This window comes from Mesoplodon bidens (genome assembly GCF_964165515.1).
Source record: "Mesoplodon bidens genome assembly, chromosome: 5".
Lineage (NCBI taxonomy): Eukaryota > Metazoa > Chordata > Mammalia > Artiodactyla > Ziphiidae > Mesoplodon > Mesoplodon bidens.
This window is the reverse complement of record NC_138161.1, coordinates 47310452-47598809: the sequence shown is the minus strand read 5'-3', so window position 1 is coordinate 47598809 and position 288358 is coordinate 47310452.

Here is a 288358-nt window from a genome sequence, read left to right as displayed (position 1 = left end):
GAGAGAAAAGCCCATTTACCAGCCTCTTCACCTAAACCAGGTATTGTTACTCTTTGTAACTCTTGCATCCAAAAGTGATGGATGAAAAAATAGATAATACACTGCTGTTTAAATGTGCATTTTCCTGATATTAGTAGGGAGAGATTCAACACATTTTCTCATGTTCAGAGTCATTTGTACTTCTCTTGACATTGCCTATATGAAGTTGACCATTTAGTTTTCTGTTGTCTCATGTAGATGTCAGATCCAGGTAATTAAGTTTTATCAAAGAATAGAATATGCCCCCTTTTTTTGCCTTTACTTATCTCCCTACTTACTCTGAGAGATCTTGATCTTGGATTCAAAAGCCTAGTTTCAACTCTTGGCTTGCTGCTTACTGTGTGACCTACCTTTTAGAGCTTCTTTAGAACTTATTCCATAGAGTTATTATGAAAATTTAGTGAGGAAATTCCATGTACAGGGCTCAGTACGAGATTTGGCACATTATATAAATGGTAGTGATGGTATTTCATAAGAGGGATTTCAGATAATTATAAAGACCAACTCCCCTCCTCCACTCCAGTCACTAAGCTTCCTCCTCCTTAGCCTCAAACTCACATCAGGTATAGATACTCTGGGACTCTTCTTTTGAGTTGGCCTGAATTAGCTGCAATTCCTTTTGAGATATTTCTGCATATTAAGTGCTTATTTTGCACTTTTGTAAACAGTTTAGAAATTTGAAAATATACTACGAAGTTAAAAGGTTTGGCAATTTTTACTGTGTGGGATCTTGATAGAAGAAAAGTACAGAATTAACCAGAATCACAATAATTATTCTGGGTTGTAAATTATGAGAGCAATAGCTAAAGTGAATGAAGATTTGAGTATATAAAAAAAGAGTGAAGTTCTACAATTTTCTGCTAGAATATTCTGGAGAATTATTTGTCATTATTGTCAATAATTTTAATAATATGGAAATAATCATATAATTAAATATTACATTTATAGAATGGTTTATGGCTAAGGTCATTTCATAAAAATAGAAATTGGTAATTTCTCCTAAGAATTCTGTTAAGAAAATATGCTACTCTGCATATTATGAGAGAAAATATACAGTGTTCTTTCTTTTTCCTCTTATTACTGAATTATAATGTGCAAAACTGTAAAACATTACATAAAGGACTTATAAATGTCACTCCAGTCGCTCTTACCAATACTTTGTATTTTATGAAACTTGAATTTCTATTAAAATGCAATAGGTAGAACTAGGAATTTACAATACTAATCTTGATAGCACCATGCTCCAGATACTTTTCTCCCCTTGATCTCCAAAGCTTACATGGGATTTTTGAGAGAAAGCAGATGTTATGTCCTCTTGGCGGATATCCATTGCATGTACTCATGAAGGGACTTGCGTAAAAGCACACAGAAGCCAGGCTGGTATCAAAATCTAAATCCCTCAGTTCCCAGAATTGGACTCCTGGAGCTCAAACAAAACCAAGGTTTGAAGCAGTTATGTTGATGATTACCTCAGCTGCCCAGCTTCTTACATCTCTAAATGGTGCATCCATCATCTCTAGAAAAATAAGCAATTATAAAAGTGTTGGGATTCACTTCTGTCTCTTACGGAACTTTCCTCATTATAATCACATATATTATTGTGAATTGTTTAATACCTATTAATCTTCAAATTATTGTAGTATGAAGGGGATCAAGTAAACAGACAAGTTTATTCTACAAGGAATTTATTTTCTAGATGGGAATGGGGTGTATCACCCCAATGGAATGATACACGTGGACAGGAACATGCCTAGTATCAGGCCAGCACTAAGGGAAACCAGGCATCTGTAGGCTAGATGGACAGGAAATTAGTGGAGACAAAGCTTATCTTAGTGGTCTGACACCATGAGGATCAACCCTCCTGGTTTGGGGATTGGTGGTTCAATTTGGATCACGGGATGAGGTACACCATGGAAATCAATACAAGCCTTTGCAGCTCCATTGTTGCACCAGAGTTTTGACTTTGCCTCTCATATGTGCTGCTGTATCATAGATTTGACAAGCTCCATGAAAATTAGACGAAATATTATTTATATATTTATTTATTTATTTTGCCACGTCGGGTCTTCGTTGCTGCGCCCAGGCTTCCTGTATTTGCAGTGAGCTGGGGCTACTCTTCATTGCTGTGTGCGGGCTTCTTGCAGTGGCTTCTCTTGTTGCAGAGCACGGGCTCTAGGTGTGCAGGCTTCAGTAGTTGTGGTGCACGGGCTTACTTGCTCTGTGGCATGTGGGATCTTCCTGGACCAGGGCTCGAACCCATGTCCCCTGCATTGGCAGGCGGATTCTTAACCACTGTGCCACCAGGGAAATCTGAGATATTATTTAAAAAGAAAAAAAAAAGGATGCAGAAAAAGTATACAGAGGGGAGTGTGTTAAGAGCGGTTTCCTGGACGAATATAGTGAATCTTGCTACTCAGAAAAAAAAAAACAACAACACAAAAAGCTGAAATGATTTTAATTGAAAGATGCCTTTTAGGTAAGTGTCTTAGAAAACTCTTTGTATTATATAAGAGCACAGAATAAGTATGGTCATCATGTGTGTTTGACCCAGGGTGTCACAAGTGAATGACACAACTGTAAGAAAACCAAACTTCCACACATTCATCAAGGTCTCCAGGTGATGGTGCTGGTAACAACTATAAAGAGACTCCAGGACACTTGGTGCCAGGCTTCCAGGGCACTGCATTGCATCTTCACTGCAGTCCCAGAACCCTCACCATGGGCTGGGTATAGCAAGACACTTAACGAGATCTACTGAGGGTGGGACAGTGCAGCATTGTAGCTAGACAGCATGGAACAATGGAAAATGGAGTATGCATAGAAGGCCTGGGTCTCAGTCTCAGCTTTGTCCTTCAGTAGCTGTGAGATTATGAATCAATCATTGTACCTTTAAAAAAAATTTTTTTTTTTAGTATCCTAGTTTCGTTGCTTGTGAGACCAGAAGATGAGACTAGATTATTTCCAAAGTCCCGTTTTAGCTCTAAAAAATTAATGATTTGCTAGTTTTTGTTTTGTTTTGTTTTGTTTTTTGCAGTACGCGGGCCTCTCACCACTGTGGCCTCTCCCATTGTGGAGCACAGGCTTCGGACGTGCAGGCTCAGCGGCCATGGCTCACAGGTCCAGCCGCTCTGTGGCATGTGGGATCCTCCCGGACCGGGGCACAAACCCGTGTCCCCTGCATTGGCAGGTGGACTCTGAACCACTGCGCCACCAGGGAAGACCCCGATTTGCTAGTTTTGACAGGCAGTAATTACCCTCTTTCTTTTTTCTGGAAAGACATCTATGCTGTTCATTTTAAAAGTGGAGGGTTTAAATATATCATGTTTTCTGTTGGTTTATTCATATGTACTTTTATTTCAGCAAATGAAGAAACACAGTTGGCATTTAAATGTAACATTATTGCAGGTATAGTGTTCATCTTTCTTGAGGCTACAGTTCTGTAAGAATAAAGAATATTTTTAGATATCTGGGATATGACCAAAATTCCTCAGAAATAGGACAGAACTGTGCTTAGCCTAGTTGCCAGAAGATTGGCTTTCATTAAATGCGTAATATTTCTGGTGTTTTTGATCTCAACTCCACCCTGCTACACAAATGCAATTTGGGCCAAATACCACATCCAGGGATGAGGTAAATTTAATCTGTTTTTGTTCTGGATGAAATACAACTGATATATTTTTTACTATTTTGGTGTAGTCTTCAGTGGGAATCAATATCCTATTTAATTGACTATATTTTTCAAAACTGTGTTGGCGGTAAAGATGGTATCATAAAAATGATATCTACCAAAGTAAATCTTTCTAATAAATAGTTGGCAGATATAAATTATAATGAGAGCCTCTAATTTATTTTGAGCCCCTAATTTATTAAAAAAAATGCTTTAAAGAGATATCATCTATATTATATTTTGCCATTTTCCCTTAAGTCTACAATCTGTGTCAGGCTTATTTCAGTTAGATTGAAGCAGAATTCCTTCTTCCCTTAAAAAATGTAGTGTTCACAATCTTCTCTGCTCCCATTTAGGCACTTCACCAAGTGTAATATTTATGTTTTCTGTGAACCCACAATCGCTGAAAATCCTCTCCATAATAAAATAAAGGTACATGTGCATAATATGGTCACAGATAATCATATATGGACATCGCATGATACATAAATACACATGACTGAATTTACTCACTTATCAAATAGTGACTGAATGTCTGCTCCAGGTCAAGCAGTGTACTAGCACTGGAGATACAGCAGTTGTGTTGGTAAATTTTATGCGCCACCTTGGCTGTACGACAGGGTGCTCAGATTAAACACTACTTCTGAGGGTCTGTGAGGGTGTTTCTGGATGAGATTAGTGTTTGAATCGGTGGGCTCAGGAAAGTAGCTTGCCCGTCCCAGTGTTGTGGGCGTCATCCAGTCTGTTGAGGACCTGAGTAGAACAAAAAGGTGGAGGAAGGAGGAATTCACCCCTTTTGCTTTCTCTCTGTCTGATTGGATGGGGATGTCAATCTTTTGCCCTTGGACTGGGATGTGTACCATTGGCTCCCCTGGTTTTCAGGCCTTTGGACTTGTACTAGAATTACATCACCAACTTTCCTCCAGCCTGCTGAAGGCATACTATGGGACTTCTCAGCCTCCATAATTGCATAAGTCAATTCCTCATAATTAATCTCCATATATATGTATGTACATATTTCAATAGGATATATATATATGTGAACTATACATATGTATATATATACCACATACACGTCTGCTATTGGTTTTGTTTCTCTGAAGAACCTTAATACAGCAGTGAACCAAAGAGACAATTCCTTACTCCCAGAGCTTATTATCAACAGGAGATTGGTTGCTCCAGTGGCATAGTAACTCCTTTCTCCTCACTTTCACACAAGCCTGGGAGGCACAGTGAGTATTCTTGCTGCCTGCTGTGGCACAGTGATGCAGAGTCTGTGAAAGAGAAGAAGCCCAAAGATGCCTTCTGTACCTTTTAGTTGACCTGTGTGCCCAATTATGGAGTCCAGAAGAGAAACTGGATATTACAGATTCCTGTGGGAGTAATTACCAGTACACAAAAATCAGGAGGTTTTTAAACCTCTGAATTTGATGTTTATTTCTTTGTTTGGCTTTGTAAGCTTTAGTAAGCATGAAAAGCACTATGATCTAATGGCTAAGAATCTGAGTGTTGGAACCAGCCTAGATGGGTTCAAGTCGCAGCTCTGCTATTTTTGGTTCTGGGACCTCAGACATATGACATGCCAGTTCTCTCACCTGTAAAATAGAGATGCTACTGATATCTAACAACTGATTTATTGTGGCTTATTGTGGGGATGACATAAATTAATACATGTAAAACACTTAGAGTCATTTGGCACATAGCAGGCACTCAACAAAAATTAGATATGTACAATAAAAAATCTACCTCCCCTAAGAGAGATACATTTGGGAAGTGTTTTCTTTGTCCTTCTGTTATAGTACATTATTTTGGAGTCCTTCTTTTCCCCCTTTTGGTATTTAGAGGAAATTTTGTCAAGAATGAAAAGCGTGACCTAATTTTGGTAAATAGCAAGATGGGGGCTGTATTTTGGGTGCTTCACTCCCTAAAGATTCTTCATGGCTTTGTTCCTGACCTGTCGCTTTTGTTCTGAGGGTTTCAGTTTCTCTATGCAACGAAACTACAGAACAGATGTTAGGAGGCCGAGTTAATGGTGGCCCGTAACACCGAACACCTTGACTGATAGGTTCTAAAGCTTTCTCTTAGCAATTCAAGAGTGCCAGGAGTGAGTGAGCCAAAAAGTAGAGTTATGGCCCTTTGCAAATGCATGAGGAGTAGTTCTCAGTCTGCGCTTGACAAGTCTGAGGGTTTAGAAGACCGTTTTGTGGTACAGCTGAATCCCAGTGTGCTGTGTTCCCAGGGAAGAAAACCAGTAACAACAGATCCCACAACTCATACCATTTGCTAAATGGGCTTCCTCGCAAGTGGGACTCTGGGAGGAATCTCACAATTTCCTGCCACTTTGTCTCTGAAGGGTAAGAAAGGAGAATTGTTCTCATTTCAGCTGCTTTCATTTCTTGAGACTGTGGAGAGCGTGGAAATGTCTTTCTTTTCATTTTTGCTTCCAATCCAGTGCTTGCTTTTATTAGCTTTATCTTTTTTGTTGCCTTACAGTCTTCAAACTTGATGTAAATTTCAAGTCAATTTCTACATTTCACCGGTTTGGGGTTTTTATATGGAAAAATTCTCATAGCCATCTTTCAGTCTCTAAGAATACAGAATAGTAGAGGAGTCATGATGACAGTGACCAAGAAAAGGCAGGGCATCTCCACAGCCAACGTGTTGCAGAAATACTGTAGATTCATATGGTTCACGCCAGTCTCCAAAGAACGATTTGTTATCTGATTTTTATTAACACTAATATTTTTTTCATGAAATGTGCTTTCATGTGACTCTAGAATAAACAGAGTTTAATAATTCTCTAGAGACCAGATTCTGGTTTTTGACAGGATTTTGCAATCAAGTCCTTGAAACAAATTCTGTCTGACAAACACTGGTGTTCTAAAGACCTAACTCACCCCATTTTTGAAGTTTGAGATGGCCCAGTTTCATCATCCAAAATGCAGGAGTTGATATTCAGTAAGCTCTTGACCCTAACCAGCTGACCTTTGATGTTAGTTTTAATCTTTTGGAGTCCCATTCATAGTTTGAATGAATCCCTGTGGCTTGTCAGTTTACCCAGCAGGGAAAATACTTGGAGTCTGAAAGACCTGAACTAATAACTGTCTTGTCCTTGGGAGTGTAATATTAATATCATGATTTGAGTGTCCTCACTTCTTAGATAGCTAGTGTTCTCTTCCTGATTTAAGAAGTGGACTGAGTCACCATTTCTAAGAAATTGGGGTCATTATGTATTGATAACACTGAATTTTAGGGGAATTCTTTATTCTTAATTGAAATACATTTGACATGTAACATTATGTAAATTTAAGGTGTACAGCATGTTAATTTGATATTTATGTACAGTAATATGATTGCCATTGTAGTGATAATTACTACCTCTAGCATGCTATATAATTATGCTTTCTTTTTAGCAGTTGGAATAATTAAGCTCTAGTCTCTTTGTAAGTTCGATGATTATAATATTGTTTATATTCACTGTATTGTGCATTAGCTTTCTAGGGCTTATTTGCTACTCATTGTAAGTTTGTACCCTTAAACAACATCTTTCATCTCCCCATGCCACCATCCTTTGGTAACCACCATTTTATTCTAAGTTTTTATGAGTTTGGCTTTTTTAGATTCCACAGGTGATATCATACTCTATGTGACTTCCTCTACTGACTTATCTCACTTGGCATAATGTGTTTAAGGTCCATCCATGTTGTTGTAAATGGCAGGATGTTCTCCTTTCTCATGGCTGGATATCTCACATCTTTTTTTATCTATTCATCTGTTGATGAGCTTTTAGGTTGTTTCTATATCTAGGATCTTGTGAACAAAGCTGCAATAAATGTGGGAGCGCACATATTTCTTCAAAATATCACTTTCATTTCCTTTGAGTATATATCCAGAAGTGGAATTGCTGGATCATATGGTAGATCTATTTTTAATTTTTTGAGAAACTTCGGTACTGTTTTCCACAGTGTTGAACCAATTTACATTTCCACCAACAGTGTACAAGGGTTCCCTTTTATCCTTCTTTTCTTTCTCCTTGATGATAGTCATTCTAACAGGGGTGAGGTGATACCTCACTGTGGTTTTGATTTGCATTTCCCTGATGATTAGTGATGTTGAGCATCTTTTCATGTACCTGCTGGCTATTTGTATATTGTCTTTGAAAAAAATATCTATTTCCTTTCCCATTTTTTAATCTTTTTGTTATTGAGTTGTATAAGTTCCTTACATATTTTGTATACTAACCCCTTATCTGATATGTATATGGTTTGCAAAAATTTTCTCCCATTCTGTAGGTTGCTTTCATTTTGTTGTTTCTTTTTCTGTGCAGGTTTGTTTGTTTGTTTGTTTTTCCATTACGCGGGCCTCTCACTGCTGTGGCCTCTCCCTTTGCGGAGCACAGGCTCCGGACGCGCAGGCCCAGCGGCCATGGCTCACGGGCCCAGCCACTCCGCGGCATGTGGGATCTTCCCGAACCGGGGCACGAACCCGTGTCCCCTGCATCGGCAGGCGGACTCCCAACCACTGCGCCACGAGGGAAGCCCCTGTGCAGAAGCTTTTAAGTTTCATAGTCCCATTTGTTGATTTTGCTTTTGTTGTTTGTGCTTTTGGTGTCATATTTAAAAAAAAAATTGCCCAGACCAAAGTCAAGGAGCCTCTTTGCTATCTTTTCTTCTAGCAGTTTTATAGTATCAGGTCTTAGTTTAAGTCTTTGAACCATTTTGAGTTTTTTGTGAATGGTGTAAGATAAAGGTCCAATTTCATTATTCTGCATGTATTTATACTGTTTTCCCAACACTGTTTGTTGAAGAGATCGTCCTTTTCTCATTGGGTGTTCTTGGCTCCCTTGTTGAATATTAGTTGGCTGCATATGTGGGAGTTTAATTCTGGTCTCTCTGTACTGTTCCATTGGTTTATATGTCTATTTTTATGCCAATACCATACTCTCTCTATTATTATAGCTTTGTAGGATAGTTTGAAATTAGGAGGTATAATACCTCTGGTTTTGTTCTTTTTTCCTCAGGATTTCTTTGGCTACATGGGGTCTTTCATGGTTCCATACACATTTTAGGATTGTTTTTCCTATTTCTGTGAAGAATACCATTGGTATTTTCAATAAATTGCATTGAATCTATAGATGGCTTTGGGTAGTATGGTCATTTTAACAATATTAATTCTCCTGATTCATGAAAATAGGATGTCTTTGTTTGTATCTTCTTCAATTTCTCCCAGCAGAGTTCTGTAGTTTCATTGTATAGATCATTCACTTCCTTGGTTAAATTTGTTCTTAGGTATTTTATTGTTTTTGATGCTACTGTGAATGGCTAGTTTTTTTTTTGTTGTTGTTTTTTTGCAGTATGCAGGCCTCTCACCGTTGTGGCGTCTCCCATTGCGGAGCACAGGCTCCGGACACGCAGGCTCAGCAGCCATGGCTCACAGGCCCAGGCGCTCCGTGGCATGTGGGATCTTCCCGGACCGGGGCACGAACCCGTGTCCCCTGCATCGGCAGGCCGACTCTCAACCACTGTGCCACCAGGGAAGCCCGAATGGCTAATTTTCTCTACTTCTTTTTCAGATGTTTCACTATTACTGTATAGAAATGCAATTGATTCCTATATGTTGATTTTGTATCCTGAAACTATACTGATTAGTTCCAACAGTTTTCTGGTTGAGTCTTTGGGGTTTTCTTCTATATATGAAATCATATCATCTGCAAATAGTGATAATTTTACTTCCTCCTTCCTGATTTGATGCCTTATATTTCTTTGTTGTGCCAGAAATTCTTATTATTTATTACTCAGTATCTGAGAAGGACTAGAGAAATGATCCTGAAAATTTCTTCTTTCATTAGGTGAAAAAACCAAGTCAGAAGAGCCTTTCATAATGATGGCAATGATACTTCTTTTTTTGGTATTCCTTAATTATATATATTTAGGGCTTTGAGATTACCAGGGGAAAGTTTGGTATCAGTAAAGGATAAGGCATATTTGGAGAAAAAAATGTTATAGAGGAAATAAGGAAACATAAGGATATTAATAAGTCCAGTGTAAACATAATATTAGGGCTAGGAGAGGAAGAAAACATGGTTGCATGAGACTGAAATCTCTAGACAGGAAAATGACAGGCATTTGGGTCTAGACTCTAAGCACTGATAGTTCTTGACATAGGATTACATAAAATTATCTGAAACTCTGCCCAGTGATTGGTGTGTTCTAGGTGTTCAATATACATTTGCTACATTCCTCTTGTTTTAACACTGCTGTATACCATCAAACACATTTCTTGCTTTTTATACATGCTCAGAAATGCTTGAACTGGGGGAGAGGGAATGGGTAGAATTTGAATGGGCAGATTGGATGAAGAGGATGTTGAGAATGGTATGAGCACAGAAATGGGCAAAAACCAGGATATGTATGGGTAAGAGTAAATATACCAGTAGGGTAGGGAAAGGGAGAAATATATTTGGAGAAACCACAGATTCTAAAAGAAGTCAAAACTGCTTTTCGGTTTCAGAAACTGAGGGGCCTTGGAGCTCTGAGAGCTCTGGGATTCTCTAATACTGTGTTATCTACGTATTTCATGGATGCACATCCATTAACTGTTGTAAATATGTGTAACTCTTCAAGACATGAATTCAGCAAAGTCATTTTTATCCCATTAGTTTTCATCCAAGATCTAGTGTTTTTTAGATTCCAGAAGTGTGGAGGTTCTGCTGATTTTAACGTGGTGTAAAGAAAGTATACTTCCTGAGGGGTGGAGTGAAGGTAGTGGTGTGGGAAGATGCAGAATTCACATATCCCCACAACTAGGGCACCTGCTGGATGCTGGTGGGGGACCTTGATGCCTGGGAGGAACCCCCAAGTGACCAGGTAGGACGTTGGGGGACTGAGGGTGGGGAGAAGGGGAGGCCAGACAGGACCAGCACCCCTGAGGCATGGCTTGGAGAGGAGAGGGGTTCCCATGCCTGGAGGGACCCTCGAGGGCTTGGAGCAGGGGGGACTGCGCCTAGCATTTCCCTTGCCCAATCAGCCCGTGAAGGCTGCCTGGCTCCTGGGCCAGGTCCTAAGCCCTTCAAGACCCCCTCAGAGCTGCGTTGGTCCTAGGGTTGGAGGAGGGAGGGGGGGAAGAGGAGGAGAGGTGGACGGTGGGAGGGGAATCCTCCAGGACCGCACCATCAGGGAAGGTGCGGCAGGCATTTCCCCCACCCACTCAGCTCCGGGAAGCCTGCTGGGCTCCCAGGCCAGGTCCCCACCTTCCAAAGCCCCCTCCAGGCCATGTGGGTCCTGGGGTTGTAGGAGGGAGGCTGAGGGAGAACAGGAGAGGCAAGTGGGAGGGACCCTCCAGGACCAGAGGAGCAGGAGAGGCATGGAGGGCATTTGCCCCCTCTACTGGAGCGTGGGAAGCCTGCTGGGCTCCCAGGCTGGGTCCCCTGCCCACCAAGGCCAGAGGCACACCTGGGCCTCTTATGCTGTTTTGAGCCTAAGCTCCACCCCCACCCCTGTAGGGCCTTTTCCAGTGCTGTGGTCCTAAGCATAGGCCCCACCCACCGCCTAAACCCCACCCCTGCCTAAGCTCCGCCCCCACAGCCAAGACCATTTCCGCCCTTTTATTTTCTCCTCTTTTTTACTATGGTGGTTCTGTTTTATCTTCCAGTTGTTTCATCTATATTTTCATTTTTATATTCTTTCTAACATATCTGTTAGTTTTCTAGTCTAATTTTATTTTTTACTCTTTCTTATTGTTCTCCTTTTTTTCTTTTTTTTTCTGCCACCACACACGGCTTGTGGGATCTTGGTTCAGGAGCCAGGGGTTGGGCTGAAGCTCCTGCAGTTGGAGCTCTGAGTCCAAACCACTGGACTAACAGAGAACCTCAGACTCCAGGGAATATTCATTGCAGTGAGGTCTCCTGGGGGTCCTCATCTCAGCACCAAGACTCAGCTCCACCCAACAGCCTACAAACTCCAGTGCTGGAAGCCTCAGGCCAAACAACCAGTAAGACAGGAACACAATCCCACCCATCAAAAAAAAAAAAGAAAATGAGACAGCAAAAAACTATGTCACAGATAAAGGAGCAAGGTAAAAACCTACAAGACCAAATAAATGAAGAGGAAATAGGCAATCTACCTGAAAAAGAATTCAGAGTAATGAGAGTTAAGATGATCCAGAATCTCAGAAATAGAATGGAGGTATAGACTGAGAAAATACAAGAAATGTTTAACAGAGATCTAGAAGAACTTAAGAACAAATAAACAGAGATGATGATAACAATAACTGAAATGAAAAATACACTAGAAGGAATCAATAACAGAATAACTGAGGCAGAAGAATGAATAAGTGAGCTGGAAGACAGAATGGTGAAAATAACTGCCAAGGAGCAGAATAAAGAATGAAAAGAATTGAAGACAATCTCAGAGACCACTGGGACAAATGCACCAGCATTCGGATTATACTGGTAAATGCATCAGCATTCGGATTATACAGGTCCTAGATGAAGAAGAGTAAAAGAAAGGGTCTGAGAGAATATTTGAAGAGATTATAGTAGAAAACTTCCCTAACATGGGAAGGGAAATAGTCACCCAAGTCCAGGAAGAGCAAAGAGTCCCATACAAGAAAAACACACCAAGACACAATTTAATCAACCTAACAAAAATTAAATTCAAAGGAAAAAATATTAAAAGCAGCAAGGGAAAAGCAAAAAATAACATACAAAGTAATCCCTATAAGGTTATAAGCTGATTTCTCAGCAGCAACTCTGCAGGCCACAAGGGAGTGGCAGGATATATTTAAAGTGATGAAAGAGAAAAAACCTACAACCAAGATTACTCTACCAAGCAAGGATCTCATTCAGATTTGACAGAGAAATCAAAAGCTTTTCAGACAAACAAAAGCTAAGAAATTCAGCACCACCAAACCAGCTTTACAGCAAATGCTAAAGGAACTCCTCTAGATGGGAATTCAAGAGAAGAAAAAGACACACAAAAACAAACCCAAAACAATTAAGAAAATGGTAATAGGAACATACATATCGATAATAACCTTGAATGTAAATGGATTAAATGCCCCAACCAAAAGACACAGACTGGCTGAATGGATACAAAAACAAGACCCATATATATGCTGTCTACAAGAGACGCACTTCAGACCTAGGGACACATACAGGCTGAAAGTGAAGGGATGGAAAAAGATATTCCATGCAAATGGAAATCAAAAGAAAGCTGGAGTAGCAATACTCGTATCACATAAAATAGACTTTAAAATAAAGAATGTCACAAAAGATGAGGAAGGACACTACATAATGATCAAGGTATCAATCCAAGAAGAAGATATAACAATTATAAATATTTATGCACCTGACATAGATTGGGTAAATGCTAACAACCATGAAAGGGGAAATCAACAGTAACACAATAATAGTAGGGGACATGAACACCCCACTTACACCAATGGACAGATCATGCAAACAGAAAATAAATAAGGAAATACAAGCTTTAAATGACACAATAGACCAGATAGATTTAATTGATATTTATAGAAAATTCCACCTAAAAGTGGCAGAATACACTTTTTTCTCAAGTGCACATGGAACATTCTCCAGGATAGATCACATCTTGGGTCACAAATCAAGCCTTGGAAAATTTAAGAAAATCGAAATCTTATCAAGCATCTTTTCTGACCACAACGTTATGAGACTGAAAATCAGTTACAGGAAAAAGACTGTCTTTTTTTTTTTTATTTAGTAGCACACTGTCTAAACAGTGTGCTACTAAATAACCAAGAGATCACTGAAGAAATAAAGAAATACATACAAACAAATGACAGCAAAAACACTACAACCCAAAACTTATGGGGCACAGCAAAAGCAGTTATAAGAGGGAAGTTTATAGCAATTCAATCCTACCTTAAGAAACAAGAAACATCTCAAATAACCTAACCTTATACCTAAAGCAACTAGAGGAAGAACAAAGAAAACCTAAAGTTAGTAGAAGGAAAGAAATCATAGAGATCAGTGCAGAAATAAATGAAACAGAAACAAAGAATACAATAGCAAATATCAATAAAACTAAAAGTTGGTTCTTTGAGAAGATATACAAAATTGATAAACCCTTAGCCAGACTCATCAAGAAAAAAAGGGAGAGGACGCAAATCAATAAAATTAGAAATGAAAAAGAAGAAATCACAACAGACACAGCAGAAATACAAAAGATTATAAGAGACTACTACAAACAACTATATGCCAATAAAATGGACAACCATGAAGAAATGGACAAATTCTTGGAAAGATACCATTTTCTAAGACTGAACCAGGAAGAATTAGAAAATATAAACAGACCTATCACAAGTAATGAAATTGAAACTGTAATTAAAAATCTTCCAGCAAACAAAAATCCAGGACCTGATGGCATCACAGGCAAATTCTATCAAACATTTAGAGAAGAGCTAACACCGATCCTTCTCAAAAAACTTCAGAGGGAAAAACACTCCTAAATTCACTCTGAAGCCACCTTCAGCCTGATACCAAAACCAGACAAAGATGTCGCAAACAAAATTATAGACCAATATCACCAATGAACAGATGCAAAAATCCTGAACAAAGTACTAGCAAAGAGAATCCAACAGCATATTAAAAGGATCATTCACCATGATCATGTGGGATTTATCCCAGGAATGCAAGGATTCTTCAATATACACAAATCAATCAATGTGATGCACCATATTGACAAATAAAGGAATAAAAACCATATGATCATCTGAATAGATGCAGGAAAAGGTTTTGACAAAATTCAGCACCCATTTGTGATAAAAAAAAAAAAAACTTCCAGAAAATGGGCGTAGAGGAATCTATCTCAACATAGTAAAGGCCATATATGACAAACCCACCACAAACATCATACTCAATAGTGAAAACCTGAAAGCTTCTCCACAAAGATCAGGAACAAGACAGGGATGTCCACTCTCGCCACTCTTATTCAACAGAGTTTTGGAAGTTCTAGCCATGGCAATCAGAGAAGAAAAAGAAATAAAAGGAATATAAATTGGAAAAGAAGAAGTAAAACTGTCACTGTTTGCAGATGACATGATACTATACATAGAGAATCCTAAAGATGCCACCAGAAAACTACTAGAACTAATCAATGGATTTGGTAAGGTTGCAGATACAAAATTAATGCACAGAAATCTCTGGCATTCCTATACACTAGCAATGAAAAAATCAGAGAAATTGAGGAAATAATCCCATTTACCATTGCAACCAAAAGAATAAAATATCTAGGAATAAACCTACCTAAGGAGGTGAAAGACTTGTACTCAGAAAACTATAAAACACTGATGAAAGAAATCAAAGATGACATAAACAGATGGAGAAATATACCGTGTTCTTGGACTGGAAGAATCAATATTGTGAAAATGACTATACTACCCAAAGCAATCTACAGATTCAATGCAATGCCTATCAAACTACCAATGGCATTCTTCACAGAATTAGAACAAAAATTTTACAATTTGTGTAGAAACACAAAAGACCCCAAATAGCCAAGGCAATCTTGAGAAAGAAAAATGGAGCTGGAGGAATCAGGCTCCCGGACTTCAGGCTATACTACAAAGATACAGTATGGTACTGGCACAAAAACAGCAATATAGATCAATGGAACAGGATAGAAAGCCCAGAGATAAACCCACGCACATATGGTCACCTTATTTTTGATAAAGGAGGCAAGAATATACAATGGAGAAAAGACAGCCTCTTCAATAAGTGTTGCTAGGAAAACTAGACAGCTACATGTAAAAGAATGAAGTTAGAACACTACCTAACACTACACAAAAATAATGTCTAAATGTATTAAAAACCTAAATGTAAGACCGGACACTATAAAACTTTTTGAGGAAAACATAGAAAACACACTCTTTGACATAAACCACAGCAAGATCTTTTTTGACCCACCTCCTAGAGTAATGAAAATAACAACAAAAATGGGACCTAATGAAACTTAAAAGCTTTTGCACAGCAAAGGAAACCATAAACTAGATGAAAAGACAACCCTCAGAATGGGAGAGAATATTTGCACATGAAACAACAGACAAAAGATTAATCGCCAAAATATACAAACAGTTCATGGAGCTCAATATCAAAAAAACAACCCAAATAAAAAACGGGCAGAAGACCTAAATATACATTTCACCGAAGAAGAAGACATACAGATGGCCAAGAGGCACATGAAAATATGCTCAACATCACTAATTATTAGAGAAATGCAAATCAAAAGTACAAGGAGGTATCACCTCACACTGGTCAGAATGGCCATCATCAAAAAATTTACAAACAATAAATGCTGGAGAGGGTATGGTGAACAGGGAACCCTCCTGCACTGTTGGTGGGAATGTAAATTGATACAGCCACTATGGAGAACAGTATGGAGTTTCCTTAAAAAACTAAAAATAGAGTTGTCAAATGACCCAGCAATCCCACTACTGGGCATATACCCTGAGAAAACCATAATTCAAAAATAGACATGTACCACAGTGTTCATTGCAACACGATTTACAATAGCCAGAACATGGAAGCAACCTAAATGTCCATTGACAGATGAATGGATAAAGGAGATGTGGCACATACGTATAATGGAATATTACTCAAAAACGAAATTGAGTTATTTGTAGTGAGGTGGATGGACCTAGAGTCTGTCATACAGAGTGAAGTAAGTCAGAAAGAGAAAAACAAATACCGTATGCTAACAGAAAAAAAAATGGTACTGATGAACCTAGTAACAGGGCAGGAATAAAGACACAGACATAGAGAATGGACTTGAGGACATGGGGTTGAGGGAAGGGGAAGCTGGGACAAAGTGAGAGTAGCATGAACATATATACACTACCAAATGTAAAATAAATCGCTAGTGGGAAGCAGCTGCATCGCTTGGGGTGACCAGCTCGGTGCTTTGTGACCACCTAAGCGGGTGGGATAGGGAGGGGGGAGGGAGGCTCAAGAGGGAAGGGATATGGGGATATATGTATACATACAGCTGATTCACTTTGTTGTACAACAGAAACTAACACAAGATTGTAAAGCAATTATACTCCAATAAAGATGTTAAAAAAAAAGAAAAAAAGGAAGTATACTTCCTAATGTCACCTTGCATGCTGGTCTTCTGCAGACTGAAATTGAGAATGTTTGAGTCATTGCCATAGCTGATGGTTACTTTCCAGTTTCCTCTCTAACATGTGGTCATTAATGTGCTGTATGCGTCTATAGTTTAGCATGGTTGCTTTTTATTAAAGAATGCAGGGTGTATGAGCATACCTCAAACTTCGCAGTACATTATGGTCCCACACTACATTCCTGCCTGGTTTTCTCTTACTATCCATATACATTACATTCCAGAAATTATACTAATCTTTTCCTTTTTTTCTCCAAACATGCCTCAGTGCCTTTGCACCTGCCATTCTCTCTTCCTTAAATACCCTTTTGCTCTTCTATGACGGGGTCTACATCGTATTCTTCAAATTTTATTTAAAATTTATCATATTGGGCCTCTCTGGTGGCGCAGTGGTTGAGAGTCCGCCTGCTGATGCAGGGGACACGGGTTCGTGCCCTGGTCTGGGAAGATCCCACATGCCGCGGAGCGGCTGGGCCCGTGAGCCATGGCCGCTGAGCCTGCGCGTCCGGAGCCTGTGCTCCGCAACGGGAGAGGCCACAACAGTGCCCGCATAACGCAAAATAAATAAATAAATAAATAAATAAATAAATAAATAAATAAAATAAAATAAAATTTATCATATTATTTAGAAACTTTCCTGACTTTCTTGGGCTAAATTAATGAAATGCTCCTTTGGGATTACCAACTCTCTATCTTCACAGTATTTTCCTAGCTTTTCTAGCTCAATAATATGCCATTGGAATGTATCTAAGCTGTCATCTTTCCTTAATGGAGATACTTATTTAATGTGTTATTTCCAGGGAAAACACTGTATTTCATGTAGACACAATTTTTAAACCAAGAATATTTTATTGTTAAAAGCAAATCTACGTTACCACTTTTGTTCAACATCTCAAATTGAGTCTTTGCATTTTTCACATTCCTAGTCTAAAGATTCTTCAGGATTACCTTTGTCCTTTGGCAGTGGTGTTTAAGAGCATGACAACATTGTTTTTCATAATCCATGCTGGTAATTTAGGCAGTTTTACCTTTAGAATTGATAAAAATATTTTGAGATGTGTTGAAGCATACCAGAATTTCATCTTAATTTCCTATTTGATTAAATTTTGGGTTTTATTATTAATTGAATTACGTGTCACTGGAAATTAAACAACTTCCTTCAGAAGTTGTCTGAAAGCTTTAAAAGGCCAAATGTTCATAATTTTCCTGATAGTCTGTTGAGATCTACGTGTTCTCAGTAAACTCTCTTAGCCTTGAAAGTTCTGTGATCTCTTCTGAAATCTGGCAATTTCTACTGTCTTAATCACATGGTCTGTTGACTACTGTTGACTGCATATAGAACTTTTATTTTAAGGCTGCGTTATAATTTATTCTTTTTGAAGAACCAACGGCAATCCAAATTTATGGTATGACAGTCTCTAGCTTACTTCACTCAGTGTGACGTAAGTCAGGCAGAGAAAGAGAAATATATGATATCACTTATATGAGGAATCTTAAAAAAAATGATACAAATGAACTTATTTACAAAACAGAAAGGGCACACAGACTTAGAGAATGAACTTATAGTTACCAGGAGGGAAGTGTAGGGGGGGATAGTTAGGGAGTTTGGGATTGACATGTACACACTACTATATTTAAAATGGATAACCAACAAGTACCTACTGTATAGCATGGGGAACTCTGCTCAATATTCTTAACAACCTAATTGTGAAAAGAATTTGAAAAAGAATAGATACATGTATGTGTATATCTGAGTCACTTTGTTGTATACCTGAAACTAACATGACATTGTTAATCAACTTTAATATAGAAGAAAAAGTTTAACCCCCCCCCCCAATATTTATGGTATTGTTCAACAGATTCACCCTCGTGCTCCCTGACCAATATTCTGTTCTTTTAATTTCTTTGCTGGGAGGACATTTAAAGAACCTATAGTGCTTCACAAAGATCAAAGGGAAAATACAGGGATTACAGAAAGAGGCCAATGTAAAAATTCTAAAATATTAGGGAATGAGTTCCCAAGATTTCTTCCCCTTAACTCTGAAACTTATTTAAAAAAAAAAAAAAAGGAAAGGGGGTATTTTTTGTTGTTGTTCTTTGTTCTTGAAAATGTAACAACAAGAGCTGAGAAGAGTAGAATTTTTAAATTTTTGAGAGTGGGATAGACACCCTCATTTTAATAAGGAGGAAACTGAGAGCCACAGAGATTGAGGCCTTGTCCAAGGTCATCTAGCCAAGCTATCCACAAAACCTGAAAAATTTCAGAGGCAAGTGCATTGGCTTGGCCAAAACAGAGAGGATCAGGTTTTATTTAGTTTTGGGAGCATAAGAACATTGGTATGTGCTATTGCCTTGGGGGTAAAGATATGCATATTGGTTACATCTGCATGTCCTTCTGAACCCTCCCATACATGTGTGTATGAATCACAAGTAACATCCATTATGAGATATATATGAAATGAGCTCGGTGTTCCAGTGACTTAATTTTAAATCCCATATCCTACTTAGGTTCTACTTTTAGCCGTATTGCCCCTGGCCCAACATGTGCTTACTGAATCAGATACCAGACATGTAAAGACGATAGCCAAGAAGTTTTATCAGCATTCCTTCACCTTTATAATATATTGTCCATAACAATGAAAACCTGGAAACAGCTTATTTCTTCATCAAATGGAGACTTTAAAAAATGAATTATGACAGGCTTCCAATATACATTGTTAAGTAAAAATGAAACCAGAGGAAGAATAATATTTATATTACGCTTGTGGGTATTTAAAAATATTCATATGTATGTATGAAAAATTTCCAGAAGTATATACAAAATAATTTAAATGGCCTCTGTGGAGAGAAACTGCAGGTATAAAATGAAAGAGAAACTCACTTTTTATTACATATTATTTATACAGTGATTTATATAGTATGCCTTTTTTTTATATTTAAAAATAGTTAAATAAGCACATGCACTGCCTATAACATATTTCCTAGTAAGGGCCTTTAAGTGAAGTATGGGAAATGGAGCTAATTTTTTTTCTCTTAATCTTTTTTTTTTTTTCTTTTTGTAAATATTTTGGTTACTGTGCTTAGTCTTTTGTCTATTGGCTTTCAGGTCCACTTCTCCCTCTTCCTGTGGATTTACCATGACCATGTAAATCTTGCCAGTTGGCTTCCATTTAAGTTTGTCCAGTGAGAGGCATAGGAAAGATAACGAAGGGAAGGAGTGGGTAAGAAGCTAGGGGGGTTCTCCCATCCTTGTGCTCCTCCTGGTGGCTTCAGCTACCTTTTTAGTCCTAGCTTCCAATAGGCAGTCCTGTCAGAGTTTCTGTGTCCTTGGGGGGCCTACATCCTGGACTCGAGGAACACCATTCCCCTCCCTTTGTCCTTCCAGCCTAGGGTCATTAGCAGCTTTGTGCTATTACTAATTTTTAGGCAACACCATCCCCTGTTTGCTCTTTCAGCTATTCTAATACCTTCACAATTTGTTCTTTATTAAATTATCTGTATTTGATTATATGACAGGACTCAATTTTTGCTAGCTGGGCCCTGACAAAATTGCTATTGAAAACGAGATTTTCCGTCTTCTATAATTTCAAGTGAGTTGTTATTTGTACATAGGACAGGAATTAATTTCATATATAAATGTTATTATATGTAACCTTATTTATTTCCTTATTTTATTTTTGAAGCGATTTCTAAAGGCTTTAACCTGGTGGCCTTGCCTTGCATATTGGAACCAAGAACCTTCAAGGTCTCAGTCTCCTGATCTGGCTATGTCAGTTTTGATTTCCTGTTTAAGTGTTTGAAAATATCCTTTCTGTTTGTGTCAGCCTTAATTTATTATTATTATTTTTAATTGAGATATAATTGACATCTAACATTATATAAGTTTAAGGTGTTCAACTTAGATTAATTTTTATTATAAATGTCTAATGTTGTGCATTGTGGTTATAAAACCTTGCCTATGCTATATCACATTGGGGAACTTACTGAGATTTTCTTTTGGGACTATTACACTGCCAAATTTAATACATTTTCCAAGTGCCTTTAAAATTTACTTCCTTCAATTTTATGTGGGTATATATACAACATCCACATTATTATTATATATTTTTTTCTATATTGGTACTTATTTTATTATATTATTATATTATTTATTTATTTATTTATTTTTACAACTTTATTGGGGTATAATTGCTTCACAATGGTGTGCTAGTTTCTGCTTTATAACAAAGTGAATCAGTTATACATATACACCTGTTCCCATATCCCTTCCATCTTGCATCTCCCTCCCTCCCACCCTCCCTATCCCACCCCTCCAGGCGGTCACAAAGCACGGATCTGATCTCCCTGTGCTATGTGGCTGCTTCCCACTAGCTACCTACCTTATGTTTGGTAGTGTATACATGTCCATGCCTCTCTCTCGCTTTGCCACAGCTTACCCTTCCCCCTCCCCATATCCTCAAGTCCATTCTCAAGTAGGTCTGTGTCTTTATTTCTGTTTTACCCCTAGGTTCTTCATGACATTTTTTTTTCTTGAATTCCATATATATGTGTTAGCATACGGTATTTGTCTTTCTCTTTCTGACTTACTTCACTCTGTATGACAGACTCTAGGTCTATCCACCTCATTAAAAATGGCTCAATTTCGTTTCTTTTTATGGCTGAGTAATATTCCATTGTATATATGTGCCATATCTTCTTTATCCATTCATCCGATGATGGACACTTAGGTTGTTTCTATCTCCGGGCTATTGTAAATAGAGCTGAAATGAACATTTTGGTACATGTCTCTTTTTGAATTATGGTTTTCTCAGGGTATATGCCCAGTAGTGGGATTGCTGGGTCATATGGTAGTTCTATTTGTAGTTTTAAAAAAAATTTTTTCTCTTTGATTTAAATGCTTTATTATTCAAAATTTCAAATACATTCAAAAGTAGAAAGAATATCATAATGAATCACCAGGTACCCATCACTCAGCTCAACTACTATTAACTCATGGCCAGTCTTGCTTCTATATGCCCATCCACTTCCCCCCTCCATATTATTTTGAAGAAAATCCTAAGTATTGTATAATTTAATCTATAAATATTTTAGTATGAATCTCTAAAAGATAAAAATAATTTAAAATGTATTTATACAATTTTAATATATCACACCAAAAAACTAACAACAATTCCTTTTATTTTTTCCTCTCTTAATTCTACCAGTGGGTAAAATTTTTTATTTATACATTACTAAATATTTATCATTTAGTTAGTATTACTCAAGTTAATTTATTTCAAAACTATGTACTTATAATTCAAAAAACATGTTTAAGTGTATTCCTAAATATTGACATTTCTTTCCTGTAAGGGCTTTCATAGTTTGTTTGTGTGGGGGCAGGGGCAGTTGAGAACCTTATCAACTGTGGTACACTGCTATCCCTCTCTCTAACCATATATGTATCTGTATCTCTCTATACATATGTATAAATGCCTATATATCCATATTTATGTATCTGTGTATTTATCTATCTATCTCTAGATTACGTGAGTGAGAATAATTTCATTCTGTGAAACTACATCTATATAAATTTACTAATAAAATTAAGCATGCACATTCACACAATAGATGTCTGCACTGTGTTTCTGGTCATGATCTATACTACATCTAAATGGGCAATTAATAAAATACTAGTTAGGAGTGTCTGATTTCTACCCTGGTCTTCATCTACCCTCATTGCCCTAGTATTTTTATCTTCTGTGGTCCTCTTTTGGGTCTCATACTTTTAAAAAATGTCTATGTTATTCAAGTTGATTAACTCCTATCAGGAATAAAATATAATTGGCAAAAATTTGCGATCTCTTGCATACGCTCAAAATAAAAATTTTACTGTACACAATATTAAAAACTGGACTCATGCAGGTCTTGCTGTGTATCCCCACTTGTTATTGCATGGAGACTCAAATATAGAACCTAACAAACTTCTGTTTCCCCTGATGTGTTTGGGCTCTAAAAATTGCCTGCTGCTGTTGCCTGTTTTTTTGTTTTGTTTTGTTTTACATCTTTATTTGAGTATAATTGCTTAACAATGGTGTGTTAGTTTTTGCTTTATAACAAAATGAATCAGTTATACATATACATATGTTCCCATATCCCCTCCCTCTTGAGTCTCCCTCCCACCCTCCCTATCCCACCCCTCCAGGCAGTCACAAAGCACCGAGCTCATCTCCCTGTGCTATGCAGCTGCTTCCCACTAGCTATCTATCTTACATTTGGTAGTGTATATATGTCCATGCCTCTCTTTCGCTTTGTCACAGCTTACTGTTCCCCCTCACCATATCCTCAAGTCCATTCCCTAGTGGGTCTGTGTCTTTATTCCTGTCTTACCCCTAGGTTCTTCATGACATTTTTTTTTGTTCTTAAATTCCATATATATGTGTCAGCATACAGTATTTGTCTTTCTCTTTCTGACTTACTTCACTCTGTATGACAGACTCTAGGTCTATCCACCTCATTACAAATAGCTCAATTTCGTTTCTTTTTATGGCTGAGTAATATTCCATTGTATATATGTGCCACATCTTCTTTATCCATTCATCCGATGATGGACACTTAGGTTGTTTCCATCTCCGGGCTATTGTAAATAGGGCTGCTATGAACATTTTGGTACATGACTCTTTTTGAATTATGGTTTTCTCAGGGTATATGCCCAGTAGTGGGATTCCTGGGTCATATGGTAGTTCTATTTGTAGTTTTTTAAGGAACCTCCATACCGTTCTCCATAGCGGCTGTACCAATTCACATTCCCACCAGCAGTGCAAGAGTGTTCCCTTTTCTCCACACCCTCTCCAGCATTTATCGTTTGTAGATTTTTTGATGATGGCCATTCTGACTGGTGTGAGATGATACCTCATTGTAGTTTTGATTTGCATTTCTCTAATGATTAATGATGTTGAGCTTTCTTTCATGTGTTTGTTGGCAATCTGTATATCTTCTTTGGAGAAATGTCTGTTTAGGTCTTCTGCCCATTTTTGGATTGGGTTGTTTGTTTTTTTGATATTGAGCTGCATGAGCTGCTTGTAAATTTTGGAGATTAATCCTTTGTCAGTTGCTTCATTTGCAAATATTTTCTCCCATTCTGAGGGTTGTCTTTTGGTCTTATTTATGGTTTCCTTTGCTGTGCAAAAGCTTTGAAGTTTCATTAGGTCCCATTTGTTTATTTTTGTTTTTATTTCCATTTCTCTAGAAGGTGGGTCAAAAACGATCTTGCTGTGATTTATGTCATAGAGTGTTCTGCCTATGTTTTCTTCTAAGAGTTTGATAGTTTCTGGCCTTATATTTAGGTCTTTAATCCATTTTGAGCTTATTTTTGGGAGTGATCTAATCTCATACTTTTATATGTCCCTGTCCAGTTTTCCCAGCACCATTTATTGAAGAGGCTATCCCTTCTCCACTGTACATTCCTGCCTCCTTTATCAAAGATGAGGTGGACATATGTGCGTGGGTTTATCTCTGGGCTTTGTATCCTGTTGCATTGATCTTTCTGTTTTTGTGCCAGTACCATACTGTCTTGATTACTGTAGCTTTGTAGTATAGTCTGAAGTCAGGGAGCCTGATTCCTCCAGCTCTGTTTTTCTTACTCAAGATTGCTTTGGCTATGCAGGGTCTTTTGTATTTCCATACAAATTGTGAAATTTTTTGTTTCAGTTCTGTGAAAAATGCCAGTGGTAGTTTAATAGGAATTGCATTGAATCTGTAGATTGCTTTGGGTCGTAAAGTCATTTTCACAATATTGATTCTTCCAATCCAAGAACATGGTATATCCCTCTATCTATTTGTATCATCTTTAATTTCTTTCATCAGTATCTTATAGTTTTCTGAATACAGCTGTTTTGTCTCCTTAGGTAGGTTTATTCCTAGGTATTTTATTCTTTTTGTTGCAGTGGTAAATCGGAGTGTTTTCTTGAATTCACTTTCAGATTTTTCATCATTAGTGTATAAGAATGCCAGAGATTTCTGTGCATTAATTTTGTATCCTGCTACTTTACCAAATTCATTGATTAGCTCTAGTAGATTTCTGGTAGCATCTTTAGGATTCTCTATGTATAGTGTTATGTCATCTGCAAACAGTGACAGCTTTACTTCTTCTTTTCTGATTTGGATTCCTTTTATTTCCTTTTCTTCTCTGATTGCTGTGGCTAAAACTTCCAAAACTATGTTGAATAAGAGTGGTGAGAGTGGGCAGCCTTTTCTTGTTCCTGATCTTAGTGGAAATGGTTTCAGTTTTTCACCACTGAGGACGATGTTGGCTGTGGGTTTGTCATATATGGCCTTTATTATGTTGAGGAAAGTTCCCTGTATGCCTACTTTCTGCAGGGTTTTTATCATAAATGGGTGTTGAATTTTTCCCATTTTCTTAATTGTTTTGCATTCGTTATTGTAGGTCTTTTCCTTCTGTTGTGTTTCTTGCCTAGAGAAGTTCCTTTAGCATTTATTTTAAAGCTGGTTTGGTTGTTCTGAACTCTCCCAGCTTTTGCTTGTCTGTAATGGTTTTAATTTCTCCATCAAATCTGAATGCGATCCTTGCTGGTTAGAGTAATCTTCGTTGCAGGTTTTTCTCCTTCATCACTTTAAATGTGTCCTGCCAGTCCCTTCTGTCTTGCAGAGTTTCTGCTGAAAGATCAGTTGTTAACCTTATGGGGATTCCCTTGTGTGTTATTTGTTGTTTTTCCCTTGCTGCTTTTATTATTATTATTATTATTTATTTATTTATTTTTTGTGGTATGCAGGCCTCTCACTGCCGTGGCCTCTCCCGTTGTGGAGCACAGGCTCTGGATGCGCAGGCTCTGCAGCCATGGCTCACAGGCACAGCCACTCCGCGGCACGTGGGATCCTCCCGGACCGGGGCACGAACCCTTGTCCCTTGCATCGGCAGGCGGACTCCCAACCACTGTGCCACCAAGGAAGCCCTCCTTGCTGCTTTTAATATGTTTTCTTTGTATTTAATTTTTGACAGTTTGATTAATATGTGTCTTGGCATATTTCTCCTTGGATTTATTCTGTATGGGACTCTCTGTGCCTCCTGGACTTGATTAACTATTTCCTTTCCCATATTAGGGAAGTTTTCAACTATAATCTCTTCAAATATTTTCTCAGTCCCTTTCTTTTTCTCTTCTTCTTCTGGAACCCCTATAATTCGAATGTTGGTGTGTTTAATGTTGTCCCAGAGGTCTCTGAGATTGTCCTCAGTTCTTTTCATTCTTTTTTCTTTATTCTGCTCTGCAGTAGTTATGTCCACTATTTTATCTTCCACCTCACTCATCCATTCTTCTGCCTCAGTTATTCTGCTATTGATCCCATCTAGAGTATTTTTCATTTCATTTATTGTGCTGTTCATCATTGCTTGTTTCATCTTTAGTTCTTCTAGGTCCTTGTTAAATGTTTCTTGCATTTTGTTTATTGTATTTCCAAGGTTTTGGATTATCTTTACTATCATTATTCTGAATTCTTTTTCAGGTAGACTGCCTATTTCCTCTTCATTTGTTAGGTCTGTTGAGTTTTTATCTTGTTCCTTCACCTGCTGTGTTTTTCTTTCTTCTCATTTTGCTTATGTTACTGTGTTTGGGGTCTCCTTTTTGCAGGCTGCAGGTTCGTAGTTCCCGTTGTTTTTGGTGTCTGTCCCCAGTGGCTAAGGTTGGTTCAGTGGGTTGTGCAGGCTTCCTGGTGGAGGGGACTAGTGCCTGTGTTCTGGTGGATGAGGCTGGATCTTGTCTTTCTGGTGGGCAGGTCCACATCTGGTGGTGTGTTTTGGGGTGTCTGTGGACTTATGATTTTAGGCAGTGTCTCTGCTAATGGGTGGGGTTGTGTTCCTGTCTTGCTAGTTGTTTGGCATAGGGTGTACAGCACTGTAGCTTGCTGTTCATTGAGTGAATCTGGGTGTTGGTGTTGAGATGGAGATCTCTGGGAGATTTTCACCATTTGATATTATGTGGAGCTGGGAGGTCTCTTGTGGACCAGTGTCCTGAAGTTGGCTCTCCCACCTCAGAGGCACAGCACTGACTCCTGGCTGCAGCGCCAAGAGCCTTTCATCCACATGGCTCAGAAGAAAAGGGAGAAAAAGTAGAAAGAAAGAATTAGTTGGTGTAGAAAGAAAGGAGGAAAGGAGGGAGGGAGGGAGGAGGGATGGAAGGAGGGAAGGAAGGAAAAAAGAAAGAAAGAAGATAAAGTAAAATAAAGTATGATAAAATATAATAAAGTTATTAAAATAAATATAATTATTAAGGAAAACAAAGAAAAAAAATGGATGGATAGAACCCTGGGACAAATGGTGGAAGCAAAGCTGTACAGACAAAATCTCACACAGAAGCATACACATACACACTCACAAAAAGAGGCAAAGGGGAAAAAACCATAAATCTTGCTCTCAATGTCCACCTCCTCAATTTGGGATGATTCGTTGTCTATTCATGTATTCCACAGATGCAGGGTACATCAAGTTGATTGTGGAGCTTTAATCCGCTGCTTCTGAGGCTGCTGGGAGATTTCCCTTTCTCTTCTTTGTTCTCACAACTCCCGGGGCTCAGCTTAGGATTTGGCCCCGCCTCTGCATGTAGGTCGCCGGAGGGTGTCTATTCTTCGCTCAGACAGGATGGGGTTAAAGGAGCCGCTGATTCGGGGGCTCTGGCTCACTTAGGCCGGGGGGAGGGAGGGGCACGGAGGCGGGGCGAGCCTGCTGCAGCAGAGGCCGGCGTGACGTTACACCAGCCCGAGGCGCACCGTGCACTCTCCTGGGGAAGCCGTCCCTGGATCCCGGGACCCTGGCAGTGGCGGGCTGCACAGGCTCCCCGGAAGGGGGCATGGACAGTGACCTGCGCTCGCACATAGGCGTCTTGGCGGCGGCAGCAGCAGCCCCAGCGTCCCATGCCTGTCTCTGGGGTCCGCACTTTTAGCCGCCGCTCGCGCCAGTCTCTGGAGCTCCTTTAAGCAGCGCTCTTAATCCCGTCTCCTCGTGCACCAGGAAACAAAGAGGGAAGAAAAAGTCTCGGCTCTTCAGCAGGTCCAGACTTTTTCCCAGACTCCCTCCCGGCTAGCCGTGGCACACTAGCCCCCTTCAGGCTGTGTTCACGCCGCCAACCCCAGTCCTCTCCTTGCGCTCCGACCGAAGCCGAAGCCGAAGCCGGAGCCTCAGCTCCCAGCCCCGCCCGCTGGGAGCAGACAAGGCTCTTGGGCTGGTGAGTGTGGGTCGGCACCGATCCTCTGTGCGGGAATCTCTCTGCTTTGCCCTCCGCACCCCTGTTGCTGTGCTCTCCTCTGTCCGAAGCTTCCCCCACACCCCGCCACCCGCAGTCTCCGCCCGCGAAGGGGCTTCCTAGTGTGTGGAAACCTTTCCTCCTTCACGGCTCCCTCCCACTGGCGCAGGTCCCGTCCCTATCCTTTTGTCTCTGTTTATTCTTTTTTCTTTTGCCCTACCCAGGTACGTGGGGAGTTTCTTGCGTTTTGGGAGGTCTGAGGTCTTCTGCCAGCGTTCAGTACGTGTTCTGTAGGAGTTGTTCCATGTGTAGATGTATTTCTGGTGTATCTGTGGGGAGGAAGGTGATCTCCCCGTCTTACTCTTCCGCCGTCTTCCCTGGAAGTCTCCAGGTACTTATTTTAAATCATCTGTAAAGGACTGTGTATACAGTTTTTTATTACTATTAATTTATGTCTATTTTTTTATTTTTTCAGTTTTTGCCTTGTGCATTTTGATGCTATATAATTTGATGCATAAAGATTCAGGATTGTAGGTCTTCATTATAGACTGTATACTTCCTCATCATGAAATCCCTTTCTTAGACTAATTTAACACTTTTTACTCCAAATTCAAACTTTATTCTTTATGAACACAACCTAGGAATGTATTTTCCTCGAATAAAATTTGAAATTTTTTCTTATTTGTTTTCTTTTCTTCATAGAGAATATCATTTATATACATGTGGGGTCTTATTTGTCTTCCATATCTATTTAATTTCTTTAAAATTCTTTTTTCTCATGAGTTCTAATTCTTTATTCTTGTTCATTTTCCTTAATTTTCTTGAGTCTCATCTCCATTAGTCAGTCTGTATTTTTGGTGGTATCTATTATGAAAATTTCTGCTTCTGAAGTGTTCTTTACATCTGAATAAGTCATATTTATTTCTTCTAATTGCTTGCTGAATTCTGCCAGCTCACTTGTAATATCCTTCTATTTGCCTATCTTCTTTGAGCCATTCTCTCTTGTTCTGAATACTTTTTTAAAAAAAGACTATTTTCTTTAACTTTTCAGTGTCACTGAAAAGTATTATTTGAGGAAGTCATCTATTCTATAATTGTTGCATGTGATTTTTGTGTACCTCTTATTTTACTTAAAAATTTTTTTCTTAAATTACCTGTATATATTGGTTTTATGCCAGTTCCTTTCTGATATTTTTCTCACCTTTAAAAGTGGCCATTCTTTCAGGACTAACTGTGTGCTGAATGCCAGCCTGAGAAGGAGCTGGAGGAGTAAGCTGGGGAAGCAGATAGTTTCATGATGCTCATGTTGTCTCAGTTCTCTTTCTAAAATATCTGCCAGGGAATAGAATTTTGCTTACTTCCCTCAGGGATGTTCAGTTTGCACGTTGTGCAGTGAAGCAGTGTTCTGGTGATTTGTGTTTATGAATTTTACTTTGCCAGTTTTGAACAGCATCCAGTTTTCACCCACCATTTCTCTTTGCTATATTGCTACCCTACTAGTTGCAGACATGGTTTGCTTGTCTTATTCCTCATTTGGTCCTGCATTGCTTGTCACTCTCCACAACTCGGTGTGTCAAATAAGAAATCGCTGGTCAGGTGCCTTAGGGCTGTGTCTCCTTCCTTTGTAGAATTCCACGTCCTGCCTGAGGTCTGTTAAGGTATGCATCTATTATGTTCAGTTGAATTCAAATCTTACTGTATTCCTCATAGTTTTTGGTTTCATATTATAGTAGCTATTATCATTTAAAATGGAATTTCCTTCTTTTTGTTCCTTACTGTTCTTTTCAGCCAGATTCAGAGAAGAGAATAGAGGTAGAAGCACCCTTACTTTGCAATCTCTAAGTGTATGTGTGTAGGCCAGTGGTTGTCAAATATGTTGTATGCACAGATTTCTGGGCCTACCTCAGAGCTTCTGACTCAGTAGGTTCAGGGTGAGGCCCTAGAATTTGTATTTCTAATTAGTTCCCAGGCGATGCTGATGCTGGTGGACCATGGACTGCACTTTGTTAACCCTACCTCTAAGCCCTTTATTTAGTAGTACAGTCATCTCTGGGCTTACCTAATAACAGACAGATTTAAGTCCCATTTCAGTTGGAATTTTGCTTAATTATTTATGTAAAAAGAGAATCAGTATATGTTTGGTGATATTGCTGTCTAAGGACTTTCTGAAAATGTTTAAGGCTATTGACTCAGTGGGAACACTGAGTTCATTCTCTTTCTAAAATATTTGTTCATTATTTTTCCTCAGATAACTTGTCAGTTTTAGTCAAGATTGAGCTAGCTCTTTTTCCAGTTGACCTCAAGTTATCTAAATGTAATTAATGTATGGTCTTATGGCTCACAGTCTACATGAACAGGCATCTCTTGGCTCTGAACATCTGTCTGTAGTCTTTAGTCTTGAACTTTCCCATAGATCTTTGACATATTGAGATGAGCTTTACAATGTAGCCAAATCTATTCCACCTGAATGCTTTTCACTCTGGCCAATATATTTTCAAGTTTGACATTTTGATGGCTCTTTCATCTCTGTCTCAGTTTCCCTCCCTCCCCCAACATAGGACAGAGACTGGCCTAGTAAATGCCCTATTTCATGCAGCAGAAAGCCCAGACACATTTGAATCTCTGTGATTCAGATTCATCTGGAGGAAACTATAGGTTTGATGGGTAATGAGTTTCTTTGGTTACATGTTAGTAATGAAACCTCTGTAGCTGTAATAATCTTAATTGAGTGAATGACTCATTAAAATTTGAAAACTCAGAAATGGCCTCAGGGCACATAATTTAATGTTTTGTTTGTGATCCATGGTCACTTCTTTCAATGGTGTCATTTCTGCTGCCAAACTGTAAGCTGCTGTACAGAGTTCAAACCTGAACCTGTGCTGGGAGCTGAAGGATAATTCCGGCATTTGTTAATCTCCACCAGAAACGCTGGTTTGTAATAATGGGAAGCTTTCATCAAAGCTGAGAAATATTATAATCCCCTTTCAAAAAAAATGTAATGATGGGAGGAGGGCAGAGTGGGTCCTAATTTCATCAGAGGCTCCAGGAGCATTTTTTGAGTTTAAACTGAGTTCAGAGCCATGTGCCTGGGAAAGCTATTTGAAGGTGTGCACGGTTGTCAGAAAGGTCAAAAGAGCAAGGAGGTCATAGCACTTTCACACTCTTTTCCTTGTATAATCCTTGTCTAATATACATAGCCCACAACTATGTATATCAATGTAAATGATTTACAGAAATACCCATTAATCAAGAAGAAAAAGAATTAAGAATAAAGTAGGAAGTTGGCTTTAAAAAAATCAGCCAAAGTAAATTCAAAAAAAAGTTGATTAAATACCAAGATGACAACGTCAGTCCTTCCAAAATATTTTTGTTCTTGTGGGGCCTGACCCCTGTTTTCCTTTGGGGTTTTTTTTTAATTATTTTTTTTTTCAGCATTAGAGCAGCAGCCTGCCCATTTTTATTTTATTTTAATTTTTTAAACATCTTTATTGGAGTATAATTGCTTTACAATGGTGTGTTAGTTTCTGCTATATAACAAAGTGAATCAGCTATACATATACATATATCCCCATATCTCCTCCCTCTTGCATCTCCCTCCCACCGTCCCTATCTCACCCCTCTAGTTGGTCACAAAGCACCGAGCTCATCTCCCTGTGCTATGCGGCTTCTTCCCACTAGCTATCTATTTTACATTTGGTAGTGTATATATGCCCATGCCACTCTCTCACTTCGTCCCAGCTTACCCTTCCCCCTCCCCGTGTCCTCAAGTCCATTCTCTACGTCTGTGTCTTTATTCCTGTCCTGCCCCTAGGTTCTTCAGAACCATTTTTTTTTTTTTTTAGATTCCATATATATGTGTTAGCATACGGTATTTGTTTTTCTCTTTCTGACTTGCTTCACTCTGTATGACAGACTCTAGGTCCACTCACCTCACTACAAATAACTCAGTTTTGTTTCGTTATATGGCTGAGTAATATTCCATTGTATATATGTGCCACATCTTCTTTATCCATTCATATGTCAGTGGACACTTAGGTTACTTCCATGTCCTGGATATTGTAAATAGAGCTGCAGTGAACATTGTGGTACATGACTCTTTTTGAATTATGGTTTTCTCAGGGTATATGCCCAGTAGTGGGATTGCTGGGTCATATGGTAGTTCAATTTTTAGTTTTTTAAGGAACCTCCATACTGTTCTCCATAGTGCCTGTATCAATTTACATTCCCACCTACAGTGCAAGAGGATTCCCTTTTCACCACACCCTCTCCAGCATTTATTGTCTGTAGATTTTTTGATGATGGCCATTCTGACTGGTGCGAGGTGATACCTCATTGTAGTTTTGATTTGCATTTCTCTAATGATTAGTGACGTTGAGCATCCTTTCATGTGTTTGTTGGCAATCTGTATATCTTCTCTGGAGAAATGTCTATTTAGGTCTTCTGCCCATTTTTGGATTGGGTTGTTTGCTTTTTTGATATTGAGCTTCATGACTGACCCCTGGTTTTGATGTAGCTGGAGTGTAAGTGCTGCCTTGTGTTTCCTTCCACTCTGTGTCCACACCCTGGCCAGCCCTCACTCCCTCCATCAGTAACGTGGGGGATTCTTTTTCCTCTTTTTAGTGAAAAGCTGCTGTTGTACTTGATCAAATTGGAGGCTAAAGGTATACAGTTACATGATATTCATACCTTCTTCAACTGCAAAGTGTTTTTTAAAAATTTTTTACTGAATACAGTTGATTTACAATGTTGTGTTAGTTTCTGGTGTACAGCAAAGTGATTCAGTTGTACATATATGTATTCTTTTTTTTTTTTTTTTTTTTTTTTACCTTCTCTTCCATTATAGGTTATCACAAGATATTGAGTAGAGTTCCCTGGGCTATACAGTAGGTCCTTGTTGGCTATTTATATATAGTAGTATGTATATTTTAATTCCAAATTCCTTTTTAATGTATCATTTCAACAGTGTGTCCTTTGCATTTCGTGGGAGGGCTAGAGACTTCCCAAAACATGGCCATAAAATTTCTGCTGGTACCTGGGTGAAGCCTGAGCCTCAAGATTATCTGCTTTAAGTTCCTACCTCCATATTTTCTTTTCTCAGTTGTGCCATTATCTAATAGAATTCTGTTTATTTTTCCCACTTGAAATAAAATATATACTACTATTAATGATAATAGCAACTGTTTTACTTCTTATTTATTATGTTTAATTTTCATAACACTGTTAGTAGTACAGGTCTTAATATGAAGAATGGGCTTACTCACAGTCCCAGAGTAGACCCTGGTGTGATTTTTCAAACACCCCAATCCAAGCTGAGTGATGGAGGTTGAGCCCACGTAAACCCACTGAACGAAACACGTCCAAGGTTTAGGCAGCTAATTTTGTAAAAGTCAGCCTACTTAAGGCTCACTTAGGATGGGGACATCTGACTGCATACAGGAGCTGACCAGTTGAAAAAGTCCACTGTCCTCACAAATCTCAGAGATTTGACCAGGGAAGTAGAAAGCTGATTTAGCTTGGCATGTGAAGCTGCCGATTGAAAACATTTCAAGTATGCAACCTAGACTTGTTTTTCCCCCCAAACAAGGACTAATATGGAAATCTAGGCTCATAGAGACCCCTCCGGAAGTTCCTCACATTACTATGAGTATCATTCTTTCTCATAAGCTAAGTGTACATGCAGCTAAGGAGTAAAACATTCTAGCTATGTGTTTGTTAACGATTATGCCTTCAGTGGAATTTTGCAGCATCAATGGGAATAATAATAACAAAAAAGAATTCACTGAATCAAAGTGCAGCTACTAGTCTGTGAGTGCTAAATCTCACAATTAACTGATTAGTGAAAAACTAGGGCCAGTTGGCTTTAGAAGGCCTGGGTGTTCATGCTACTGTATCTAATTAACACAGCCAGGAGTAAGTTATAAATATTAATGTCTTCATTTTAAAAAGTGGACACGCGTACCAGTAAAAAGGAAATCAGAGGCTCTTGTAAAAGATTAATATGAAGATAATTATTAGGCCCATGAATCCAGAATTAACTTCTCTTTTCCCAGATACTCTTTCTACTTTATAGTTCTTCTCACAACAAGAAATTTTGGCAATAAGAGCATTTGTTCACAGTAAATATACTTAGAATTTCTCCATAGAACTTGGGTTTTTATGAAAAATGAACACACGTAAAAACAATGACAACAAAAACCCGAAAGAGAACTGAGAAGAATGAAACAGTAATTGGATTCCTTTAATCCCTGTGGCTAAAGTAAATGTGGTTTTTATGTGAATCTTAGACATGCTGATATTCTGTGAACCCTCAGTGTTCACTAAAACTCTGCTGGAGCAGGGGTGAGGACAGAGGTGTGGCCTCCCTGCTTCCCGCCTCCGCAACTGGCCTGGCTTTTCCCTTCCATGTGGGCCCACAGCTCTCTGTATGTAGAGCTGTATTAGCATTTACCACTTGTATTTACAAGTTCATCTCTCTCAGTATGCAGGATTATATGGAGGTCAGAGGCTGGATCGTATGTAACTTCCCACAGTGTCCCTGTTGCTGAGGAACTTTTTACATTTCTTAATATCCCCTGTCACTGTTGTTTCATTTTGAAGTGGGAGGAAGATGAGATGGGTCTGAGGAGGGGAAGAGGGAAGCAATGTTGATGAGCGTGACCTACGCCCCTTTGGTTCAGGGGACTGTTTGCAATTCCTGTCCTTAGAGAAATGAGCACCAAAGAACTGGCTGTTCAAGCTTTGGAGATTCTGGCTGATGGAGCTTCCTTGGAGCTCAGGTGGAAAGTGACGTGCAGAGTTGGAGAGGAATTCTCTTGAGCCCTGCAGACAGGAAGCTTGGGGGCTTCTGGAGGCAACTGCCTTGACAGGCATGCTGGAGTTCTTAGGGTTAGCAGTGCCAGAAGTGAGGCTTCTGAGGCCTGGGGATGTATCATGCTGTAACTTTAAGCAGTTGAACTTCCCCTTGAAGTTTCTGGGAAGTTCTTAGCTACTCCAGGATCTTCTCCATCTTGGAGGAGAAGGAGGGACAGAGCGGGGATAGCTTTGGTTACAGAACCTTGGATGGATCAGCCAGCCGTGGACTATGCCTATCCTTGCTGTGTTCTGGGGGGCCTGGATTGTTCTGATTACAGGAAGAGTATAGAGAATCTGCCGTGGAAGTGGGGAATATCATGGCCAATATCAGCCAGACTTGCTTCCATTTTGGAGTAAATGATGAAGAAAGAAAAAGACCTAGATAATAATCTCTACAGAGAACATCACTGAAGCCAGTAGAGGCGCATGGGGAGAGACTTCTTTCCTTTCTTCTCCTCTCCTCTCTCCTCCTTTCCTCTCTTTTTCTGTCCCCTCTTCTCTTCTCTCTTTCTCTCAGGGCTTTGGTTTCTATGAAGCCTCTGTGAGGGGTTATAGAACATAGTGGGTTATAATTCTTTTCAGCTTTGATTTAAACTATTTATGTTAGTAAGTATCCAACCAGGGAAGTAGAAACCACTCAAAGTATTTTAAAAAATGGACATTGAATAGGGCAAATTGATTAATATATGATGGAAGTTCGGAGAAACCAAATAGGAGATAGAGTAGCAGCAACCCAGAGATTAGCGACAGAGGAAGCCATAACATGAGAGACAAAAGGAGAGTATTCTTTAAAAATTGAGATATAATTGATATATAACCTGTGTACGTTTAATGTGTACAACATGTTGATTTGCTACATTTATATAGTGCAGTAGGATTTTTATGGGATCCCAGAGGTTGGGGTCATGCAGTGGAACTTTGAACTGCAGCTGGCATTTCCTGCCATGAAGCTGTGCGCGAGATGTAGCCTGAAGTAGAAACGTCCAGGTTGTTCCTTTTCCCCTGCTTTCCAGTCTCCCTACTCTCTTTGGCTGAAGCCAGAGCCAGCGGAGAACTCTGGGAGCAGCCTGCAGGGGGCAGCACCTCCTTGTTTCAGAGCAGCCTAGGGTAGGAGAAGAATTGATTTGAGAGCAAAAGAGACCAAGAGTCAGCCCACTCTTCTTATAGCAGCCTTCTGGGTAATATGATGGAGGAAAACATGTGTGTGTGCTTGGGGTGGGGTTTGTGGGGGGGGTGGTCTGAAACTGAGAGACGTTCTTTACTTTCCTGCCAGAAGACTTGAAGTTTATGCTGGCTTGATGCTCAGCTTTCAGACCAAAAAGATCATATTCAATGTGAATTCATTTCACAGACTTTAATAAATATTAGAATTTGCCACCAGCTCGAATGAGTTTATCTAAGACTGTATTCCAAATGAGTAGTAGCAGATAAAATTTTATTCTGAAATGTATAAACAGCCAAACAGTTCAATCAAGTGGTGCTCAGAATTCCCACTGAAATGGTAATAATTATTTCTCATTGTAGTAATCATGGAAGAATTAAACTTAGACGAAGCAGATGTATTTATTTTAATTTATTCACAATGTTGTCACCAGGGATGGTCAAACTTGTTTGGAAAATACAAATTGGATTAGAGGCTTAACATAAAAACCAACTATTTAAAGGCTCAAAATGTTTAATTAACTTTTCTTTCCTCTTTCATTTTTATGTGTCTCTTGCTTTTTCTGTTTTCAGCCAAGAAAGACAGCACTGAAATATCATTAAAAAAAATGTTGGTTTTGCAGTATTTCTCTGCCCTTGGGAACAGGAAATACCTAGAATTCTACTAGTAAGATGGTTCTTGTGAAATTTCTCATGTAATTTTTATAATGAAAGGGATTAAATATGTTTGAGTGAGTATCCAGAAATGGGAACTTTGTCACTCTGATGCTCCAGACCCACTGACATTTCCCCAAAATGTTCCCTCTTCCATATGTTAGGGAATTACTTTTAAGATCAAGTAATGAGTGTAATTTAGTCTGTGCTGGTTTTGGATTTCATATTCCTTATGAATGTGAAATAGATCAAATAGAGGACACTTGAGAAGTAATGAATTCCAAACATAATATCACTGGTGCAATGAAGAGGCTGCTCAAGTGACTTTTCACCAGCATTAAAGTGCCATCGGCATTTTCTTCCCTTCAGGAAGAGACGAGTGGGGGCCAAGTAGTGAGTGACAGTCAGCTCTCCTAAGACCTCCCAGGCTACCTAGACAGCTTTTTGGCTTGCGTGGTGAACTTCTGGTCATATGAGCCATGGAGCCACTTAGCAATGAAGTTCATGAAATGATGTCACCTAAAGGCCCAAATTGAAAATTTATGCTGTTCTCTTACCTTCCTTGAATTATGGGAAAGAATTATGTCTCTTCTTAATATTTAGTTACTTGAGATACGTGTCTTAGGTTTATTTTTACACTACCAGAGATAATTTGATTGGCTTAGTCAAAATTTTAGAGAGGACGAAAGACCAGTAGTCAGTGCCCATTATGTTCCAGTCGCTGTGTGAGGTGCTTGTCAATGCTTAGGAGGAAGAAAAGACATTATTCAATCAATAAGTGGATGGCTTGTCTGTTACAGCCACAGGCTGTACTCAGTGATCAATACTGGATGCAAATAAAGGAGGGCATCAGTCATGTCTTAGTGAAGTCAGCATGGACTTTGGAGTCAGGTAGACTGTTGCCTGATTCCTATCACATCCATTTCCTGTCTTGCCGCTACTCCCTTCTCGTCTCTGTTGCAGAGACGCTATTCTTGTTATTTCCAAGACTTGTTCACCAGTCAGCTTCTCCCTGGTAGTGGAACTGGAAGCCACTGGCAGGAGACAGGGGGGATAGAGGAAGGAATAATCCAGGGTACTTATCTCGACCTCTCTGATTCAAGGATATCTTTAGTAGTGACTGTCCCTTGTGAAGCTCCAGCTCCTGATAGCTTGTTCTTCCATGGCCCCAAATTCTGCTGTCTGAGCCAGCTTGGCTTCAGCTTCTACTGTGTCTTCAGTTCCTGGACTCTGGTTACATCACTCCCTCCTTTTGTCCAGCCAATTCTGGGGATGATAGCAGCCTCTTGTAGCTGGAAATTCCTGGTTGCCTCCCTTCCAATGTTTACTCTTTTGGGCTCTTCTCACACCTTTGTGAAAAATATCCCATGATAAGCTTCCTCTATTGAATTACCAGGTATAGGCATTGGTCTCCTGGCTGCATCATGAACGATGCTGAAACGTTGGTAAAGGCTACATTTACCCCACCATGAGCAGCCCATTTAGGCAAGTCACTTAACTGTCTGAGGATGTTTCCTTCTCCATATTGTGAGACTGATAAAGGCCTCCGCACATTGTAATGGAGCTTAAACGAGAGTCCTATCATGACATCTAGCACAACGCAAGCATCCAATGAGTTCTAGTTCTTAAGCCTATGATTTAAAAGCCAGGGCACTGCTCTCCAAACCCTCCAATACAGAGAATCCGATGGAAACAAAAGCATCATGATTGTATGAGTAAAACATCCATTTAAGAGGGCATGTGGGTTGTTGGAAAAGTCTCTGGAGTTGTTTGGACATACTGTCTATGGAGAAGAACGGATTATCTAGGAGAAAAAGATGAGACTAGGGTGTATTCCAGGGAAAGAGTCAAAAGTTGGCTAAAAGACCTTAAGGCGTGACTGTGGAACAAGAAGAGTGGGCAGCAAGTAGTTATAAAAGCTGAGGGCACATAAGGATAGCTTCTGGCGGTGGGAACCATCTGCAGATTAATGCAAATCCAAAGTATCAGGGGAGGAGACTCCCTTGTGTAAAAGAAAGCAGTGTTGCCTATCCCTTTTTGCTATATAGTTTTGCTAATCTACATGGAACATGACCTCAGAGCTCTTCTATAACATATTTGGTGATTGAAAATGGGCAGCTACTTCAAGGAGAAAACTTAAGCTTACCCCAGTTTATAAAACCATATCCAGAGAAAATCTTAGTTATCCAAAGCTTGCTTGATTTAGGTATGTTCTTAATCTCCTTTCTTTTACTGAAAATGTTATATAGGGAAGTATAGTTTATTAAAGTGATAGACATGAGATTTGTGATATAACGGATCCATTTATCTAAAGTTGTGATGAAAAAACATTTTGGCTCATTTTAGTAAATGTGTTTAGAGTGTGACATGAATTTGGAAGATAATAGCTGTCCAATTAGTGCTTGTTGAATTAAACGTGTATTAAATATAAGTATTGGCAACCTGGAATGACACATTTTCCAAATATTTAACAAGACAATCACACAGAAATAACGCACTAGGAAATAATGATTGTGAAATATAAAATGTGATGCAAGTGTAAGATGTTATTGTTATTCTAAAAGTAACTTTTGTATCATTACAAGAGTTGTTGGTATTAAATCATGAGTCCTAGTTTTAGTCTTGTAAAGAAGAGAGTGTCGGGTATTTGTATCTCTGATTTTTATCTTAGTAAACCATTTTACAATATAGGGGGCCTGGAAAATACAAATCCAAAGCAGACTTCAGTCTGCTCTTGATACTATCTTTGGGTGGAGTACAAATAGCCCAGTTTAAAGGTTTTGTGACAGACTTTTTTATCTGCATAACATAACGTGTAGATTGAGTCCTGCTCTCCAGAGGGCTTGCCCTTTTTCTGGCCACTGAAAGCAAGAAGATCACCCTGGCCCTCCTGCAAGCTGGTTCTTAATACCTTCAGGCTAAATTTATCCTCAAGTTCTGTCTGGTACCAAGGAGATGCACAAGCAGGTGCTTTGGGTCCAGTGCTTGACAGGAGGAACCCTGTTCTTTATGTGTAGAGACAGATAGTACTTACTTTTCTCTGATACCGCGAGGTTTGCTTGTTACCTTTGCTCTTGGGGAATAATGGAGGAAACATCATTCAGTGTAGTAATCACCATGAGGGTACACTCTTCAAAAGTATTGGAATACTTATAAATACAGGTTTGGGGATGAAGACATGGCAACCTGAAGTCAGAAGAAAACTTTCAGTGGTTCAGTATTATTTTACACCTTGGTTGAGGTTAATAACATTTAGTTAACCACCGTCTTAGGTAATCTTCCTTTAAATGAACTGACACTTTTTCATAGGACTCTTTTGCTAATTCTCCCTACATTACCTTTTTCAGTATTCCAAATAAATTTTTCTTGAAAAGGAGGATAATTTAATATGCTGCCTAGATACAGCTTGGGGAAAACAACTCCCAAACTCTTAAGTGAAAACAGAATGGCATTTCTTTTAAATATACCAATATGCTTGGATTTTCACTTTCAGTAAGATTGCCCTGAAAAATAAATACAGTTTCAAATAGCCCCTCTGCATATCCTAAAATGTTCTAAGACATTTTGGCAGCATTGAGAGAAAATTAATTTGTGGTGTATTCAAATTACTCCACATGAGGAGAAAATAGCTCAGTAAATGAATGGAAACCAATTTTTTAAATGTTTCTTATTTGCCTAATTGCTTTCCCAAGGAATAAATAATAAAGAGAAAGTTCATGAAAAATAGAAAACATGCTTATGGCCACAGGGTTTCCTTTCATGCTTTCAAAGCTTTGAAGTTTCTTTTTTGAACCCATCACCTATACTACTCCATCATTATGGACATTGACAAAACACAATAATCCCCCATTCCCCATTCTTTTCACCTTCTCCTACTCTTTCTTCTTATATCTTCCTTTTCTTCCTCCTTCCTCTAAGAGCCTCCTCTGCCTTCTCTTTTTCAGCAAAATATTCTTTATTAAGCATTTTCTGGGCATTGAATACTGTGGATTCAAAGCTGGGCTGTAAACAGTGCACTGCAAGAATAGAGTGGGTTTTAAACAGAAATTAGGATTCATTGGAGAGAGCCTTTGGGGAGGAGGGATAATGGAGGCATGTTCAAGAAACAGTCCATCAGTCTGGCTGGAATGAAAAGAAGTCGTGGAAATAATGAGGGGAAGGTAGGTGGGGGTCTGATTGTGAAACCCTTGACTGCCAGGCTCGGATATCACTCTGTAGGCAATGGAAAACTGTCGGTGATTTCTAAATCTGAACATATGCTAAAGAGTGATTTGGGAAGATAAACACATTAGTTAAAGTACAAGTTCTGCTCGTCTAAGAGAGACCAACGATAAAAGTGGCTTAAATAAGATTAAAGTTTATTTCTCAGTTTATTAACAGTCTAGGGTTAAGCAGTTCGGACTGGCAGGATGGTTCCACAGAATGACATTCTGGGAACCTCCTATCCTGTTGGTCCACCATCCCTAGGCTTGTCCTGGTCTACACGGTCCATGACAGATTGCCTTCACTTTCATGTGTTGCTGCAGAAAAGGGGAATGGGGAGGGCAGGTGCCCAACTAAAATACAGTTTTATTAGTATTAAAAAAAAACTAGGGAACAAGGGTCAAACTTGGTAGGCAGCAGTATACAGAATATACCAGAATAGGGTATCTAGCTTTGTCCCTTTAGGCTTACATATCCAGAGTTCTGAACCACATGTTCCCTGGCGCACTGGGGGAAAATTAAACCATTCCTTGGAGAGGTTCTGGTAACAAGGAGATGTAAAATGGTGCATGGAAGAAGTCACCAACTCAGTGTCAAAGGACTTAGATTCAAGTCTCAGCTTGTTAGTTGAGTGACTTTGGGCAGGTTACCTAAGCCTGTTGAATCTCATTTTTATTATCTCTATGTGAGGTTACAAATGCTTTCTCTTTTTCTCACGTTTGTTATAAGAATTAGAAAACAGCCCTCGTCTAACTCAACGTATACAATGAAGTCTAATGTAAGATGAGTTGATAGAATAAATGATCTCTTATCATCTAAAAAAAAGAAAAAAATTAGAAAACAGCAAAGTATTATCATTGCCTTGCTGTTAGTATAGGATATAGATAAATCTTTGTATGGGTATGTGTGTGTGAGATAGATAGAAACACAGACAGACAGGTATTTTATTTTTTTAATTTATTATTATTATTTTTTGCAGTACGCGGGCCTCTCACTGTTGTGGCCTCTCCCGTTGCGGAGCACAGGCTCCAGACGCGCAGGCTCAGCGGCCATGGCTCAAGGGCCCAGCCGCTCCACTGCATGTGGGATCTTCCCGGACCGGGGCACGAACCCGTGTCCCCTGCATCGGCAGGCGGACTCTCAACCACTGCGCCACCAGGGAAGCCCAGACAGGTATTTTAAAAAGGAATAAGGGTGTAGTATCATCAGGGAACAAGCAAGAAAATGAAAATGATTATGATTGTGATTCATTTCTTTATTCTTTCTCCACCGTGTGGCATATGGCAGGCTGTACATATGTCAGTTCGGTTTGTTCGTTTTTTAAACTGTAAGTTTTACTTTGAAACATCACGTCCAAATGCTTTTAGGGAAATTATTTATATTTATTTGGAGTTTGTCATGCCTTTCTTTGTCTCATTTCTGTCGATCAACTCTCTAGAATAGACCACATTGTAGAGACGGTGTGATTTAGTATAACACGTCTGTTGTTTCTCATATTATCAGAAAAACATCTAAAGGTATATCAATATTTTGAAAATATGTAACAGTTGTATTTTTCATTCTTTTTAAAATCATTTTTTCCTGAAGGCTATCTGTCATTAAGACTAGCTATAAAATTGTTTGTTTTGTTTGTTTTTTTTTGCCCTGGGATGAGTCTCAAAAATGACTTTTTGAGTCCATAGTAATAGAATGGTTTTGAAATCTAGTTTTCTTGAGAAGGAAGAGAATTTATTAAATTCCTAATTCTCTCTCTATATAAATATCAAAAACCAAGCCTGGCACACTTGCTTCATAGAGTTTTACTATAAGTCATTGTATAGAAATGTTGAAGTCTGTTGCAAGGAAAGTTCCCACCAGGGTACTTAGGTTTTTTGTTTCTGAGTTTTCTTTTGTTTTGTTTTCTCATGGAGACCGGAAGGTAGGAGGAAGAGAGACAAGAAGTCAGATATTATTGTCCTAGTTTTCCTTTCTTGGAGAAAACCCCAAGAAATGGAAGTGAGAAGCAGAAACACCCAGGTAGTTTTGGGAAACTCCCGGTGTAGGAGGGCTTGCTCCTTACTTCCCAGACAAGAAACATTGAAACCAGTTCCTTAGAGAATTTGTTTCTTTCTCCATGTATTGGAGCATTATTGTGCCAACCAGGTAAGTACTGCCTGTCAAGGCAGATAGGCTAGACTTGATGTGCTCGTAACCTATAGGCTAGGTGTGGCCTTTAGGGGATCTAAATATTTCTGTATGCCTTGCAGAGGAGACCCCTAAGCACTCAATCAGGACAAGGAATCAGCAGAAGTTAAAGTGGTGCCATGCCAGGGAGCAGTTTCATCTCAACAGATGTTGTAGGAGGATTCCTAGGGACAAGACAAGATCAAGCACAATGTGCTACAGAGGGAAGAAAACAGCAATGAGGGACATGTAAGACTCCCCTGCACCTAGATGCCACCTTTGGAAGGTGGAGCCAGGTGGGGGGAACTAAAAAAGTGAGAAACTTAACAGTTGACTGAATTAACCCAAAGGAAATAATTTTAATTTGGAAGAGAAGGGTTTTTTTCCCCCCACCTTAATCAGGGTTCTAGAGAAACACGAGATGAGTTAGATATAATAGCAAAAGGTGTAGGGTATATCTGGGTTATTGGATATATATTTCAGTCCAACTACATGTACTTAAAATATACAGTACTATCTCAAAACGAACGTTGACATTCACTGGCACTTAACATTTTTGCTGTTTTAATCAGTGATTGCATAAAAAAGAAACCATTGATTCCAGAACTTTCATAACTTCTGAATTTCTTCTTGACTAGGGAGGGTGGAGAAATTTAAACTCTTCAAGAGAATCCAACTGGCCTCCATGAGCTCTTGTCAAAGAACTTGGAACTTCCACGGGAGGTCGATGAGCATAACGTGGAAGCTATCAGAAGGACGGGGAAGATGCCTGTTGCTGATCGTCAAAGGTAGGGCCTGGAGGCTGAGCCAGGGCACCTGCTCCATTTGCCTTTGTGACTTCTGTTTGGCTTGGCAAAGGCAGGCTCCTTTGCAGGAGGGAAATGGTTTCGACATTGGTCCACAGACTAAAAGGACGTGGACTCAAAAGAAAGGAGGATTGAGTTGTTCTGGCTAAACAGGTTTGGTTCATTTCCCTGAGATCTCCCCAAACACACTGATATTTTCACAAGAATGAAATGAAGGCAGTGCTGACAGACTAAAATTATAACTGTTGTCTGAATTGCCAGTTAATATAATATTTACTTGTTAATGCTTCTAAAATGGTTCTGTGAAGAAGGAAAATTCCAAATTAGTCATCTAATCTATCTTCCTGGTGGTACAGGATCATCACCTACTATTTATGAAGAGTTAGGTAACATTGAAAATTTTCTAAGTTATGAAGGAAAAATAAGTTCGGGTAATCCAAAAGGAGACGCTTGGAAGGAAGCATCACTGCTGGGCAGCCTTATCCTATAATTAAATGTATTTGCCAAGAAACTCATAGTCTAAAGAGATAGTCAAAGAACATACACTTAAAATGTAACAAGTCTTTTGGTATTTGAGCATTCGTGTGTGGGAGTGTTCTCAAATGCCATCATCGTGCCAAGTATTGGCCTAGATGCTGGGAATGTAAGAGTTTGCTCTCTAGCTGGGATGATGAATTTGAATGATTCATTTGAGAGAAGCAAGTGCTAAGAGAAGGGCTTACAGAGCCCTAGAAGAGCCTGAAGGTGTGATGATGAGGGAGCAGTGTTGTGGAATCAGAGAAGGCTTCATGGAGGAGGTGGTATTTGTGAGACACTCATACAAAGCCACACGGAGTCACATCTATAATATAGCAGATGCTTTAATGGAGAGGCAGTTTTCAGAATTTTCTTTAAAAACAAATGTATTCATCAACAGGAGGGAGTTTCTTTAGTATTCTCCTGAAGATGACCTGAATTGAGGAGATCAAGCCATTTTTTAATGGTTTTTTTAAAAAGATTTATTTGCTTATTACTTATTTGTTTATTTATTTGGTTGCATTGGGTCTTTGTTGCTGCACGTGGGCTTTCTCTAGTTGAGGCGAGCAGGGGCTACTCTTCGTGGAGGTGTGCGGGCTTCTCATTGCGGTGGCTTCTCTTGGTGCAGAGCAAGGGCTCTAGGCGTGTGGGCTTCAGTAGTTGTGGCTCAAGGGCTCTAGAGTGCAACCTCAGTAGTTGTGGCACATGGGCTTAGTTGCTCTGCAGCATGTGGGATCTTCCCGGACCAGGGATCGAACCTGTGTCCCCTGCATTGGCAGGCGGATTCTTAACAACTGTGCCACCAGGGAAGTCCCTTTTAATGTTTTTTAAAAGATTCATTTTGATCATCACTGAGGTAAAATCAGCTCTACCAAGTTGTGTTGTTGATCAAGTTGCTGATCATTATGCGTTGGGAATGGTCATTACGAAAGCCAGAGTCTGCTGGAGCAAAGGTGGAAAGAAAAGTGGAATTTGTGAGAGATGTGGTCTATTGACTTCACTTTCTTGTCCCCTTCCTTTCCTGGCCCCCTCACCTCTTCCCCTTGACCACTGTGGTGTGTATTTGAGGTTCCTCCATTCTTCTTTTGTCCTCTTGCTGGGTAGGAAAGACACAGACAAACTCATTGTCATTCAGCTTTTAGAACTTAATGGCTTACTTCTTCTCTGGGAACTCTGTTTGTTAAAGAAATTTATAGGCAGAATACTGTGCTTAACCAAAAAGAATAATAACATTTCTAATAATGAAAACACTTAAATGTGATTGTCACAACTGCCTCCTTTGCCTGGGTGTCAGACTAACTCTGATTACAACCAAAAAAATTTTCCCCAAAAGGAATTTTAGGATATTTAGTTGAGCTGTACAGACAGAACCCATATGACTACAAAATCCTAGTCATGGTATTATTTATACTTTAAAAACTCATGAATGAGATTTTCTCACTGCTTGAGACCTACATATGTGAAAATTCTACATTTTTATTCCCAATGTAGACTTGAGTGATGAGGGTAAAGGAAAAAGGAATAACAGGAAAAAAGTTTTTGTATCTGTAAACATATACGTCTATAATATGTATGCATGTGTATGTATATGTGTGTGTTATATATTACACGTTATGCTAAATGGTGATGATTGTGCTGCCAAGAAGCATAAATAAATCTAGAAAATTTTAATTCAGTTCATTATTATTTTTCCTTTGGGTCTGGCACTGTCATTTTCCACCCCCAGAACATGTGAACTTTTCAGCTTCTGAATTGATTGATTGTTTTTAGCCATTTAACCACTCTTGATTAAGTGGGATGATTTCCTGAAAGAACTTAGTGCTGATCCATTTTTAGAGAAGGTATGTGATTAACTGTATTGACAAGGTTTCAGTGGTTTTTAGTTTCCCTGCCATGCATGTGTATCCCTATGAATTTTTCTTTGTTATTTCAGCTTATTATCTTGTCTTATATGCAGCCTATCACACCATTTATGACAATTCTTGTTCACCTTAATTCCCCACTGATTATTCTAGAGAATTATTACCATATTGATCAATATTGAGCCCAGCTATGAAGTACACTCTTTTCCCCTTTCACATGTTTATTTTCTCTTTTTTAATTTTGCCAAAGCTCTACACAGCTCTCACTATATCTAATGAAAAATTCTTGCCTTATTTAACATTGTATTTGTTTATTACTTTCCTTTCAGTTGCTTATGATTTCTTATGAATGTCAAGTAGAAGCAATCATGTAAAAAATTTAATATCTCTGCAACTCATAAAATCTTAAAATCTAATTTTCAGTTTGACACAAAATTCAAAAGCAACCAAACTGTCCAAATGCAACTTCTTGGAAACATTTCCGAATTGATTCCAAATATTCTTTTGTAGCTATGAGTCCCAGTTCCCACTACATATTTGTTAATTTTCCCTTCTTCCCCAAGTTTCAGAAAAGTGAGAGTTCAAACAAGAATCATATGATCACTGACACACATACTCATTAGGTTGGATAAGACCTTCATAGTTATTTTATTCATCTACTTATTGCATTTTTCAATGTCCTTTATATACATTCTCTCCTGGGTATAATCTGGCTTATTCTTGAATGCCTCCTTTTAAAAAAGAAGAATCACTAACTTTCAAAGCAAGCGTTCCATATTTATGCAGCTATTCAGAAGTTTTCTCCTCCCAGGACTTTTTCTCCGCTTGGTCTTAGTTCTGGGGTTATAACCCCTCGGGATTTATTTTGAGCAACTCTGGTTCCTCAGTTACTTGTAAAACTTTCCCTATTTTATGTCAGCAACTATAGTCTCCCAAAGTCTTTATTTCTCCCCTCACAGGTCCATCGTTTGCCATTTTCTTGGTCATTGCTTATATTATATGGATGACTACGGCTCTTAGAACATGTTCCAGTTTGTAATCTTGCCCCAGACTGGACACAAACTCCAGGTGTGCCCCAATAGAATTATCATCCTTCCTCATTCTAAAATAATAAACTTCCATCAATATATCTCAGGATTGCACATTAGGACTTCTGAACATCATACTTCCTTGGTGACTCATATGAGGCTTACTGTTGACTTAAACCATCAGCCATGTTCTTTCCTCTTCATGCTAAGTCCTGTATCCTTCACTACCCAGAACTCAAACTGGTTTTTGGGCGTGCAGGACTTTAAATTTATCTCTTTTAAAACTCATCTTATTATATTCAGCCTGGCTTGGAAATATGTGTTTAGTCTTTATTGGGTCCTCAATCATTCATAATCACTTATGAATTTATAATCATTTCCAGCTTTCTACAAATTTAGAATGCCTATCTCCCATATGTTTATATGAATCATTGAAAAAATTATTTGGAATGAGAATTGCAGCAAACTTTCTAGCTTCCATTGACCCATTGCATGTATTTCTTCAAAGATTACAAATGTAACTAACTGAAGTATCATCTCATCCCCATTTTCCCATATTATCAACTAAGCTATTTAAAGAATACTTTGTAAAATGCAGACATCACATGTTCTGTATCTACTACATTTTTTTGGCCTGCCAGAGTAGGAAAAGTAGGTTAATCTAATGTGACCTATTAGTGAACTCATGCTAACTCCTAGTAGAAACTGTTAACTGTCCATGTCCTCACCATATCTTCCTATTCTGGAGTCTTGTTGGCATTGATGTGTGTTCAGGGTCCTTTGATAGGTGCTATTTCCGTCTCTTTCTCTGTTTTGAACTGAGACAATTTGGTGGGTCTGCAGTCCTCCAGCTCCTCTACTAGTCTTCCCATTTCCTCACTGGCACACCTCACATTTGCATTATTCTTAGCTTCAGGGATGACATTCCCTCTAACAGATTCTTGTTTAGAGAACAAGATATTCTATTAAAATTTATTATAACATTGGATGTTTCAACCCCTTCCTGCTAGTGTTTGTAGCATAATATTCATTTTGGAGAACATTTGCAACAGAGAAGATGGAGATCAAATAAGAGGTATGAGCTTTTACCATCTCTCCATTATCTCTCAACCCTAAATTGTGGGCTTCAAAAGTAGGCCTATAGCTCTTCAAAATTCACTCTTAGGAGAATGAAAAGACAAGCTAAGAGAAAATATTTTCAAATCACATATCTGATAAAGGACTTATATCCAGATTATAAAAGAACAAAACAATGAAAAGACAACAATAAGAAAATTACCCAGTTAAAAATGGGCAAAAGATCTGAACAGTCACTTCACCAAAGAAATATATGGATGGCAAATAAGCATATGAAATTACGGTCAACATCAGTAGACATTAGGGAAATGCAAGTTAAAACCACAAGATATATCACTGCACATTTATTAGAAATTCTTAAAGAAAAACACTAATACCAAGCGTGGGCAAGATTGTAGAGAAACTTGAACTGTAGTACAAAGATGGTGGAAATGCCAAGTGGTTCAGCCACTTTGGAAAACATTTTGTCAATTTCTTATAAAGTTAAACATACACGTAGTATGTACAGACCTAGCAATCTCATTCCCTAAGTACTTACTCTAGAGAAATTAAAACCTACATCACACAAAAACCTGTATGGGAATGTTAATAGTGACTTTATTTGTAATCGTCAATAACTGAAAACAACCCAATGACTCTCAGCTGTGGTCTAACCATGCAACGGAATACCACACAGCAATAAAAAAGAACACACTATTGCTACATGTACAACATGTATGAATCTTATATGTATTGTGCTAGTGAAATAAACCAGGCTCATAAGGTTGACTCCTATATAATTCCATGTATATGACATTCTTTCAAAGGCAAGCCATAAGAGCAGAATAGATAGGTGGTTGCCAGTAGCTGGACAGTGAGGGAGGGATTGACTACAAAGAGGCAAGGGAGAATTCTTTTGGGTGATGATACTATTCTGTAACTTGATTGTGGTGGTAGTTATACATGATCACGTGTGTTTGTCAATTCACAGAATTGTAACTACAAAGGGTGAATTTTCTGGATGTAAATTAAACCTTGATTTAAAAAAGTAGATGTATAACTTCTTTGTTCTTATTATTCGAATACATTTCATTTTTGAAAAACAAAGCCATTTTAAGTTTCCTAACATATGGTGAGCCTCAGCCAAAAATATCACAAATAATAGCTGGGCAAAACTTCTAGACTGACCATTCTGAACTCTTTCCAAGCTCTTCCCTCAAGGACTTTTCTCTCCTCACAATTTTCCGGTATAGATCTGATTGTAGCCTTCAGGACTATAGTCACCCGTTAAGAATGGCTCAGAATCTTTACTGTTTCTCCCTTAGGTTAATATAACACAAACTCAAGAGCGAGAACCTTTCTGTGATTTTTTTCAAATGCCCCTGAACCCTAGTCCCATTTGAATGTTTGGGAAGGGCTCAGCAATGATGAAATACACACAAATTAAATATGTCTGGAATGACCACATTTTCCTGGTACTTTATGGAATCGTGAGGTTTCAAAAACCACCAGTCCAGATCAGATTTTCCTTGTTTGTCAATGAATATGGAATGTGGGGTGGAATCATAGAATCACAGAATGTTCAAGCTGGAAGACTCCTAAGAGTTCATCTAGTCCAATTCTTTATTTTACAGAATCAAAAGCTTCATTGCCTGTTGGCCATTATCTGGTAACTTCAGGCACTCTGATCTCACATTCCTTGGGTTCCATCCAGACCCCGGTCTGAGATCCACTGTGCTCCTAGAGAAATACATTCCACTTGGATAAAGTAAAACAAAAGCCCAGCCACCTATTCTACCAGCAGACAGGGGTATAAATATGCAGTTCTGAGGGTGCATCAGCCATCAGCTATGCTACGGTTCATTAAAATGAGACTTATTTAAGTAGCCCTTGGGTTTTCCCCTAAGGTCATGCATTTGGGTTCCTTTAAGGTTTTTGTTGGTCCCAGTAGATAAAGACTCTCGATTTATTTTATTTGCTTGTTGAAATTTAACTGCGGTTCAGGCTGAATATCCTGGAGGTAGGGAAATCTGATCCTCTTAAACACCTATCTTCAAGTCTACTTTACCTCATTTGTCCTCAGAAAATTTCAGTAAAGGGAGTTCAACGCTCTCTCAAAAAAAGAAAACGCATGGTTAGGTTTTCTGCTGCTCTTGGCTTCTCAAAAATAAAGTTTGTGGCAAAACTACAGAACCGCCAAGGTTTGGAGTTCTCACTACTGAGGATGATTGGGTGATATTTGAGAAGGTAGTCTCAGCTGGAGGAAAACAAGGCCACTCGGCTCAGTTGTTTATTTCCCTTCCTCTCCATGAGTTTATTAGGAGAAGCTTCTGGGTCCTCAGTATATTTATCTTTTTGATTTCCTTGCAATGACGTCTCCCCAACATGAATTGTTGCTTTTACTTTTTCTCCCTCTTAACAGCCAAATGCAGGAAGTTAATCCTGTTCCTGCTGTCCTTCATCTCTCTTTTGGGGACCAGCGAAGTCACTATCTCTGGGCATAAACTTCTCCTTGAACTGAAGTGGCTAAAGCTCCGGTGTATGGGACCTCTGGTTGCTGAGAAAAAATTATGTATTTTGTCACCAGGGTACATGGAAGAGCTAAATAGTTAAAGTGAGTGAGGCTCACTGTTTTTACTGTTTTCTTTCTTTATCTTCCTATTGTGAGACTGTGGAGAGCTTCCTGTCTGACGAGAAACACTCTCGGTAGAGCGTGCTTGGGGGCTTGGGCAGGGATTGCCAGAAGAGAGCACCTGTATTTCTCTGGATGCTCTTATCAGCAGTTTGTGAAGCTCATAAGAGCTGACCATTTACTCTTCTGAGCTCCCTTTTGGAATTCTTCCCTGACACACTTCTCTAACGCCTCTCTTGCGCTCTGGTCCATTGGTCAGAGCCAGGGGGGATGTGAATGTCCTACTGGCAGTTCTCGTGAGTAGTCCCAGCCATTCTCTGTCACCCAGGTTCAAGGCCCCACCTCACTCTCCACAATCATGTTCCCAAGACATGGCCTCATTTTCTGAGTTCTTTTAAGGGGCTGGTTTAATCTGATAGGTAAATGGGAGGTAAGGAACACTTGGAGATTTTAACAGCAGCCATCTAGAGACTGTCAATGTGCTATTGCTCTCTGACTTCAAGGAAAGTCTGCCAGGGCAAAGCTGGGAGAGCCGAGGAGGGCATCCCACCTGGTGTGACGCTCCCTTGCCTACCTGGCTTGGAGCCGCCTGTAGGTAGGTAGCCTTGTTCCAGAGCAGTGAGACTTAGACCCTGCTCTTGGACCCCGCATGTGGCTTTCTCTTTTTATTCCGCCTTTCATGTCTGCATGGACATCTCATGATCCCCAGGGGGCATCAGCAGTGGTGGGGCTCTTCTGGTTAGTGTTGCTTGTGAATAAGCTTCCCAAATCACAGAAGGGGACAAACTCGCATTAAGAGAACAAGCTTTTGGGCTACCCTGGTGGCGCAGTGGTTGAGAGTCCGCCTGCCAATGCAGGGGACACGGGTTTGTGCCCCGGTCCGGGAAGATCCCACATGCCGCGGAGCAGCTGGGCCCGTGAGCCATGACCGCTGAGCCTGCACATCCGGAGCCTGTGCTCCGCAGCGGGAGAGGCCACAACAGTGAGAGGCCCGCGTACCGCAAAAAAAAAAAAAAAAAAGAGAACAAGCTTTTGCAACATGTATCCAATTCCCAAAGCTACTTGGACTATACTTGACTCAACCTTAGGGAAAATGAAAGTAGAGACAAGAAGTTGTTTATTAAACATTAAGAAAGTTAAAAAGTAGCTGTTTATTAGCATGTTTGTCTCCCTTTCCACCTCCTCATGAAGAAAGGAGCAACACTTATATGACAGCGGCACGCGCTTAGATTCAAGGAACTCTATTTAATGAAAATCCCGGGCTCCAGTGTGAGCTGCTGGGGGCATCTTGAGTGGCTCAGACGCAGGCCTTCAAGGCAGGCGGCGGACACTGTGGTACTTACTTTGCGGTGGAAGACCTGGAAAAAAGCATGGGTTGCATATTTGTAACCCTTGGCTAATAAATCCCAGTCAGCAGAGGCTGAGCTGAACACTACACAGGCAGCAGACCATCAGCTTGCTTCTCATTAATGCAAAGATGTCAGCGGAATTAGGCCTTGTCTTTTCATGTAAACAGGCAGCTAATTTCCCCCCTTAATTAGTTACAATGTAGCTGACGCAAAACAAAGGATTTTGTTATTTTCTTACACAAACTGGTGTTGGAATCCTAGAATTTCTTAGTGTGTCATTAAGCAAAAAACAAGCTCGAAGGTCAGAACATTCAGAGATTTTCTAGTGGAGACTGTCGATTACCCGTGCTTTCAGGGTTTCTTGAAAGAAGGCGTGATGACAGAAGGATATGTTTCATTTCCCCCAAGTCCTGTCCCTATGTTGTAATAACTACAATTACATTATAGTTGTTAGTTATTGTTATATTGCTATAATTACTACCGATGCAAAAAGTTGGTGTTTTGGAGTTGGCAGAATTTGGATATATAGAGTCTTCAATGGAAGTCCTTACTAAGATTAGAGGAAAGAAAAAAGAGATTCATAAGGTAAAATTTCAGAATATTATCACTTGGAAGGGCTTTCGGGGTCTTTTAGTCTAGCAGTTCCTAAACTGTGCTCAGTAGAATACTAGTTCTGAGAAATGTTATTAGAAAATAGGGTTCCAAGATCATATATGCTTGGGAAACATGGAACTCTATTTCTTCTCCTCACAGTGCAACTTAAAATATTTATAGTCTCTGAGGAGTCCTAAAATGAAAAAAAAAAGCAACTTTATTTTAATGCAGAATTTCCCACTTTTGTTTGATCATGCAGTATCTCAATATCTCTTGCCTCTTTTTTTTTTTTTAAACATTTATGGAGACCAAAGCCATAAAGTTGCACAGCTAATTGGTGGCAAACCCCGCTCTCATGATTCTCAGGTTCCAGATCATTACATAACTTGCTAAGGTTTGTGACTTACTCCCTCCGTGACTCACAACTGATGACTTGTGTCCGGGCTATGTGTCTGTGGTCTGTGCTAAGATTCTGGTTTGGTAAGTTATTCTTCTGAATCTAATGATGTTTGGGTGATTCCCCAGAACATCCTGAGGAGGAGGTGAAAGCAGCCTATGCATGGGGCTCATTGACGAGCTGTTGAAGGTTGTAGTATGTCTGAGCCCCTGCATCTGAGAGGGCTTTGGTCCTGCTGCCCACAGGTGAATGCAGGGAAAGATCACCAGGCTGTAGTCAAGGCCAGGCCAAGGCAAGTCAGTGAAGCGGTGACATGTGCCTTCAGAGAAGTTCTTTTTTCATTTTATTTATTTATCCCTTCACTTCCCCAGTGCCTTTTAATAAAAATTCTGCTCTGGGAGCTTTTATTCATACTAAAGTGTAAATGATTGATAACTATAATTAAAGTGTTACCTATTTCATAGGGACATATTTTAACCTAAACCCCATGCTAAAGAAATAAAATTCTGAGAGTGCATCTTGAGACAAGTAAGTGTGTTGGGGAGAATTTATAGGAGGGTACATGGAATCTGAAAACCATGCAAGGTAGATAAATGTCTATTCTATGTTTGAATTTGAGTAAGGATAGCCTGGGCTCCAAAAATACACATTTCTAGTCTTATTCAATATAATATACATGCCTTGACATTTTATTTTAAGATTTCTGATAAGGTACCTCTTTTCACAGGATAGAATAGCCTTGGTGGGTCCTTAGGCAGCCGTGTGACTTGACTGTTCTACTACTCAAGGAGGTGAGTGAGCATGCTCAGTGCTGCTCAGTCCTACACACCCATCCATTCATTCTGTAATAGTGAGTAGCTGTCATGTATCAGGCCTGGGATGAGGACCCAGGGACACAGAGAGACCTAAGTCATGGCTTTTGCCCTCAAGGAGATTTACTTTCAAGAGGGATCATTAATGTGTTATGTAAACAGATAATGATAACCTAATAATTTCTATCATGGAGGTATGTACCAGCAGTGGTGAAAGTGGGTCTTTTTGTCAAGGTGTTTTGAGCTCCCTTGATAAAGTTAATTCTATCTGATATGCACTTCTGTAGAACTCCAAATTCATGCCATTCTTCACACCCTTAATTTAGGCCAAAGTCATGGGTAGTGCTTAAAACATAGATCCTTTGCCTGCATGATGTGTGTGTGCGGTAAAAAAGCAAGCCCCCATCATAAATGGCACAAGCTTTTAAGGTGATGTATATGTTTAGGTTGGTCTGAAGTCTTTTGTTATTGGAGAGAACTAACACATGAACTTAGGGAAAACTGTGATTTTGAAACATAGTAAGAATTACTTAGCCAGCAACTTCTGAGTAACATGCAATAGGAAAGAAAGCCATTATTATTATTATTATTTTAGCAGAAGGGTAGCATTTAGTGAAGTCATCAGGCCCTGACATTTCAGTTATCTTCTTTGAAGCTAATCCATGCATCAAAGATACCAACATATTAGTCAAGCACATCAGGAAGTATTGACACAGGAGGAGTCGTCTTAACTTTCTTCACTGGGGCTTTGTGGAGCATCTCAATTATGTAAAATCCTGGGTGGGGGATGCCGGTGGTGACCAGTGCCCCCAGGAGTTATGCAATGTGGGGACAGTACCCTGTCTGTGAGTGTCTTGGTTTACTCCATGTCCTTCTTTCCATACAGCACTTTGTGAATTCATAGAGCATTGGGTTAAACAATAGAACTGCAGAGCTATACATGACATGGACTCTCTCTGAGAAGCAGTGGTGGGACAGTTGAATGCTCAGTCTTAGAAGCAGACACATTTGGTTTTGAACTTTGGCTAGCTGTGTGACCTGTGAAATGCGGAAAGTAACACCCAATGCATTGTGAGATCATGCAGGCGAATTCTATGAATTTTAGAACCTGGCACAGTATAAATGTACAAATAAATGTAAATTATCGCTGTAACCTTATCTCTCATCCCTCCATTTTAAAAACATTTATGAGTCAGCAATGTGAAATGACTTGTCCAAAGTCTCATGGCTGGCCAGTAACAGTCAGAAGTAATTTAATGCTGACCTTATCGGAGCCCTGGGATTTGCTCAATAGAGTTTTATGTTTTAAGCCACCTTTCAACACATCCATAGAGTAAGGCTTCATTTGGGGTTCTGGTTCTTCTCCTCCTGCTGCCTTTCACTCTTACACTGTGACACACTTTTTGCAAACATTTCAATAGTTTTGACATGGAATTTTTTTGAACTCTTAGCCTTAATATTCTGTTTTTCACAGCCTGTTGTCCACAGAGCGAAACCCACAGTGCATCATGTTATTACTCAACCCAGATCCTCTGGAATCCCATTTTCTATTTATGTCTGTGAGCTTCCTTCTTCTGTGTGTTGGGTTTTCTTCTAACACTCCTCACTTGCGACTCCCTTCTGGAGTCATATGTGCAGACAGCCAGCAGTGGCCGGGATTGATGTTCCCTGTCCTCACCATTCCCCCGAACCTTCAGCCAGTGAGTGTGTCTGCGGGAATAGGAAAACCCAGCCCTTGTGCCTCTGGTTGGCACAAACTCTGAAGTGTACTTTATATTCCAGAGGTCCCTTTAGGGGTCAGGCTGGAGATTGGCTTTGCCTGAAATCCCACCTTTGCTTGGCTGCTCCCCCTTCCCTGTCCAGCTTCCTCAGGGTCTGCCTCTGGAACCCCAGGCTTGCTGTCGATAAAGAAGAGCCTACTTGAGAACAAGCCATCTTCTGTTTTACATATACATTTTCTCATTCTAGAAACTGTTTATAGAGAATGGAGTGACTTGCTGTCTCAATGAGATCACATCTGTAAAAGCTCTTTGTACACTGTAGGAGCTATAGAAATGTGGGTTATTATTACTGAAATATGTAATTTCCGTAATTTTGAGTTAGGGAAGAGAAATCTGACCTGCAAAGTCTATATCACAGTTTCCTTATCTCAGCTTTTGGCTGCATGGGAAGTTTCTATTTCCATTTCGAACCCTGTGGTTCCTCTGATGCCCTGCCTTGCTGCTGATTGTATCTGGCTAGGGTGTAGTTTTCTCAGAATAAGGGCTACAGGACTGGATGTCTAGTGCATCTAGGAATAGGTGTAGAGCGTGTCATGTGAAGGTTGTAGATTATCCTTTTTTTCATAATACTTAATATACCTTTATTCTTTAATTTATGCTAGGTCTTAGTATATGAAAGTATGCAACAGTATATAGTACTTCATTATAATTGTCAATTGTTTTTCTTATCTATCTCCCTTCATGTTCAGGAGAAAGGATAATTTAGTCCTTAATTTGAAAGCAACAAATGAACAAGGAAAAACAAGCTTACTATAAGACTATTTGTCTGCTACATGTATCGATATAAAACTTTGTACAGTTTTTCTGCTTCATGCCCTCATTTAATGACTGCAATAGCAAATATTTTTCTGTTAAAGAGTTCAAAAGAAATTAAGGAGTTTGTTTTTGCTGTAGATTCTCTGTGGTTTCTGAAGCCTCCCACACCTCTTCCCATTGTATTTGTAGTGGTTTCATTGGGATGGGGGGTGGGCTGGAAGTTCTCCGCTTGCAGGCATTACTGGGCCAGACTCTGTCCTGTATTCCCATAACACGCCACGTGCTTTGAACAATAAATGTGCTCTTTAGTAGCTCTTGCAGGAGTAGATGCTGAAACCTCAAGCCAGTCATTTTTCTTCTATATAATAATGGGTTTTTTTTGGTTTTTGGGTTTTTTTTTTTTTGCGGTATGCGGACCTCTCACTGCTGTGGCCTCTCCCATTGCGGAGCACAGGCTCCGGACATGCAGGCTCAGTGGCCATGGCTCACGGGCCCAGCCGCTCCGTGGCACGTGGGATCCTCCCGGACTGGGGCATGAACCCGTGTCCCCTGCACCAGCAGGCGGACTCTCAACCACTGCGCCACCAGGGAAGCCCCTATATTAATGGTTTTAATATGCACAACCAGTGACAGAGTTCGAGGTAGGGCCTCCTACTCCCAGCCTACCACCCTGCTCTTCCCTGGCCATAACCAAGAGCTCCAGATTGCAGAGATTCTGATAAATGAATTTGAGGGTAACCAATTCTTTTCCCAGATGGCCCACTTCAAAATTTACCTCTGGTTTAGAGTTGGTTGGGAGAGATTTGCAGACCACAACAAGCTGGGGAACCACGACAAGACACCATTGCCTTGGAGGTCCCAGGCACAAGCCCCAGGAGTGCCTGGCCATGTGGACTTGGGCAGAGGGCCTGTTAAGGCTACAAGTGACACTGAGCACATGAGCGACTCCCAGCCCAGTGCAGTAGGTTTTTCTTTCTTTCCCAGTGTTTATCTGATTGCAAACTCTGTACTCTTTTTTTTTTTTTTTTTGCGGTACGCGGGCCTTTCACTGCTATGGCCTCTCCTGCTGCGGAGCACAGGCTCCGGACGCGCAGGCTCAGTGGCCATGGCTCACGAGCCCAGCAGCCCCGCGGCATGTGGGATCCTCCCGGACCGGGCACGAACCCATGTCCCCCGCATCGGCAGGCGGACTCTCAACCACTGCACCACGAGGAAAGCCCCAAACTCTGTACTCTTATTTGAACAATTGCTATACTTACTCTCAGCACACCAAAATGTGAGTGAGGTTCCTGAGTAATCCATTTGACACCAATTAAAAAAAATCATTGTTGAAATGTATAATTGTTATATTGGTGAAAATATGAAGAATAAAATGATTCTGTTTTTGACAACCCCATTTCATCTTTTCTCTCATTTTGAGCTTATAATTCTGGCTTTAAATCCCAAATCAGTGTTCGCTACCAAAATGTACTGTCTCTGTGCCTGAATAGCTCAGAATAGTTTTTTCAGTATAGTGGAGAATTCCCTTATTTCATCCAAAGGATTATAAGACCTCAGTGTGTATCTTGTTGCTGAACTATAGATCCTTAAAAGCCAGTTTTGGTTTGCTGTGACTTATCTGAGGTTTTTCACTGCTGCCAACTCCACCCTTATTTTGTGCATATTCTCAGAAGCGAATGTTTTAGGAGAGTGCACATGCCATGAACACTCCTTGGATGGGCTTGTCTCACAGCCCCTGGGCATCCTGAAATCCTCACAGAAAACTGTTTTTGAAGTGCATGAGTAGATTTTATTGAATTAGGTTCTGATTTCTTGATGAAGAACCTCATCTGTATTGTATTTGCCATAAGCAATGCAACTGGTACGATTTGGACACACGCCCAGACTGCAGGCTATGTGATATTGGCTTTTAGGTAAGTCAGGATTGAAATATCACATTTGCCCACAGAAGCATACCTGACTCCAAGCTCTTGGCACAAAGCTTGATTAATCAATTAAAGAGATGGTGGCCAGGGGACTGTAGTCACTTGTAGACCATTGTGGGCAACCTGAAGCCATAAGCCAAAATGTAGCCATTTCATCCTGGTTTGCACTTTCTCATCTGAGTTGATAGAAATTCATGACATGTTTCATCTAGTAGTCCAAAGCCATATGCACGTGCCTCAGCTATTCCTCATGGTCAGCCTGATGGCCCCAGTTTGCTGCTTGAAAGAAGAGTCAATAGAAGTTTCTGCTCCTACGTGTAGGTCTAGGTTTACAGGCTGTAAGGGGTTGGCTTCAGAGGGGCCTGCCCCATTCTGACTCCCTCACTTTCTTTATAGGTTTATCAGGGATTCTGGGGAAAAAATAAGCCTTTCCTCATGCTCAGCAACACCACTGGGTCTTCAACAGCCCAGCACTACTCTCTCTGCTTAGTGGAGTGTTGAGAGAGGCCTAGAGGAAAGATGGAAGGGTGTCCTTGGAGACAGTAGTAAGCCCCATATCTAGCTGGAGTCCTGAGGTGATCTTCCAGTACCGGTGTTTCCCTCAAGACAAGTGAGCATGCTGGACACCCTCATGCAAGAGACAAGATGGACAGTGCAGAAAGATAGATATACTCGGTTCACACTCTGGTTCTACCATTTGCAGCTCTTACCTTGTGCCACTTTCCCAGCATCTCTAAAATGAGGCAAGTGATATTTACTTTGTAAAGATATTAGGATTAAAGATAGCATATATAAAGCATGAAATTTTCCATTGTGATGGCTATTATTATTATTACCTACCCCATTGTATTTGTGTTAGAAACTGTGTACATCTAAGTAGCATCATACACTCATTTCTTGGAGTGTCTGTCTTTTGGGTAACTGATGTTTCTCTTACATCAATATCTCCTGTTACCTTTAAAGAGAGAAGTGCATGCAAAAATGAATTTAAATGCAATTCTTTTGCCTATTATTTGGAGTTTGGTTCAGCCAATATTTTTTTGAGCTTGAGTTATGTTTGTTACGTCTATTTTGTGCCAGGCAATGTGCCATGTGCTGGGAATACAAGAATGGCTGGGTGCCTCTCTCTGCCAAGTGCCATTAATTCTGGTGGGAGGGGAGACAGGGACAGACACAGAACATTTCAAAGCAATTTGAACAGTGCTATGCACAGGGTGTGGCAGATACTGTTTGGTGCCTCCCCAGTAACTTCTTCCTCTTTGTAGTTGACAGAAGCCTAATTTTGTTCAAGCTGGTACAGTTTCCAGCTAAATTCTCACCTCCCTAAGTTCCCTTCATGCCAGGTATGGTTGGGTGATGGAGATCTGATGGGTGGGACACACACAGAGGTGTGATGGGGATTCTGATGGAGCTGTTGTCTGGACAAATGGGGATTATCACAGGGGGCACTGGCCTGCCCTCCTTTTCCTACTTTGAACATAAGCATAATGTCCAATGATGCAGCAGCCATCTTAAAAAAATAAAATTGTGTATATTTAGGGGATACATCATGGTGTTTTGATACACATATACATAGTGAAGTGATTATTACAGTCAAGTTGATTATGGGTCAAGTTGATATGGGTCACCTTACACAGTTAGCATAATTGTTTTTGCCATCAGAGCACCTGAAATCTACTCTCTTAGCAAATTTCCAGTGTAAAGTACAGTGTTATTAACTATAGTTATCATGCTGGACATTATATCTGTAGACCAGTTCATCCTACATAACTGCAACTTTGTGCCCTTTGACCAGTGTCTCCTCATCCACCCTTGCTTTCCTGCCCTTGGTAGCCAACATTATACTCTCTGCTTCTGTGTGGATGCCACATATAAGTGAGATCATGCAGTATTTTTCTTTCTGTGTCTGCCTTACTTCACTTGGCATAATGTCCTCCAGGTTCATCTATATTGTTGCAAATGACAGGATTTCCTTCCTTTTTAAGGCTGAATAATATTCTATTGTATATACAGGTATACACCACAACTTCTTTATCCATTCTTCCATCTATCAGCAACCATCTTTTTTTTTTAATTAATTAATTTATTTATTTTTGGCTATGTTGGGTCTTCGTTTCTGTGCGAGGGCTTTCTCTAGTTGTGGCAGGCAGGGGCCACTCTTCATCATGGTGTGCGGGCCTCTCTTGTTGGGGAGCATAGGCTCCAAACACACAGGCTTAGTAGTTGTGGCTCATGGGCCCAGTTGCTCCGTGGCATGTGGGATCTTCCCAGACCAGGGCTCGAACCCATGTCCCCTGCATTGATTCTCAACCACTGCACCACCAGGGAAGCCCCAGCAACCATCTTTTGACCATGAAAGAGAAAAGCATGAGGGAAAAGGTAAGAGAATTCCAGAGATGGTAGCCCTGATGTCACTGAGCTTCTGAATCAATGACAGCTTCCATCTAGATCCAAAATCTTTATTAGGTGAGAGAAATACATCTGTATCTGTTGGAGCTGCTATAAAGTAGGTTTTCTGTTACTTGCCACCAAAGACATTCCTAAACAAGACAGCTCCCATTGGTGTGAAGATAAGAGGTGATACTTCTTGCAGATTACTAAGTAGCTGAGAGGAAGTGCCATGGCTCCAGACAGAAAACCTGCCCTCTATTGCCTGGGAAGAGTGCTTGGCAAAAACCTCTCAATGCGGAGATTCTCATCTGCCACCTATATTTCAGAACTGTACTCAGGCTGTAATCGAGAGAGACAAAAAACTTGGACAGACCTTCTTCCTGTGAGATTCCATTCCAATTTAAGGCATGTTTCCCCAGAGTCTTCCATGAACTAAAGACAGTCTGTAAGCAAGGGCCAAACTAGTCAGTATGTCACCTGAGTGACCTTGTGTGCTGAGGGACCTAGGTCAGGAACTCACAGTTTCCTCTGATTTAGATCACACCAGAGCCCTCCACAGTCTACATTTCAGGTTAAACCCTTGCCACATTTTTCAGAAACAGGGGCTTAGAAACCCTGACTGTGGTCGGATTCACAGATATGCAGCTGCCAAGACTAACAGACTGGTAGACAGTCTTTTTGCTGCCCTCGCAACTCCCAAAGAGATACCTGCTTTTTCCAGTATTCACTTTTCTCTCTCTGTCTCACCCTTTTCTTTCTCAGACACAATTTGAGAGTCTCACAGATAGCTTTGGGGAAGATAACTGCTTGTTCTCAAACATGCTGCTGGGAAACACATTCCTGCTCCCTCCCTTCCTCTCTCAGAGTCCTTGGCCAGCCTTGGCCCTGTCTCCAGGAGATCATGGCACTGCAGCCTCGCTCTGCAAGTTCCCATACCTTCCAGCAGTCCTACTGACAGCCTGATCTGCTGGCATTTACATTCTTCTTCTAAGTAGCTTGGCAAATAGGAGCCTTTGCCTCTCTGTTTTAAAAGCCTGACTTTTAGTTTCTGGGCTGAAGGGAGCATTCAGTGTTATGCCCATGAACCCACAGACCTCAGGGAATGTTTCCACTCCTTCCTCCCATGGCTACCTGTATCACCAAGGTGTGGCTCAAGGTGCAAAACCAACCACCATGAAGTGAGCTGGTTTAAACTGGAGTCCCATTTGTGGGGTGTTGAGACAGGACAAGTTGGGTGCCCATAAGGCATGAGCTGGCATGGGAAGACTAGAAAAGAAGGCTTGGGGACCCATGAAGATGCTGTGTCTATGATCCAAAATAAGGTCAGGCACAGTTTGAGTTCCCAGGTTTAGTTTTGATGGATTGGAGGCAGGTGAGGAGACCAGGGACCTTAAAGAAATCCATTTAAAGTTAATCTAGATGTTGTCAAAAATTAGAATGAGCATTGGGATAAAAGGCAAGTGACATCTGACATGCAGAAGAGACCAGGGATGTATTAAAACATGGTTTTGTCTTTGGGTTTCCAAAGGCCCCAGTATAAGTGGAAACTGCCCCTGATTAAGATTTATTTCTGCTTTTGCCCTAAATTTTATTTTATGTATCCTTCTGAGTTTTAGTTTCTTCACTGATTACTTGGGGATATATATATATATATATATATATATATATATATGTTCTTCTAAGTGTTGTTTTGAAGCTCATATGAATTGATGGTTTTGAAGGAACTTTACAGTCTCACGAGTTAATTTCTATTTTTCTTCTTCCCTCCCTCCCTCCCTTCCTCCCTTCTCTCCTTCCTTCCTTCCATCTCTCTTTATCTTTCTCCCTCTTTGTCTCCTCCTCTTCTTCCCTTCCACTAGAATCAATACCCAGGAACCAGAACCAAATAAGACAAGTCAGTCATAAAACAAGAGGCAGAAAGGCAAAGCCCAGGGAGACACAAGTCAATACCCTCTTCCAAACATTGCATTATTGGGGTGGAGAGGGAGCAGAGCTGCTTAAAGTCTTAGACTGTGATGTAGTTTTGGTTACTTTTGCCTTTGCAGACTTTTAGGGAACCAACTCTCTGCTTTCAGACTCCACAGTGTAGACACACTCCATGTATTTCCCTCCTATCTCTTCTTTGGGAGGGAGACTAGAATCCAAATGTGAGAACAAAGACCCTTGGACATCAGAGAATGGACAGGTGCATTCTCTAGGAAGGTGAGGTTACATATACCTAGAACTTAATTTTAGGGCTTTAGAGGATAAGGGCACATGGCTCTAATGTTCATCAATATCCACTTCTGGATACACAAGGACTACAATCCCATTCCCTTGGAAGTCGGGCATTGCCTAGAAGTGACTAGAGGTGGCCAATGAAACATGAGCAGGAGTGCTATGTGTCACTCATAGTCCCTATGACTGGGGTGGGACTATCCTGCTCTCTCCCCCACTGTGCAAGCCTGGACTGCAGTGTCACCACATGAGGGACAGTTGCCCTGGAGAGTATCCAGACTGCAGAGGGTTTTTGGGTAGGCAAGAGGTCAACCTTTGTGGTATTGGCTGGAGTAGCAGAGCCTACACTGAACAGTATGGGGCATGTGCAGAGAAGACTTTTGCTCTTCCCTTGGTGGCTTTCCTTACACTCTAAGCAGCCAAACTACTGCAGAGTGTCCCACTTCTCTTTTGTTTTTCTTCTGTCCTAAACCCAGAGTAGCAGCTGTGTGGAGGGTTGCAGCTGTTGGAACTGAAGGGGGGAAGATGGCCGCTCCTCTTCCCTTCGGAATTAGTCTTGTCACATAAGTGGTTTACACACTGGTGGTCTCCACAGACGCCAGACATGTGTTCTCAGGTGCTTCCCCCATTCTGTATGAACCCCATCTCGTCTCCATCCCAATGCGTAGACAGGAGCCATGGACACCCCAACAGAGCCGGGAAGTACTGTAATACTTCAGGAGACCCAGGTTCAGTTTGGAAACCGGCAGACCTGATGTGTGCCACCCACACACCCAGCTGTTGCAGGACTGATGTAGCCACAAGCAAAGAGAATCTACAGAGCTATTCCCTGAAAGGGATGATGAATGTGGTTTTCTTTTTTTTTTTTCTCCCAGAGTATGAAAATAGTATATTTCAAGTGACTTAGAAAGGGATAATATGCCTGAAAGGTAGTTTAAGTTATTTCTGTGAGTTTGCTTACCATTATGTGTTCCTTCTGCCTTTTTATCAATTATACACCACCTCTGAGGCTTTTAGAATTTGTATCACTGTCTCAAATGTGGATGTTATTTTGATTTTTATTTAATGTGTATAGTCATATTTTAATGTAATTTTCCATAGAATTCTTTTAAAAACCTATTGCCATATTTTAAAAATATGTAAAATGTAATAAATGTGTAGACTGATTGAAAGATGTTAGTATTTAAAAATTTCCAAGTCTATAAATGGAGCTTTTAAATATATATTACCAAAACATACCTTTCCAGGAAAATTTTGGCCCTTTATTACTTTTTTCTGTCTTTACCTGTACAACAGGGTAATGATAAGAAAAAGTGTTAGAGTATGCCAACATAGCTAAGCCATTGGCTGTTAAGAAGTATTGATGGCCATTAAATTATCTAAAAATATAGACCGAACTTACTGAAATCATTTTTAATTTTGTATTCATATTTATCTAAGAGATAGGAAAATTTTGTCGGGTTTGTTTTTTTGAACTTACTCCATTTAATATGTTTTAAAGATTTTTATTTCTTCTTACTAACTAAATTGCATTTCTTTCTTTCTGGAACAAACTCTTAGCTCTACATTTCTGATCTGGAGAAAAAAAATCTAAGTGGAAATCAAAGGACAGGGACCATTCTGAACTTGAGTATAACAAATGACAATTTATACTAGGTGTGATAACCCAGTATTGATTGTGGTGTATAAGCACACCCACTGTGGTAGGGTTTGGCTTAATCCTTGTTTATGTAGAATTGGGAGAAGTAAATGCACATCTCTGTGTCCAGTCCTCGTTTACTCAAATTTCAACTTCGGAAATTCAATCCTGATTCTTTAGGGTAAATTCCAGATGAAAATTTAACACAGAAATTAAGTTAAAACACATATTTTGGCCAAACTCTAACTTAACTGTGCTCAGACAGTGTTTGTGGCTTTGATAGGAAACCTTGCCAGCACATGTGTGGACAAGATTTGGCTTGGATCTAAGCGGTTGTCATGTACGGAACTGGAAATTGCTTAGTCTATTAATGAATCCTCAGATTATTCACTGCAGGCATCTTTTGACTGGGGCTGCCAGTCGAGACTAAGAAAGCCCAAAGGGACCCTGAAATCTGTGAAATGAAGCACCCAACCACTTAGGCTGTGGGAGAGTCAAAGTTCAATAATAGCGTATATCTCCACCTCTGTTTACCCTTGGAGAATTTGCCAAGATTAGTACTTGTCTGAAGACTCTAAAGGAAGGATTGTCTAGCTTGTCTCAATAGGAAGACTTGGTCTTGAAACTGTGATCTTTGGAGGCAGCTGAGATGGGGAGAGGAGGAAAATTAAAGGTTCTCATAAATGCAGCCATTCCTATCCCTCCTCTTAGGTCTCCTTATGCAGATGACTATCCATGGAATTACTTCTTCCACTGGTTTATTTTTCAGTGTCATAGACTGCAATACTTATTGAAAAGCTTATTAGCAATAAGCTGACAATGAGCCTTTGAATATTTCAGTAATAGTCTTAATTAAGAGCAGTCCACACCAAAATTTCACAGACTCAAAAAGACTCCATTGACCTATGGCATTCAGCATTACTGCTGAATTGGAATAACATATTTGAAGTAAGTGAACCAGTTAAGATAGGCTAAGTTATCTAAGTTATGCTTGGTAAGAACTCTAAAATTTTAGAAGTTTTAAATATTTGCTCATATTACACGTCCATTGTAGGTTGGTTTTTGTGGGGGGTGGGGGTGGGGCAGGGGATGATCTGTTCCTTGTCTTCCATCAGAAAACAGGATAGGAGAGGCTACATGTCTACACTGCCAGATTGTCAAGTCAACCCCCCCACCCCGCAATTGAGGTGGGGCACAGATCATACACTGATTCTTAAAGCTTCCTCTTGGAAATAACACATCACTTCTGCTCACATTTCTTTGGCCAAAGTTATTTACATAGCTACACCTAAATTCAAGGGTACAGTATAACCCTACAAAAAATTCTCAGGATAACTGAAAATATTTGGTGAACACTGTTAATGACCACCAAACTGAACTTTAATTCACGCTAATCCACCTAAACCCAGCAAATGCTGAAGTGCATTTTACTCAGGAGTTCATCCAAGTCCTTGTGTCTCAGAGAGACATCTAGAGGACATCTAGACTTCAACCTGTACTTCTGGAAAGTTGGCTTCTTCATAGGCATGAAAATGAGCTTAGATGTAGCAGCAGAGTATAAAGGGGCAGATGATCAGCCAGCACTCAGAGTGTCATTCTTTTGGGGGTGGGCATGTTGAGAGGGGGCCAGGGAATAAGCATGAACAAGAAGACAACTATGGTGTAGTAAAAAAGAAGACAAACACTTGAAGTCAAACCAGTTTTAAGCCCTAACTTGGCAGTTTACTGTCTAATTAATTATGTGTCCATTATTTATTCTCTAGGAGTCTGAGTTTCCCTGCCCTGAAAGATAAAGAATCAAATGGATATTACATGTAATATACTTTATGACTCATAAGTACTATATAACTGTCCTAGAGAGAATAAGTTATTTGAGCCCTAAGCATGTCTGAACTATGTCCAGATTTTAATGACTCCTCGACTCTGTCTCAGAAAATAGAAATGGTATTTGGCATGGCATCAACCCATATCATTTTTATATGTCAGCAACTCTAATTCACAATCTACAAAATTTAATGGTAATAAAGATAATACTTTATAATGCTTTACAGAATTATTTCACACCATGACATCCAAAGCCCATATCAGTTGCCGTCTCTGAACAGAGAAAAAGACTCTAAGAAATGATGTAAGTAACAAATAAAGTAAGAGAGCAGGTAACAAATCCTGCACAGGAAATGAACTGAACAGAAAATGAAGCCTCATTAGAGGAAGGCAAAGTAAAAAATAGACCAAAATGTAAGTTGCTATATCTTTACATTGGTTATGTATAAGCCTGTACATTATGTACAAACTCCCTTCTTTATTATATCACTATATTTTGAATATTTAAGGACTCTTTGCTCTTCCAAAAAATAGTATTATTGGCTTACTAATTGAAAATTTAGGTTCTAGGTATTTTTTGGGTCATATTTAAAGCTTAAAGTCTTTCTTTGCTTCCTACCTCCCTCCCTCCCCTCTCTCCCTCCCTCCTTCCCTTCCCTCCCTCCCTGCCTTCCTTCCTTCCTTCCTTCCCTCTCTCCCTCTCTCTCTTTGTTACTTCTACATTAATTAGCTATAGCTTTTATGTTTCAGATAAAGTACTGGTATTAGGGAAATCAATGTTCTTATAAAATTTTCCCTTCCCTAGAAGGATGCAAAAGCTAGAGAGAGTAATGAGGTGGAGGCTATAATACATGTATGAATAGAATGCTACAAGAACAAGAAAATAAAAAGTGTCTGGGTTCAGGAGTTTAGGAAAGAATTCACACTGAATTTGACATTTCTCACTGTAAGAAAGAAAGGCAGGGAAAGAAATTCTAGGTAGAAGAAACAGTTAGTGCTAAATGAGAATTATCATTATGCACCTCTAATGTCAAGTGATTTAAAGTAGCCGAAATGCAGGATGTTTGGGGAAAGGTGAAATTACAAAGTAGGCAGGAGCCTGACCCTGGTGGTCTTCATAGACCATGGCCAAGGAGTTTGTGGTGCATCCTAAGTGGACTTTAAATAGAGTGATGAAAAAAAGGTAACATTTTTATTTATGGAATATCCACATTATCTACAATTAGAAAAAATATTGTTTATTCTCAAGTTTATGAATTTGTGAATTACCATGATAATCTATTTATTGGTATCTAAAATTAACTCCCTACTTTGGCTCATGTACGTGATCAAGATTATACCTACATCAAGTAGGAAATCTCCTGTCCTGATCTTAAAGTCACTTCATGAAAGTACCAGTCCCTATTAGGGAACCTCTTTCACATACCCAGTATTTTAACTCCGAAGCATTTGAGTATGATTCATTTCTTAGAGTAGTGCTTGATTTTCATATAATCATTACAAACACACAGACATAGGAATGTCCTTGAGATTTCTCCATTGTGTAACCCAGTGCTGAAAGCTTTCAAAATAAATAGAGGTGGCATGCAATTTCTTTCCCTTTCTTATGCCATCTCAGTATGGCTAACAGTCTTAACAAGTTAATTTTTGATAGTCAAAGAGCCAAAAGCTCTATGGTCTTAACTTTTGTTAAGTGAGTTCAATTTGTCCCACGTTATGATGATAAATACCTTTGGAAAAAAGCAAGCATAAGCTAATGACCATGATCCAGAATGTATTAGCAAGCTGGAAACATTTCGGTCATTGTAGGTCTATGCTTTAAACAACAACAAAAACAAACTAACAAACAAAAAACCCAACAAACCCTCAGTTAATACATGCTCTCTTTTTTGTAACTGTAACATTTATGCAGGCTTTATAGGCTAGAATATGTTTATGGTATATTTAAATTTAATATAAGCTACAGTAATGGGGCATTTTATTTGGGGATGCAACCACAATCTTAATTATATGACTAAGACTCTAATACGTATTCTATATTTCACTGAAGATGAATAAGACCAATAAGATAGGTAGTGCCTTCTAAGTGAAATAACTAATGATTGTCCTTGGGTTCTGATGTCTCTGGGACACTATATGAAGTTCTGTAGAAGGGTAAATAAAAGGCAAAACTTGAAAAAAGGTCATTAGATTAAATGAGTAGAAAGGAAGCACTTGAGAGTGAAGTTTTAGTTGAGTATAGGCAGGAGTCAGATAATAGTGCTGTAGGATGATGATGAAAGGATTAATATAATTTGTTCTTATCTCTGTATACTTTTTACTGTACCTTTATCCTGTTCATGTTAAACCTTGGTTTCTTCTGGTCACAGCTGAAACGCAAAATGGTTAATTCTTAGCATTTGAAATTCTAAGGTCTTGAAACCTGGTTTACCATAATAGATGTGGAAAAATACTTGGCTAGTCAATTCACTCACTCCCCAACCCTCCTCACTACCCTCTCCTCCCCGCTGCCCCTGTCACCTAGCCATGGGGAAAGAAGATAAAGACTCTAGATTGAAGGGGAATTTTCTGAGGTGAGCTGATTTTTTTTCCCCTTAGGGACATTTGCTGGATCCTGGGAATTTTTCCCTTTGGGGAATTTAACTGATTAATGGCATGGTTGCAGATTGGGCTTAATTTAGGCATTAACCCACTCTAAGCAAAAAAATAAATAAATAAACTAGCAAAGTGTTGTTGTTGTTCTTGTTGTTTTAGCAGTTGTAGGAGGTTAGAGAGACAAATTTGAAACTTTAGGGACTTCTTCAAATGCTTGGCTAATTTACCCCATATGACATTGTCTCAATTCTAGAGATCTGCAGCAGCATTAGAGATAGTGAAGGAAGTCCAAAAGCTTCAAAAAGGCAAAATGAAATCTAAGCCATACCAGGGAGAGTGGGCCTGCCTTAGTCACTTCATTAAGTCTCTCAATCAAGACATTTGCTAGATCATTAAAAGGCCTAAAGTGGAGGCTGAAGAGCTAGGCTGGAAACTTATGAATGACAGAGCTGGAAATCCTAAAGTATTTCATGATCAAGGATAAAGAGAACAATTTGACTATCAGTAAGCTGCAGATGGCCGTTCCCAAGGAAGTGGGCTGAAACAGATGTAAACAGATTCTTATTCTGCAATCCAGCTCTGACCCAAGTTAATTACTGATTAGATAGAATGATCAGCATCTTACCTGAGCTGCATAACAGAGGAAAGGGGGTGACCCTTTCTGGTTAAAGATAATATCATTCAGATTCTCTTCATTTCTTTTATACTCAATGTCTGACACACAATAAAATATTACTATACATGCAATAAGACATGAAAATATGATTGATGGTCAAGAAAAAAAATGATGGAATCTAGTGGGAGACCAGTAGATGATCCAGCTATCAGAGTTACCAACCAAGATCTTTGAAATAACTGTGATAGATGTATTAAATAAATTAGAGAAGAATATGGGAAGAATATATGAAAGTATGGAGAATTTCTTCAGCAAATTATACTCTGTAAAAAAAACACATAAATAATCTAAAATAGAAAAATATAATATCTAAAGTTAAGAACTCAGTGGGTGTTCTTAAGAGTAGATTAGTGAGAGAAGTATACAGAACATGTAGATTGAAAGACAAGTCACTAAAAGTATACAAAATTAAGCATGTAGAAAACATTAAAAAAAAGTGAATGAAGGTATGTAGGATGATCTAAGGTCTAATGTACATATAATAGGAGTCACAAGAGGAAAAAGAGAAAATATGGGAAATCAGTATTTAAATTTTCTAAAACTGATGAAAGATGTCAACTGAAAGATTTAGAAAAGTCTGGGAATCTCAAGTTGAAGATAAACAAAACTATACCTAAGTATATTATAAAATCTGAAAATCAAGTACAAAGAGAAAAAACCTAAAATTAGTGCCTTAAAAAAATTACTGAGAATGACATCTGACTTCTCAACAGAAATTATGGAAGCTAGAAGACAATAAAATGACATCTTTAAAATATTGAAAGAAAATAACTGCCAACTTATTTTATACCAAAAAATTATCCTTCAACAATGAAGATAAAGATAGTTTTAGTCAAATAAAAAGTGAGGGAATTTGTCACCAGCAAGTCCATTTTTGTAAAACTAAATTGAATTTTTTCAGGTAGAAAAATAATTCCAGATTCAGCATGGAAATATAGGAGGAAATTATGGACTCCAGAGGTGTAAAATATGTGGGCAAATAAAAGTGACTACTGACTTTATATATAAAACAAGAATTGTAATGTATATATATGTCATATATATATATAAATAGACATGTATATAATATATATCTCAATGGAATTACAATGGAAATACGTCAAAAATTGTATTGCTGCAGTTAATGGCATGCTTAGAGAGAAATTGCAGCATTAAAAATTTTGATATATTTCCAGTATAATTCAGTTCAGAATGGTTTCTAATTTCTAGCTTAATTCCACCGTGGTCAGAATATATTCTCTATATAGTTGACCCTTGAACAACATGGGTTTGAACTGTGTGAGTCCACTTACATGTGGATTGTTTTCAATAAATACATATTGCAGTACTACATGATCCGTGGTTGGTTGAATCTGTAGATGCAGAACTCCAGATATAGAAAAATTACTGTAAAGTTATACATGGATGTTTGACTGTGTGGGTTGGCACCCCTAGCTTGCACATTGTTTGAGGGTCAACTACATATTGGAAAAGAAGACTAAAAATCAATTTAGTTAAACTTACAACTCAAGAAGCAAGAGAACAAAAAGCAAATAAAAACTAAGAATTACATAGGACAGAAATAAAAAAGAGAAGAAATAAAATGAAAAATGAAAAATCAACAAAGTTAAGGGTTGGTATTTTGATAAAATTCATAAACTTGATAAACATCACAAGATTAATGAAGAAAAAGACACAAATTTTCAGAAATGAAAATGTACAGATCATAATACATCAAATGAGATGATATTATGAACACTTTCTCCAATAAATTTGATAATTTGGATGATATGAGTTAATAATTCAAAAACCCAATAACATTAAATTTTTCATAAGATGAAATAGAAAATTTAAAAATCAGGTATGTATTTTAAAACTTTGATTCTTAATTAGAACATTCTCATAATCAAATTCTTAGGCAAAGATAGATTCACTGGTGAATTCTTCCAAACATTTGAGAAAGACATAACAACACTGTATAAATTCTTCCAGAGAACAGAAAAAGAGGGAACAGTTTCTAATGCTTTTTAAGAAGGACATTTAAGAGTTCTTTAATTGAGAAAGACATAATAATAAAGAAAAATTATAAATCAAAACTTTTCATTAACACTGATGCAAAATTAAGAAAATGTTGACAAAGTCAACCCAGCAATACATAAAAAGGATGTTATATTTGCCACCAAGAAGAGTTTATTTCAGATATTCAAGGGTGGTTTAATATCACATCAACAGACTACAGAAAAACAACAAGATTTTACAAGAAGATTTAGCAATGCCCCTAAATACAAGGTTAGTATGCATAATTTTATAAATATTTCTATGTACCAGAAGAAAATGGAAAATTAAAACATTACCATTTATAACAACATAAAAAACCATGTAACTAGAAACTAAGGTAATAAATTGTGCACACTTCTACAATCAAACTACAAAACATTACTGAGAGAAATTACAGAGAATCTAAACAAATGGAGAGCTATTCCATGTTCACAGATGGAAAACTCAATATTGTTAAGATATTAATTCTGCTCAAATGATTCTACAGATTGTGTAATCCTAATTAAAAACAACATGTTTTTTGTTCAGTAAAAATTGGAAATGCAAGGACCAAGGATACCCAAAGCATTCTTGGAGAAGAACTTAATTGAAGGACTTACCTTGCCAGATATTAAAATTTGTTATGAAATTATAGTAACTAAGATAGTTTGGCTTTGGTAAATGGACAGAAAACTGATGACTGGAATAGAATATAGGGTCCAGAATTATACTCACTATACTCATGTATAATAACTTATGATTTTAAAAAAAGTATGAAAAATGCAGCAAAGAAAAATAGTCTCTTCAATAAATGATGCTGTGGGTCAATTGGATATCCATACGAAAAAATAATCAAATTCAGATGGATTATACATCTAAATGTAAAAGGAAAATAATAAAGCTTTTCAAGGAAAAGTCAGGTGATGATCTTGAAGCAGGCAAAGACTTTTAAACAGGACACATAAAGAACTATTTCTAAAACATTTTATCCTTATTTTTAATGATAATTCAGTTTATATCAAAATTAAGAGCCTCAAAGTACTCGTATCCAGAATAAAAAAGAACTCTTACAAATCAATCAGAAAAAGAAAGATAAACCAATAGAAAGATAAAGCTTAAGCAGAATCTTTAAAATAGAAGATATTCAAATAGACAATAAACTTAGAAGAAGTATCAACCTCATTAGTTGTCAGGGAGGTGCAAACTGGAAGCCACCGTATGACAATACTACACATCTATTAGAATGTTTAAGGTAGAAGGATGGAGAATACTGAGTGCTGGTGAGGATGTGAAGCAGCAGGCATTGTTGCTGTGAGGCACTGCTGGTGGGGGTCCAAATTTATATTGATACACGTGCATTGGAAAACAGCTTGATGATACATTATATCCCACCTACATATATAACCAACAGAAACGTGTACATAGCTTCATCAAAAGCCGTGAACTAGATGATCTTAGTAACCCTAAGTAGTAGTTCATAGTAGTAAAGAACTGAAAGCTCTTTGAGTGCCTGCGAGAGTACACTGGACAAATAAATTGTGGTGCCTCACAAAATGGAATACAGCATAGTACCATGCTACTGACAAGTCTTCACCTATGAACTCCCTTCATAAATATGTGTAGTTGCTTCCAGAGTGTGTCTAATACTGTCAGAACATGCGTTTCAGAAAGAAATGGGAGGTCCAGTCTGTGTAACTCCATGGAAGGCTTGGTACACCTCTCTGGTGAGGGGTTTGGCCTGTGAGAGGTGGTGTTCCTGTCATTTGCCAATTCAGCCTTTGTTATTCCCTTGTGGTTCACCAGTATCTGAGCAGAGTTTGGCTTCATGTCAGCTGGGGACACAGGTGGTGTATCCCTTTAGTCACAAAGGCCCAAAATTGATCAGTCAGTCCCTCCAGCCACTTGAATGGTGTTTACTCAATGATTTTATTCAATAAGATAGAATTAAAGTATGTTTAGATCCTGAAACTTTTTTTTTTTTTTTGGATGGGGAGATAGGGTTGGAAAACATACTCCATCAGATGTTTGAAGAAAGCAATCTGGTGTGAGGATTCTTGCATTAAAAATCTGTCTCTGAGGCTGAAACTGCTATTTTGGTATGCTTTACTGTGGCATCTAACAGGCAGTGAGGGAAAAAAAAAAAAGACAAAGAAAAAAATAAGGGAGGGTTGTTTGTCTTCTGTGACAATGATTTAGACCCAAAACCTTGATCGTTAACTTCATCTGCAAATCAAACGAAATTTTGTAGTGTCTTTTTAAGGGCCAGGCAATTTTACCACCAAATAAAATATTTGTCTTTTATCCACATTACCATACTACTGACAAGTCCTTGCCTCAGAACTCATCATTTAGCAATGTGCAGTTGTTTCCAGAGTGTGTCTAATACTGTTGGAACACGCATTTCAGAAAGAAACGAGAGGCCGTCTGGGTGACTCTGAGGGGGGTTTAATACACCTCTCTGGTGCGGGTTTGGCCTGTGAGAGGTCATGTTCCCGTCATTTGTCAATTCAGCCTTCGTTATTCCCATGTGGTTCACTGGTATCTGAACAGAGTTTGGCCTCATGTCACCTGGGGACATGGGTGGTGCATCCCTTTAGTCACAGAACGCCCCAAACTTGTCAGTCCCTCCAGTCACTTTAATGATGTTTGACGCTAAAAAATACTCCGTTTTTAAGAACATTAATCATACTGACTCTTTTTAAGTGTATTTTTCACAGCCCCTGGCCTAGAATGGAAATGTCACTACCGGGCATCAGCAATCACAGACTTGGCTATTTTAGCAAAGTTGGGAGAAAACAGTGCTGGTGGCCAAGTGAGTTGTCCGAGTTATTAAGAGTTGTAACAAGTCGTGATACAGTCAGGGTTAGGTTCCTATTACTCACCACTGTTTCTGGCACCACGGCTTGTTGTGGCTGCACAGGGGGCCTCTGGGACTCGGGAATCTGAGACTATAATGGGAGAGGGGAAGTCCAGGTCCTCCCAGAAAGGAGATGTCTCAGAGTAACCTCATGCGGCCTACACGTGCCTGGCCCCTGTGCCAGTTTGCACTCAGCTGGAGTACCAGTTAATCCTTCCCAGGTCTGTATGGAGTTCTTGGCTTCCAACAGGGAAGGCGCAATCAGGACATTGGGGCTATTTATCATGGTTTCAGAGCAGGCTCAGCTGTCTTCACTTCACATTTATTATATAACTCCCACAGAAGAAAGCAGAAGAAAGTGTCTCCAAATGGAGATGCGGTGGGCAGGGAACACAGAGGAGGAGAATCAGTACTATTTCCAGGTAGAATATTATTGGCTGAGAATCATAGGAGGTCAAAGAATTTTAGAGGTGGAAAGATCACAAATATAAAGTCACCTAAATCTTTTAGCTTATATTTGTAGAAACAAAGGCTCAAATAAGTTAGGTGACTTATCTAAGTTCATAGCGATAGTTAGCTATGTCAGGATTAAGGTTTTTTTCAAAGGTTGAGTTTTCTGTTTTTCTCTCACTCTCTACCTACCTGTAATTACAACAAACACCTACCTTTGGATTTCAGCTAAGAAAATTATATTATTCTCAAAATCCCTATAGTATAGGGATTACTAAAATTATGTAATATTCAGTAACTTTTTTTTTCATGCTTATTTGTTAGGTCCAGGGATTGTTTCCTTTCGGCTACAGCAAATCCATCATTATTGAGTTTCCGCACCTTAAGAATTAAGGAATTTTATTCTCCTTCCCTCTGTTTGCCTGGCAGCATCCTCAATCAAAAACAAACGCGCTGTTAATCGGTGAGAAAAAAAGAGAGAGAAAAATCTTCAAAAATTGTGTTTAGCCCCATCTGGCCTTAGAAAAACATGGGACTTGGTGATCAAGTAAATTCAGCAGGATGGCTGCCTTTCAAGGGAAACAATATCTGGATGTTTCTATGTCTAGACCACAGAGGAAAAATGCTTCCTTGGTAATTAACCCATTGAAAGAAGAACAGGCCCACGTGGCTCTGAGAAACAAATATAGAGAAGAGTTAGAAAGATGCAGTCACTGATGATTCAGCCTACACTTGGCATTGTTGGTGATATGCTTATAAAAGCTTGTTCACCAGTTTGTATTTGAGAGTTTTCAATCCAGAATCTAGGTAGTGTGAAGAATGAATAGGGGATGGTGAGAAGTTATTTCTTTTCTTAACCAGCCAATGGTATTTTTCATTTTACTGTCCCCATTTCACTCCCCGTTTGCATGCCACTGCTAAGAGTCTTGTGGAAACCTTCCTCCTGGAGTAAGAAGCAGGGACCCTGTAGTTCAAGCCTTAAGGACATTTTCACTGAGAATTAAAAGATGAGAAGGTTACTTAGACAAGTGGTTTGTCTGGGTGCTGGAGGGGAAATTTATGTGAATCCTGGTAGAATTATGAATCACAGTTCAATTAGATAATCTCAGTCTTTGAGTTCTGCATCATTTGTAAAAGCTGGATGTGAGTTGATGTATCATTACATCATTACCCATATAGATAATTTATATTAAAAAATATTTTGGAGGCAAAGGCCAGATTGCAATCAAATATTTTGAACTTCTTATGTACACATTAACATTCATAGAAAAGGAAAGGGTTCCTTTTACATTCAAGTTTCCTAAGTATAATTTGCATATCCCTTCCATAAGCATTTATTAAATGCTGATGCATACTCACAGAGATGTTTAAAATCACGGGGATCCAAAGAGATAAACACACAGTGTTTACTCCTGAAATGTAGTCTGTATTTAGAAACAAAATACATACAAAAACCAAATGTACACCTTATCATTAATATCATATAAATGATATAACAGTGCTGAGAAATATGCAGTAGAAGCATGGCTAGAATGTGTTGAAGATAGTTGGAAAATAATTTTTATAAACTTCAGTTAATTGACAAAATAATGGTGTAAGGAATGTTGAAAGAAAAAAAGATCTCTCAAACTAATCTCCTAGTTTCATTCCCTTGCAAGCCTTTTCTCTATATTCAGGCATAATTTTAGAAATCTCCAGTGGAGCACGAGTCCATCCCTGATGTAGCTTTGCCTTCCTTTCCAGTCTCTTCCACACCTTGTGCCTTCTTTCCTGCCTCCCTCTGTGAAAGCGCCCCCCCGCCCCTTTCTCTACCATGTAGCTCTTCACTGTGGGACCTTCAGCTTTTGCCTAGGATCCTCTTTTTCACTACCATATTCCATCTCCCCTCCCTTCACCTCTCAAACTCTTGCTCACACTTTGAAGCTTTGGCACTGCATCTTCCAAGAATTCTTCCTGAAACTTTTACTCCTCCTCCTCTCTCCTGTTTCTTTGTCTTTTCCTAATCTGACTTCCTCCCTCCTCCCACAGTTTGTATTTAATGAACCTCTTTGGTAAACCTATAAAAATCCTTGACAATTTTAATCAGTGTATTGGCCATATTAGATTTTTTTTTTTTTTTTTTTTTTGTTACGCGGGCCTCTCACTGTCGCGGCCTCTCCCCTTGCGGAGCACAGGCTCCGGACGCACAGGCTCAGCGGCCATGGCCCACGGGCCCAGCCGCTCCGCGGCACGTGGGATCCTCCCGGACCGGGGCACGAACCCGCGTCCCCCGCATCGGCAGGCGGACCCCCAACCACTGCGCCACCAGGGAAGCCCCCATATTAGATTTTAATGATCGATTTCTGTGTCTGTCTTTCCAACTATGATGTGAGCACTTTGAAAGGAGGAATCATATCTTATTAATGTTATATTCTTTAGTGTCTGTGTCAATAGAAAGAGTTCCATAAAGTTTCTTGAATGAACCAACAAAGGAACCTCATATATAGTACTGAATTAAAAAATACACAGACTCTGCCCTCAGGGATTTTATAACCTAGTAGAGAACATAGACAACACACAAACATGACTACAAGTCTGCTAATGCAGTGAAGCAAATAAAATGAGTTTTGAGATAGAGAATAATGGAGCAGATTGCTTTAGTTGAGAGATTATAAATGTTAGGTTGGAATGGAATCCACTGTGGTTGGTTCTAGAAGAAAGGGAATTTATCGACAGATAAAACATGACTCACAGAGTCTATGGGAAACTTAGGGAGCCATGAACAATATCCAGTCACACTACACGGGGCTGCTCCAGCAAGAGCAGCTAGCCACCATCACTTGGCTCCCAAAATACAGCTTTAACAACCCCCCCACTTCCTCAGTGATGCTCAGGATGGGCTCTCAGGATTTCCACAATTATTGCCCTGAAGAGCTTGGCACTTCTGTCACCTGCTTTCAGAAAGGCAAGTTGTAGTGAAACCAGTTCCTTATGTTGGTCCCTTCCTAGTGGAAGGCTAACTCTGGTGCAAGTGACTGGCAGATTCTGGGTCACAGATCTGCATTCCAGCTGCCATTCCAGCTGGGAGGTTGAATTTTGATATCTGCTTTGAAGAGGCAGGACTTATAATATAGGGATCTCCTACATTATGAGAATTTCCATTAATATAAAAGAATAGTCAAGGGATGCTAAATAGCAACAAATATATCTATTGTCACTGCAGGTCAATAAAGAGCTATCTGAGAAGGTAGCATGAAGGTTACCTGAAGGATGACAAAGAACTCACCAGGCAAAATAACCAGAGGTTAGAAGAAAACGTAAAATGTTTTATTTATGGCAGGGAAATTCTCATCAGCTTCCAGAAACTGAAAGAATTCTGTATGGCTGAAGAGTGATAAGTAATGGAGAGGGCGGCCTGTGATGAGATTAGAGAGGGGACCGATGAGTAAAAGCATAGTGGTAAGATGTGAAAGAGTTTGTATTCAATTCTAAGTTCTATAGGAAGCCCTTAACGGTTTGAAGCCAGGGGCATGAGATGATCCAATGTATACTTCGCAAAGTTTAGACTGACTTGTATGTGGAGATTAGGTTGAAAAAGGGCAAGAGAGGGAACAGGAAGAGTCTAGCAAGGAGTCTAGGGATTCTCCAGGTGAGAGATGAATGTGGCTTAGACTGAGGTGGTGGCAGTGGTTAAAAGACAAGTGAGGAAAATTTGAGATATAACTTGGAGGTTAAAATGTTTGCACTTAATGCTAATCCATATTGTGGATGGCTGGTAATAAAGAGGACATTAGGAAAGACTCCTAGGTTTCTAATTTTAGAACTGCTGGATGGATTCCTGAAAAGGGGAAGACTGGAGAAGGATCATATTTGGAGGAAGAGGGTGTTGGTTGAGTTTTAATAGTTTGATTTGGAACATTGTAGTGGACACTGAGATTGACCGCCCAGATTCCCCTTTAATGAAGAACTTGTTGCTCCAACTGTGAGAGTGCTGACAGAAGATGACCTTCACCTGTCAGTCCCTTTAGGTATCCTTTCAGAAAGCCACATCACACAGTGTCACACTGCTTCTGGGGATGTGGGAGTGTGCACATCAATGACTGATAAAAGGCTGGCCATCTTGATCCAAACGGGGACAATCTTTAAGGTGCCTCTAGATCCACAGCTCCTCATGGGCTTAGCCAACACTGTTGTTGGCCCTGCTTCTCCCTTTTTTCATGCCTGCTTTCTACAAGTATTGATTCCAGAAACTTCTGGTAAGCATCCTGAATACTAAACACTGTCTTAGACTCTGATAATAATGATCCCATCACTGGTAGGTAGATCACAGAGGTCCCTGGCACAACCATCTAGGTGTTGAAAGTTTTACTGGTGGTACATCGAGATGGCATAACAGTATAAGGGAATCCATTAGTTGGTTCCATATAACAGACATTTGAAAAACATGTGGGAAATGGAAACTAAAATAACATAAAAATTGGGTGGCTATTGCTAAGCTCAGTTGATGCAGATAACAAAAAAAAGAGCATTTTAGAGGGCTTCCTTGGAGTCATACAAAGAAGGTTTAACCTTTTGTGAGAGGAGAGTGGAGAAAACAGAACCTAGCTGAGGGTTTAATTGGCTGAACCCCAAAGAAGGGAAGATTAAACTCCCAATCAAGGCAGTTCTGCTCTGCAGTCAGTGATCTGGTGAGGAAATAATAGGATCTTGATTCATTGTATGGGAACATCTGGATTTATAGCATGGGGATATAAATTTGTTACTTATGAGCATATAAATAACATTTAAGATCATGGGGGTAAATATTCTCACCCTAGTGAGAGAGGGTAGATATAGAAAAAATGAACTCAGGACTGACCTCCAGTCTTAAAGTCCAACTGCAAAAGTTCAATATTGAAAGAGGATCTTACAAAGGAGATTGAAACAAGTACTAAGAGATCAAAGGAAAACTGGGGAATGTGTATCATGGAAACTAAGAGAAGAGAGAGTTCCAAAAATATATGAAAAGAAAGGAAGTATATGTAATGTTGCTAAAAGGTGAATGAATTTCAAATACACTTCACTAAGTGAAAGAAATCAAAAGGCTATATACTGTTTGATTTCATTATGACATTCTTGCAAAGACAAAACTACAGGGATAGAAAACAGTGTACTATGGGTTGAACATGAGGGTGAGTTTACTACAAAGTAGTACAGGGGATTTTGGAGAATGATAGAATTATCCTATATATTAACAATTTGTGTATGTGTTTCTTAAGACTTGCAGAACTCTGCTACAACTGTACATATTGTGTATATCAGTAATTTCACCTTTTTTAGTGCTGTATTGAAGTCTATTGTGTGGACCCTACTTGACAAATTATGGGTTATTTCAAATTGTTGGTGATTATAAATAAAATTATTTGTGTATACTTTTCAGTGTGATCATAAGGAGGTTACTTTGTCATATGGTAATTGTACATTTAACTTTATAATAAACTCCTGAACTGTTTTTCATCTTGAAGTACTTTGCATTCCCACCAAGATATGAGATTTCCATGTGCCTTAAATCATTGTCATCACTTTATATCATCAGTTTGAAAAATTATTTTAGTTGTTGTAAGGAATGTTTAATGGTATCTCATTGTAGTTTGTATTTCCAAAATGACTGTGGGCATAGTTTCATGTGCTTATTTGCCATAAGTTTGCCTTACTTGGTTATGTCTGTTTTGCCCATTTTTTATTGGATTGTTCATTTTCTTAATACTGAGTTTTGAGAGTTCTTTACATAATCTAGATCTAAGTCCTTTATCAAATATGTGATTTGCAATATTTTCTCCCATTAGCTGTTTCATTCTCTTAACTGTGTCCTTTGAGGAGAAGCTGTAATTTAGATAATATTTACCCTGTGTATAAAATTCTTTGTAGATAGTATTTGTCTTTTGCATTCTAAAGATGTCACTCATTGTTTCCAGCTTTCATAATTTTTAGTGAGAAGTCTGCTGTAATTTTGGCTAAAGTTCTTCTGTATATCTTTTTCTCTACTTCCTTCAGGGTTTTCTCTGTATTTGGTTTTCAGCCAAAATCATTCTGTGTAAATTTCATTTTAAAAAGCCTATTTGGTGTTTTTGAGCTTCTTGGAATTATAGTTTGGTAGCTGTCAATAATTTTGGAAAATTTTCAGCATAAGCTCTTTAAATATTTCTTTTTCTGTTCTGTCTTCTCTTTCTGACATTTCTTTTTTAAAAATTTCATTGAAGTATAGTTGATTTACAATGTTGTGTTTAATTTCTGCTGTACAGCAAGGTGACTCAGTTATACATTTATATATTCTTTTTCATATTCTTTTCCATTATGGTTTATCACAGGGTACTGAATATAGTTCCCTGTGCTATACAGTAGGACTCTTTCCGACATTTCAGTTTCACTTGTTTAGAATTTTTGGTTTGTACCACAGCTCTGGGGTGTTCTGTCTTTTTCTTTTTTCTTTTAAAATTCACTCTCTTTAACAAACTTATGGTTACCAAAGGGGAAGAGGGGTGAGATGAACTGGGAGATTGGGATTTACATACCTACACTACTATGTAAAAAGTAGATAACTAATGAGAACCTACTGTATAGCACAGGGAACTCTACTCAATGCTCTGTGGTAACCTAAATGGGAAGGAAATCTAAAAAAGAGCTGGATATATGTATACATAAAACTGATTCACTTTGTAGCACAGCAGAAACTAACACAACATTGTAAAGCAACTATACTCCAATAAAAATTAATTTAAAATTTCAGTCTCTTTACTTTTTGTGCTTTAGTTTGGGTAATATTTATTGACTCCTCTTCATGATCATTGATTCTTTCCTGAGTTATGTCAGGTTGACTGATGAGCCTTTTGAAGAAGTCTTATAGTTCTGATGCAGATTTTTAATTAGTTGGTGTACTGAATCTAGTAATCTTTTCTCTATTAATATGTATATATTTAAAATGGGATTGTTCTAATAGTTTCTTATCTTGTTCTGCCCCATTTGGTGTTTGTTATTAAGCTTTTCCTAGCCTCATAAAATAAATTGGCAGTTTCCTCTTCTTAATCAATGAAGCAGTTTGTATTTTATAGGTATTACTTATTCCATAGAAGTTTTTTTTTCCTGCATCTTTTTTGTAAAATTATTGTATTCTGATGTTATTGTGGGGAAGAGTTTTTAGGTGAAATTTACATAATATAGAGTTAACTGTTTTAAAGTGTACTATTCAGTGGAAATTAGGGTAAAATTCAGTAGTATTTAGTATACTGATAATGTTGTACAACCACCAGCTCTTTTTAGTTTCAAAATTTTTACCTCATTCCATAAAAACACCTCATATAACTTAAGTAATTACTCTCCAATCCCCTCTTTCTATATCTCCTGGGAAACTTTAATATGCCTTATATCTTGATAGATTTGCCTATTCTGTATGTGTCATATAAAAGGAATCATATAATATGTGACCTTTATAATACTTGGCTTCTTTTACTTAGCATAATGTTTCTGAGGTTGATCCAACTTATAGCATGTATCAGTACTTTGTTTCTTTTTATAACTGAATAATATTCCATTGTTTGAATATACCAGTATACAACAATTTGTTTAGTCATTTGTCCATTGATGAACATTTGGGTTATTTCTACCTTTCAGCTATGATGAATTATGCTGCTATGAACATTTGGGCCCAGTTATTGTGTGGACATATGTTTTCATTTCTCTTGAAATGAAATATATCTAGAGGTGGGATTATTAGGTCATTTGGTAATTCTGTGTTTAACTTTTTGAGGAACAGGCAACTGCTTTTCATAGCAGCTGTATCATTATATATTCTCATCAGCAATCTATGAGGGTTCCAATTCTCGACATCCTTGCCAGTAATTGTTATTTTACATTTTCTTGATTAAAGTCATCCTAGTGGGTGTGAAATGGTATCTCATTGTGTTTTTTTAAAATAAATTTATTTATTTGCTTATTTATTTATTTATGTATGGCTGCGTTGGGTCTTCGTTGCTGCATGCAGGTTTTCTCTAGTTGCGGTGAGCAGGGTTACTCTTCATTGCAGTGCACGGGCTTTTCATTGAGGTGGCTTCTCTTGTTGCGGAGCACAGGCTCTAGGCACATGGGCTTCAGTAGTTGTGGCACACAGGATCAGTAGTTATGGCTTGAGGGCTCTAGAGTGCAGGCTCAGTAATTGTGGCACACGGGCTTAGTTGCTCCGTGGCATGTGAGATCTTCCTGGACCAGGGATCGAACCCATGTCCCCTGCATTGGCAGGCGGATTCTTAACCACTGCACCACCAGGGAAGTCCCCTCATTGTGGTTTTGATTTGCATTTACTTAATGATAGATAATGATGGATACCTTTTCATGTGCCAATTGGGAATTTATAGATCTTTGGAGAAATATCTTTAAGTTCTGGCTCATGTTTTTTTGTTTTTAATAATTTATTTTTTCTAATTTAAAAAAATTTTAAAAATTAAAGTATACTTGATTTACAATATTATGTTAGTTCCAGGTGTACAACATAGTCATTCAATATTTTTATAGATTATCCTCCATTTAAAGTTATTACAAAATAATGGCTATATTTCCCTGTGCTTCACAATACATCCCTGTTACTTATTAATTTTCTACATGATGATTTTTACCTCAACCCCCTGCACATCTCTTGTCCCTACCCCCTTTCCTTTCCCCACTGGTAACCACTAGTTTGTTCTATATATCTGTGAATGTGTTTCTGTTTTGTTATATTCATTCATTTGTTTTATATTTTATATTCCACATATTAGTGATAACATACAGTATTTGTCTTTCTCTGACTTATTTCACTAAGCATAAATACCCTCCAGGTCCATTCATGTTGTTGCAAATGGCAAAATTTCAGTGTTTTATGTGGCTGACTAGTATTCCATTTTATGTGTGTGTGTATGTGTGTGTGTGTGTGTATACACACGCATAACATCTTCTTTATGTGTAATGGACACTTAGGTTTCTTCCATATATTGTGTATTGTAAATAATGCTGCTAAAAACATAGGGGTACATGAATATGAATTAGAGTTTTTGTTTTCTTTGAATATATGTCAAGAGTGCAACTGCTGGATCATATAGTAGTTCGATATTTAGTTTTTTGAAGAACCTTCAGGCTGTTTTCCATAGTGGCTGCACTAATTTACATTTCCACCAACAGTGTACTAGAGTTCCCTTTCTCTACATCTTGCCAACATTTCTTACTTCTGGTCTTTTTGACAATAGCCATTCTGACAGGTGTGAGGTGCTATCTCATGGTGGTTTTGATTTGCATTTCTCTAATGATTAGTGATGTTAAGCATTTTTCATGTGCCTATTGGCCATGTGTATATTCTCTTTGGAAAAATGTCTATTCAGGTCTTCTGCCCATTTTATAATCAGGTGGTTTGGGTTTTTTTTTTTTTGAATATTGAGTTGTATGAACTGTTTATATATTTTGGATATTAACTTATCAGTCATATCACTCACAAATATTTTATCACAGTCAGCAAGTTGTCTTTTCATTTTGTTGATGGGTTCCTTTGTGGTGTAAAAGATTTTAAGCGTAATTAGGTTCCATTTGTTTATTTTTGCTTATGTTTCTTTTGCCTTAGGAGAGAGCTCCAAAAACTATTGCTGTGACTTATGTCAAAGAGTGCTCTGCTTATGTTCTTGTCTATAAGTTATTTCCAGTCTTACATTTAGGTCTTAATTCATTTTGAATTTATTTTCACATATGGTATGAGAAAATGTTCTAATTTCATTCTACACATGTAGCTGTCCAGTTTTCACAGCACCACTTATTGAAGGGACTGTATTTTCTTCTTGTACATTTTTGCTTCCTTTGTCATAGGTTAATTGACCATAAGTTCATGGGTATATTTTTTGGCTTTCTATTCTGTTCCATTGATCTATGTGTCTGTTTTTGTGTCAGTACCATTCTGTTTTGATTACTGTAACTTTGTAGTATAGTCTGAAGTTAGGAAACATGATAACTCCAACTCTGTTCTTTCTGAAGATTGTTTTGCCTATTTGGGATCTTTTGTGTTTCCAAAGAAAGTTTAAAATTCTTTGTTCTAGATCTGTGAAAAAAGCCATTGATATTTTGATAGGGATTGCACTGAATCTATAGATTGCCTTGGGTAGTATGGTCATTTTAACAGTATTCTTCCAGTCCATGAATATGGTATATCTTTCCATCTGGTTGTGTCATCTTCAGTTGCTTTCATCAGTGTCTTATAGTTTTCCAAGTACAGGTCTTTTATCTCCTTATATTGATTCACAGGAATTTTATTCGTTTTGTAAATAAAGAATCCCATATATGATTGTAAATGGGATCGTTTCCTTAATTTCTCCTTCTGATATTTCATTGTCAGTGTATAGGAATACAATAGGTTTTTGTATATTAATTATTAATTTTGTAACCTGTAATTTTACCAAATACATTGATCAGCTCTAGTGTTTTTTTGGTGGCATCTTTAGGATTTTCTAAGTATAGTATCATGTCATCTGAAAACAGTGACAGTTTAACTTCTTTCATTCCATTTTGGATTCCTTTTATTTCTTTTTCTTGTCTGATTGCTGCAGCTAAGACTTTCAGTACTGTGATGAATAAAAGTGGTGAGAGTGAGCATCCTTGTCTTGTTTCTGATCTTAGAGGAAATACTTTCAGATTTTTCCTGTTGAGTATGATGTTAGCTGTGAGCTTAATATATATAGTCTGTATTATGATGAGGTATGTTCCCTCTGTATCCCCTTTGTGGAACGTTTTTATCATAAGTGGATGGTAAATTTTTTTTTAAATGTTCTACCTCTATTGAGATGACCCTATGATTTTTATTTCTCAATTTGTTAATGTGGTGTGTCACAGTGGTTCATTTGCAGATATTGAATCATCTTTGCATTCTTGGGATAAATCCCACTTGATCATAGTGTATGATCCTTTTATTGTATTGTTGGATTTGGTTTGGCAATATTTTCTTGAGGATTTTTGCCTTTGTGTTTAGCTGTGATATTGACTTATAATTTCCTTTTTTAATATCTTTGTCTAGTTTTGGTATCAGGGTGATGCTGACCTTATAGAATGAGCAGAAGCATTCCTTCTCTATTTTTTGGAAAAGTTTGAGAAGGACTAGGTGTTAACTCTTATCTAAATGTTTGGTAGAATTCACCTATGAAGCTATCTGGTCCTGGATATTCATTTGTTGGGTTTTTTTTTTCCTCCTACTGATTGAATTTTATTACTGGTAATTTGTCTGATCATATTTTCGGTTTTTTCCTTGTTCAAGCTTGGAAGATTGTACATTCCTAGGATTTTTGTTCATTTCTTTTCAGTTATTCATTTTATTAGCATATTATTTTTTGTAGTAATCTCTTATGATCCTTTGTATTTCTGTGTTGTTTTTTGTAACTTCCTTTTCATTTCTGATTTTGTTGATTTGCACCCTCTATTTTTCTTGATGACTATCTTAAATGTTTATTGATTTTATCTTTTTGAAGAACAAGCTCTTAATTCCATTGATCTTTTTGATTATTTTTTTAGACTCTATTTCGTTTATTTCTGTTATATGTTATGATTTCTTTCCTTCTACTAACTTTGGGTTTGTTAGTGTGGAACTAAATCACTAAGCAAGCAGGGCCTGAGTGGGTGCTCAGCTTAGGCTGGGGCATGTTCTGGGGCTGTCATGGGAAACTGACCATAGGCCTGTGCAGTTTCAATCTGCTTTCGCTGCCTTGTTTTGGGAGTAAACAAATGTGTGCGAGCTCTTCACAAGCGGAGTCTAAATTTCTTACAGCCCTCCTGTTAGTTCCACTGGTTTTCTAACCAGCTAAGGAGACTCGTCTTCCCAGTGTTGGGCCCCAGAGCTGGGCTGCCCCATATGTGGCTCTAACTTTTCACTCCCTGGGGAGGATCTCTGCCTGTGTAATGTCCCCATCACTATCTTTTTTGTCCCCTCCCAGGGGCACAAGTCCTGACCTCACCTCTTCTTTTCCCTTCCTCCCTGGTTCACATGGATTTTTCTTACAGCCTTGGTTATACAAGAATCTTTTTGCAGTTCTCTAGTTTGTTTTCAGTGAGAATTGTTCCACATGTAGATGTATTTTTGATGTGTTCATGGGAGGAAGTGACCTCGCATCCTCCTACTCCACCATCTTTCTTTTGTTTTGTGGTACGCGGGCCTCTCACTGTTGTGTCCTCTCCCGCTGAGGAGCACTGGCTCCGGACGTGCAGGCTCAGCGGCCGTGGCTCATGGGCCCAGTTGCTCCATGGCATGTGGGATCTTCCCGGACCGGGGCACGAACCCGTGTCCCCTGCATCGGCAGGCGGGCTCTCAACCACTGCTCCACCAGGGAAGCCCTACTCCACCATCTTGATCTCCCCTTCCTTTGCTCATTTAAAAACTGTTGCTTGCCTTTCTGTTGTTCAGCTGTAAGTCAAGCTCATAAAAAAACAGAACAAAATGGTGGTTATGAGAGTATGGAAAGTGGGGGGATAAAATTGATGTTGTTTAAGGGTACAAACTTGCAGTGAGTAGTAAATAAGCCATTGGAATCTAATGCACAATATAGTGCATTTGGACAATAATATGTAATGGGATAAATATTGATACAGTGGCAATCATATTACATATCACAATATATAAATGTATCAAAATAACACATTATACACCTTAAATTTACACATGTGGTGTGTCAAATACATTCAATTAAAAATTATTGCATTTTTATTTAAATAAACATTACCACCATGAACAATAAATACTACACTGAGAGCCAAGTGATTTAGATTTTTGGTCTTGAGTTTGTCACAAATTCTACTCTGGAACAAGTGATTTTGCCTGTCTGGTATTAGAGTTCCCAGTTATGAAATAAGGAATGTTGAATATAGAACTTTGAAGATTCCTTACTGCTACAAAATGATACGGCTCTATATGCATATGTGAACAGCTTTGAAAGGTTTTGTTGTTGTTGTTCTTTTTTGTTTTAGTAATATATCTAAATAGCAAAGTCAGTGTCATCCTGTGATAAGGGCTTTTCCATCATTCTTTTTTTTGGGGGGGGGATGACACTGAAACTCTGTCCCTTATTTGTTCAGGTGTTTTTTTCTGTTTCCCTCACTAAATACTTCCTTTATTTCCCCTCTTTGCAGCAAAACTTCTTGAAATTTCCTTTATTTTAAGTGTCTCTACTTCTCCACCTCTCCTTCTCTCTTAAACTCATTCCAGTCAAGCTGTCACTGCCCCCAATCCTCTGAAATTGCTCTTACCAGTGTCACCAATGAAGTCCGCACTGCTAAAAGCAGTGGTCTACTTGCAGTCCTCATTGTATATGACCTATCGCAGTGATCATACTGTTTTTTTTTTTTTTTTTTTTTTTGCGGTACGCAGGCCTCTCACTGTTGTGGCCTCTCCCGTTGCGGAGCACAGGCTCCAGACGCTCAGGGTCAGCGGCCACGGCTCACAGGCCCAGCCGCTCCGCGGCATGTGGGATCCTCCCAGACCGGGGCACGAACCCGCGTCCCCTGCATTGGCAGGCGGACTCTCAACCACTGCGCCACCAGGGAAGCCCCATACTGTTTTTCTTAATACATTTTTGTCTCTCATGTTCCGTTCCCAATATATTTTTGGAGATTTTCCACCTTATTGGTTGTTCTTTCTCATATTTCATCACCAGTTTCTCCTCATCTCCCAGTCTCTTAGTGCTGGAGTACTTCAGTGTGTGTCCCTGGGCCTCTTCTCTTCTTCATTTACATTGACTCTCTATGTAATCTCATCCAATCTCATGTCTTTAAATACTGTCCATATGCTGAAGACTTCCAAATGTATATCTATGGACCAAATCCCACTCTAGAATACTAGACTCATATACACAACTGCCTACCTGCTCTCTTTACTTGGGTGGCTAATAGATGTCTCATACTCAACATGTCTAAAACTGAACTCTTGTTTGTTCATCTCATATCTGCTCTATTTGCAGCCTTCCCCATTTTGGTTGATAGCATCTTTCAAATTGCTTAGACTAGAAATGTAGAGGAATCCTTGAGCCTCTCTTTCTCTCATACACAATAGCCATCAGGAAATCCTATTGGGATAAGCCTCAAAATACTTGTAGTGTAACTACTTATCACTTTCTTTTCTACTTCTAGGGTCTGAACTATCTCTCACCTGGATTGTTACAGTGGCTTCCTAACTGGTTTCCCTATTTCTGTCTTTGTTCCTCTGGAGTCTATTACCAACACTGAATTCAAGGATATCAATTGAAAGTGTAAGTCAGGTCATAGCACTTATTGCTCACAGTCCTCTCATGGATCCCCACTTCCCTCAGACAAAGCCAAAGTCCTTAAAAGTTCTACAAAGCAGCTACATGATCTGGCCTCCCATTAATTCTCTGATCTTATCTTCTGCTACTTTTTCTACTGGTCACTTTGTGATAGTCATACTGACCCTCCTGATTTCCTTCCAACATACCAGCATGCTCTCACCTTTGCAACTTTGCCTTAACCATTTCTTCCCCTAGAATACTTTCTTACCAGTAACTACATCACTAGCATTCACCACTTTTCATGTCACCTGTACATTGAGGCCTGCCATAACTATCCTATTTAAAATTGTAGCCCACCTTTTCATCCTAGCACTCTTGAGATCCCTTAACCTGGTTTACTTTTTCTTTTCTGTGTAGCTCTTACTGCCTTATAAAATACTGTCTGTCATTTACTTACTTGTTATATTTATGGTCTGTTTTCTGCCTATGGTCTGTAAGAGCCTGATATATTATAAGCAATGAATAAGTATTTGTTGAATGAATGAATGAATGAATCAATCAATAAATGATGTTTAAAACAGATATTATGATATCTAATGTCTAAACTAAGGTTTTGAGAGGCAAAATAGAACTTTCATAAAGAACTTCAGATATTAGAATATTCTTATCAAAGATTATTTGAAATCAGTCATGGGACCACACAATTTTTCATTTAGAACAATCATTCCTATTTGTCATATAAATATACTATTTACTCTAATATTCCAGTACCTGAATTGTCCATAATATCATTGAATTTTCCTTAATGTTATTTGGTAGATTGCTTTTTATTATATCTTTTATTTTCTTCTGGCTTATTGGCCCATGAAAAGCAGTGTCCCTGCTAAAATGTCTTTTTTTTAAAATATAACACTTTGGATCATTGGGTATTTAACTCAGTGTTCACTCAGACCTGTATCCAACATCTTTCAGAAACTTCTATGTATTCCCTTTCCTCAGTTATAGTTTCCTAAGAAAAGCCTTTTTAGGGAAGGACTGGGGAAATTACTAAAGTATACACTTGCTATTGTTTTGCAGTGTCCTTCCTCAAGGGACATGGCTTCTTCCCCCCAACCCCCTTTTTAAAACTAGCATGCATCTTCCCTAACCCAATACTGTAAGATGCAGCCTTGCTCATTCTCCTTCAACACGGTATAGTTCTTAGCTCACTTGGAGCTTTTTATCCGACTTTAATATATAAAAATGAAAACATTAACATTAAAAGCTTGTCTTAAAGGCCTTGCCCATAAGGCATAAGTTAATTTGTAAAGAGAAATTAAATTAGTGCATAAATACAAATTACCTAATTTTCACTTTATGATGAATTTGTGAGCTGATATCTTACATTAAGTTTTAGGTCTTTCTAATGAAAATTGAGAAAATGTAATTTGCATTTGTTCTTCTGTTTCCTGTGACCCCATTCATGCTCTTCACATTTTTCTCATTTTTTATTTTATAAATATATTAGCACCAAACATGCACTGACTATGGGCTTAGCACAGTGCTAGACTCAAGGAACACTGCTAGGCCCTGGAATGTTGATACATATCTGGACAAAAACATTCCTTTTCATAAATTCAGCAGGGTGGCAATTAATTCCTGCAGCAGACACTTGTACAAACAGAATTCCCGAAGGAGTGGGTACCACATGTCTGGGAGACTCATGATATTTTAGATGATGTGCATAAAGTTTAGCTATTTCTTTTTGTATTATTGCCTAATGCATGATGATATAACAAACAACCAACAAAGAGAAATACACAGACTGTAAACTGTGAAAGGATATTTTATAAACACCCTTCATACCTTTGTATATATGCTTGAGTGGGCAGACATACACAGAGAATTCCATAATTACCAATGAACAATGTTTAAGTCTGAATCTGTGAATGAGCCAGCTAGAATTGCAGAAGAAAAACAAAAAGAACCACAATATAAGAAATATTTTGTTTGTTTCCACCCCTGTTTGGGGCAGAGGAAAAAAATTGATAAATAAATCCAAAATGTGCACTTTTAATTAATATAAAATTAGATTTTTCTTTGACCCTATAAATAAATGAACAATAAATATTTTTTTTCTGCTTTATAACAAATTTAATCAGTTATACATATACATATGTTCCCATATCCCCTCCCCTCTGCGTCTCCCACCCCTCCAGGCGGTCACAAAGCACCGAGCTGATCTCCCTGTGCTATGCGGCTGCTTCCCACTAGCTATCTACCTTACGTTTGGTAGTGTATATATGTCCATGCCGCTCTTTCGCTTTGTCACAGCTTACCGTTCCCCCTCCCCATATCCTCAAGTCCATTCTCTAGTAGGTCTGTGTCTGTATTCCTGTCTTACCCCTATGTTCTTCATGACATTTTTTTCCCTTAAATTCCATATATATGTGTCAGCATACAGTATTTGTCTTTCTCTTTCTGACTTACTTCACTCTGTATAACAGACTCTAGGTCCATCCACCTCATTACAAATAGCTCAATTTCGTTTCTTTTTATGGCTGAGTAATATTCCATTGTATATATATGCCACATCTTCTTTATCCATTCATCCGATGATGGACACTTAGGTTGTTTCCATCTCAGGGCTATTGTAAATAGAGCTACAGTGAACATTTTGGTACATGACTCTTTTTGAATTATGGTTTTCTCAGGGTATATGCCCAGTATTGGGATTGCTGGGTTGTATGGTAGTTCTATTTTTAGTTTCTTAAGGAACGTCCATACTGTTCTCCATAGTGGCTGTATCAATTTACATTCCCACCAACAGGGCGAGAGTGTTCCCTTTTCTCCACACCCTCTCCAGCATTTATTGTTTGTAGATTTTTTGATGATGGCCATTCTGACCAGTGTGAGATGACATCTCATTGTAGTTTTGATTTTCATTTCTCTAATGATTAATGATGTTGAGCATTCTTTCATGTGTTTGTTGGCAATCTGTATATCTTCTTTGGCAAAATGTCTATTTGGGTCTTCTGCCCAGTTTTGGATTGGGTTGTTTGTTTTTTTGATATTGAGCTGCATGAGCTGCTTGTAAATTTTGGAGATTAATCCTTTGTCAGTTGCTTCATTTGCAAATATTTTCTCCCATTCTGAGGGTTGTCTTTTTGTATTTTTTATAGTTTCCTTTGCTGTGCAAAAGCTTTGAAGTTTCATTAGGTCCCATTTGTTTATCTTTGTTTTTATTTCCATTTCTCTAGGAGGTGGGTCCAAAAGGATCTTGCTGTGATTTATGTCATAGAGTGTTCTGCCTATGTTTTCCTCTAAGAGTTTGATAGTTTCTGGCCTTACATTTAGGTTTTTAATCCATTTTGAGCTTATTTTTGTGTATGGTGTTAGGGAGTGTTCTAATTTCATTCTTTTACATGTCCCTGTCCAGTTTTCCCAGCACCACTTATTGAAGAGGCTGTCTTTTCTCCACTGTATATTCTTGCCTCCTTTACCAAAGATAAGGTGACCATACATGCATGGGTTTATCTCTGGGCTTTCTATCCTGTTCCATTGATCTATATTTCTGTTTCTATGCCAGTACCATACTGTCTTAATTACTGTAGCTTTGTAGTATAGTCTGAAGTCAGGGAGCCTGATTCCTCCAGCTCTGTTTTTCTTTCCCAAGATTGCTTTGGCTATTCAGGGTCTTTTGTGTTTCCATACAAATTGTGAAATTTTTTGTTCTAGTTCTGTGAAGAATGCCAGTGGTAGTTTGATAGGGATTGCATTGAATCTGTAGATTGCTTTGGGTAGTATAGTCATTTTCACAATGTTGATTCTTCCAATCCAAGAACAGGGTATATCTCTCCATCTGATTGTATCATCTTTAATTTCTTTCATCAGTGTGTTATAGTTTTCTGCATACAGGTCTTTTGTCTCCTTAGGTAGGTTTATTCTTAGATATTTTATTCTTTTTGTTGCAGTGGTAAATGGGAGTGTTTTCTTAATTTCACTTTTAGATTTTTCATCATTAGTGTATAGGAATGCAAAAGATTTCTGTGCATTAATTTTGTATCCTGCTACTTTACCAATTTCATTGATCAGCTCTAGTAGTTTTCTGGTAGCATCTCATTACATTTTTGAATGAATGATTGGGAACAAAAATAACACAGAGTCTGAAAGCAGGAAGGGGAAAGGAAGAGGACAAAGTTATGAACTGAAATCTTGATTTGAAAGGGAGATATATTTTCTGAATCAGAGAAGCAAGTCAAGGGAAAATGGGATCAGAAGCAGACTTTGATTAGACTCAGTACAAACCAGAAGAGAGAAAAGATGCAAAGTCAGTCATGAGAACTGGTTCTATGTTTATCATTTCCTGGCATGGGTACAATAATGTATGCGGTATGTATGTAACCTCAGGAAGTGACAGCTGCTTGTGACCATACTCAGTAAATTTATATAGTATTATATATTCATTTGTTCGTATTAGACTCATTTAATTTCTTTTTTGGGAATTTGGCATTAATATAAATGCTACTCTACAGGAAACAGTAGTCAATGAAGTCAGTACTCAACCTTTTCAAGCTGGTAAGCAACCTCCTTATTTTCAAATATGGTAGAGTTTTATGACTTCGTTTGAATGTAAAGCTTGGCTCCAGTTTATTTTAACACTTAAGTTAGATTTAGTATGCCAGAAAATCAAACTATAGCTGAACACAGTTAAACTGTCTGAATATGATGATCTATACCGTCTGATCTAAAACAGAAAACTAAAAACAAAAATTATAGCCAGTCAGGACAGACATGCTTGTGCAAGAGTAACTTCCCTTCTTATTATTCCAGAAGCAATTATTTCTTAGTGGGCAACCTGCCATTTCCCCCCACCCTCCTTGGAGAGGGTTCTGTAAATGTGGTGTATTACCTCAGTCTAACATCCTAGAAAACAAATGAGCTTTTTGTTTTCCGGACCCAGATATGACTACCTCCTTTTTGAATCAAGCCCCAAAGCAGCTAGAATTAAGACAATGGCAGAGCAGACACCAATGGCCTTGATTCAGTGACATATATTTAACTTTAAAAAGAGAGTCCATCTAAAGGTTTTTAGGTGTTAAAATTGATTTTCCTTCCCAATATGTCCCTCTGTGTAGAAGTTTAGAGGAGAATCTTCATCCACTCTTGCTCTAGCACTTCCTAAAGACAGCTTCTGCCAGTTCATCTTCTTATTGTGATCTCTGCCAATGAGGATGGGTTACCGATCAGATTGGGTCACTTGGTTCCCTCAGGTTTGGCAACCCAAAGCCATCCCATGTCACTCTTCTTTTTCTGGAGATATATCGTTTGCAAAAATATCTCTCTTTTTTTTTTTTTTTTTTTTTTGCTTTGCGGTACGTGGGCCTCTCACTGTTGTGGCCTCTCCCATTGCGGAGAACAGGCTCCGGACGCGCAGGCTCAGTGGCCATGGCTCACGGGCCCAGCCGCTCCGCGGCATGTGGGATCTTCCCAGACCGGGGCACGAACCCGTGTCCCCTGCATCGGCAGGCGGACTCCCAACCACTGCGCCACCAGGGAAGCCCAATATATCTCTTTTTAAGTTTGGAATGAAGGGAAAGTGCGTGGAGGGGAGGACTAGTAAGGGGAAGAATTAGAGGGGTTTGGTTCTCTGGCAAAATTGTAGCTTTCAAAGAATTGGGACTACGAGCCATCATCTTGTGAGGCTGTTTTGCTGATATCATGATGCCAACATGTTTTTGGGTATTCTCCCTTTCTAATTGTCAGGCTTCTGGAAGTGGTATGGCATTTCTTTCTGAGTTTTTAACCATGTTCCATTTCTAGAGTTGGGAACTTCGCTTCCTTTTACACTGAATGAACTTGGAGCTTTACCTTTCTGAGCCTCCATTTCATTAATTGAAAAAAACAAATTGGAAAAAAAACCTGTCATATTTTTCCAGCTCTGTGAGTTTTTGTCTAACTGTAACCCTTAAAACTGAGACCTTCAGGTACTGAACAATGTTTCTTAAGAAAGGGATAAGAGTTTATACTAGCCTTCTTTCCTCCCTCCCTCCCTCCCTCCCTCCCTTCCTTCCTTCCTACATATATCTACCAGGTGTCAAATATTTTATCATTTCTTTCCTTCTTCTGCTTTAAAGTTTATACCACATGGATTAGTTTGCTTAGGGCTGCCATAACAAAGTACCACAGACTGGGTGGATTAAACAACCAAAATTAATTTTCTCACTGTTATGGAGGCTAGAGGTCTGAGATCAAGGTGTCGGCAGAGTTGGTTTCTTCTGAGACCTCTCTCCTTGGCTTGTAGATGGCCACCTTTTCCTAGTGTCTTCACATGGTCTTTCCTCTGAACATCTTTGTGCCCTAATTTTCTCTTCTTATAAATACATGAGTCATATTGGATTAGAGCCCATCCTAATGACCTCTTTTAACCTAATTACCTCTTTAAAGACCTTATTTCCAAATATAGGCATATTGTGAGGTACTAGGGGTTAGAACTTCAACATATAAATTTTGCAGCGACACAGTTCAGCCCATAATACCACATTATAGGTTCTACACCTTGTCTCCTGTGTAGACAAGGTGTCTTAACTGAGTCCAAACTGGATACTGTTTGTAAAAATTGTTGAGCTGTCAACTCCTGAGAAAATTTGCTTGAGTATGATAAGCACAGGGACTTTTGTAAATGGCGCTGGCATAGAAAGTGTGTGTGTACAGGAGTGTCTAAGAAGGAGAAAAGGTGTGTCAATTGAAAAAAAAAGCATAACGTGAGAGTTGTGAGTTTTTTTATTTGGGGCAAAATGAGGACTATAACCCGGGAGACAGCATTTCAGTTAGCTCTGAGAAACTGCTCTGAAGTGGTAGGGGGGAAGGTCAGTATATATATGATTCTGGTGAATGGGGAGTACGTGTAATCAAGCACGCATTTTTGCAAAAGGTTGCTGCTAGTCACGAGGAGCAGATGCCACCATGAAAGATTTTAGTGCTTTTCTAGATATGAGGAGATGCAAGAACTGGGCTTATAAAATCTTCTCCTGAAAATATCTTAACTCTCTGAAGACCTGTTCTGCCATTTTTTCCCCAAGACACAGAGTGCCTCATTCCTGATCTCCTGAACTTCTTTCAGGGTGTGTAGAAGGTGAGTGGTCACAGCAGCTTGTGATTTAATCCTCACAGAGGTAGATAGCAGGTGCCAACCTTTAGTTGGCAGGTGGATATAAGAGGAATGCAGGGGGAAAAGATGAACTTTGTCCTTAACCTATCCTCAGTCCTGACCTAGTATTGTTGAGCCCAGAAATAAGAGTTTCAGGCTAAAACTATGTAAGGCTTAGATAAACTCATCTTCTTTTGAAGCCATGGAGACAAAAATTGCAACATATTCTTAGAGAAATAGTTTCTTCTTCACAACATCCCCCCACTTCTAACCTGATCACTTTGTTACAGACCACAGGACAGCTTTGGTAAACTTGGGGTTTAGTATAGCTACAGGAGCAAATTGCTATGCATCATTGTGATGGAGAGAGGGAACTGAAAGAAGAGACAGCATTGAGGCTGCTGGATGAAGAGACCGACCCCAGTGGAAGAAAATGGAAACAGTCTGAAATCTCAGGAAACCTATATGGGGATGAGGTTGAAGTCATGCTTTCAAAATATGGGGTCTGCTAAGAAGTATAAAGTGCTGGGCATTTATATAAAAGAAACATCATTTATACCCAACAACTGATGAAGCTGTGGCCATTTGGGTCACATTTGTTAATAATCTCCTGCTCCAACCATTTTTACTCCCTTTTTAAAATATTGAATATTAAGTGAGTATAACTGAATCACTTTGCTGTACAGCAGAAATGAAAACAACATTGTAAATCAACTATACTTCAATTAAAAAATCTTAAAAATATAAGAAAATATTAAGTGAAAGATATATCACCTCCACATTCCGTGGAGCTACCAACAAATAGACAATGCCTTTGTATAATTTAACTTATCCACTCATTCAGCATTTTCTTTTAGTTATTCATTACACAAGAATAAATTGAAATCCTATCTCATGGTAGACTCTCTGCTTGCTAGTTTTCAAAACTTATACTTTTAATGTTAGTAGTTTCCTTTTAGAAAGGGGACAGGTATTTAGATATTTGAGAATTTCTAGAACCTGTCCTTAAATTGTTATCAAAGAAAAGTCTAACTTATTTCATTTCTAGATGCTGAAAATCAGGAGGTAATGTACATAAACCACAGAATTTGTCCCAACATCGTATCTGTCAACTAAATAACAGCAGATCAAGCCTCAGACAGAATTCCAGGCTGGGTTTCATGGCAGACAATTAATTACCTTATGATGTAATAGATGGTACATAAGTATTAAAACTCAGAGTTGGACAGTTCAATAAAGGATGACTTGAAGGGGAAGAAATTTTACTAAATCTATTTTAAATATCCTAGAATGCCTTCAAGTGAATATTGGATGAATAATGTCTTTTCTCCCATGTTCTTAGGTGAGTAGGGTTTTTGTGGTCACCTGACACTAATAGAAAGTAAATGAAAGTAGCTGATTTGAAACAGACAAGCCTTGATATAAAATTTTGCATGTTGCAAATGCGTTATTGAGTAGCATAGTTTTAGAAGTATGAGGGAAAGTATTTTCTATAAATGATAATTGGTCTCTGTTATTGGAGATGTCAGTGAAAGTTCCATAGTTTCCAAATAAGGAGAAAAAATGGGGAATAAGTTCCTTTCACATCTTGTTTTGAATAAGATGCCAAAAGAATTGACAGAATATACATAATATGAATATACGGTCCATCTAAAAAAATGATTCAGATACTTCTCAAGAAATGAGAGCTTTTAAGAAAAGAAGCAGGGCTTTCCTGGTGGCGCAGTGGTTGAGAGTCCGCCTGCTGATGCAGGGGACATGGGTTCGTGCCCCGGTCCAGGAAGATCCCACATGCCGCGGAGCGGCTGGGCCCATGAGCCATGGCCGCTGAGCCTGGGCGTCCGGAGCCTGTGCTCCACAACGGGAGAGGCCACAACAGTGAGAGGCCCGCGTACTGCAAAAAAAAAAAAAAAATAGAAGCGATTTCAGAAGTCAGAATTCAGTGAGTTTGGGAATTGTAGGAACTTCCCTAAATTGAATATCTGACCACAGAATTAGGATGTTTTAAAATTTGACAACTAATTTATGTTAGAGTAAGTTATGGATGCCGGACCTAAGTAAGTGGATTAGATTTGAGTTTGTTTTGAGTGAGATTCAGCACATTGGACAGGGTGGCCAGTATTGTCTGGGAAGGTTTTAAACAGCCAACTCCTTTTTATGGAACAAGAACTAGAGATATGGAACCATTAGGGTAGATAAAGGAATCATTATCAGTGAAGAAAATTATTTCAGATAAAAGAGTCTTCACTGAGAACAACAGAGGTTTGACTAGTGTATACTTAAGTAACTGACATTTTCATTAGCTAGACTATAATAAAGAATTACATACATACACTAGCATTTTTCCAGATTTTTAATCTTTATGTGTAGTTCTTTCCATATTCATTGTTTTGAGCATACTTAAATTCTTTAATCTGTAGTTTTATGTCCTTCAATTCTGGATATTTCCTTCTTTTTAAAATAATTTACTCTTCATCATTTTCTCTTTCTCTCAATTACTATTTGTTGATTGCAGATCCTCTAATTTTCATTTTTTTATTCCAATATTCCTCTTCATTACATTGTAATCCTACTTTCTTGGTGATCCTCTTACCTTATTTTCTACATATTTTACTTTAAAAAAAAAGTTCAGCTGTTTGACTTTAATTTCTGAGAGTTTTATTGTTTCACTTTTCCTCTTTCTGTAACGTATGTCTTTATTTCAGGCTTACAACATCATCTTAACTATCTGTAGGTATTAAATGTTAATTTATTTAAATATTTTCTCTCTGCATTATCTCTATTTCTTTTGAGTTCCTTTTGTTAGATTTGTTTGGTTTGCTTTGGCCTTTCTCTTCCATGTTGGAGGCTTTCTTTGAATGTGTGTTGATCTTTGTCTTCTGCACAAGTAAGGAGCTAAAAACCTGATTGGAGTTCTGTATGCATGGACGGGGCATGCCAACTGGTGAGCTTCTTTTAAAACAACTGGATGAAAAACTGGTGTCTCCATTTCAGATGCTGCAAATTTCCATGTCTGTATATCAATTTTCTGGCTCCTCTAACCTCTCCTGGGGACTGTGAGCCCTACTGCTGATGCTCAGGAGGCAGGTGTGACAAAGAGGCTGGCGTCTCATTAGTTACTGTGAAGACTTAATCTCCTCATCATCAGTCCAGGACCTCATGCTTGCCCTCTTTTGTGCTTAGAATTTCAGCCTCTGGGGCCTTGCTGACTCAATTTCTCTGTGATAAATTCCTCCTGGCTCTGGAGTTATAGAAGGGAGGCAGTCATCTGATGCTGCAGGTTGGAGTGGACACCTGGGGCCTAAATACTCCATATACAACCTTTCAGACCCCTATTATCAGGTGCCTACTAGCCTTCCATTTTTTTCTCTTCCCCATGCTCCTAATTGCTGAGCCTTTCCTGAAATCCTCTGAGGAGAATTGGTTCACTTTTTTTCACTTATCTCCACCTCCTCCACTACACACAGGTACTTAAATTTGACTTTTCCTCTTTCTGCTAAGATTTTCATAATTCCTCGATTTTTTTCTTTCTTTAGATAATCATAACTTAGGATTGTAGATATCTTTGAATTTGATTAAACATGGGATTTATATCTGTTTCTTTACTCTTGTTGTTTTGGTATGACTTTCAGCAGAAGAAGAAAATAGAAAGCTCTCTACTTCACCTTCTTGAAACTGGAAACCTAATGCAATACTTTATAACTCTGAAGATAAAATAATAGAAAAATTGGGGGGAAAGAATATATGAATCTAAGAGTAGGATAATTTAATGTTGCCAGCTCATTTTATTGGCAATAAGACCATAAGTTAATGTGTTTAAATTGTCCTAAATATCCAAACATGAGTCTTGATTTTTGACCTGATATCACACTTCTTATTATTCTTTATGTTAAAAATGGTAACATACTGAGTCTCTTAATAACAGAACTTCCATATTTCACTAGTCCTATCACAAATGTGCCCTGTTCTCCACAAACTTCTGTTCTTAAACTTTTGGATTTGCCATGTCCTCACTTTTCCTCAGTAGATGATGTCACTTTGGACTTCCCAAACCATCAAAAGTCTCCACGTGTTCCAACTTCGAGCCAACAAACCTTTGCTCCTCCTTTCTCACTATGGTGAAAGAAGGGTCCTTTCTCCTAACTGGAACTAAGGCCTCTGCCTGTATTTCATCCGTTTCTGCTTCCTCAGGACCCTGCTCCTTTTATTATTACTCCTTTTCTTCATTTCACTCTCTATTGCCTACGTCTTATCAACATTTTAACATGCTTTAAGTCTCCAACTTAAAGGAAAACCACCTTTCTGAATTTCACATTTCCCTCCAATTACTAACTCACATTTCCCCTCACTTTCACTGAAAAACTTCTCGAGTTTTCTACAAGCACTCTTTCCACTTCCTCACTTCTCACTCCTGAACCTATTGCAGTCTGGTTTCATACTTATCACTCTATAGAGACTATTCTCATTGAAATAAAAATGTTTAAATGGCTTCCCTGTAGCCAAATACACTGGACATTCTTTAGCCCTTACAGTAGTTAACTACTCTTCAATATTTAGCACTGTCGATCAGTCCTTTATTCCAGAAACACACTTCCTTTGGTTTTCATGATAACATAATATCAGTCAGGTTGGGTTAGTTTATGCTACAATAAAGAACATCCTCTATATCCATAGCAGATTGACTTGGGGCTGGGATCTGCCTTGTCCTCCTCATTCTTGGACACAGGCTGATGGAGCAGACATTATCTGGAACATGGCCAATTGTTACAGCAAAGGAAAAGAGAAAGTGTAGTAAGTCAGATACTAACCCTTATATCCTCAATCAGGAATTAACATAATGCCATTTCTGTTGACATTCCATTGGCCAAACAAGTTATATGACCCTACCTATCTCCAAGAGAAGTGTAAACTTACTAAGCACTTACCGGGAATAATTTGAGAAAAGCACTAAAAAGAGAACCATTACCACCTTCTACCACAAAACTGCCTAAAATAATCAAATCTAGGCAAGCAACATAAGCCAATATACACAATATTTGTAAATGTCATTTCAGCCATTTTGCCAACTGAATGAATTGAGCATGATTGAATGATAGCCACACATATCAGGAAAAAATATGGTTCAGATAACTATATAGATTGTATTGAAATACAAATATATAAATCCATCCATTTATTTGACAAAAACTTACTAAATATTTTATTTTCACTAAGTACTTACTATCTACTTGGCACAGTGCTAAACGATGGAGATTAAAACAAAGCATGATAAAAATGGAAAATACTGTATAAATCTTGTAATTATTAATTCTGCTCCATCAATGATTTCCTTTACACTTGTAAAAAGCAAATCTAAAAATAGTTATTGTTGCCTACAAGATAGAAATTTGAATACCTGCAAGCCTAAAACAGCTCTTAAGAAAGTCGAGCTCTTTTAGTTCAACTGCTTCTTGACTACACTAGTTAGTTAAATACATTCTGGCTCTCAGAGATAGGTGAATAGGATGTCTCTCGCAGTTATCACCTAGATCAAAATATTGCTTCAAATTGGCAAACTTGTATTCTTCAAAAAAATGTTTGCAATTTTCAGGGGGAGTACAATTTTCACTTGAAAAGAAGTTTCTGGTGAAGTTATTAACATTTAAAAATCATTTAATTTAATCATTTAATCATTTTTAATTAACTTTCTTTAATATCTTTATTGGAGTATAATTGCTTTACAATGTTGTGTTAGTTTCTGCTGTACAACAAAGTGAATCAGCTATACGTATACATATATCCCCATAACCCCTCCCTCTTGAGCCTCTCTCCCACCCTCCCTATCCCACCCCTCTAGGAACATTTTTAATCACTAAAAAAAAATATCACCAAGTAAACATTCACAAAAGTGGGGCTTCAGAATGACCAGGCTTGCATCCGGCTAATCCATATTTGGAACAGCTATCAGAAGTTCTAGACCAGTTCCACATAATAAGTATGGTCTGAAACCATAGACTTAAATGCTGAGACACCACTTCACTTCCACTTCTTTTACACACTTGCTCTTTTTTCTAACAGGAAACAGCATGTGGACAAATGCGATAATAGCTGGAAATGTGGAGCCCTACCCACTAAAGCAGATAGCACTTCAATTGTAAAAATTCTTCAAAGTTTCTATTTAAAAAAAAAAAATCAGGGGTTTTCAAGTGCTTCTTGAGAACATGCTGAGATGGAAAGTTAGATGAAGGATAGTGCCTGGGAGCAGCCAGTAACTCAGAATTCTAGTTATAAAATTTTTAAGGTGGAAAAACCATGCTAGCACTTCCCAAATCAGGCCAAATTCGTTTTAGATTATGCAGTTGTTTCCTACTGAGTCAGTGCACTATAGAAGGCAGAGACATCCAACACTTCTGTAATAGGTCAAAGACAAAAATGCGTGGCTGGAGGAGAGAACTGAGGCTCACTCTAGCGAGGCAGTGCTGCTCCAAGGATCGTTGCACATGGAGCCCTTAAAGAGTGACTGGTTTTTATCTCAAATGTAGGAAAAATATGTATGACTCAATTTATATGGATATGAATTCATTTAAACAAGTCTGTATTCGGTTACTTTCTGAAGGTTCATGATTGTTTTGGTTGGATCTTTAGGACTACAGGTGCCCTTCAAATGTAAGACTTTTAAAAAGTGAAACATTGACATTTATTAAATAAAAAGGGTAAATTGAGTTACAGGATGTACATATATCATGAGGAAATGCAATTGTCATCAAGATACGGTGTGACTGTAATGTTAAACTGTGCCCATCAGCGTACCCTCCAATTTGCTTTGTCTGAAAGTTTCTTGAAGGCTCACACAGGCATTCTAGGCAAAAAAGGCTCGTCTGCTAGAATAAAGAGAGCTCTGGCTGACTTTCCTACCAAGGCAAGTTCGTGGTCTCACATCTATCCTTTATTCAGAAATATCCCTGGCTCTGTTTTTATACAGCTCTTCAGTAGATCATCACAGCTAGCTCAAGAGAACCAGAGGAAAGTGGCAAATGTCCCACCTAGACCTAGTTCTTTGGTTAGTCCATCTGGGGGAGAACGTGCAAAGGCATGGTCTCCTGTTGAGACTTGGCCCATGATAAGTAGAATAAAATATCCATATTAGGAAAGGGAAAGTTGTTGCAAAGCCCAAGCTAAATATGACACCCTCCCCTCAGGTTCCCATGTGTGGATATGCACGCTTGACAGAGGGATTAAAACATCCCTGGTTTCATCTGGCTTAATTTGGCACATGTGAACACAATTTCGCTTCTCCGTGTGATTGCTTCTCTGGCCTGTTTCCAATGATCTCACAGTGGAAATTTTCGACGTTAGAATTTTTGTGTGAAATTTTTTAGAGATTTAAAAACTTTGTTTGTTTTAAGAAAAAAAGTCACCATGAAATAAAACACTTACTAGCAATTGTATTAACAAATGGAACTGATATGTACACGTAATATAAATGATATGGAATATCAGCCTACAGAGCCCCTAGCACAAAGTTTACACTCAGAACCTCTTTGTATATGTAAGATGGCTTTTCTGTAGAATGGACATTGAAAATGTGACCGGCCATGCATGCTGTCTACAAACTGAACATTCAAATGAAGTGAATAATATCAAAATGTATTTCCAACAGTTCAAGACAAAAAATGTTCCCAAGAATTCAGTTCAGTAAACCATTGCACAATGGTTAAGAAGACAGATTGCTACATATTATTTTTGGGACCATTGGCAAGTTATTTTACCTTCTATGCCTCGTTGTCCTCTTCTGTAAATAGGGATAATGGAACTACCCAGAGTTATTGTGAGGATTGACTGAGTTAACATACGTAAAAAGTGCTTACAGAAAAGGCCTGGCACATGGTTAAGGTTAAGGTTCCATCAGTTTTGGTTGTTGCTGTTATTGGCCTATTGCAAGCACTGCCCCAGGTGCTGTAGGGCAAACAACAGTGAATGAGTGATAGTCCTTACCTTCAATGTACAGAAACCTGAGAGGCATGCAGTGTTATAATTCAAGACAGGCTGCAATAAGAGCTCCAACAGAGATGCAGTGTGCAATTGGCAGTACCCAGGAAGGGCAGGTTTATGACAAAGTTTATGCAATTTTTTCAGGTCTTAAATAATGAGTAAGATTTTGACAGGTAGAAGGAGAAGAAGAGAAAACTATTGAACATTCTAGGCAGAGGAAACAAAGAGGCCAAACTTATGATGATAGGAGATAAAGGGACAACACCCATTCCAAATTGGCTAGAATGTAGCATGTAGCATCAATGCAACTGACACCCTTTCCTGTGCCCAGTGCCCACCATGGCTAATCTGTTTCAGTATGCTTTCCTGCTGAGCCTGATTTGCCACAGAATCCTTCTTAAAATAGGGCTCAAGAAACAACTACCTCTTCACCATTTGGCTTGGGTAAGGCAATCTGTCTGCCACCTCAGCTACACATGGTGGAGGGTGGGTATATTAATAGATGAAGTCGGAAAAGTAAAAAGCAATGATGAGTACTGTATATTGAGTATTCACTATGTACTTTCATATATGTCATCTAATTTAATTCTCAGGACAAATAAGGTATTTTTCTTTCCATTTTGTATGAGACTGAGAAAGGTTAAGAACCATTTCCAAGATCACTTACAAAATGTTGAAGTCAGAATTTAAAACCAGGATTTTTAAAATTGAAAAGCTGTGTTCTTAATCACATTATGATATTGGATATCATTTAAAATAACAAGGAGATAAACTGCGGTTAATCATGAGCCAGCCCTTAATTTTATGTTAAAAATTAAAAAATCTATTCCTCATGTTTAGGGAAGCGATTAAAGGCTTTTGAACAGAGGAATAGCTTGATTAGGTTTGTGCTTTACAAACAAAACTCTGGTGGCAGGGTGACAAATGCGTTGGCAGTAAGGAGATTAGAGGTGGAACCATCAGTTTGTTGGGAGAGGAATGGGGATATGAGTGGAAGGGAGGTAAGGAATCAAATTAATAGCTTCAAAGTGAAATTCACAGGACTTGACTGTATGGAAAGAGATGACATTTCTGAAATTTTTAGTGTGGCAATTTGACAACTGTTATGGGCAGGAAGACAGTGATTTAAGTTTGAGATATTGGAATATACAAATGGGGATTTTTTTTATCAGATTGATTCTTTCACTACTGTCCTTGTATAGATAAGGCTTAACATGTTTTGTTCTTCTAGTCAAAAAGTAATGGACAGGACTTCCCTGGTGGCGCAGTGATTGAGAGTCCACCTGCTGATGTAGGGGACACGGGTTCGTGCCCCGGTCCGGGACGATCCCACATGCCGCAGAGCGGCTGGGCCCGTGAGCCATGGCTGCTGAGCCTGCGTGTCCAGAGCCTGTGCTGCGCGACGGGAGAGGGCACAGCAGTGAGAGGCCTGCGTACTGCAAAAAAAAAAAAAAGTAATGGGCACTGTGTTAATGAAACTCTGGACATTTTTAGGCCATATCAAGAATGGGCACATTTCTCAATTATTGTGTGTGTGTGTATGTGTATGTGTGTGTGAGCGAGAATAGTGTTTTAGGACTTAAGTTAAAACAACTGTTTGATATTATGAGACATGCTCCAAATTTCTCATTAAATCACTTCTTTATAAGCAACAAGGTAGATTTATTATGTCGTTGTCATTCTTCCGTGGTACAGAATCTTTGCCCAGTCAGAAATAAACTCAGTGCCAGGGCTGTCAGCTGTCTGACCTACTTAGCTAGGTTTTTTATTGGGTTTGTAGTTGAATTCTGCTGAGAAGATATCAGAATGTCAGCTCCTGAAGCTGGTAGACCGTAGAATACTCAATGTTATTGGAAAGCATGCAGGTTAGTAAAGCTCAATTCCCGCGTTCCCTTAACCATATGGGAATTCCTTTAACACAGTAGAGCGTGGCAAAGTGTGATAGGTGTTTGTGTTTTTATTCCATCTTTAAACATCAGTTAGAGTTTATGTTATAGTGGTACCCAGGAGCTTTATCATTCTAAATAATATTTCCATGTAGCAGGTAGGTGATGCATGGATTGCCTTGTGAAAGTTACTTTAGTGGTCAACACAGATGAGGAAACATAAAAATGAGAGCAATCATACGCTAAAACAAAGCGGCAATAGAGATGAAAATATCAGATGGTAAGAAAATGACACCCGCCAGTTTTTATACTGAAATTAAAGTGTGGTCACTAATAAACTTTATATGACAAATACTAGTATTTTCAATAACTAAAGCTAACATTTTTCATTAAAATAATTACAATCTTTCATAATTCAGTGAGAATAAAAAGTGATTTGTTTTTCTCATAGGTAGCTGTTAAACAGCCAGTGGTAAATTACTTACAAAAAGTTTAACATGTTCCTAGGCACTTACGACTCACTATTCTTAAGGAATTTAGAAAGTAATAAAGTCATGGGAGATATATAATAAGCATGAAGGCATTCTTATAGAATAGTAATTAAAGGGAGTTGGAAACAGAGGCAAATGCTTATTTATAGGTGATGCAAATATTCATTAGAAAGAAAAAGCTCATCTAAAAACAGCAGGTCCTGATTTACAAGCTAAAAGTAGTGTTAAAGAAAGGGGGTGGTCATTCACCTCCTAAAGGACCAAGGTTTGGAAATTGATCAGTGCTTGCCCTTAGTGCCCTTGAATTTCTGTGGAGTATCAGTATAACTTTAACTGAAATATCCTTAGTTTAGAAAATTTAAGCAAATTAATGACTAAAGATTGGGTAAAATGTGGCTGGCAATCATTTTTTGAACATCTGTCTTGAGAGGAATATGGTTACTGATTCAAAATTGCAGGGAAATAGTGACAAATAATCAGGGTCTTGGCTGTAATTTTCATATTTGGGTTGGGAGCCAGCTTCCTCAGAAATCAACTTGGTAGTTCCCTCTCCCTCCTCCTTCCGTGTCCTTGGCGCACAGAGCAGCTGCTTGTCCCCGGAGTCCAGCTGTGAAGAATTTAAGGGAGCCCTCTTCAGGGGTGCCAGCCTCAGAAATGTTCTCCATGCAGATTTCTCCCAGAATCTCAATGTGGCCAAGCTCACTATGGGACCATCTTTTTATTTAGACTTTCCAACAAATGTAAAAATATTTGGCATGCTCTTTCCACCTTTGCTACTATTCATTTAGTCTGCCTCTGAAAAGTATGGCTAAGAGGAAAGTTTCCTGTGTTTATTTTATTTCTAGAATGACATCTTGCTTTGAAAACTTTGAGTGTGTGTATAAGCAGGGAATGAAAAAAATAGGCTCCATTTTTTCCTTCTTTGCATTCATACACAGTCTTAAGAGGAAATTCAGGGTAAATGATGAAAATCATGAGCTTATAAGATCTTGTGGAGAGAGTTTATATGCTGTCCCAGCTATAGACGTTTTATTCCACTTTCAAAGACACCTGAATAGCAAACAACCTTTGCAAAAGCCTTAGTAAATCATTAAAACAACAACTAAAACTGAGGTGTGAGTTTTTTCTTTATTCAGAAATTAGAGAGGAGATTAGTATGCATTGTTTTTCATTGTTGTTGTTGGAAGTAGTAAGAGGTGTCAGAGACTTTTTGTTTGTTGGTTTTAAATTTTGGTACCCAAGCGGTTATATTCAATTACAGGTAACAGAAGAAAAGCATCAGATTTAAAGTTGAAAATTTTATGGGGATGAAGGACATGGCTATCTTGGTGTGGGGTAAGGGGAGGATATTATCATGAGCTGACTTATCCCTAGCGATTTGACAGAGTAAGTGTATCAGAAAAAGGCACTAAATGGATATAAATTTAAACCTGGTGAGACAAAGGCAATAACGAGCCTTCCAACTTCACTCAAAATTGCCCCACTGTGACCAAGGAGCTCTACATTAAAACAGAAATGTTATGATCTCACAAACTGTAAAACCTATACTTGTAGAAAGCTAATGAATTTTAGTGAAGAGAAACTCATAGCTTAAGAATGTGGTAACCGTGATAAGGTACTGAAAAGTCAGTTTCCCTAAGGCAGTTAGCATGGATTCTATAATGAACTAAATTCTGGGAAATTTAATTTGAATTTTCCAAACTGTGTGCCCAGATATGTATAACTGAAGCATATTTTCAGAAAGTTATAAAGCAACCATGTTTCTTGACAAGGACTGATAGTCTGCTTACACATAAAACTTTTAAAAAAAGATCTGACTTCAGAGAATAAGAATAGTGTTAACTTTCATATCACCATTCATAATTAGGGAGAATGAATTGGTGGTAGTAGGGAAATGATTAATCTGGAAGTTACATTGGGTCAAGGTTCATATTTTTTTTCTATTTTTAATCTAGGATTACTGTATTTTCTTTGTTTAAGATATAATTTCAATTATATCTATCAAAGAATATGCCAATATTTAGTCTTTGATATATTATTTCAAATAATGAAAAATTTATCAAATTGTACTTATTTTGAAAAATTATTGAAATAATAAAATTCTAAGATGGCAAAATAACTCTGCTCACTTTGTAGACATCAAGTCTGTGCCCCCTTGTTACTGAAAGATCTTGTCAATAGAGTAAGGAAAGAGAACAGGACTTAGCCTCAGAGCACTGAATGATTTATAGGAGCAGTAGGTGATATCTCCTCAGAGAACCTGGGGAAAGTAGAAGACAGGTTTGCCAAAGGAGTTAAGATGAAGAGAGGGTTGTATGGGGCATGCCACGTGAAGCCTCCATACCAGAAAGAAGGTGTGGAAAAAGTGTTCTGGATATGAAAGCTTATTTTAGAAGGACCAGGACAAGAACATTAAAGACCAGCATTGTGTCCTTTGGAACTTTGTCCAGTCCTGGTGTTAGTGGCGTGCCTAGGTTAACATTAAAGGTAGCCAGAATAGACTGATGTCACAGCCTCCATTACCCCCACTGTGGTTCCATGTAGAGTTGGAAAAGGAAGACACTAATCCCTGCCCTTCCTTCGTGGCTGAAGAGCCTGGACAGCCATCATTCTCTGAGCCCTTAAAACTGTCAGACATGGTGATGAACCCTTAATCCTCAATCTTATTTGATCCTCTCACCAACTTAAGAGCAGTGAATAGTACCTCTCCCCCAACTGCCCCCCACCTCCCGGAACTCCCCACCGCTCCCTGCTCACCAGTTGCTTTTAACAGATGATACCAAGACTCTGATTTGTTAAATGACTTCAAGGCAAGCAAAAAACAAAAACAAAAACAAAAAACAATGAAACTGGGGTTTAACCCTCAAGCTGTTGGATTCTGAAGCTCCTGGTTTATCCTGGGGTCTTGAGACACAGGAATTCCTATCAGAGAAATGTCTGGAGAACTTGATGCTGTTTGGTCTTCAGGCTCTGTGCTCAGTCCAGAGCAGCAGCCCTCTCTAGTGGGGGCAGGAATTGAAGAAAAACTGCTGGGATTTTAGGACTTCCTGCAGCCAGTCTCAGGTCCTTCCCTTCGGTTTTCCCTCATCTGACTCTGAGATGCAAATATCCGACGTATGCTCCAATAGAAGAAAATGAGAGTTGGAAGGAGAATGTAAGTCTTAAAGAGGCAAGGGAAAGAATCCCAGTCTAGTTTCTCCATTTCTCCAGCTTCTCACTCACTTCCTAGGTCCCAGCATCAAAGAGCATGTAAAACAGGGCAAGGTTTGGAGGGACAGGGGCTCTTCAACTGTCTGCTTTGTTTCTGTTGACCTTGAAATTCACTGTATCTTTCTCTAGCTGTGACATAGCCCTTTAAAAACAGACTACTTGTTCTTGGAGTTTGGGAGGGAAGGCGGCCAGACTTCGCTGTTAGGTGCATTAATTATTGTATCCTATAAGGATGCCTACACTGCAGTCCTTATTGTGGCATTCACTGCTTAAGTAAGGCTTTTTCTTTTTTTTTTTTAATCAAGCCCCTGAAATTCTTCAGGGCAAAGATAGTTTAGAAATGGTACTAATTGGAATGAAGTTACCTCTAAAACATGCCTTAACACAGAAGTATTTTCCTTTTTCTAGAGCATCCAGTGCTTTACCCCAGATAGATAGGGTAGTCAGTCTTCCTCCCCCCTTATTACTCTCCTGCCCTGTGAGCACTCCAACTAACCTTTCCCTGGGGCCTTGACTCCTCAAGTAGAGAAGGTGACGTGGAAGGATAAAATCATAACTCAGACACACTTTACGAAAGTTTCTAGCAGTTGGCAATACTCAGTCTGACCTTTTTGTTGGATTTTGCCATCATTTTAATCACTTTACCAACACCTGCAGGAGAGAAGGTATCTTTGAAAGTGCCCTATTTAGGGAAAGCTTCAGAGCCAAGATTAAGTATACGTTTTCATTATTTCACATGTTGTCAAAGTAACCAGTATAGTGAAATGGCAGCATTTTGAAGAAAATAGGTTTGTGCAAAGCTTTTAATTAAAGTAGGAGGGCATGTTATTGCAATTATTTATATTAGATGTTACCATTTTTTTATTGGCTTTTTGTGTTTACACAGCAATAAATAGAATATATGTGAGTTTACTGCGTCCAAAATTTTACTTTTAATTTCCTAAGACTGTTTGCCAAAGCCCTTGTAAGTTTCTGTCTTTTGCAAGAGTTTTTCACCCAAGAATTTTTGGACCATCTACTGTATTCTTTATGTTTCTGTGTATTTGGCTGATTATTTTACTATAACTTGGGTCTCATTTGCAAAAAGTTAATTCACACATAGTATGCTGAAAGAATTTTCAGTGTATTTATTGATCCAAGGTAAGCTTAACTTTTCTCGGTATGATGCCTAACACCCACAAGGATACAGCATTTGATTTTATACTGATTATTACTACTGTCATTCCTTTTATTTACTTTTTCATTTTTTATTTTGAAAGATATCAAGCCTGTGGAAAAGATGCAAAAAAAAGGAGCCTTCAATTAGACTCATTAATTGTTAACATTCAGCCGTTTGAGAGTTAGTTAGTTGTAGACATCATAACACCCAGCCCAATACTTCAACACTTCTCTCCTAAAACAAGAGTGTTCTTTCACAAACCACAGTATAATTATCATAAGAAAATTTAACGTTGATATAATGCTTTTATCTAAATACAGTTCATATTCATATTTCTAAAGTTGCCCCAATAAAATCCTTTGTAGCTGTTCATACCCACCTTCCAGGATTTAATAAAGAGTCATTAGCCCACTTATTTGTAGCAGTACTTCAACTCCCTTATCATATTAATTTTTACCTGTGGAAAACATATAATGGCTCATCTTCAACATGTAAAGAGCTTGGAAGCAGTTACTCCCATCTTCACAAGAAAAAAGCTGAACATACTGAAAACCAATGCCCTCTCTTGGTCACAGTAGAACAGTACACGAAGGTTGCAGCAGCCATTCAGGATGCAATCCAGTGCTACTGAGTCATCTATGATGAGAAAAAAAGAGCTACTACCCAGACATCACTGGATCATTTTTATCAAGAGGGTAGATAGAATTGAATCCAGTAAGGAACCAGAACCTGTGCCATCAGTGTCAGGTGTGAGTGAAATTGCAGCTTGCCCTCCATCTCCTATTGCTGACGATCCTTCAGCTCTATCATCTCCCACCTCCTCTCCCTCCTCCAGTCAGTAATTTTTCTTGCCTGTTCACTCGATACCAGCCCCTATATGCCAGCTGTTGTACTGTACTACTGTACTTTTCAAGGCACTGTACCGTAAGATTTTAAATGTTTTACTTTTTGTGTTTGTTTTTATGTATTATTTGTGTGAAAAGTTTTATAAACCTATTACAGTATAGTACTAAATAGCCGACTGTGTTAGTTGGGTACCTAGGCTAACTCTGTTGGACTTAACAAACAAATTGGACTTAATGAACGTGGTCACGGAATGGAACTCGCTCGTATGTAGGGGACTTATTGTATAAGACTTTACCAGAGCCTTATCCCATATGGGGAAGGGCATGTACCCAACTCTGGCTCTTTCTAACCATCTTGTTTCACCTAAGGTGGGAATAAAGCTAAGAAATATTGGTGAAGTTGACATAGGCTGATTAAAAGACTGAGATTTCTGTTTAAGGTTATTGAATGCTCTTCCTCCTCCACACCTTACACCCCTCCCACTGCCACCCACACCAGTAAGGCTCCAGTATAATAACAGTGGGTTACAGCTGAAAGGACTGGAAGACACAGACTATCTCTGAGGAGTTCTTAGGGAAGCTCAAAGACAACAGGGGAGACAAAAGTAAGGGCAATAGACATATTTGAAGCCTCTAGTATGTATAGTTACATAAAACATTGAACACAGTTCAACTTCTAGATAGATTAAACATAAAACCTCACATTAAAGGGCTGTATATCCCAATTCCTGTTACCCAATACATCATATCTAACTTTCAACAAAAAAATTACAAGGCATGCTAAATGGCAAGAAAAAAATCATATAATGAAAATATCCTGTCTTTAGGAAAACATTTTCACCTTCAGTCGAATTAAGATGGAATCGCCCAGAAAATTCCTTTGTTATGTTTGTGTTGTGAAATCCCATAAGTAATATCTGATTTCTGCCTATAAAAATCAGTATGGGGACTCATATAACATGAAGAGAAACTTAATAATTCATCCAGCACTAGAGCAAATAAGAAGTACAATTAAAGAAGTACAATTAAAAAGACATCAGTAGACCAGAAAGCTGACTATTTTCCTTAGGAACAGAGAAAATAAAGTGAAATATTGCATTAAAGGGACCTGCTGGTTTTATGGTCACATCTGCTAACCAGTCTGCATCCTTGGCTCACAGAGATCCCCATGACTGCTGAAAAAAAAAAGAAAAAAAGTGACTCTTTCAGAAACATTTCCCCTTCATGTAGCCTAGCATATTTCAGCAGTCTGTGTTCCCAAAACTTGTGGTTGAAAAACATTCAGCCTCATGCCTACATTTCCTGAAAAGAAGATCAGTCCAGAGGTGATTCAGTAACACATGAAGCTTGCTCTCCAGACACAAATATGAAATACAAATCAGAAAGAACACTGGCATAAAAATGACAGAAACCTCATCACATTGAGTTGGGAAGTCAATCTTATTATTCGTTAACAAAGGTTGAGTGTTCTTTGGCATTTGGTGGTGCCAACAATGGGCTAGGTGCTGTAGAGAACATAGAATTAGGCAAAGTTCTTGCCCAAGGGGCTTGTAATCAAATCAGACAAACCAGACACTAACACAGTCCAGCAGTCTGGAGTGGAGAATGTTGGGTTTATATGGGGAATCTAAGGTCACTCTGTCATGAGGATCCTCGATTTCCCTCCAACAAGCTTGGTCTCTTGTGTTATGTAAGTTTGGGAGAAAATCTTAACATACTTTCTTATTACTTCCTTTACAACATCACCCAGGAAGTCTGTTTTGCAGGAGAATACAATTAGGTTTTCATTGTCATGTGACAGGGTTCAGAATAAATTGTGCTAAGCGCATGGCCTGGTTTACTGGAGAAGGAAGGGAAAACTCAAAGGCCAGAGTCACTAGAAGGAGAAACACAGTTATGTAGGAGAATATCCCACAGAGAGGCCTCTGGGACCAGATTTTGCTGAGCCTGTGATACATATCAGTCATTTTGTGATGAGTCCATTATCACCTATACTCTGTCACGAGCAAGCTTGACAAGTGAGCAAAGTTGCTTGGCACCAGGCAGTCTGTATTTAAATTGTTAGTTGTTAACAGATTTCTGGGTATACCAGTAGGCCAGCAGTCAAAACCCTTTAGGCCCATGTGATATTCCTAGTGTGGGGCAATGGATGTCTTTGTTCACATGGGGTTCTGAATTTAAAAAGCAATCGCGTGCGTATAAAAATCAACTCAAGTGGAGATTAGAAAATTTCCTATATCCTCCACTAGCACTTAATACTTACCTCTATCATAGAACTTATGATCCTTGCCTATTTTTCTATAAACCATCCTCCATCACCTAGATAGTACTTAGCACATAGTAGGGTTCCAACAAATATTTGTGTATTAATAAATTCCCAAAAGTATGTAAACCAGCTCTAACTCTGCATTTGCTTTGAACTTCCAAGGAGAGCTCAAGCATGATACCTTTCAAAGATCTTCACAGAATCCTCAAACCCATTAAGTTTATTTATTTATTTATTTACAGCCTAGGGACCCCAGCTTTATACTTAAGTATACAGAACGATTTCCATAGTTAATTACTTAGAATCATGAGTGGCCACTCCCAAACCTTTATCTATTCCATAGTTTTGTGTATCTATTACAAGGTGTGCATTATATACACAGAATTATGTCACTATTATTTTGTGTATATATTAGTACCAATGCAATTTGAACTCGGACTAAGCATTCCTAGTATTTAAGAAAAACCTTTGTGAATTTAAAAGTCATGTGGTTTTTAAATAACTTTTTTTCTTTAAAGTTCCTTGAAGACCTTGTAGATTTTAAGAGAGGAAATAACTTAAAAAAAGAAAACACTGTGTGAATATGTAATATATTACAGACTAGCTTCTAGCAAGAGCAGTGGATTCGTACCCACACTGTCTTGGAGTCAATAAACTGGTGATAGAAGACCAGAAAAAGCATGCCCCAAATGTCATGTAAACATGTTAGTCCTAATAACTAAGCCAAACCCAACATTGCTGAAGCTAGAGTGAATTAAAGGACCTGCCACACATATGTGGATTATCTCTCCTCCATGTGAAACAGGGTCTGGGAAAGTTTGGCTTTCTGAAAAATAAAAAAATTCTGTAATGGAAATATTTCTTTGGCCCTCTGATAGGCTGAGAAGGTAGAGGTTCTAATTTAACCTTAAACTAGTTTCTCATCTCTAACTTCATGGGGAAATGCTATCTTGGGCTGGGTTGAGAACACTTTAGAAATTTGCCCATTAATGTGCAAGCACTCCATTGTAGTTGTGTAGAGAAGGGTATATTTTATGCAGATACTATTTTCTAGGAAATAAAAACCTATCAAAGATTTATGTAACTGTAACTTGATTTCAGAGGTCAAATGATCTAATCTACACATTGTGCAAATTAGAAAACTATGGTTCTGAAAGTTGAAGTGACTTACTCAAGGTCATGGCTCCTGAGTAGTGATACTGAACAAAAACCTAGATCTTATGAATCCAATACTGTGCTCCTTCCTTTAAAGCATTAATGATGTTTTCTAAACTTTTAATTTTTGTGATAATTGTAGCTTCACATGTGGTTATAAAATTATATAGGGAGATCCTCCTTTATCCTCTTTTCCACAGTGTAACACCTTGCAAAACTGTAGTGTGATATTACAACCAGGATATTAAAATTGATACGATCAAGATATGGAACATGTACATCACAACACAGATTCCTCATGTTGCCCTTTTATAGCCACAGCCACTTCTCTCTCATCCCCATTCCTTCCTTAATCCCTGACAAACAATTAATTTGTTCTTAATTTCTATAGTTTCATTATTTCAAGAATGGATGAAATGTATGAAATGTATGAAAAGAAAGTAGGAATGGAATCATACAGTATGTAACCTATTGGGGCAGATTCTTTTAACTTAGTGTAATTTTCTGGAGATTCATTGAAGTTGTTGTGTGTCTCAATATTGTGTTCCTCCCCCCACCACCCCGCGTATTCCATGGTATGATTGTACCATGGTTTGTTTAACCATTCACCTATTGAAGGACATCTATGCTGTTTACAGTTTTTGGTTAATACAAATAAATCTGCTATAAAAATTCAGGTAGAGATTTTGTGTGAACGTAAGTGTTCATTTCTCTGGAATAAATACCCAAGAGTGCAACTGCTGGGCTGTATGGTAAATGTGTTTTTAGTTTTAGAAGAAACTGCCAAACTGTTTGTCACAGTGGCTGTACCATTTTCTATTTCTACCAACAATATATGAGTGATCCAATTTCTCTGTATCCTTGGCAGCATTTGGTGTTGTCACTATTCTTTTATTTTAGCTATTCTTATAGGTATACACCTATAAGTGATATCACATCGTGGTTTTATTTTCATGTGCTTATTTGCCATCTGTACATTTTCACTGAATGTGTCTTTACCTCCTTTGCCCATGATTTAACTAGATTATGTATTTGTTTATTGAACTGCTGAGTTTTGAGGTTCTTTCTCTATCATAGATACTAGGCCTTTGTCATACACGTCGTTTGCAAATGTTTTCTCCTAGTCTTTAGCTTGTTTTTTCATCCTCACAAGATCTTTCACAGAAAAAAAGTTAATTTTAATGAGGTCCAATTTCTTAGTTTTTCCTTTTATAAATTGTGCTTTTGTTGTGAAATCTAAGAACACATCCATAACCTCAGCATTAGCCCTTTTGTGTGTATGATGAGAACACTTAAGCTCTACTCTGTTGGCACCTTTCAAGTCTGCAATAGAGTATTATTAACCATAGTTACCATGCTACAGTGGTTGCCAGAACTTAATCATCTTCTTTTAAAATTTTTATTTATTTATTTACGGCTGCGTTGGGTCCTCATTGCTGCGTGCAGGCTTTCTCTAGTTGCAGCAAGCGGGGGCTACTCTTCTTTGAGGTGTGTGGGCTTCTCATTGTGGTGGCTTCTCTTTTTGTGGAGCACGGACTCTAGGTGCGCGGGCTTCAGTAGTTGCAGCACACGGTCTCAGTAGTTGTGGCTCGTGGGCTCTAGAACGTGGGCTCAGTAGTTGTAGCTCAGTAGTTGCAGCACACGGTCTCAGTAGTTGTGGCTTGTGGGCTCTAGAACGCGGGCTCAGTAGTTGTAGCTCATGGGCTTAGCTGCTCCATGGTGTGTGGGATCTTCCCAGACCAGGGATTGAACCCGTCCTCTGCATTTGCAGGCGGATTTTTAACCACTGGACTACCAGGGAAGTCCTTAATCATCTTTCATACTGAAACTTTGTACCCTTTGACCAGCATCTCCCTATTTCCTCCATTTTCCCAACCCTTGGCAACCATCATTCTATCCTCTTCTTTTAAGAGTTTGAATTTTTTTTCCACATGTGAGACCATGCAGTACTTGTCTTTGTGTGTTTAGCTTATTTCATTTAACATAATATCCTCCCATTTCATCCCTGTTGATGCAAATAGTGGGATTTCTTTCTCTTTTAAAGCTGTATAATATTCTATTATATACATGTACCTGGGCCTGCAGCACACTCAGGAAAGACCACCAGCCGCTCCAGAGCCTTCAGCTCTGCTCAGGCTCCTTTGAGGAGGCACCATCCCACATCTTGCCCCATCATAAATATACCACATTTTCTTGATTCATTCATCCACTAACAAACGCTTAGGTTGTTTCAGTATCTCAGCTATTGTGAATAGTGCTGCAATGAACATGGGAGTGCAGATATCTCTTTGAGATACTGATTTCATTTCTTTTAGATATATACTCAGAGTAGGATTGCTATATAATAAAATAGTCTATTTTTAATTTTGTGAAGAACCTCCATACTGTCTTCCATAATGGCTGTACCGATTTATATTCCCTCTATCACTGTACCAGAGATCCCTTTTTCTCCACGTCCTCACCAACACTTGTTTTTTTTTTAAATAGTTGCCATCTTGACAGGTGTGAAGTGATATCTTGTTGTGGTTTCTACTTGCATTTCCCTGATGATTAGTGATATTGAACACCTTTTTGTATACCTGATGGCCATTTGTGTGTCTTCTTTTGGGAAATGTCTATTCAGGTCTTTTGCCCATATTTTAATCAGGTTATCTTTTATTTTACATTTTGCTATTGAGTTGTAAGAGTTGCTTATATATTTTGAATATTAATTCCTTATCAGATATATAATTTGCAAATATTTTTTTCCACTCTGTAGGTTGCCTTTTCATTCTGTTGATTGTTTGCTTTGCTATGCAGAAGGGTTTTTTAGTTAGATATAATCCCACTCGTCTACTTTTGCTTTTGTTACTTGTGCTTTGGGGAGCATATCTAAAAAAAATCATTGCACAGACCAATGTCAAGGGGTTTTCCCTATGTTTACTTCTAGAGTCTTACAGTATAACGTCTTAAATTTAAGTCTTGAATCGATTTTGAATTGGTTTTTGTATATGGTGTGAGTTATGGGTCAATTTCCCTCCTCTGGATGTGGATATCCAGTTTTCCCAACAGTATTTATTGAAGTGTGTTATTCTTGGAATCATGTTGAAGATCAGTTAGCCATAAATGTATGGATTTACTTCTAGGCTGTCTTTTATCTTCCATTGGTCTATTTATCTGTTTTTATTCCAGTACTGTACTGTTTAGATTGCTAGAACTTTGTAGTATATTTTGAAATCAGGAACTGTGATGCTTCCAGCATTGATCTTCTTGTTCAAAATTCTTGTTCAAGACTTTAGCTATTTGGGATCATTTGCAGTTCCATGTGGATTTTAGGATTCTTTTTTCTGTTTTTGTGAAAAATACAATTAGAATTTTGATAGGAATTGTATTAAATCTGTAGATGACTTTGGGTACTATGGATACTTTAATAGTGTTAGTTCTTCCAATCCATGAACACGGGATATTTTCCCATTTACTTTTGTCTTCTTCAGTTTCTTTTATAAATATCTTATAGTTTTCAATGTATACATCTTTCACCTTCTTGGTTAAATTTAATCCTAAGTATTTCATTCTTTGTGGTGCTATTGTAAATGTAACTGTTTTCTTCTTTTTTGGATAGTTCATTGTTAGTGTATAGAAATGCAACTGATTTTTGTAGGTGGATTATGTATCCTGAAACTACTTAATTCATTAGTTCCAAGAGCTTTTTGGTGGAATCTTTAGCATTTTCTATATGTAAGATTCTGTCATCTGCAAATAGAGACAGTTCTACTTCTTCCTTTCCAATTTTGATGACTTTCTTTCTTTCTTTCTTTTTTTTTTTTTTTTTTTGTCTAATTACTCAGGCTAAGACTTCTAGTTCCAAGTTGAACAGAGGTGGTAAGAGTGAGCACCCTTGTTTTGTTCCTGATCTTAGAGGGCAAGCTTTCAACTTTTCATCATTGTCCGATGTTAGCTGTGGGCTTGTCATATAGGCATTTTTAGGTTTTCTAGGTTTCTGGCTTCTTTAGTTCCAAGTATAGGATATATGCGATAAAAAGAAAATTCAAGAAATTCTCTACTGTGTTATTCCTTCTGTTCTGAAGTCCCTAGTCATCCTTTTTCTTTTCTTCACCTTTCAGAGTCTTTTAATATTATTTTACATATACTGTATAGGAATTTTAGTTGTACTTAGTGGGAGGAATGAGAAAAAGTATATCTACCTGGAATTAGAAGTCCTGCTCCTTCCTTTCAAAATGAGGCATGGAGTGGCAGTCACCAGGAGTTGTTGGATGAAACGGTAATTGTATGACATCTCTATTATTAGCAAACTGACCTTAGGAATATGGGAAATGTGGGTCCATCCTAAAATGGACCAGCCCTTCTCAGTCTATTCTCCCTAACAAAATGCTTTGCTTTTTTCCAAAAAGCAAATTCCATGGGGGTGGGACCATGTCTTTTATTTCTTTGTGGTTCACTCATTGCCTACCACTGCTATAAGCAGTGTAGTTGTAATGGTTAACAATGAGGCTCTGAAATCAGTCTGCAAGGGTTCCAATTTGGGGTTAATTAGGTACTAGACAGTATGAACTTGTGTGAGTCTAACTTCTCTAAGTTTTCTCAACTCTAAACAGAAATAATAATGATATCTCTCTCACCAGACTGTGTAGAAGTAAATGGGATAAAGCACTTAGCACAAAGCCTGCCATATCATATGTGTGCAGGAAACATTAGCGTGTTATTAATATAATATACTAATATATTATGTATAATTAATATGGAAACATTAATAAACACTTATTGAATAGATCTTATATATTTTTCATGATGCTTTGGTTTTAAACATTGCTTTGAAATATATTTAAATCTTGTTTGGTATATCCTCCACAGACAGAGAACTCACATAATCTTGGGTAGTGAAGACTCTTCTGTGATATGCCACCATATTCTCTACTGTGTCATTTTGGATGGTTGGTATGGTAGTGAAAACGGATTCAGTTTGTTTCCTGAAAAACAAAGACTTTGTCAGAAAGGAAACCATTTTTATATACAAACGAACACATTCTGATAATTCAGGTAATTATTCCAGACAGACAAGGCAAATTTTCATGCTTAGAAGTTTCCAGAGGAGCTATCTGTACTACTCAGATTTATCCAACTTTCTCCCTCACTTTGGCAGCATAGACCTAATTCTAAACATACCATAAAATAAGCTGTATATTTGGCTCAAAGTTTATTCTGTTTGGTCCAAAATGGCATCAAAATCATTAACGAAGTACACATTGACTTGGAAGGAAGGAGGAAAAGAACTCAAGTAAAAAGTGATTTTTATTGCCAAAATCTGAGTTCCCTTCCAGTGGCTGCCACAACCTTGCTAACACCCAAGGTAAGCAAGAGGCAGGCGTCTTTTATGCTGTAGGTGTTAGTGATGACATAAATTATAGTGGGAAACAATACAGCACTTTTTAAAGTTCTGGATGGTTTTAAAAAAGAAGAGGGCTTCCCTGGTGGCACAGTGGTTGAGAGTCCGCCTGTCGATGCAGGGGACACGGGTTCGTGCCCCTGTCCCGGGAAGATCCCACATGCCGCGGAGCGGCTAGGCCCGTGAGCCATGGCCTCTGAGCCTGCACATCAGGAGCCTGTGCTCTGCAACGAGAGAGGCCACAGCAGTGAGAGGCCCGTGTACAGCAAAAAAATAAATAAATAAATAAAAATTAAAATAAATAAAAATTAAAAAAGGAGAAATGAATTTTCAATATCAAGTCTTAAAATTGTTCATTTGCTAGTCATCCTATTGTTTCTGCTCCTCTGGTTTTAAATTAAATCTTGTAGTTAAAATGGTAGATTTTCAAAATACTCTTACTACTATCATGTTTCTACTTGTATGCTTCCAGTATATTGGTATCTCACTTTATCATTTACAGGGAAGAAATGGTCCCAGAAGACTAGGTGACTTTCCTTCACAAGCACACTGAAAACAAGACAAGGAAAATCAGTTCCATTCAGTGCTGTTAACACCATATTCTCTAGTGTGTTCTTTTGGTCAAGCCAATATTTTGGTCAAGTAATAATGGATAAGAAAAAAAATTATAGTATACCATTATTGATAAGACAGAGGAAATTGGATGTGGTATAGGTCAAGCAAGCAAACGTTGATAGTACTGTAAATAGATATCCAAAAACCATTGATATTTTTAGGATGTTAATTTTTTTAATTTTTATTTTTTACTGAAGTATAGTTGATGTACAATGTTGTGTTAGTTTCTGCTGTACAGCAAAGTGATTCATATATATATATATTTATATATGAATATATATACATGAATATATATATTCTTTTTCAGGTTCTTTCCATTATAGGTTATTACAAGATATTGAATATAGTTCCCTGTGCTATATAGTAGGACCTTATTGTTTATCTATTTTATATATAGTAGTATGTATCTGTTAATCCCAAGCTCCTAATTTATCACTCCCCCCTCATTCCCCCTTGGTAACCATAAGTTTGTTTTCTATGTCTGTGAGTCTGTTTCTGTTTTGTAAATAAGTGCATTCATATCACTTTTATAGATTCCACATGTTAGTGATATCATGATAATTGTCTTTCTCTGTCTGACTTACTTCACTTAGTATGGTAATGTCTAGGTCCATCCATGTTGCTGAAAATGGCATTATTTCGTTCTTTTTATGGCTAATATTCCATTGTATGTATATACCATGTCTTCTTTATCCATTTGTCTGTCGATGGACACCTAGATTGCTTCCATGTCTTGGCTATTGTAAATAGTGCTGCTATGAACATTGGCATGTATGTATCTTTTTGAATTAGAGTTTTCTCTGGATATGCCCAGGAGTGGGATTGCTGGATCATATGCAACTCTATTTCCAGTCCTTTAAGGAACCTCCATACTGTTCTCCATAGTGGCTGCACCAATTTATATTCCCACCAGCAGTGGAGGAGGGTTCCCTTCTCTCCGCACCCTCTCCAGCATTTATTATTTGTAGACTTTTTGATGATGGCCATTCTGGCTGGTGTGAGGTGATACCTCATTGTAGTTTTGATTGGCATTTCTCTAATAATTAGCAATGTTGAGCATATTTTCATGTGCCTGTTGGCCATCTATATGTCCTCTTTGGAGAAATGTCTGTTTAGGTCTTCTGCCCACTTTTTGATTGGATTGTTTGTTTGTTTTGATATTGAGCTGTATGAACTGTGTATATTTTGGAAATTAAGCCCTTGTTGGTCACATCATTTGCAAATATTTTCTCCCATTCTGTAGGTTGCCTTTTCATTTGTTTATGATTTCCTTTGCTGTGCAAAAGCTTGTAAATTTGATTATGTCCCATTTGTTTATTTTTGTTTTTATTTCCATTGCCTTGGGAGACTGACCAAAAAAAACATTGGTACGATTTATGTCAGAGAATGTTTTGCCTGTGTTCTCTTCTAGGAGTTTTATGTTATCATGTCTTATATTTATGTATTTAAGCCATTTTGAGTTTATTTTTGTGTGTGGTGTGAAGGAGTGTTCTAACTTCATTTATTTACATATGGCTGTCCAGCTTCCCCAAAACCACTTGCTGAAGAGACTCTTTTTTCTCCATTGTATATTCTTGCCTTCTTTGCTGTAGCTTAATTGATGGTGGGTGTGTGGGTTTATTTTTGCGCTCTCTATTCTGTCCCATTGATAAGATGTTAATTTTTAAATGTCATTACAATGCCTTTTAGGTCTTCTTTATTTCTTATTTATTTATTTTTCCATTTTTACTGAGATATATTTGGCATATAGTACTACAAAGGCCTAGAGTGTACAGCATAATGATTTGGCTTAGATACATTATGAAATGATTACAGAATAAGTTTAGTAAACATCCATCATCTCATACAGATACAAAATTAAAGAAATAGAAAAAAATTTTTCCCTGTGAGGAGAACTCTTAGGATTATTCTCTTAACAACTTTCATATATAATGTAAACAGTGTAAATTATATTTATCATGTAGTACATTACATCCCAAGTACTTATTAATCTTATAAGTGGAAGTTTGTCCCTTTTGACTACCTTCATCCAGTTATCCCTCCCCCCATTCCCCGCCTCTGGAAAGCACAAATCTGATCTCTCTTTCTATGAGTTTGTTTGTTTTTGAAGTATAATTCGCTTATAATGCTGTGTTAGTTCCTGTTTTACAACATAGTGATTTGATATTTCTATACATTTCAAAATGATCACCACAATAAGTTTAGTTACCATGTCACCATACAAAGCTATTACATAATTATTGACTATATTCGCCATACTGTACATTTCATACCTGTGACTCATTTATTTTGTAACTAAGAGTCTGTACTTTTTAATGTGCCTCCCTTTTTTCTCTCCTCCCCCCAAACCCCCTATTCTCTGGCAACCACCTCTTTTTTCTGTGTTTCTATGACTCTGTTCCTGCTTAGTTATGTTTGTTCATTTGTTTTGTTTTTTTAGATTCTACAAATAAGTGAAATCATACAGTTTTTGTCTTTCTTTTGTCTTTCTTTTTATTTCACATAGCGTAATATTCTCTAGATCCATTTGTTTTGTTGTAAATGGCAAAATTTCATTTTTATTTTGTGGCTAATTAATATTCCATTGTACATGTATATAACCACATTTTCTTTATCCATTCATCTATGGATAGACACTGAGGTTGCTTCCATATTTTGGCTATTATAAATAATGCTGCAATGAACATAGGGATGCATATATCTTTTTGAATTAGTGTTCTTGTTTTCTTCGAATAAATACCCAGAAATGGAATTGCTGGATCATGTGGTAATTCTGTTTTTAATTTTTTTGAGGAATCTTCATAATGTTTTCCAGAGTGGTTGCACCAATTTACATTCCTACCAACAGGGCCTGAGGGTTCCCTTTTCTCTCCACCCTCATCCACACTTGTTGTTTGTTGTATTTTCAATAATAGCCATTATGAAAGGCATGAGGTAATATCTCGTGGTTTGGATTTGCATTTCCCTGATGATTAGTGATCTTGAGCATCTTTTCATGTCCCTGTTGGCCATCAGTATGTCTTATTTGGAAAAATGTCTATTCAGATCCTGGGCCATTTTTTAATTAGGTTGTTAGGGTTTTTGATGTTGAGTTGTTTGTATATTTTGGATTTTAACCCCTTATTTGGTACATCATTTGCAATATCTCCTTCAATTCAGTAGATAACCTTTTCATTTTGTTGATGGTTTCCTATGCTGTGCAAAAGGTTTTTAGTTTGATGTAGTCCCATTTATTTATTTTTGCTTTTGTTTCCCTTGCCTGAAGAGGCATATCCAAAAAAAAATATTACAGAGACAGATGTCAAAGGGTATACTGCCTATGTTTTCTTCTAGAAATTTTATGGTTTCAGGTCCTACAGTTGAGTCTTAACTCAATTCATTTTGAATTTATTTTTGTATATGGTGTGAGAAAGTAGACTGATTCTTTTGCATGTAGCTGTCTAGTTTTCCCAGCACCATTTATTGAAGAGGCTGTCTTTACTGTATTGTATGTTTTTTCTTCCTTTGTCAGAGCTTAACTGACCGTATAAACGTAGGTTATTGCTGAGAACTGTATTCTGTTCCATTGAGCTCTGTGTCTGTTTTTGTGCCAGTACCAAATTGTTTTGATTACTGTAGCTTTGTAGTATAGCTTCAAATCAGGGAGTTTTGTTTTTCTTCATAAAGACTGTTTTGGCTATTTGAGGTCTTTTGGGTTTCCATACAAATTTTAGAATTATTTGGTCTTGTTCTGTGAAAAAAATGCCATTGATATTTTGATAGGGATTGCACTGAATTTATAGATTGCTTTGTGTAGTATGTTCATCTGAACAATATTAATTCTTCCAATCTATGAACATGGTAAATATTTCCATCTGTTTGTGTAATCTTTGATTTCTTTCATCTTGTTATAGTGTTCTGAATGCAGGTCTTTAACCTCCTTAGTTAGATTGCTTCCTAGATATTTTATTCTTTTTGATGTCAATGTAAATGGGATTGTTTTCCTAATTTCTCTTTCTGATAGTTCAATTATAGTATATGGAAATGCAACAGATTTATATATATTAATTTTCTATCCTGATACTTTACCAAATTCATTCATGAGTTCTAGCACTTTTTGGTGGTGTCTTGAGGATTTTTTATGTACAGTATCATGTCATCTGCAAACAGTGACAGTTTTTCTTCTACCTTTCCAATGTATATTCCTTTTATTTCTCTTTCTTGTCTGATTGTTATGACTAGGACTTCCAATACTATGTTGAATAAAAGTGACAAGAGTGAGTATCCTTGTCTTCTTCCTGATCTTAGAGGAAATGCTTTTAGGTATTCTCTATTGAATATGATGTTAGCTGTGGGCTTGTCATACATGGCCTTTATTATGTTGAGGTATGTTCCCTCTGTACCCACTTTGTGGAGAGATTTTGTCATAAATAGATGTTGAATTTTGTCAAAAGCTTTTTCTTCATCTACTGAGGTGATCATATTATTTTTATTTTTTCAGTCTGTTAATGTGGTGTTTCACAGTGTTTGATTTATGGATATTGAGCCATCCTTCCATCCCTGGGGTAAATCCCACTTGATCATGATATATGATCCTTTTAATATATTGTTGAATTTGGTTTGCTGATATTTTGTTCCAGATTTTTTCATCTATGTTTATCAGTGATATTAACCTGTAATTTTCTTTTTTTTTCTTTTTTGTTTTTAACTATATCTTTGATTTTGTTATCAGGATGATGCTGGTCATGTAGAATGAGTTTGGAAGTGTGCTTCCTCTGAAATTTTTTTGAAATATTTTGAGAAGGATAGGTATTAACTCTTCTCTAAATGTTTGGTAGAATTCACCTGTGAAGCCATCTGGTCCTGTACTTTTGTTTGCTTGGAGGTTTTTAATTATTGATTTAATTTATTTACTGGTAATCTGTCCATATTTTCTATTTCTTCCTAATTCACTATGGGAGATTGTACATCTCTAGGAATTTATTCATCTAGGTTGTTCATGTTATTGATGTATAGTTATTCATAGTAATCTCATGATCCTTTGTATTTCTGTGTGTTGGTTTATCTTCTACTTTTTTCACTTCTGATTTTATTTATTTCTTGAGGAGTCTGTCTGCTAAATGTTTATTTCTTATCAAATAAATAGCTCTTAGTTTCATTGATCTTTTATGTTATTTTTAATATCTATTTGATTTATCTGCTTTGATCTTTATTATTTCTTTCCCTATACTAAATTCTGGTTTTGTTTGTCTTGTTTATCTAGCTCCTTTAGATGTAATGTTAGGTTGTTTATTTGAGATTTTTCTTGTTTCCTGAGGTAGTCTTGTATCACTATAAATTTCCCTCTTAGGACTGCTTTTGCTGAGTCCCATTGATTTTGCTTTTGTTTTCATTTGACTCCAGGTATTTTTTGATTTCCTCTCTGATTTCTTCAGTGACCTATTGGTTGTTTAGTAATGTATTGTTTAGCCAACATATATTTTTGTGTTTTGAAATTTTTTTTGAAAAAATAATGAGACTAGATTTCTAGTCTCATAGCATTGTCATCAGAAAAGATTTTTTATATGATTTCAATCTTCTTAATTTGCCGAGACATGTTTTGTGGCCTAGTATGTGATCTGTCCTGGAAAATATTCCATATGCACTTGAAAAGCATATGTATTCTGTTACTTGGGATGGAATATTCTGTATGTATCTGTTAAGTTCATCTGAACTACATGTGTCATTTAAGTGTTTCCTTATTGATTTTCTGTCCTGATGATGTCATGGGGTGTTAAATTCCCATGCTATTATTGTATTACTGTCCAGTTATCTTTTTATGGCTGTTAATATTTGCTTTATGTATTTAGGTACTCCTATGTCAGGGGCATATATCTTACAATTGTTATATCTTCTTGGATTGATTACATAATTTATCAGTATATAATATCCTTCTTTGTTTCTTGTTACAGTCTTTGTTTTAAAGTCTATTTTGTCTCATGTAAGTATTGCTACCCTGGCTTTCTTTATGTTTCCATTTGTATGAAATACCTTTTACCATCCCCTCACTTTCAGTCTGTGTGTGTCTTTAGAGCTGAAGTGAGTCTCTTGTAGGCAGCATATATGGATCTTATTTTTGCATCCATTCAGCTACTCTATGTCTTTTGATTGGAGCATTTAGTCCGCTTACATTTGAAGTAATTATTGATAGCCATGTACTTATTACCATTTTGTTAATTTCTTGGGGGTTGTTTTTGTAGTTCTTTTTTGTTTCTTCTTTTCTCTCTTCCCTTGTGATTTTGATGACTGTCTTTAGTGTCACATTTGAATTCCTTTTTGTGTGTATATGTATGATAGATTTGGGGTTTGTGATTTCTGTGAGGTTTATAGATAACAATCTATACATATGTGATTATTTTGAGTTGCTGATCTCTTAAGAGCAAATGCATTTAACCACTCTACATTTTTACTGCACCCACCCACATTTCTGTTTTTGACATCATATTTTATATCTTTTTTTTGTGTAATCCCTTAACTGTTTATTGTGGACGTAGATGATTTTACTACTTTAGTGTTTTAATCTTCCTGCTAGATTTATAAGTGGTTGATCTACTACCTTTACTATATATTTGCCTTTACCAATGAGATTTTTCATTTTGTAATTTTTGTATTTCTAGTTGTGGCCTTTCCTTTTCCTCTTAGAGAAGTCCCTTTAACGTTTTTTAATAAAGCTGTTTTGTGATGCTGAACATCTTTTAGCTCTTGCTTGTCTGTAAAACTTTAGATCCTTCAAATCTTAATGATATCCTTGCCAGATGGAATATTCTTTTTTGTAGGTTTTTCCCTTTCATCACTTTAAATATATTGTGCCATTTCTTTCTTGCCTGCACACTTTCTGCTAAAAATTCAGCCAAGTCTTATGGGAAGGAGTTCCCTTGTACATAATTTGTTGCTTTTTCCTTACTGCTTCTAATATTCTGTGTCTTTACTTTTTGCCATTTTAATTAAAATGTGTCTTGATGTGGTCTTCTTTGGGTTGATCCTGTTTGGGACTTTCTGTGCTTCCTGGACCTGCATGTCTGTTTCCTTTCCCAGGTTAGGGAAGTATTCAGCTATTTTGTCTTCAAGTGTATTCTCTGCCCCTTTTATTTCTCTCTTCTCCTTTTGGGACCTCTTTTTTTTAGCTTTTTATTTTATATTGGAATATAGTTGATTAACAATGTTGTGTTAGTTTCAAGTGTACAGCAGAGTGATTCAGTTATACATATACATCTATCTATTCTTTTTCAAATTGTTTTCCCATTTATGTTGTTATATAATACTGAGCAGAGTTCCCTGTGCTATACAGTAGGTCTTTTGGGACCTCTTAATGTGAATGTTGGTACACTTGATATTGTCCCAGAAGTCTCTTAAATGCTCCTCAGTTTAAAAAATTCTTTTTTTCCTTTCTCTGTTCAGTTTGGGTGAACTACTCTGCCTTCCAGTTTGCCGATCAGTTTTTTGTTTTGGTTTTTTTTTTGATATCATCTAATATACGGTTGATTCCTTCTAGTATATTTTTTATTTCAGTTATCGTATTCTTCAGTTCTCTTTGATTCTTCTTTATATTTTCTAACTCTTTGTGAAACTTCTCACTATGTTCATCCATTCTTCCCCTGAGTTCTTTGAGCATCTTTATGATCATTACCTTGAACTCTTTATAAGGTAGATTTCTTATCTCCACTTCACTTAGTTCTTATTCTGAGGTTTTATCTTGTTCCTTTGTTTGGGACATATTCCTCTGTTACCTCATTTTTCCCAATTCACTTTTATTTCTATGTATATGGTAGGCTGGTTACATTTCCTGATCTTGGAGATGCAGCCTTATGTAGGAGACATCCTATGGGGCCCAACAGCACAGTTTTCTCTGGTCACCAGAGCTATATGTTCTAGGGGTGCCCTCTATATAGGCTGCATGTGTTCTTCTGTTAAGCTGGGCTGACTACTGTGAGCACTCTAATAGGCATGGCCAATCTCTGCTCCAGTTGGTGGGTGGGGCCAGGTCCTGGCATGGTTGCCTGCATGACCAGAGGAATCCTGGTTCTGATGTAGACCCACTGGTAGGCAGGGCCAGGTCCTGAGTTGGCTGGCTGCAGAACCCTGGGTGGTTTGGAGGCTAGTGCAGGCCCTCTGGTGGGCAAAGCAGTGTCCCATGGTGCTGGCTCTGGGACATGGAGTCCCAGAATTAGTGTCAGACTACTGATTGGTGGAGTCATGACCTAGGAGGGTCCCGGGGCTGCTGTTGATCTGCTGGCTGGTGAGGCTGGTTCCTGACATGGCTAGCTGCAGGGTGAGGTATGTCCCAGGGCTAATGCCAGCCCACTGGTGTGTGGAGCTGGGTCCTGGGCCCTCTGATGGGTACAGTCAGATCCTGGGGTGACTGGGGGCTGAGAGGGTCTTATGGTAGGCAGCCTCCAGGTGGATATGACTATGTCCCCACCCAAATAACTGCTTGGCCTGGGGCCTCCCCAAGGTGCTGACCGGTTGGTGGGTGGGGCTGGGTCCTAGTACCTATACGATAGAGGTTGTATTCTAAAATGGCACTTGCCAGCACCAGTGTCCTTGTGGTTGAAGAGCTCCCCTAAATGGCTGCTGCCAGCATCTTTTTTCCCTGGGTGAGTCCCAATTTCCTGCTGCCTCTAAGGGAGGCTCTCCAAGATCAGCAAGTGGATCTGCCTCAGGCTCCTTTCAAAACGCTGCTTCTGCCCTGGGTCTCAGAGTGTATGAGAGTTTGTGTGAGTCCTTTAAGAAAGGAGTCTGTGTTTTCTACAGTCCTCTGGCTCTCCTGAAAGTAAGACCCACTGGCCTTCAAATACAAACATTCTGAGGCCTCACCTTCTTGGTACAGGACCATTAGACTGGGCAGCCTGATGTGGGGCTCAGAGCCCTCGGTCCCTGGGGAAAACCTCTGTAATTGTGATTATTCTCCCGTTTTTTGCTTACCTGAGGGCATAGGTCTTCACTCTACCATGTCTCAGCCCCTCCCCCCTTTCTTGTTGTGGTTCCCTCCTTTTTTTTTTAACATCGTAAGGGAGTATAATTACTTTACAATGTTGTGTTCATTTCTACTATATAACAAAGTGAATCACCTATATGCATATATCCCCAAATTCCCTCCCTCTTGTGTCTCCCTTGACCCTCCCTATCCCAACGCTCTAGGTGGTCACAAAACACTGAGCTAATCTCCCTGTGCTATGCAGCTGCTTCCCACTAGCTATCTGTTTTACCTTTGGTAGTGTATATATATCCATGCCGCTCTCTCACTTCGTCCCAGCTTACCCTTTCCCCTCCCTGTGTCCTCAAGTCCATTCTCTATGTCTGTGTCTTTATTCCTGTCCTGCCCCTAAGTTCATCAGAACCATTTTTTTTTTAAGATTCCATATACATGTGTTAGCATATGGTATTTGTTTTTCCCTTTCTGACTTACTTCACTCTGTATGACAAACTATAAGTCCATCCAACTCACTACAAATAGTTCAATTTCATTTCTTTTTATGGCTGAGTAATATTCCATTGTGTATATGTGCCACATCTTCTTTATCCATTCATCTGTGATGGACATTCAGGTGCTTCCATGTCCTGGCTATTGTAAATAGTGCTGCAATGAACATTGTGGTACATGTCTCTATTTGAATTATCCTTTTCTCAGGATATATGTGCAGTAGCAGGATTTGTGGATCATACGGTAGTTCTAGTTTTAGATTTTTAAGGACACTCCATAATGTTCTCCATAGTGGCTGTATCAATTTACATTCCCAGCAACAGGGCAAGAGTGTTCCCTTTTCTCCACACCCTCTCCAGCATTTATTGTTTGTAGATTTTTTGATGATGGCCATTCTGACCAGTGTGAGATAATATCTCATTGTAGTTTTGATTTGCATTTCTCTAATGATTAATGATGGTGAGCATTCTTACATGTGTTTGTTGGCAATCTGTGTATCTTCTTTGGAGAAATATCTATTTAGGTCTTCTGCCCAATTTTGTATTGCACTGTTGTTTTTTGATATTGAGGTGCATGAGCTGCTTGTATATTTTGGAGATTAATCCTTTGTCAGTTGCTTCGTTTACAAATATTTTCTCCTATTCTGAGGGTCGTCTTTTCATCTTCTTTATGACTTCCTTTGCTGTGCAAAACCTTTGAAATTTCATTAGGTCCCATTTGTTTATTTTTGTTTTTATTTCCATTTCTCTAGGAGGTGGGTCAAAAAGGATCTTGCTGTGATTTATGTCATAGAGTGTTCTGCCTATGTTTTCCTCTAAGAGTTTGATAGTGTCTGGCCTTACATTTAAGTCTTTAATCCATTTTGAGTTTATTTTTGTATACGGTGTTAGGGAGTGTTCTAATTTTGTTCTTTTATATGTAGCTGTCCAGTTTACCCAGCACCACTTATTGAAGAGGCTATCTTTTCTCCATTGTATATTCTTGCCTCCTTTATCAAAGATAAGGTGACCATATGTGCATGGGTTTACCTCTGGGCTTTCTATCCTGTTCCATTGATCTATATTTCTGTTTTTGTGCCAGTACCATACTGTCTTGATTACTGTACCTTTGTAGTATATTCTGCAGTCCAGGAGCCTGATTCCTCCAGCTCTGTTTTTCTTTCTCAAGATTGCTTTGACTATTTGAGGTCTTTTTAGTTTCCATACAAATTGTGAATTTTTTTGTTCTGGTTCTGTGAAATATGCCATTGATAGTTTGATAGAGATTGCATTGAATCTGGAGATTGCATTGGGTAGTTCAGTGATTTTCACAATGTTGATTCTTCCACTCCAAGAACATGGTGTATCTCTCCATCTCTTTGTATTGTCTTTAATGTCTTTCATCAGTGTCTTATATTTTTCTGCATACAGTCTTTTTTCTCCTTAGGTAGGTTTATTCCTAGGTATTTTATTCTTTTTGTTGCAGTGGTAAATGAGAGTGTTTCCTTAAATTCTCTTTCCGATTTTTCATCATTAGTGTATAGGAATGCAAGAGATTTCTGTGCATTAATTTTGTATCCTGCTACTTTACCAAGTTCATTGATTAGCCCTAGTAGTTTCTGGTAGCATCTTCTCTATGTATAGTATCATGTCATCTGCAAACAGTGACAGCTTTACTTCTTCTTTTCCAATTTGGATTCCTTTTATTTCTTTTTCTTCTCTGATTGCTGTGGCTAAAAGTTCCAAGACTATGTTGAATAATAGTGGAGAGAGTGGACAACCTTGTGTTGTTCCTGATCTTAGAAGAAATGGTTTCAGTTTTTCACCATTGAGAACAATGTTGACTGTGGGTTTGTCATATATGGCCTTTATTATGTTGAGCTATGTTCCCTCTGTGCCTACTTTCTGGAGAGTTTTTATCATAAATGGCTGTTGAATTTTGTCGAAAGTGCATCTATTGAGATTATCATATGGTTATTATCCTTCAGTTTAATATAGTGTATCACATTGATTGATTTGTGTATATTGAAGAATCCTTGCATTTCTGGGAAAAACCCCACTTAAGCATGGTGTATGATCCTTTTAATGTGCTGCTAGAGTCTGTTTGCTAGTATTTTGTTGAGGATTTTTGCATCTATGTTCATCAGTGACATTGGCCTGTAGTTTTCTTTTTCTTTGACATCTTTTTTTCTTGTTTTGATATCAGGGTGATGGTGGCCTTATAGAATGAGTTTGGGAGTGTTCCTCCCTCTGCTATATTTTGGAAGAGTTTGAGAAGGTTAGGTGTTAGTTCTTCTCTAAATGTTTGGTAGAATTCGCCTGTGAAGCCATCTGGTCCTGGGCTTTTGTTTGTTGGAAGATTTTTAATCACAGTTTCAATTTCAGTGCTTGTGATTGGTCTGCTTATAGTTTCTATTTCTTCCTGGTTCAGTCTTAGAAGGTTGTGCTTTTCTAAGAACGTGTACATTTCTTCTAGGTTGTCTATTTTATTGGCATAGAGTTGCTTGTAGTAATCTCTCATGATCCTTTGTATTTCTGCAGTGTTAGTTGTTACTTCCCCTTTTTCCTTTCTATATCTATTGATTTTAGTGTTCTCCCTCTTTTTCTTGATGAGTCTGGCTAATGGTTTATCAATTTTGTTTATCTTCTCAAAGAACGAGCTTTTAGTTTTATTGATCTTCTCTGTTGTTTCCTTTATTTCATTTTCATTTATTTCTGATCTGATCTTTAAGATTTCTTTTCTTCTGCTAACTTTGGAATTTTTTTGTTCTTCTTCTCTAACTGCTTTAGGTGTAAGGTTAGGTTGTTTTTGATGTTTCTTGTTTCATGAGGTTGGATTGTATTGCTATAAACTTCCCTCTTAGAACTGCTTTTGCTGCATCCCATAGGCTTTTGGTTATCGCGTTTTCATTGTCATTTGTTTCTAGGTATTTTTTGATTTCCTCTTTGATTTCTTCAGTAATCTCTTGGTTATTTAGTAGCATATTGTATAGCCTCCATGTGTTTGTATTATTTACAGGTTTTTTCCTGTAATTGATATTTAGTCTAATAGCGTTATGGTCAGAAAAGATACTTGATACGATTTCAAGTTTCTTAAATTTACCAAGCCTTGATTTGTGACCCAAGATATGATCTATCCTGGAGAATATTCCACGAGCATTTGAGAAGAAAGTGTATTCTGTTGTTTTTGGATAGATTGTCCTGTAAATATCAATGAAGTCCATCTTGTTTAATGTGCCATTTAAAGCTCGTGTTTCCTATTTATTTTCATTTTGGATGATCTGTCCATTGGTGAAAGTGGGGTGTTAAAGTCCCTACTATGATTGTGTTACTGTTGATTTCCCCTTTTATGGTTGTTTGCATTTGTCTTATGTATTGAGGTGCTCCTATGTTGGGTGCATAAGTATTTACAATTGTTATATCTTCTTCTTGGATTGATCCCTTGATCATTATGCAGTATCCCTCTTTGTCTCTTGTAATAGTCTTTATTGTAAAGTCTACTTTTTCTGGTATGAGAATTGCTACTCCAGCTTTCTTCTGATTTCCATTTGCATGGAATATCTTTTTCCAACCCCTCACTTTCAGTCTGTATGTGTCCCTAGGTCTGAAGTGAGTCTCTTGTAGACAACATATATTTGGGTCTTGTTTTTGTATCCATTCAGCCAGTCTATGTCCTTTGGTTGGAGCATTTAATCCATTTACATATAAGGTAATTCTTGATATGTATGTTCCTATTACCATTTTCTTAATTGTTTTTCATTTGTTTTTGTAGGTCTTTTCCTTCTCTTGTGTTTCCTGCCTTTAGCATTTGTTGTAAAGCTGGTTTGGTTGTGCTGAATTCTTTTAGCTTTTGCATGTCTGTAAAGGTTTTAATTTCTCTGTTGAATCTGAATGAGATCCTTGTTGGGTAGAGTTATCTTTGTCATAGGTTTTTCCCTTTCATCACTTTAAATATGTCCTGCCACTCCCTTCTGACTTGCAGAGTTTCTATTGAAAGATCACCTGTTACTCTTATGGGGATTCCCTTGTATGGTATTTGTTGTTTTTTCCTTGCTGCTTTTAATATTTTTTCTTTTTATTTAATGTTTGATAGTTTGATTAATATCTGTCTTGGCATGTTTCTCCTTGGATTTATCCTGTGTGGGACTCTCTGTGCTTCCTGTACTTGATTGACTCTTTCTTTTCCCATATTAGGGAAATTTTTCACTATAATCTCTTCATATATTTTCTCAGACCCTTTCTTTTTCTCTTCTTCTTCCGGGACCCATATATCTTGAATGTTGGTGTGTTTAATGTTGTCCCAGAGGTCTCTGAGACTGTTCTCAATTCTTTTCTTTCTTTTTTCTTTATTCTGCTCTGCAGTAGTTATTTCCACTATTTTATCTTCCAGGTCACTTATCCATTCTTCTACCTCAGTTATTCTGCTATTGATTCCTTCTAGAGAAATTTTAATTTCATTTATTGTGTTGTTCATCATTGTTTGTTTGCTCTTTAGTTCTTCTAGATCCTTGTTAAATGTTTCTTGTATTTTCTCCATTCTCTTTCCAAGATTTTGGATCATCATTACTATTATTACTCTGAATTCTTTTTCAGGTAGGCTGCCTATTTCCTCTTCATTTGTTAGGTCTGGTGAGTTTTTACCTTGCTCCTTCATCTGTTGTGTTTTTCTCTGTCTTCTCATTTTGTTTAACTTACTGTGTTTGCAGTCTCCTTTTAGCAGGCTGCAGGTTTGTAGTTCCCATTGTTTTTTTTTTTTTTTTTTTTTTTTTTTCTTTTTGCGGTATGCGGGCCTCTCACTGTTGTGGCCTCTCCCGTTGCGGAGCACAGGCTCCGGACGCGCAGGCCCAGCGGCCATGGCTCACGGGCCCAGCCGCTCCGCTGCATATGGGATCCTCCCAGACCGGGGCACGAACCCGTATCCCCTGCATCCGCAGGCGGACTCTCAACCACTGCGCCACCAGGGAGGCCCTCTCCCATTGTTTTTGATATCTGCCCCCAGTGGATGAGGTTGGTTCAGTGGCTTGTGCAGACTTCCTGGTGGAGGGGACTGGTGCCTATGTCCTAGTGGGTGGGGCTGGATCTTGTCTTTCTGATGGGCAGAGCTGCGTCCGGTGATGTGTTTTCGTGAGTCTGTGAACTTATTATGATTTTAGGCAGCCTCTCTGCTGTGGGTGGTGTTGTGTTCCTGTCTTGCTAGTTAATGGGCATGGGGCATCCACCACTGGAGGTTGCTGGCCATTAGATGGAGCTGGGTCTTAACATTGAGATGGAGACCTCTGGGAGAGCTCTCTCTGATTGATATTACAGGGGGCTTGGAGGCCTCTGGTGGTGCAGTGTCATGTATTCTCCGACCTTAGAGGCTCAGGCCTGACACCAGGCCAGAGCACCAAGGCCCTGTCAGCCACATGGCTAGGTATGTGGGGATTTTCTTGCCTTTTGTGAAGTCTGAGGTCTTCTGTCAGCATTCATTAGGTGTTCTGTAGGAGGTGTTCCACATGTAGATGTATTTTTAAAAATTTATTTATTGATTTATTTTTGGCTGCATTGGGTCTTCATTGCTGTGCAGGAGCTTTCTCTAGTTGTGCAAGCAGGGGCTACTCTTCATTGCAGTGTGCAGGCTTCTCACTGTGGTGGCATCTCTTGTGGCGGAGCATGGGCTCTAGGCATGCGGGCTTCAGTAGCTGTGGCACGTGGCCTCAGTAGTTGTGGCTCATGGGCTCTAGAGCGCAGGCTCAGTAGTTGTGACACACGGCCTTAGTTGCTCCATGGCTTGTGGGATCTTCCTGGACCAGGGCTCGAACCCATGTCCCCTGCATTGGCAGGTGTATTCCTAACCACTGCACCACCAGGAAAGTCCTGTAGATGTATTTTTGATGTGTTTGTGTGAAGGAGGTTGATCTCCACATCTTACTCCTCTGCAATCTTGAAGGTCCCCCCTTTGGTTCCTTCTTTCTATGTTTAGTTGTAGATGATCTCTTCTGCTAGTCTTCAGGTTGTTCTCATTGATAATTGCTCTGTAAATAGATGTAATTTTTATGTGCCCATGGGAGGAGTTGAGCTCAGGGTCTTCCTACTCTGCCATATTTGCCACTCCCTCCCTTTCTTTTTTAAATTCAGTGATATACAAAGCAGAGAACTGATACCATGTTTCTAAGTGCAGGAAAATATTAACTTAAACTTTTTAATGAATAGCAACATATCGTGACTCTTTTAATGCCAGTCAATGTATATCTACATTATCATTTTATAGTGGCTATAAAATACTTACCATAATTTATTTAGCAAAATCTCAAATAATGGACAGGCAAGTTTTCTGGGGGGTCAAGGACTGTTATAAAAAATTCTGAAACGAGATACTTATGCATGTATCTTTTTGGAACTCTTTTGTTATTTTCTTAGGATAAGTTCCTAGAAATGGAATTACTGGATTAAAGAGGAAGCATTTTTAAAGTGTTTGGCACATGTTGTAAAATTGTCCTCCAGAGAGTTTGTATTTATTTATGCTTCCAACAGCAGTGTACAAGGGTACCTATTTCCTTATACACTATTATTATTAAATGTCATCCTTCAAATTTTTATTCCTTGACAAACCAGTGAATGGAAAATAATAGTATATTACATTAATATAAACATTTCTATTTTAATTCTAAAATTATTTTATTCTTTATTTGATAACTGGTTATTGCTGTTAATAATTAAAGCCTGCAGCTCATGTTTGACTTTGAGCGGGGGTATTTCTAGACCTACACATACTTTAAATATAGAACAATTACCTTCTTTGCTCCTCAGTTTCTTTCAAATTCACAATATCTGGTAGATTCGTTTTGTGGAGAAAACGTAGAGTTACTTAGAGCACTTGCTTTGTCCATTGGGAGAAAAAAGATTAGATAGTAAAATAGTAATTTCACATCTTGTTTATATTTTAGTATTTATTGATAGCTTTATGTTTCAGTTGGTGAGTTCGTTTTTTCACATGAGCCATCCATAGTCCTTACACAATCTCATGTAGTGTTAGTAAAGTATCCCCATTGTAAAAAGTGTCATGGCTCTAAGAGATAAGACCATAATTTGAGTCCAGGATTGCATGGGATCCAGAGTTTGAATTACTAATTACTACAGTGTACTGCTGATTTCTAAAGTGGTCTCATGCTAATGATGATATGAATAGATTCTCTCTTGATGATAGAGGAATGAGATAATTAATGCCATCACATGGTACCTCTGGTAGCAGCATTTTATTTCCTCAACAGAAAGTTAAAGAATGAGAGAGGAGTGGATTGTCTGCTATTTTGCTTCCTTCAGTTCCCTTTCTTTCTGCCAGCTTTCTGTTTAACCCAGTCATGCAGGGCGCAGTGTTTTGTGTGAGAGCTGATACTATTCTTTTCCCATGGGCACTCATCCATCCCTGCTCTGTTTCTCTTCATCTCATCTTGGGGTTACATGTAGTCTGCCAGACCTAACTCATTACTCACCCTGGGGCCTGTTTATTCTCCAGAAGTCAGAGCACTGGCCTTGGTGGTTATGTGGTCCTTGGTCTCTACCCTCTGGGAGCTGAGGGCAAGAGGCTCTGTCATACTGGGAAACATTAATCATGCTGCCTCTCAAGCTACCAGTCCTGTTGTATTAGACCACTAGCCCAGTTATCTCCACATTCTGTAGAAAGCAGTAGCACACCAGCTAGGCTGTGGCATGGGCTTCTTCTGGTTGTGTATAGACTCAGAGCCCATGAAATGGGTATATAATTGTTCACAAATATCTCCAAATATAATATTTCTTACAGTTTATTCTTTATTTGTTTTCCTTTACAGTAATAAGTTTTCCATTATACGAGTCTGGATTTCTAGCATCCCTTGCAGAAAAATGTACATTTCCCCTCATATTTTCCCATCTTCAGGCCTAGAACAGAATGGGGATTCTTTATAGCCAGAATTTTATTGATTTATACAAACAAGAGGGACTTTGTTCTTTTGCTCATTTCACAAATATTCAGTGAGAACTGAGTGTATGCCAGGCACAACTCAAGGCATAGAGAGGTGAACCAGACAGACTAGATCTTCCCTTCATGGGATGGCATTGGGGTAAGGAGGCGGAAATAAACAATAACAAAATAAATGAAATTAGTCATGCATGCTATGAAATAAATGGAAATAGAAGGCTGCAAGTGATGGGTTAGGGTGGTGGGAAAGGGCTACTTACAAGTGAATGTCAGTGAGCATGTGACATTTGAACTGTGACTGAGTGACTAGGAGGGGCCAGATATGCAGAGATCTCGAGGCCAAGGCCCCAAGGAGGGAAGGATTTTGGCCCATTCTAGAAGGATAATGTGGCAAGAGCATAAAGAGTGGGGGGAAAAGAGGGAGAAGTCAAAGATAAGGGAAGGGTCACATCACGTAGGACCTAATGGGCCATTTAGATTTTATTCAAAATTCAGTAGGAGGCTACTGAAGAGTTTGACGTGGGAGTTTGAAAAAAATCTGTTTCACATTTTTAAAGCATTAGTCTGGCTTTTGTGTGGATTATAGAGGAGCACAAGTAGCAGAGAAACAACCAGCTGGGTGACTTTTGCAGTCATCAAAGCTGGAAATAACAGTGACTTAGACCAGGGTGAACATAGTATAATGAAAGAGAATTAAATGGATATAGAATATATTTTTCAGGTGGATCCAAAAGCATTTGTTGATGGATTGGATGGTAGTAGTGATGATGGGGTGAAGGAAATAGAAGAATCAAGGAAGACTCTAGATTTTTCACCTGAGCGTTTGGGTACAGTGATGACATTTACTGAGATGAAGAAGATTCAGGAAAGAATAATTCTCATGCGGCAGAAGTTAAGGCCTCTATTAGGCAGAATTACAATTGATATGCCTTTTAGATGTCCAAGTAAGAATGTCAGTCCTTCCCTGGTGGTGCAGTGGTTGAGAGTCTGCCTGCCGATGCAGGGGACACGGGTTCGTGCCCCGGTCCGGGAAGATCCCACATGCCGCGGAGCGTCTGGGCCTGTGAGCCATGGCCGCCGAACCTGCGCATCCGGAGCCTGTGCTCCGCAACGGGAGAGGCCACAACAGTGAGAGGCCCGCGTACCGAAAAAAAAAAAAAAAAAAGAAGAATGTCAGTCATGTAGTTGGGGTAAGTGAGACTTAGAGTAAGGGAATCATATTTTAATTAATTGAACCTTAAAAGAAGAGAGCGTCAAATGAAAATATGTATAGTTTTATATGAGAAAAAAAACCAGTCTAACATCTCTGTTTCTGTCAATGATGATATTTTTCCCATTATCCAATGTCTTAATCTGTTCAGGCTACTGTAGCAAAATGTCACAGACTGGGTAGATTACAAACAACAGAAATTTATTTCTCTTAGTTTTGGAGGCTGGGAAATCCAAGACCAAGGAGGTCATATATTTAAAATTAAAGAACATTAAAGAACAACAACAAAAAAAAAATCCTAGGTGGGGATTGAATGAAAGAAAGAGAATGAGTTTGGAGACAAAGTTCATGTGGATTTTGTGAGTTTTCACTAAGAAAATGTGTATAAAAGTCCTTTATACCCTATAAAGTGCCACCCTAAATCATTCTTAGCATCAGAAATTTATGAAATGAAACATTTGGGTGTCCATATAGCAAATGTTAATGGCTTAGATGTCTTAGCCATATAGGACATTTTCTTTGTAGTCTGAAATCCTTTCATTTCTAATCAAAATATTTAGAACTAAAGAACTGAAGTTTATTGTTTTTGAATTAATGTTTCATTCTATTCTTTTGGATTGTTTTGTTCACCTTTTTTGAACTGGAAAAAAAAGATGCACAAATGTGAATTAGTGACAAGCATGTTCAGTCTACTCTGAAGTATGCATCCTTAGACTCTTTTCTGAATCAATCCACCAAATACTCTCAACCAGCATTTGAATAAGCCTATTGAAAATACTGACATGCTGCACCCCTTGAATCATGGCAATTCACACATCAGCTCAACCTCTTTGAAGTTTTTAGCAGAAACCAGAGAAAGCAAAAATATCATGTTTCATACCTTGTTGTTTAGTCCTAAGAAATGAAACACTTCAGAATTTAGATAACATATACACAGGCTGCCTTGAGTTTATGCTGACAATTTATGTGAGGTGAAAGAAAAATATACATCATCTGTGTGAAGAATGTATACTGGTACTTGGGCAATGTGCAGCCAGACAGAGCTTGTCAACATGGGCCAGATGAGCCAGTGTCTTGCAGGAAACCCTAACAACATCTACAGTTCTGAGGGTATTTCATTTTCTCCCTGCTGCTGTTGGGCTCAGCAGTCTCTTAAAAGTTAATGGCCTTCTTCAGAGCTGGCAAAGAAATTGCTGGTATTATAAACAGTAATTTTTAAAAATTCATTATAATACACACCAATAGAGTCGATTTCAGGTTTTCAGTCCTGTGCCTAAGGGACAAAGAGAGCTTTCAACAAAATGAAATCGTAAGTACAAATAAACTATGATCTTTAATTTATAGATTTTCAGAGAGTGTGTGAAGTGTGAAAAACTTCGCATATATTTTGGTGAGAAGGTGTTTCTTTCCATGGTCTCCTGCCTACCCTCCCTCCCACCAGAGAGGCACAAGTCAACTTTGCTGTCATCAGACTGAAGAGGAGAGTTAAGTTCATCACTATTGGTTTAACTGGCTCTAGGAGGGAAGATTATCTTCTAATTCTATCACAAATGTTCTCTCTTAGCCATAGGTGGAAGAGGGCTTACGAAGAGACCAAATAGAATTAGCAAGCTTTCTGCAATTATTCTGGATTCCAAAAGGAAATAAAGCGGAAAATTTTATTTTTATGGAAGTATTCCATTTGCTAATCAATAACAGAGTTATTATATCACGATTTTGCTACCTCTAGCAAATTAACAGATCTAGGTAAAGATCATCAATGACTAGTAACATCATTAAAAGAGAGAAAAAAAAAACTCTTCACCTTGCAATACCTCTGAGGTATTTTGCCAAAAAATTAAACTTGAATCTGCTTATACCTCTACATCTAAATAATATTGGACAAAGACTATATGGAGCAGAGGGACATGTTAAATGACACCATGGATATACAATGAACAGACTCCAAACTGCAAACACGATACAGAAAAAGCCTCTATGAAAGGAAAATATTGGGAAATTTATAGATCTAAAGGAACTTACATTGGGACATATAGACCTAATTTGAATTATGATTTAAGCAGACAAATTGTAAAAAAAACAAAAACAAAAATTGCAAATGAGGAAAATCTGAATACTGTCTAGAGTATTTTTTTCTTCTTTTAAAATGAAGTATAGTTGATTTATAAAATATTAGTTTCAGATGTACAACATAGTAAATATTTTTATCAATTATGCTCCATTTAAAGTTATTATAAAATATTTGGTATATTTTATATTTGCATATTTGTACAATATATTTGTACAAAATATTTGTACAATGTATCTTTGTAGCTTATTTATTTTGTACATAATAGTTTATACCTCTTAATCCCCTACCTCTATCCTGCCCCTTCCCCCTTCCTGCTCCCCATTGGTAACTAACTACTAGTTTGTTCTCTATACCTGTGAGTCTGTTTCTATTTTGTTATATTCATTTGTTTTATTTTTAAGTATCATATATAAGTGATAACATACAGTATTTGTGCTTCTCTGTCTGACTTATTTCACTAACCATAATACCTTACAGGTTCATCCATGGTGTTGCAAATGACAAAAGTTCATTGTTTTTCATGGCTGAATAATATTTCATTATATATAGATACCACTTCTTCTTTATCCATTGCTCTGTTAATGGATACTTGTGTAGCTTCCATGTCTTGGCTGATGTATAGTGCTGCTGAAATGTATATGAACACTGTGGTGTATGTATCTTTTTGAATTAGCATTTTCCTTTTTTCCAGGTATATACCCAGGAGTGAAATTGCTGGACCATACTTAGTTCCATTTTTAGTTTTTTGAGGAACCCCCATTACGTTTTCCACAGTGGCTGCAACAAGCTACATTCCCACCAACAGTGTAGGAGGGTTCCCTTTGCTCCACATCCTCGCCAACATTTATTATTTGTAGACTTTTTCATGATACCCATTCTGACAGGTGTGAGGTGATATCTCATTGTGGTTCTGATTTGCATATCTCTGATAATTAGTGATGTTGAGCATCTTTTCACGTGCCTATTGGCCATCTGTGTATCTTCTTTGGAAAACTGTCTATTCAGGTCTTCTGCCTTTTTATAGTGAGGTTGTTTTTGGTTTTGATATTGAGTTGTATGAGCTATTTTTATATTTTTGATATTTACCCCTTATCAGTCATATCATTTGCAAATATTTTCTCCCATTCAGTAGGTTTTCTTTTGTTTTCTTGATGGTTCCCTTTGCTGTGCAAGCTCTTAAGTTTAATTATGTTCCATTTGTTTATTTTTGCTTTTGTTTCCTTTCCCTTAGAATACAGATCCAAAAAAATATTGCTGCGATTTATGTCGAAGCATGTTCTGTCTATGTTTTCTTCTGGGGGGTTGATGGTTTCTGGTCTTAGATTTATGTCTTTAATCCATTTTGAGTTATTTTTGTATATGGTGTGAGAAAATGTGCTAATCTTATTCTTTTACATGTAGCTGTCCAGTTTTCCCAGCACCACTTATTGAAGAGGTTGTCTTTTCCATTGTATATTCGTACCTCCTTTGTCATAGATTAGTTGACCAGGGGTGTGTGGGTTTATTTCTGGGCTTTCTATTATGTTCCATGGGTCTAGGTATCTGTTTTTGTACCAGCCCCATGCTGTTTTGTTTACTGGGGCTTGGTAATATAGTCTGAAGTCAGGGAGTGTGATACCTCCAGCTTTGTTCTTTTTTCTCAAAGTTGCTTTGGCAATCTGGGGCCTTTTGTGATTCCATATGAATTTTAGGATTATTTATTCTAGTTCTGTAAAAGATGTCATGGGTATTTTAACAAGGATGGCATTAAATCTGTAGATCCCTTTGGGTAGTATGATAATTTAACAATATTAATTATTGAAATCCAAGAGCACAGTATATTTAACTATTTCTTTGTTTCACCTTCAATTTCCTTCATCAATGTTTGGTAGTTTTCATAGTACAGATATTTTACCTCCTTGATTAAGCTTATTCCTAGCTATTTTGTTCTCTTTGCTGCAGTTATTACTTTTGTCTTCCTCTTTCTGATAGTTCATTATTAATGTACAAAAAAGCAACAGATTTCCATATATTAATCTTGTATCCTACAACTTTGTTGAAGTCATTTATTAGCTTTAACAGTTTTTTAAAAATATATATATTTATTTATTTGGCTGCATTGGGTGTTAGTTGCTGCATGCAGGATCTCCATTGCCACATGTGAGCTCTAACAGTTTTTGTGTGGAGACTTAAGTTTTTCTAGAGATAGTATCACGTCATCTGCAAGTAGTGACAGTTTTGCTTCTTGCCTTCAACTTTTCTTTTTCTTGTCTGATTGCTGTGGCTAGGACTTCCAGTACTGTGTTAAATAGAAGCAGTGTGAATTGGCAACCTTGTCTTATTCCTGAATTTAGAGGAAAGATTTTCAGCTTTTCACTATTAAGTATGATATTAGCTGTTGGTATGTTACAAATATTCCTTCTTGTGTTGAGATATATTTCCTCTATACCCACCTTAATGAGAGGTTTTATCATGAATGGATGTTGAATTTTGTTGAATGCTTTTTCTGCATCTATTGAAATGATCATGTGACTTTTTTCCTTCCTTTTGTCAGTGTGATGTATCACATTGATGGATTTGGGAATGTTGAACCATCCTTGTGTCCCTGGCATAAATCCAACTTGATTATGGTGTACGATTCTTTTCATATATTGTTGGATTCAGTTTTCTAACAGACAACGAATCATCCCAAATTGAGGAGGTGGACTTTGGGAGCAATGATATATATATTTCCCCCCCTTTTTCTCTTTTTGTGAGTGTGTATGTGTATGCTTCTTTGTGTGATTTTGTCCATATAGCTTTGCTTTTACCCTTTGTCCTAGGGTTCTGTCTGTCCTTTTTTTTTTTTATAACTTAAAAAATTTTTCTTAATAATTATTTTTTACTTTAATAACATTATTTTATTTCACTTTATTTTATTTTATATTCTTCGTTCTTTCTTTTTTTTCTCCCTTTTATTCTGAGCTGTGTGGAGGACAGGCTCTTGGTGCGCCAGCCAGGCGTCAGGGCTGTGCCACTCTGGTGGGAGAGCCAAGTTCAGGACACTGGTCCACAAGAGACCTCCCAGCTGCACATAATATCAAATGGCGAAAATCTCCCAGAGATCTCCATCTCAACACCAAGACACAGCTCCACTCAACGACCAGCAAGCTACAGTGCAGAACACCATATGCCAAACAACTAGTAAGAGAGGAACACAACACCATCCATTAGCACCGAGGCTGCCTAAAATCATAATAAGCCCACAGATACCCCAAAACACACCACCAGACGTGGACCTGCCCACCAGAAAGACAAGATCCATCGACCACAACACAGGCACTAGTCTCCTCCACCAGGAATCCTACACAACCCACTGAACCAACCTTAGCCACTGGGGACAGACACCAAAAACAACGGGAACAACGAACCTGCGGCCTGCGAAAAGGAGACCCCAAACACAGTAAGTTAAGCAAAATGAGAAGACAGAGAAACACACAGCAGATGAAGCAGCAAGGTACAAACCCACCATACCTAACAAATGAAGAGGAAATAGGCAGTCTACCTGAAAAAGAATTCAGAATAATGATAGTAAACATGATCCAAAATCTCGGAAAGAGAATGGAGAAAATACAAGAAATGTTTAACAAGGACCTAGAAGAACTGAAGAGCAAAGAAACAGAGATGAACAACACAATAAATGAAACTGAAAATTCTCTGGAAGGGATCAATAGCAGAATAACTGAGGCAGAAGAATGGATAAGTGACCTGAAAGATAAAATAGTGGAAATAACTACTTCAGAGCAGAATAAAGAATAAAGAATGAAAAGAATTGAGGACAGTCTCAGAGACCTCTAGGGAAATATTAAATGCACCATCATTCGAATTATAGGGGTCTCAAAAGAGGAAGAGAAAAAGAAAGTGACTGAGAAAATATTTGAAGAGATTATAGTTGAAAACTTCCCTAATATGGGAAAGGAAATAGTTAATCAAGCACAGGAAGCACAGAGAGTCCAATACAGGATAAATTCAAAGAGAAGCATGCCAAGCCACATATTAATTAAACTATCAAAAATTAAATAAAAAGAAAAAATATTAAAACCAGCAAGGGAAAAACAACAAGTAACACATAAGGGAATCCCCATATGGTTAACAGCTGATTGTTCAGCAGAAACTCTGCAAGCCAGAAGGGAGTGGCAGGACATATTTAAAGTGATGAAAGAGAAAAACCTACAACCAAGATTACTCTACTCATCAAGGATCTCATTCAGATTTGATGGAAAAATTAAAAGCTTTATAGACAAGTAAAAGCTAAGAGAATTTAGCACCACCAAACCAGCTTTACAACAAATGCTAAAGGAACTCCTCTAGACAGGAAACACAAGAGAAGGAAAACCTACAATAAGGAACCAAAACAATTAAGAAAATGGTAATAAGAACATAAATATAAATAATTACCTTAAATGTAGATGGATTAAATGCTCCAATGTTACAAAAGACATAGATTGGCTGAACGGATACAAAAACAAGACCCCTATATATGCTGTCTACAAGAGACTCACTTCAGACCTAGGGAAACATACGGACTGAAAGTGAGGGGATGGAAAAACGTATTACATGCAAATAGAAATCAAAAGAAAGCTGGAGTAGCAATTCTTCTATCAGACAAAATAGACTTTAAAACAATGACTGTTACAAGAGACAAAAAATGACACTACATACTGATCAAGGAATCAATCCAAGAAGAAGATATAACAATTGTAAATATTTATGCACCCAACATAGGAGCACCTCAATACATAAGACAAATACTAACAGCCATAAAAGGGGAAATCAACAGTAAGACAATCATAGTAGGACACTTTAACACCCCACTTTCACCAATGGACAGATCATCCAAAATGAAAATAAATAAGGAAACACAAGCTTTAAATGATACATTAAATAAGATGGACTTAATTGATATGTTTAGGACATTCCATCCAAAAAGAACAGAATACACATTCTTCCCAAGTGCTCGTGGAACATTCTCCAGGATAGATCATATCTTGGGTCACAAATCAAGCCTTGGTAAATTGAAGAAACTTCAAATCATATCACATATCTTTTTTGACCACAATGCTATGAGATGAGATATCAATTACAGGAAAAATCCTGTAAGATACAAACACATGGAGGCTAAACAGCACACTGCTTAATAGCCAGGAGATCACTGAAGAAATCAGAGGAAATCAGAAATACCTAGAAACAAATGACAGTGAAAACACAATGACCCAAAACCTATGGAATGCAGCCAAAGCAGTTCTAAGAGGGAAGTTTATAGCTATACAAGCCTACCTTAAGAAACAAGAACCATCTCAAATAAACAACCAACCTTACACCTAAAGTAATTAGAGAAATAAGAACAAAATAACTCCAAAGTTAGCAGAAGGAAAGAAATCATAAAGATCAGATCAGAAATAAATGAAAAAGAAATGAAGGAAACGATGGCAAAGATCAGTAAAACTGAAAGCTGATTCTTTGAGAACATAAACAAAATTGATAAACCATTAGCCAGACTTATCAAGAAAAAAAGGGAGAAGACTCAAATCAACAGAATTGGAAATGAAAAAGAAGTAACAACTGACACTGCAGTAATACAAAGGACCCTGAGAGATTACTAAAAGCAACTATATGCCAATAAAATGTACAACCTGGAAGAAATGGACAAATTCTGAGAAATGCACAACCTTCCAAGAACTAGGAAGAAATAGAAAATATGGACAGACCAATCACAAACACTGAAATTGAAACTGTGATTAAAATCTTCGAACAAACAAAAGCCCAGGGCCAGATGGCTTCACAGGCGAATTCTATCAAACATTTGGAGAAGCCTAACACCTATCTTTCTTAAACTTTTCCAGAATATAGCAGAGGGAGGAACATTCCCAAACTCATTCTACGAGGCCACCATCACTCTGATACCAAAACCAGACAAAGATGTCACAAAGAAAGAAACCTATGGGCCAATATCACTGATGAACATAGATGCAAAAATCCTCAACAAAATACTAGCAAACAGAATCCAACAGCACGTTAAAAGGATCATACATTATGGTCAAGTGGAGTTTATTCCAGGAATGCAAGGATTCTTCAATATATGCAAATCAATCAACGTGATACACCATATTAAGAAATTGAAGGGGAAAAACCATATGATCATCTCAATATATGCAGAGAAAGCTTTCGACAAAATTGAACACCCACTTATGATAAAAACCCTGCAGAAAGTAGGCATAGAGGGAACTTTCCTCAACATAATAAAGGCCATATATGACAAACCCACAGCCAGCATCATCCTCGATGGTGAAAAACTGAAACTATTTCCACTGAGATCAGGAACAAGACAAAGTTGCACCCTCTCACTACTATTATTCAACACAGTTTTGGAAGTTTTAGCCACAGCAATCAGAGAAGAAGAAGGAATAAAAGGAATCCAAATCGGAAAAGAAGAAGTAAAGCTGTCACTGTTTTCAGATGACATGATACTATACATAGAGAACCCTAAAGATGCTACCAGAAAACTACTAGAGCTAATCAATGAATTTGGTAAAGTAGCAGGATACAAAGTTAATGCACAGAAATCTCTTGCATTCCTGTACACTAATGATGAAAAATCAGAAAGTGAAATTAAGAAAACACTCCCATTTACCACTGCAACAAAAAGAATAAAATATCTAGGAATAAACCTACCTAAGGAGACAAAAGACCTGTATGCAGAAAATTATAAGACACTGATGAAAGAAAGAGATACAAGTAGGTGGAAAGATATGAGCTTGGATTGAAAGAATCAACATTGTGAAAATGACTATACTACCCAAAGCAATCTACAGATTCAATGCAATCCCTATCAAACTACCACTGGCATTTTTCACAGAACTAGAACAGATAATTTCACAATTTGTATGTAAACACAAAAGACCCTGAATTGCCAAAGCAATCTTGAGAGAGAAAAACGGAGCTGGAATAATCAGGCTCCCAGACTTCAGACTATAGTACAGGCTCCCTGACTTCAGACTATAGTACAAAGCTGCAGTAATCAAGACAGTATGGTACTGTCACAAAAATAGAAATAGAGATCAATGGTACAAGATAGAATGCCCTAAGATAACCCCACACACATATGGGCACCTAATTTACGACAAAGGAAACAAGAACATACAATGGAGAAAAGACAGCCTCTTCAATAAGTGGTGCTGGGAAGACTGGACAGCTATATGTAAAAGAATGAAATTAGAACACTCCCTAACATCATACACAAAGATAAACTCAGAATGGATTAAAGACCTAATGTAAGGCCAGACACCATCAAACTCTTAGAGGAAAACATAGGCAGAACACTCTATGACATAAATCACAGCAAGATCCTTTTTAACCTACCTTGTAGAGAAATGGAAATAAAAACAAAAATAAACAAATGGGACCTAATGAAACTTCAAAGCTTTTGCACAGCAAATGAAACCATAAACAAGACCAAAAGATAACCCTCAGAATGGGAGAAACTATTTGCAAATGAAGCAACTGACAAAGGATTAATCTCCAAAATATACAAGCAGTTCATGCAGCTCAATAACAAAAAAGAAACAACCCAGTCCAAAAATGAGCAGAAGACCTAAATAGACATTTCTCCAAAGAAGATATACAGACTGCCAACAAACATATGAAAGAATGCTCAACATCTTTAAACATTAGAGAAATTCAAATCAAAACTAGAATTAGGTATCATCTCACACCCGTCAGAATGGCCATCATCAAAAAATCTACAAACAATAAGTGCTGGAGAGGGTGTGGAGAAAAGGGAACCCTCTTGCACTGCTGGTGGGAATGTGAATTGATACAGCCACTATGGAGAAGAGTATGGAGGTTGCTTAAAAATCTAAAAATAGAACTACTATACGACCCAGCAATCCCACTACTGGGCATATACCCTGAGAAAACCATAATTCAAAAAGAGTCATGTACCGAAATGTTCACTGCAGCTCTATTTACAATAGCCAGGACATGGAAACAACCTAAAAATCCACCAACAGATGAATGGATAAAGAAGGTGTGGCACGTATATACAATGGAATATTGCTCAGCCATAAAAAGGAACAATACTGAGTTATTTGTAGTGAGGAGGATGGACCTAGAGACTATCATACAGAATGAAGTAAGTCAGAAAGAGAAAAACAAATATTGTATGCTAGCACATATATATGGAATCTAAAAAAAAAAAAAAGAAAGAACCTAGGGGCAAGAAAGGAATAAAGATGCAGACCTACTAGAGAATGGACTTGAGGATACGGGGAGGGGGAAGTGTAAGCTGCAACAAAGTGAGAGAGTGGCATGTACACTACCAAGTGTAAAATAGATGGCTAGTGGGAAGCAGCCGCAAAGGACAGAGATATCAGCTCGGTGCTTTGTGACCACCTAGTGGGGTTGGTTAGGGAGGGTGGGAAGGAGGGAGATGCAAGAGTGAAGAGATATGGGGAAATACATATATGTATAACTGATTCACTTTGTTATAAAGGAGAAACTAACACACTATTGTAAAGCAATTATACTCTAATAAAGATGTTAAAAAAAATTTGGGGGATCCACCCATGTTTTCAAACAATAAAAAAGAAAAAAAAAGAAATATTCACAAAAATACACTGTTTTGAATTGTATATTTATAATGTCTTGCTTTCTGAAAAGAATTTTAAATATGCATATATAAATATATGTGTATCCATATATAAAATCAATATATTTGTATATGCATGAATATATATGTAAAATTATATGTATATAAATGTATGTGTATGTAAGTATATACAAATATATGTATCTATAAATATATGTGAATGTGTATATAAATATATCTATATGACTATAAATGTATGATACATATATATATATTGCTTGATTTGAACTTTATAGGAAAGGAAGTATGCTTTTGTAGTGTTCTGTCACTTGTTTTATTTACTCAGAATTTTATCAAGGTTTATCCATGCTATTGCATATAGCTTCAATTTATTCATTTTTACTGTTTCACAGTATATCATTAGAGGAATATGCCATAATTTATTAATCCATTCTCTTGTCAATGAGCATATTTCAAATTTTCTATTGTTACAGTTTTCTATAAAATTTCTTGTGTATGTATGCCTGCTGCATATTTTTAAGAATTTCTTTTAAGTATATATAGAAATAATTTAGTTTGAATTTGTGGGATATACAGTATGTTCATTGAACTTTACTGGAAATGTCACACATCTAGCCAAAGTCATTGTAACAATTTACAATCATTACCAATGTAGAAGAGTTTCCACTGATCCACATTCTGTCCAACCCTTGGTACTGTCAGATTTTCTTAGACTATGCCAAGTATGTGAGTAGAAAATGGTACTTTATTTGGATATCACTTTATCTCATTTTCTTTGTTTGCTTTCCCTGGGTAAGTTCGAACATCTCTTCATGTGTGTTTCCTTTGCTACAATATGTCTATTCACATCTTTTACCTGTTTTTCTATTGGCATTTGTCTTTTTCTTATTGATTTGTAAACATTTTGATATATTTTTGAGGGTCATTATTTGTCCTTTATATGTGTTGCAAATATTGACTACAAGTTTGTATCTTGTCTTTTCATTTTAAGAAAACTTTTAATAAATATAATTTAAAATTTAATCAAATGTATTAGTCTTTTACAATTAACATTTGTCTTCTATAGAAAAACTTTCACCTATATTTTAATTTAAATGTTTTGAAGTTTTCCTTTTCATATTTAATTCCTTACTCGACTTGGACTTGACTTGTTTGTGTGTGTGTGTGTGTGTGTGTGTGTGTACATGTGTATGTATGTAATGGTTTGAGTCAGAAATCTAATTTCCTTTTTTGCCATGTAGAAAAATGATTCTTCATTCTCCACTTACTGGAGAGTCTCTACTTCTGCCAGTGACTTGCCATTCTACCTCTGTCCTGCATGAATGTCCATATATGTGTGGTTATGGGTTTTGTATAATACTTTTATGGTTAATTTTTCTGTTTCTGCACTAATATTCACTGCCTTAATTACTATGGTTGTATAATAAGTAGTAATATCTGGCTATTCCCCATTCTTTACTTTTCTTATTTAAATGTATAAAGTTACTCACCACTCCGTATGTTTCTTACTTAGATATGTATAGGCCATTTGTTATTCCATATCAATTTTAGAATAGGCTTGTCATATTCCATACAAACTTTCTTGGAATTGTGATTGGAATTATCTTAAATTAATAGATAATTTGGAGGAATTAATAGATAATAGATAATTTGGAGGAAAATTAGCATTCCAACAACAGTGAATATTTCTATCTGTTATATAGGATATATCTCAATTTATTTGTATCTTCCCTAACATTATTCAGTAAAATTTGATCAAATTCCACCTATAAATCTTATAAATTTGGGGGGGGGGTTATCCCTAAGTTCTTTCTAGTTCTTATTTCTATTGTAAATACTGTCTCTTGAACTTTCATTTTCTAGTATTACTCCTAGGATACAGAAATGCAATTGACTTTTGAATAGTGAATTTACATCCAGTTACCTAATTAAACTCACATGATTTTTAATAATTTATTTGTGATTCTATCAGATTTTTATATAGACACTCATTTGCAAATGACAATTTTATTTCCTCCTTCCAATCCTTATGCTTTATTTGCTTATTGCACTACCTAGGATCTCAAGTACAATTTCTCATAGAAGTGGTGTAGTATTTTTATGTGGTGGTTGGTTCCTAGGGAATGCTTCTAATACTTTCCAATTTTGTATTATATTAATTTAGTTTTTTTATGGATATGTTTATTATATTTAGGTAATACTCTTACAATCTTAGTTTTGTTTTTGTTTAGCTGATTCCATTTTCACTTTATGTATTCATCAAGTTCAGATTACTTTTTTTAGACCAAGGAATTATTAAAATAGGAATGCACCCTAGATATAATCTTAATCTAAAAACTTTCATTATGGATTCAATTTTAGTCTTTTCTTTACATATGGAATGTTATAATGTATGTGTTTCACTAAATATATATATATATATGTAAATGATTTGCAAGCATCATCATAAACTTAAAATGTCTTTTCAGGTCCTCTGGCCATATTTTAATCAAGGTTGTTTGTTTTTTCGAAGTTGAGTTGTATGAGCTCTTTATATATTTTGGATATTAACCACTTATAAGATGTATCATTTGCACATTTCTTCTCCCATTCAGTAGGCAGTCTTTTCATTTTGTTGATAGTTCCCTTCACTGTGCAAAAGTTTGATATAGTTCCATTTGGTTATTTTTGCTTTTGTTTCCCTTGCATGAGGAGACATATCCAAAAAGTACTGCAATGACCAATGTCAGAAAGTATATTGCCTATATTTTCTTCTAGAAGTTTTACAGTTTTAGCTCTTATATTTAAGACTTTACTCCATTTTGAGTTTATTTTTGTATATGGTGTGAGAACATTGTCAAGTTTGATTCTTTTGCATGTAGCTGTCCAATTTTCTCTACACCATTTATTGAAGAGGCTGTCTTTTCCCCATTGTACTTTTTTCCTTTGTCATAGATTTAGTGACCATATAAGTGTGGGTTCATTTCTGGGCTTTCCTGTCCTATTGCTCTATGTGTCTATTTTTATATCAGTACCATACTGTTTCTTATTACTGTAGCTTTGTAATATAATCTGTGTCTTCAGTTTTTTCCATCAGTGTCTTATAGTTTTGTGAGTACAGGTCATTTACCTCCTTAGTTACATTTATTCCTAGATATTTTATTCTTCCTGCTGCAATTATAAATGGGATTGTTTTCTTAATTTGTCTTTCTGATAGTTCATTGTTAGTGTATAGAAACACAATAGATTTCTGTACATTAATTTTGTGTCCTGCAACTTTCCTGAATTCATTGATGAGTTATAATAGATTTTGGTGGCATCTTTAGGATTTTCTATGTAGAGTATCATGTATCTGCAAACAGTGATTTTACTTCTTCTTTTCCAACTTGGATTTCTTTTATTTCTTTTTTGTGTCTGAATGCTGTGGCAAAATTTAAGTATACAATACAGTATTGTTAGCTATAGGCACTATGCTCTAGAGTGGATCTCCAGAACTTATTTATCTTGTATACCTGAACTTTATACACTTTGAACATCTTCTCCCCAATTCCTACTCTCCCCAGCCCTTGGCAACTATTATTCTACTCTCTTCATTTATGAGTTTTGCTCAGTTAGATTCCATATATGAGATCATATAGTATTTGTCTTTATGTGTCTGGTTTATTTCACTTAGCATAATGTCCTCCAGGTTTATCATGGTGTTGCAAATGGCAGGATTTCCTTCTTTTCAAGGCTGAATAATATTCCATTGTATGTATATACCACATTTTCTTTATCCATTTATCCATCAATGGGCATTTAGCTTGTTTTGATGTCTTTGCTATTGTGAATAATACTGCACTGAACATGAGAGTGCAAGTATCTCTTTGAGATTCTGATTTCAATTCCTTTGGGTAAAAACACAGCAGTGGACCAGCTGGATCATAGGTAGCTCTATTTTTAACTTTTTGAGGAATTGTCATGCTATTTTCCATAATGGCTTTGTAGCAACAGTGTACAAGAATTCTCTTTTCTCCATATCTTTGTCAACAATTACCATCTTTTTTTCTTTTAATATTTGCCATCCTACTAGGTGTGAGGTGATATTTTGTTATGATTTTGATTTGCATTTCCTTAATAATTAATGATTATTAGCACCTTTTCATACACCTGTTGACTATTTATATATCTTCTTTCAAGAAATATCTGTACATGTCCTTTGCCCATATTTTAATGAAATTGTTTTGTTTTGCTATTGAGTTATAGATGTTGGTTATATATTTTGGATATTAATCCCTTATAATATGCATGACTTGCAAATATTTTCTCCCATTTCATAGGTTGCCTTTTCACTCTGTTGAGTGCTTCCTTTGCTGTCCAAAACTTTTCAGTTAGATGCAATCCAACTTGAATATTTTTGCTTTTGTCTCCTGTGTTTTCAGGGTGAAACCTGAAAAAAACATTGCTAAAACCTATTTAAATAAATTTTTCTCTATGTTTTGTCTTCAGAGTTTTATAGTTTTGGGTATTACATTGAAGTCTTTGATCCATTTTGAGTTGATTTTTATATATGGTGTGAGGTATGAGTCCAGTTTCATTCTTCTACATGTCTATACCCAGATTTCTCAATACCATTTACAAAGGAAGAGACTGTCCTTTCTCCACTTTGTATTCTTTGTTCTGTTGTCAAAGATTAAATGACTATACAAGAGTGAGTTTATTTCTGAACTCTCTCTTCTGTTCCATTGGCCTACATGTCTCTTTTTATGACAGTACCATACTGTTTTGATTATTAGAGCTTTGTAGTATAATTTGAAGTCAGGAAATATGATGACTCCAGCCTTTTCAACTTTGGAAAGATTGCTTGGGCTATTAAGAGTCTTTGGTGGTTCCATATAAATTTTAGGGTTTTTTTTTTTTCTATTTGGGGAGAAAATGCTTTTTCAATTTTGATAGGGATTGCATTGACTGCTGAAATCTTTTAGGATAGTATGAACATTTTAATGTTAATTCCTCTAATCCATAAACATGAGTTATCTTTAATTTGTGTTTTCTTCAATTTCTTTCATCAATGTTTTATAATTTTCACTGTACAGATCTTTCACCTCCTTGGTTAAATTTCTCCCTAAGGATTTTATTCTTCTTGATTCTACAGTAAATGAGATTGTTTTAATAAAAATTTCTTTTTCAAATAGTTTGTTGTCTGTACCCAGAAACAGAACTGATTTTTGTATGCTGATTATGTATATATATATATATATATATATATATATATATATATATACACATATATATATATATATTGCAAATTTCTTGAATTTTTAAATTAATTCTAAGAGGTTTTTTTTGGTGGAGTCTTTAGGGTTTTCTATATATAGGATTATGTCATCTGTAAATAGAGACAATTTTCCTTCTTCCTTTATAATTTGGACACATTTTCTTTCTTTTCCTTGTCTACTTGCTCTGACTAAAACTTTCATTACAATATTGAATAGAGGTAGTGACAGTGCACATCCATATCTTGTTGCTGATCTTAGAAAAAAGGTTTCAGCTTTTCACCACTGAGTAGGATGTTAGCTGTGGGCTTATCATTTATGGCCTTTATTAAGTTTAAGTACAGTTCTTCTATACCAAATTTGTTGAAAGTTTACCATGAAAACTGTTGAATTTTGTCAAATGCTTTTTTTCTATCTACTGAGATGATTGTATGATTTTTATCCTTCATTCTTTTATGTAGTGTATCACATTGATTGGTTTGTGTATGTTGAACAATCCTTGCATCCCAGGGATGAATCCCACTTGATCACATGTATCATCCTTTTAATGTGCTGTTCAATTTGGTTTGCTAGTATTTTGTTGAGAATATTTGCATCTGTGTTTATCAGAGAAGATTGACCTGTAGTTTTTATTTCTTGTTGTGTATTTGTTAAGCTTTGGTATCAGGATAATGCTGGCCTCATAAAATGAGTTTGGAAGCATTCCCACCTCTTCAGTTTTTTGGCAGAGCTTGAGAAGTATGGCATTAATTCTTCCTGAAATATGTTGTGGAATTCACCTGTGAAGCCATCTAATCCTGGACTTTTTCTTATTGGGAGGTTTTTGATTACTGAGTCAATCAGCTTATTCTTTATAGGTCTGTTCAATCTTACTATTTCTTCATGATTCAATCCTGATAGTTTAAATACTTCTTCATGTCCTTAAAGCCTTGTATTGCTGTCTTCATATCTGAAGAAGCAGTTACCTTCTCCAGTCTTTCCAGACCAGCTTCAGGAGAGAAAGACCTTCACCACTCAGCCTGGATAGAGGTTCAGATGGTCTCTAAAACTTTTTTTTTTAATTTTTATTGCAGTATAGTTGATTTGCAATGTTGTGTTAGTTTCGGGTATACAGCACAGTGAATCAGTTATACGTATACATATATCCACTGTTTTTTTTAAGATTCTTTTCCCATGTAGGCCATTACAGAATATTGAGTAGAGTTCCCTGTGCTATACACCAGGTTCTTATTATCTATTTTATCTTATTAGTGGTTTGTATATGCCAGTCCCACTCTCCCAAATTATCCCTCCCCCCTCATCCTCTGGTAACCATAAGTTTATTTTCTACACCCATGACTCTACTTCTGTTTTATAAATAAGTTCACTTGTACACTTTTTTTAGATTCCACATATAAGCTATATCATATGATATTTGTCTTTCTGTGTCTGACTTACTTCACTCAGTATGACAATTTATAGGTCCATCCATGTTGCTGCAAATGGCATTATCTAAAAATTTATAATTGTACAACTCTACTCCTCTTATTCCTCTTGAGAGGGAAGATTTAGGATTCTGTGCCTTCTCTCAATTCTGTAAAGCTAGACTGGGTACTAAGAGCCTCTCGTTTATTTTCTTCAGGGCAGTGCCCAGAGCAAATTGTGTGCCAGTCCCACAGAGATGAGCCCGTTGCTGATGTTTGTGTGTTGTGTGTTGAAGCTCTCAGAAGGTCTGTGGAGGTCCCCATGTGCCATCTGATGAGGCTTAGTATGTAGGCGAGTGCAGGTTGCTGGCTACAGGGTGTACATACAGAGTGCTAGGGATGCATAACAGCTCCCTGCAGCAGCCACAAATGAGGGGGTCCTACAGGGTTGTGGGTGGGGCTCTTGATGGAGACCCTGAACAGGTTATAGGATCTGTGACCTGTTATTAAGACCCACTGGGTACTGTGAGGCCCACTCTTTTCTTTGTTCGTAGCTATCCTTAAGTTTCTTATCCATGTCAATGCCATCAGTGTTCTGGGTAGGGCAAGACATAAGTGGGTCTCTTGGGCAACATCCTATAAGGCTGGAGAAGCTGGGTACACACTTTGTTCTCAGTATTCCCCATGGGAGAAATAAAGGACTAAAGGGTACTTTCTTGGCCCTGAGGTGTGCTGCTTGGGAAGAAAATTATAGATGAGACAAAGAAATAGTTAGGTACATAGTGATCTTGGATTTCAAGAATTAAGATTGTTAAATTATCATACTACCCAAAGGACTCTACAGATTTAATGCAATCCCTGTCAAAATACCCATGACGTTTTTCACGGAACTAGAATAAATAATCCTAAAATTCATATGGAATCACAGACGGCCCCAAATTGCCAAAACAACTTTGAGAAAAAAGAACAAAGCTGGAGGTATCACACTCCCTGACTTCAGACTATACTACCAAGTCCCAGTAAACAGAACAGCATGGGGCTGGTACAAAAACAGATACATAGACCCATGGAACAGAATAGAAAGCCCAGAAATAAACCCACACACCTCTGGTCAACTAATCTATGACAAAGGAGGCACGAATATACAATGGAAAAGACAGCCTCTTCAATAAGTGGTGCTGGGAAAACTGGACAGCTACATGTAAAAGAATAAGATTAGAACATTTTCTCACACCATATACAAAAATAACTCAAAATGGATTAAAGGCTTAAATGTAAGACCAGAAATCATCAAACCCCTGGAAGAAAACATAGACAGGACACACTTTGACATAAATCGCAGCAATATTTTTTTGGATCTGTATTCTAAGGGAAAGGAAACAAAAGCAAAAATAAACAAATGGAACCTAATTAAACTTAAGAGCTTGCACAGCAAAGGAAACCATCAAGAAAACAAAAGAAAACCTACTGAATGGAAGAAAATATTTGCAAACGATATGACTGATAAGGGGTAAATATCAAAAATATATAAACATATAAACAGCTCATACAACTCAATATCAAAAACACAAACAACCTCACTAACAAAAGGGCAGAAGACCTGAATAGACAGTTTTCCAAGAAGATATACAGATGACCAATAGGCACATGAAAAGATGCTCAACATCACTAATTATTAGAGATATGCAAATCAGAACCACAATGAGATATCACCTCACACCTGTCAGAATGGGTATCATGAAAAAGTCTACAAATAATAAATGTTGGCGAGGATGTGGAGCAAAGGGAACCCTCCTACACTGTTGGTGGGAATGTAACTTGTTGCAGCCACTGTGGAAAACGTAATGGAGGTTCCTCAAAAAACTAAAAATGGAACTAAGTATGGTCCAGCAATTTCATTCCTGGGTATATACCTGGAAAAAAGGAAAATGCTAATTCGAAAAGATACATACACCACAATGTTCATATACATTTCAGCAACACTATACATCAGCCAAGACATGGAATCAACCCAAGTATCCATCAACAGACCAGTGGATAAAGAAGAACTGGTATCTATATATACAGTGGAATATTATTCAGCCATAAAAAGAATGAAATTCTACCATTTGTAGCAAGGTGGATGGACCTAGAGAATATTATACTTAGTGAAATAAGTCAGAGAGAGGAAGACAAATACTGTATGATATCACTCATATGTGGAACCTAAAAAATAGTATAAATGAATGTGTATTGCAAAACAGAAACAGACTCAGAGAAATGGAAAACAAACTAGTTGTTACCAGTGGGCAGAAGGAAGTGGGGAGAGACAAAATAGGGTTATGGGATTAAGAGACACAAAGTACTATGTATAAAACTGGTAAGCAACAGTGTATACTGTATAGCACAAAGACTATAGCCATTATTTTGTAATTACTTTTAATGGCGTATAATCTGTAAGAGTACTGAATCACTGTGCTGTATACCTGAAACTACTATAGTATTGTAAATCATCAGTACTTTAAGAAAAAATTAGTAAAACCTTACAAAACTAGAAAAAATGTTGCTATTTAACTGATATTGGGATAAGAAATATCCTTTCTTTTGAAACATGAGTATTAAGAGATTATTGGTAAAATTTATTACATGTTTTTTATTATTTACAAATACTAAAATTACACACAGTTTAAGAGCAAATCTTAACCTGGGCATAATTATTTGCAAATGATAAGCATAGGATTAATTCTCTTAATATATTAAGAATGCTTGTGAATCAATAAGACATTAACATTGTAATATAAATGTGAACGATGATTATACAGAAGATTCAGAGGAAAGCTACAAATGACCAACATGAATTTGAAAATATGTTTTCTTTAAATGAATGTAATTAAAATGACAGTAATATAGTATTTCATGTCTATCAAATAATTTGAGATTTCTTATAAAAGGTAATATTTAATTTTATAAAGAGCACAGTGACATATCTACTAACTGACCATCTTGTATAAGGAAGAAAATACATATAATCAAATAATTACACAAAAATATATAATTTCAAAGTGTATTCATTTCTATGAATGAAATGTACACAGTTCTATGAGAGCATATAATAAGGAATCTGAATTCTGGACAGTTAGGGGAGGTTTCCCTTGAAAAGTGATGATTGACCTGAAACTTGAGGAATGATTAAGGGTTAAACAGATGAAGAACGTGAATTCTAGGAAGAGGAAAGAACCGTAACAAAGATCCTGTGGTGAAAGCCCAGGGAATAAAATGGGCATTACATTAAGATGAGACTGGTGGTGGAGACAGAAACCAAAACATACAGGGATTTGTAATGGTAATGAAATCTGGTGTTTATTCTAAGAGCAATCATTTAGTTTCGACAGTAGTATTTACTGCACTGTGGAGACTAGATTGGAGGGGATTAGGAGAAGTTGCAGGAGCTCATTTAAGAGCCTGGTGCATATATCCAGGAAACTGGTGATGGTAATTTAACAAAGGAAATGAATAGAAAATTCTGTAACAGTTTTATTTTTCAAATAAGAAAATGTCAGAATGTTCTTTAAACTGCATTCATCTAATATGATATTATTCAATCAGTCACTGAAATTGCTTTTCCTTTGAAGAAATAGGCAAATAGGCAATGATATAAAACAGAGTGAAAGCCATACTTATAGAATGCACCCTAACACTGTAGGCATAGAAAAACTAAACGAAGGAGGAAGAGGAAAAAGAGGAAGGAAAATGAGGAGGAGAAAAGTCTATGAAAATATTACTGGTGTCTTTGTCAGGTAGGAGTATAAATGAATTTTATTTTCAATTGTTACAGCTTTCACTATTCATTAGATTTCATGCATTAAGTTCATATTGCTTTTAAAATCAGAAAAAAGGATGAGGTATGATAATATAATTTAGTTCACACTTCCATTAGAAAAATAAAGCCAAGAAAAATGACTTAAAGAAGACCAAGAATCACAGCTGATAGAGTTGCATGAGTAGTGCATTTAGTAGATTAATTAGGTGGCAAAGCAAATATGCCACCTAGATAATTGAGAGCTTTGAAAGGAATGGTCTTGGTAACAGTATTTTCTACAACATCACTAGCAAATTTATCCATTCAGTTCCTTTTAAGTGTCTGAAACATTTATGGTCTTTTGAGGCTCATGATTCTTATGAAGATTTTCAAATCAAATGCAGATGCCTGACTGGGCCATAAAAAACAAGTCAAATGAGGGTAATAAGCTTCGTTTGTATGATTTGTATATTTTAAATTTCTGATTATTCTCATTTACTCCAGATTTTATTAATATTGTTAGTAAATAATGTGAGCAGAAGTCAGCACTGCTAGTTAATTAAAGCCACAAATTCTCCATGCAGACTGCTGAGGATTGAATGATGTCTCCTTTCTTACTAGATTTTGTGACTTGCGACAAGACATTTAACATCTTTGTGTCTCAGATTCTTCATCTCTGAAGTGGCAATAATAGTATCACCCTTATAGAATCTTAACAAGTGGTGGTATGACTTGCATAGTGATGAGGAACATGATTCTAGAGCCTGAAATATTCTCAGTGCCTCTTCTATACAGAAGGCAGCCAAGCAGTCCATCCCCAGGTTGCTTTGTCCAGGAAAGGTTGAAGCTTCTGCATAGTCTCAAGTGTTTCCTTGAATGTGGGATCCAGAAGAAAAGTCTGCACAAAGCAGTTCACTGACTTGCCAGATGTAATACATTTTCATTTTCCTAAACACACGGCAAGCCCCAAGGGAAGAATGCACTGTGTATAAAACCAGTCTCCCTGAGCTGTTCATTATTTATAAACAACTTAACATGAACTCACATACTTATACTTATTTCTTTATATGTGTTTTATACTCATTGGTTTATTTAGATAGTGTTTGGATTAAGTCTTCAAATTTAGCATTCTGAAGGTATTTAAATATTTCTGACAACTAAAATGTTTAGTTCTCTGCTCAATCCTTGACCAGTTCTCATGGCTTACAGATTAACAGCAATGCATGATTGCTTTCCTCTTTATAGGTAAAGCTGTCCTACCAGTATCTGAAATGGGGAAGGGAAGAATGTGGTGGGTGCTTCTAGGTATCAGGGACTCACTGGTATCTTTGAAGACTTCAGGGACTGGTATCTAAGTTGAACTGAATTCAGATGTTGAAGTTAGAACAAGGAATTCATTTCTGAACTTTGTTAATTCTTTAGTTCTAGGAAGTTGATGTGTCAGTGAGTTCTTATTGATTAAAAAGTGCATAGCGAAAAATCAGATAAGTCACATCTATCACATTAAATGTTGATGGAAGAAATCACATACTTTGCTTTTGGAAGTCACTGATATTGCAACAGTCCAATATGTTATAGTTCTTGTCATAAGTACACAGGAGTTTAACAAACATTTTGGTTGACTGGATGATGTCTTTGTTACAGAGGGTTAACAGAAATCCTTCTCCTGAAAAGTTATATTGTGAAGGCTCAGTAGATCAGACTCAGAAGATGGTGAGAGGGCTTTGGCTCTGCTGGTTATTCAGCCACCAGAGGATCAGTTTAAAAAGAAGTTCAATTGTAGGGTTGGCTTTACTGGAAGGTTACCAACTCATTCTATTATTCTAAATATTATGACATTTCTTTCTCACTTGCAAAATTGGAAGAGATTTTGTTGGGAAGAAATAAGTGAGTAATTGTCTTGGATCTTTAGAAACAATTGTGAAGTACACTGAAGGCAGCTACAGTAATGTAAAACTCTTGGACACTTGAGATAAGCCATTTCTTGTGCAGATCCCGTTTTCTCAAAGTGTCTGCTTGATCACACATCCAAGACTCTCAGCTCCAGATTTCTTTGCCACTTGAATAATTTCAAAAGATGGGTAGAGGTCGTTATTCACTCAAAAGTAGATTCAGTAGTGATGGTATAGAGAATACTGTAGTGAACAATCTAGTGCTTCTAGAACCACAGCACTAATTGACCTGGGTTACAAAAGTATTGGTTACTAATAGCTCTTAGCTGAGTCTTTCTCTGGGCATTGGCCTTGGCTGAAGGATCCACCTCACCCAAGGTTGTAGTCCCTTCCCTGGGCAGCCTGCGTCCAACATAACTGATTATTGAGGAGTTACAAAGACCCAATCTCATTGCTTCCACTTGGGACTACTCTGAAGGGCCATTCCCAGTTCCAGAACTTCCTGGAGGACTGGCTGAGTCCTCTGGTAGAGGACTGCATTGCAGTTCAACTAGTCCCAACTTTGCCTCCCACAAAATATTGTCATTTGGTGGGTTTTTCAGACATACAGGGCATATCTCCTTTAGCCTGTTCTTTTCTCTCTGCCTGTTGATCACTGTCTCAGCTGTTTGTCACAGTGGTTCTAGAATTACCACTTCATTTAAAAGTCTTTTTTTTTTTTCCAAGCTTCCAAGGATCATCCTAGCAGTATCTTAACACTTTTTTCCTAAAGTCTTGCCAGGGAGTTAAAGCCTATGTCCCAGAAGAGTGGCAAATAAACTCTCACTTATCCAGCTTTGTGTTCTGCCACCTGATCCAGCACCTTGGGAAAAAATCTCTTGACCCCTGCTAATATATGTTAATGAGATCTTACTGATCCTTTGGCATATACTCCTTTTACTTCTTGAGCAGACCTAACCCTTCCCTAGTTGGGTTATATTGTAAATTGACCCTAGATATTGGTCTGGTGGTCAGGAGAGGAAGTGAAGACAGATCCTGACAGGAATGCATGTTGTCTTGCAAAGCAGAAAGGGAAGCACCAGTCCTTAACTGGGATATATGGGCCACTTCTGTGAGCTCAGAGGGATTAGGAGGATCTAAGAATTCAAGGTTTTTGATAAATTGACCCAAATGGCCCCATCCCTAGATTCAGGATTCCATGCTTTACCAGTAGGCTTCTAATCTTGGCGTATCAGATTTGCCACCGTTAAGAAGTCAACTTCCTCTGGAGCTCTACTACTCTTTTTTTTTTTTTTTTTTTGCGGTACGCGGGCCTCTCACTGTTGTGGCCTCTCCCATTGCGGAGCACAGGCTCCGGACGCGCAGGCCCAGCGGCCACGGCTCACGGGCCCAGCCGCTCCGCGGCATGTGGGATCCTCCCGGACCGGGGCACGAACCCCTATCCCCTGCATCGGCAGGCGGACTCTCAACCACTGCGCCACCAGGGAAGCCCCTCTACTACTCTTATAAAGTTCTTTTCTTCCCTTCAAGCTGCAGAGTCTCTTTTTGTGCTACCAAGAAGGCCCTTCGACTTTCAGAGCTCCTATTTAATTAATTATTAATTACTGTCCACACTTGCCATTAATCTGGCAAATGTGTTATTTTCCACCTCTGCCTATATATGAGCTCCTTGATAAGACGTGTATGCTCCAGAGGGTAGGAGATATACACTCAGAAGATTCATAGACTGACACATCAATGAATTCCACAGTGGTCAGGAGTATATCTATGTATCATCTCTAAAGTAAGAAAATTTTTACAACTCATATTTCTCACCACTAGGAAGGTAGCATAATGCCTTGTAGGCCTCTTTAGGTACCGGGAGGCAAAACATTATACACTTGGGAATATTTCTTGGATCCATTTACCAAGTGACATAAATGCTACCTGCTTTTAGTGAGGCTCAAAGAAGATAAGAGGTCTGTAGCAAATTCAGGCTGTAATATAAACAGCTCTTAATATGTGGACTATAAGGTCCAGCAGATCTTAAGTTACTAGAAATTTTTATGATGAGGAAAAATACCATGTTGAACTTATGACCCAGCTGGTATCAGATAGCATCTGTCATTCACTACTTCAGTGCTGGGACAATAGGCTCATGAATGGAGTAGCCAGGATAGCAAGATGGCCATGCAAGGGCCCAAGCCATCTGTTCCCACTTATCAAAACTTATCTAGCTACTGCCCCTTCTAAATATCCAACCTGCCAGCAAGAGAAACTAATACTCAGCCCCCATCACTTGAAAGGGTACCCAGGCAACTGATAGTAAATTGATTATATTGGGTCCCTTTTACCCTGAAGAAGGCAGCCTTCATTTTATCATTCCCGCTGACATAGGCTTGGTCATCACCACTGTTTGAGGGCTACAGAATATTTAATCTGATGACCAGATAATCAAATATCCCATATAACATCAAATCAGATACCAAATCCCACCTACAACAAAGGGAGTGTGGTAGTAGGTCTTGACACATGGGAGCCCCCTGCCCAGAAGCTGCCAGCCTGATAGGGGGATGCAATGGCCTTTTGACTATGCAGCCCTGGCATCCGCTAGGATATGTTAGTCTACAAGAATGGAATGTCACTGTCTAGGATGCACTATACCCTCCAGGTCAGGGGCCAACAAACTGCAGTCCAAGCACCATATCTGACCTGCCACATTTGTTGTAAATAAAGTTTTATTAGAACACAATTATTCTCTTGCATTTACATTTGCCTATGTTTGCTTTCACACTGTAGAAGCAGAGTTGAATAGTTGTGACAAAAATATATATATATGGTCTGCAACACCTAAAATATTTACTGTTTAGCCTTTTACAAAAAAAAAATGTACTGACACCTGCTCTAGATCAGTTATTTCATATAGTGCTATGTTCCCAATAGGTTGAATAAATTGGTTCATGAACCAAGGTATGGAAATCAGTATAGCCCCACATATCATCACTTCCAGTGACCCACATGAGGGAAATGTATACTTTCCAATCCAACAGCTTTATGCTCTGAGGCTAGAGGGGGTAATGCTTTTATTAGGGAATATAGTAAAAGTCCCATGTAATTTTAAGGGATGGCTGTCATCCAGTTACTATGGGCTCCCCATGCAAAGAGATCAGCAGGAAAGCGTAAATGACCCTGAATACTAGGGGAAAGTGAAGTGGCTATTATACAGTGGGAACAGGAAAGAATATACTTGGCAGCCAGATGATCCAGTGGGGCATCTTTTGGCATGGCCCTGCAGCCCTGCTTAATGTTGATGGTAATAGTAAAGTCTAGTAGTCATGGCCTGAGAATGTCATGGTGACCAGGGACTTGGATTCCTCACGAAAAGGGGTCTGGGTCACCCACCAAGTAATCCACCTAGACCAGCAGAAGTGCTAACTGAGGTTGAAGGGAATCTAGAATAGTTGGTAGAGGAGAGAGGTGCTGAGCATCAGTTGCTGTCTAGAGACAGCAATATGCGGCCTGTAGCTTATCCCAGTAACCAACCCTTGTATAGTTCCCCAGAAAAAGAGACCAGCTTTAATTCTGGAAAAGATGCCCCCAGATGGGAGGAACTTACAGTAGGAAGAAAATGGATCCGAGTGGCATAACGAGGGATAATTTCTTTCTTCTCTAACTTCGCCAGTATCATTTCGTACCATTCTTCCCTCTCACTACATTCCAATTACATTGGTCTCCTTTATCAACACGCCAAGACCTCAGACTTCTAGGCCATTGGATTTTCTTATTCTTCCTGCCTGGAATGCTTTTCCCCTAGCTTTTTCCATAGTGGTCTCAATTTCCTCCTTCAAGTCTCAGTTCAGATGTCATCTCCTCTGACCAGGTTTTGCCAGACCACCTTATCTAAAGCAAGCTTCCCAGATTATGTTCTATATTATCAGCCTGTTTAATTTATAACACTTACCACAGTCTATTGATTATGTTGCTTATTTAGTTATTTGTGTCTTCCCCATTAGAATGTAAGTTCTATAATGGCAGGGAAGTTGTCTGCCTTATCATTGTTTTCCCAAGGCAGACAGTGACAGGCATATACTAAGGGTGCAGAAATACTTGTCAATTCACTCAATAGATAAATGGATTAAGAAAATTAAGGAGATCTGTGTGGGAGGCAGAATGAGCATTATTAAGCACCCCACACTGTGATGTTGATGCAAATTTCTTATGCCACATTTTGAGAAAGAGTTGTTTAATGCTTAGGAGTTTTAAAATGTCTTTGAATTATTTCTTACAAAATTTTCTTTTTTTCTTTCTTTTTGGCTGCTTTGGGTCATCATTGCTGCACGCGGGCTTTCTCTAGTTGCAGTGAGTGGGGGCTACTTTGTTGCGGTGCATGGGCTTCTCATTGCAGTGGCTTCTCTTGTTGCGGAGCACGGGCTCTAGGTGCACGGACTTCAGTAGTTGTGGTGTGTGGGCTCAATAGTTGTGGCACACGGGCTTAGATGCTCTGCAGCATATGGGATCTTCCTGGGCCAGGGCTCAAACCTGTGTCCCTGCATTGGCAGGCAGATTCTTAACCACTGCACCACCAAGGAAGTCCCCCAAATATTCTGATAATAATAATAATCTACAATTTTATTGATTTGTCTGCCACATGTCAGCTCTGTGCTTACTTACCACTATATGTATGTTACCACATTTAATCTTACGACAACCCTATTATTGTTTCCATTTTACTGATGAGGAAGCTGAAGCTCAGAGTAGTTATGTACTCAGTCAAAGTTTATACAGTGGTAAGGAGGTTCAGAACCAGAACTGAGAACTGTCTGATTCCAAGCCAATGCTTTCTTGTACACAAGTACATGAGTGGGTCCCCAAATCTGTTGCTCAGAGTTGATTCAATAATACTGTTCTCTGGTCCTCTCCACTTTTTTTCTTTTGCCTTGTCACTAAACAGGAAAGAACTCATTACTTCAGCCAGATGGCAGCCAAATCACACGTCTCTGATGACAAACTGACTGCCTTTACTCTAAATGATACATGAATCTGAATTTTCAAATCACCCTTTCAACATACTGCCAGGAAAAAATACAGGGGACATGATTGAATATATCAGACATAGTCTTAAATCCCTTAGTGTGGAAAGGTTTGAAGCTTTCAAAAATGGAAAGGATATTTCAGGCTGTTAGATGTCTTGCTTCAGACTGCTGGTTGAAAGACGTTACCTTCTCAGAAAAGGTAGGCTTGGGGATTCTTAGGTGATATTTCAAGAACTCATGATACTAAATTGAACTGGAAACCTTGCCAAAGCAGAATCTTCCTAGGACATTAATTTTCATTCTGCTATTTGTCATCATGAATATATATTTGTTCCATAAATGTACATGTAGTGGATGCTTTCTAGTAATGATGACTGACTACTCCCCAAAAACATTCTATTTTGTCCTTGAGGCTGTTTCCTCTCTACCTGTTGGGACTCATCTTTATCCTGAATAACTGTCCCACTGGAGAACATAGAGCATGACTTTGTACCTGGATTTTCATCAAAGGAATCAACCAGAATAAGATATTGTAGAATTAATGTCTTGAGTTTAAGTTCTAAATTCAGTTATCTTTTTGTTGGCTGTTATCATTATGGTAGTGACAGAAACCAGAAGAGGAGACAAGGAGATTGACTGTTAACTCTGCTGCTTAGAAATAAAAGTAGAGGCAACATACTAAAGAAGCTTTCATTTATTATCTAAGAAGTAAATGGAGGACAATAAATGAGATAACTTTTGTTAGTTTTATAAACTTTATAACTTAGTTCAGTTTAAAGGCTACTTAAAGTGAATTTACTTCAGTAGGGACCAAAATTTCACATTTAACAATGAATGAAAGACTTGTTGAAATTTATATTGAAAAATAAAACTAAAAATTATAAAAGTATATATATATAAAAGTAATATAATTAAATTATTAAATATACTTCAACCTATGCTAATATTAGGAAGAAATAAAATATAAATCAAGTTCTCCCTTTTGTGGTGGGGAAATCAGGCAAAACCATTTGATATAATGTTAGGACATCCGTCATTCTACCTTTGACATTTATAGACATGAAGTGTCATTTTTGCAAAGAAATATGGAAGCTTCATTAATTTTTCCCAGTGGTCTTTTATAATTTGTTATTCAAAACCATTTTCTTTTAGAGTATTCTGGCATCATTCTTGCCTTTATTTTCATCAACTTTAAACTGGACTAATTCTTCCAAGTCGTTATTTGTCCATAGCATTACTTGTGATTCCTCAGCACCTTTTTCTTATACTTGTAAGATTGGATAATCATCCATAAACTGATAAGATAGTTTCTTAGAATGGGCAAAGGATTAATGTAATTACTAAATAGAAAAAGATGTTTGAGTGGAAACTAATCTTTAAGTTAATATTCTTATCCTTTGACTTTCGCTTTCCTAAAGAACAACATGTCTGCAGAGACTTAGTGAATAAAAATTCATAGAATAGAGGACTAGTTTAAAGAAAAGGCTGTGGACTGAGAAAGCATCTATTAGTCAGCTCAGGCTGCCATAACAAAATACTGCAGGCTGGGTGGCTTAGACACATAAATTTACTTTTTTTTTTAGTTTTGGAGACTGGAAGTCCAAGATCAAGATGCCATCAGGGTTGATTTCTGGTGAGGCTTGTGTTCCTGGCTTGTAGATGGCCCCCTCCTCATTTGTCCTCACATGGCCTTTCCTCTCTGCCTGAGGAAGAGAGACATCTCTGGTGTCTTCTTCTTTTTTATAAGGACACAAATTCTATCAGATTAGCCCCCAACCTTATGACCTCATTTAACCTAATTATCTCCCTAAGGGCCCTATCTCCAAACAGAGTCACATTGGAGATTAAGGCTTTCAGCATATGGATTTGGAGGCACACAACTCAGCCCCTAGCAACATGTGCTCATATCATAGCTCTATTGCTTCCTCCCTGTTTCATCTTGGACAGATTATAAACATCCTTTAACCTTAATTTAATAATCTATGTGATATGGATAATTACTCAACTCATAGGATTTTGACATAAGTTAAAATAAGTAGTGTATTTTAAGGACTCAGCACAATTCATGGCATAGAATAAATGCACAATAAATACTGCTTGTTGTTATGGGTTCCTGTTGATACCCTAGTACTGATTACCTATGAACAGTAAGAAGGGATTGACTCCTTTTCTTCATGGCAGTGAGAAATGGGGAAGCTGGGTTTGTGGAGAAGGGGTACAGTGGGTGGAAAAAGCTACTAGGAGGAGGGAAAAGCAGACTGAGTCCCTGAGGCGTCTAGCAGGAGTAAGAAGAAGAAACCTGCCCAAGGAGTCTTGGTGCTTAGCGACCCAAAGACATATGACGTTTCCCAATCTGTCTGTCTTTCTCAATAGACTCAAAGCTCAAGGAGAAAAATGGCCATGTTTTATGTACATTTGTATTCCTGAAATTATCTGGCATATTACTTTATCTATACTCGATGATCGGTATGTGTTTAGAGAATTTATATGGTATTTATTGATTTAGTTATTTATTATTTAATTATGATCAGCCTGGCTATTTACCTAACCATTATTTTGGGGGTCCACCCACCATAGATGATTAATTGGATCACCCAGATTATTCTGAAGTATTTAAGTTTGCTAGAGTTTTAGAGAAACACAACTGTGTTAGTCTAACTCAGGGATAATCATGACAGTCCTTCAGTTGCTTAAGAGGAATATTGAGATGAATCTGGTATTCTATTGTGCATAGAAAACAAAAATCATTAAATAAATACCCAACCTCTCTTTGAAGTCATTCCCTCTTCAGCCTTGCTTTAAATTTTTTCCTGTTTATTGATACTGGTGCATTTTAGTGAGGTTTCTCCCTCATTTGTTCTTTTGCTCATCATTGCTGTTCTGTGGTTTCTAGATTAAAAAAATTTTTTTTCTCCAGGATATTCTACCAGGTTGCTCCCTTTTTTTAGTTTTCCTCTTCTTTCTTTCTTTTCCAAAACTATAGAAATTAAAGATGGAAAAGACACATTGCTCATCAAATCCCTCTTCTTCCAGGGTTGGATAGTCCTCTTTAATAGAGCAGTTTTTCCACTGAGCTGAAAATGATTCAAGTGATGGGGTTTCCACCACTTCCTGTGAATGACTCTTCCACAGACTGACAGATCCCATTATGTGGTCATTTTCTCCCTTATGCTCTGCCTGCATTTTTCTTTGCTCAATTTAATTCTGTTTCTCTTAGTTATACCCCTTTGGATAGCTCAAAGAAATTCCTCTCCCCTTTTTGCTCCATAATTCTCGCAAATATTTGCAGATGGTTATTATTTCTCCTTAGTCATTATTTGGCCCAGCCATTTGAATTGAGTCTTTCATCTTTTCCTGTTATCCAGTGCCTATAGCTTTTTCAGTCTTTTGGTATTTGTGCTCAAAACTTATCATTTAAAAAAATGTTCTGACTACTTTGAAATGGAAAGGTCCAAATCTCAGTGTGAGACTTTTCTTTCAGAAACTTCAAGGTGAAAGCCACACACCTTGTGGTCTCATATACCTATAGATTCTGTTGTAATATCAAGCAATTGTGCTTCTTGATTCAAATGTTCCAGGTTCAAGTTCTGTCTGTTTCATGAAACCTCATTCACAGCATTTGGCATTGTTAGGGGAAAGGACAAATACTTTACTGTCTGAGGGAAGAGGATACTGCTGTCACAGAACATTTAGAAATATCCTAAAACAGGTACTATTCCTCTGAAAGAAGGATACAGTTTTTCCTAAAATAAAGTTTTAATTAAAGAAGATAATTTTCCCTTAAATTTTTGAAAAAATCTAATTTACTGATCCAATATGCTCTCAGATTTCTACATTCATTTGCGGCAGAGTTCCTTACTAACCACTGCGAGAAATACCATTTGAATATAGTGTTCTGAGAAATAGATCGTTTCTTTAGAACTGCCATATTATTTTATTAGCAACATAAATAAGGATGGTGTGAAGTATATGTACAGCAAATATCAAAGGGCCCAAGGTCTGGAGAATTTCTGAACATCGCAAGTTCCCTGAGTCTCCTTCTTCTTGGTCTCCTGGGTGGTCATTGAATAAGTCAGATGTCCTTTTCTCATATCTAATGGATTTTTCTGTGTGTCAGTGACTATTACCATGAAACGTATTTACCATTTCTTTCTTTTTCCCTTATTCTTGTTGCTGCACACCCCTAATATTTTGCAGTGCCAATTGAAGCTACAAGGATAAGTTGTTAACAACATTTGCTTTGTTTTCTGATCTTGGAAATGATGAAAATGTAAGATAGTTGCTTGTTAACGTGAGATGTCTTCAGTATAGACCAATTAGGACCATCGATAGAGGCCAAAAAATAGTGTAAAAATACATGGGTTTTGGAGCCAGATGGACCTATTATAGAGATTTATCTCTGCCTTGCTGTGAAATCTAAAGCAAATACCTTCTTGTTTTCTTTTTCTCTCCCTCTGAATTGGGAAATATGACTAGTGATTTACTAGTGATTGGTTTTTTTATCTTTCATAGCTTATTTACAATAGTTATCTCTACAGAGTGTATCAAAATTAGGTAGTGTTATGATCCCCACTCACTGTATTTGTTTGGCCAATCCTGCCCATCATCCTCATAGAAATCAGACCCTTAGGATGGTTATACTTTCCAAATAAATTCTTCACCTGTTTTTCGAGTCCTGAGTTTGCTGAAGAAGTATTTTGCTTCCTTGCTAATATATTTTTCCCCTCACAGAATGTCTGTTTTATGACATCAATTCATGCTTACTACCTATATTATAATTTTCAACTACATTAAAACCGTTTACTCATATTTCACTATGACTACCATGATTCATTGCTCACGATTGTCTTCTATAAACACTTGTTATGTCTAGAGAGTTAGCACATAATGTTCTTAGTGAGGGTGCTTTCTCAGGTAATTGCTTCAGCCAGAATACGTGGAAAGAAAGGGCATGTAATTTTTGAATCCTTGTGAAGTGTGATAATGAAAGATATCTTGGGGAAGGATATGAATCTTTATAATTGTACTTTTTTCTTGTTAACGCATCTATAGCTCTCTCTCTTTTATTATTTTCCATTGTAGTAGATGGAAAATCTGATGCTCAGTGGGTGGCCTCCCGGAAGTGCATGATCCAGAGAAAAGTAAGGTAGAAGCCATAGTATTTTTTATGACCTCCACAGTGGGTGAATACCAGGGGCAGACTCAACAGGAGCCACCTTGGAGGATGGCTACTGCAGTAGTTTACCATTTTGTTTAATTGAGATTTTAACTGATGTAATTGTAGATTTATATGCAGTTGTAAATGACTATATGGAGAGATGCAGTGCACACTTTGCCAAGTTTTCCCCAATTTTGCATTTTGCAAAACTGTAATATAATGTTACGACATTGACATTGACATAATGCACCAATTTTATTCAGCTTTCTCAGTTTTTCTCCTACTCATGAGTGTGTGTATATGTGTTTGTGTGTATTAAGTTCTATTCAGTTAAATTAGATGTTGGTTTACGTATCCAACACCTCAGTCAAGATACTGAACAGTTCCAACACCACAAGAATTCCTCCTCTTGTCTTTTTATAACCACACCTTCCTCCCTCTTGTACCAACTCCCCTCCCCAACCCTGACTCCTGGTAATCACTTATCTGTCCTCATTTCACAGGCAAATGATTAAACAAACTATAGTATATACATACCACAAAATACTACTCAGCAATTAAAAGAAATGGACAATTAATGTAAACAGCAACTTAGATGACTCTTCAAGGAATTATGCTGACTGAAAAGTTCCTTCTTATTCTCTCTCTCTTTTTTCTTTTTTTCTCTCTATTGATCATTTCTCTTCTGTTTGAAGAACTTCTTATAGCTAATTTTTAACAGGAGGTTTGCTAGTAACAAATTCTTTTACTTTTTTTACCTTGAGAATGTTTTTCCCTTAATTCCTGAATAATGATTTCTAAAGATATAGAATTCTCAACTGATCCTTTTTTTTCTTTCAGCACGTGAAAAATAATGTGGCCTCCTGATTTCCAGTGAGAAACCCACTGTTATTTGAATTGAGGTTCCCCTACAGATAATGTGTAGTTTCTGTCTGGTTGCTTCTAAATTTTTTTTCTTTATCATTAGTTTTCAAAAGTTTATGAAATGTCTTGGTGTGGATTTCATAGTTTGTACTTTTAGGGGATTTGCTCAACTTCTTGGAACTGTAGGTCTGTGTCTTATATCAAATTTGGAAAATTTTCAGGCATTATTTACTCAAATACCTTTTCAGTCCCACTTTCTTTTTCCTCTTCTTCTGGAATACCAGTGATATGAATGTTGATTTTTCTTACTGTTTCTCAGGTCCCTGAGATTCTGTTAGTTTCTTTTGGTCTGTTTTCTCTGTGTTGTTCAGCTTAGGTAAATAACCAGCGTACTGTTTTTGTCCTCAGGTTCATCTAGTCTATCTTCTGCCACCTCCACTGTACTATTGAGCCCATTCAGTAAGTTTCTATTTTTGTTATGGCATTTTTCAGCTCTATAATTTCCATTTTGTTTATTTTTTATAACTCCTATTTCTTTGCTAATATTTACTATTTTTAAATTTTATTTTAAGAGAATTTGTAATAGATTGTTAGAGTATTTTTATGAAATTTCTTTATAGTTGTCAGACAATTCTAACATCAGATTCATCTTTTTAAAAATTTCAGTTCATTGTCTTTTCTCATTCAAGTTGCAACTGTCTTTGTTCTTGGTATGGTGGATGGGTTTTCTATTATATTCTTGATGTTTCTTGTCTATTATATTAGAGGACATTGCATTTTAATTAAATCTTTTACTTCTGGAAGCAGTACCCTGTTTAGATTTATCGCATGAGGTTTGGTGTACTTTGTAGACTGTGATTCCCATGGTAGTTTTATATTTAGAGCCTATGTGGTATTATTTTGGTCTACTTGGTTGACCTGGTGATGCTGGGGCACGTATTGTTCCTCCCAGTGTTGCCTGAAGGTGGAGAAGGGATACCCCAAGATGAGTGTGCTGAGTTTTTCTCAGTGGATGAGGGCTGATACATCCCGGTTGTCCCAATATCTCTGGGCGGGGATGGGAGATTCTCAGGCCTCTGGGAATTGAGCTTCCCAGACAAGGCTGAGTCTCCTTTGCCAGTTCCATTTCATGTCTACTGCAAAACAGGAGTATCAGGCTCTGCAGGGAAGGAGAATGCTTCCCCAGGCTCCTTGTTTTTGGTATGGCTCCCAATACATTCCCCTTACCTAAGGAGTCTGGCTCACTTGACATTGTAAGAGGGACTCCTGTTCAGTCCAGGAAAGTGATGAGCCTACCTCAGCTGCCTTCTTTTTTAGGTTGGGGATCAGGAAACATAAGGCCTCTGTTGGGTAGGGCTGTCACTGTGTCATTCCTCCAGTCCTGGGCTCCAAAACTAGCTCTTCTTCTTCTCCCCATCTTTCAGAGTTCTTTCTTTGTACCTTATACCATTTCCAGTGTTTATAGCTGTACTTGCCAGAGAGGAGCAGAGAAAAACAGGTCTACCTCATCTAGTAGTGTATCTTTTAAATCTTCAACTTAGGTAAATTTTCTTTAATTCATTTATTCCTTCATTCATTCACTGAGCACCAACTGTGGGTTTGGCACCATTTTAAGTATTGGCAGTGCTAAAGAAGTACAAGATTCCTGTCCTCATGGAGTTTACATTCTAATATTTCTTTGATTATCACTTTTACCACATCTATTTCTTTTTCTTCTTTATATCTCTTATGTTTTTGCCTATGAGTTTCCTTTCTTAGTATTTTGTAATATATGTTTAAAACTATACAAGCTATTTCTTAGTGATAGCCAACTTATTTTCAATTTATCTAATTAATTTTAAAGTTTTTCTGGTCCAAAAATTGTTATGTGTGTGTACTCCAATTTATCTCCTTAATAAGATTTTGATTAGAGTTTCCTTCTGTTTCTGCCATTAGTTATGCTTCCACTATTCTGTTTATTTGATGCTGCCATTTTCCCACAAGCAGTCACATCCCCTTAAATGACTCTATTATTGCTCTTATCAGTAGGTGTAGATGGGACAGTAAATAAAGGCATAAGGAATTTTTCTCTGGGAAATTGGTGGAGATATGTTTGGCAAAGTGAAGCTTCTCTGTTGAGGCATCTCAGAGGAAACCTTTTTCTAATTTAGTGAAAGTAAGAATTGTTTGCAATTTCTCTCTGGGGCAGTGGCACCAGGGAAATGGCTTGTTTTTCACAGAGCTGCATATAGCAAGCTATATTTTACCCACTCCAATAGATTTAACTTAATGGCTGGCCAGATCCCCAGTATGATTCCCACCCCAGGATACATGGAGAATTGGTGCTTTGTTTTTGCAGAGAAGCAGCCCTTTTTCCAGGACACTGGGCTCTCAGTTACATCCTGTGCATATACCTGATTCATGAGGCTATAAGGTTTAAGATATATCTGCATTCTTCCCAGCCAAGATTATTTTGGTGGTTATGTCCTCCAACAGGGAATGGTCAGGGAAAGTACCATCTAATTTAATTGCCTCCGCCAGTTGGAGGAAAGAACTGGAGTATCTGTAAATCACGGCTGAATTCACATTGGAATGGACAGAGAGTTACTAGCAGAAAAAAAAAAAAAGATGAAGGTTACAATAAGGGTGAGAACATGAAGAAGTGTGAGTGCTTCTATGGACAAATCTTATAGCATTTGTATTTAGAACGTGAGAAGAGGAGACAGGGGAAAACGTACAAGCATGGGGGTTACTGAGACCAAAAGATGTAGAAAAAGGGATATAAATCTTTACCTTGATGTATGATTAGAAACTCCTCCCACCTGGAGTTTTCTTTTTTTTTCTTTTTTTCTTGCGGTACGCGGGCCTCTCACTGTTGTAGCCTCTCCCGTTGCGGAGCACAGGATCCGGACGCGCAGGCTCAGCGGCCATGGCTCACGGGCCTAGCCGCTCCGCGGCATGTGGGATCTTCCCGAACCGGGGCACAAACCCGTGTCTCCTGCATCGGCAGGCGGACTCTCAACCACTGCGCCACCAGGGAAGCCCTGAAGTTTTCTTGAGTGACAGTAATGTATACTTAATCTTTAAAAAATAATGTCTGAGTATTAGATCAAAGTTTGTCTGAATATAACACTCGGTCAGGAAAAGCCAACCAGTGGCTAAGTTTTATGCAGATTAGAAAAGAGGCCCTAGGGACTTCCCTGGTGGTCCAGTGGGTAAGAGTCTGCACTCCCAATGCAGAGGGCCTGGGTTCGATCCCTGGTCGGGGAACTAGATCCCATATGCATGCCACAACTAAGAGTCCACATGCCACAACAAAGATCCTGTGTGCTGCAACTAAGACCCCAAGCACACTAAATAAATAATAAATAAATATTAAAAAAAAAAAAAAAAGAAAAGAGGACCTAAATTAACAGGTAAAAAGTCATAGATTTTGGAGGTAGGCAGTACTTGTTTAAAAACCTTGACCAATTACTTGCTGGATTTTTAGGAACATAGTTAACCTCTCCAATCCAATTTTCATACCTGTTAAATGAGGATATAGCTTCCTATGTGGTTTGGGATAAATTCTAAAGTCCCCAAACATACTTTTAAAAGACTATTATAACATGGCCATGGCCTCCAACCTCCTCTCATCGTGCACACCAGCTCAAGGAAACCAGGACTCATTTTAGTTCCTTGAATATACTATAATCTTTCACATGGCTGTAATCTTCCCAAAGGTTGTTCCCATTGCCTATAAATCACTCCTCTTCTCTCTCTTTTCCTGCATAACTCCCATTCATCCTTCAGGTCTCAGCTTAAACATACTTTTCCTCTGTCTGCATGTCCCTTAGTCTAATTCTCCTTCTGTTCTCTCATAGTGCCCCGTTTCTTTATTATAACATTCAAAACATTTTCCTATGACTATCTGATTCTTTTCTGTTTGGGTTCTGTCTTCCCCATTGGTTAGGGACTGTCTCAGTCTTGCCATTATAGCTTCTGTATTTAGCGGAGCACCCGTCATATATTCAGTACTCAGTAAATATTTGTTAACTATAAAAACAAAGGAGCAAATGATGCAGTGCCTAAAATGAAGTAAGTGTCCAATTAATGGCATCATTACCGGATCCTCTCAACTTCATTATTGGCATGATTATATTAGCCATTAAAATGGCTGTAAGAAGAGAATGCTAGAGTTCCCGTAATCTCAATACATCCTTTGTTATAGACTTTCAATTCCACAAAGTAAAATAAAAAGCACTGTATTTTTTTATTCAACACAGATAATAACCCACATATCATGTAGGGAGTCAGCAGCCCTTTTGCTAAAATTTATTCCATATGTCATATCAACAATAAGTCACACACCAATATTTTCTAATAGACTTAAAAGAAAACCTAGCAGTTACTTCTAAACACCGTGAAATTGCTAATGTGGAGAGAAAAGCACTGCTTGTCATACTTAAAATCCCAGGAGTCAATCAGATTTGTTGTTACCATATAATTTTTCCTTCACAATCCTTCCTTTCTACAGAGCCCACACATATGAAAGAAAAGATTTCTCTTTTGTAACAGTGTACAAAATAACCATAGAAAATTCTGCTGTTTCCCACAAACCAGGACTAAGGTAGCTCTGTCACATTTATCAGACTACTGGGTAAGTTGCCAGGAGCCAAAGTACTTTCCAACTATTTAGCTCAAGGGGAAAGTTCAGGAGCCCACCAAATCCTCTTGAGATATAGGAAAAATAACAGATGAGGACAACTCCTGTCAAGGTTACTTTTGTTTCAGCTCATCATTCTCACTGCCGAATTAAGAAAGATTGAACAGCTCCTCCGAAATCTAGCGTGAAGAATATTATTTCTCTAAGGACCATTAATCTTTGAATAATTTTCTGGCCAAGAAGATGGATCTGGACATGCCAGACAAATTCAAATTAAGAGACTGTTGCTTAAATAAAAAGAGAGACAACCTGGATATACTGTGAGTTGGAAAGTACACAAGCAAGGGACTTCATCTTTCTTGCAGTCAGGGGAGTTGGGAAAGACTTCTAAATTGGGTGATAAGAGCCCATGACTACAGATCCCATGGAACCAGGCTTTGACATCCAAGATGTTTCAAAGGTCCACTTAAGTGAGAGTACTTAAATCTCAGACTCACAAGTATCTTTTGTCATTATTGTTTGCTTCTGTCTTCCCTACTGTCCTGTAACTTCCGTGAGGTCATGGACTGTCTGTGTCTTAGTTGCCACCACAGGCTTGCAGTCTTGTCAGGTCCACATCCTGAGGTGAAACTCTGGTGTCCTCACTTTGTCCTTGGCAGGCTGACTAGGGGCCCAAGGCACTAGTGCTCATCTCATCCCCTCATGTAAAAAAATATTTTTGCAGTCCACAGTGGTTATGAAAGAAAGCTTCAAGTCTTCCCATTAAATTAAAGCAATGACTATCCTTCCAAATGGAGGGCATGCAATGTCCTCTCTAGTGGAGACATAAACCACATCTCTGTATTGTTTTCAGTCTCTCATAGTGAAGGGATCAAACCAGGCTGTTTTAAGAACTGGATTTCATTTATGAAATGTCCTTCTTTGGACCATCTCTCTCTTTATTTTAGGTCTTAATGTTAATAGAGGCGAATGTTATTTTAAAATAACATGTTTTTCAGATAGTACCAAGCGCTGGAGGTTCTGTGGGATTATAGTAGGAGCCTTCCCGTAACCAGTAGATTGCCTGTAGCCCATTCTAGTAAGCAGAACTCAGTTTTAAAAAGTATAGTTTTACCATATGGCCCAGAAATTCCACATCGAAGTATATACCCCAGAAAAGGTCTCACGCAAGTCTACAGAGGAAAGGTGTTGTTTGTGGCATTGAGGTATTGCAGCCAAACTTGGTGTCTGCCTCTAGAGGTTGTGAGTTAGAGCACATTGTGGAATATTTACAACCAGAGAAGAAATACTTAAGTACACATGAGTAGATTTTTTAAAAATTCATATTGAGTATTGAGTGAAAAAAGTTGGAAACATAAGATATTCACTATACCACGCATCCATGCATCTTCCTCTCTCTCTCTCTCTCTCTCTCTCTCTCTCTCTCTCTCTCTCTCTCACACACACACACACACACACACACACACACACACACACACACACACACACACACCAGTCAAAATAGCTATTCTAAGAATGCAAGTAGAATTAACTAAAAACATATTAGGATGGGAGCCCATGGAAGGACAAGAGTAATAGAAGTGGGAAATTGTGATAAATGGGGATTTAAAAAATAAAGTGAGAAATGAGATGGGTCTTGCATGAACCCATGGGGACACTATACCATGAAAGAATAGGGTGAACTCAATCTGAATTCCTCTTTCCACCTGAACAATACATATATACATACATATACACACACAAATATACGTGCATACAGGCAGGTATTATGATAATCTCTCAAGGCCCTCAGCCTCCTAAAGTCACCTGCAAGAGTCAGAAACCTTTGTGGAAACCATAGGCATCTAATGGGGGTTGGGGGGAGGAGGTAGCCCAAGAGCTATTCACAAGTAAATGTTGCCTAAAGTCTATCTTCTAATCCTGGCTTAGCCACTTCCTCTCTCTGTTAAATTCCCTAGGTCTCAATTTTCTTATCTACAAAAATAAGCATATCAATACCTGTTACATGGGTAACTATTAATGAGATAATATTTACAAAGAGCTTAACATAGGGTTTGGCACATAGTGAGCATTCAAATAATACAAATTTTATTTCTCCCCTCTTTCCATCCCCCCTTCTTCCTTTTTTTTTCTACTTTTTTTCCCCTGCTTAAAAAGAGAAGGTGACCTATTTTCTCAAATTGGGTTAATAATGATCAGCTTTCAAACACTCCCATATTGAACCCTCTGTGCTTCATATGTGGTATTTCAAAAGTGAGGTATAGTATCCTAACGATCTTGCCATTTGATGCTAATATTATCTTTTTCTAGATGAGAATACTGAAGCTCAGAAAGCCTAAGAAATTCAGTCAAAGCTTATTCAGATATTATCTAGAAGAATTTAACCATACTTTCTCAACCCTCACAGAAAAAGAAAAATGTTTGAGCACATAATTCTTTTGAGGTATAATTCTCACACTTAGCTACTCTATGTATGGCTAAAAGAGTACCATTAAATGGATACAGTGCAACACTGAGTTTTTTCCTTTCCTCTGAGTGGGCCAAAAGTGTCCACAAATTGAAAAAGGCATGGGTCAAGAGAGAGATAAGGAAGGGAAGAAACGAACACACCTTTCAATAATTGTATAAAATGTTGACTCATTTGTGAGAAGTTTATGAGTCAATTATGAATATATTTCTACTCCTTTCATGGGCTTAGACTGTACAGTCTCTGAAAATAATTTATTTAGGGGTGCCACGCTAACATGGCTCAACATTTACTCACTGGCCCAATCAAAGGAGGAAACACGTTCGTCTGAAACCATGCTGATGGACAGAACCTAAAGAGAAGTTGCTTCGAAGGGCCCATGCCTCACCTAAACTGGGTTGTGGAATGTCTAGCAGCAAGTCTTTCTCCCTCCAGGTCATTTTATGGAACCTGAAGTTTGACAGTCAATCCTGTTTAGCAGAATCTCCCAGATGATTGCTTTAGAGCTGTAGTTCTCATCCCAGGCTGCACGTTGGAATCACCTGGGAGCTTTAAAAAATGCTAAGGTTTGGGTTCCACCTTGCAGAGATTTGGATTCAGCGGTCTGAATATCAGTATTTTAGAAGCTCCACATTAGAATTATCTGTCTGAGGATCACTGCCTTAAGCCTGTTGTGCTTGTACAGCCTTGTCTGATGGCACCGTGGAAAAAAGAAAGGGTCGTGGCAGTACTGCATCTCACTCAACGTGACCCTTTCCAGGTGAGAAGTAGTAACATCCTTTCTAGTGGAGGGTGTCCTACAGTTCTGTAGACAGCAGGGTGTCTGCAGTCCCTAATACCAATGACCTGCATTAGGGAGATGGAAAATAGTCCTAGGCCAGACGTAGAAGCAGTTTAGAGAAGCACAGAGGATGGGAAGCAATATTCAAGGAGAGATAAGTCAGGAGCCATTTTCAAATAAGTAAATCTAAACTTACTGCTTTTTTCAGCACATTTTAGAAGGAAGCTGAGGTTATAGTGGCAAAATCAGAATTCAGTCTCAAAACCTGGGTTCTTTCCACTGTACCACAGTCTTTTTCCATGACTCATAGCGCAAATCTTAAATATATATGCTTCAAGCCCAATGGCCAAGCAGATATACTCATTTCCTTGTACCCTCTGAGCTTTTTACTGCCTGTGAGCTCATTTCACACTCTCTTACTTAATGCCTCCCGCCTTCATTCCATTCATTAAGGTGTAGATCAAGTTCAACCTCCCTCTGAGGTCTAACCCGAAATACCCTGGCCCTTATTACTCCCTCCCATCTAGATACCAAATTTTGTTTTCAACGGGCATCAGATGGACACTTGTTACTTAATGTCTGCATGTGCTTAAGTTCTATTTCTACAATTAGATTTTAAGTTTCACTTGAGTAGACATACTGTTTTACTTCTTTTGTGGTTCTCATATTCCTTGGCAGAGTGCCAGCCACATAGTGGGTACTTCTGAGATATATGACTAAGTGATGGATTATAGGTATTAATAATCCTCAGTCTTTTCAAGGAAAGTACATAAAAACAGGCAAGACAGAGTCCCAAGAGGTAATATGATAAAGAGTTATCACGTTAAACTTAATAAATGAAACTTTTTAATGAGAGTGGCATCCTTACTGTGCACCTGTGTTCAACAAATGTGTAATCACATCATAAGCACAAGACACCCACCCGCAACCTAACATTTAGACACGACATCATTTTTTCCTATGATTCAGTTAGATTATTTCACCATTCAGCTATCTATGACCATTTGTTCCAGAGTTTTCCTTTCTTTTTTTTTTTAACCATATCCTTGATCTTCCTCCTTGTTTGAAATCTGTGGCTTCAATATATTTTCTTCTTTACTAGAAATTCTAACTCTCAATGTACCACTGCAAATCTGGAGTTTGAAAGAGAGCTTCTGGGACATTGAGATAATTTTTCCCTCTTTTCCAAGAGCCAAGTTTCTTCCCCCAAATTTTCCCAAATGCCACAGCCAATTATGACCTGAATACCTCAATGAATTCCAAGGAAAAATGCCACTTTGCTCGACTGACCTCACTGTTGGGACTGTCTTGCAAAAGGCTACTTGAACATTTGTTTTTCTCCTTTTGAGAAAATACTACCACTAGATTGTTTAAAATAATCTGCTATTATTCCAGTTCTTTTTAGCTACAATTTCAAAAGTTTCTTTTTTGTTTTGTTTTTTGTTTATATAATATTACCCTTGCTAGATCTCACTAGTCCCTCTCTTTTTATTTAGGAGAACTGAGAAGAATGCCTTCATTAAGCCAATGAAGGGTGTTGTGCATTCAAGACTCACACCCATTCTATGATAGAGCAATGAAAGGTTGGCCACGGTTCAACCTACATGGGAATTTTGATTACAGAACATTGGTTATCCATTCTAGTGTGCATCCAAATAACCTATGGACCTCTGTGTGTCTGGTCCATCCCCCTGAGATGGACTTAGAGAACCCTGCACGCCATCAGTTAACCATTTTGCCTTTTAAGAAAACGATGGGTTTGATAAACTGTGACCATTGTTCTTAACTCACCCAGATCTCTCTGCCCCTTCTGCTGAAAATAAACTACGTGTTATAGCGAGGGAGATGTTGTAACATTTGCAGAGTTCCCATTCAAACTCCAGCTCTATTTCGATATGAGTTCTCATTGTGTTAGGTTTCCATTAGATAATAAAGAAAAACAAGGCCCTTAGAGTAAGGAAAGAGGTAAGAAGGTTATGGTACAATATTCTCATGAAGCTTCAATTTCTGGCTCTACATACAAGCGTATAGACCACTTCAACACAAGAACAGTTGTTCAGTTGCCTGCTGTTTTCTCTCCACCAACAGTTTGATTGTCAGCTATGTGCAAAACTCCTCTGGGAATACCCTGTTACTAGGAGAACCAGCTCTACTTACAGTACAGGACTGTATTCACTCATGTCAAGAGGCTGGATAGTTTGGGGTATCATTTGTTTATTACTTAATATCTTGTTTAATAGGAAAAAAGAAGAAAGGGCAAACCATTTGGTTTCTGCTCTGTGATGTCCTGAAACCTGTGTTTCAGTGGGATTAGATGATTCATAGAAAGACCTAGCCCAAAGAGGGTCTTATTTAGGTCCAACAACATCAAGACGAGGTGCCAAGATGTCTGAATTTTTAAAAGCTCCACAGGTGCTTTCAATTTTTCCCAAAGGTTTAAAACCTCTACCTAGAATCACTTGAGGAGTTTGTGAGAATGTGTTCTGTCTTGTGTTTTAGTTGAGAGCTGCCTAGTAATGGAGCACAGAGAGAGGACTGCCATTCGCCAGACTCACTCCTTTATTTCACAGTCATTGTGGAGGCCCTCCTGAGTGCTGGCATTCTATTAAGTGCTGTTACATCCACAGTCCCTACCCTCCAGGGGCCTACAGACTAGTATCTTTCCCTTGGATGGTACTAGCGAAAAAGAGGTAGAGTTTTCTAGTTATTCCTTGGTTTAGGTCTGGGCACTGTTACTTAGTAACAAGTCATTGAACCTCTGGGACCTAGGTTTCCTCACTGGTAAAGCAATGATAATAAGGCCTTCACAGCATTATTGTAAGTATTAAGTGTGATCATATATAAATATGCATGAAAAAAATTTAAGGTATTATTTCTATTGATTCTCACTCAGATTCTTTTTTTTAACCTCTTTTTTGTTTTGTTTATCTTTTCCATTTAGTCAGAGACATTTCAGCAATTCCAACTCCAATCATGACTCACTATGCAGACTACAGGAAAGGAGTTAATATTTAGTCCTAGTTTTTTTATCTTGCTAAAGTGGGTATCAGACTCCAGGAATGCTATAAAAATAATTTTTAAAATAAAAACAAGGTTTTACATGGTATAGTGTTTTCCATCACTAAGATTCTATCATGAATATATCTTTGTGATCCCAGAAACTTGCTTTTAGCTACATTAGTCACGGCTTTGGAAACTGCCTCTTGGGTGTGGACTGTGTTTAATTCAGGGTTAGCCACTTTTGCCAGCTTCCCATCTTGTACAAATTACAAATCACTTGCCCCATTTGCATGGTCTCCTTACCTTTGTGCTGTAGAGGCCCCCTGGAAGATGGGGAGGATACTATGATGCTATTTTGGTATGGATATTATTTATTACAAATCCAAAAGGAACACAAATCTGGAGTCAAGAAAAATAAGGGTGAAGGAGAAGTTAAAGAGTCAGTTTTGCCGTGCTGGGCTTCATCTAAGATCCCACTCACTTTATACCTCTTCTATAGCAATTGACACTTTTTAACTTGTATTAAAAGTATGTATTTATCAGCTTCCTTTTGCTACTAGAATAAATAACTACGAATTCAGTGATTTAGACAAAATTTTTTAGCTTACAAGTCTGGAGGTCAGAAATCTGCCATGGTTCTCACTTGGCGAAAATCAAGGTGTGAGCAGGACTATATTCCTTACTGCAGACTCTAAGGCAGAATTCTTTTCCCTGCCTCTTCCAGCTTCTAGAGGCCACCACATTCCTTGGCTCATGACCCCTTCCATCTTCAAAGTCAGCAACAGTGATCTGTCTGATCATTTATATCCCCCTCTCTGATTTTAAGGAATCATGTGATAAGGTTGAGCCCACCCAAATAATCCAGCTTAATCTTCCCCATCACAATGTCTGTAACCTTTGTCACATCTACAAAGTCCCTTTTCCCATGTAGGGTAACATATTCACAGGTTCCAGAGATTAGGGAGTAGACAACTTTTAGTGGCTATTAATCTGCCTACCACATGTATGCATGTTATTTCTTTCCTAGATTGTAAGCTTCTTGGGACCCAAAATGTGTATCTGACCTGTTGTTGTACTCGCCACAGAATCAGTCCAAGTGTACTGCATACAACAAAGAGTTTATCTGGCTTTGGTGAATGATCCAGCAGAACTCAAAAAGTTTTAGATTCACTGGAGCAAATGGCAAACTCATGGGATTTCAAGAATTCCGGAAAGAATGACTATTTAGGTATTTCCAAATCCACTGGAAAATTCACGAACACTTAAATAATTTTGTAAGTATACGATTACAAAAATTATTTTTTATCTTCAGTGCTTATCCATGATTACAGTTATGTGACCATCTTACATATTCCAGGATGCTGTGATGGTCTTACTTTCCAGCTGGATTTCTGTCTGTCAGTAGAACTTATGCCTGAGTATTTTGCAGTGATGATAAGCAAAAGTCAACAATTAGAAATAAGGTGCCATAGAAAAGACTCAGTATTGCTTATCAGATGTCAGCCATTAAAAGGTCAAGGGGAAATTAAATATTATAGGGCGGGCTTGGGTTCTTGCCCTGGGAAATTAACTTGCTGATAATTTGCAATGTTCACTTCTTGTAGAATTGAATGTGATGTGTTGCTAGACTCCCCAAAGGAGTAGCTTTTAAGAAATGTGTCTTATATGGTTTGCATCACACAGAGTTCTGCAAGTTCTGCAAGGCAGTTACAGACTCGGGAATCTATAGCTGGCAAGAAAAATAAATATTTCCGTATTGCATTTAGCAATTGCTATGTATTAAGGTAATTTTGTTTAAAAATTATTAAGGGCTTTGTAGCACAAAGACCCTGCTAAATTACACAAAAAGGATTAGATTTAGGGGGTGGGGTAGACTGGGGGATATTGGATATGCAAGCACAGATGGTCTTGATCAACTCAGAACACTCCAGAGCTGAGAGGGAAATGTATGTTTTGTGTGGTTACATATGTTGTAAAGAAAATTGCCCCTGGTTCTTTCCTGTAAGGAAGTACAAGGAGGGAAGGGAGGGGAGAGAACAAGATCATGCAGGGAAAGGTGAAGCAGACACAAGAGCTGCATATGTAGCAGATGTCTGCCAAAGGGAGGAGCAAAGAGAGGGTAGGGAGACAGGGGAGCCAAATTCCTTCTCTGGCACATCAGTGACCAATGAAAGGAGGGATCTTCTGTGCCAAAGATCAAAGGCGCTGAGCGGGTATCTGTTCTATGGACATTTACCTTGGAATCTAGGTGTAACTCCTCAGCTACATTGACTGGTATGGCAAACAGCTCATCTTCCCATGAGGAATAAGTTTATACAGAGATGCCTCTTATCTACCCAAATCCTTTCTCTTCCCCAAGGACCTCAGATACCTGGGAAGGGCATGGGCAACCTTAGTGATTCTGAACTCTTTCTAGGCATTACCTCACATAATCCTAACAAGTATGCTATGAGGTAGGTTTTATGGTGTTGCCCCATTTTACAGATGAGGAAATCTAGGCACAAGAGGTTAAGTAACTGGCCCAGGATCATACAGCTAGTTGCAAGCAGATAGTCTGGTCCCAGATGCCCACTTTTAGCCCTTCCCTGCCTCCATCAACACGCTATGGTCTTACTTCTTTAAACCAGTGAGCCGCTTGAGAAAAGTAACTGTGGATTTTCATCTTTGTAGTCCCCATAGAACCTGTCAGAACATCTATCCACAAAATAGATGTTTCATTTTATAGCAAATAAATCATTTACTTAAGGTTCTATATCATTTGTCAGAAACTGGAAAAAGCCCAACTCTTATATTTCTGTTAACAGAGATGTGTTATAAGAAGGACAGGAACCAGTCTCAGCAACTCCACAGCCAAACTGATAGAAAACTGGGGAACCAGTCAGAATGTAGTAGTGTCTTTAATAATCCACAGCTCTGGTGAAGCATGACAACCCCAGTGATATTCTGCCATGTTCATATTCAGTTTCCCCTCTGCCTTGTTCTCTACTTATTCTTGCTGCCTTCAGGCTTTTACCCTTTGGTTGTGCCATCTATCTTTTTTTTTTTTTCTCCCAAATTCTTTTCCCACTACTGACTCCAACTTTGTACATCTCTCCATCAGATTCCAAGTGACAGATATGATGGGATCAGTCATTGGACCATTTTGTTGAGTAGAGTTCTCCAGCTGGACCCCTTCTTGGACCTTGCCCAGTCTATAGATGACTGCCTTTGGGTTGGGCCACATTCTTTGGGGGTGGGTGGGGAATTATAAGATATAAAGTACAGCAATCTATGGATGGAGAACCACCCTGAAGGGAGCCATGGGCTTGGAAGGGACTCCAATGCCTCTCAGAAGTGTATATCATTTGGTTTGTCTTATAGAGTCACATTGGAAATGGGCAAAGTTATATCCCCAAGAGTTTTAAAATCTAAGAAAATGCAGTGTCCCAGCATACATAACAAGACAATGGGATAGACTAAGAACAACTTTGCAAACAGTACTTGGAGACCTAGACTTTAAAGTTACACTAAACATGCTTTGAAAGTGTTGAGATGAAACTTGGATGATTTATCCTTCTTCAGAATTCATTTATAGAGTCAGTTAATCAAACTTCAAAACATGGTAAAAATAAAAACAAAAAGCCTGCAACATACTGTATGTACAGTTATTCTAATTGCCAAGGGACTATATGGCTTTTTAAAAATCACAATCTTAATGATAAACATAGTATTCAGTCTTGGCACAATATAAATCAAACTCATTTAAGAAACTTAGAAAGTACGGAAATAGTTACAAAGAGCATTCTTTTTTGTCACAGTCTTAAATTTGCAATTCCCTGTTCCCTTTCAGAATGCCATATGGAAAAGAAACAACATTTTAAGTGGGTTTCTAAAGAACTGCATTTGACATGAATACCAAAAAACTTCACAAAACCACTAAATATTTGGCTAGCATAGAGCCTATTGGAGGATTTAAAAAGTCTGAAGACAAATTGTTATGTTAAGAGAAAAAGTCTTCAGACCATGGCTGACCTATCAACTGACCAATAACTTTGTCCACCGAATATTTAAACCACCCAACCTTCAGAACTAGAGACTTCCCTAATTAAACAGCTTTCCCCCCAGTGGTTTGGAATGGGTCAGCAAATTGCTTTGGTTCCCCTGGCATGAGCATGCAAAATGCCTGGTCTGGCCAGCCATCCAGACTGCTTTCCCATACATCAGGGATCCAAAGTAATTTCACCAGACACTCTAAAGTGCATTTGCAATTTTCCAATTTCCATCTCACGTATCTTCCTAGAAAACAGAGATCTACACATGGTCCATAATATGTTTGCCCATGGACTGAGACATAGATAGATCTTGGAGGATGTTTCAGAAACCCGGGAATGGGTATACTGCTAGCGATAGTTCTAAATGAAGCATCTTTCATACTGGGCATTGGTGAACAATTGCAAAGTTTAAATAATAAAGAAAAAAGGGATTCATATTTGGGATTACAGTTTGGACCCTTTTGAAAGGGCATCTAGTTGTAAGAACATAGTGAATTCAGAACCAGTAGGTGACAAGGTGTTACAGCAATAGGGTATAATGGTCTTTCCTGAATCCATAAGTCCTTGTAGAATTTTCATATAAAACATCCTTACGTTTCAAATTTCAAGTCGGCAGTTTCAGTAAAATTGTGTATGTCAAGGGAAAATGTATCAACGGTGGGTTCATATTCTGATTTCCTTGGACTTTGCAGTGATACGAATTCTGCTGTTCTCCTTAGAATGCCAGCCAAGACTGAAACATACTTGTTATAGAATTTCAGATGGTCACAAAACCAGTCTAGTTTATTCATAACAAATGCTGTGAGAGTTGAAGACATGCCACTTTAACTGAATGGAGAAAACGGGGCATCTTTCTGAATATCAGTGGAGAAATCTGTAAATACTTAGCCATTCTTCAATCTGAGGTCTCATGTGTGCCTTAGACTTCATTCTACTTTTTATGAAAAGAACTGTTTGTCTTTTGGGCATAGAGAGAACAAGGTTCCTACACCCCCACAGATCCTTGCTTTTTAAAAGCCTGGTCAGTATTTGTTGGCCACTCTTCTTCTCTGACTTAATGGTGGCTGCCCGGAGTTGAGCTTCTTTTATGCTCGTATGTCCACTGATGAAAGCTCTGGCTCAGCGGGGGGCAAGAGAACAGGAAGTTCAAGGCCACTGTCAGACCCTGCCTCTGTTTAGCTGCTTAAGCAAACACCAACCTTGTTCCACATGGATCACTGCCCTCTGTCTTTGGGGGCTGTAAATACCCAGCTTTATTGGCCTGCTGTGTAGCTGACATTTCTAGCACTATCATCTTTCGGAACCTAGCTGTACTTCATCTGGTTAAGAATGTCCATGGTATGATATTGCAGCATTTTGTACAGATCTGATTTATCTTAAAAAATTGTTAAAAGTATATTCTAGACTTATCTAAGACATATTCCCAGGACTGGAATCACTGGGTCCCACCCAATTTTAATACAGCCAGAGACTTTTCCAGTATATCAGTGTACACTCCCATAAGAGTTCTACCTCCCCACATGCTTGCCAACATTTGATATCTACTTTCTAAAGAAAATGGATATTTTATGGCTATCTTAATGATAATTTTTCTGACTTTGAACATGTAATGAGCATTCTTCAGATTTTCTGAGTGTTAGAATCTCTCCATGTATTTGTCAACCATTTAGGAAAACCTTTCTATGAATCACTGATTCATATCCTTTGACCAATTTTCTATTAGTTTAAGCCTTTATGTTTTAAAAGTTATTTTCCTCTAAGTTCCCAATATTTTCTATATTGTTTCTTTTATTAATTTAATAATTTTTCACATGTAAATTATTAATATATCTGGTTTCCAACTGTATGTATGATAATCCAAGGATCAAATTCTAGATTTTTCATATGTAAAGACACTTTCCTAACATGACCTACTAAGCTATCACTTCCCCATTAGTTTAGGGCGACAGTTTTATGATATTTCAAATTCCCATATATACATGTGTCTATATCTGAGATCTCTTTTCTATTGCAATATTTAAATGTCCCTGAGGCATTATTATAATATTTTTATTACAGTGGCTTTGTTGTATGTTTCAAATATGGATTTTCCCCCTACTTTTCTTTTAAAAAATTGTGTGCAAGTTGTACAATTTTATTCCTCCATATAAATTTTAGAACAGTTAATCATATTTCTCAAAAAAAATCCATCTAAAATTTTGAATGTATTTAATTGAATGTATAGACTAATTTGGGGAAAAAATGGCAGCCTTATATTTTTATCCCATCTCTTAACATATTATACCTTTTGAATTACTCATATTTTGATATGCTGTTTATTTTAATTTTTAAATGGTTTCTATAAAGGTCTTGTACATGCTTTGTTAGGATAAAACTCAGACGTTTTATACTCTGTTATTTTTATTGTATTTATTTCTATTATGTTTGCTAATCATTTATTACTAATATAAAGAGAACTACTGATTTTTCCATTGATCTTACATCTACATGTCTTACTAATTTTTTCATCAGGTCTTATAAATTTTTAAAGCTTTTTTTATTGTTACTTCTGCCTTTTTCTTGTCTTATGATTTTGACCAAGACTACTACATCTATGTTAACTAGTAGCTGTAAGAGTAGGCATCCTTATCTTAATCCAGATCTTAACGAGAATGTATAAACTGTCTCAATTAATTATTACTGAATAATAATTTCCTATAAATTTTTGGTATATTGGTATTGAAAGTTTCCTTTCAAGATTAGAAAGCTACCTCCTGTTTGTAAACTTCAAATAGTTTATATAAAAATTATGAATTGATTTTCACCAAATTTATTTCCAACATATCTTGAAATAATTGCTTTTGATTTTATTTAGTCCACTGATATCATGATTTACTGCTGATGTTTACCAAATATTTAAGGAAGGATAACCCATATGTAATACGATAATAGTCCTTACTTCCTTGGATTGTTATGAATACAAGCATTTAGAAATGTAACTGGAATAAAGTAATCAATACATATATTATTATTTTATAATTGCTGTTGCTAATAAAAATATTTAAAATGCAAAAAAAAAAAAGTATATTCTAGAACTGTCCTGCCCAGTATGGTAGCCACTAGCTACATGTGGCTATTGAGCACTTGAAACAGTGCTAGTCCAAATCCAGATGTCTTGTAAGTATAAAACACACATTGAATATCAAAAACTTACTACAAACAATTAATGTAAAAATCCCAATAATGTTTACATTGTTACATGGTGAAATGATAATATATTGACTATATTGGGTTAAATAAAAATACAATGAAAACTGGAAAAAAAATGTCCATGGTATGAGAAGACTATAAGCTGAAGCTAATACCTAGTAAATGACAGAGCCCCACAAATGTTGTGGAAGATTGCATGAAGTTTATATGATGGCTATTACTTTTTTTTTTTTTTTTTTTTTGCGGTACGCAGGCCTCTCACTGCTGTGGCCTCTCCCATTGCGGAGCACAGGCTCCGGACGCGCAGGCTCAGCGGCCATGGCTCACAGGCCCAGACGCTCTGCGACATGTGGGATCTTCCCGGACCGGGGCACGAACCCGTGTCCCCTGCATCGGCAGGCAGACTCTCAACCACTGCGCCACCAGGGAAGCCTGATGGCTATTACTTTTGTAAGCCTAGAGGGGAATGGAACTTGTTCCTTAGGGGAGGACATTCTTGTCATTTAAGGCAGTAGTTGTAGCCTTGGATAATCACACACAGCATAAAGACACTTAATCAACCTGGTAAAAGATAGTGGGGAAGACAGCTGAACAGTGGGATGGGGATTGTGCGAAGGATGGGAGTGGATGGAAAGTTTCCAGAAATAAATTTTACACTAGTTCATGGCTACTTCTGTTCTCCCAATCAACCTCTCATCTTGGACTGAGCAAAGAACCCCAGAGTGGAGGAGAGCAGTAGAAGCAGATCAATGAATTCTCCATTCTGCATTCTTTCCAACCCTTTGACAAAGTGTTCTAGAGATATAAATACACGTATGTGTATGCAAGTCTCTAATACCTGCCAAGGTAGATGTGTATAATACACCTTATTCTATATTTCAAAGCTAGATTACCTGTCAAGGCCTCTTTTTGGCTCTCTCGATCCATGATTTAATAGTTCTTCATGTCTTCAGTGCTCTTTTTATTTCATTCATTTGTATTCTTCATAGCATCCTGGTGATCCGTACTGTTAATTCTGTCTGACAAATGAAAATTGGACTTGGGGAAACTATGACTTGGGCAATTCATCCCAATAAACAGAGATAAGACCAGGAAGCAAGCTTAGAAGTTTCTGGAACACATCCTGTTGTGTAAGCTACTAAACCCCAGAATAGCTGCTTTTTACCATCCCTACTTTTTGTTTCATTTGCGTTCATTCAGTATCTTTTTGTTGCGTGGCCTCACTGGCCTGTGGCTATTCTGAAATAGAAACTCTTTTTTTTTTTTTTGCGGTATGCAGGCCTCTCACTGTTGTGGCCTCTCCCATTGTGGAGCACAGGCTCCGGATGCGCTGGCTCAACGGCCATGGCTCACGGGCCCAGCCGCTCCGCGGCATGTGGGATCTTCCCGGACCGGGGCACGAACCCGTGTCCCCTGCATCGGCAGGCGGACTCTCAACCACTGCGCCACCAGGGAAGACCTGAAATAGAAACTCTTAAGCGTTGTTGATCTTTCTGAGCTTGGCAAAGTGTCTCTAGGGAGTGTTCTAAGAGAATAAAGTATGTCCTGTCATGTAACTGTTGCTGAAGAAGAGACAGAGGACTCAAAGCCAGGACTTCCTTGCTATACATAAGCCCCGTGACCTGGGTGAATCCTCTTGGTGCCATAGATTCTCCATCCGTATTCTCTGCCTCTCCTAATCTCACAGGGATACTATGCAGCTAAATGAAATGAAATTATCTTGACCTACTTGGATTTGACGAGCTCTTAGCTCTGTTCCAGTTCTGAAATTCTATAGCTCTTTACGGTGGGTAGAGAAGTTGAAAAAAGAGAGCCAAGGAGAGATTTTTTTAGAAGATCTATGGTTTTTATTCCTACTAGTAAACAAGTGATGACAGTTCTTCAGCTCCTATCTCATCCTTGTCAACAGCAGTCATTCAGGTGTAGGAATTTTATCCCCAGAGGTATTAATTGGGGAAAAAATCATTTGTCTTTTTAGTCCAGCTACCAATGCTGCAGTTTCCATGAATGGTGTATGCTTTGGTTGAGGATTTGAAGCAGTATCTCTGGCAATTCTATACCTCCTACAGGGAAAATACAGTTGACTCTGTTTCTCAGTGTTAACTTACTCCATTCTTTTCTTCTGTCCTTCTTATATTTCCTCTCTCCCACTGAACTTCCTTTTTTCCTCTCTCCTTGTGCAAATAGCTCTTTCCACTTGCATTTGGCTCACCTGTAAGATCCATTGTCTACAGATCATTGACCTCTTATTTCAAATTCTTACCAAATGGGAACTGGATAGCTTAATCAGGTCTTTGGATACTCTTCCCTCTTGGGTTATGGGTCTATTTGGGTTAGAATCAGCTGTAGGAGGAGGAAGGCATGGGGGCCTTCCACTCAGGGACCATAAACAGTGCAGACCGTAATAGATCTACTTTGGTTTTCAGTCTATAATAAAAGAGCTCTTCCACAAAGCTCAATACCTAGCTTCAGTTATAGATGATAAACATTGTACTTTGAACACACACTATATTTAGAGTCAGGAAGTCTTTGTTCATGATCCTGGCTCTGCCTCTCCCAAACTATGTGAATTTCTTATTACCTAACAGTTTTACCATCTGTAAAAGGGGGACAGGATGATAATAATAACTTCTATCCACCTCACAGAATTGTTGTGAAGAAAATATGCCAAAAATGTTTATAAGTTTGTGAATTTAGATCCCATGCATTTATATATATTTATATATATATTTTTTATATATTTTTCCAGTTTTAATGAGATATAATTGGTGTATAACACTGATTAGTTTTAAGCGTACAACATAATGATTTGATGTACATATATACTGTAAAATGATTACCGTAATAAGTTTTGTTAACCTTCATCACTTCAAATAGTTACATTTTTTTCCTGTGATGAGAACTTTTAAGACCTACTCTCTTAGCAACCTTCAAATAAACAATACAGTATTGTTAACTATAGTCACCATACTGTACTTTTTAGCCCCGGAACTTATTTATCCTATAATTGGAAGTTTGTACCTTTTGACCACTTTTACTCATCGATATTTTTTAAGTTTTTGTATCTTTAAAATTTGTTCTATCTTCTATAAATCATACTGTATATAAAATATAAATCATACTCTATGCTCTTAACCCTTATTTGATCATTTGATTGTTCAGTTTACTTCTTCCACACACCTAGACCAAGGGGGCTTTCTCTAACAGCATCTAAAGCATACTTGCATTGTAGCTTCTTCCTCTGCTTTTCAGCACTTACATTACATGCCATTATATCATATATTTAATTGTTTACTGATTTATTTTCTGTTCCTATTTTCAGATGTGAGCTTGCTTAGGGCAGGGTCTTTAGCTGCCTTCTTCATTTCTGTATCCTTAGTGTATAGTATTTTCTTGGTGTATAACAGATGCTTAAATATTTGTTAGTAAATATTCATGAATATGAATGAATGTCCAATAAATAATAATTAACTGCTAACTTCTCTCCCTGCTTCTGGTTCTATTCTTGGGCTCAAGTGAAGTATTTTTATAGAAATACCAGCATGGACTGAAGGAGCAAACCATTCTACAGTCAATCTATATACATTTAGAGAAAAAAGGAACCAAATCTCTGTGGAGGTGGAATGTCATTTAAAAATTTGCTTTGGCATAGATTTTGAGAAATTGACCCTATGGCTCTAGGTGTTACTACCATGGTCCAATCCTACCCATAGTAAAACTTCACCCATTCACCTGCACTTGCAAAGTATATAGTTATTATTCACTCTTCATGTTAGCATGTAAGTCTCATGGTCTGGGGGCAAGCAATCACAATTCATTCACGATGCATGTAGTATGTGAAATGATTTCCCTTTCCACCAAAGCAAATTCTCAGAGGGTAAATAGAAGACACAGTTTTTTTATCTGGGCATGGTATTTTCTTTTCAAGTTATTTACATGTGTAGATAAAAGTACGTTAAGGAAAATCAAAGCCATGTTGTCACATGCAAGCTGCTCTAGAGGTGAAGCAAAGCAGATACCTGTCCTGCCTTGAGAACTTGTTACTGTCTCAGCTTGTTTTCTGTCATCTGGGACCAGATATCTGAGAAGGTTGATACTATGAAAGTTATTACTAAATAAAAAACAAACAGAAAAAATCAAAACTCCATATGGTGAGATGTGTCCAAGGAACACCTGAATGTCAGACATATAATCCATGATAGTTTTTCCTTCTGAAGCAGAATAGATGCCTGTCATACTGTACATGGTTCAGTGACATGTCTCAACACAAAGGAAATACTAAAACATGTTCCCAAAAAACTATATAAGAAACTTGCCCTCTTGTCAAAAGAAAAAAAAAAAAAAGAAACCCTTCATTGAATATAGAAGCATAGGCTTTTCTATCTTCCTGTCCTCAGCGTCTTCCTATAATTCCATTTTCTCTGCCTGCTGAGAGCTGGATTTCTGAAACTCATATAAATTTCAGCAAGCTGCTACCTGGAGCCATCAGTCTCTGCTCTGGATGGAGAATGTCCTCCGGAGCACAGCTACTGTTCTTAGCTTGTCCTTGCTGCTCAGCTCCCAAGCAGAATGACTGTCACCTTGCATGTTTAATACTAAATTTATCGGGCTTCCATTCCTTGCACTTTACACAAGAGGTCATGAAAGTTAAAGAGTTCCAAAGTTTGCAGGGCATGAGGCAAGGGGTCTGTGCACTACAGTGGCGGGGCTAAAAGCTGACTGCACTGTTACCTGGGTACTGGCAAGAGCAGAAAAGGATGGAAAGAGTACAAAAGTAAATGGAGATTTTTTGTCTTGGTTGAATTATAGATATCTTCAGCATTATTGAACTTGGAAATGTTCCAGGAGACCAGGTCTTCCCCATATCTCCTCCCCAGGTGTAAGACAGGAATGCTCATGTGAGTGGGTCAGGAGGGCTAGGTTTCCCAAGGGATTCTTAACTGCCAATGGACAGTCCTGGTTTCCTCAAGGCCAGTCTCCTTGATAGTTACCGTACAATATATTGTCTTCATGTAGTTATTCATTGTAGTATATAAGCAGTTCCTCAAGGATCCTACTTGCTGATTAGTCCCACTGATTGGGAAGAGAATATTTTAACAGTAGGATTTCTCTTTGCAATATTCAGCTGGGACCAAACAGTACTGCTTGACCAGGGCTCTTTTCTTGTCATTGGGTCACATTGCTGGTATGGAGATGATTCTGGGGATGTTATTCGAAATATTTAAAAATCTGAATGGCAGAGACACATCAATCAAAATGAAAGTCTGACCAGAGTGGACAGCCGTTCACCCCTAAGAAAAGCCCAGTGTGTTGTAACCAGGATGGGAAGATGGATGTGCTCACCACCAGCAGGCCAGGCTCTTATCCTAAGCGTCTAAACCCCATCTTAGCATAATCATCCTATGCTAGAGGCCTCTGATTAGTAATTACAGTTTGTCATGATAAAAAATATTTAATTACCTTTACCCTTAAATTTACTCTACATTAAAAATTCAACTCACATAGATAACTGAGTGCTTTCACCTCCAGTTCTCACCTTATTCCCCAGATATTCTAATTAAAGATGGACTTTTTCTTGGAAAGGTATATGATTTGCACAACTCTCATACTAACTTCCCTTTTTCAGTATGTAGATATGGCCTTAGCCTAGGACATGACCTCAGTTGGCTGTTCCCCTAGGCTTGTGAACAGCCCCCACCCCCAACTCTGTGATTGAGATATACTTAGAATTTCTCTTTTACCTAAACTTTAGCACCAACAGACTCATTCCTTTACCATTTTTTATCCTTCCTCTCTTCCATCCTGTCAACTGTCTACTCCAGATCACAGTCTAGCCACAGTGTCCTGTTTATAATTTTAAAACCCAGAAGCCATTGATTTATTCATTTATTTGCTTATTTATTTATTGTCAGTGGGTATATCAGAACTGAGTTGCACTGGTAGATTAAGAGATATTTATTTGATTTTTTTCCTTTGGTATCTCTGCTAAAGGTCCTCTTATGAGAGGATGTCAGAATGCTTCAAAAATAAACAATAAAAATAAAAAAGAAAGAAGAAGTGAAAGAGCAAAGAAAGACAAAATCCTATCGGTAGTGGAGGCAGAGTCAAGACGGTGGTGTGGGAAGACACGGAGTTAGCGTCTCTCCACAACTAAGGCACCTGCCAGCCGCTGGTGGGGGACTCTAATGCCCAAGGAGATGGAAGGAACCCCAGAGTGAACTGGCTTGTGGGATCTTGGTTCACGAGCCTGGGGTTGGGCGGAAGCTCCTGCAGTGGGAGCTCTGAGTCTGAACCACTGGACTAACAGAGAACCTCAGGCCCCAAGGAATATTCATAGGAGTGAAATCTCACAGAGGTCCTCATCTCAGCACCAAGACCCAGCTCTACCCAATAGCCTACAGAATCCATTCTTGGAAGCCTCAGACCAAACAACCAGTAAAACAGGAGCACAATCTCACTCAATTAAAAAAAAAAATCAGACAGAAAAAAAGTATGTCACAGATGAAGGAGCAAGGTAAAAATCTACAAGACCAAATAAATGAAGAGGAAATAGGCAATCTACCTGAAAAAGAATTCAGAGTAATGATAGTAAAGATGATCCAGAATCTCACAAATAGAATGGAAGCACGGATTGAGATAATACAAGAAATGTTTAACAAAGATCTAGAAGAACTAAAGAACAAACAAGCAGAGATGAACAACACAATAACTGAAATGAAAAATGCGCTAGAAGGAATCAATAACAGAATAACTGAGGCAGAAGAATGAATAAGTGAGCTGGAAGACAAAATGGTGGAAATAACTGCCGAGGAAAGCAGTAGAAAAGTAAACACGATAACCACGTTTCCTTAAATCACTCAGCTACTAGTTTCATTTTTATTCACAGGGTAATTTTGTCTTCTCTTTTCTCCTAAAGAAAAGTCAGAAAGTTCACACCTACATATTCAGCTGAAAGAGGAGTACCCAGTTAGACTTGGAATAGAAGATCACAACCATACCATACCATACTTTATATTTGTATAATGTTCTGCAAAGTTTTTTTTAAAAGTCATTTTAACATAGATTACTTGCATATATCTTTACAATAGGCTTATAAAGTAGAAAACGCAGTTGTCATTGTTACTTTTGATGAGGAAACTGTGGCTTGAAGACTGAAAATGCTTTATTCAATCACCTTTTCACACCCCAAATGATATTAATTCCAATTCACCTGACTCTCAATCTCATTCTCTTTCTAACCTTCGTGACTAAAAACTTGAATTTCCACAACTGCTGGTTAAACTGCAAAGAATAGGGTTTAAATTGTTTAGAGAAAATGTCTTAACCTCTCATTGATTTATATTTTACACAGCTACATTTGTAGCAAAAGGGAAAAGAAAAGAAGTACTTACTCTTTCTCCTACGTCCTTTTGGCTCTGCCACATAAGGGAGAGTCCTAGGGTTTGATCAGTGAACACACAACTTCAAATTATATTATCTGTCCCCATGAACTTCCTTTTCATTACTTCTTGGATCCTAGTTAGTCCTACATGGCTGATAAACAAAACGTGTCTAGTCCCTGCCCCACCCTTTATCCCCACCACCTTTCAGACAAGGAAAAAAATCCCCATAATCAAGGTACAAAGACAAGCAAGTATTAAGAGTTTTTCTGAACTGGTAGGAAACGCTCATTCTCAAATACACTGGGTAATTCATTCATTCATACATTCAACAAAATATTTGCTAAGAAGTTATGATGAGCTAAACTCTAGAATAGGTGTTAGGAAAATAGATTGTAAAGATGATAATAAAATAAAGTGAAGTAAAATAAAATAAAAATGAAACAAACCTGATCTCAAAGAGCTTGTGTCCAATGGGAGATCTCAATTGTAATGCTGTATTATAATATAATGCTTTAAGTTGACTGCTCTGAAATGTCCAAGGAAGGCTTCCAGGGGAGTGACATAACATACAAAGCCCAGATCCTACAGCAACACTAAACTTTTGAGAAAGAGGAAACATCTGTTTCCACTAAAATGCCACTGGGACCACTTTCTAGTTTTATTAGTTTAAAAAAAGTTCCACTTCATTCATTTTTTGTGCTTATCTTTATCCTCTCTTTCTTCTACTTACTTTGAGTTTAATTTGCTCTTTTTATTTTTATTTATTTATTTATTTTTAAACTTTTATTGGAGTATAGTCGATTTACAATGTTGTGTTAGTTTCAGTTGTACAGCAAAGTGAATCAATTATACATATACAAATATCCACCCTTTTTTAGATTCTTTCCCCATATAGGTCATTACAGAGTATTGAGTAGGCTTACCTGTGCTATACAGTAGGGCCTTATTAGTTACCTATTTTATATATATTGTAGTGTGTATATGTTAATCCCAATCTCCCAATTTATCCCCCCTCTCCCTTTTTCCCCCTGGTAACCAAAAGCTTGTTTTCTTCATCTGTGTTTCTATTTCTGCTTTGTAAATAAGTTCATTTGTACCATTTTTTAGATTCCACATATAAGCGATATCATATGATATTTGTCTTTCTGTGTCTGACTTACTTCACTCAGTATGGCAATCTCTAGGTCCATCTGTGTTGCTGCAAATGGCATTATTTTATTCTTTTTTATGGCTGAGTAAAATTCCATTGTATATATGTACCACATCTTCTTTATCCACTCCTCTGTCAATGGACATTTAGGTTGCTTCCAAGTCCTGGCTATTGTAAATAGTGCTGCTATGAACATTCGGGTACATGTATCTTTTCAAATTATGGTTTTCTCCAGGTATATGCCCAGGAGTGGTTTTGCTGGGTCATATGGTAGCTCTATTTTCAGTTTTTTAAGGACCCTCCATACTGTTCTCCATAGTGGCTGTACCAATTTTCAGTCCAACCAACAGTGTAGGAGGGTTCCCTTTTCTCCACACCCTCTCCAGCATTTATTGTTGGTAGATTTTTTTTGATCATGGACATTCTGACCTTGCTCTTTTAAAAAAATAAGTTCTATAAAGTCTTAAGGCAGATTATTGATTTTAGACCTTTTACTTTATAATATAAACATCTAAAGCAATAAATTAACCTAAAAAAACTAATTGTAAACTCACTGATTTTGATATATTGATTTCATTTTCACTGAGTTCAAAATATTTTCTAATTTCCTTTGTGATTTCTTCTTTAATTAATGGCATACTCAGAAGTATAATATTTAATTTCCAAATATTTGAAGATTTTCCTGATAGTTTTCTGTTATTAATTTCTAATTCAATTCTTTTTTGGTCAGAAAATATAATATGTATTTTTTCAATTCTCTCTAATTTATTAAGACTTATTTCATGTACCAGCATATAGTCTATCTTGGGCAATATAGTTTTCAATTAAAAGGAATGTATATTCTGCAATTATTGGATGGAATGTTCTATAAATGTCAGTTAGATCAAGCCATTTGATAATGTTCAAGTCATCAATATTATTTACTGATTTTTCATCTACTTCTATTAATTACTGAGAAAAAAATGTGTTAAAACCTCCAACTGTAATTGGGATCTTATCTATTTCTCCTCTGTTCATTATATTTTTGCTTCATGCATTTTGACACTTTGCTATTAGGTGCATACACATTTAGAATTTTTTTTTTTGATGAATGGACTCCTTTATCATTATGAAACATTCCTCTTTATCCTTAGTAATATTCCTGTTCTAAAGTCTACTTTGTTTTCTTTCATTTAGTTTTCTTTCAATTAGTGCTTCATGGTATATTTTTTCCATCTTTTTACTATTAATCTATTTTTAAAATATTTAATATAGTTTATTGTGGACAGGATATCATTAGATCTTGGTTTTCTTATTATCTGATAATCTGTGCCTTTTCATTAGTGTTTAGACTATTTGCATTTAATGTAATTATACATTTGGTTTAAATCTACCATATTATATTTGTTTTCTGATTGTTTTATTTGTTCTTTGTTTATTTTTCTCTGTTTACATAGTGATGAAATACTTGAAACTGAATATGCCATTTTATTTCCACTATTGGCTTATTAGCTATACCACTCTGTTCAGTACATTATATTTTCTTTAGTTAATTATGTTTGTAAAAAAATTATAAATTAGAGAAAAATCTTTTATTTATTTATTTGAAATTTCTGGCACTCTTCCTTTGTGTTTTTTACTTGCAATATTCTATTATTTTCCTCATGCCTGATGGAATTCCTTTAACATTTCTTATAATACAAGTCTGCTGATGATGACCTTTCTGTTTTTTTGTCTAAAAATGTTTTAAATAATATATCTGCTAGATGTAGAATTCTAGATTAATTCTTTTTCTTTCAGCCGTTTGAAACATGTTGGTCCACTGTTTTCTCACCTCTACTTTTCTGATTAGAAGCTAATTGTCATTTGAATCATTTGTTCCATCATCCCAATTCTCTGGGTGCTTTCAAGATTTTACCTTTATCTTCAGTTTTCAGCAGTTTGGTTATGATGTACCTAGGTGTGGTTTTCTTTATATTTATCCATTTGGATTTTACTGATTTTTTGAATATGTAAATTTATGTCTTTACCAAATTTGGGAACGTTTGGCCATTATTTTTTCAATAGTGCTTCTGCTCCATTCTTCCTCTCCTATTGTCCTGGGACTACCATAACATGGAAGTTAGACCTCTTAGTATTGTCAAACAGGTCACACACACACACACACACACACACACACACACACACACACACACATTTTCCCTCTCTGTTCTTCAGATAGCAATTACTCAATTCATTTTAATGTTAACCTGTGTTTTTTCTTTTTCATCTCCATTCTGCTGTTAAATCAACCAATACAATGAACTTTTAAATTTCAGATATTTTATATTTTATTTCTAGAATTTTCTTTTGATTCTTTTTCATAGCTTCCATTTCTTTCCTAGATTTCTTTTTTCATTCATTATAGCATTTTTTTTTCTTTTTCTTGGCATAGTTATAATAGCTGCTCTACAGAGCCTGATAATTCTACCTTGGGGGCTGTCTCTTTTGATTTTTTTTTCCCTTGAGAATAAGTCATATTTTCCTATTATTCCATATGTTGAGTAATTTTGGATTGGATCCTTGGGGTTGTTGATATTATGTTGTGGATACTCTGGATTCTACTATATTAGTTCAGAAACAGTTTATTTTGCTTTTTTTTTGCAGGCAATTACCTTGGTTGGACTCAGACTGAAAATTATGCCTTTTGGGTAACAGTTTAACCTTCAGTTCAATTCTGTTAATCTTAGCTAAGTGGCTTAAAGTAGGCTCCATGCATTCACAATTCATGGGTCATACAGAGATTTTGGCAAAGTGTATGCACAGAGTCTGTGGCTCTCCCTCTCTATGTTCTCTTTTTCTGGGTGCCCCCTCACTTTCTAGCAGCTGTATTCTGGCTATTCAGGCCTGAAAGATGGTATATTTTCCATGAGTTTTAGCCACTTCACATGGTACCAAGTATAGCTTGCTTTCAAGCTAAATGCTGTATAAAAATTTTCTTTTTGTCCAGGTTCCAGAATCTGCCTGCTGTTTTGCACTATCCAGTTCTTTCACATAATTTCTTTTGCATTTTGTCCAGAGTATACGGTTATTATCTGCAGGAAAGTCAACCTAGTAAGAATGTATTTGTCTATGCCAGAAGCAGAACTACTTCTATGCATGTCAGGGCTGGTTCTCAGTAAGACACAAGGCGACCCCTATGCAGACCTCTTTTTCTTCATACTATCTACTTTTAGAAACTTTGTCCCCAAATTTCCAGCTGCCTCAGCTTTCCCAGTTTTAATCTTCACCTCCTCAACTCAGGGAGGTCAACTGAATTCTCTCTGCATTCTCCCACCCTGTATTTATGTTTTGGTAATTGACTCCAGGCAGAAAGGCAATATAAATGTAGAGCTCACCTTAATTTTCCTTATTCTCAGGAATACCAATCCTGCATTTCCTGTTTTCCCATGTCTGAAACAGTTGTTTCATATATTTTGCCAAGTTATTTACAGCAGGAGGTTAAACTCAATTTTTGTTATTTCACCATGGCTAGCAGAAGTTCTAAGTTCTGCGGATTTAGAATATTTGGAAAATATATAAAAGAGAAAATAAAATCATTCTAAAACCTAACCATCAACAGACAATTGCTATTAACATATAGACATATTTCCTTGGAATTTGTGCAGTTTATTTCTAGACTCTTTAAACATTATAACATTATAAATATATGTGTGTACATATATGTATATATATAATAATGTAAATATAAGTATGTATAATTATTGTTTATAATAATTTAAATATGTATAAGTTATATAATATATATAAAATTTTAAACAGTTAATAAAAGATCATTTACAGATCCTATTTAGAAGACAATAGATTTAGGGTATGGTGACAACTAATATTTGTTCCTAGGTGGTCCCTTTTAATTAAGCAAAATTACTCAGGTCATTTAGTGTGACTTTTGACCATGCAAAAAAATATTTATTCAAGACACTTGGCAAGGTTTGCTCTGTGTAGCTCTGTTTTATGGAGATAGTTGAGGAAAGTTTCTCTTGGCAAAATGTCTCGTGCAAATAGTTTAGATACTTTTTGTAAGTGCTAAATAAAAATAGCAGAAATATTATATTTTATTATAACAAGTAACAGGAGATTCCAGCCCAACTCTGGGATAAACTATTTGGTAGTAGACACAGGACCTGGACTTGACAAAGAAGTGGAATCCAAAGGGAAAGTTAGGAGAGAGCACTTCAGGGTGAACTTTCCTCCAGGGCTGCAGAATTTAGCCAGCGACACACAGGCCAACTGAAGCAGATTGGAGTTCAAAATATATTGCAGGAGAGCTTTTTATGTTTGTCCTTCAATTGCTGATCTATCTTCTGCCTTTTTGAATTTCATTCCTTACTACTTTTGATAATGTGTTTTAATTTTCTTTCTCCTGTCCTTTTATTTCCTTTTTCTCCTTCTCTTTCTTCTGTCTTTTTCGTCTCATCTTGTTTAGCCAAGGTGTTGCAGATTTTTTCGCTTATGCCTTTCTGAATCTACTTAAAGGAAAACATCTTCTTATATTTTAAAGAGGAGATCAAGAAATGTAATAAAAGTTTTGTTCTGTTTCTGTAGTATGTTGTTTTCGGAGGTTTTTTCTTCTCTTCAGAATCTTGGGAAATTTACCCTTTCACTTGTGCTGTTTTCCCACAAATCACATGTTATCATCTTTCTGTTTACCTACCTCTCCTTAAACAAGGAAAACTGTATCAAGATCTAGTGTTTGTGAACACACCAACAGGTAATTGAATTGCCTTTGTGTCTATGTTTTTTCTACTTAGATTTTACCCTCTTCTCAGATATACAGCCAAAGGCAGGTGATGAGTATGAATCAGTCCAATTTCCACTGTCTTTCAGTTTTGCTGTACTGATTTAGGACCTTTTTTTCAATGTGTAATATATGGCTAAGTGGATAGAGTATGTAAAAAGAGAAAAATACAACTCCGTGTTTGTATCATTACAATGGGGCTTAGATGACAAATGTGGTTTTCAAACTGTAGTCATGAACTAATCAACATCAGAATGCAGAGCCTTAGGCCTAATCCCAGGCCACCTGCATCATAGTCTTTAGTGTGGGGAGGAGGAAGGCCTGCAAACCTACATTTTGAACAAGTTCTCCAGGTAAGTCCTACATACACTAAGAACATCTTCCATGAAGCTTTACTTGTAGGGACTCCACTACTCGGAATGCAACTCAGTACTCCTTGTCCATCCCTGCTTCTCAACTCAGTGTGGCCTCTCAATAGGTGAGATCTAGACCAAGAAATACTTATGGCTGCAGCTATAAAAAAAGGCCTGCTTTTGACCATCCCCTCCAAAAAAAAATATCACAGAGGAGAAGAGGCTGCCAAGTACTTGTAAGGTTTTTATGCCCTCCCTACATCAATGGAGAGACAACAGGGAGGACTAAAGAAATTATTTAATTACTGTTTTAGTGAATAGATTTGCTTTATTTCAGTTCCACTACATAAACAGTCCACAGATTATACTTTTCTCTTTAATTCCTTTGGTCTGAAAGTTAGAGGAAATTCTGCCCAGGTTGTGGCTGTGTTGCTGGAAGATTTTTCCCTTTTTTGTTGTCTGCATTCTCAATTTTCATAGGGGGTTAGAAGTGGCTATGTTAGAGCTTATTGGCTAGATGCCATTTGAAATCAGAAATTCTGATAGATATATAAAAACATTTGCTTATCATGGAGTAGAGTTGTAACAAATTCACCAATATTTCTTACAATTTTGCTTATATTCAGAAGTCTTTTTAAAAATACAGAAAATATTAAAAATAATATAACAAAGTTATACCCATTAATTGAAACTGACACTTATTAACATTCTGCCATATTTATTTAATCAATTTTTACAAAGTAAATAAAACAAAGATGAAGATGAAGTTATTTTGCTCCTCATACCTGTTTCCATTCCCTTCCAATCTCACCACATACAGCCAGCATTATACTTTAAATGGAGATCGTCGTAATCTATTTATTTAAAAAATATTTTATACATCCATAAACATATATATGTATATACACACACTTATATACAAGAACAATATATAATTTATGTAAATTTTTATTAACATGATTTATTACATGCTCTATATTCTACCAGTTGCATTTCTTCCCCTCAATCTATGGTTGAGATCTAGCCATTTTGATATATTAATATCTGTTTAATTTCTTTTACTTCATAATATTCCTTTCTTTGTGTATACTCATATTTATCAACTCCCTGATTGCTTCCAATATGTAAGATATTACAACAATGCTGTAATAAACATTATTATTTATGTTTCCTTGTGTGCTGTGCAAGAATATTTTTAGGCTATAATCTTAGAAGTGGAATTTTGGGGGTAATAGGGTATGCACATTTAATACTGCAAGATATTATCAGGTTTTTTTTCTTTCACACTTTTTGAACCACTTTTTACACCTATCATTAAGGCATGAAATTTTCTGTTTTTCTAAATCTTTGCCAAGAGTTAATAGGATCAGACATTTAATTTTTGTCAATACGACTGGTGCAAAAAAAAAGCCTTACTTGCAATAATTTTACCTCCACATGTGCAGGCTTCCATATTTAGTAAACTCATGTATCCCAAGTACCTAAAACAGTACCTGAGCTCAGTAGAGCCTCAGTAAATATTTTGTTGAATATATTTACTAATGAGCTTGAGCATCTCCTCATGTTTATTTGCCATTCAAATTTCTTTTTTGTATATCGCCTGGTTTATTTCCTTTGCCCGTTTTTGTATTGAACTATGTGTCTTTTTCTTATTGAGTTGTGGAGGCTCCTCATATATTCCAGCTACTAATTTCTAGCTCTTTATCTTGCAAACATCTTTATCCTTTTGACCCTTATGTGTTTTTATTAATTTATCAGATTTTATTGTTAGAACAATTTTAAGTTTAAGGAAAAATAAATGGAAAGTAGAGAGTTTTCATATACTCTCTTAATCCCCCCAACAGTTGCCCTTATTGTTGACATCTTGCATTAATGTGGTACATTTCTTATATTTGATGAGCCAATATAAATACATTCTTATTAACTAAAGTTCCTAGTTTACATTAGAGTTCACTCTTTGTGTTGTACATTCTGTGGGTTTTGACAAATGTATAATGATATGAATTCACCATTACAGTATAATACATGATAGTTTCACTACCCTAACAATCTGTGTGCTCCACTGATACATCCCTCCCTTCCTCCTCCCAAACTCCTGGCAACCACTAATCTCTTTGCTCTCTTCATAGTTTTGCTTTTTCCAGAATGTCACATAGTTGGAATCAAACAGTATGTAGCCTTTTCAAATTGGCTTCTTTCACTTAGCAATATACATTTAAGTTTCCTGCATGTCTTTTTGTGGTTTGATAGCTCATTTCTTTTATTAATGAATAATATTCCATTATATACATATATTACAGTTTATTTATACATTCATTTATTGAAGGACATCTTGGTTGCTTTCAAATTTTGGCAATTATGAATAAAGCATTAATTTGGCAATTGTGAGTAAAACATATGTGTACAAGTTTTTGTGAATATAATTTTTCATTTCATTTGGGTAAATACCAAGGAGCACAATTACTGGATCATTAGGTAAGAATGTGTTTAGTTTTGTAAGAAGCTGCAACTGTCTTCTAAAATTGCTGTATTATTCCAAATCTCTTAATTTTTATCATGTAGAAGTTTTAAATTTTGATTTAGTCAAATGTAACATTTTTATGGTTTATAATTTTTGCTGTTTTAAAACAAATCCTATATAATCATCAAAATATTCTATGAAATCTCTGTGGCTAATGATGTTAATTTTTACTTTTATATTAATTTCTTGAGCCTGGCATTGTCAGCCTTCTACATTCTGTCCCCAGTCTAATATTTGCTCTTATCTTCAAAATAACCCACCTACTCGGGCCAAACAAGTCTGCCTATTGACTCCAAAATGAGTCATGAGCAGCCCCACCTATAGTCTTTTGATAATACTGGTTCTTCTGCCTGAAGAATTCATCTTTCTCTGTATCTAAGTTTAAGTTCAAGTTCTTTTCCTCCTTCAAACCTGAAGTTCAATGTCCCATTGTGGCCTCTTTTGACTTCCCTTCATTTGCTCTTAAGACCCTATTCATATTTTTCAGATCCAAGATGTGATATTCACATTTTGGCAAATAATTTATAAGTATTTTATTTACCAGTCTAAATATCAGAAATGACCAGTCGTGGAGGAAAATACAGCATCCTAGGGATTTTCTAGATGTATTTTATTTATTTATGTATTGTAGGAACTCTTGACTTCTGATACTTACCCTAATTTATTCCTCCATTATAAATCATGTGGTGTTCTATCTATCTTGGAAAAGCAAAGTCCATATTTTATTTCTTATTAAAAATTATGCTTGGTTCAGGCATTCATGATGAAATAATAATGCTTTGTGGTTGCAAAACATCTTCCATCTACTATCTATCACCACACAGTGCTCAGTGGATAGGAGATTCTCTCTCTCTCTCTATCAATCTATATATATAGGTTTGGCCAGAGAGTTTGTTCGGGTTTTTGTAAGATGTTATGGAAAAACCCGAATGAAATTTTTTGCCAACCCAGTATATATATTTTGTGTGTGTGTGTGTGTGTGTGTGTGTATTTTTTTTCTTTATTCTTTCCCACATCAGTGATATTTCACACATACTTTGAGAAGCTACAGCCCAGGTGAGCCACAATAGAGAAATAGCCAGCATTCCTATTCTAGAGAAGCTTCTATTCTTGGCCTGGGTGTGATATATTACTTTCAGTTTAGATCTGATCTGTTCACATATCCCAACAAATTTCCTAATGAAGTTCCAGTCTTCAGACTGTTCCCACCACAATCTCCCCACACCCAGACTCTGCCTTCTACCAGAAAGATTGAAGAGATGTAGAGATATGCTATCCATTAAGTGTATATTTGGGTGGAGAAAAAAATGATTCAGTAATATCAGTATGCTTGATATTCAACTGACTTTTCCAGCTATGATAGGCATTTCTAAAGGAATGTATCATTGTAAAATTTTTACAAATATTTATCAAAACCATTCTGCTATCTCTAAAACAAAAAGGATAGTGATCTACCCCCATCTACCTCCCCCCACCAACAGAATGTCATGGCCCTGGGTAAACTATGAAGTTAAAAAGATCATGTCCCTTAAAAGATTGGACACATTTTCTGAGATAATAAGAAATTTTGATGAAAGCATAGAGCAGGACACAGTCGGGATGACATGAATGACATCATTCACCAAGGTCAAAGAACTTGAAATATCACAGAGCAGACTCTCTACCTTCTCCAAGTTTTGCTATTATTCTGTTGTTTTCCTCTTGAAAAATGCATGCCTGATGATGATGATGATGCTTTTTAGAGAGGGAGATCACAAGGATAAGTATTTATTAATATTAAATAATGCTGTATATTGATAGGATTATTGCATCATTGGCTCTTTTGCTTATTTTCTCACAATTTTAGTTATTAAAATTTTAAAAAACCCACATAAACAGAATATCATGGACTTACATCTTTCACCTGAGTTAGGATCCAAAGTGGAGAATGTAGAGGATGAAATTTTTATGAAGTCAAAATTATCCTAAGTCTCTTAGGAAGGTGCACATTGAGGATCAATATAGCATCTCTTGAGTAGTCCAGTGCAGTTCATTTTTCCTCCAGCATTGGAACAGGTCATTTATATGCCAGTCAAGCACTAGGTAAGGCAGTTAGCATGTATTTAGGTTGTGTAAAAAATTGTGTTTTAAAACTATGTGTTTATTACACAATCTAAATCTACTAAGGATATATGCTAAATCTAGTAGGGATTGCATTTTTTTCCCACAATCGTAACCTAGTAAGCAGAGATACACTGTGAGTGTCGAACTGAAACTAGCAGAGGAAATGGCAGAGTTCAGACTCTCATATCATGCTCATGCTATGTAACATGTTATTGTTGAGTGGAAGACTAGATGGACTTGATGAGTTTGGGTTTTGTTGTATTTGTTTTGTTTTGGCTTCTTGTAGAGTCTGTATCGTAGTACCTGTATAGTAAATTTGTCTAAGTTAAATACTGAAATTTATAACTTCATAAAAGTGATAAAATTGTCACCAAAAATTTAGGAGACTAAAAATGTCTTTATTTGATATTCAGTGTCTGCTGTTGACATCCAACAACTGAATTATATGTCTCTGTCATAAATTGGCTTGAAATATCTTACCTATAGCCTACCTCTCCAGCTTACCCTGCCAACTTCCTCTCATACCATAAGCTCCAAAAATACCAAACTACTTTCTGCAGTTGCCTAAAAGACCGTGGCTTTCTAGTCCTATGTGCCTTTGTATGTGCTGTTTCCACTCCTCAGAGTCCTGATTCTTTCTTATTTCCTCAACCCAAGCCCCCCTGGAGAAATACTACTCATTCTTTCAGAACCAGATCAAGCCTTGCTGCCTCAGTGAAATCTTCCTTGATTCTGTATTATCACTGCACTCAATATATACTTCACTGGGACATTTGTTGTGCTATATTTACTTTTATGTCTATCTCTTCAATTAGATCATCTCTCTAAGGGCAAAGTTTGAAATATCCATTTTGTATCCTCTGCGTTAACAGGGACTCAGTATCCACTCCAAAATATGGTTATTCAATGAGTAAATAATTCATAGATATTTGTTCTCAGGATATGAGGAACCAAAAAAATGATGGAGGCTGATTCAGTATGGGTAATCCAAGCTCAAATACCTTTATCTCTCAGTTTATGTTGACTCTATCCATGCTTTTACATGTTCACACCTCAGATGAAGCCTGGCTATAGAATCCCCATAGGAGTTGATATCTATAAAAGAAGAGAAACCACCATGTGTTTTCCAAGAGCATTCCCTGGAGAGTTCTTAGTACTTTTGCTGCAAATCCTCCACACTGTTATGTGCCAGTGACCTGGCAGTCATCTTCGCTATCAGTTAAAACTGCACAGTTTAACTCAAAATTCAATAAAAAGCTAATTTCCCACTCATACTGGGAAGTAAGCCCAGTACCAGTAGGGAATCTCAAATAGGAAGGGAAGCTCTTCTCCTTCCTAAGATCTCAGGATGGTGAAGTAGACTCAATGAGCTTACTGGATTTTAAAGATAAAACATTGCATGATGAAGGGAAGATGTCTTCCCTACCCTACATCTTCTGACATTTCCCATCACTTTATAAGCTAGGATTGTAAAGTGATAATGCTAGAGGTGGCTTAATTTCTTCCTAGCCATTCCTATAAGTATTTGAAATTGAATGTACTTTTTAATTCACTTGAATTAAAAAAAATAAATATTGCTAAAACAAGAGCGTACCCATAACTAGTATTAAAATAACCCATTCTAATTTTAGAATATTCTAATTGATGGTCGTTTCAGAAATTATGTTCTTTAAAGCCTCTATTGGCATCTAAGAAAAAGGAACAGGCCTAAAGAGATGTTATGACTTTGCTTAAGATCACCCAGCCATATTTTAATTACTGGAATTCAACCAGTTCTTTTGAGCTTCAGACTAGTGCTCTTTGTTTTAAAATGTGATGAAATTTAGGGTGGGATTGAAATAAACACCAGTAATTTGGTACAATAGAAGATTATTAAAAATAATTTGGGGCCATAAATTAGAAATGATACACATTCTCATCAGAGAGTATGTGTATAAATAAAGTAGATTGAAGTTAGAAATGCTATTGGTGTGTAGCCAAAGGAAAATTACTATCAAGTGTACAGTAGTGTAAGTTAAATAAATAAATCCTGTTAAGATGTCTAGATCCTCAAGTGGCTCAGTGCCAGCTATCATTTTTAAAATCCTTTTTATTAACTCATTAATTGTTGAGTAACACATAAAGAGAAGTGGCCAAGATTAAAAATAGGTAAAAGTGGGCTTCCCTGGTGGCACAATGGTTGGGAGTCTGCCTGCCGATGCAGGGGACACGGGTTCATGCCCCGGTCCGGGAAGATCCCACATGCCGCAGAGTGGCTGGGCCTGTGAGCCATGGCCGCTGAGCCTGCACGTCCGGAGCCTGTGCTCCACAACAGGAGAGACCACAACAGTGAGGCCCACGTACCGCAAAAAAAAAAAAAAAAAAAAAAAATAGGCAAAAGTAGTATTCTCATGAAAATAGTAATTTTTTCCCAGGTAATAACTGTTCTTGATAACACACAAAAATCCTTTGCATGTTTAAGTTATGTGGAATCTCTCTACCCTAGGGCCTTAAAATCCTAGACTACTACATGGATGATTGTAATTTAGGGCCATGAGGTTTTAGTTGCCTACACTTGCCTTACACACTTAGAGAATTTTGTCCTAAAGTTGCCAACCAAGTCAAATATTAATATATTGTCTTAGCAGTTGTCTTACAGCCAAGAAGTACTCTGCTGATTCTGTTCCTAACAGCTGGATTCACCACATGAAAAGTGACCAGAGGAAATAGTTCATGTCTGAAAAATGTATACAAAAATATTACCACATGAAAAGTGACCAAAGGAAATAGTTCATGCCTAAAAAATGTATACAAAAATATTACATTTATTAATTTCTTTTAGAAGTATGTGTAAACTAGACATCAGTTAAAATCATCAGTGGAAATTTCTTTTTATGCTGGGCCAGTCTAAGGAAAAATTGATGACCAGCAGTCTTTTGTCTGCCTTTTTGTACCCTTCCACATCTCAAACATCTCATACCACCCCAGAATTTCTAAAAGCCTGAATTATGGAAACTTACCAGAGCCTAATTTCCTGCCTTGATCCTTTTATCAGAATTTCTACATCCCACATCAAAACATACTTCCCTGCATCTCACCTACTCAAAGTTCTGGTAGTAAAATAAAAATTGTTCTTGAATTCATGTATTATTTTCTCATGTATTTCTCAGGTAAGTTTATACTTAACCAAAGTTTTATGCAGGTACAATCCCTTTTTCCAAACTGGTATAGTCAATACCAGTGATTTCTGGCAGGCCAGAGGGGATAAGGTATATACGGGATATCAGTTGCTCTTATATCAGACTACATAGGGAAATCCCTACCTGAGGGATGTTGCATTGTACTAGTCAGGGTTCTCCGGAGTAACAGGACCAATGGAATAAATATTTATAAAAAGATTTATTATAAGGAATTGGCTCATGTGATTATGGAGGTTGAGAAGTCCCCAGATCTGCAGATAGCAAGCTGGAGACCTTGGAGATTTGATGGTATAGTTCCAGTCTGAAAGCCTGCAGGCTCATGACCCAAGAAGAGCTGGTTTTTCATTTTATGTCTGAAGGCAGAAAAAGACCAATGTCCTAGCTCAAGTAGACAGGAGGAATTTCCTCTTACTCAGCCTTTTTGTTCAATCCCCATCTTCAGTTGATTGGATTAGGCCTACCCATATTAGGGAGGATAATCTGCTTTACTCAGTCTACTGAGTCAAATATTAATCTCTTGTGGAAACAGCCTCACAGACACACCTGGAATAGTGTTTGATCAAAATGTCTGGGCACCCTGTGGGCCCAGTCAAGTTGATACATAAAATTAACCACATGTGTTCAAAGGATTAGTTTTTTTGTTTGTCTGTTTCTTGGTTAGTTTATCCCCCCACTTTTATTAAGGTATAATTGGCATAATACTATTAGTTTAAGGTATATAATATGATGATCTGATATATATATATATATATATATATATATATATATATATATATATTGCAAAATGATTACTACAGCAAGATTAATATCCATCACCTTACATAGTTACAATTTTTTTTCTCAAAGGATTAGTTTTAATCTGTGTGATTCTAGAGAGCAGAACATGGAATAATGGACAAATTTCATGGGAGGCCCATTTGGACTCATTATAGGAAGAATTTATAACTGCTGCAACCCTATGAAAAAGACTGTTTTGTAAAAGAATAACCTTCTAGATCTTCAAGCTAAAGCTGATCTGTAATGAATGCTTAGAAGAGGTTCCTGCTTTGAGTGAAGTTTGGACTGCATACCCACCTGAGATCCAGGGAGCTATGATACGCTCAATATTTAGGAGGCCAGTCTTATTTTTATTTGATCTCAGTCAACCTTCTTTTCTCCATATCACAGCCAGAGGAATCTCTTTTAAATGCTTATCTGATTGTGTAGGTGGTTTGTTAAGGAAGTTCTACCAGGAGAAGTTGACGAGGGAATAGCAAGGAGGGAAGTCAACGCAACCTCAACCTGTCTCCCGGGTGGGCTAAAACAGAAATTACATCCCAGAGCTGATCCCATAAGCTGTGAGCTCCCCTGAAACCCAATATCTCCTAGGCATCCCCAGCTCTCTGCACCTGTGGGCAGAGCAGCTCAAGTCATCTAAGAACAGTCCCCTGAAGCAAGGTGCAAGAGTAAGTATTTAGGAGCACAATACAGAGGAGCTGGGGAATGGATGCACAAAAAGAAAACATAAAAGGACTCTGAAGGAATCTAGACAGATAATCAACAGTGTTTTCATCATGTTTCATTTTACTCTGGAATGGTCTAAGGCCTCAAATGTCAATTGTGCTGAGGTTGAGAAACCCTGCAGATCACATGAATGGATCAATCAATGAAACAATCAACCGCTCAAAATCTTACTATTAAGGACAATTCCCATATTTCATTTTATAGGAAAAAACTCTTCCATGATATATAATATTAGACTGGCTCTTTATTTGAAGATTTCACTTGTTTATTCTAGAAATATATATCAATTAGTGTCCCTGAGCTATAAGGAACTGCTGTGTCGCTAAGTTTTTTGGCTTTTGCTTTGTTTTGTTTTTTTCAATCAATCTGATAGTTGAAAAAACTTGGGAGGTGGGGAAATGGGATTCCATTCAGTTTTATGTTTTTCTGAAACAGAGCAATAAGAGTAAGATTAATGTCTTGCTGATTGTTTAACTGCCAACATTGCCACCTGCTATCGTGAGGCAATGAGCAGCCTTGTTGGCACCCTTGTGCTTGTGAGAAAACAAAGGGATGATGAATAGCCAGTACCCAAAATCAAACACGGTGCACAGCAGTGGCTGGCACAAGATGAAATGCTTGCTAAGGAAATAGAATGGCAAGTTGAAGCTCTCAGACCATTGATCAAATTTGTTTGTAGCCAACAGTGTTTTGCTTTTGACTGCTAGAATCTCACTACCCTTCCTGATTCAAAAAGAAACCAAGGACCCTTCATCTGTTTATACAGACCATGTGTAACTACAAACAGAACTGTAGAGTCATTCCTTTGGAGCCTAGGCATTCATGTACTTCCCCTGTCTATAAGCCAAGAAATGAATGTGTTCACTGTTTTTTATTGCCCTGTGGGAATCTTGTTACAGATTTACTAGTGGTATGACTTAACCTATATTTCCAACCTGCAGATGGAAGAAAGTTTAAAACCAGTAGTTCCTGTTATTGTTAATAGAAACTGGGACTTTTCTGACCCCATTCATGAATGTAGAAAGACCTCTCCATAGACTCATCAATTTCACTTTACAGACTTAACTGAAAAATTGATTAGCCCACAGAGTGAGTAGTCATACTTTGTAAAGTACATCTTAGTAGATGGGAAAACTCAGCATTCATAGTTGTTAAATAGAAAAAAGCTAATATCAGTAAGGGAGAATATGTCTCCATTGTAACTCCTTCCATAAGTCTCAAAATAAAGGCTATGTTTTCAGAAGGGTTTGAGTCCACCAATTAATGTAATAGGTATTGCATCATTTTCACAACGCTATCCGGCCCTTCTAGGTGAAGTTCTTCTGTGCCAAATCTGCACATTCTTTTATTGCAGTTATCATACCATTTTATTATTGCTATCATTTATTGAAATGTCTTTTTTTTGGATTTTTAGACCCTGGAAGGCTGTGACTTCTGTCTTATTCATTTACTTAGCTGTAGCCTGTAGTATAGTATACATATAATAAATGTTCAGTAAGCATATATTAATGATGGGTGAATCAATAAACGAAAAATATAAAGCAAAAGATTGAAATAAATCCTCAAGCTCCTTTACTGCCTGTGATAGACAGAATTCTAAGATGAACCCAATGTGTCACCCTTATTTAATCTCTTTCCCTTGCGTGTGGATGAGACTTATGAATATGATGAGATATCACTCTTGTGATTATGTTATATAGCAAAAGAGATGACTGAAAATGTAATTAAGATGAGTAATTTTACTTACAGGTTTCACTACTGCAGATTTTTAATTTAATTACTGAACATTTTACAGATGTACTTATGTTACTGAGCAGTAGACTGAGTTAATGAAAATAGAGATGATCTGTTTTACTTGAGTGGGCCTGAGCCCACTCAAGTAATCACATGAGCCCTATGAATTTGAATTTAGAGGTCAGAGACAGAAATCAGAAACTGGAAGCAGCAGAGATCTTCTTTTGCTGGGCTTGAATGAGCAACTGCCCTGTCATAGAGAGGGCCATGTATCAGGCATGATGAACATCCTCCAGAAGCTGAGATCAGCCTTCCTTGACATCAATCAAGAACACAAGGACCTTAGTATTACAATAGCAAGAAACTGAATTCTGTATGAGGGCTGGGAATTTGTATGTTTTGTTCACTGATGTATCCTCAGAGCCAAGAAAAGTGCCTGGCACATAGTAGACTTTTCATAAATACTTGCTGAATGAATCAGTGGTTTTTCAACTGGATTAAATTGCTTGTTATATGCTATTGCTGTACCGATTGCAGTTGTAAGGAATAGGGAAAGTGAAAAGTAGAATCATTTTCCTTGAGGAATTTACATTCTGTTATTTTTCTTATAAAATAGAGATTAACACATAGAAAAGGACAAACTGAACAACACTGCCGTCCTTCCCCCAGTAGACTATTGAGTGCTATAGAGGGAATATCATGAACATTATTGTCAGACAAACTTGAGTTTGTACCCAGGTTCAGTGACTTACTGGCTGGCTTTACATAGACAACCCCAGTTCTTCATCTGTTGATGGGGATTAATAATACTTACCTTGTAGGCCTGTTGCAAGGTTTAGAAGCAATACACACACACACACACACACACACACACACACACACACACACGTGGGGTGTTCAATAAATAGTAATGTTATTTTTGGACTGATTTAATGAATTCCGGTATTTTATTCTTCATATTTTCTTATCCCCTTAAATAAAATAAGTTTTTTTTTTTTTTTTTTTTTTTTTTTTTTTTTTTCATTTTTGCAAATCTTTTTAATATCTGGCTTGACAGAAGGAAGCTAGATATTCATACCTGCTTCTGTATTCAGTCTGTTATGATATGTTGTTTTGGTTGAGGTATCTGAAGAAAATCCAGCCTCACAGAGGTAAGTAACTGGAAAAGGAAGGAGTATTTTAATTTTAACCTCTTCAGATCATTGTTGATATTTTTCCTTGATACTACATCAAAACTGGACAAAACTTAGTTGCATTGTGGAATCGAAAACCATTGTCAATGACTTGTTCATACTCTGATGCATTAAAATCTTGGTCTGTCTTATGCTTTTTTTTTTTTTTTTTTTTTTTAAGATTTTTTTTTTAATTAGTTTCTGCTTTATAACAAAGTGAATCAGTCATACATATACATCTGTTCCCACATCCCTTCCCTCATGCATCTCCCTCCCTCCCACCCTCCCCATCCCACCCCTCCAGGCGGTCACAAAGCACCAAGCTGATCTCCCTGTGCTCTGTGGCTGCTTCCCACTATCTATCTACCTTACGTTTGGTAGTGTATATATGTCCATGCCTCTCTTTCGCTTTGTCACAGCTTACCCTTCCCCCTCCCCATATCCTCAAGTCCATTCTCAAGTAGGTCTGTGTCTTTATTCCCGTTTTGCCCCTAGGTCCTTCATGACTTTTTTTTTTTTTTAAATTCCGTATATATGTGTTAGCATACGGTATTTGTCTTTCTCTTTCTGACTTACTTCACTCTGTATGACAGACTCTAGGTCTATCCACCTCATTACAAATAGCTCAGTTTCGTTTCTTTTTATGGCTGAGTAATATTCCATTGTATATATGTGCCACATCTTCTTTATCCATTCATCTGATGATGTACACTTAGGTTGTTTCCAGCTCCGGGCTATTGTGAATAGAGCTGCAATGAACATTTTGGTACATGTCTCTTTTGGAATTATGGTTTTCTCAGGGTATATGCCTAGTAGTGGGATTGCTGGGTCATATGGTAGTTCTATTTTTAGTTTTTTAAGGAACCTCCATACTGTTCTCCATAGTGGCTGTACCAATTCACATTCCCACCAGCAGTGCAAGAGTGTTCCCTTTTTTCCACACCCTCTCCAGCATTTATTGTTTCTAGATTTCTTGATGATGGCCATTCTGACTGGTGTGAGATGATATCTCATTGTAGTTTTGATTTGCATTTCTCTAATGATTAATGATGTTGAGCATTCTTTCATGTGTTTGTTGGCAGTCTGTATATCTTCTTTGGAGAAATGCCTATTTAAGTCTTCTGCCCATTTTTGGATTGGGTTGTTTGTTTTTTTGCTATTGAGCTGCATGAGCTGTTTATAAATTTTGGAGATTAATCCTTTGTCAGTTGCTTCATTTGCAAATATTTTCTCCCATTCTGAGGGTTGTCTTTTGGTCTTGTTTATGGTTTCCTTTGCTGTGCAAAAGCTTTGAAGTTTCATTAGGTCCCATTTGTTTATCTTTGTTTTTATTTCCATTTCTCTAGGAGGTGGGTCCAAAAGGATCTTGCTGTGATTTATGTCATAGAGTGTTCTACCTATGTTTTCCTCTAAGAGTTTGATAGTTTCTGGCCTTACATTTAAGTCTTTAATCCATTTTGAGCTTATTTTTGTGTATGGTGTTAGGGAATGATCTAATCTCAAACTTTTACATGTCCCTGTCCAGTTTTCCCAGCACCACTTATTGAAGAGGCTGTCCTTTCTCCACTGTACATTCCTGCCTCCTTTATCAAAGATAAGTTGGCCATATGTGCGTGGGTTTATCTCTGGGCTTTCTATCCTGATCCACTGATCTATCTTTCTGTTTTTATGCCAGTACCACACTGTCTTGATTACTGTAGCTTTGTAGTATAGTCTGAAGTCAGGGAGCCTGATTCCTCCAGCTCCGTTTTTCGTTCTCAAGATTGCTTTGGCTATTCGGGGTCTTTTGTTTTTCCAAACAAATTTTGAAATTTTTTGTTCTAGTTCTGTGAAAAATGCCAGTGGTAGTTTGATAGGGATTGCATTGAATCTGTAGATTGCTTTGGGTAGTAGAGTCATTTTCACAATATTGATTCTTCCAATCCAGGAGCATGGTATATCTCTCCATCTATTTGTATCATCTTTAATTTCTTTCATCAGTGTCTTATAATTTTCTGCATACAGGTCTTTTGTCTCCTTAGGTAGGTTTATTCCTAGATATTTTATTCTTTTTGTTGCAATGGTAAATGGGAGTGTTTTCTTGATTTCATTTTCAGATTTTTCATCATTAGTGTACAGGAATGCCAGAGATTTCTGTACATTAATTTTGTATCCTGCTACTTTACCAAATTCATTGATTAGTTCTAGTAGTTTTTCAGTAGCATCTTTAGGATTCTCTATGTATAGTATCATGTCATCTGCAAACAGTGACAGCTTTACTTCTTCTTTTCCAATTTGGATTCCTTTTATTTCCTTTTCTTCTCTGATTGCTGTGGCTAAAACTTCCAAAACTATGTTGAATAAGAGTGGTGAGAGTGGGCAGCCTTGTCTTGTTCCTGATCTTAGTGGAAATGGTTTCAGTTTTTCACCATTGAGGACAATGTTGGCTGTGGGTTTGTCATATATGGCCTTTATGATGTTGAGGAAAGTTCCCTCTATGCCTACTTTCTGCAGGGTTTTTATCATAAATGGGTGTTGAATTTTGTCAAAAGCTTTCTCTGCATCTATTGAGATGATCATATGGTTTTTCTCCTTCAACTTGTTAATATGGTGTATCACATTGATTGATTTGCGTATATTGAAGAATCCTTGCATTCCTGGAATAAACCCCACTTGATCATGGTGTATGATCCTTTTAATGTGCTGTTGGATTCTGTTTGCTAGTATTTTGTTGAGGATTTTTGCATCTATGTTCATCAGTGATATTGGCCTGTAGTTTTCTTTCTTTGTGACATCCTTGCCTGGTTTTGGTATCAAGGTGATGGTGGCCTCGTAGAATGACTTTGGGAGTGTTCCTTCCTCTGATATTGTTTGGAAGAGTTTGAGAAGGATGGGTGTTAGCTCTTCTCTAAATGTTTGATAGAATTCGCCTGTGAAGCCATCTGGTCCTGGGCTTTTGTTTGATGGAAGATTTTTAATCACAGTTTCAATTTCAGTGCTTGTGATTGGTCTATTCATATTTTCTATTTCTTCCTGAGTCAGTCTTGGCAGGTTGTGCATTTCTAAGAATTTGTCCATCTCTTCCAGGTTGTCCATTTTATGGGCATAGAGTTGCTTGTAGTAATCTCTCATGATCTTTTGTATTTCTGCAGTGTCAGTTGTTACTTCTCCTTTTTCATTTCTAATTCTATTGATTTGAGTCTTCTCCCTTCTTTTCTTGATGAGTCTGGCTAATGGTTTATCAATTTTGTTTATCTTCTCAAAGAACCAGCTTTTAGTTTTATTGATCTTTGCTATCGTTTCCTTCATTTCTTTTTCATTTATTTCTGATCTGATTTTTATGATTTCTTTCCTTCTGCTAACTTTGGGGTGTTTTTGTTCTTCTTTCTCTAATTGCTTTAGGTGCAAGGTTAGGTTGTTTATTCGAGATGTTTCCTGTTTCTTAAGGTGGGATTGTATTGCTATAAACTTCCCTCTTAGAACTGCTTTTGCTGCGTCCCATAGGTTTTGGGTCGTCGTGTCTCCATTGTCATTTGTTTCTAGGTATTTTTTAATTTCCTCTTTGATTTCTTCAGTGATCACTTCGTTATTAAGTAGTGTATTGTTTAGCCTCCATGTGTTTGTATTTTTTACAGCTCTTTTTCTGTAATTGATACCTAGTCTCATAGCATTGTGGTCAGAAAAGACACTTGATACAATTTCAATTTTCTTAAATTTACCAAGGCTTGATTTGTGACCCAAGATATGATCTATCCTGGAGAATGTTCCATGAGCACTTGAGAAAAATGTGTATTCTGTTGTTTTTGGATGGAATGTCCTATAAATATCAATTAAGTCCATCTTGTTTAATGTATCATTTAAAGCTTGTGTTTCCTTATTTATTTTCATTTTGGATGATCTGTCCATTGGTGAAAGTGGGGTGTTAAAGTCCCCTACTATGATTGTGTTACTGTCGATTTCTCCTTTTATGGCTGTTAGTATTTGCCTTATGTATTGAGGTGCTCCTATGTTGGGTGCATAAATATTTACAATTGTTATATCTTCTTCTTGGATCGATCCCTTGATCATTATGTAGTGTCCTTCTTTGTCTCTTCTAGTAGTCTTTATTTTAAAGTCTATTTTGTCTGATATGAGAATTGCTACTCCAGCTTTCTTTTGGTTTCCATTTGCATGGAATATCTTTTTCCATCCCCTTACTTTCAGTCTGTATGTGTCTCTAGGTCTGAAGTGGGTCTCTTGTAGACAGCATATATATGGGTCTTGTTTTTGTATCCATTCAGCCAATCTGTGTCTTTTGGTGGGAGCATTTAGTCCATTTACATTTAAGGTAATTATTGATATGTATGTTCCTATTCCCATTTTCTTAATTGTTTTGGGTTCGTTATTGTAGGTCTTTTCCTTCTGTTGTGTTTCTTGCCTAGAGAAGTTCCTTTAGCATTTGTTGTAAAGCTGGTTTGGTGGTGCTGAACTCTCTCAGCTTTTGCTTGTCTGTAAACGTTTTAATTTCTCCATCAAATCTGAATGAGATCCTTGCTGGGTAGAGTAATCTTGGTTGCAGGTTTTTCTCCTTCATCACTTTAATTATGTCCTGCCACTCCCTTCTGGCTTGTAGAGTTTCTGCTGATAGATCAGCTGTTATCCTGATGGGGATTCCCTTGTGTGTTATTTGTTGTTTTTGCCTTGCTGCTTTTAATATGATTTCTTTGTGTTTAATTTTTGACAGTTTGATTAATATGTGTCTTGGCGTATTTCTCCTTGGATTTATTCTGTATGGGACTCTCTGTGCTTCCTGAACTTGATTAACTATTTCCTTTCCCATATTAGGGAAGTTTTCAACTATAATCTCTTCAAATATTTTCTCAGTCCCTTTCTTTTTCTCTTCTTCTTCTGGAACCCCTATAATTCGAATGTTGGTGCGTTTAATGTTGTCCCAGAGGTCTCTGAGACTGTCCTCTGTTCTTTTCATTCTTTTTTCTTTATTTTGCTCTGCAGCAGTTATTTCCACTATTTTATCTTCCACCTCACTTATCCGTTCTTCTGCCTCAGTTATTCTGCTATTGATCCCATCTAGAGTATTTTTTATTTCATGTATTGTGTTTTTAATCGATGCTTGATTCATCTTTAGTTCTTCTAGGTCCTTGTTAACTGTTTCTTGCATTTTGTCTATTCTATTTCCAAGATTTTGGATCTGGGAAATAGAATCTTGGATCATCTTTACCATCATTATTCTGAATTCTTTTTCAGGTAGACTGCCTATTACGTCTTCATTTGTTAGGTCTGGTGGGTTTTTATCTTGTTCCTTCTCCTGCTGTGTGTTTTTCTGTCTTCTCATTTTGCTTATGTTACTGTGTTTGGGGTCTCCTTTTTGCAGGCTGCAGGTTCGTAGTTCCCGTTGTTTTTGGTGTCTGTCCCCAGTGGCTAAGGTTGGTTTAGTGGGTTGTGTAGGCTTCCTGGTGGAAGGTAGTAGTGCCTGTGTTCTGGTGAATGAGGCTGGATCTTGTCTTTCTGGTGGGCAGGTCCACGTCTGGTGGTGTGTTTTGGGGTGTCTGCGGACTTTTTATGATTTTAGGCCACCTCTCTGCTAATGGGTGGCGTTGTGTTTCTGTCTTGCTAGTTGTTTGGCATAGGGTGTCCAGCACTGTAGCTTGCTGGTTGTTGAGTGAAGCTGGGTGCTGCTGTTGAGATGGAGATCTCTGGAAGATTTTCGCCGTTTGATATTATGTGGAGCTGGGAGGTCTCTTGTGGACCAGTGTCCTGAAGTTGGCTCTCCCACCTCAGAGGCACAGCACTGACTCCTGGCTCCTCAATTTGGGATGATTTGTTGTCTATTCATGTATTCCACAGATGCAGGGTACATCAAGTTGATTGTGGAGCTTTAATCCGCTGCTTCTGATGCTGCTGGGAGAGGTTTCCCTTTCTCTTCTTTGTTCTCACAGCTCCTGGGTCTCAGCTTTGGATTTGGCCCCGCCTCTGCGTGTAGGTCGCCGGAGGGCGTCTGTTCTTTGCTCAGACAGGACAGGGTTAAAGGAGCAGCCTCTTCGGGGACTCTGGCTCACTCAGGCCGGGCGGGAGGGAGGGGCACGGAGTGCGGGGCGAGCCTGCAGTGGCAGAGGTCGGCGTGACGTTGCACCAGCCCGAGGCGCGCCGTGCGTTCTCCCAGGGAAGCCGTCCCTGGATCCCGGGACCCCGGCAGTGGCGGGCTGCACAGGTTCCCGGAAGGGCGGTGTGGACAGTGACCTGCGCTCGCACACAGGCTTCTTGGCGGCGGCAGCAGCGGCCCCAGCGTCCCACGCCCGCCACTGGGCTCCGCGCTTTCAGTCGCGACTCGCGCCCGTCTGTGGAGCCCCTCCAAGCAGCGCTCTTAATCCCCTCTCCTCGCGCACCAGGAAACCAAGAGGGAAGAAAAAGTCTCTTGCCTCTTCGGCAGCTCCAGAGTTTTCCCGGACTCCCTGCCGGCTAGCTGTGGCACATTAGCCCCCTTCAGGCTGAGTTCTCGCTGCCAGCCCCAGTCCTTTCCCTGCGCTCTGACCGAAGCCCGAGCCTCAGCTTCCAGCGCCGCCCGCCCTGGCGGGCGAGCAGACAAGCCTCTCGGGCGGGTGAGTGCCGCTCGGCACCGATCTTCTGTGCGGGAATCTCTCCGCTTTGCCCTACCCAGGTATGTGGGGAGTTTCTTGCCTTTTGTGAGGTCTGGGGTCTTCTGCTAGCATTCAGTAGGTGTTCTGTAGGAGTTGTTCCACATGTAGCTGTATTTCTGGTGTATCCGTGGGGAGGAAGTTGATCTCCGCGTCTTACTCTTCCGCCATCTTACCCGGAAGTCTCCTAAAATAAGTTTTTAATGTGAATAGGCATTGGTTGATTTCTTTTGGAAATGTTTATATGTGTTGTTTTAGATCCATACCTGAAAGGTTTTCTTTATAATAGGTTCCCATAAAGGTTAAGTTAGAGTTCAATCAATGTGGAACACAGACCTTAATAGATAATAATAGGTGCAGTGTGGAGTAATGGATGATATGTTGGACTAGGGATGTGGAAATGTGGGTTCCAGGCTTGTCAGCATGACCTTAGCAAATGATACCACTTCCCTCTGCAGAAAACTTGAATGGCTCCAAAATAAAATCAAAATTCCTACCCTATGACAAAAGGGGTTTCTGCCTTTGGCCCTGAGGTTTAGAAGACCTCACTCTAACCCTAATTTGTCTGTGCCTCTCCCCATGAGGCAATGCGTTTGTGGGCTTTAAGGGATGTGCCCACCCGGAACCTGCATCTGTCTACCTTTGAGATCACATTCAAGGTAGCTGGAATCCAGGTCTCAGTATTTCTGGTCCAAATGGGCCTGAGTCCACTTCCAAGGCCTACATGGTCCTTTACCTGGAGTTGGTCCTACATGAGATGGCCTCCAACTCCATGGAAACCTCTTCCCAAACACTTTTCTCCCTCAGAGTTTGCTAATGTTTTCTCTGCTAGAACACTCCCAACTTTCACATTTCCTGATCTGCCAATCAGAATGAGTTGCTTATTCCTCAACTACACATGTTTTGTATCTCTGTGTTGTGTTTTGGCTACTTAGATTATAAGCTTATGGTAAGCAAGTTTTCCTTGTTCATGTTGGTGTTCTCTACAGTTACATATTTCAGGGCTTTGCACCCAAGAAACATCTGGCAAATTAAAGAACGGAAATTTTCTGAGCCTTAGTTTCTCACCTCTAAAAAGCAGAGTCTTACATAGATTATTTCTAAGGTTATTTTCAGGTCTAGCATTTTCAGTGCTGTATATGAAAATCTTATAAGATTCTAGTGACCAGAAAAATAATAGTTAAATACATAGTATCATAGACTTCTAGAAACTATTTTGACTCAGAAAGTGGGAGTCAGTGTAAGAATTCCACCTTCAACATACTGGAAAGACAATCACCAGCGTGACTTGAAGATATCCAGGAATAAAGAGTTCACCATCTTGTAAGTCAGAATTTTACTTTGTTTCTCCTTGAAATGAGAACAATCAGAAAGTCTTTCCTTATATGGAGTCTAACACAAGTATACGTTTATCTAGACCAAACATTACCAGTTTGGTGTTGCTATTGTAACACGCATCCAGACATCTTCCCTTTCTTGTGGTCCTCAAAGTGAGCATATTCCAATCCCTAATTCCACTTCCAAATGTTGTATGACCGGTACTGAAGACAATGAAATTAGGAATGCCCCTGCCAAGTGCTTTGTCATCTGTGAAAACATCCCAGTGTAACAGTTTCACTACATTGTTTTTGCTCACAGGGGCAACACACTGTTGGCTCATACTGAGTTTATAGTCAAGTAAGCCCTCTAGATTTTGTTCATAGAAATTGCTGTTAAGCCAGGTGTCTCTTATCCTGTGAGATGATCTTGGAGCCCAATAATTCAACCTGTCATAATATTTTTAAAACTTGATTCAGTCATGCATCATATTAACCGTCTCTCCCAGCTATGTGTTGACTGCAGATGCTATAAGCAGGCCCTCTTGTCTTCATTTAAATTATTAGGAAAAGTGTTGATTGAACACAAGGGACCTAAGTATAAAACCCTGCAGCATGCCACCAGAACACTGTTTCCCAAATTATATTCAACAAGATTCTAGTTCTATGAGATATTACAAGAAAAAAAGGAAAAAATTTCCATGATCAGATAAGTTTGAGAAAACACCACATACTATATGCTCTTTCTTAGGAAGTCACAGTGCATATTGCACGTTGTAAAGTGCAGTAATGAGAAGTCCTCTTTAACTTCAATTAACCCAACTTTTACCAAGTTTATTTGTGTGTGGAAACCTGGTTGGTAGTGGTTGTTTTGGTTGGTTGTTTTAACATCCTGCCGTATTCCTGGAAAATACTTTAAGATACACTCTCTTACAACCCCAATAACATGATTTAGAATTTTACCATGAAGGATGCAAATGAGTAGGTATGTAGTTTCAAAAATTTATTTTACCCTTTGTGAGCTTTAGGATGAGGCTTTTTCCCCTCTGTACTAGTCAACATGATTCCTTAAAGCTTGTATGATTGCAAGCTGTTTTAACACTCTGAGCTACATAGATCGCCCCATTAATGTATTTTCCTTAGTCTATCTTGTGCCTCATTTTTCTTCTTCATGTTTCTTTTTTCAGCTTGAAAGAAATTTCTCTTGATATAAAAGTTGGAAGCAAACATGAAGAGTTCAGTCTTTTACTAACATTGCTCTGTCTCACCCAAATGAATGTGACTCTTCATGTTCTTCTCAATTTGGAAAGAGCAAATTGTAATCTTTAAAAAGTCATTTAAACTCTATATTCTATTTTTTGTACTCCACAGCCAATTTTGGACTTTGACAGTTTTAATGGGTTTATGGTACTTTTGTTTTTATTTTTGGTTATACACTGTTTATTCTGTCTTTTGTACATGTCTTATTAAAATACGATCTCATCCCAGACAGCACCTAAGGCTCCATTTTTTGTTTATAAAAATATAATCAAAGACTGTATTATCAGAGTGTCATTGTTATTCTTCCATCTCTCTGAAGCAATCTTCCCTTTTAGAATGCCTATCCATGTGGTCATACCTAATTTGTCTTAAACTTTTTGAGATGTGCTTTCCTGATGTCCTGGGTAGATGTCTGGCCATTTCCCAGCATTCCTTTCCACAGCTTTATTATTAATTCCAAGAGCATTGCTCACATTCTCCAAAGTTGTTATTACTCTCATTGGCTCAATCAGTTTGTCTTTGTTGTAAGGAATTAGGTTTAAAGTAGTATTTCCTCTTGCCTACTTCTGTACTGATTGAGAGCTGAAATTACTGACATAGCATATCAAGTTAATCAGGTAAGACTGATCTCCTCATTAAATATATAATAAGTGCCTACTATGTGCCAGGCAAAGTTCTTGCTGGGGGGAAGATGGCAGAGAAGAGGACAGAAAGAGCAGACACAGTAAACGAACAAAAACTATATATCAAAATAATCTCAGCTAATGATAGGCTATGTGAATAAAATAAAAAATCATAATACAATACTAAGTTATGAGCCAGGAGTATACCAATTTAAATTAGATGCTTCAGGGGGACCTTCAACATGGTGGAGGAGTAAGACGTGGAGATCATCTTCCTCCCCACAAATACATCAAAAATACATCTACATGTGGAACAACTCCTACAGAACACCCACTGAACGCTGGCAGAAGGCCTGACTTCCCAAAAGGCAAGAAAATCTCCACATACCTGGGTAGGGCAAAAGAAAAAAGAAAAAACAGAGACAAAAGAATAAAGATGGGACCTGCACCCCTGGGAGGGATCTGTGAAGGAGGAAAGGTTTCCACACACTAGGAAGCCCCTTCACTGCTGGAATTAGGGGTGGCAGCGGGGGAGGAAGCTTCAGAGCCATGGAGGAGAGCGCAGCAACAGGGGCGCAGAGGGCACAGCAGAGAGATTCCCGCACAGAGGATCGGTGCCAACCGGCACTCACCAACCCGAGAGGCTTGCCTGCTCACCCACTGGGATGGGTGGGGGCTGGGAGCTGAGGCTCGGGCTTCGGAGGTCGCATCCCAGGGAGAGCACTGGGGGTGGCTGCGTGAACACAGCCTGGAGGGGGCTAGTGCGCCACATCTAGTTGGAAGGGAGTCCAAGAAAAAGTCTGGACCTGCCTAAGAGGCAAGAGACCATTGTTTCGTGGTGCTCAAGAAGAGAGGATTCAGACCACTGCCTAAACAAGCTTCAGAGATGGGCGCGAATGGTGGCTATCAGCTCGGACCACAGAGATGGAGATGAAATGCTAACGCTGCTTCTGCAGCCACCAAGAATCCTGTGTGAAAGCACAGGTCACTATCCACACCCTCCCGGGAGACTGTGCAGCCCACCACTGCCAGGGTCCTGTGATCCAGGGACAATTTCCCTGGGAGAACACACGGTGCACCTCAGGCTGTTGCAACACCATGCTGGCCTCTGTAGCCTCAGGCTCGCCCCGCACTCTGTGCCCCTCGCTCCTCCCCCCCGCCCCCTCCCCCGCCTGAGTGAGCCAGAGCCACTAATCACCTGCTCCTTTAACCCCGTCCTGTCTGAGCGAAGAACAGACGCCCTCGGGCGACCTACATACAGAGGCAGGGCCAAATCCAAAGTTGAATCTCAGGAGCTGTGCAAACAAAGAAGAGAAAGGGAAATCTCTCCCAGCAGCCTCAGGAGCAGCGGATTAAATCTCCACAATCAACTTGATGTACCCTGCATCTGTGGAATACCTGAATAGACAATGAATCATTCCAACTTGACAAGGAATTTGGGAGCAACGATATATATATATATATTTTCCCCTTTTTGTCTTTTTGTGAGTGTGTATGCATATGCTTCTGTGTGTGATTTTGTCTATAGCTTTGCTTTACCATTTGTCCTAGGGTTCTGTCTGTCCATTTTTTTGTTTGTTGGTTTGTTTTAGTAGAGTACCAGCACTTGTTACCATTGGTGAATTTGTTTTTTGGTTTCACTGTTCTTTGTTTCCTTCTTTTTAAAAAAATTACTTTAAAAAGTCTTTTTAATAATTATTTTTTGTTTTTTATTTTAATAACTTTTTGTGTATTTTATCTTTTTCTTTCTTTCTTCCTTTCTCCCTTTTATTCTGAGCTGTGTGGGTGACAGGCTCTTAGTGCTCCAGCCAGGCATCAGGGCTGTGCCTCTGAGGTGGGAGAACCAAGTTCAGGACATTGGTCCACCAGAGACCTCCCAGCTCCACGTAACATCAAACGGCAAAAATCTCCCAGAGATCTCCATCTCAACACCAAGACCCAGCTCCACTCAACGACCAGCAAGCTACAGTGCAGGACACCCTATGCCAAACAACTAGCAAGACAGGAACACAACACCATCCATTAGTACTGAGGCAGCCTAAAATCATAATAAGGCCACAGAAACCCCAAAACACACCACCAGACGTGGACCTGCCCACCAGAATGACAAGAGCCAGCCTCATCCACCAAAACACAGGCACTAGTCCCCTCCACCAGGAAGCCTACACAACCCACTGAACCAACCTTAGCCACTGGGGGAAGACACCAAAAACAATGGGAAATACGAACCTGCAGCCTGTGAAAAGGAGACCCCAAACACAGTAAGTTAAGCAAAATGAGAAGACAGAGAAACACACAGCAGATGAAGGAGCAAGGTAAAAATCCACCAGACCTAACAAATGAAGAGAAAATAGGCAGTCTACCTGAAAAAGAATTCAGAATAATGATGGTAAAGATGATCCAAAATCTTGGAAATAGAATGGAGAAAATACAAAAAACGTTTAACAAGGACCTAGAAGAACTAAAGAGCAAACAAACAATCATGAACGGCACAATAAATGAAATTAAAATTTCTCTAGAAGGGATCAATAGCAGAATAACTGAGGCAGAAGAACAGAAAAGTGACCTGGAAGATGAAATAGTGGAAATAACTACTGCAGAGCAGAGTAAAGAAAAAAGAATGAAAAGAATTGAGGACAGTCTTAGAGATCTCCGGGACAATATTAAGTGCACCAACATTGGAGTTATAGGGGTCCCAGAAGAATAAGAGAAAAAGATAGGGATTGAGATAATATTTGAAGAGATTATAGTTGAAAACTTCACTAATGTGGGAAAGGAAATAGTTAATCAAGTCCAGGAGGCACAGAGAGTCCCATACAGAATAAATCCAAGGAGAAACATGCCAAGACACATATTAATCACACTATCAAAAATTAAATACAAAGAAAAGAAACTAAAAACAGCAAGGGATAAACAAGAAATAACATACAAGGGAATCCCCATAAGGTTAATAGCTGCTCTTTCAGCAGAAACTCTGCAAGCCAGAATGAAGTGGCAAGAAGGACATAGTTAAAGTGTTGAAGGGGAAAAACCTACAGTCAAGTTTACTCTATCCAGCAAGGATCTCATTCAGATTTGATGGAAAAATTAAAACTTTTACAGACAAGCAAAAGCTAAGAGAATTCAGCACAACCACACCAGCTTTACAACAAATGCTAAAGGAACTTCTCTAGGCAGGAACCACAAGAGGAGAAAAACACCTACAATAAAAAACCCAAAACAATTAAGAAAATGGTAATAGGAACATACATGTCGCTAATTACTTTAAATGTGAATGGATTAAATGCTCCAAACAAAAGACATAGACTGGCTGAATGGATAAAAAAACAAGACCCGTATATATGCTGTCTACAACAGAGACCCACTTCAGACGTAGGGCCACATACAGACTGAAACTGAGGGGATGGAAAAAGAGAATCCAGGCGAACGGCAATCAGAAGAAAGCTGGAGTAGCAGTTCTCATATCAGACAAAATAGATTTTAAAACAAAGACTATTAGAAGAGACAAAGAAGGACACTACATAATGATCACGGGATCAATCCAAGAAGAAGATATAACAATTGTAAATATTTATGCACCCAACATAGGAGCACCTCAATACATAAGGCAAATACTAACAGCCATAAAAGGGGAAATCGACAGTAACACACTCATTTTAGGGGACTTTAACACCCCACTTTCACCAATGGACAGATCATCCAAAATGAAAATAAATAAGGAAACACAAGCTTTAAATGTTACATTAAACAAGATGGACTTAATTGATATTTATAGGACATTCCATCCAAAAGCAACAGAATACACTTTCTTCTCAAATGCTCATGGAACATTCTCCAGGATAGATCATATCTTGGGTGACAAATCAGGCCTTGATAAATTTAAGAAAATTGAAACCATATCAAGTATCTTTTCCAACCACAATGCTTTAAGACTGGATATCAATTACAGGAAAAATCTGTAAGAAATACAAACACATGGAGGATAAAGAATACACTACTAAGTAACCAAGACATTACTGAGGAAATCAAAGAGGAAATCAGAAAATACCTAGAAACAAATGACAATGAAAACACAATGACCCATAACCTATGGGATGCAGCAAAAGCAGTTCTAAGAGGGAAGTTTATAGCAATAGAATCTTACCTCAAGAAACAAGAAAAATCTCAAATAAACATCCCTACCTTACACCTAAAGCAGCTAGAGAAAGAAGAACAAAAGATCTCCAATGTTAGCAGAAGGAAAGCAATCGTAAATTTAAGATCAGAATAAATGAAAAAGAGATAAAGGAAACAATAGCAAAGATCAGTAAAACTAAAAGCTGGTTCTTTGAGAAGATAAACAAAATTGATAAACCATTACTGGATTCATCAAGAAAAAAAAGAAGACTCAAATCAATAGAATTAGAAATGAAAAAGGAGAACTAACAACTGACACTGCAGAAATACAAAGGATCATGAGAGATTACTACAAGAAACTATATGACTATATGCCAGTAAAATGGACAACCTGGAAGAAATGGACAAATTCTTAGAAAAGCAAAACCTTCAAAGACTGAACCAGGAAGAAATAGAAACATTTAGAGAAGAGCTAACACCTATCCTTCTCAAACTTTTCCAAAATATAGCTGAGGGAGGAACACTCCCAAACTCATTCTATGAGGCCACCAACACCCTGATACCAAAACCAGACAAAGATGTCACAAAAAAAGAAAACTACAGACCAATATCACTGATGAACATAGATGCAAAAATCCTCAACAAAATACTAGCAAACAGAATCCAACAGCACATTAAAAGGATAATACACCATGATCAAATGGGGTTTATCCCAGGAATGCAAGGATTCTTCAGTATATGCAAATCAAACAATGTGATACACCATATTAACAAACTGAAAGGCAAAAACCATATGATCATCTCAATAGATGCAGAAACAGCTTTCAACAAAATTCAACACCCATTTATGATAAAAAACTCTAAAGAAAATGGGCATAGAGCGAACCTACCTCAACACAATTAAGTCCATATATGACAAAGCCACAGCCAACATCATTCTCAATGGTGAAAAACTGAAACCATTTCCTCTAAGATAAGGAACAGACCAGGATGCCCACTCTCACCACTGTTGTTCAACATAGTTTTGGAAGTTTTAGCCACAGCACTCAGAGAGGAAAAAGAAATAAAAGAAATCCCAATCAGAAAACAAGAAGTAAAGCTGTCACTGTTTGCACATGACATGATACTATACATAGAGAATCCTAAAGATGCAACCAGAAAACTACTAGAGCTAATCAATGAATTTGGTAAAGTAACAGGATACAAAATTAATGCACAGAAACCTCTTGCATTCCTATACACTAATGATGAAAAATCTAAATGAGAAATTAAGGAAACACTCCCATTTACCACTACAATGAAAAGACTAAAATACCTAGGAATAAACCTACCTAAGAAGAAAAAAGACCTGTATGCAGAAAACTATAAGACACAGATGAAAGAAATTAAAGATGATAGAAACAGATGGAGAGATATACCATGTTCTTGGATTGGAAGAACTAACATTATGAAAATGACTATGCTACCCAAAGCAATCTACAGATTCAGTGCAATCCCTATCAAAGTACCAATGGCATTTTTCACAGAATTAGAACAAAAAATTTCACTATTTGTATGGAAACACAAAAGACCCCGAATAGCCAAAGCAATCTTGAGAAAGCAAAATGGAGCTGGAAGAATCAGGCTCCTGGACTTCAGACTATACTACAAAGCTACAGTGATCAAGACAATATGGTACTGACACAAAAATAGAAAGATAGATCAATGGAACAGGATAGAAAGCCCAGAGATAAACCCACGCACATATGCTCACCTTATCTTTGATAAAGGAGGCAAGAATGTACAATGGAGGAAAGATAGCCCCTTCAATAAGTGGTGCTGGGAAAACTGGACAGCTACGTGTAAAAGAATGAAATTAGAACGCTTCCTAAAACCATACACAAAAATAAACTCAAAATCGATTAAAGACCCAAATGTAAGGCCAAACACTATAAAACTCTTAGAGGAAAACAAAGGCAGAACACTCTTTGACATAAATCACAGCAAGATACTTTTTTACCTACCTCGTAGAGAAATGGAAATAAAAACAAAAATAAACAAATGGGACCTAATGAAACTAAAAAGCTTTTGCACAGCAAAGGAAAACATAAACAAGATGGAAAGACCGCCCTCAGAATGGGAGAAAATATTTGCAAATGAAGCAACTGACAAAGGATTAATGTCCAAAATATACAAGCAGTCCATGGAGCTCCCTATCAAAAAAACAAACAAACAAATCCCAAAATGGGCAGATCTAAACAGACATTTCTTCAAAGAAGATATACAGATTGCCAACAAACACATGAAAAGATGCTCACATCACTAATCATTAGAGAAATGCAAATCAAAGCTACAATAACGTATCACCTCACATTGGTCAGAATGGCCATCATCAAAAAATCTACAAAGAGTAAATGCTGGAGAAGGTGTGGAGAAAAGGGAGCCCTCTTGCACTGTTGGTGGTAATGTAAATTGCTACAGCCACTATGGAGAACAGTATGGAGGTTTCTTAAAAAACTAAAAATTGAACTACCATATGACCCAGCAATCCCAATACTGGGCATATACCCTGAGAAAACCATAATTCAAAAAGAGTCATGTACCACAGTGTTCATTGCAGCACTATTTACAATAGCCAGGACATGGAAGCAACCTAAGTGTCCATCAAGAGATGAATGGATAAAGAAGATTTGGCACATATATACAATGGAATATTACTCTGCCATAAAAAGAAACGAAATTGAGTTATTTGCAGTGAGGTAGATGGACCTAGAGAGTGTCATACAGAATGAAGTAAGTCAGAGAGAAAAACAATTACCGTATGCTAACACATATATATGGAATCTAAAAAAAAAAATGGTTCTGAAGAACCTAGGGGCAGGACAGGAATAAAGACGCAGATGTAGAGAATGGACTTGAGGACACAGGGAGGGGGTAGCGTAAGCTGGGACTACGTGAGAACGTGGCACGGGCATATATACAGTACCAAATATAAAATAGATAGCTAGTGGGAAGCAGCCGCATGGCCCTGGGAGATCATCTTGGTACTTTGTGTCCATCTAGAGGGGTGATATAGGGAGGGTGTGAGGGAGACGCAAGAGGGAAGAGAAATGGGAATATATGTATATGTATAGCTGATTCACTTTGTTATACAGCAGAAACTAACACAGCATTGTAAAACAATTATACTCCAGTAAAGATGTTAAAATAAAAAATCTGCAAACAATAAATGCTGGAGAGGGTGTGGAGAAAAGGGAACCCTTTTGCACTGTTGGTGGGAATGTAAATTGATACAGCCACTGTGGAGAAAAGTATGGTGGTTCCTTTAAAAACTAAAAATTGAACTACCATATGACTCAGCCATCCCATTACTGGGCATATACCCTGAGAAAACCATAATTAAAAAAGAGTCATGGGAGCTTCCCTGGTGGCGCAGTGGTTGAGAGTCCGCCTGCCGATGCAGGGGAAACGGGTTCGTGCCCTGGTCTGGGAAGATCCCACATGCCACAGAGCGGCTGGGCCCGTGAGCCATGGCCGCTGGGCCTGTGCGTCCGGAGCCTGTGCTCCACAACGGGAGAGGCCACAACAGTGAGAGGCCCACATACCGCAAAAAAAAAAAAAAAAAAAAAAAGAGTCATGTACCACAATATTTATTGCATCTCTATTTACAATAGCCAGGACATGGAAGCAACCTAAGTGCCCATCAATAGATGAATGGATAAAGAAGATGTGGCACATATATACAATGGAATATTACTCAGCCATAAAAAGAAATGAAATTGAGCTATTTGTAGTGAGGTGAATGGACCTAGAGTCTGTCATACACAGTGAAGTAAGTCAGAAAGAGAAAAACAAATACCTTATGCTAACACATATATATGGAATCTAAAAAAAAAAAAAAAAGATGTTTCTCATGAACCAAGGGGCAGGACATGGAATAAAGATGCAGACGTAGAGAATGGACTTGAGGACATGAGGATGGGAAAGGGTAAGCTGGGATGAAGTGAGAGAGTAGTGTTGACATGTATACACTAACTAATGTAAAATAGATAGCTAGTGGGAAGCAGCTACCTAGCACAAGGAGATGAGCTCAGTGCTTTGTGACCACCTAGAGGGGTGGGGTAGGGAGGGTGGGAGGGAGATTCAAGAGGGAGATGATATGGGGATATATGTATACATATAGCTAATTCACTTTGTTATACAGCAGAAACTAGTACAATATTGTAAAGCAATTATACTCCAATAAAGATGTTTAAGAAAATAAAAAATAAAATAAAATTGTGTTAGTATAAAAAGATAAAATATTTTTATTGAAAAAATAAATAACTTAGATGCTCATGAAAGGACTCACTTAAGATGTAACATATGAGCTGAGATCTGAATGCCAAGAGGGATCCAGACATAAAATATCTTTGATTGAATATTCTATACAGAGGAACAGTAAGTACAATAGTTCTAAAGTGTGGATGTTCTAGGTATAGGAAGAAGGCCAAAGGACTGAGCATAGGGAATAGGGCATGGAGTGGGAGGAAACAAGGTGCAAGAAGTCAGCAGAAGATGGAGAGGCAAGTAGAGATCAGATCATTTCCCCTTGAGGACAAGGTAAGTCATGTAGGAATGACCCTGTGAAGTTTCAGTCATAGTGGCAACATGATCTAGTTTACGTTAAAAAAAAATAACTCTTGAGTCCAGGGTGAAGAGAAGATTTGGGTGTGACTTAGTAAAATGGAAATAAAGAGCCCACAAGGGAACAACTGAAGACTTCAAGAAGAGGAAACAGGGCCTCCTAAGTGCCGTAGCTCAACTGTCATTTTTGTGATCTTAGGCATGAATATGATATATGTCTCCCCTGACTGACTGAACAATGTCTGGCATGTTCCCCAAACTAGTTGAATTTTTCTTACCATTTTTCTCTCATTAACATTCTGTTCTTCATGTCCCTCTCATCTGGGTCAAGGCTTTTCACTTAGTCCATGCTTTCTTGACCTCTATTACTATCCCATCTCTCAGAATTATTTTTTTCTTTGAACCAGATGCTAATAGTCTGGATGCTCCATTTGTGTTAAGAAAATGTTATAAACCCTGGAGTTATGCCATGCAGAGGCCCTGAACATTAGCTAAAACATATTTCACCCATAAGTCATGTACAATGTTCTATTCACATTTTCTACTTCAAAGAGGTTCTCTTGAGTTTCTAAAAATTATTAAGATGTTTCCATTTTAATAGTTGTGTTTTGGATATGAGGAAGGAAAGAAACTGTTATTTAGAGAAGTCTGGGGAAGAAATAACATATCTGGGTTCCTTATTCAAATTAACTAACCAATTTGGTATGGCAAAACACTTCAAGTGAATCATACAACTTCACTAAAGGAAACTCTGGTCACTAGGCAATAAACACGTGTTTCAGATCAGACACTGCTTTGAAGCAGCCAGAGCTAATCAGGTTTTCTATGAACACATTAGTTAAGCACCAGATTTTCAGGCTCATTCTCTTTCTTCATTGCTCCACTGTCCATAGGATAATACTGAACCTGCATAAGAATCACAGTCCCTTTATGCTTATTTGACTCCAGAAACCAGCTGAAACACAATTGGGGGTCAAGACAGTCATCTCTGTGGTGTATCAATAAAAGAATTAATAGCCCTTTATCACCACAAACATTTTTTTTTTTTTTTTTTTTTTTTTTTTGTGGTACACAGGCCTCTCACTGTTGTGGCCTCTCCCACTGCGGAGCACAGGCTCCAGACGCACAGGCTCAGCGGCCATGGCTCATGGGCCCAGCCGCTCCACGGCATGTGGGATCCTCCCGGACTGGGACACGAACTCACGTCCCCTGCATCGACAGGCGGACTCTCAACCACTGCGCCACCAGGGAAGCCCCCACACACATTTTTAATGTAAAAAACTGAGAGATTATGAAGCCTTAGGGTATAGTCCAAAAGTTTTCTGTGACTTACATCAATCCACTAACATTATAGCTCAAGAAATAAGGATGTCGATATACTGTTAAACTTTCTTTCTGGGTATTCTCTGATCCTGACTGAACTATAATACAAAACTAATAGCATTGAGACTTGGGTTCTATTTCCAGTTTTGCCACCAGAAAGCTCTAAGTGTTTGGACAGGTGACATTATCTTTTTGGTCCACAGTTTTCTCACTTAGAAGGAAATCCTGCCGTCTGTGATCACATGGATGGACCTTGAGGGCATTATGCTAAGTAAACTGTCAGATAGAGAAAGACAAATGGTGTGTGATCTCACTTATATGTGTTTGCCAGGGGATGGGGGAAAAGGGGAGATGTTGGTCAAAGGGTACAGTCTTTCAGTTATAAGATGAATAAGTTCTGGAGATCTAATGTACAGCAGGGTGACTATATTTAATACTGTATTGTATAGTTGAAAGCTGCTAAAAGAGCGGATCTTAAGTGTTCTCATCACACACACAAAATAATAACCACGTGAGGTGATGAATGTGTTAACTAACCTTATTGTGATAATCATTTCACAATATACACATCAAATTATCAGGTCGTACACCTTAAATTTATACTTTATTTGTCATATTTCAATAAAGCTGGAGAAAATTAAGAGTAAACAGAATAGAGGTGTTGCACTAGAAAATAAGCCCAAATATCACTTCCTTTCTAAAGTTACATTTTCTTTTATCAAGATTTTTCATTGAAACAAAAATATAATAAAAGTCATTTTGTGTATATTTTCCTTTTTTTTTTTTCCTAGCACAATGGAGGTTCCTCAGTGTGAAAAGAAAACCTTGGATTCTACTGAGCTTCTTTCTTTAAAATTAGAATTTTGTCTCTGTTCCATGTTTAGCTCTATTTCCTTGTCTGACCAAAAAGTACTTTTCTCTCTCCAGCATTCCAGCATGTCATACATCAAAAGGTTTGAGGGGGGTTGTATGTGTGTATGTGGAGCGGGGGACGGGAGATTAGGAACATCTGGAAGAGGGAGCAAAGGATAGACGATTACTTGTAGCTCATGCAGGAAAATCTAGATTTAGATATTCCTTTGTATCCAAACTTCAGCTGTCATGAACCAACTCTAAACTAGGAAAAGAAAGGATGCTACTTTTGAGTGTAGATTTAAAGAATGAAATACAAGCTAACACTTAGGGCTCCATCATATAATCATCACATATTCAGAAGGAGGTCAGTTTCTGAGAGTGGACCTATGAAGTTTATCCGTGAGAAGAAAAGAGGAAATGAGTGGTAGACAAAAGCTTTGTTCACACCTGAGTTTGGGGAATAACCAGTCTATTTACAATATCCAACTTTAATCAACCACAGTCATCTTTGCCATGTACTTATCTGATCATACACATTTCAATGTGACATAGCTTTCATTAAATTCCTATTATAGGTAGGACATCATGATTTCTCCTCACTTAGCTAGAAAACAATGCCTCATTTAAAAGGTGAAGTGTGGATAAAATAATTTGTGAGTGATGTGCATGGTTGAGAAACAGATTACTTGGATATGAAATTAGTAGATCTGTCCATAAAATGGCATTCATAGTTTTTCACATATTTTAATGAAGTTTATACTATAATGAGACAAATAGAAGCAGGACTGATGTTTCATAGTTTATGTGGGTGATTTCCTATACTATCACGCTATTTTTTACGTGTGAGTGTGTGTGTGTGCACATGTGTACACATGTATATCTGGAAGTTAGGCAGAATCATTGAGATATTAGGTTGGGATATACACAGTTGATTCTCATTATTCATAATAGTTATGTTCCATAAAGTAGCCACAAATCCTGAATTTGTGATTGCTGAGCCATTGTTCTTAGGAGAAATACCAGATGAGGTTCCTGTGATCATCTGGTCACAACATTTTTGTCAAACAATCAATACTTGAACTCATTTAATATGTGTTTCTGTTTAAAGACATTTTATTTAACATGTATTGTTGTTTCATTAACATTGAATTCAAGCCAATAGCACTATCAATAGCTCCTGGGAGGAGCTTATCTAACACATATTTTCTCTACAATGCACATCACAGCCTTCTTGCACTTAGGGACATTAGGGGACACTTCAACATGATGCTCAGGGGTTATTTTAAACAGCAAAATCACCAAAAGAAAGCACAAAATATTGAAAAATGTGACACTAAGTAGACTGCCAAAAGGACCCAAGAGGGCAGTGTTGCTTTGTTCAATCTCAGATGGGAATGTGTATGCTGAGTGACTCAAATTTTTAATCACTATGCTTGTCTATGACTGACAATTAAAGTGCTTCCAGTGTTTGCTTAGGGTTGACAAGTAGATTTTAGTGAGTAGGCAAGTTTGCAAATGAAGAATCTGTGGATAATGAGGATTGATTGTGTCCGTATGCATATATATGTGTGTGTGTGTGTGTGTGTGTGTGTACACACACACACACACACACACATATATAGACAGATAGATATAGATGTTTGAATGTAGGGAGCATAGAGGGCACAGACCCCAAGATGTGACATTCACTCCCTCAACCTTAGTCAAGCAACTGATGCCCTTTTGAATGTGTGTCTATTCCAGTTACCTATTGATACCTAAAAGATCACCCAAAACTTAATAGCTCAAGTAACATCAATAATTTATTTTGTTCACAAATCTAGAATTTTGTGGGGTTTCTTGGGAACAACTCATCTTTACTCCACAAGGCATGTGTTGGAGTCTGAAGGACCCACTGGTAAGATGACTCACTCTTATGACTGGCAGGTGGGTTCTGACTTTCAGCTTGGAAGCCCATAGAACCGTGAGCCAGAGCCTTTGGTTTATCTCCCTTTGGGCTCCTCATGAACTGACAGAACTTCCTCACTGCGCAGTGGCTGGGTTCCCAGGGTAAGTAATCTAAGAAACAGGAAATGGAAGTTACCATTTTTTTGTGGCCTGGGCCTAGAAAATTGTACAATATGACTTCTGACATATACTATTGCTCAAGTAGTCACAGAGACCCCTTGATGCAAGAATATCAAAAGAATCTGGGGTTTTAAAGCTACCACAATGTCACTGATATTACCATTTAGCCTAAACAACAAGCTATACTACTTTACTGACTATGGTAATATTTATTCCTTATGACCATTTCTGAGTATTACCTTTCCCTTAATTATTTTCCTAGATCTGCTTGTTATTATAATTTACATAGCATGTACCCATATATCAAGAAGACTGGAAGTGAGTCTTGTAGCAAGCCACCCATCTCTCAATAGTCATGGTGGATTGGGGAATATCTTCAGCTTGGCTAGAGACAGGAACATTGCACTCTAATTCAATCCAGATATGCTACTTTTCTATAGGAATGTTGAAAGGGAAATATCTATGTTCAACCATCTCACTGCAGGATGTATGAGTTTGATAAAGGTTTTTGACATACTAGAGTTCCACATGAGTTACATAACCACAACCTACCCATTTTAAAAATTTAATCTTTGATATAAAGTTCCAGGCTACTCTAGAGTAAGGGGGAGAAATAGAGGTTGATAGGAGCTCCAGTTAAGAAAGGCCTTGAGATTTGAGAGATGTTAATTCAGAGTAAGCAAATTAAGAATGTAAAGTGTTAGTGAAGAAATGAATTACAGAAGGAAAGAAAGTCAGGGAAACAGAGCAAGAGCCTCTGAGAATTTAGAATACAATAAGAGAAGAGAAGAAAAAGAAATACTGAGAACTTTCTCTAAACCATGTCTGCTTTAAAAATATTACGTAATCATTGACAATATTTCATTATGTATTACTACAACATTTTTTAATGGATGAACACACTAAAGTGAAGTTAAATAATTTACTGAAAACCATTTAGATTAAATTAGCGAGTGTTAGAATCCCAAGCTTAAGAATGTGCAGATGAGAAAAGTCCATGAATATGAGGGGCTCGGTCTTTGGAAGGGAAATCTTTTCTTCAATATTTTTTTTAAAGATTTGTTTATTTATTATTTATTTTTATTTTTGGCTGCATCGGGTCTTAGTTGAGGCACACAGGGTCTTCATTGTGGCACGCGGGATCTTTCGTTGCGGGCTGTAGGCTTCTCTTTAGTTGTGGTGTGTGGGTTTTCTCTTCTCTAATTGTGGCCCATGGGCTCCAGGGCACGTGGGCTCTGTAGTTGTGGTGCACAGGTTCCAGAGCACGTGGGCTCTGTAGTTTGCAGCATGCAGGCTCTAGTTGAGGCGTGCAAGCTCAGTACTTGTGGCTCGCAGGCTTAGTTGCCACGTGGCACGTGGAATCTTAGTTCCCTGACTAGTTCCCCGCATCACCTGTATTGTAAGGCAGATTCTTTACCACTGGACCACCAGGGAAGTCCCTCTTCTTCAGTTTTATTTAGGAGAGAAATAATACTCACAGGTATCAAGTAGGAGAGATCTATCTTGGAATAGCTTGGAGATTTTTCCCTTTATTGTGGTCCATAATGAGGCAAACTCCAGATGAGAGGAACATTTTGTTGGCTTAATTTCATTTAGAAAACATTAAAGTCAAGTTGACCTAAGAAAAAGATTCTTAAATAAGCTAGTGTACGCACCAGAAATTTGGAAATGATAGAATGTAATTTATTATACTATTCTGTCAACTCTTCACAGGTTAAATTTTAGTACTCATAGTAAATGTTTGTCCAAGACATTCTGTGACCAAGAAGAGAAAAAGAGAAAGAGATCAAGATGTGAAATAGAAATCAGTCTCAAATTACCCTCTAGTTAGGTGCACAGTGGGTCCACAAGTTTGTAATATCTATCATACTAACCACAGTGAAAGTGTTCAAAGATGACTGGCAAATTGGTGGGAGAAAGAAAATTTTGAGAAGAGCTCAAGAGATACAGTAATAGAGAAAGACTGGGATTTAAAGAAGAGAGGAGGAATCCTTTACGGCAGGCCTGAGTGGAAAACATGAATATTTTGGAGTTATACTCAGGTTCAAGCCCTACCCCACTGTTATCTGTGTCTACTCTGGTTAACTGTTTAACTGCGTCTCAGTTTCTTCTGCTGTAAATGTTGACATTTATATATACCTTACAGGACTTGAGGGGAGGATTAAGTGATATAAAATTTATAAAACACCTGGCACATAAGCCCTGATCAGATTTTATCTTTATCTGAAAACATATCTAGGCTAATTGGCACTGGCTTCTGAATAACAAAGATCCTGTTTCTGAGGCTTCCCATCTATGGCTAGACTGGTTTCAATGAGAAACATTGGTTTTCCTCCCAATTTTACAACTTCCATGTGTTCTAGTCATTATTAAGTGTGTGTGCATGGGGTATACCATTTATAGTTTTCTTCCTGAGGTTTTCTTCAGACCAGTTGGAATGCCACAGAATTAAAAAACAGATGTATACTTGAAAAATGTAGCAACACACTGATTCTTCTCTTATGTCGGACTGTCTTCACTTTTGTTTACATAAGGAAATGCATTAGCAAATTTTGGAATTAGTTTGGAATTAGTTTCTGCACAATGAATCTTTGGATAGTTGGACACCTATGATGTAAAACTTCCTGGCTTTGTTTCAGAAAAAATCATTATTGTTTAAAGTCTGTCAGTTGTAATGCAATTTAAAAACTTTTACTCAGCAGCTACAGAATTATGCACAGATTCTGAACAGAGAAATATAAAATAGACATGTGATGCTCATCTTTTTCACACATTTATAATAATCATTTAATAGTTAAATCTAGAAGTGAAGTGTTGTCAGTGTTTCTTGATTTCATTTCATGTTTTTCCCTTTTTGAACGTCATTTCTTTATCTGACTCACAGTCTGTTTATTATTACTCTTATTCTAAACATCCTTCTATAAATCTCTCATTTTTAAATTATGAAGGCAGGTGTCCAATATTTTTCTTAAAGCAGGAATTCTTACATTTAATCATTTGTTTAACATGTAATTACTGGGCCAGTTATAAGGGCCTGGCACCCTGTGAAGTTCTTTGAATACAATGGTGCGCAAAACCAGTAGGGTCCCTACCTTTAAGGAGCTTAAAAATATTGGTAGAAATAGAAATTACTGAAATAATTACCAAAGGTAATTACATCTGTAATAGGTGACATAAATAATAATCGCAGGATGCTCTTGAGAGCATAGCAAAGGGAAGCGATCTAGTCAGATGTTGAGAGATGGATCTGAAAGGTGACTACAAGTTAGGTGAAGAGAGGACAGAAGAACATTCTAGACAAAGACATTGACATCAAGGGACAGAATGCTCAACACAAGGATGGATAGGGTTGTGATAAGGATTTGTTTTTTATCCAGAAAGCTAAAGAAAACTTTGGAAGAATTTTAAAAAGGTAGTAAAATGAAGAAATTTAGATTTTTAAAGGTCACTATGTCCAAGGTGACAAAAACGGAGAGGAGGAAAGTAAAAGGTGATTGAGGGAAATCATAATGTTCCTGAAGTGAAGGACGTTTAGATTACTGTTGATGGAGAGAAGTAGACAGATTGAAGTGGTGAAGGGGAGGGAAGAGAGTGTTTCCTTTAATTATTTTTCCCCGTTGTTTCTCTTTATCCACATGGTCCTCTGCCTTTCTCCTTCCTATAGGCACTCATCCAAACTGTTTAATGTTTATCTTTTTGCTTCTTATGGTCTAGCACAATATGAAACATTGCTTTGAAAGCATTATTCTTCATTTATGTAAATATTGTAATTTGGATTTTGTTTAAGATTCAATTCTAATGCCATATACATCTAATCCATTATTTTATATACTGTATAGTTCTAAATGCTGTGCTTCCACTCTCCCATTGAAAGTCATGTAGAATGCCTCCAGCTATCCATCACCCCCAATAATGTTGCAAAGAATATCCAGGTATACCTTCACTTGGTGACCTATGTGGGAATTTTAGAAGGCTTACAATCCTACTACTAAAGAACTGGAGTATTTCTTTATAGGGTTGTTAGCTTTTTGCATTGTCTCTTTCAAAAATTGTTGTTCATATACTTTTTCATTTTTCCTGTGGAATCAATGTCTTTTTCTCATTGATTTACAAGTATTTCTTGTATAGCCTAGATATTAATACCTTGTTGGTCTCCTTTAATCACCTGTCTCATCACTGTATTAACAGTCTTATCATTAAACAAATATCTCTTTTGTATATAATTAAATTCATCACTGTTTTGGAGAGAGTTTGGGGGAATAGGGCCTAGTTAACAATGACAACACTGCCAAGAGATTACATAAGGAGATGGCTAAAGTGATCATGTAAGGTGAGATGGAGTGGTACAGGCAAAAGGTATGGGATTTTGAATCTCAGTTTTCTAACCTATAAAATAAGAATATTAAAATCAGATCTATTTACCTATGTTTGTGAGGAACAAATAATTTTGTAAACTAGAAAGGTTTTCATAAATGTTTGTAGGTTTTATGATAACTACTATTAATGCATGGTCTGGATCTACTATTGGATTTCAAATGATATAAAGATTTGGTTAAAATTTAAATGGCACAAATACAAGGTTTATGTGTACTTTTAACTCTGCATGAAGTATCACCTCAAAATTATATTTAAAATATATTCTCAATAACAGTATTAACTAGATAATTTTGGAGAATATATGTGGTCTTAAGTTATGGAACATAGAATCTGGGTGTTCTTGCTCAGGAATTGGTCATTTACAGAATAACAACACTTCACAGCACTACATGTATTTCTGAAATATATATTACTGAAAATAAATGCTTTTGTTAATTAAATTATTTTAAAATGCAATTGGTAACTTGTTAATTTAAAGGAATGAAATTTATAAATTCTTCTTAATTTGAATAACTAACAATTATCTACTTAGTAAACCTGAAATTTTCTAAGCCAAAACCAATATTGCATAGAGTATATTCCTGAAAAAAAGCCGTATATTCTGTTTTTTAATTTTATTGATGTACAATATTATATAATTTTCAGGTATACCAACATAGTGGTTCACATTTTTTAAAGGTTATACTCCATTTATAATTATTATAAAATATTAGCTATATTCCCTGTGCTACACAGTGTATCCTTGTAGCATACTTATTTTATACATAGTGGTTTGTAGCTCTTAATCCAATACCCTTATCTTATCCTTCCCCCTTCCTTCTCCCCACTGGTAACCACTAGTTTGTTCTCTATATCTGTAAGTCTTTCTTTTTGTTATATTCACTATTTTGTTTTATTTTTTAGATTCCAAGTATAAGTGATATTATACAGTATTTGTCTTTCTCTGACTTATTTCACTAAGCATAATACCCTCCAAGTCCATCCATGTTGTTGCAAATGGCAACATTTTATTCTTTTTTAGGGTTGAGTAGTATTCCTGTGTGTGTGTGTGTGTGCGCGTGTGTGTGTGTGTGTATGCCACCTCTTTATCCATTCATTTGTTGATGGACACTTAAGTTGCTTCCATAACTTGGCCATTGTAAGTAATGCTTTTATGAACATTGGGGTGCATGTATCTTTTCGAATTAGTGTTTATATTTTCTGTGGATGTAAACCCAGGAGTGAAATTGCTGGGTCATAAGGTGATTCTATTTTTAGTTTTTTGAGAAACCTCCATACTATTTTCCACCAATTTGCATTCCTACCAACAGTGTATGAGGGTTCCCTATTATCTGCATCTTTGCAAACACTTGTTTTTTGTGTCCTTTTTGATGATAGCCATTTTGACAGCTGTGAGGGGATAGCTCATTGAGACTTTAATTTGCATTTCTAGGATGATTAACACCTTGAGCATCTTTTTATGTGTCTGTTGGCCATCTTATGTATTCTTTGAAAAAAAATTCTATTCAAGTCTTCTGCCCATTTTTTAGTTGGGTTGCTTGTTTCTTTGATGTTGAGAAATATGAGAAGTGTATATATTTTTGATATTAACCCCGTACTGGTTATATTATTTGCAAATATTTTCACCTCTTCACTAGGTTGTCTTTTCATGTTTTGATGGTTTCCTTTGCTGTGCAAAAGATTTTAAGTTTAATTAGGCCCTATTTCTTTACTTTTTCTTTTGCTTCCTTTGCTTTAAAAGACAGTTCCAAAAATAAATTGCTACTTTGACAACTTATGTCAAAGAGAGTTCCATCTATGTTTTCTTCTGAGAGTTTTACGGTTTTGGGGCATACATTAAGGTATTTAATACATTTTGAGTTTATTTTTGTATGTGGTGTTAGAAAATGTGCTAATCTCATTCTTATATATTTAACTGTCCACTTTTTCCAGCACCAGTTAATGAAGAAACTGTCTTTTCCCAGTGGTATATTTTTGCCTACTTTGTTATAGATTAATTGACCACAGGTGTTTGGGTTTATTTCAAGGCTCTCTACTTTTTTCCATTAATCTATGTTTCTGCTTTGGCGCCAGTACCATGCTGTTTTTTGTTTTGTTTTGTTTTGTTTTTTTGCGGTACGCGGGCTTCTCACTGTTGTGGCCTCTCCCATTGTGGAGCACAGGCTCCGGACGCGCAGGCTCAGCAGCCATGGCTCACGGGCCTAGCCGCTCCGCCGCATGTGGGATCTTCCCGGTCCGGGGCACGAACCTGTGTGCCCTGCATCGGCAGGCGGACTCTCAACCACTGCGCCACCAGGGAAGTCCCTATGCTGTTTTTATTACTATAGCTTTGTAGTATAGTCCGAAGTCTGGGAAGATTATACCTTCAACTTTGTTCTTTTTTTCTCAAGATGGCTTTGGCAATTCAGGGTCTTTTGTTGTTCTCTATAAATTTTATTATTTGTTCTAGTTCAGTGAAAAATGCCCTTGATATTTTGATAGGGATTGCATTGTATCTGTAGATTGCCTTGGGGAGTATGGTCATTTTAACAATGTTAGTTCTTCCAATCCATGAACATGGTGTATCTTTCCATCTTTTTGTGTCAGCTTCCATTTCTTTTATCAGTCTTATAGTTTTCCAAGTATAGTTCTTTTACCACCTTAGGTAGGTTCAGTCCCAGGTACTTTACTCTTTTTGATGCTAAGGTAAATGGGATTGTTTCCTTAATTTCTCTTGTATATCAGTTTTATATCCTGTAACTTTACCAAATGCATTGATGAGCTCTAGTATTTTGGTGGCATTTTTAGGATTTTCTATGTGTGGTATCATGTCATCTGCAAGCAGTGACAGGTTTACTTCTTCCTTTCCAATTTGTATCCCTTTTATTTCTTTTTCTTGTTTGAGAGCCATGGCTAGGACTTCTAATACTATGTTGAATAAAAGTGGTAAGGGTGGGCATCCTTGTCTTGTTCCTGATCTTAGAGGAAATGCTCTCAGCTTTTCACCATTGAGTATGTTACCTGTGGATTTTTCATATATAGCCTTTATTATATTGAGCTATGTTTCCTCTATACCACTTTCTGGAGAGGTTTTTTTTATTTTATTTTTTTTTTGCGGTACGCGGGCCTCTCACTGTTGTGGCCTCTACCGTTGCGGAGCACAGGCTCCGGACGCGCAGGCCCAGCAGCCATGGCTCACGGGCCCAGCCGCTCCGCGGCACGTGTGACCCCCAGACCGGGGCACGAACCCGCGTCCCCTGCATCGGCAGGCGGACTTCCAACCACTGCGCCACCAGGGAAGCCCTGGAGAGTTTTTATCATAAAAGAATGTTGAATTTTGGCAAAATTTTTTCCACATCTATTGAGATAACCATATGGTTTTTTCCCTCAGTTTGTTAATGTGGTGTGTCACATTGATTGATCTGTAGATATCAAACCATCCTTACATCCCTGGGATAAATCCTGCTTGATCATGGTGTATGATCCTTTTAATGTACTGCTGAATTTGGTTTGCTAACACTTTGTTCCATATTTTTGCATCTATGTTCATCAGTGATACTGGCCTGTAATTTCCTTTTTTTGTGAGATATCTGTCTGATTTTGGTAACAGGGTGATGCTGGCCACATAGAATGAGTTCAGTGTTCCTTCCTCTGCAATTTTTTTGTAATAATTTGAGAAGAATAGATGTTTGGTAAAATTCACCTGCAAAGCCATCTAGTCCTAGACATTTTTTTGTTGGAAGTTTTTTATTACTATTTCTATTTCGTTACTGGTAATTGGCCTGTTCATATTTTCTATTTCTCCCTGGTTAAGCCCTGGGAGATTGTATAGTTCTAGGAATTTGCCCATTTCTTCTAGGCTGTCCATTTTATTGGCATATAATTGTTCATAGTACTCTCTTATGACCCTTTGTATATCTGTGATGTCAGGTGTAATGTTTCCTTTTTAATTTGTAATTTTATTGATTTAGGTCCTCTCCCTTTCTTTCTTGATAAGCCTGGCTAAAGGTTTAACAGTTTTGTTTATCTTTCAAAGAACCAGCTCTTAATTTCATTGATCTTTTCTATTGTTTTCTTTTTCAGTCTCTATTTCCTTTAATTCTTCTCTGATCATTATGATTTCTTTCCTTCTACTAACTTTGGAGTTTGTTTATTCTTTTTTAGTTTCTTTAGGTGTAAGGTTAGGTTATTTATTTGAGATTTTTCTTGTTTCTTGAGGTAAGCTTGTTCTGCTGAAAACTACTTTCTTAGAACTATTTTTGTTGCATCCATAAATTTTGGATTATTATGTTTTTGTTTTCATTTGTCTTCAGGTATTTTTTTTTATTTCCCCTTTGGTTTATTCAGTGGTCCCTTGATTGTTTAGTAGCATATCATTTGGCCTCCACATGTTTTTGCTTTTCAGTTTTTTCTTGTAGTTGATTTTTAGTCTCAAAGTGTTGTATCCAGAAAAGATGCTTGATATGATTTCAGTTTTCTTAAATTTACTGAGGCTTGTTTTGTGGCCTAGCATGTGATCAATCCTGGAGAATGTTTCGTGTGCACTTGAAAAGAATGTGTATTCTGCTGCTTTCAGATGGAATGTTCTATAAATATCAATTAAGTCCATCTGCTCTAATGTGTCATTTAAGTACACTGTTTTCTTATTGATTTTCTGTCTGGATGACCTGGCCATTGATGTGATTGAGGTGTTAAAGTCCCCTACTATTATTGTGTTACCGTCAATTTCTCCCTTTACGTCTGTTAATATTCGCTTTATGTATTTAGGTACTCCTATGTTGATGCATTTATACTTACAATTGTTATATACTTTTCTTGGATTGATTCCCTTGATCATTATGTAATGTCCTTCTTTGTCTTTGTTTTACTGTCTATTTAGTCTAATGTAAGTATTGCTAGCCTGGACTTTTTTTTATTTCCTATTTCATGGAATACACTTTCTATACACTCACTCTCAGTCTGTGTATCTTTCAGTGTGAAGTGAGTACAAGAGTAGGCAGCATATAGAAGGGTATTGTTTTTGTATTCATTCAGCCACTCTATGTCTACATAGACATATGTTCATTTACATTTAAAATAATTATTAACATGTATGTTCTTGTTGCCATTTTGTTATTTGTTTTGGGGTTGTTTCTGTAGGTCTTTTTGTTTTTCTTATTCTTCTTTATTTTCTTCTTTTGTGATTTGATGATTATCTTTAGTGTTATACTTGGATTCCTTTTTCTTTTTTGCATGTATAACTATTATAGATTTTTGGTTTGTGGTTACTGTGATATATATATATATATATATATATATATATATATATATATATATATATATATATGATTGTTTTATGTTGCTGATCTCTTAATTTCAAATGCATTTTAACAATCCTGCATTTGTTCTCTTCCCCTTAAGATTTCTCTTTTTGACATCATATTTTACATCTAATTGTTTTATCTGTACCTTAAGTGTTTACTGGGGATATAGATGATTTTACTACTTCTGTCTTTTGACCTTCCTACTAGCTTTTTGCATGGATTAATTTCTACCTTTACTGTATGTCTGACTTTACCAATGAGTTTTTTGTTTTGTTTTGTTTTGTTTTTGCGGTACCCGGGCCTCTCACTGTTGTGGCCTCTCCCGTTGCGGAGCACAGGCTCTGGACGCGTAGGTTCAGCAGCCATGGCCCATGGGCCTAGCCACTCCGTGGCATGTGGGATCTTCCTGGACCGGGGCACGGACCCATGTCCCCTGCATCGGCAGGTGGACTCCCAACCACTGTGCCACCAGGGAAGCCCCCAATGAGTTTTTCCTTTTGTAATTTTCATGTTTCTAGTTGTGGCCTTTTTTTTTTTTTTGCTTAGAAAAGTCCTTTTAACATTTCTTGTAAAGCTGGTTTTGTGGTGCTGAACTCTTTTAGCTTTTGTCATTTGTAAAACTTTTGATCTCTTCATCAAATCTGATTGAGAGACTTGCCTGTTAGAATATTCTTGTTTGGAAGCTTCTCCCTTTCCTCACTTCCTTCCAGCCTGCAGAGTTTCTGTTGAAAAGTCAGTTGATAAGCTTTATGGGAGTTCGTTTGTACATAACTTGTTTCTTTTCCCTTGCTGCTTTTAATATTCTCTCTTTGTCTTTAATTTTTGCCATCTTAATTACAATGTGTCTTGTGTGTTCCTCTTTGAATTAATCCAGTATGGGACTCTCTGTGCTTCCTGGACTTATATGTCTGTTTCATTTCCTAGATTAGGAAAGTTTTCAGCTATTATGTCTTCAAATAAGTTCTCAGAACCTTTCTCTCTCTCTTCTCCTTCTGGTACCCAGTAATGCAAATATTAGTGCACTTGCTGTTGTCCAGGAAGTCTCTTAAGCTGTCCTCATTTGTTTTCATTCTTTTTAATTTTTTTCCTTCAGCATCAGTGATTTCCATTACTCTGTCTTCCAGCACTGATCTGTTCCTCTGTATTATTTAGTCTACTGTTGATTCCTTCTAGTTTATTTTTCATCTCAGTTGTTGTATTCTTCATCTCTTTTTGGTTGTTCTTTATATTTTCTAACTCTTTGTTAAAAATCTCTAACTTCTGACTCTGTGCATCCAATCTTCTCCCAAGTTCTTTGATCATTTTACAATCACTACCTTGAACTCGTTCTCTGATGGATTGCCTATCTCCCCCTAACTTAGTTTTTCTTTTGTTATTTTATCTTGTTCCTTTGTTTGGAATATATTCCTGTGTTGCCTCATTTTGCCTAATTTTCTGTTTTTATTTTTATGTATTTTTTATGTTGCTTATGTATCCCAATTTGGAGAAGTGGCCTTTTTAAGGAGACATCCTTTGTGTCCCAGCAATGCACTCCCCTCTGGTCATCAGAGCTATAAGCTCTAAGGGTGCCCCCTATTTGAGCTGTGTGGCTCCTTCTGTTGTGGTTGGCTGACTACTGTGGGCCATCTTGTAGGCTTGGTTGGCCCTGGTTTGGTTGATTGCTTGGCCCTGCTTTGTGCAGAGACTGCCAGCTGCTGGTTGGCTGGGCCAGTTCATGAGGCAGCTGACTACATGTCACAAGGGGGCCCCAGAGCTAGTGCTCTCTCACTGGTGAGCCTATTCAAGGTCCAGGAAACCCAGGGAGTGTTTCCTGCCCAGTGATAGGTGAAGCCAGGTCCTGGGGCTCATGCCAGGCTACTGGCAGGCAGAGACATATTCTGGGGTCTGGTTGTAGAACCCAGGAGTCCTGAGCTGGTGTCAGATTGCTAGTGGGTGGGGCTGGTTCTTAACATAGCTGTTTGTGGGGTCTGGGATGTCTCTAAGCTTTTGTTGGCCTAGTAGTGGGCAGGGCCAAGGCATATCTGGTCCCAGGGCAGCATCTGGCCTGCTAATGTGTGGGTTGGGTCTGCAGTCTGCAGTGTGCAGTTGCCTTGTGGCTGGTGTCCACACTCTCTTGGATGAGGCTGGTCCTGTGGTTAGAGAAGGCCCTCTGGCGGGCAGGGCTGAGGTCCAGCCAGTCCCAGGCAGAGTCTAGCCTGCTGGTGGGTGGGTCAGGTTCACAGGCTGTGGGACTGCAGTTGTCTTGTGGCTAGGGTCTGCCCCCAATGGGTGAGTCTGATCTCAAGGATAGAGTAGCCTCCCTGGAGGGTGGGGCCAGGTCCCAGGGAGTTCTGAGGCTGGTACCTGCTCACTGGTGGCTGGATCTGTGTCCTGGTGTCTCTAGCTGGAGGCCTTGGAGGTCCCAGGTCTAGTGCCTGTGCACTGGTGTGTAGGACTGTGTCCTGGGCCCTCTGGTGGGCAGGGCCAGGTCCCGGGGCAGCTATGGGTTCAGAGGGTCTTAAGGCAGTCGATCTGCTGGTGGGTGGAGCTGCGTCTGCTCCCAGTTAGTTGCTTGGCCTGAGGTATCGCATCACTGATACGTACAGGCTGTGGAGCTAGGGCAGGGCTGGATCCTGAAGCTAATAAGATAGTTGGAGGATTTCAACTTTGCATCTGCCAGCACCAGTTCCCATGTGGTAGAAGGAGCTCCCCAAAATGGCTGCCTCTAGTGTCTGTGTCCCCAGGGTGAGCTGCAGTTACCTCCTGCCTCTCCAGGAGACTGTGTAGGTCTGACGTAGGCTCCTTTAAAATTACTGCTTCTGCCCTGGGTCCTGGAACATGTGAGATTTTGTATGTGTCCTTTAAGAATGAAGCCTCTATTTCTGCTAGCCTTCTGGGACTTCCAAAAGTAAGTCCCACTGGCTTTCAAAGCCAAATGCTCTGGGGGCTCATTTTCCCACCCTGGGCTGGGGAATCTGATGTAGGTCTTGGACCCCTCACTTTTTTGGGAGAACCTCTGCAGTTGTAATTCTCCCATTTGTGGGTCTGCCACCCAGGGGTATGGGACTTGACTATGTCACAACTCCACCCCTCCTACTCATCTCATTGTGGTTCCTTCTTTATATCTTTTGTTGTAGAAGATCTGTTCTGGACAGTTCTGGTCTTTTTCACTGATGGTTGTTCTGTAAAAGTTGTCATTTTAGTATTCCCATGAGAGGAGGTAAGCCCAGAGTCTTTCTACTCCACCATCTTTCCAGTCACCCATATATTTTTAAGCTGCAAAACCAGAGCAATATTTCACAAAGTGTATTCTACAAAATATATTTTCCAAGTTACTTTAGTAAAAGCTATTTTGAAAAAGTTTCCATGATCAAACAAATCTAGAAAATGCATATATATTTTGATAATGCCGAATTTACTTGTAGTTTTTATTATGCTATTATTCATTGTGAAAACATAATATAAAATGAGATAAATTATATAAAATTTTCCCATCTTATTATACTTTATTTCTGGATTCATCTAGTGAGAGCTGCATAGCCTGGAACATAAATTATCCTTACTTTTTGTTTGCTAATTCTATTAGTTAATGAGAAGGCATGTTAAAATTTCCCACTATCATTTTGAAATTGTCATTTTTTTCTTTTTTATTCTATCAATTGTGCTTTTTGTATTTTGAATCCATATTATTAAGTGCACCTAAATGTAAAATTATTTTATCTTTTTATTGGACTGACAATTTTATGACTATAAAACATCCCTCTTTATCTCTACCTGTGCTTCTTGACTTAAAATCTACTTTGGTTTTTTCCTGGTTCATGTTTTCATTGTAATTTTTTCTGTTTATTTATTTATTTAATTGTTCCTCATAAGCAGTAAAATTGCATTTGTATCTTTATCCAGTCAAGAGTTTTAACCATTTAATTAAACTTTTAATTTAATTTATATTTACTTTATTAACACATTTGATTTTATATTTGCAATTTTCAAGATCTTTTTTGTCTCACATATTTAAGATTCTTTTTCCTTCTTTCCTACATTATTCTAGATAATGAATACGTTCATTATTTTATTTTCCCTCTAGTTACTTGTAAGATCGATCAATCAATCTTTCCATCTATCTGTCTTTGGTTGCTCTAGAGATCGCAACATGCAGCCCTGAATTAATCATCTAATACAAAATCATGATTTTATCTAAAAAAGAAGGGTACAAGTGAACTTATCTACAAAACAGAAACAGAGTTACAGATGTAGAAAACAAACTTATGGTTACCAGGGGGCGGGGCGGGGGATAAACTGGAAGATAGGGATTGACATATACACACTACTATATATAAAACAGATAACTACTAAGGACTTACTGTATAGCACAGGGAACTCTACTCAGTACTCTGTAATGGCCTATATGGGAAAAAAATCTAAAAAAAGAGTGGATATATGTATATGTATGACAGATTGCTACACACCTGAAACTAACACAACATTGTAAATCAACTATACTCCAATAAAAAAAAAATTTAATGTTGATTTTATCACTTCCCCAATAATGCTAAAAACTCTTTGGTGAAGTTCTTGTATAAATATTTTATCCATTTAGTTGGATTTTTAAATTTTCTCATTATTGAGTTCTATGGATCTTCTTTTCTTTTTAATTTACTCTGGCTACAAGTCTTTTATCAAATATGTGTTTTGAAAATATGAGGCTTGTCTTTTCATTTTCTTAACAGTGCCTTTTGAAGAGCAGACATTTTTACTTTGAATGATATTAAGTATGTCTTTTTCTTCTTTATGGTTCATATTTTCTATGTACTAAGAAATGAAATTGCCTAACATAAGGTCACAAAATTTTCTTATATATGTTCCTCTAAAATTTGACAACTTTACCATATGATGTCACTTATTTGTGGAATCTAAAATATGACACAAATGAACCTATCTATGAAATAGAAACAGACTCACAGACATAGAAAACAAACTTATGGTTGCCAAGGGGAAGGGGGTGGGGGAAAGACGTATTGGGAGTTTGGGGTTAGCAGATGAAAAACACTATATATAGAATGGATAAACAACAAGGTCCTACTGTATAGCACAGGGAACTATATTCAATATCCTGTGATAAACCATAATGGAAAAGAATATAAAGGAGAATACATACATATATATATATATATATATATATATATATATATATATATATATATATATATATATACATATATATATATAACTGAATCACTTTGCTGTATAGCAGAAATTAACACAACATTGTAAATCAACTATACTTAAATTTTTAAAAGTTTGACAATTTTACCTATTTTATTTAGATCCATTTTATGTAGATTCTTGTGTTTGTTGTGATTAAGGGTCAAGGTTCACATTTTTCATGTAGTTATCCCATTGTTCCAGAACCATTTCTTTAAAAGAGTGTCCTTTCAGCATTGAGTTACCTTGGAATCCCTGTCAAAAGTTATGTGTGAATCCATTTGTGGACTCTTGTTTTCTATTCCATTGGTCTCATTATGCCAATATCACATTGTTTTCATTGGTGGAAATTATTGTAAGTATTGAAGTCAGATAATATATCCTTTTCAAAATTATTTTGGCTTAAGTCCTTTGCATTTATGTAATCTTTGAGAATCTGCTTCTCTATTTCCAAAAAATCTGCTTTTTGAATCTATAGATTAATTTGGGGAGAAGTGACATATTAAACAATTTAAATCTTCTGATGTATGGTCATCGAATACCTCCCCATTTGTTTAATTTCTCTGCAGCAATATTTTTTAATTTTTCGTCCACAGCTTTTGCACCAGTTTAACAAAGATATGCCTAGGTTGTTTTCCTTTGTATTTATCATACTTGAGGATCTCTGAGCTTGTTGAATTTGTGGTTTGTTGTTTTTTGTTACTTTTGGAATATTCTTAACTATTATATCTTTGAATATTCTTTTCTGCTCTGTCCTTGCTCTCTCTTTTTCTGAGATTCTAGCTATAAATGTTTGAAAATTTCATATTGCCCATACTGCTTTTTTATATTCTATTCTGCTTTGTCACTCTTTTTCCCTTTTGCCATCCACTTTGGATAACTTCTATTTATCTGTCTTAATTCATTGATTCTTTCTTCCTATTTGTTGAGTCTACTGATTACATCATCAAAAATTATTTATAACTTGTACTGTGCTTTTCATTTCTACTATTTCCATTTGTCATTTTTGTTAGTTTCTATCTCTCTGCTGGTATTCTCCACCTGTCTAGGCATATTATCTACCTTTGCCACGGTACCCTTTAACACATTAAAGGATTATCGTAAAAGCCTTTGTCTGACAGTTCCAACATCCAGGCCATCTCTGTGTCTAATTCTGTTCTCCATTTTGTTGCTTAAAAATGGAATATAGTTTTCATGCTAATTTCTGTATCTCATGATTTTTAATTGAATGCTGAACATTGTAAAAATAACAAGAGAAGTGGTGGTAAATAATATTTATGCCAGGAAAGAGAAAAGCATTTTCTCTGTCAGGCCCTGGGGTTGGGATTGAATAAAGCTAAAAAGTAGTTCTGCTGGGTCTGGCTTTTATCATTGTTATGGGCACATTTAGTGCACCACAGGCTTCAAATTCCTCTGGTAATGGACCTACTACCTTGTGCTCAGTGTGAGGCTGGAGTACTGAAGGATCTTTCTCACTGTTCTTGTTCCAACCTCAGCTTTCAGTAAGCCTTATAGGCCTGTGCAATTAGAGCATTGCTCTCCATGCTCTTGTTGCTTCTTACTTTGCGCTAAGCTCATGGTGTGTTTTCCTGATTCTCCTGCTCTAGTTTTAGACTTAGGCAGGCCCCTTGTTCCTGAGCTCCAGTGGTGAGATTCATCAGTCTTTCTGCCTCTCCCTCAGTGGCAGACAGCCTCTGCCTCTTACTCTTTGTAGGGGTTAGAGCACAGGTAAGGTTTTCTTCCCATCCTCCGACTGGCATTCAAACCCTACCATTTTCATGAGGGATCTTGGGTGCATATGAGTTCCCTGCTTTTTCCTGGATGGCAACAGACCTGTGCTTTATATCAGTACAGGATTCCGGCCAGGACTGGGTATACTTTTCTCCACCAAAAGCAGATCTCGTTTGTTTATGATCAGTGCAAGTTTTTGTAGGCAAATTTTCTACCCTTGCCCCAGTGACAGCTGACCTTTCCTGGGATGGGGTGAATGAGAGGGGAATTAACTGAGGGTTTTGTTCCTTCCCATTTTGCAAATGACTTTTGCTTTAATGAGGGAAATGTCAAGGGTGTGGGTTGGGTTGTGTGCCTATCTCCTTGTGGAAGTGATCACCGCTTGGTACTTGTACACTTGGAGTGTAGATGGGCTTCTCCAAGGGCTCCTGTTCCACCCTCAAACTTTGGCAGGTCCTGAACACTTGCATTCTGAGAGGCAGCTCTCTTCAATTTCTTGCCCTGCCTTAATTATTTTTCTTTTCTTGGAGTACCTAGAAGAAACCTGTGTATAAAACCAGCACTTGTTTGCAAAATACTCTTGTTTCTAGGATCCCAGAAATTCCAAACTGTCACACCAGCCCACCAATGAATTTAAAAAATTTGTTAAAATTTTAGTTGTTTTTTTCCTTACCCACCTTTATGAGTATAACCTCTTTATCTTGTTCTCTGCCAAAAGTGAAACAGTTTGCATGTCCTATTTCTAGAGGCCATTCATCCATGATAATCTAGTTCCCCTGTTGCCTGATGACCTTACCCAATGGGCAAAAACAAATGTATGATTTTGTAGATTACTTAGCTTTTTCTTCATGTCAAGTGAAAGAGAATATCACCTTATATTCAACACTTTCTAAGCTGAAATGGATCTCCCTATTTGCCTCCATTAAAAAAACCTTTTTAATTAATTAATTTTTTATTAAAGTATAGTTGATTTACAGTATTATGTTAGCTTCAGGTTTATAGCATAGTGATTCAGTATTTCTACAGATAATACTCAATTGAGAGTTATACAAGATAATGGCTATAATTCCCTGTGCTATATAATATATCCTTGTTACTTATATATTTTATATATAATAGTTTGTTTCTCTTAATCCCTTGCCCCTATCTTGCCCCTCCCCCTTTCCCTCTCGCCCTATCTTGCCCCTCCCCCTTTCCCTCTCGCCAATGGTAACAGCTACTTTGTTTTCCATATCTGTGTCTGTTTCTGTTTTGCTGTATACATTCATATGTTTTGTTTTTTTAGATTCCACACATAAGTGGTATCATGTAGTATTTGTCTTTATCTGTCAGACTTATTTCACTAAGCATAATATTCTCTAGGTCCACCCATGTTGCTACAAATGGCAGAATTTCATTCTTTTTTATGGCTGAATAATATTCCATTGTACATATATACCATATCTTCTTTATCCATTTGTCTATTGATGGATACTTGGGTTACTTTCATATCTTGGCTATTATAAATAGTACTGCTATGAACATTGTGGTGCATGTATCTTTTCAAATTAGTGCTTCTCATTTTTTCCAGACATATACCCAGGAGTGGGATTGCTGGATCATACAGTAGTTCTATTTTTAATTTTTTGAAAAAACTCTATACTGTTTGCCATAGTGGCTGTACCAATTTACATTCCCACAAAAGTGTATGAGGGTTTGCTTTTCTCCACCTCTTCGTCAAGATTTGTTATTTGTAGACTTTTTGATGATAGTCATTTAGCCATTCTTTTGGGTGTGAGGGGATGTCTCATTGTGGTTTTGATTTGCATTTCTCAAATAATTAGCAGTGTTGAGCATCTTTTCATATGCCTGTAAGCCATCAGTATGCCTTCTTCAGAAAAATTTTTATTTAGGTCTTCTGCCCATGTTTTGAGTGGGTTGTTTTTTTATATGGAGTTGTAGGAACGATTTTTATATTTTGGATATTATGCATTATTGGTCATATCATTTGCAAATATTTTCTCCCATTTTTTAGGTTGTCTTTTCATTTTGTCAGTGATTTCCATTTCTGTGCAAACCTTTTAAGTTTAATTAGGTCCTATTTGTTTATTTTTGTTCTTTTGTTTCTTTTGCATTGGAAGACAGATCTAAAAAATATTTCTGTGACTTAAGTCAAAGAGTGTTTTGCCTATGTTCCCTTCTAGGAGTTTTATGGTTTCTGGTCTTACATTAAGGTCTCCAGTCCATTTTGAGGTTATTTTTGTATATGGTGTGAGGAAGTGTTCTAATTTCCTTCTTTTACCTGTAAGCTGTCCAGTTTTCCTAGCACGACTTAGTGGAGAGACTGTCTTTTCACCATTGTATATCCTTGCCTCCTTTGTTGTAAATTAATTCACCACAGGGGCATGGGTTTATCTCTGGACTCTCTTTTCTGTTCCATTCATTTTTATGCCTGTTTTTGTGCCAGTACCATGATGTTTTGATTATTGTGGCTTTTAGAATATTCTGAAGTCTGGGAGGATTATACCTCCATCTTTGTTCTTTTTTCTCAAGATTGCTTTGGCAATTCAGGGTCTTTTGAGGTTGTATACAACTTTAGAATTATTGTTCTAGTTCTGTGAAGAATATCATGGGTATTTTGATACAGATTGCATAAAATCTGTAGATTGCTTTGGGTAATATGGTCATTTAATAATATTAATTCTTCCAATCCAAAAACGTTGGATATCTTTCAATTTCTTTCTATCATCTTCAGTTTCCTTCATCAGTGTTTTGTAGTTTTCACAGTATACATCTTTCACGTCCTTGGTTACATTTATTCCTGGATTTTTTATTCTTTTTGATGCAATTATTATTTTTTGCTTTCTTTTTCTGATAGTTCATTATTAGTGTATAGAAAAGCAACAGATTCCTGTATATTAATCTTGTATCCTGCAACTTTGTTGAATTCGTTTACTAGTTCTAACAGTTTTGGAATGGAGACCTAAGTTTTTCTATAGATAGTATCATGTCATCTGCAAATAGTGCCAGTTTTGTTCTTCCCATCGAATTTGGATGCCTTTTCTTTTTCTTGTCTGAATGCTGTGTCTAGGACTTCCAAGACTATGTTAAATAGAAGTGGCAAGAGTGGACATCCTTGTCTTGTTCCTGAATTTAAAGGAAAGGCTTTCAGCTTTTCAATGTTGAGTATTATATTGGCTGTGGGTTTGTCATAAATGGCCTCTCTTATGTTGAAATATGTTCCCTCTATACTTACTTTCTGGAGAGTTTTTATCATGAAAGGATGCTGAATTTTGTCAAATGCTTTTTCTGCATCTATGGATGACCATGTGATATTTATCTCTCCTTTTGTTAATGTGGTTTATCACATTGATTGCTTTGCAAATATTGAACCATCCTTGTGTGCCTGGAATAAATTCAACTTGACCATGGTGTATGATTCTTTTTTATATTGTTGGATTCAGTTTGCTAATATTTTATTGAGGATGTTTGCATCTATATTCATCAAAGATATTGCTTGTGATTTTCATGTATTATAGTATCTTTGTTTTGGTGACAGAGTAAAGGTAGCCTCATAGAATGAATTTGGGAATGTTCTATCCTCTTCAGTTTTTTGGAATAGTTTGAGAAGGATAGTATTAGCTCTATATATGTTTTTTAGAATTCCCCTGTGAAGCTATCCAGGCTTTGACTTTGCTTGCTTGGAGTATTTTTTTTTTTTTTCTTTTTGCGGTATGCGGGCCTCTCACTCTTGTGGCCTCTCCCGTTGCGGAGCACAGGCTCCGGATGCGCAGGCCCAGCGGCCATGGCTCACGGGCCCAGCCGCTCCGCGGCATATGGGATCCTCCCAGACCGGGGCACGAACCCGTATCCCCTGCATCGGCAGGCGGACTCTCAACCACTGCGCCACCAGGGAGGCCCATGGAGTATTTTTTTTTTAATTTAATAAATTTATTTACTTTACTTATTTATTATTTTTGGCTGCGTTGGGTCTTCGTTGCTGTGTGCAGGCTTTCTCTTGTTGCGGTGAGCAGGGGCTACTCTTCGTTGTGCTGCATGGGCTTCTCATTGCAGTCACTTCTCTTGTTGCAGAGAACGGGCTCTAGGTGCACGGGCTTCAGTAGTTGTGGCTCGCAGGCTTCATTAGTTGTGGCTCATGGGCTCTAGAGTGCAGGCTCAGTAGTTGTGGTGCATGGGCTTAGTTGCTCTGTGGCATGTGGGATCTTCCCAGACCAGGGCTCGAACCCGTGTCCCCTGCATTGGCAGGCAGATTCTTAACCACTGCACCACCAGGGAAGCCCTGCTTGGAGTTTTTAAATTACAGATTCATTTTCACTACTAGTGATCAGTCTGTTCAAATTGTCTGTTTATTCTTGACTCAGTCTTGGCAGGTTATAGAAAATTGTCCATTTCTTCTAGGTTGTCCAATTTGTTGGCTTATAACTCTTTGTAGTGTGATTTTTTTGTATCTCTGTGGTATCAGTTTTTATTTCTCCAATTTTATTTCTTAGTTTTTCATTTGGGTCCTCTCTCTTTTTTTCTTATTGTGCCTGGCTGAAGGTTTATCAATTTTGTTTATCTTTCAAAAAAAAAAAGGCTCTTCATTTCATTGATCTTTTCTGTTGTTTTTATCTCTATTTTATTTATTTCCTCTCTAATCTTTATTATTTCCTTCCTTCTACTGACTGTGGGCTTTGTTTTTTCTTCTTTTTCTAATTCCTTTACCTGGTAGGTTAGGTTATTCATTTGAGATTTTTTTTTGTTTCTTGAGGAAGGCCTGTATCGCTGTAAAGTTCTTAGAACTGCTTTGGCTGCATCCTATAATTCTGGAGTGTTGTGTTTCCATTTACATTTATCTCAAGATATTTTCTGATTCCCTCTTTGACTTTTTCATTGACCCATTGTTTTTTCAGTAGCATGTTATATAATATCCACATATTTGGTCTTTCCCATTTTTTCTCTCTGTGGTCAGTTTCTAGTTTCATAATGTTGTGATCAGAAACAATTCTCAATATAATTTCTCTCCTCTTAACTTTGTTGCAGCTTATTGTGAGGCCTGGCGTGTGGTCTATCCTGAAGAATGTTGCATGTGCATTTTGCCTTTTTTGGATGTAATGTCCTGTAGTTATCAATTAAGTCCAATTGGTCTATTGTGTCATTTAAGACCACTGTTGCTTTATTGATTTTCTGACTGGATGATCTGTCCATTGATGTCATTGGGTGTTAAAGTGCCCTACCATTATTGTATTATTGTCAATTTCTTCCTTTATATCTGTTAGTATTTGCTTCATATATTTAGGTTCTCCTGTATTGGGTGTCCTTTGTCTTACTAATTTTGCTTTTTGCCTTGCCTATTCTTTTTTTTTTTTTTTTTGCGGTACGCGGGCCTCTCACTGTTGTGGCCTCTCCCATTGTGGAGCACAGGCTCTGGACGTGCAGGCTCAGCAGCCATGGCTCACGGGCCCAGCCACTCTGCGACATGTGGGATCTTCCTGGCCGGGGCATGAACCCATGTCCCCTGCATCGCCAGGCAGACTCTCAACCACTGCGCCACCAGGGAAGCCTGCCTTGCCTATTCTGATGTTAATCTAATGTATTGATTCTTAACTTTAAATATTGTAAATTTTTTATTTCTAGAATTTCCCTTCTTCCTTTCTCTGTTGAAATTTTCTATATTTTTATTTATTTCTTCATCTTTTATTCTCTATTCTTGAACATATTACTCATAGTTATGTTGAAGTCCTTGTCACTGAACTTTGCTATCTGGATCACCTGTGACTGTTTCTATCATCTATTTATTCTCTTGGTTTTTGGTCATTTGTCCCTGTATCTTTACATACCATCTTTTTTTTTTAAACTGAATTCCAAACATCATATAGATCAACTTACAGAGTCTTCAGTCTTTTCCTTCAGACAAAACTCACCATTTCCTCTGCTAGACAGATAGAGTGGGGACTAATCACTTTAGTCCAATAAGGATTGAATTTCATAGATAGTGGATACAATTTTGGTCAAACTAAGTCTGCCTCTGATAATTTGACATAGCCTAATTAAGAGTGCCCTAGTAGGGACTTCCCTGGTGGTGCAGTGGTTAAGAATCCTCCTGCCAATGCAGGGGACATGGGTTTGAGCCCTGGTCTTGGAAGATCCCACATGCCACAGAGCAACTAAGCCCATGTGCCACAGCTACTGAGCCTGTGCTCTAGAGCCCATGAGCCACAACTACTGAAGCCCAGGCACCACAACTATTGAAGCCCACGCTCCTAGAGCCCATACTGCAGAACAAGAGAAGCCACTACAATGAGAAGCACATGCACCACAACGAAGAGTAGCCCCCGCTCTCTGCAACTAGAGAAAGCCCACGTGCAGCAACAAAGACCCAATGCAGCCAAAAATAAATAAATAAAATAAATAAATTTATTTTCAAAAAAAAGAGTGCCCTATTAATCAGGCACACCTCTCCTGTGTTTTCAACTGAAAACCGGTTCAACTGAGAGTATGTTCACTAAATCTCCTTCCATACTGTGTCCTTTAATGCAAATTGTTGTCTCTTTGGAAACATGAGTTTGCCAAAGTCTCTGCTCTACTTTTCAAAGGGTTTTATTTTTGTTGTTTTAGCATCTTTGCCTCCTACCCTATGAAGCTTCAGAAATCAGCAAATCTCTTGAGGGGAAAACTGACTGCAAGATATCACTCAAGTGTTTAACATTGTCTTTCTAATATGTAAGACTCTAAAAGCTCTGCAACAGCTATTTTCTGTTCTGTTCTCTAACAGCACATTTCTGCCAGGGCACAGCTCAGATTCTTAATCTCTCACCCACACACAGATTGACATGTACCCCGATGCAAATAGGCTGCTGAAGACTGTCAATTAATCTCTATATAGTTCTCTCCTTTCTTGAATTTTAGTCACTCTTGTCTTCAATGAATCACCCTCTTTCTTGATGCTTTAAAATAGTTATTTTAAATTTCATCTAACTTTTCTGTTTGTCCTCAGTGGAACCACTTAGAAGTTCTGAGATGCTCCATTACATGTTATATATTATAATTAAATTATATGTTAGATTATGCTTTAGTATCTAGTAAGATATTTTAAATAACATTTAAGAAGCCAAACTAGGGTGAAGATTTAACTTTGCAGGATGTTAAATACAAATACAAAAGACTTAAATTATCTAATGAAGTGTTACATTCTACATATGACTAAATTCACACAAGCACAAGTAATGACAATTCATTAAAGTCTAGTTTTATAAATGTTAGCAAGCAAATATCTTTTGAAATACATCATAACATAAATAACATAACAATTTATTGTAACAGAATATAATAATATAATAATTTCTAATAACATACATAATATAATATTAAAAATGTGTTTTATTTTTCAGCGGGGGAAGTATGGTTTTATTGGTACTGAGACACACCATTTTCTAGTCTTGTTTTAATGTTTTTGAAAGATCAATAAATCACAGTGTTCTCCCTTAGAGCAACAAGTTTCAGTGGAATTTGTCCTTTATGGCATTCTTTCTCCCTTGATTCCCTTCCCCTCTACAACGCATCCCTAAACTTAATTTTCAGTTTATGTTGTCTCTCTATTTTTCCAGTTACTTCTTCAAATGTCTTGAAATGAGTTAGAATATGATCCAGCATTTACCCAAGCCCTATTCAACATTCTTATTTGTGACAATATGATTACTACATATCTTTAAGCCAGGAATGGCAAATGAATTTCATCTTGTATGGCAGTTCTAATCAAATGGAAGAAATGTCTTAAACTGTTTGAAAAGATTCTAAAGGCACATCCAAGCCCAATCCAAAAATATATCAATATAATTTAATGAGGTCTGTCATGCATTGGAATGAGGAATAGTAACAAACAATTTCACTGGATCTTGAGTACTTAAAGTTGGTCACAAAGTTAAAAATTCAAAAAGATTTGTTATTGACTAATTAACTTTACTGAAAATTCATGAACACAATAACAAAAAAAGACTTCTGGTTTTATTAATAACTATTCTATTTTAAAAGGGATTATTCTTTATGAGTAGTTCACTAAATTCCTCTCTTGACCTCTTGTCTTATTCATCTTGATATCCCACTCTAAGACCTGTTAATGTCTGATGGCAAATGCCCACTGTATAATTTTTACTGAATTTATTTTATTTTAAAGTATAAATAACCCAAATCTTCTGAAATGTTTATTACTAGTGTTTTACAACAATTTTATATTTAACAAAGAATATAAGTAAAGACCTAGCTATAGAGAAAACATTTTCATTGATGTAATGTAGATGAAAGTGTTGCAGGTGGAAATAGATATAAAACATCTACTGTTTAAAATATATTTGGAGTGATTATTAGGTTCTTCCCACCTATTGTGGAAAATAAATTGCTAATAGAAATTCTTAAAAAAGGGTTTTGAACTATAAAAGGAGCTACCAGTGGCACTCTTAAATGATCCTCTTATTGAGAAATATCTTTGAACCAGATACGTGAAAGGTATCAGCTTTGGAGAATTTAATTACTGGGTGCTTGTTTGTTTTTTGCCTTGATCTCTATCTTGGTCCACACAGCAATCATCCAAATATTGTATCTTGTAATTGAGTAAGAGAGTAAATGTGATATCCTAGATAATTCAATTTCATTCAAGTAGTTTATAAAAACTTAAGTCCCAAAGGGAGTACACAGTGGAATACAGGGGTCCTGCAATTTGAATGCTCCCAAACTAGAAAACAGATGTACACAAACAACAAGTTAGTTAATTATAGGAAAATGTGTTATGAGAAGAGCTGCAAAACGCGGAGTTCTGTGTTTTCAACATTTCCTCTTATATTTGATAATCAATTCTTTACTGAAAAGAGTATCAGAATTACCTACTATTTCTTCAAACAGAAGTCTCTTTGGGAGCATTTTATGCCTCTCTTTTGCCTTCTCTGGTTTTAAAATAAGCATTTTTACATGAGTCCGTTTTACCACCTTTCTTAGCATATCAATTACACTTACTTTTAAAACGTTGTTAGTGGTTGCCCTAGAGTTTACAACATATTTTTAATTAAGTCCACCTTCAAATCACACTGTACTGCTCACTCGTAATGCAGAAGCCTTATAACAAATTATGCCCAATTCCTCCCTCTCATTCTTTATTACATTGCTGTCATTCATTTCACTTGTCCAAATTCTATAATCGCTCAATACAATGTGACTATTATTACTTTAAATTGCTATCTTTTAGATCATTAAGAGTAAGAAAAATAGAAGATTTTATTTTACTTTATTTTTTCTCTAATGCTTTTTCTTTCTTTATATAGATCTGAGTTTCTGACTTATTATCATTTTCCTTCTCCCTGAAGAATTTCTTTTAACATTTCTTACAGAGTAAATATGATGGTGGTAAACTCCTTCAGTTTTAGTTTGTCTGAGGAAGTCTATTTCTCTTTCATTCTTGAAAGATAATTTCACTGGCTATAGGATTCAAGGTTGGTGAGTTTTCCCTTAAATACTTTAAATATTTCGTTCCACTTTTGCCTTGCTTGCATGATTTCTGAAGAGCTCACTGTACTTCCTATCTCTGTATTATTTTTCCTCTATAGGTAAGATTGTTCTTCTTTCCTCTAACTTCTTTCAAGATTTCCTTTGTCTTTTGCTTTCTGCAGTTTAAATATAATGACAAAGTGCAGTTATTTTATCTTTTTTTCTTGGATATTCTGTTCTATTGTTGTCATTATCTTTTCTATTTACATTTCACTTTGAGAAGTTTCTACTGACCTATATTTAAGCTCACTGATTATTTTAGACTGTGTTCAGTCTACAGACAAGCCCAAAGGCATTCTTCAGTTCTGTCACAGTATTTTTGACTCTTTGGTTCTTTCTTAGATTTCCATCTCTCTGCTTGCATTACTTGCTTGTTGCTGCCCATTGTCTACTTTTTCCACTAGAGTCCCTAACATATTCATTATTATAGTTTTAAAGTTTATTTCTGATAATTTCAACACCTGTGTCATATATGAGTCCAGTTCTGATGCTTGCTTTGTCTCTGGAGACTGTGGTCTTTCTTCCCTCTTAGCATGCCTTGTAATATTTTTTTGAAAGCTGAATATTATGGGAACTGAGGCAAAGAAGCCTTTAGTGTGAACTTTTATTTTCATGTGGCTAAGAGTTGGGCTCCTTGAAATATTTGCTATAAGTGTACATGCTAGAAGGTTCAGATTTCTCTGATGTCCCTTTTCTCCCACTCCCTGTTGACTTTGAGCCTCTTTAAGTACTCTTCCTTAGAGAGTCTGTGTCTTGCAGCTCTCTTATTTGTGTTTCCCAGTTATTATACTGAGCCCTGTTTGTAGGGTAATAATGTGTGGGAGTAGAAGTATCTTATGATTAGAAGAATCTTATGATTAAATCTCACATTTTCAGTGTGTCTTTGTCCTTCACTGTGGCGACTCTGACCTTCACCACGTTTCTTTACTTTCTTTCTCCCTAAGTGAGACAATAAGGCAAGAGAAAATTGGAGAAATTGTTGGAGAAGATTTTTCAGCTTTTAACTTTTGTCTCACTAAAAGTTTCTTTAACTTGCCTTCATTTATGAAGCATATTTTCATTGAAGATAGAATTCTAGTTTGACAGGTTTTTTGTTTTCTTTCATTACTTTCAGAACACATATTTTCCAACAATTAGCCATCAATGTTCTTCTTTCCCTGTAAGTGAATTGTCAGAGTTTTTTTCTGACTGCTTTTATGAATTTTACTTAATCCTTGGTGTTCCGAATTCTAATTCCAAATTTTAATTCCGAATTAAATCACTTAATCCTTGGTGTTCCGAATTTTAATTCGGAATTACTATGATTTCCTTAAGTATGGTTTACTTTGTATTTATCCTGTGTGGTTTGCTAAGCTTCTAGGATATATAGGTTACTATTTTTTATCAATTTTGGAAAATCATAGCCATAGTCTCTTCAAATATTTCTTCTATACCATTTACTTTCTCTCTTTCTTCTGAGATCTGCTACATGTATTTTAAATTGCTTGATTTTATTCCCACAGATTTTAAATGTTCTGTTCCATTTTTCACTTTTATTCTCTTTGTGTTTTGATTTGAATAATTTATATTTTTATTCACTTTGGTGATAAAAGTATAATATTTATTCTTGAAATACATAGAGGACCAAAATAAATGAAAAATGTATAACATGTTTATGGCTGGGAACCAATAATATCAAAAAAGTGTCAACTCACCCAAAATCAATCTATAAATTCAGAACAATTCTATTAAAAAATCAAATTAAATTTCTTGTAATTTGACAAATTGATAACTAAAATTCAAATAAAAATGCAATCAGCCAACAAAGTCAAAAGAGTTTTGAGAAGGATATGGTGGAAGAACTCACCCTATCAGGTATCAAGGTATGTAAAGAAAGCTATAGCAATTTAACAATAAAGGCATTGTGATATTGATGCATGAATGGAAAATCAGTCAGTGGAACAAAAAATAAAGTACTGAAGTAGACACAAATATTTAGATTTGGTATGTGACTAAGTTTCTTTTTCAAATCATTGGATGGAAGTTAGGCAGATGAATAAATGTTGCTTGGGTAATTATCTATTAGAAAAAAATAAAATTAGGTTCTTAGTTTATACTATTCTTTTTAAAAATCTATGTGAACTAAAGATGTAATGTAAAAAGTAACACTTTGAATTTTCTAGAACAAAATTTTGAAATATATCTTTATTATATTAGAAAACAGAGTTTTAAAAAAAGCTACAAAATGCATAAGCCATAAAAGAAAATCCTGTTAAACTTACAGTAAATGAAAATGCCTATATGACAAAAGACCCAATAAACAAATCTAAAAGGCAAACTACAAAGAACACACTGCAGTGTTTAGCTGACAAAGTATTTATATATGGAATCTACAAATGAATCCTACAAACCAATAAGGAAAAGATGATTCCCTAGAAAGTAGGTACAGTATATGAATATAATGTTCGCAGAAAAGGAAACTCAAATTAAGAAACAGATTTTTCAAACTTACTAAAGTAAAGAATGGTTGGAATCGGAAGACTACACATGGTAATGGGAAAGATCTTATGTAAAGTAGAAGATTGATGATTCAGGGGAAAGTAGAGGAAGTAAATGTTCCAGAATAATCAGGAGGGCATGAGATCCCAGAGCCCAGATGGAAGGAATGCTTCAGGTTGGAGGGCTACCACCTCTTCTAGAAGCACACACAGCAGAAGGAAAAGATGCAAGCAGATTCAGGTGGGTTTGTGGGTTGGGTGGTCAGAAAGTTAGTTGATTCTTTTCAGGTGGATTTTCTCTCTCTGTTTGAAGCAAATGGTAATATCATCAGCTAAAAGTCAAAAGTTAAGGTGTGAGGTTGAAGTAGAAGTTTGAGGATAGAAAGGAAAGTTTGAAATAATTTTTGGAAAAAGTCAGTGGGCAAGTTGACCAGAGAAAAAGATAAGATTCCAAATTTATAGTGAGACCTAGCTTCCAAAGCAGAAGATTGAGTTTATAATATGGTTAGTGTTTTCTGAGAAAAGAAAGGCAAAAAAATTCAATGGTTTTATCAGGATAATTACTGAAATTCTAGAGCATGCAATCTGACCTGAAGGGGGAGATAAAAGGTGATAAGAAGATAAAAATGGAAGAGTCAATGAACTGGTGAGCCCAAAAAGGGTAGAATAATGTGCACATATGAGTAAACTAAAAAGATTAGAAGTTGTGATGCAAGTGAGCAATTTGTGTGGTGGCATGTTCTAGAATGTAACAGATGGAGAAAGTTATTGATTAGAGGTATCTGAGGTTTGGTAACTTGTCACATGAAAATTCAGTGGGTTGGAGAAGAAAACCATGAGCCTGAGGTCAAATTCTTAAAGTATGTGGGGGAATGACTAGGAGATAGGTAGAATGCAGTGACAAGAAAGTGAAGAGGGTCATACAACATCTGGAATACTGTCTTCTAAAAAGGAATTGTGATATAAACATGAAGCAGTCACTTCTATGGGTCTTCAGGAATACATATATGATTGAAAACTATATTCTGAAATATCATCATATGTACAGAAGAACAGAGAATTTAAATTAAAATATAAAAATTCCAAATAGGGATGAATGGGCCTCAGCACTATAGAGAATGAGAGCAAGAATCTAATCTATTCTTCATTTAGTTATTAAAATTACTTGACAGGTCCAATATCCGGCTGGAGTCTTCTATTGGCTTGAAGCAAGCAAGAGTTTTGAGTGTTTTTTGTCCAGAAGAACTTGAGATAATTTTTGGCTGTGCTCAAAGTTGAGTAACTAGGACATGAAAGCAGGCTGCTCAAAAGACAGCCAGTGATCCCAGCCTCCTGCTTTAGGCAATGTATGTCCCAGTCAGAGTCCTACTCAAGAATTCATGTCATCAGAAGTGGTTTGTTCTTATTGAAGTGTACATTGCTTGCAAGGATATGCTAAATACTGTCCAAAGAAATGAATCAAGGTATAAAATCTGGGTGGTCTTCAGCCCTGATTTTGTACATAGGACAAAAGAAGCATTTGTGAGGTGGTGGAGCATCTGTGTAGGGAATTCTTTCTGCAGTCTAGGGGCCATTCTGGCATAGGCAAGGAGATCACTCAGCAACACTGGGATTTGAATGACCATATAGTTTTTGCCAGGAAATATTTACCCCATTGTCTAACACTGTTCCAAAATTAGGACAGGCAGTGACCATAATTCTATGACATTAATAGGTTTCTTTTGGGGAATAGGGTTCTAGAGATATACTGTTTAACAGCTTGCCACTGAACATGTTCCCCAAGGAGATTATATGAATGAAACACTGAGCTTGGTTCTGTGAGGGCCACAAAGAACAGGGCTCCAAATTCAAGCCCATCTCAACATTTTATCCCACACTGGGCTTAAAGCTACTCTCCCTGATCCCAGCTTTGCAGCCATCCTTTAGCCCCCAAAGACTGGCAGGGAATGGTTTTAAGCCAAAAGCAGGGATTATGAAGTGTGCATGTGTGCATGCATGTGTGTACATGCTCTGTAAACATGATCGCCAATTTTAAGAAGATGTACTTTGTCAAACCACCCATATTTTCGTGTCCAAAATATCTTACTGTACCTAAAAGCCATCAGATAGACTATCTTATAGTTACAACAGACTTAGAGTGTTTTGATTCAGTGTCCTTACTTTTGAGATGGGGGAATAAAATCTGGCTATGTTTAGTAATTTGCTCAAAATCACAGAGCTAGATAGTGATAGAGCCAAGACTAAAACTCTAGGCTCTTGATTTTCAATCCAGAGTTTTTTTAGCAATACCAACTAACCTAGGCTTAACTCTGTGTTTTCCTCTTCTTAGCCTTTGCTTCTTGCATGGGATGCCTTCATTCAATTCAGTGCCCTTAGACCAATGCCTACAAAATCTTATTCTTTTAGAGCACAAAAAAATCTAGAGAATATTTTAAGAAAAACACAGGTACCCACCTAGCTCTAACAAATGTAAACGTTATGCTTTGCTTGTATGTCTTTTCCTTCCCCTCACTTCCTAGATAACCACTATACCAAATCTTGAGTTCATTATGCCAATTCAAATTGATATAATCTCTATCATCTATCTGTCTATCTATCAATCAATCATCTCTCTATTTATCCATGCATATCCATACACACATATCCTCACACAAATATAATTCTGCATCTTAATTTTGTTCAATACTATGTTTTTACTCTTTATCTTAACCCTATGAGTATTCCATTGTAGGGATGCACTGATATCATTTATTCATTCTCCTGTTAATAAACACAATTTTTAAAATCTTTCATAATATACACAATGTTCCAATGAACATATCTTTGAATATCTCTTTGAGCTCACTTGCAGCAGTTTTTTCAGGTCCTGAAGTAAAATTGCTAGTTCAAGGAGTGCATGTACATGTGATAGGTAGAAAAATGGCTCCCCAAAAGAAGTCCTGGGAACCTGTTTATATGTTAGACCTTACATGGCAAGAGGGTCTTCACAAATGTGATTAAGGTTAAGGATCTTCAGAAGTGGAGATTATCTTGGCTTACTCAGGAGGGCCCAGTCTAATCAAACGAGTCCTTGAAATCAGAAGAGGAGGCAGAATAGAGGGTCATAGGCTACCACCTGAAAATAATTCAACCAGCTGTTGCTGGTTTGTTTGTTTTTTTGCAGTACGCGGGCCTCTCACTGCTGTGGCCTCTCCCATTGCGGAGCACAGGTTCCGGACGCGCAGGCTCAGCGGCCATGGCTCACGGGCATGTGGGATCTTCCCAGACCGGGGCACAAGCCGGTGTCCCCTGCATCGGCAGGCGGACTCCCAACCACTGCGCCACCAGGGAAGCCCTGTTGCTGGTTTTGAAGATGGTGAAAGCAGGCCGTGTGCCAGGGAGTAGACGGCCCTGAGACACTGGGAAAAAGGCAGGGAAAATGGATTCTCTCCTAGAGCCTCCAGAAAGGAATGCAGCCCAGCAGAGACACGCCTTGATTTTAGCCCAGTGAGACCCAGGACAGACTTCTGACCTCCAGAACTGTAAGCTAACAAATTTTCATTGTTTTAAGCCATGAAGTCTGTAGTAACTTGTTATGCTGCAATAGAAAACTAATAAGGCATATTAAACTTTAGTAACTAATGCTAAATTTCCCTCCAAAATAGCTATACCAATTTCTGTGCTCACTATAAATGTATGAGAAACCCTGTGATCCCTTAACCTTTATAAGCTAGAGTAATGCCAGACTTGAAAATTTTTGTCTGCTGAGTTTGAAAAGGTAGGTAGTTTTAATTTGCACGTGGTTTTAACTTTCATTTTCCTAATTATTTGTGGGGTTGAGCATTTTAACTTCTATGTTATTGGTCATTTGAACATTCCTTTGCCTGAGTATCTGGTGCCCGTACATTGGTCTTTATTCATGTTGGGTTGTTATTCTTTTCTTACTTGTAAACATTTATATATTCTGGATATAAAATCTTCATTGGTGATACCCCATGCAAATATAATTTCCATTCTGTGGCTTCCTTTAACTTTGTGATATTTTATTAAATAGAAAGTTTTCATTGTAATGTAGGCAAATATATCATAGTTTTTACTTAATGAGTTTTGCATTTTAGGTATTATACCTCCTTCCAACCTCAAGATCATAAACATATTCTATATTCTCTTTTAAAAGTTTTAAAGTTTTGCTTTCCATATTTAGGGCTTTCAAATATTTGGAATTAATTGTTTTTTGTTTGGATACACAGGTGTTCTAAAACTTTATGAAAAATTCACTCTTTTCTTACTGATTTTAGAATCACTTCTCTCCCACTTCTCTCTCATACGTCAATATATCTATGAATTTCTGGGTTCTCTTTTCTGACCCTTGGTTTATTTCGGTTCCTGCTCTACACTTTTATTTACTCCGGCATCAAGATATCTTGATATTTTCTTTTTTTTTTTTCTTATTTTTCTTCGAAATTTCTTACTTAATCTTGAACTTTTGTTCATTTATATGAATTTCAGGATAAGCTTGGCAAATTCCAGTAAACACACACATACATTCTTTCTGGGTTTATAGCTGCAGTTGGATAAAAAATGTAGAATGATTTAGAGTGAGTGGATATCTTTTGGATATTAGGTCTTTTATCTGTTATCATAGCATAATTTTATATTTACTCAGTGCTTTAAAGTATCATTCAAATTTATAGTTTTCTCTGTCAGAAGCTTACTATACCACTTTTGCTAGGTTTATTAAAAGGTGCTTTACTGTTTTTTTATTATTTTATTAATAAGTACTTTACTGCCGTTGTTTTACTCATTAATGATTGTTCATATGTAGGGATGCTATTGATTTTTATATATTGATCTCATACCTAGCAAACTTGCTGAATATTCTCTCCTTAGTCCCAATTGTTTGTAAACTTTCTTGGATTTTATAACCAGTATTTTCTCAATAAAGATAATTTTGCTAGCTTTTGTACTTGTTATACATCTTAATTTCTTTTCTTACCTTATTTTTTGCCTTGGATTTCCAGTACAGTGTTTGTTAGATGCAGTCATAGGTATCCTCCTATTGTTCCTGAGTTTAGTTAGAACACTTCTGAAGTTTCACATTTCAGTGTGGTGTTTACTGTAGATAAGGTTCAGAGATTCTCTTTCTATTCCTGATTCGCTAAAAATTGTCATAAATGACTCTTGAAATTATTGAATTTTTTGCATCTATCTACAAGATTTTGTTTCTTTTGTTATTCATGTCTGCTTTGGGTATAAAGATATGTTTGTGTCATAAAACTGGATGGGTAGCTTCCTTCCCCTCATTAGCTATTCTCTGGGACATGTGTATACGGTTTGAAGTATTTGTTCCTAGAAGCTTTGGTATTTTTAAGGTAAGATAAGATTGTATAACTTATTAAATTTATTTTAATGATTATTAATTCTTACTCAGGCAATTTTCCTAACTTATATTTATCTAGAAAGTTGTCAATTTCATCTAAATCTACAAGTTTATTGGCATAAATGTCTTCATAATATTTTTATGATATTGTAAAAAAACTCCATGGATACATAGTCATTTCCCTTTTCACCATTTTCATTCCCTTTTTCCATTATTACTTTTGATCCTTGTCTCTTTTATTGATGGAGTCAGTGTACTTTCTTTCTTTAAAAGAAATAGTCTTTGTCTTGTTGATTTTATTATTTTCTATTACTATCTTTAGTTTTTCTTTGCCTCTCCTTTCATTTGGTTGATTCTATTATTTTTCTAGTTTTCTGAGTTAAACTATTGTGTTAGTTGTTTTCAATCACTATTTTTAGTAAATGAATTTATGTCTATAAATTTCCTTCTGATTACTGCTGTACCAGCTTCTCACAGGTTTTTATATGTAATGCTTTCATTTTCATTAAGTTATAAATATTCTCTAATTTCTATTGTGATCTTTTCTTTTACTCATACTTTGCGTATGAGAACATATCAACTTTCCTAAAATAACTACATTTTATTTTTATTAAATATTTAATGCTTGTGGTAAGATGATATTGTTTCCTAATATAAATGATTGAAAATAGTTGAGACATTACATGTGATCTAGTATGTGAGTAATTTTATAATGTTCCAATAGCTTGAAAAATATATATTTATTTTTTGGAGGTAAAGTTCAATGTGCATTCTCTTTTAGAGAAAAATTATTCATTGAAATCCCCTAGCATTATTATATTTTGCTTGATTATCAATTTTCACATTATTATTAGGAATCAATTCTTATAATTCTCTCAATTACTAAAAAGTTAGGCATATCTTTTACTATGGGTTGGGCACTCTTATGTGTCCTCTAAACATCATAATTTATTTAATCCTTAAAACAACTGTGTGAGGTGAAGGCATCTTTTCCCTGGTTTACAGAAGAAACTGAGGGACAAAGAAGTTGCAAGAAGTTAAGTTCACAAAGCTAGTAACTGGTAGAGACGAGATTAAAATCCAGTCAGTCGACCCCATTGTTCACATTGGTCTGACACTATACTGCTACTGCTAGTTTTTGCTTTCTGTATTTTAAGACTATATTATTAGATGTACAGAAGCTTATGCATGTTGTAATTTGTTATAGAGTTATTCCTTCTATTGTGCATTTTCTCCTGTCATTTCCATCTATGCTTTTTGCCTTTAATTCTATTTTGTATGATATTATTATTTCTATACCAGTTTCCTGTTGGTTAGCATTTGACTGGTTTTGGTTTTCTTTCTTTCTTTTTTTTTTCTCAATTGCTCCATTTGTATTTTTTGAGGTCAAAATGGCTTTCCTTACTTTGCAAACCCCAATTTAAATCTCTAAGTTCTCTAAATTCTACTTTGCAAACCCCAATTTAAATCTCTAAGTGCTCTAAAAAGCCTCACACTGGGATTAAGAAAGTACCCAGGTGGCCCAGAGGGACCATAAAAGGATTTAAGTTTAGGAGTCAAAATATTATCTTTTGGGGGGCCCTGCATGGCACCTGGAAAAAAACAACCTCTGGTTTGGCTCAACCCCTACAGAGAGGCTTAGGCCTTAGAGAAATCCTCGTGTATTATCTTAGAATGCAGCTTCAGGCATGAATGTAATAATGTAGCTATAACGGGTCTAGGGAGCCTTATGCCTCTGCATCCATAGTTGAAAACAAACATCTGCTCTAATTTTTGCTTTATTTTGTTATTTCTGGAATAACAGATTTCAAGGGCTTTTTTCTTATTTATTTATCTAACATATGGTCACTGAATGCCTACACCGGTCAGCACCTCTGTTAGATTATATGCCAGGCACTGGGAAGATACACAACGTCTCTGCCTTCATGAAGCTTCAATGAGCTTATTATTTGATCATTATATGATTTAGAGACTCAAAAATATGAGGTTGAATGGGATTCCCAAATGCCACCCAGGCCATCCCCTTACCTCAAGAAAGAATTTAATGAAATATTTTCTGACAGATTTGGTATTTGTCATGCCTGAGGATCTTCAGAGAGGGGATTTCTCCAACCTTCAAATAAGAGTCAATGTTCTTTTTTCTTTTTTTTGTTTTTTCACGTATTTTTAAGTTGGAGTATAATTGCTTCACAATGTTGTGTTAGTTGTTGCTGTACAACGAAGTGAATCAGCTATATATATGCGTATATCCCCTCCCTCCCACCCACCCCCACCCCTCCCATCTAGGTCATCACAGAGCACCGAGCTGAGCTTCCTGTGCTTTATAGCAGGTTCCCACTACCTATCTATTTTACACATGGTAGTATATATATGTCAATGTTCTTGTATGTAATAAAATACATATGTAGAAAGTTTCTCATGCAAGCCATGGTAGAGAAGCAGCTTGTGGTAATAGCATTGCTAGACAAAATACAGGATGCACAGTTCAATTTGAATTTTAATATGAGTATGACCCAGATATTGCATGGGACATACTTATCCTAAAAACGTATTTGTTGTTTACCTGAAATTCAAGTAGAACTTTTATTTGCTCCATCTGCTAACTCTATGTCATAGAGAAAGAAGGAAGGTCGGGCAAAAACTATTTAAAGTATTTAATTAATTAATTATATAACAAAACAATTCAGTAGAGGTCAAACACTAATGACTTGAATTATGGTACCATCAGCAACGTACTTACTTTGGAACTCCTTCCTGGACAGTTCTCTTTGCATAGAGATGATATTGGGATAGGCTATGCGCTATTGGTCCTCACAGTTTCATTAGAATGATAAATGATTCAGACTGTTTACTTGTAGAAGAGCCGTATGTTTTAATGGGGGCCACTTTGGGACTCATACATCTCTGTGTATCTCCACTAAACTCCCCCTGTGAGACGAGGTGACAGCACAATGGAATCCACATGGTACAGCACTGGACTTGAATTTTTATCATGCTGTTTCATAAGCTTACTTTGGAGCATGCAGAAAATTTCTTAATATCTCTGTGGTTTATGTTCTGTGTCTTTGAGTTATACCAAAAAGGTGGTGGATGTGCAGAGAGTAGAAATAACTGCACTGTAAGCTCTGTGGCAGCAGGGACCAGGCTTGCTCACCACCATCAACTACCAAGCACAGTATTCTCTGAGCATTGCTGGATATATTTAAAAAAGAATTCTATCTCCCAAATACCTTATGCCCTTTACTTCAACTAGAAAAGTACAAATTCTATGACTTTAACAAAGGGCCTCTGTTATTTTTATAGATAAGTCTGGCAAAAAATATATATATAATATGCTTTCACCATCTCGACATCTTTCATTTTTCAAAGCCAATAATTATTTTTTATTAATTTCCCCAAGAAATGCATATCAGAAGTTTAATTTGGGGCTTCCCTGGTGGCACAGTGGTTGAGAGTCCGCCTGCTGATGCAGGAGACACGGGTTCATGCCCTGGTCCGGAAAGATCCCACATGCCGCGGAGCGGCTGGGCCTGTGAGCCATGGCCGCTGAGCCTGCGCGTCCGGAGCCTGTGCTCCGCAACGGGAGAGGCCACAACAGTGAGAGGCCGCAAAAAAAAAAAAAAAAAAAAAAGTTTAATTTGTATTGTCTCTCTAGCTAAAAATGTAAAATTTCATTGAAGTATAATTTACATGTTTGGCTACAGTACTTCTCAAGATAACACAAAATCCAAATTGGACCTTGAATACTGTTAAAAGATAAATTGAAGTATATTAAAAATTTCAAGAGTTTGAGCAAAAATCAATTCTAATCAGGAAGCACCAAACCAGAAGTGATCAGGAGAACTCTGCTGACAGGAGCCAGGGAAAGACTTATACAGAGAATGTGCAGAAGCAAAGAAAGATGATTGGATTGGCTATCGTTTAAAGCCTAGTTGGCTGTTTGTGATTGGTTGTCCTTAGGTTTTGATTTTGTAACCTTTAAGCCCTTACAGGCTTAGATTTTGGTTTGCTTACATAGGCCTCCATGGCATTAGAACCACCTCAGTCTGGCTTCCTTGTTTAATTAATTTAACAATATCTTGATTCTCCATTAAAAAATGCTAAATACCGGATCTAGTAAATAAAAAGGGTAACTCTGCAGTATCATTCCTAAATGGAACCAATGAGTATCCTAGTCAGAACATTCTTCTAGGTCATTCAAACAACATTGTGACTTTTATGATGATGGAATGGGCACCCAGAGAGATTAAGTAGCTAGTCCCAGATCACATAGGTAGAATTAAAACTCCATCCTGTTTATCTTCATTCTGAGTCCTCTGTTTTTTCACCACATCTCCATGTTTTTCTTTGGAATTCAAGACCTTTTTGGCTTAAATATAAAAATATGTTAATATGTTCAGAAATGACAAGGAGCAAAGGTGAAAATTCTGACATTTCCTGTTTTTATATTAGCCTTTAGACAAGCCATTTAAAATTTGCATTTGCAGTTTTACTTTAGAAACCTACATAATGGACTTTAAGGAATCATTTACTTTCTTACAAAGTGGAAATAGTTCCTTATTCCTTTGAATTGTCTTGGACATTGCCTAAATGTCATCAGGAGAGAACAATGCAGGTTTCAGTTTGGCATGCTGGTAGTGTTACCATCTGAGTCTCCTCTGGAAATTCTGAGAATAAAATGTCTAGACTGATTTTCAATCCAGAAGCTCAAACTTCAAGAAACTTGGGGCAGCCTGAGGAGATAGAATGAAACCAGCTGGGACATGCATAGTCACACTGTGTCCATCAGATTATACAGTACTTCCAGCTTTTTCTCTCTCCTGCCAGAATAAGAATCAACTCATTTTTCCCATGCTGCCATCTCACCAAAACTTCTTTCTTTTTTCAGTTTCTTTCTGGTCCTGTCTTGGTTATATTTTCAACCAAATTTCTTTCCTTTTCCTCTGTTGCTGAATTTTTGGTTAGATTTTGTAATATAATTATTCTTTATAACTATTCTCTTGTTAACTCTGAATGGGCAAATCAGACTAGACACTTATCTTTGATTCATTCATGCCATAGACAAGTACTAAGCACTCATTGAACATAATATACAAAACAAATGGGAGATAAAGGTTGCACTCTATTGCGCAACCTCAGCCAGCATCACATAGTGGCCCTGCTAGAAGTCTGAGGTAAGAACTTAGGCATCTGTTCTGCTGAAGTTGGTTTTGATCTTCCTGCTGTCCAAATTCTAAATCAAAGACCCTTGATATTATTAAACAGAAAATTATTAAGTAACCCTGCTGGTCAAGTGGCCAGCTGGAGCTTTATGTTTTGTAACGGCTACCCTGTATAGGGACCAGCCTAGCATGGAAGTAGATACTACCTTTGGCATTAGAGCTATACTCATCACACCCAGGGTGACAATTTGTGGGCTATGCCTAGAAAGCAGTAGCCCAGACCAACTTAACAACAAAGCAAGTATCCCATATCAGGGACCATGAAGCACAAACCACAGAGAAAGGCCTATATACATAGTGAAGATAGGATCCAACAATGACGCTGAAGGGTTCCTTTGGTGGAGAATGGGAAACCAAGAAAAATCTCCTGGGAGACATGCAAAGACATACAAACACAAGGACATCTAGGGCTACCAAAGTGTTTGAGGGAGATTCCTAAATCTCTTGATTTCTTCTACTATTTTTTATTTTTACCAACTCAGTAAGAGTCCCAGCCACCTTGATCTCTGAACTATAAACAGTAGAATCCTAGTTGGTCTCTCTTCTCCACCTGCAGTCTTTTCTCCCTCTGGTAGCCAAAGTGATTTCTTAAAAAAAACACCCCAACAGCACACAAGTGTGATCATGTAACACATACTGTTCTCTCCAGTCTTACCACCAAACTGGCCTCCTTTCAGCCCTACTACTTACCTCACTTCCTCCTGACAGAGTATTTACATAAATGATTACTTTGGCTAGAATGCATCTTCCTCGCATCTTGACTAGTTACTCAAATACCAGTTTCAGTTCAAGTTTATCTTCCTTGGGGGAAGCTTTTCACAAGCCCCCTGGCTAGGTCAAATCCCCCAGTCAGGGTTTCCATGCACCTCTCCTTGATAACATTTACCATGACTGTAATTTTACTTCTCTTTATGTGATCATTTGATGAATGTCTGTCACCCCTACTAGACTGCAATGTCTACAACAGTAAGAATGGTCTTTTGGGGAACTTTTATATTCCAAATGCCCAGCACAGAGCCTGGGGCATGGTGGTCACTATATGCCTATTGAATAAGAGTGACTCTAAGAAGTGGAAACAGCCTGCTTTTAATTGTTTCTTTTAATAAGCTTTTGTTGGGCTCTTAGTACTTAGCACACAGAAGCTCTTAGATCTGCAGATTTCAGGGATCGAGACAAGTAAGGTGGGAATGCTGTGAGTGGAGGGCTCTTCTACTGAGTGACTATGACCCCAAACTGAAGACAGGAGTAGCCAACCTTCCCACCACCATAAGTTCCCCCACAAACTTCAAGTTGAAAAGATTTCTGTGTTCCACCAAACTCACCACATGTATTAAGTAATAATTCATTTGTTTCCTTTTTTTTTTCTTAAAAGACCCCCAAAATAGCCAGCTGGAGCTGTTAGCATAAGATCACAGTGTTACTATACTATGTTGATATTCTTGCAAACCAAGACAGTGATGTGAAAATATCCAATTCATGTGAGACTTCAAATTTTATTAGAAATAACTGGGTTTTTATTTTTGTGTTTTGAGGACTTCTAGAAAGCTAGGGCCCTCAGGCTGGAAACCACTGCACTAAATCCCATAAAGACAGAACAATAGAAGTGGGGTGGGGAGACCTTCCTGTCTGTTCTGCTACTGCTGTGTAATCCTCATACAGGATTGTGACCTGGGATATTTGTTAATAAAGACTACAATTAGCCAAGACAGCAGTGTAAGGCTATAGACTGACATGATGTTTTAGGCAGAAGCACGCAGCTGAGGATGAAGCAGACAGTGGTCCATGCCTTCACTAAGAAGACATTTTTCAAAACCTCAGCATGGCCATGCTTACCCTTTCCTTAGTTATAAACTGGTATTGCAATCTGAGGGTTACATTTAGTAATAATTCCAGACATGACATGCTGGTTTCTTAAAGCCAAATAAGTATTTAGATAATAGAAGGAACAAAAGGTCAGGTTCAGGCCTGCCAAAGCTTCATGGTGATACATGTTTTCAGGAAAAGAAAGCGATTTCCTTTCTTCTGCTTTGAGACGGTATCTTCGAAGTCTTCACTTACTATAAAATAATAGCATATCATCTGCATCGAACACGCGGAAATAATTAAAACCTGACCCCCAACTTATATTACAGCAGTTGGGTAAACACAAATGAAATTTTATATATAAAGTGCTTTGAGCTTCCAGGAGGAAGGTTCTACTACAAAACCTAAAGAATACTCACTCTAGGCATTTCTATAAGTGAAAATTACATTTGAATCACATAGACTCCCTTTTTGTAACATGTGAAGAAAATTCTAGTTGGAAATTGAGCAGATTCAAAATGATCAGGGAAACGCTGTTATAGTCACTCCCTAAAGAGCTGGTATGACAAGTAGGCATAAAAATCCTGTGCTAACTACAGTGAAAACTGAGACTGTGGGTAAGAGGTTCATTTAAGGTGAGGGAACAGTAGAATTCCTCTGCTCAGATCCTTTTTGAATTAAGTGAAAAATAGCGCTATTATACTTGTCTCCAAAATGACCTTTAATGCTATTCTCCTGCACCATTCAAGCTACACCCACTGCTAAACTGCTCTTTAAAACCACTAAACCTGTAGTTCTGTCTAAAGCTTAATGATGCAAACCCGTAACATAACATTCACAAACAAACAGCTTCAGAAAAAGATAAGTCTTCATCAGCAAGCAGAAAAAATATTTATGATAGTATTGTAAGTGCGTGGAGCACAAGTAACAAAAGATACCCCTTTGTTTTATAGTAAGACCAATTGAGAAAGAACCATGTTATGACTCAGGACTGACTATTCCTTTAATCTGATATTTAGACATTGGAGATGGTGCCAGCACTCGTGCTGATAGTTTTAGATAGAGTGTTTTGAAATAGCCCTTCCTTATTCTTTGGGAAATAAAAATGGAGACAGTGAGAGAGGGTGGGAACCCCCACCCCCCAAATTCAGATCACACCAAACCTGGACTTCAGCACAGGATCCAATGCACGATCTACTTCTGGCCAATAGATTGATGAGCCAGTAGTGAAATGAGAAGCGCCGGGGAGGCTGCGGCTTCTGGGATCTGTGCCAACTCTCTCCGACTGCAGTGTTTCCAATGGTTAAGGGACACTTGGGCATCATTGCTCTGGAATGTAAAATGAAGAGTTACCAGCCTAGTTGCAGATGTTCGGAAATATTTTTGGTTGGACTTTCTGAATATCAATGACAGAATATAATCAGCCAGAAGGCCCTTGTTAAAGCATGTGCCACTTTCCAAACATTGTGAGGCTTTAATGGCCAAAATTAGGTATTTTTCTTCTTGGTCCATACCAATCCCCCAGAAAGAAGGACCACTCAGGTTCATGGGTAAGGGGCTACATGAACCCCCGTTCTTCCTAATTTGTATCGAAGCCCCTTATACTGTAGGAGTGAGGACGGAAGGGAACTAAGAGATGGCAAAGTGACCTCCCTGACAGTTTTTCATGGGAAGTCAAAATGTATGTGAATGAAAATGACCAGAGAAAAAAGGAAAGGAAAAACAGGGACTATGTTTATGATCAGCTGGAATATATTTCCCAGGGCTTAAGCAGGAGTTCTGCCCACATACAACCTTTCAGGGTGTGGACAGGAACAGGGGGGGTAGTTTAGGAAGGAAAAAGAAGAAGCTCACCTGTTCCCCAGTGATTTTTACATGAATGAATAACCCAAAACAAACTAGCAATAAAAAAAATAGCCAAACGCCACATTCACATTTGTCTGGGAATTCATGTTGGAGAATGGCCTTTTGGAATTGTAACAATGAAATGCTAACATTTTGATCATTTTAATCATCATTCATAAATCTTGCACAGTTTTGCCAAAGTAAATATATTTGCTTCGGGTTAAAATGTACCAATTTTGTACTTTGAAATACCGTTTTCCTTTTTTTTTTTTTTCAAAAAGCCAGATAATCAACACACAGGAATTTAAACACAACAAAGAGTACCCTGGGCTTCGGGTCCAAAACTATTTGATATTTAAAATGGTGGATTTCATTTTACCTCCCAGATTTAACAAATGTTAACATATTGCTATATTTGTTTCTTTATTAGTAGAAAGAAAATGTGTAGCTGAGGCTGATAGCTACCTCCCCTGTCATCCCCCTCCCTCTTTTCCTAAAGAAAACCATGAGGCCATGGAATCTAGCCCACGTCTAAGGGATGCAAGCTGTATACTGAAGAACTCCAGTTGTGCAATGGGACAGCCAGTAACCACCCTATAGAGCATCCACCTTTGTTTTTGTCCATTCACTATAGGTGTATGTATCTTTACACAATATTTAGTATGCTTTCAGAGCTTTAAAAATGTTTATGAAGAGACAAAACTGTGCATCTCCTTCTACATTTTGCATTTTAAAACATTATTGTAGAGTTGGTGATTGCCTGCCCATTAACTATTTCCTCCCTATTCCTTGCTAACAGAGACCCAATTTTGTTGAGATGTCCGCTCCTTAGGAAAAGAGAGCCTTTCCCCATGCCAAGAGTAGATACCGATTAGTATAAGCACTCATGGTAGGCTTATCCTTCCCAGTTAATGGACTATGAAGGGCAATGTGACATAATTCTAGTGAATGAAATAAGCAGAATATGGCTAGGAGGTGTCTAGGAAAGATCTTTTGTTCTTTAAAGCACAGAAATAAATGGCTTCATCTTGTGCTGGATGCTGCCATACCTGAGTGTGACCTGGGCAACCATCTTGCTACTTTGAGGAAGCTGGCTTGATGATACGTCCATATAATGATGATGGCAGAGCAGAAACAAGGGTAAAACAGAGAGAAGCTGTATTAACCAGTCTTCAGGCTATTCTTTTTTTTAATATGAGCTTCTTTTTACATAAGCAAATGCATTTCTCTTTAATAAGCCATATTGATTATATTTTTATTGCTTTCAGGAAAAAGCATATGTTTTTTTCAATGTTGAGAAATACAGATTTTCTTTAATATTTTAAATCCCTGAGTAGTTCCAGTGTCTGAATATTTATCCATTCCCCTATTAATTTTTGCTATTACTAACAATATTGCAGCAAACATCCTAGATCAGGTCTCTTTATGAGTATTGTATAAGTGGAATTGTTGGGTCATGTCCATAGACTATGTACATCTTCACCTGCATTATATACTTCCAAATTGTTGAGAACTTGAAACAGTTCATGCCTCTGCAGCAGTATATAGGAACAATCTCTTTCCCAGCATCATTGCCCTTTCCAGCTTTTAAGTTTTGGCACTTTCAGACGTTCAGATTTTGCCTTCATGATACAGGGTATCTTCCTGTTGCTTTTATTTGCATTTCCATGTTTACAAATGAGCTTGAGGAACTTTCAATGTATTTGTTAGCCATTTATTTAGTCTTCCCTTTTTAAAATTAATTTTTTAAGTCTTTTTTTATATCTCTCCATTGGATTGTTTGTTTTTTCTTGGTTTTTAGAATTGTTTTAATAGTCTGGACTTCAGTGCTTTAGCAGTTATATGCACTATAACTATCTTCTCCCAGACTAGTACTTGCCTCTTATTTATGGTATCTTTTGTAACACAGGCATTTTATACCTGAATGTAGTCAAATGTATCAATTTTTTCATTTACGGCCTGTAAATTTTATGTTGTCTTTAAAAATTCCTAACTGAGGTCATAATGATATAACCCTACATGTTCTTAAAAATTGTTAAGTTTTGCTCTTCACATTTAGATTTTTAATATATCTGGCCATCCTCGTTTTGTTCCTGGTTTTAATGAAGTGGAGACTTCTAAGGTTTCTTCTGGTCTAAATCAATTGTATCACTTAAGGTACAATCAGAAAACAAACCATGCTAGGTATTTCAAGAAAGGGAATTTAATAGAGAATTGGTTACCCAGGTGTTAAGTGAAAGAACAAAAGGACACTTTTTTTTTTTTTTAACCCAGAGGTAATTTAAGGAAGCAGATACTAGAGAACAGAAGGGAAGTATTGGGACTACCAAATCCTAGAAACTCAGAGGAATCCCCTGAAGATTGTGTGCTCAGATCTTTAAGAAAGGAATCCCAGCTGGCTCCTACTGGGGCCTTCAAGGGGCATAATAAGGCTGGCTCTGGGAGCGCTAAAAGAACAAGAAACGAGTGAATTACCTCTGCTGGGATGAACTGCTGTCACCTGGGTGAATTGCTACTGCTAGGGCAATGTTAATAGAAAAACAAGAGAAAAGAACAAAGTTGTCTCCTCTTCCTGCACTCCAACTTGCCTCTATTATCTCCCATTGGCAGAACCTAAGAGGAAACAAGGTAGCAAAGTTATCTGGAAAATGTCGATTATATTTTCCTAGTTACAACTTTAGTATAGAAGAATGGATTTGAATCCAAGAGACAGCATAGGTAAATAAATAGCCCATTAGTGGTGTCCATAGTGGCTATATGCACCCAAGGGAACATGCAACCTGATTCATTGGCATGGGGGAGGAAAAAGCAATTCAATTTTGCTGATACTTAACAAGGCTATTCAAGTTAGAGTTTTCACACTGGTGTCCTCATTCAACCTACAAAAGCATTGTTGAATTCAAAGATAAGCTAAACACTTTTACCAAAGGACCTGTATTCCGAAGTTGACCTTTGATAACAAGTTATTGTTGGCAATATGCTACCTAGCGGATACTAGTGGATATTTTCTTAAAAATAAATACCATTAATTTGACCCTTCAAGATAAAGGTGACATTTTAGCAACAAGTGAGAAATAGCTTTTCAAAAAAGCCTCTTCTATAAAGAGAATTTGTTGAGGGGAGAATATTCCTATTATTATGTTACTTTGTTGACAAAATTGATATTTATCAAAAGTGTCATCTACACAAATAATAATCTTGAAATTAGAATACTTTAGTCAAAACATTTCCAAATGAAAGATTCTGGTGTACTTTGAACCAGTGTTTTAAAAATATAAAAATAGACATTCTCATTATTTTTTAGGAACAGTGGATTGACATTAGAGAATATAAGACTCTACTAGCTGAAGTTTGTCAAAGAGCATTCAGAATTGGTGGATGAAACTGAAAAATTAATCTCAAAATTTAAATACAACCAATGAAACACTTTTCATTTGGACCTATGGGTTATTTTTAGCAATCTTTTTAAAACTAAAGCAGCTATTAGCACCAAATGTAAAGTAAGCTGAACCTAAAACCAGATTTTTGAACCACTATAGCATAACATATTAAACTAAGATTTTAACATAAGAAAGAGTATTTGCTTTCAACAAAAAAACATTAAGTGAAAGCAAAACACCTTTATATTGTTAGTAAATAAAATAATACAAAATATTCATTTCACTTTCGTTTTATTTTTAATTTATCTTGCCAGTAATTTAAATTGAAACTTATTAGTTCAATAATATGTAGATAAAATTTATGAGCAGATAAATATATTACAGTGGGTCTGTACGAGCAAATGTGGTTATTTTCAATCTAATGAGGTATGTGGCAGGATGTATAACCAAAACTGTTTGGACAGAACTGTTAAAAGATAAACTGAGGCATATTAAACATGTTGACTTAATTTGTGCAAATACATCGATTTGAACTGGAGAGCATTCAGTCTAGAAGACAGACAGGAGCTCCCAGGAGCTGTACAAACTGGAAGGCTTTTTTAGCCCAAAGGGAACAGGAACAAAGAAGTTAAAACTAGGCAAGGACTTCCCTGGTGGCGCAGTAGTTGAGAGTCCGCCTGCCGATGCAGGGGACACGGGTTCGTGCCCCGGTCCGGGAAGATCCCACATGCCGTGGAGCGGCTGGACCCGTGAGCCATGGCCGCTGAGCCTGCGCGTCTGGAGCCTGTGTGCTGCAACAGTGAGAGAGGCCTGCGTACCGCAAAAAAATAAATAAATAAAACTAGGCAAAAAAGCGGGTTGGTTACTGCAAGATCACTTTCCTTTAGGGCATGGCAGGGGTCTATCAGGCAGATGACCTAACTAGTGCTAACCAGGCAATTCCTGCTTGACTGCTTTAAGATTTCATTTCCAGAAGAGCCAAAACTGTAAACAAGTCTCGGTTTGGTAACATGGGGCTAAGAATAAGCAACTCCATTGTTGTCTATTGTTGTGTTTTTAACACTACTCAGTTAAGCAGTTGTGATCTTATACTTGTTTTAACTCCTAAATTTAAATTATGTAATCTCCTAAGGGGTATCCCAAAATATGTAGGCTAAGAGTTTGAAAGCTTTTATTTCCTAAAATGTTGCAGCATGTAACATATGTTTCAATTATT